Source organism: Sciurus vulgaris (genome assembly GCF_902686455.1).
Source record: "Sciurus vulgaris genome assembly, chromosome: 3".
In the NCBI taxonomy this organism is placed as follows: domain Eukaryota; kingdom Metazoa; phylum Chordata; class Mammalia; order Rodentia; family Sciuridae; genus Sciurus; species Sciurus vulgaris.
The window spans coordinates 94156031-94444388 of record NC_136463.1 but is presented as its reverse complement, the minus strand read 5'-3'; positions in this window follow the sequence as shown (position 1 = coordinate 94444388).

Genomic DNA, 288358 nt, shown 5'->3' with positions numbered 1-288358 from the left:
CCAGTTGCATCATTTAATAGTGAGAAATAGAGAAATCATCCAGTTAACACTTAGCCTAGGAAATGATAACAACTATTTCTTTTTCCCTCTACAACTGTATCAATCACTCCCAGATGTTCTCAGGCAAAGGGCCTTTTGCCCATCATTATCACATTCAAGGAAAAAGCAAAACAGCAGACATGTTCTGTGTTGTCTAGAAACTGATGTAGCCAAAGAGAGTGGAATTTCCTAGCCAGCATTAGAAATAAATCAAGTCCTTGAACTTTTGAATTTTGAACACATCCAGGCAGTGGTATCAAAAATACTTTTCAACTGAAAAATACTTTCCAATGCAAAGGAAGAAAATAATTGGTTTGATATGTACAAGTGTGGACTAAGGAAGATATTGATTGATATTTTTTCCTGGAGACAGGTATTGAGTGACTACAAATATCCTAAGTGCTGGAAAGTCAATGATGGTTAGTGCTTGAAGAGTTCAGGGGACCTGTTTTACCCAAATCACTTGTTTATAAAGTCTAGTTAATACTAGTGGATAATGCAGATTTCAGGGTATATAAGAGATTCTTGATAAATACAAAGATTTTATTAATATCCTAAAGGCAGGGGATAGAATTATCGTTAAGTTATTTAATTAATCTGTAAAGACTCATTGTTGTTATATTAATCACTCTATGACTTTTCTTAATGTAGCAAGTTAAAAATAATCCTCCATAACTGTCAATAACCCTTGTGGTCCCTTGTCTGTAGAATGATCATTATTCATTCATTACACCCCTGTAGGAGCATTGCAGTCTCAATACATCCCCCTTAACAGAACTGAGTTATGTCACCCTCACCAATTTACGACACCTGAAGGATGAGTTTGGATGTGAATTTTAATAATGATACTGATATTGATGTATATATAGGTACTATTTCAAGATGTGCATCACTTCATTTGAGCCCGGACATTGATTGTATTCATGTAAGAATATAGTATGTACCAAAATGTTCTTTCTTCCTTTCCATCTTTCTCAACGTATTTCTCCTGTAGGCATCTCATTTTTAGGCAGCTTAATTGTTTATATTCTGATAATTCCTGGTTTAGTGTTTTACTGAATCTCCAGGATACAAGAAAAAAATGCATGCAAGTCTTCATGGAGCCAAAGTGAATTCTCATAGAGTTTGCTGAGGTTTGGACCTGATTTTAATGTGTCCCCAAGGGTTCGTGTATTCAAATTTAATCCTCATTGTGAGATATTAAGAGGGTGTAAATTTAATCTGACCACGATATACACAGGTAGGGCCTTTGGGACTGATTTGTATTAGATAGTCTTTAAGCAGCAAACCTTATGATTACTCACTGGTGGCTTTTAGAGAAGAGGGAGAAAGGACATACATCTGCATTTCCTGCCTCTGCCATGTGATTCCCTACACAGTCTTGGAACTGTACCAGCAAGAAAGTCATCACCAGATGAGGTTCCTCAAGTTTGAACCAAAATTGTGAGCCAAAATAAACTTCTTTCTTAATAATTTATCTGACCTGTGGTATGTTACCATTAGCAAAAGAAAACTAATGCAAAGTTGTACACACTAGTTAAGTTTTAATTATGTCAATACTTCATAGATAGTAATAAATATGACTCAGGTGTTCATTTTACTTTGATAGCAATATCTTTTATTCTTCTGAAAATGCTAACCTTGCAAACCCAGAAGTTTTGTTAGTCATTGTTTGTGAGAGAAATCTGTAATGAGAAATGTGTAATTCACTTATACAAGTATCATCTACCTCAGAATAACCCCAAAAACCTGCCAAGAAACCTGAAGCTTTATAACCTTACTCCTACCATTCCAAGAATTAATTATGATGACATGTACCATATTAGTTCAATACAAAACAAAGTCATAGACAGATTTGGTAAATTCCTAAATATAAAAACACATAGACACATGATAGGGTGAAAGCCCTATATATTTCATGCCCTCTCTTCATTGTCCCCATATCTCAGCATAAGTGTTGATATAACTTACTTATTTGTCCTATGGATATATATCCAAAAATATCCTCCATAAATTCCCTTGCAACATCTTGTAAAACACTTTTAGAAAGGGATTATCACTCAGTAGAATAAAGAGTCCTCTTATCTATTCTTCTGTTAAATATAACTGTTGTTTCAATTCAGAGATTAGATTTTCTTATAATCTTGAACAAAGACCTGGTGTGATGTGAGAGGGACCTGAGGGAGGGATTTGAAGTCCCTGGTGAGCCAAAAATCCATTACAAAACAAAAGAATCAATAAGTAAATGAACAAATGATTGAACACATATACATACTCTTAGCCAAGGAATGGAATCAATTATTTTGCAACCACAAACAGAAACAGCTACCTTAATCTTTAGTCTAAACAAATGACAAATATGCCCAGATGATTAAAGGACTGCATAATATAGCACGGGTGGCTCTCCCTGTCACTTACCTCCTTCTGTTTGCCACCAGGCTTTGCAGTTCTGTCATTTTGGTTACACTGCATCTCTCATAGCACTTTAGAGGTCAAAATATGATTTCATTGACAGTATCTCATATTTGACAGCCACCCTCAGTAGTAAAGAGGCAAAAGACTGTATTTCATTTCCTACAAATGAATAAATAAGGAAGGTTTTTTGGTTGTTCCTTTTCTTCCTGCACTTTCCCTATTAAGATGAAAAGCATATACTGAAATCAACTCTTCCAGTTCTTGGGTTAGTGCCTTTCACATAACTCATATTTTGGCAGAGAACTAAAGAATAAGTTCAGTAGGGTTTGAACATACTGGATATCCTCAGATTGTCTTTTGTTTGCAGCAGCAATATCTTTATTATAAAGATAACATGCCCAATACCCAAACCAGGAAATGGCATTGAGTAACAGTGTCAAAATATCTAAAAGACTAAGATATTACTTCTTCATCACCCCCTACCACACTGGACTAACAATGGAAAGGGAAACAAGATGGCATGAGAGTCATAAAGCTAAAGTAAAACTAATCATGACTTGCAAAGACCAATAAATCTATCTGACTTGGTTTATGATATTTATATTTTTCCAAAAAATGTAGATCTAAAAATAGAATTTTCTTTGATTTCTAGTCTTGGTAGTACACTCAAGCATGTCTGACATTTTTGTATGACCCTGGAGCATACATGCTATTGCTTGGGGCCACCTAACTGCTTTATCTAACCAGGGATTATGTAAGCAGGCATATCTCCCTATGCCGTGCAGTCAGGATGAGCAGGCCCCAGGCAGGTCTCCAATTTTTATCTTCCAGTCGGCACTGCATTGCCAGACATGCAGCTCCCTCATCTCCAGCCGGTCTCTGGAAGCACAGTGACAGGTAATTATAAGCACTAAATAGGCTTGGCATTGTCATTTTCAGAAATTGCTTGCAAAGCACCCAAACGCCAGTTGCTGCACCCCTCTGCCCCACTTCAACATCCAAGATAAATTAAAAAGATTTTTATTTAGAATTTTATATTCCACAACTATTTTATGATTTTTTTCTCTATAGAGAACTTTACTTTGCTCTAAGTAATAGTTTTCTTTCTTTCTTTCTTTTTATTTCTTTTTATTTATTTATTTTTTGAAGAGCAATTTACTGTGACTGACCAACAGTTCAGGTTATTACAGAAAATTAAAAAGGAAAGATGGACAGGCTTCAACTCCACTGATCAAGTCTCCATTCATTGTGGTTCCAAGTTTTCCCATGAAGGAATTTGTTTTTTAAGCTACCATGTTAGATTTGAACAGCAGTTTCATTTCCTGAGGTCTGTTCATTTAGATAGCAATTCAACTTAGGTTTCTCAATTCCAGGGTTGCAGTGTGAGGGGTAATAGTGTTATAAAGTACTTGGAAACACACAGTGGAACCTAAAAGAGCAGTCATGCCCTGTAATGGCTTACACTAATTCATTTTTATTATGGGAAAGAATGTTGTCAACTTAAACACATTGATTCTTTTTGCATTCTTCCTCCATATTTGCTTGGTTTTAACAATTTTAATTTAAACCATCATAAAAGAACTCTTTTCTTATACCTCCCTCATCTGAATCAACCTTTGAAATGTACATATCTTAGAGATGTCAAACACAGATTTTTGTTTGTTCATGTTCAAAGAAAGATTAATGCCCTTCCAGATGTAAATTTTACCCTTTGTTCCATCTCAATTGCTTTAAACTGTTTACCTGCTCAATAATTTCATCATAAAATGCAGTACCCCACAGTGGTAAACTCAAATACAGCAATGAATATATTGTCAATTCTAATTTGGGGGAAGTTGCTGATTTTAAATCCTGAGGGTGTCTGCACAGCACTTAAACTTGTCATTGAGTAATAAATGCTGTTTTTTTTTTTTCTCTCTCTTTTTCTTTCTTCCATTTCCCTAGTAATCCAACTCAAGAACTTTCTGTTATAATGACGTTTACTGATTCAGTGTGAAAAGACATGAATTAGACTTGGTGTCCAGAGGTCAGTTCAATAGGAGAGTCAGAGGCATAGGAAGATTGTCAAAGTCAGACATGTGCCTGAGAATTCTGGTAATTTTGTTTGCTGCCTGAGCATCTGATCATTTATTTAGCTTCCCTGAGAGATTTGGTAACGTTTTTATTTGCTATTTTGCAGTTGGAGTTTTTTCACTGAGCTTGTGAAGGAGGGCGGGAAAGATCAAAACCAGTTAGTATCAACAAATGTTGAAGCATCTCTTCTGGGTACTTAAAATAAATTGAATTCACAAAGAGGAAAGGGAGAAGGAGAAGAGACATGGTATGCAGAATGGGAAAATGGAGAGATAATGCTGCACTCCTCACAGTAAGGCACCCACTTCCCATCTCCAATATCCTAACAAGAAAGACTGAGGTGATTAATGTAGCAAAGTTTCAGTGACTAGCAAAGGTCAAAGTTTAAATCTTCTGGAATTTAAATGGACCAGAGTATCTAGTCTCCATTGGAATAAAATAAGAATTTATTGATGTCAGATCTACTGTGATAATGTTAATGGGATCAGGTGGAAGAACTTTCATTGAAAACATGACCTGCCCTGATGGAAGCCAGAGAACAGAGTGCAGAAGGGTGACTGCCTTCAAGGCTATCGGACAGGAATATGGTTTGTGCATACTCTGTATTAGATTCTTGATTGTAAGGAAACCTACAAATCACACTGGCTGGATTTCCCGTTCATTTTACCAAATGTTAGAAGGCTCCACAGGAAGTGCCAGACCTCAGAATTTGCACTGTGATGCAGATGGAGTCTTCTAGTCCTGCTCTCATGGAGATTTCTCTCTCTCTCTCTCTCTCTCTCTCTCTCTCTCTCTCTCTCTCTCTCTCTCATCTCTGTCTCTATCTCTATCTCTCTCTATCTCTTGTGAGCAGAGATTGCATCAAGTTAAGTAAGGAGTTCAAAAGACACAGAACATAACCTTCTTCTGAAAGTGTCCTCTTGGGACAGTCCCAAACCTTTAATTCACTGCTTCATGCCCGTGTTCATCTCTCATTTCTGCCACACACACTGGAACCAACAGCAACATGACTTGTTTCCAAAACTGCTTTTTGTCACTTCTAAATTAAGGGTCCACCCATCCTCACTGTCCACAGCTCCCAATGCTTGTTAAAACTGCCTGCTGCCCACCTTTTTCTGTTAGCCAACAGAACCTTGATCTCAATGTCCTTGAGATCCAAGACATCACATACCATTCATTCTCTGACTCTGGTCAGAGAATATTACTGGTTCACACAGGTCCACTGATAGATGCAGGAAAACCTATGTTATCTTTTAACTCCTCTACTTTCTGCAACTCACATTCAAAACATTCTCAATGTCTCAATTTTTCAACGATAATTGCCTCATCATTTTTATTCTACCATCTTCCTTTTGCCTGATTCACCTTCTGAAGGTAAAACATGATGATAATGCCTTGCTCTATAGAAATTGAAAAGGAAACCCTGTCTGTTTAAATAGTTTTAAACTCCTATACTCCCAATTTCCAGCCTCATCTTTCACTGTCGCCTTCACACATCATTATGGGCTGAATTGTGGTTGCCCCTCCTCCTAAATTCATGTCAAAACCTTAAGTTCAGTAACTCAGAAGGTGACTACATTTGGAGATGAGGCCTTTAAAGATGGGATTAAGCTGAGGTAAGGCTGTTAGGGTGAGTCCTAATCCAATCTGATCAGTGTCTTCATGGGAAGAGGAGGTGGGAAAATCATTGTGCTCACATGCAGAATAAAGGCCACACAGGATATGGGGAGAAGACCCTACACAGGTCCAGGAGAGAGGACAAAACAACTGCGTCAACACTTCGATCTCAGATTTAGCCTCCACACTGTGAAAAATGTAAAATTTGTTATTTCTTTATCCCAAGCTCATTAATTGTTCATCTGGTATACTTGTAATAGAACTCACTTTGAGATAAGCACAATGTGTTTTTCAACAGCTAATAGTCGATAAGACTTGCACTTTATCATCCACCCTCTGAATTCAAGTTCTCATCCTGTGTTATTGACATTTGAGGTCAGATCGTTCTTTGTTGTGGAGCCGACTTGTGTGTTGTAGGATGTCCAGCAGTATCCCTAATCTGTACTCACTAGATGCCTACAGCACTTTATTCCCAGTTGTGACCATCAAAAATGTCTCAAACTTTGACAAATGGTCCCTGGAAAGTTAAACTGCCCCTAAATGAGAACCACTGTTCATACCAGAACTTTTTTGAGGTTTTATTGATTAAATCAGTATAACTGCTGTTACCTGCCACCACCTCCCAACACCTGCACAATTCCAGTGTTGAAAACAGTACTTAATTTTTTGCTCTAAAAAATACAATGTGAGTCTGGATTGATAAGGACTGGTATGTCAGTATTGTCTCATGTCTAGACCCTGACTGCCAGTGGCTTCGCCAACTTCAGGGTTTGCTGATTGTAAGTAAGCAGTCAGCAGATAGGGAAAGCTGAGAGGACAGTGACTGGTGAAAAGTGGACTGGTGACTGGCTGAAATTCAGTCACAAGGCCTCACTTAAGTACAAAGAAACTAGAAATACAGTAGCTCTGTGGGAAACTAGGAAATGATTTTACTAAAATAGTTTCTTCTATATATGTAATGACCTAGAAAAATTGTGTTACATTATATTTCCATTGACTATATCAGAGATTGGCTTGTGTTGGGTCCAGAAAGTAGTTTGTTTGTTTGTTTGTTTTTAGGAGTAAAGGCTTGCCTACAATAATCCCAAGTTAGTTTTCTCAGATTTTGCACCAAGGATGACTTAAGAAAGAACCTGTCGTTCAGCACTTTTTGATCCATTTATAGAACAGGTTGATTGTGTCTTTATGTATACTTATAAAAATAAGTGTATATTTCATGGAGATTCTCTTGTGACTCCTCTGAGCTGATACAAATTATTTTTATTTATCCGACTTTTGGAAGATTCAAAGTTTAAAACAAAAAATATACCTGGATTCAAATGATGAGCAGTCCTTATTATGCACAATAGATATTTATGTTCTCAAGACAAGAGATGACTGAATTAATTTTTTGCTTTTGTTTTGGTAGGACTGTATTTCTACTGTTCCACTGAGCACAAATACTTTTAAAAGGGTTGACTGGAATGGAAAGAATTCTGCTTGTAATCATGGTGCAGAGCAAAACTAACAGATCATAAGGATCAACTCTGATCCCAGAACCATAATGGCTATACTACTACATAATGTGAAAATGATTTGACCTTAGATGAAATATCTTCCTTCCACTTTATTTTTTATATACATTTCACCCTATGTAGCTTTATATCCATTGTAGAGGTTTGTTTTGTTTTGTTTCATTTTTTTCCCAACTCTTTCCTGTCAATCCAACAAACATCATCAAGAAAAGCCCTGTTTAAAAGTGCATACCTATGCCATGGGGTGATGCAGAAACACCAACTCTGCTCTCCAAGAGGGAGTCATGCCAACAATAACCATATTCAACATGACAAAATGGTCTACCTATAGTGGCTTTCACGTGCTATAGAGTACAAGAATGGAATAATTAAGTTAATTAAAAATAATTAAGTTTAAGTAGCAGGCTACTAAAAATGATTCAGAGAAGAGTTTGAGGGACCTTGAAGAGTATGACTTTTAATAAGCAGGTAATGGAGAGAAGATAACTGTCAGCTAAAGAAACAGTTCAATCAGTGTTGCAGAGGTATTTTCATGTTGCAAGTATGTTGAGGGAAGACTGGGGAGAGGGAGAACTGAGTACTGAGATAGAGCAAATCCAGAGGTTGTGAGCAAGAGACAATCTGCTACACCCTAGCTCCATCATACTCATGTTGTCTCAAATCATCTATGTCTAAATGAACTATGTTTATATTTATTTCCAGTTTTCCTCTTGAAGTTTTGTGCCATTAAATTATCCTATCTTCTAAATCTGTATTTAGAATGCATCTTATTCTTTGTCTTCCTTGAAGTTTTTCCCCTTAAGACTAATTCCTTCTTGAAAATCTACTTGCCACAGATTCACATACATTACTCACTTTCCTCCTAAACCATTTTTAACATTTAGTGGCAAATACATACATGTAATATATTCTTTTATTTCTGCATGCACGATAGGCTTCATTCATTCATGGAACTATACAATTCATTTGGACAAGTACTACAACTTACACTTGCAATTAACAATTGCAATTTTAAGACAGTAGTCAAAAAAGAATTCATACATACTTCCATTTAGCATTTAGTATGATTTAAATCACTGAATGTTCCATTACCTATTATGTATCTTTTGTTGACACAGCAGGATTTGCACCTATAATCCATTTTCTTGCTCTAGACAGCTCTATTGCTACCAGGAAGATATGTTAAAAGGCAAGTTTCTGCACCCTCTCACTAGAGGAAAAGAATCTCCTCTTCTTTAGCTCATGGAATGTATCTAAAACATTTGAAAATGGGGCAAAGGAAACTTTTAAAAAACAAAACAATAACAAAGAAAGAACTAAAGGAATTGAGATTTTGTTTATGCTGCAGATCAAGTTTCACTTGTAGAGAAAGATTTATGGAGAGAAGTTAATGACTAAATATTTAGACTTAGGAGCCCAATATTGTATCTTTTTTCTCACCTGCTAGATAAATTGCAACACATGGTAGAGGTATACAAATAAACTCTGTCTCACAGAGCTGTGAAGTGAGTTAACATAGTAAAAATGCTTAGAACATCACTTAGTACAAACAAATCCCTGTGAAGCCTTAGAAGACCCACCAGGAATATAGGCTCATGCACAGAAAGTGTTCACAGTCCTTAAGCATAGACTCTCTCCTTCTATTTCTTCCTTTGTTCAAATGAGTTCCCGGTCCAGAAGAAATAAACCACGCCAATATTTTCTATGAACAAAGAGCTGAAGTGAAAACATGGTTGATATGAAAAAGGAATTGGGCAGCAATCATAATATTTCACAATTCTCAAATGGAGAAAGATCTATCAAGAGATGAGATAAGATCACTAAAGACAAAATTTAACTCCACATTAAAATTGTACAGCGCCAACCAGCATGAAGATTTGGTCTTCTTGGTGTGATATTACTCTATGCTAAAGTCCAAAAACTATCAGTTTTCACCATTTCAGGCATATTTAATTGCAAAAATAAAATAAACTTTCCTAAAATTTTCTGACCAACATCCATTCTACTGGAGTTCTTGGTATACTAGTCACATGCAGAAATGCATTTTCTAATGATAGAATAAGAGCTTAACAAGAATTTAGCATTTAGTGCTAATACATGGCATTGGCCCCCTCTGAGCTACTGCCAAAGATTTGTTTGCATTTGTGAGAGTAATTCTAAGTCATGTCGCTTTAGTTCTCTTATAGTAAGAAAGTTTTTCCCAAAGGGTTCTTAAAAGTTACCTAAAGGAGTATGCTCAGCATATTCTCAAAGGATTTATAGGTATCTTCACAATTCAGGGATGTGAGATTATATGACCCAGTTACTTTTTTTCCTCTTAAAGTAATATGATAAAATAATAGATGAGTCAAATTTTCTTGGTGCTTACAAAGAGTTTAATTCATAATTAAAAGTGAGAAAAATGTACTTTCCATTTTCAAACTGTTTTCAGAAGACAAACCTGATTGGGTTCACTGAAAACCTACTGTTCAAAGAAAATAGCATGAGTCAATGTACTAATCAATGTCTTTTAAAAAACTATCCATTGTTTATGCAAATTTGATTTTCTATGAACATTTCTTCGAACAGACACGCAAGTATGCACCTGATAGGAGCAGACTCTAGAACTTGTAGCTTTCTTGACATGGGAGAGGAAAAGATTGTAATTAATCCATTGCCTTATGACTATTAAAAAACAAACTCAATTTACTTTCCAGGATAATCCACAATGCTGTCATTCCTTCCAAACTTAGAAAATGGTAACAAAAATATAAATTACTGCCTTAGTAGTTCAAGAGGAAAATGAAGACTTTCTCATGTACAAAGGAAAAAAAAAACAGAATGATAGAAGCATTTTATATTTTACCAAAAAAAAAAAAAAAAAAAAAAAAAACTATCAGCTTTTCTATCTTCAGCATCCGTGTTCCCGTGTCTGTGCTATGCATATTTTATGGAAATTCATTTTATGGCATTAAACTTGAAGCATTGATTTTAAGTTTTTAGTAGCCACACATATTTTGTTATATTTTACACAGAAACATAATATATTTAAAAATATAGACCTATTTGAGAGCGGTACTAAACCCTTCCAAACAGATTTACTTTCAAGGTCATCAGATGCATCTCGATGCATAATTTGGAGATGAATGTGTTCTCTGACTGCAATTCAACTATATTTGGGCTGTGCTTTACATAAAAATACAATTTTTAGAGAAGAATCATCATCTTATCTGAAAGTGTTTCTGGGGATAGCTGGTTGCCCCGTAATCCATTTGCACTGATGATGGCAGATAAACTGAATATATTTAAAGGCAAGGCATGACACTTTATGCTACAAGATGAATTAATTTTTCAGGTTTCCACCTTAGGTGGTCTGCTGGTGACTAGGACTTAGGCACTGGGTGCCATCATTGTGGATATGTTCCAAAAGAGCAATCTCCATCATTTCTCTGCTACCGACTTCAAATTACATAGAGCACTGTGTAGGAATAAACAATAATGTATGGCTATGGCCTTACGCATGTATGTATCACTTTATTCAGTGCCATAAAATGAGAATCCTGTGCAGGTAATCATTATTTAAACCACTTTGTGATAGAGATAGGCCACATGCTACATCTACATTTTCACTCTTTTTCATACAGGTGCACAGAATTATTATTGAGAGTTGACTATTTCTATACAGGGGACAGAGAAAGGTATGCCTTGGAGCTTGCTTATGGAAGAGAAGATGCTATTCTAGATGTAAGTCATCATGCTTGCAAATTCAAGTACCAAATGAACTGGAATACAATAAAAATGTGTTTATTATGTCACACAACAAGATGCCCAGAGAAAGGGTATGTTCCAGGGCCAACTGATGCAATGGTCTGGTGGTGTTACCAAGGACTGTGATTTTTTGCAGCTTTCTTTCCTTATCCGCTGTTCTTAAAGTGTTGGAATTATGTTGAGACTCCAGATGCTTTTGGTCTTATTAAGGGGTGATGCCCTGATAAGCCCATCCATCCTAAATTGAAAATGTTATAAGTCAAAAATGCATCTAATCTACCAAGCAGAGCTCAGCAACACCGAACATGTAAAGTATTGGTGGCTTATGCTGGTGACAGAGTGACTGACTGGCAGCTGCAACTCACGGTCACTACCCAGTGCCCAAGAGAGAACACTGTCTTTCGTATCATTGGCCTGGAAAATATCAAAATTCAAAGTATACTCTCCACTGAATGAGTATGGTATTTGTACCATCATAATCTCTAAAAATTGTAAGTCAAAAAAACTATCATAAGTCATGGACTCTGTAGTTCTGGTATTGTCACAATATACTTGCTCTAGAGTGAGAGAGGCAGAATGCTCTAGGTTAATAATCAATAATAATAATGCTCTAGGTTAATAATCAATGTTGAGGAAAAAACACCTCAACATTGAATATTGGTCATTTTCTTTGATCTGGTTGGGCCTGTCTTAATTGTGTATTAATTCCCCACGCAATGCAAGTACCTAGAGGAATGTGTAGGCCAAGGTTTTTAAAGTTATAGGACTCTGTTTCTGGAGAGATTTCAGGTACAGAAGAAAGAATACTTAACCAATCAATATCAGGAAGGAGGAAGAGGGGGAATGGTTGCTCTCATATGAAATCAACAGTATCCACCATAACATCAAGACAGACCAGGCTACTCAATTCAAACAAGTCATGGACTACTAACTTGATCTCATATGGCAAATTGCCTTTCCCTGATGCTCTTTCATTCCATCTGTAAAATTAGGATTATGATTCTTCCTCCCAGTGTACTTGTGATGATTGGAAATGATATGTGAGTACCACTTATCACTGAGTCAGGCATCTATGAAAGTACACAGGTACCTGCCTCCACAAGGCAGTGAGAAAGAGAAGGAGAAAGCATTGTTATTGTTTTGTTACTAGTATAATGAACTACACTATGGAGGAGTTGGCAGCAGACTGGCAGATAAGAAAGTAGGTTTATTTCAAGGAAAAGCAAATTTCAGTCTCTGGAATGTGCCTAATTATCTTGTAAAGAAGTTGATCAAAATCTACCGAGACTTAACCATTTAGAAAATAACTATATTGATCTAATGCCAGCAGACGTCACATCGGAAATAAGTCAGGGACTCCAGAGCCCTGGCTGTCACAATGCCAGTCATCACCTTGACTCCCTGTCTTGCTGGGATGGAAGGGAACACAAAGACTCCAACATCTGCTGTGGGCCCTAGAGCTGAATAGAATAATATGACAGTTTCCAATGGGAATTATTCTCAGCTAACAAAAAATAAATGTATTCCAATTGTATTGCCTCCTATTTCAGGGTAAAGAGATTCTTGACTGTCTCTTAATTGATTCATTCACTAGTGTTATTTAGTAACCCTTTGAAATGTATCCTAATACCATCCATTTGTTATTCTTTCCTTTTGTAAACATTCCTTACCTTCCTTTATAGAATGTAATTGTGATACAAATAAACTTTCTGTTCTGATTGCTATAGGATGCATTATGTGATTGATTTCTATGCCAACGAGGTACAAGTTGGTACTTTAATATAAATTATTTGCCAGACAATGACTCATTCATATTTTAATTCAATAAGTCTAAAATGTATTTAAGTCCCATCTAGCTAGCTTCCTGAAAGATGCTGTAATAACCCTTCTAACCCCCTTTTTCTTTCCTATTTTTACCTCTTTATTCATATTTCAAGGTGCAAAAGTGATGTGCCTCCTCATAACTGTATATATGATCTATGACACACACATTAAAAGGTAGCAATCAACTGCAGGTGCACTGATTAAATTTGCCCTCATGAAGAGCTGATTGAATTTTACATTTATTTAAAGTTCTTCATCTATTAATTCTGCCTGCCATTGTCTTTCATAGGATGTTAGCTTTAGTTTTAGTGCATAAATCATAAGTTTCTACCTATAAATTAGATGTTGGGAGAAAATAAAATAATTGTTAATTATTTCTTAAAAATTGAATTTGTCACCAATATTTGGCATATGGGATAGAGCATATGTTTCAGTTTAAAGAAGTTGCTTTTGAGTATTAATAAAGCAAGGAGGAAAGGGGGAAGCAAAAAATAGTAAAGTTACATAAATCTTACCTTTGAAAACATTTAAAATTTCAGGTCCCAATAAAACATAAAATGTACACAGTGAAAATGTACACAGTTGAGCCTTTCAGAAAAATGGAAAGATAAGCATGTCGAAAACACATGAGCCAGATGCGGTGGCACACACCTGTAATCGCAGTGATTTGGGAGGTTGAGGTAGGAGGATTGCAAGTTTTAGGTCAGCCTCAGCAATTTAGTAAGATTTTAAGCAATTCAATGAGCTTCTGTCTCAAAAAAATAAAATAAAATAAAATAAAAAGGACTGGGGATGTGGCTCAGTAGTAAGTGCCCCTGGATTCGATCCCTAGTACTGTAATACATATATATATGTTTATACACATATATATGAAATAAATACTGAAAATACTTATCATATGTCTTAGTAAGTTCAGACTTCTATAATAAAATGCTGTAGTTGGATGGCTTAAATAAAAGACATTTATTTCTCACATGTCTGGAAGATTAAAAGTCTAAGACCAAGGTGGCAGAAGATTCAGGTCTTAGAGAAGTCTCTTCCTGACTTGCAGTTGGCCACTGCTTGCTGTGTTCTCACATGGAACAGAAAGAAAGCTGTTCTCTCTTCCCCTTTTCATAACTACATTTATCCTGTCATGGAGACTCTAGCCCATAATCTGATCTAAACCATTACCCTCCCCCCAAAGGCCCTTCTAACACCTTCACATTGGAGATTAGGGCTTCAACAAGTTTCAAGGGGATACAAACATTTAGCTTATGATACCATATGACCCAGAATTACTACACTTAGGTGTTTACTGCCCCACAAATTAAAATTTATGTTCATACACTGAGTGTTCCTTAGAGGTGTATTCATAATTATGAAAAACTAGAAACAATTTACATTCCTCAACTGTGGAAGAAATAAGCAAATTGTAGAACATCCAAAATAGGAATACTACTTAGCAATAAAAATAGCCTACTACAGATCTATGTAATAACATCAGTACATTCCAAACCATTGTGCTATGTAAAAGATGGTACATAGAGAACACACTTACTACATGATCATGTGATAAATTGTTTATATGATTCCAGAATAGATATGATTATAAGGCCAGAAATCAGATCAGTGGTTGGCAGGGTCTGGAATTGATGGAGATGGGTGTTGGTGACATCCTAAAGAAGCATTTAGGAAATTTTGGACTTAATTAAGATATTCTAGAACTTAATTGTACTGGTGGCTATATGACAATATAAATTGTCAAAATGCATGGAACTATACACCTAAATAAAACTGTACTTCAAAAAATCTGATGCAAAACCCTCTAGACTAACCTACTCAAAGGATACCCATAGAAAATTTTGAATGGATATCAAATTTATCACTCCATTAAAACATTTTCATGTTAAAAATCAATAAAACATTGATGTTTGAAAAATGGTTTGCTCTAGATGCTATTCTAGTTTCTAGTTGCAGAAAATGTCACAACTACCACTCGATTGTCTGAAAGCTTCAGAAATACTGTAATATATATCAGAAGCTGCCTCTGGTAGAGACAGAATAGTTATAACTATATGACCATGTATTCAAGAAAATACTTGACTCTACTTCATGTACAACCAGAGAAATGAAAGTTATACCCCATTTTTGTACAATGAATCAAAATAAAAAATAAAAAGAAAATCAAAGAACCTCGAACCAGTCTGTTCAAAAGTTTTCCTCCATGGTTTATAACTGGGCATGAAACTCTTATCAGTATATCTCTTTTAGATGAAAGAACTGGAACGAGAAACTGCAATGAGAACTATGATGGATCATATCCCAGCCAATGTGGTTCTTTAAAAAGCCAGAGAGTTAATGAGACAGTCCAGTTAATGAGAAGTCCACTAAAGGAACATTCTAAAACACATTTATATAAGTTCTGATCTGCTCTTTTCACTAAAAGGCAATACAAGATACAAGGTAGACATTAAAGTGAATTTAAAATGCTGACTTTGTTCCTTAGAGCTTTGTCATCCTAGTCAGGTAACTTTTTCATCTGTAAAAGGAGGAAATAACATTTATTATTCAGTGATTTTCAGTTAACATACACACACACACACAATAACATTCAGTTCACATACATATAGTAATTTGTACATAGCAAGTGCTCAGTAATGCATGTTATCATTATTATTACTATTGTTATTGTTGTTACATCATTTTCTTGCAGGTTTAGGCCTTTTAGTTATTAATTGAGTGTATAAATTAAAGCTTAGTGTGTATTAGGTAAAAAACACCTCTGTTCTTAGTGGCTTAAATAAAACATGATTTGTATTTATTAACAAGTTCTTGGGTCAGCTGGACAGTTCTGTAGATATGTCGAGCTCTGCTGATGTAGGTTGTGCTAGTCCTTGTACTGTAGGTGAGCTAGCAGGGTCTCTGGGGACTGACTCTCATCAGGGTGATAATGGTTCTACGTTTTATGTCATACATGATACAGAAATTAACTTGTTCACATGATGGAGCAGCCCCTAAGAGGTCTCTGAATTTAAGCTTCAAACTGGCACATTACTCCCACATGTACCAGCTTTCTCTCCTGATGCTTTCTCATGCTGTTCTTTAGACTTGAGATGTTTCCTGAATCTTTCTGATTTTTAAACTGTCTTAAAACAGATTCTAAGAAGACCTTTTAAAAAGTATAAGCCATAATCACCACAGAGAACAGCAAACCCTAAACAAAAATGCATAAATGGTGATACTTAACATAGCAAATTCATACACCTTACATGTTAATTGATTGGACATTGCACTTCTACACTCAACATAATTTCTGACATGTTGTCTCTTTTTTATGATTATATTATGATTGTTTATTTATACTCATGGCATAATGAACTTCTGGAAGACAGAGATTGAATTATATTTTCTTTGTATCCCCACTGCCTCATGCATTTTATATTGATAACATCTATCTGTTGAATGAATAGTATTAGATTGCATGAGAGAGAGACAGAAGACTGTGGGCAGGGGTTTTCAAGGAATACTAAAGATGTTGGTGAACGTTTCAGTCCAGAAAGGAATTCTATTCGGGAACAACTTTTAGCAAGAAGTTCACCCTGCTTGAAGATGACCTGGAGTCAGAAAGACACTACCAGTTAAATGGGCAAAGAACACTCACTTGTTTGGCATGCATAAAGTGTGTGCTAGACCATTAACAAGAATTGGGGATGAAACAAAGTCAGGATAAAAATTAAAAAGTCCAAACTCTCTAACCTCAGGTTAGAGAACTTGGTTTAAATCCATTTATTATTTAATTAATGATAAATAATTAACATATTAATTAAATAATGAGAGATAATTAAGCCATTCACTATCATTGCCTATTAAGCTTATCAGACTAGTTAGCTTTTACCTTTATAAACAAGGACATGGACAAATTTAACAGAGCTAATTATACTCAGAAGAATCAGGATGACATTGATGGAAAGAGTAATGAAATAGTATATTGTATGCAAGGTCAAGTACCCCTGTATTATCAGAATAATTAGGAACCTAAGAACCTCAAGAAGCTAAAGAGACATTAGATGTTTTAAAGAAAGTCACAAATCATGACTCCATTTGATGTCCTTCACTGTCTCTGAAACAGAATTATTTTGATATTTTATGAAGCAATCTTAGACATAATAAATGAAATGCTCCCTCTCTAGACCTAGTTTCCAGTTCTTAAATTCCTGCAGGAGAGCTTGGCAAAGGTAATCTTCATTTGGCCAATCCCCTTTGTATCACCTAAAACATGACATAAAAAGTTGTACAACACAGTTCAACCCTTAATGCAGGACACAGTGTAACACTTGGTGGGTCACATTCCATAAATTTAATATGTGCACATTTGCACACAGACACACACACACACTTAATTTGGCACTTACAATTTTGAATGTCTCAATTGGAACTCCCACCCAAGTAAGTCAGCATTTAAAACCAAGAAAAAAATACAAGCCTGAGGAGAAAAAGGAGGATGTATGTCAGAAAAAAATTGGTGATTTTTAAACTTTAGCATGGATTTATATTGCTTGAGGATCTTATTGAAAATATAGATGCCAAGATCTAACAACAGGAAGCGTAATTCATTTTAAGATGATTGCTGATGTCATCAGGGTTTGCAGTTTGAGAAGTATTTCCCTGAACATTTCCATTATTGGCTCATTCATGGGATACGTCTCCATGATACTGAAACCAGTCTAAAACTTTTCCAGATTCCTGAAGGAAAGTGATCACTGACTTTGTAAGCCTACAAACTTATTTCTCAATTTTTTGCTTTATTCTGGTAGCCAAGTGTATATTTTCTTCAGAGGAACAGTTGAGAGAAAACCTAACACTGTAAGAAGTAAAATGAAGCCAATGTTTATCCAATGCATAATCTTCTTATTAACTTTTTAATGCCAAAAGTAATAAATGGTTTTTTCAACATAGTTGAGATTATCAGGTTCACTTTGAAAAATAACAACAAGAACAAGAACAAAAAATAATGGGTGAAATTTGCCCAAGAGTGTCTGGAGTAAATGGTTAAAACATTTACAAAAATCTGGATTGTCTTCAGTGCCATGCTATTAGGGAACATCATTCTTGGAGTGACCCCTCATCTGCAGGTCACCAATAAACTCAGTTGCATAGCTGGTTCCATCTGCCACACAGAGGAACTCTTACCTCACAGTACATCATAGTGATTAAACAGATTTTAGCTTTCACTTTTCCCCTTATTCTTGTGCCTGTTTTATCATTACATCAAGTTTTGAAAAATTTGTGCTTTATTTTAACACAGGAGTTGTTAGCTTAAATAATTTCAAAATAACAGAATTTGCTTACTTCTCGGGAACTCCTTTATTGGAAATATAGGAGCATTTAGGTTGTTTTTATACTAATACATCATAAATATAAGCTAAATCCAAATCTATCTTTAAAATCTTTCATCTTTATTTAATGACAGATGTCAAGGTTTTACCTCAAACCTGGGTTATTAACAAAATTATTTCTTACCTATTATGGACCTTCACCCTTTAATACTTATTGTGTATGTAGCACAGCTGGATCCAATATCCCCAACTACATTTTTTAATCTCTCTGTTCTAAGTTTTTATTTGTTGTTTTTATTTTTCAATACTGAAGATCAAATTCAGGGTGCACTATCACTTACCTACATCTCCAGCCCTTTTTACTTATTTTTTTTTAATTAAAATTTAAGACAGTGTCTCACTAAGTTGCTAAGGCTGGCCTCAAATTTGTGATCCTCCTACCTTAGCCACCCTAGTAGCTGGGATGACAGTTGAGCCATCATGCGTGGCACTAATCAAAGTTTTAATGACTTTCTACTTCCTAAAAGAGAAATGTTAGCTGGATCGAATGGTGGGTCCATTCTCAGTTATCCCTCTCCTTGGCCTATACACAAAGAACTTGAAATCAGCATACTGCAGTGACACAGCACATCAATGTTTATAGCAGCTCAATTCACAATAGCTAAATTGTAGAACCGTACTAGATGCCCTTCAGTAGATGAATGGATAAAGAAACTGTGGCATATATACACAATGGAATATTATTCAGCCATAAAGAAGAATAAAATTATGGCATTTGCCAGTAATTGAATGGAGTTGGAGAATATCATGCTAAGTGCAATAAGTCAATCCCAAAAGACCAAAGGCTGAATGCTTTCTCTGATAAGTGGATGATGATACATAATGTGGGGGTGGGTAAAGGAAGAATGGAGGAAGGATAGATTGTGTAGAAGGAAATGAGGGGTTGGGGGGCCATGGGTAAGGAAAGATAATAGAATGAGACAAACATCATTATCCTATGTACATGTATGATTACACTTTGTGTACAACCAGAGAAATGGAAGTTGTACCCCATTTGTGTACAATGTATCAAAAATTTTAAAAAATTAAAACTAGGGGAAAAAAAGAAATACTTAACTTTTCACCCTCAATTTAGTGTTGTGCAAATTCAGACATTAAACATATCATTTATTGCCTCAACCTTTCTGGCTAGATAGGTTGATCCATCTTCGGACAGACCTCACTCAGCCTTTCTCTGTGGGTTTTGTAGGTGATGCAATTCTCCCCTCATCTTATTCCTACCAAATTGTCAGGTCTACATACACAGTGGAGTTTTCACTGTATCAGGGCAACCCCATGAATCACTCTTCAGGAAATGGGAATTAATTCTCTCTTTGCTTCTGTCTTGTTGCTAGTTCTGCAATGGTGAGTGAGACTCCGTTTCTACACTTGATTCCTACTTTGTATCCCTGTTGCCATTAATCTTTCCAAATAAAGAGAGTGGTTTATTCCTGTGGATTTCTCACCAGGCAGGAACTGAAGCCCTGATGCTGAGTCTCAGCACATTACCTGAGGCCATTTTACCTGCTGTTTGCAGTGCTCCTGCCATTGACTTCCAGCCAGCTAACATAGGATGATGGATGAGCCTGGACTGTCATGACTGCATCCCACCTAACTGTTAGGTCATGCATTACTGCAGGTAGAAACCCCTGATACCAGAAACTTCTCTGATTAATAACTCATTACTATGGCTTCCCATATGGGTAGAAACAGAGTTATGGTGGATTCTGCTTTCAGATAGTGTCTCAAGGCAAGGGGTGGGGGTGGGGGTGGGGGAGAAATTCTTGGAAATGTAAGTTGTAAGCTCTGAGAGCTCAGACTTAGATAGTATTCCCTGGGGGGATGCAGCAAAAATGAATAAGACAAGGATGATGTTTAAAGGAAAGTATAAGAGTACTGGTTTCTAAAAGTAAGTCTATAGAAAGAACCTCTTCAAAAATAACAACAGCTAACATTTATTGAGGATTTAATAAGTGCCTTAGGACAGGTACTTCTAAAGTCTTTTTCTGTATTAATTCACTTAATAATTACAGTATCTAGGGAGATTAGTTCCATTATTATGCACACTTTCTAAATGAGAAAGAGGATGCACAAAGGTTAAATAAGTAGCCAAAAGGTTGAAGGGCTAGTAAGAGGTAGTGCTAGTATTTCAAACTAAGGTAGTTTGATTCCAGAAATTAAATGAGGTCAATTTAAATTGCTGAATTACTGATACTATGTCAAGAGTTTTACATAACACAGCTCACTTAATTCAACAACTCTGCAATGCAGAATGTAGTGTTTTCCCATGTTTAGTGGGGAGAATAAAGTTCAAATAGGTGAAGTTAGATGTTTTAAGCTTTCATATCTCACATATACATAGTAAAGCAAAACTCGAATCCCAGAATGTTCAAATCTCTCGTGTTTTTTTCTGCTAAACCACACCTTTTTTTCCTGCTTTGAGACAGGAAGTATCATGTTTCTGTGACGCTCAAGCTTTTCCTCATTTTGTAGAGTCATAATGCTTTAGGAAAAAGGGGGTAGCAAAAGTATGCCCCTCTGATTAGGTGCATAAAGATTATGGGGAAGAGTTACCTTCCCATGAAATGATCTAGTTATCAACTTCAGTGTCAAACAAATGTAGATATAACCTATCCAAAAGGGGATTCCTCATCACAATGCAGATGTTTGAGGGATGTTTATGATTGCTGAGTGTAGCATGTATATATATGGATGTATGAATTCCTAAGAGGGGAAGATTGAGGAAAATATTCACAGTATTTTAGTCTATTAGTCTGTTTTTTTATTATCAGAATGCCATAGACAGGGTAACTTATGAAGAAAAGATATCTGTTTCTCACAAATCTGGCAACGGCAAAGCCCAGTATCAAGGTGCCAGTATCTGGTGAGGGTCTTCTTGCTATGTAATCCCATAGCAGAAGGGAGGACAAGAAAACAAGAGAGCAAGAGGAGGCCAATCTCATATTTATAGCAAGTCCATCCCAGGATAATTCATGAAGGCAGGGTTTGCATGACCTCTTATTGGAATTGGAACTTTCATTCCATCACTGCATACTGGAAATGATGTTTCTAATACATGAATTTTGGGGACACATTCAAACCATCACACATATGGAGAGAAAGGGGAGTAGAAAGGAGTCAGAGAAAGAAAAGGGCCAAAGTCACTGGAATACTGTACTAATTTTCCTTAATGATTATTTTACACAGGTTGATTTCAGAGTTTTCTAGACTAAAATCTTTGGCAAGTGTCAAATTACCTGTACTACAAAAAAGACTTGAATTAATGATAGTTTTAAGGGAAGATCACTGACATTTGTAGAATATATTTTCTCTTCTGTACCATTAGCCTTCCTAATAATGTAAGGGTTCTACTTTCATCTTCAGATGAAGAAACAGAGGTTCAAATATTTAATTATTTCCCCAAAGTCATGAATGCAGAAAGCAACAGAACTAGAACTTAAATCCATGTCTGTCTTCATCCTCTTTCCACTAAAAATACTTTAAGTGAGAGCCTTAAACCTATTATCATGTAAGTAGACCAAACTATTAAATCAACTCTTATTAATCACTAAAGCAATCTCCTATTTGCTGACTTGGCCTCTAATAGTCTTAGGTTTCAATCTATCCATCATGTTTTCCAAATTTAAATGCTGGCAGTTTTCTAAAAGACAAAATTGAAAATTCCCTGACTGGCCTCACTACACCTGTCTAATGGTTTCTACCATTTCTTACACATACAGTCAATCAAGCCAGCTGCTCTCTTCACTGTCACAGACCACACATTATTTTCTCTCAGCATTTGTTCCTCCAGTAGCCACTGTCTTCTTTCCTTACCTTCACACCCAGTGAGTATCCCCAATCTTGGCCCACCTGGCCTCCACCTTTTCTAGCTACTTCTCACTTATATTTGTGTTTTGATCTTCTTTAAGTTGCCTGTTCTTACAGTCAGCAACTCTTTTATATTGTAAGTGAATTTAACATAAAGCTTTTTAAAAAATATTTTGTTTTAATTGTAGGTGGACACAATACCTTCTATTTTATTTTTACCTGGTGCTGAGGATCGAACCCAGGGCCTCATGCATGCTAGGCAAACACTCTACCACTGAGCCACAGGCCCAGGCCCAACATAAAACTTTTGAGAACAAATTATGAGACACACCATATGCTGGAAGTTTTAGATAAAGAGAAGCAAAAATGTCAGTCTACAAGTGTTTCCCATTACTCTTCCCACACAGTACCTGGGGTCCTGGCATCACTAAGTGCTTAGTAAACACACATGTGAAGGAATAACTGAAATGACATCAATAATGACATTCCATTCTCAATGGTCTCCAAGTTGTTTCATGTTTTCATAGATTTAAAATGCCTGGATCATCTATATCATCAACACCACTCAGTTCATTGTAGTTCTGGATCATTAGTTCCTCTGCATAGCACTCCGTTTTGTGCACAGGTTTTCATAAAGCTTAATGGTTAACATTATTAAGTTCCTCCATGGTGGGCTTCTACTCAGATGATTGGAATAGCGGTTTGCTTCATAAATGTGAGTTTGACTCTAGTGAGCTCCTCTCCTCCCCATTTTTCTTCTTCCTTCTTTCTTTTTCTCTTCCTTTTTTTCTCTTATTTGTGGTTCTTAGGAGAAACACTGCTCTAAGGCAACACATCAAACCTTTCCTCCCACAAAAAATCATAATTAAAGAAAATAAGTCTGCTTCTAAGAACTCTCCACCATTTCTTAAACTTACAGCCAACAAATCCAACTAATCTCTTCACTGTCACAGACCACACACTATTTCCTGTTAGCATTTGTTCCTACAGTAGCCAATGTCTTTTTCCCTTGATATCTTTGAGGGTTATATAAGACTATAATGGCTTCTTGGGCCTAGGTACCCTGAAATCCCTTGCGCTTTTCATTTGCAATTTGAAAACTCAATGTAATAAACTTATAATTTCCAATCATGTTTACTTCAACTACTGAACATATGCTTGAAGCCTGAACTTACCTGCAACACGTTTAGAAACCACCACTACCATCAAAAGTTTCAAGAAAAAGAATTTTTCCTTTCTTTTACCTGTTAGGAAAAATTAAAGTTCTCTGGGAATATAATTTGAGAGTTATTTCAAAGAATTCCAGCTTACTAAATACAATTGTTAGTAACTAGTGCAAAATACCACCAACCAGTTTCTGTAGTTCTAATAATTTAGGGCCTCCTTTAAGGGGGATATATACATGTACACACACATAACACATGTACATGTACATGTACACTGACTATGTGCATACATACACTTGTATTTCAATACATGCATAAAAGTGCTTATGCCACATATACATTTACGTGGGCGTATGGTATTTGTAGTATATTATACATGTTTTGGTGTGTTCAAGTTCTATGTTTTCTGCAATATTAGCAATAATCATTTATTGAACATTTGCAGTTGGCAGACATTATACGTAGAATTTTACAAACATTGGCTTGATATATACTCCAAGCAGCAAAATGACTTTATTATTCCCCATTAAAAATGAGCAAACTGAGTATCAGAGCAGCTAAAGTTAGTTTACCGAAGTTCAGCTTTTGGTCTTCTGCATGGCATCTCAAACAATCTCTTTTCTTCTTTTCTCAATATGATAACCAGGTTTTTCTTTAACTGTAAAGGTAAACATGTTTCTCATTTCCCCTCATCTCTCCATTTGGTTGTCCTCTCACAACTTCTTAAAATCAACTACACTCATCTTCTAAGAGTCAATTTCTGGGAGTTGAAGGTGATGCTCGAGTAGGAAAGAGTGAAATGTGTAATTCAGCAGCACTGCAGCATTTGATAGGAACAGATGTCTGCTGCATCACTGAGCTGTGGCCCCTGAGGGCGGGAAGGTGTTCAGAACTCAAACACCTACTCTTTGTACTAGTTTGTACAGAAAATGCACAGAAGGAAAAAGATCTAATTGGTAATAATTATGAGTATGATGCTGGTGGAAAGCAAAATTCATAGGTATAAAGGTGCATGCAGTCTAAGTTCATTTTGTTTTCTAAGATGAAACACTGGTTTTAATTGTGTTCTTCATGGAATTTTATGAAGCCTCATGGTTTCTAACCCACCATAAAAATTAATTTTCTGTTGTCATTCACTTAAGCTGACTTCTGAATTCTGTCTGTGTGTATTTCATCTGTGTTTGAATTCTTTCATTGTCCACAATCAGGATTTTGTACATTCATATCATATATCATGATTACAATGTAGAAATACTTATTAATACAGAAAGCCTAAGGATTGGAATGAGACAAGGAATTCTCTGCTATAATTTGATTTAAATAGAGTATATTCAATTTGAAAGAACCTCTACTAAGTTAAGTGGCAAAAATAAAATAAAATAAAATCAGTAGTCTGCCAGCCTACTTGGCTGGTATACAGATTTGCCTTATAGAAGACACTATTCCTGTGAATGGGCATGAGGCATTTGGATCAGAAATGCAATGTTCGATTCATAGGTTTCAGAGCAAGTTGGATTAGGATGTCTTAATGACCCTCCAGTACAAAATGTAAAGGAGCATCAGAAAGTCAGTTTCCAAAATAATACATTAATGCAATCTTTAGAAAAATAAAAAAAATAATAATTCAGAAATTCATGATGAACAAAAAAGCTCAAGTGTAAGATGGGATAAGTAACCATGCCCAGTAGAGACCTTAGAGTCTGAGGCAAAAAGAAACATTGCCCTTTTAAAATTTTGACTTTGGTCAGCTTCTTGACTTTTGGTCCTCACTTTCTTTACATTACTCCTGACCCTGTTTCAAAGATGCAGATTTATATTAACCCAACTGCCTGAAGCCTTGTATGTCAATCAAAGCAAAACATAAAACCCTAGGTAATTTTCACTAAAAAATAACCTAACATGACTGCCCAGTCCACTCTTGGCTTCAGATGAGAATAGTATTTGTTGATAGAAAAATCTACCAAAACTATTTTAAGTCTCAATCAAAATTCAAGAATCACTATCTGGATGTTAACTAGATCCCCAGTGATTTGAAAATATATTAAAGTCTGAAAAACTTTGCTTTAAATTAATCTCCCATATTATGTCCTACACTTAATATGCAGAAGTTCTGTTTCTGTTTCATAGAATATATCATGCTTTTCCTGTTTTTGAACCTGTGCAACCTGTATTTTGTGATGGGAATGCCTTTATCTTTTCTCTTCAGCAGGCTAACTCCTACCCATCCTTTGGAATTGAATAGGAATGAGCTGCTTAAGAAAGCACTCCTGGGAGGGAGGGATGCGATGACTCACTCCAGTAATCCCAGTGGCTCAGGAGGCTGAGACAAAAGTACCCCTGAGTTCAATCCCTAGTACCCACCCCCCCAAAAAAAGAGAGAAAGAAAGCATCACTGTCTGTCACTTTTAGCTCCTCTCTACCCTTTTCCACACTGTCTGTTTCTCTCATTGACTATGATCTCTTTAAGGTTAAATTAGATCTTAAATAATTCTTAAAGAAAATTAAGTATTTTATCTGTTTTTATATAATTTACCTTTTTGACACAGATCATCCAGTCATTCTTGCTGAAACTTAATAAATAAAAAGGTTAGCTGTCTTCCACCTGCCCACTCCCACCTACTTCCTTTCTTCTTATCAGTAACTGTGACTTCCCTACAATCATCAAGTAACTGAAGAGAAGTCAGATGTCATGCAGATTTCAGAACTGTAGAGAATGATGCCAGTAAGCAGTGTGACATGAGGTGACAGAATAGCTTAAGCCTGGCTGAAAAGAAAACACTCAGGGAAAGCGTGGCTAGATTATTGTACAGAAGTACTAACTCTCAACTCCATGAGTGGAGTATTTTTTATGCAGCAATGTATACCAAAAACATGTTCAGGTTAACATCACCTCTTTGTGAAACATAGGTACAGTCCTCCCCTCCACCTCCGTTACCCTTCAGTAGCTGCTGTTCTGTGGACATAATGAGCAGATAACACCAGCAGAAGCAGGGAAATATGTCTGCAATTCACTGCCAGTTTGGAAATGTCTGTCCTTAGGTCCTTAGGAGTGTCGTAAGGCAATCTTATCTCCTTTCAAGGGCTCCAAGACTACAATAGATGAGTTCTGCTCATATCATGGTGCCAATTGAATCAATTAGATATACATGCAGGGCGGGGATAAAGCAAATGTCTAGAATTCCAGCTCAAATAACTTATATATTTGTATTCACAAGGGATACTGTAAAATGTTGAATGATAAAAGAGAATTCGAAATGATAGAATATTAAAGTGATATCTTTGGAATCATGTGGAAATAGAATTCTGGTCAAGGTAGGTAGATTGCCATCTTAAACTGTGGCAAGAAAGGCTTATTCAATTCTATATGTTTATCTACTTTTTCAACTTTTGTCATAACGCACATTGCTTTTTGAATAATGCATCTGCAAAATAAATGGAAAGTAGCAGTGATAATAAAATTTATTTCTTTACTTTAGAAATACCTGTAACATATAAAGAAAAAAAGTCCAAAATTGCCTAAATCTTTGTATCTCCTGATATCAGTAAAGAAGATCCTCTTTCATCACCAGCAAACAACTAATTGGAAGAAATTTTCTCTGCTTGTAAGACTCAACCTGTGGGTGAAGAAAACTACCACTGAAATATCAATTGCATTTTGACATACAATTAACATTCATATAAAAAAAATACCACATTTGTCACTTATTTTTCTATTTATTACAAAATCTTTTAAGATAATGCTAATATGTACAGATTAACCACCTCCAATCTCCATATTTTTTCATTTTTTAGTGCAATTAAATTCCATTTTTCCCTCTTAGTCTGAACTCTTTAGATTACCCAGAGGAATTTGTTTGTTCTATGGTATAAAACTTTATTCATTTTAGACTACATATTCCATAATTAGATACTTGATACAATTTTGCCCATTTTCACAAATATGTATTTTTATAACTACATAATTATATACCCTGTGCATGTTCAAGGTCAAATGTACTTTATACATTTTACTTAAGGGCAGATTAGCCTCTGTCCAAGACTTTGGCAGACAACATGTTGAAAATACATTTAAAAAGTTGTTTCTGCTCCATCTAGTCTGGTCTAGCTGTCATCTGCCTATCTCAATCACTGCTGGGAAGAGCAAAATGTGTTGGTAATATGCTATTCAGGAAGCCTAACTCATGAGAACTAATTAAAATAACAACCTGACATGCATGTTCCCCTCAGATTGCTGTCTTATGAATTGGTTGTTCATGACTTCCCAATGCCAAATCAATGTCGGCAGAGCATAACTGCTAATTAGAATGAGAAAATGGCTAATTCACAATCAGAAAACTGTTGACTTACAAACATAAATGTCAACTATCAAGGGTAATGAGTCATTAAAACAGAAAAATGTCTTGTCAAATATTACAGAGAATATTTTAAGATCACATAATAAAAATATATACATATATAATATATATATATAATGATGTAAAGAAGATGAAAAGATGGAGGAGGAAAGGAGGAACAGCAAGAGGAAGAGGAGTTGGCAACAGAGGTGTCAATGATCACATTAAAGATGAACAAAAATTATATTCGAAATCAGTTGATCTCCAAATACCTAGGTGGAATCTCTCATCAAGCCATATGAGAGACAAGCCTCAGGATAGCTAAAAGGTTTGCTAGATGACATACAGTGAGCGTTTGGCTACAACTCCATGGACAAATTTTCTGTGAAGTCTTAATAGCTGGATTTCATTTCAAAAGCCAATCCATCAACAGTACACACACTGTGTGTAAAGGACATAATATTTCAAACATTTAGAAAGAAAAAATAGTTGTGATTCATGTCTTAAAGGAGCTTCAAAGGACAATCACACACATAATATCAATGACTACATGAATAAAAGCAAAATAAAATAGTAGCATAATTCAGTGTCTAAGTAGACCTGCTAAAACAGAAAATTATAAAGAACACCCACAGTCTCATAATACCAGTAATGTTCAAGATTTTTTTTAAATTATCCATGATATCAAGATTTAGGAAAATCTGAACTTGAGTGAGCAAATACTATCAATGAATGTCAACGTACTGAAATAACACTAATGTTGGAATTATCTGACAAGAATATTAAAGCATGGATAAAAAGCTTAAGTAAGCAATTATAAGCATGCTTGAAGTAAATGCAAAAGATTAAAATTCTCAGTAAACTGAAAGAAAGTCAAGAGAAAATCTTAGATTTGAGAAAGACAATAACTGTAATAATAATAACAAACAGTATATAGGATCAATAGAAAAATGGAGAGGATAGAAAAAAGAATTACTGGATTTGAAACAGAACAAGAGAGATTATATAATGTGACCCACAAGAGAAAATAGGTATAGAAAATAGATGTAAAAGGTGCATAAAAACTTGAGGGCTTATGAGACTATTAAAATATTTTTATTTTTATCATTAGAATCAAAGACATAAAAGAAAAAGTGGGACTGAAAGAAAATATGAAAAAACAAAGTCTAAAAATATTCCAAATTTGTTTAAAAATGACATAAACCTATTCATCCAAGAAGATGAGAACCCCAAATGTGATAAAGTCAAAAAAATCCATTTTGAGAGTTGTCATAATCAAAGTTCTTAAAACTAAAGACAAAAATAAAATCCTTAAAGTGATAAGAAATGAGTGGCAATTTACCTATAAAGAGAAAATCATTCAAATGACAATGAATTCTCATCCTAACAATGTGGAGGGCAGTAAGAAGAGAATTTCTCAAGTGCTAAAAGAAAAGAACTGTCAACCCCCAGTTTTATATCTGGAAAAATTAACATTGAGGACTGAAGGAAAAATAAAGACATGCTCAGATAAAGGAAAACTAAGGGACTTTTCACTCTTAAAAGAATGACAAAACTAAGTTTTGAAACCAAAACCATATGCTTTCTTTCTCTGGATTTTTCTAAAATATGTTTGAGATTTGAAGCAAAAATTATCAGTGTCAAATGTGTTTCTCAGTGTAAATAGATGAACTATTTAAGACATTATATTATACAGGAGGGAGGGCAAAAGGATGTAAATAAAGGGACATGAGTTTTCTATACTATAACTAGTAAACACTGGCATTAGTAGAATGTGATGAAGTGATATGTATACATGAAATGGTTAATAGTATGTTTAAACTTGACTGAGCTCAAGGAAGCCCAGTTACCTGGCAAATTTACATTAAAATTTTAATCAGTATACTGAATAAAGAAGATCCACTCTCATCAATATCAAATGGTCATCATCTAATCTATTAAGGACCCAAATGGAACAGAAAGATGAATGAAGTGTGAATTCTCTCATTTTCTCTTCTTGAACTGGGATATCCATATATGGCCCTCGGACATTGGAGTTCCTGGTTCTCAGACCTTAGGATTCTGTTACATCAGTGCCCCAACTCATTCTTGGGTCTTCAGCCTGGGATTAGGAGTTATACCATCAGCTTTCCTGGTTCTCAGGCCTTTGGACTATAACTGATTTTTACCACAGCTTTTCCTGGTTCTTCAGCTTACAGAGCAGTATATTATGAGACTCTCTATCCCCATAATCATATAAGTCAGTTCCCATAATAAGTCTCTTCCTATATATCTATGTATATCTTATGAGTTCCTCTCTCTAGAGCTCCTTAATAATATGTAATGTAACATTTAAAGGAACCACTAAAGCCTATACTGAGACCAATTAAAAAAAAATACTATAGATAAATACAAATCCATTAAGAAAATGCTTAAGTATTCCATGGGAAGGCTAGATAAGTGAAAAACATAGGGAACGAAAGCAAAATAGCATCCGTAAGCCCGAAGACATCAGTAATCATAATTACATTTAATTCGAAGTCAGAAATTGGGAAAGTGAACTGAAAAGAAAAAAAAAAAAAAAAAAAAACTCTTTGCAAAAGCAAGGGTTAAAAAAAAGCCAACATGTACAGGTCACATACTCCCTGATTCTATTTATATATAATTTTTGAAATGACAACTAGAAAAAGAGTTTGACAGTTGTTGTCAATGATTAGAGACTGCTGGGAAAAGGAAGAACGGGTGTGATTAAAAAGGGTAAAATCAGCAACATCTTTATGATAATGTAACAGTCTGTATTTTTATTGCAGTGATGGTTACATGAGTCTACATATGAAATAAAATGATGTAGTACTATACACACTGATGGTAACAATTTCAATTTTCTGGTTTTAATATTGCACTATATATAATTATTGGGGGACTCTAGGTGGATAGCACATAGACCCTTTCTATGCCACCCTTTCCACTTACTGTGGGTCTATAATATTTCAAAATGAAAGTTTTAAAAAAGAAAAACAAATAAATATATATATTTTAAATTTAAGGGAACTCAAGGAAAGTCTCACATAGTAGAGTAATGGTAAGAAAAGCAACAAAAGTTGAATATAATTAGTGAGAAAAAAGACTGACTTGAAAGAGTAAGATTTATAAAGGTGAATAAGGATAACTATAGCAACAAAAATTTCATTTCAAATGTTAAAGGTAAATGTTAATGGTAAAGAAGTGTGTGTGTGTGTGTGTGTGTGTGTGTGTGTGTGTGTGTGCAGGTGTGGAGGTGTTAGATATAAGAGAAAAATGGAAATAAATGTAGTGACTAATTTTTAAAGAAAGCTAAAAATTAACTTGTTTTTGAAGTTTCAATTTTTAAGAGAATATGTTGGAATTTATCAACTGATGACCCATTAACCTCCTGAGAATAAACATTTCCTTCTTGAAGGACTTTGAAAACACTTTATGATCTGTATCACAGAGCTCAGGACAACTAAGATGATTTTCGTACCCTTTCTTAGTTTATTCCTTGTAATAACTAAGTCTTTAATACAGTCTAATACTTGGTCCTTGAATTTTAATTTCCATCTAACTTTACTTGGTCTTGGCAATTAAATATCCTTATAACACTGAACTCACTTTATTGGTGGTGAAAAACAATGGAGAAAGAGAAGGCGGCCTAAGGGTCATAGTCATTTTCTGCTTGCATAAATATCTATTACAAGTGAACAGAATTAAGGAAATAATGGTAGCATTTCTTCAAAATAGTTCAGAGCTTACTTTGATTTCATAAGCATGAAAAAATTGTAGTAAATTTGCTGTGATAATTTTCAAAGAACCATTTGGGTAATAGAATATCCCTTCAAAGGGATATCTTTACCACTTATTTTCTTCATTGTCATTAAAAATATAATCAGTACCCACTTGAGTGTAGCTAGTGTGTATCATAAAGAAGTTGAGTATATGAAATAAACCCTGACTGACTCAACTCAAACAGAACAGACAGGCAACCAACCAAGTTTATAGGATAGATGAATCACTGAATTTAGTGCTATATGAGTTTAGAAAAACTGATGAGGGAGGAGAGAACAGAAATATCCATTCAAGTTCTACATAGTGCAAACCCTGGCATTTTGAAGAATAATATGACTATTCTAACTCTTAATGTTTGCAGAGTTCTTTGTTCAGACTTCTTCCTTTAAGTCCACACCAATATGTAGGGAGTCTGTGCATGTCTCAGGTCTTGAGTTTACCATTTTTTGAACTTCACTGAACATTTTTCTCTAACAAATTTTTCCAAAACTTCATGAAATATTTTTATGAATCATTTTATTTGTCTCTTATTCTAGAACTGTAAAGAACTCCTTGCCAACACACAAAGGATCACAACTTCCTATTCTCTGGCGATGAGGTAAATATTTTTTCTTAGTTTGAATCCCTACTACAAACTCAACAATAGTCATATGAGAGCATTCATTAGCTGAGTGACAATCTCCTCCATACCAAATAATAAAATTTAAATATTACTGTATTTGGGGGTTAGATAAAAGTTTTTAATTATGTTTGGAACAAAATTAGCTAGAAGCACTTTCATTAAAATCAGATAAAGGGAAAAATTATACCATGTCCTTCTGATGGCTTCTAACAAATAAACCACATAGTATAAATGGTATGTAGAGTAATAATGTAAGTAAGGAAGCCTGTTCATTCATTACAACTAAAGTAAATTTAATTTCTTTAAATATTTTGCTACTTAAGTAAAAAATGATTTGTCATTAAAACATGTTTGCAAATTAGCTAATATAAATTTCCTGTGCTAAAATTATTTTTTTTTGATAAAAACATCCCTGAAGATGACTATCAATACAATGAGGGTCACCAACATAATGGTACACATAGCTTATTTTCAAATGAGACCTTGGGTGTGTCTGTATATTTTTCAGCAATCTGGGAGGTATTTATTCCTCTGTGATTACAGGACAGCACCCTTTACTTTAGACGTTTCTTCCTCATTTTGTACAGGGAAACAAAGTATAGATTGTTCATGTTAACTGATTTATACATAAGTAAATTAGGATTATATCTGGAATTGAATTGAGTACATAAACTAAATTTGGCAAAACTGATGCCCTTATAATATTGTAGTGTATTATTCCAGAAGACATCTTCCCATTTGCTCAAATTTAGGTTTGGATATTTCCAGAATGATTTAAAGGCCTCCCCTTGTTTGATTTTACACATTTCTTCTTTAGTTTATACCAATTTTTTATTATTTTCCTGGTCAATGTAAATGAGGGGGTTTTTTGTTTGTTTTGTGTTTTAATTATTTATTTATGTTTTTATTTTTACGGACTGCATTTTGATTCATTGTACACAAATGGGGTACATCAGTTCATTTCGATGGTTGTACACGATGTATATTCATACCATTCGTGTAATCAATCATACATGTATGTAGGGCAATGTCTGTCTCATTCTACCATTCTTCATACCCCCCTACCTCTCATTTCCTTCTACACAATCTATCCTTCCTCCATTCTTCTCTCACTCCCCACCCCCCATTCCAATTATATATCATCCTATACTTATCAACAAAAACATTCGACCTTTGGTTTTATGGGATTGGCTTATTTCACTTAGCGTGATATTCTCCAATCCCATCCATTTATTTGCAAATGCCATAATATTATTCTTCTTTATGGCTGAATAATATTCCATTGTGTATATATAATATAGTTTCTTTACCCATTCATCTCCTTAAGTGCATCTAGGTTGGATCCACAATCTAGTTATTGTGAATTGAGTTGCTATAAACATTGATTGACTGTGTCACTGTAATATGCTAATTTTAAGTCCTTTGGGTATAAACTGGGGAGCAGGATAACTGGGTCAAAAAGTGGGTCCATTCCAAGTTTTCTGAGAATTCTCCACGCTGCTTTCCAGAGTGGCTGCACCAATTTGCAACTACACCAGCAATGTAAAAGTGGGCCTTTTTCTCCACATCTACGCCAACATCTATTATTGTTTGTGTTCTTGATAAAAGCCATTCTAATTGGAGTAAGATGAAATCTTAGAGTTGTTTTCATTTGCATTTCTCTAATTACTAGAGATGTTGAACACTTTTTCATATATTTATTAATTGCCTGTGTGTCTTCTTCTATGAAGTGTCTGTCCGGGTCCTTGGCCCATTTATTGATTGGGTTCTTTGTATTTTTGGTGTAAAGTTTTGTAAGTTCTTTATAAATTTTGGAGATAAGTGCTCTATCTGAAGCGCTTGTGGAAAAGATTTTATCCCATTCTGTAGACTATTTTTTCACATTATTGATTGTGTTCTTTGCAGAGAAAGCTTTTTAGTTTGAGTCCATCCCATTTATTGAATTTTGCTTTGATTTCTTGTGCTTTGGGAGTCTTGTTAAGGAAGTCTGATCCTAAGCCAACGTGATGAAGATTCAGAACTATTTTGTCTTCTATTTGGTGCAAGGTTTCTGGTCTAATTCCTAAATCCTTGATCCATTTTCAGTTGAGTTTTGTACAGGGTGAGAGATAGAGGATTAATTTCATTTTACAGCATGTGAATGTCCAGTTTTCCCAGCATGATTTGGTGAACAGGCTACCTTTTCTTCATTATATGTTTTTTGGCTCCTTTGTCTAGTATGAAGTGACTGTATTTATGTGTATTCATCTCTGTGTCTTCTATTCTGTACCATTGGTCTACCTGTCTATTTTGGGGCCAATATCGTGCCCTTTTTGTTACTATTGCTCTGTAGAATAGTTTAAGGTCTGGAATTGTAATACCTCCTGCTTCACTCTTTCTTCTCAGGATTGTTTTGGCTATTCAAGGTCTCTTACTCTTCCAGATGAAGTTCATGATTGCTTTCTAAATTTCTATGAGGAATGTCATTGGAATTTTAATTGGAATTGCATTGAATCTGTATAGCACCTTTGGCAGTATGGCCATTTTAACAATATTAATTCTTCCTATCCAAGAACATGGGAGATCTTTCCATCTTCTAAGGTTTTCCTCAATTTCTTTCTTTAGTGTTCTGTAGTTTTCATTGTAGAGCTCTGTCACCCCTTTTGTTAGATTGATTCCCAAGTTTTTTTTTTTTTTTTTGAGATTATTGTGAATGGAGTGATTTTCCTAATTTCTCTTTCAGAGGATTCATCACTTATGAATAGAATTGCATTAGATTTATGTGTATTAATTTTATATCCTCTTACTTTACTGAATTCATTTATTAATTCTACAAGTTTTCTAGTGGAGTTTTTTGGATCCTCTAAATACAGAATCATTTCATAGCAAATAAGGACAGCTTGAGTTCCCTTTTACTATTTGTATCCCTTTTATTTCTTTGGCTATCTAATTGCTCTGGACAGTGATTCAAGGACTATGTTGAATGTGGTGGAAGAGGGCATCCCTTCCTTGTTCCAGGTTTTAAGAGGGAATGCTTTCAGTTTTTCTTCATTAAGAATGATGTTGGCAAAGATATTCTCCCACTCTGTAGGCTCTCTCTTCACATTACTGATAGTTTCCTTTGCTGAGAGAAAGCTTTCTAGTTTGAATCTATCCCAGTTGTTGATTCTTGCTTTTATTTCTTGTGCTATGGGAGTCCTGTTAAGGAAGGCTGCTCCTAAGCCAACAAGTTGAAGGTTTGGACCTACTTTTTCTTCTATAAGATGCAGGGTCTCTGGTCTGATTCCGAGGTCCTTGATCCATTTTGAGTTGAGTTTTCTGCAGGGTGAGAGATAGGGATTTAGTTTCATTCTGTTGCATATGGTTTTCCAGTTTTCCCAGCACCATTTGTTGAAGAGGCTATCTTTTCTCCATTGCATATTTTTGGCCCCTTTGTCTAGTATCAGAAAATTGTATTTATTTGGGTTTGTGTCCATGTCCTCTATTGTGTACCATTGATCTACCTGTCTATTTTGGTACCAATACCATGCCATTTTTGTTACTATTGCTTTGTAATAGAGTTGAAGATCTGGTATTGCGATACCCCCTCCTTTGCTCTTTCTACTGAGGATTGCTTTAGCTATTCTGGGTTTTTTTTTCTTCCAGATGAATTTCATAATTGCTTGCTTTATTTCTGTAAAGTACATTATTGGGATTTAGAGTGCTAATTTCCAGAATACATAAAGAACTCAAAAAATTCTACACCAAGAATACAAATAATCCAATCAACAAAGAGCTAAGGAAATGAACAGATACTTCACAGAAGATCTACAAGCAATCAACAGATATATGAAGAAATGTTCAACATCTCTAGTAATAAGAGAAATGCAAATCAAAACTACCCTAAGATTCCATCTCACCCCAATTTGAATGGCGATTATCAAGAACACAAGCAACAACAGGTGTTGGCGAGGATGTGGGGAAAAAGGTACACTCATACATTGCTGGTAGGGTTGCAAATTAGTGCAGTCACTCTGGAAAGCAGTATGGAGATTCCTCAGAAAGCTTGGAATGGAACCACCATTTGACCCAGCTATCCCACTCCTTGGCCTATACCCAAAGGACTTAAAATCAGTATACTACAGAGATACAGCCACATCAATGTTCATAGCTGCTCAATTCACCATAGCCAGATTGTGGAACCAACCTACATGTCCTTCAGTTGATGAATGGATAAAGAAACTGTGGCATATATATACAATGGAATATTACTCTGCCATAAAGAATGATAAAATTATGGCATTTGCAGGCAAATGGATGAAATTGGAGAATATCATGCTAAGTGAGATAAGCCAATCTCAAAAAAATTAAGGACAAATGATCTTGCTGATAAGCGGATGAGGACATATAATGGGGGTGGGAGGGGTTAGTGTTAGGGTTAGGGTTAGGTTTAGGTTTAGGGTTAAGGAGGGTGGTAAGAATGGAGGAAGGAAGGACTGTATAGAGGGAAAAGAGGGGTGGAGGGGTGGGGGGGAAGGGAAAAAAATAACAGAATGAATCAAACAACATTACCCTATGTAAATTTATGATTACACAAATGGTATGCCTTGAGTCCATGTACAAACAGAGAAACAACATTTATCCCATTTATTTACAATACAAAAAAAAAAGAAAATGTGGCATATGTACACAGTGCAATATTACTTGGCCTTAAAGAATAAAATCATGGTATTTGCATATAAATGGATGGAGTTGGAGATTATCATGCTAAGTGAAATAAACCAATCCCCCCAAACCAAAAAATAAATAAATAAATAAAGAATGATGTTGGTCATGGGCTTAGCATAGATAGCCTTTACCATGTTGAGGTATGTTCCTACTATTCCTATTTTTTCTGGTGTTTTAAGCATGAAGGGGTGCTATATTTTATCAAATGCTTTCTCAGCATCTACTGAAACAATCATATGATTTTTATTTTAAGTCTATTGATGTGATGAATTACATTTATTGATTTCTGGATGTTGAACCAACCTTGCTTCCCTGGGATAAATCCCACTTGACCATGGTGCACTATCTTTAATATACTTTTGTATGTGATTTGCCAGTATTTTGTTAAGGATTTTTGGATATATGTTCATCAGGGATATTGGTCTGAAGTTTTCTTCCCTTGATGAGTCTTTGTCTAGTTTTGGTATCAGAGTGATACTAACCTCATAGAATGAATTTGGAAAGGTTCCCTCCTTTTCTATTTCCTGGAATACTTTGTGGAGTATTGGTATTAGTTCTTCTTTAATGGTCTTGTAGAATTTGACTGAGAATCCACCTGGTCCTGGAATTTTCTTGATTGGTAGGCTTTTGATGGCTTCTTCTATTTTAGTGCTTGAAATTGACTGTTTAAATTTTGTACATCTTCCTGATTCAGTCTGGGAGGATAATATGTGTATAAAATTTGTCAATGTCTTCTATATTTTCTATTTTGTTGCAGTATAGATTTGCAAAGTACCTTCTAATTATGTTATGTATTTCAATGGTGTCTGTCGGGATCTTTCCGTTTGCATCATGAATTCTAGTAATTTGAGTTTTCTCTCTCTTTGTCTTTGTTAGTGTGGTTAAGGGTTTATTAATTTTGTTTACTTTTTCACAGAACCAACTTTTTGTTTTAACAATTTTTTGAATTATTTCTCTTGTTTCAAATTCATTGATTTCAGCTCTGATTTTAATTATTTCCTGTCTTCTACTATTTGTGGTGTTGAGCTGTTCTTTTTCTAGGGCTTTGAGATGTAATAGGGTCATTTATTTGTTGGCTTTTTATTTTTTTAGTGTATGAGCTCAATGCAATGAACTTTCCTCTTAGTACTGCTTTCAGAGTGTCCCAGAGAGTTTGATATGCTGTGTCATTGTTCTCATTTACCTCTAAGAATTTTTTCATTTCTTCCCTCATGTCTTTTGTTATCATCACATCATTCAATAGCATATTATTTAGTCTCCAGGTGTATGAGTAGATTTAGTTTGTTATTTTATCTTTGATTTCTAATTGCATTCCATTACAGTCTGATAGGATACAGGGTAGTATCTCTATTTTTTTGTATTTACTAATGGCTTTTTTGTGGCATAGCACATGGTCTATTTTGGAGAAGGATCCATGAGCTACTGAGAAGAAAGTATATTCGCTCAATTATGGATGAAATACTCTAAATATCCATTAAGTCTACATCATTGATTGTATAATTTAGTTCTATAATTTCTTTGTTCAGGTTTTGTTTGGAGGATCTATCCAGTGGTGAGAGGTGTGTTAAAGTTCCCCACTATTAATGTGTTTTGATCTATCTGATTCTTAAAATTGAGAAGGGTTTGTTTGATATACATAGATGCTCCATTGTTTGGGGCATATTTAAAATTGTTATATCTTGCTGTTTTATGCTTCCTTTAAGCAGTCATATATGTCCTTCTTTATCCCTTCTGACTAACTTAGGTTTGAAGTTCACTTTATCTGATATGAGGATGAAGACCCATGCAGTTTTACTGGGTCCATCTACATGGTATATTTTTCCCCATCCTTTCACCTTTAGTCTATGGATGTCTTTTTCTGTGAGATGAGTCTCTTGAAGGCAGCATATTGTTGGGTCTTTCTTTTTAATCCAATGTGCCAGTCTAAATCTTTTAATTATTGAGTTTAGGCCATTAACACTCAGGGTTATTATTGTCATATGATTTGTATTCCTGATCATTTTGGCTTATTTTTGGTTTTTTACTTGACTTGGTTTCTCCTTTGATTGGCTTTTCATTTAGGGTAGTTCCTCCCCTTGCTGACTTGTATTGTTTTTCACTTCCTCCTCATGAAATATTTTGCTGAGAATGCTCTGTAGTGCAGACTTTCTATTTGAAAACTCCTTTAACTTTTGTTTATTTTGGAAAGATTTTATTTCACTGTCAAATCTGAAGGTTAGTTTTGCTGGGTATAGGATTCTTTGTTGGCATCCATGTTCTTTTATAGTTTGAAATATTATTCCAGGCCCTTCTTGCTTTTAGGGTGTGGGCTGAGAAATCTGCTGATATCCATGTTGGTTTCCCCTTATAAGTAACTTGACGCTTTTCTCTCCCAGTCTTTAAAATTCTATCTTTATCTTGTATGTGAGATATTTCCATTATAATGTACCTTGGTGTGGATCTGTTGTAATTTTGTGCACCTGGTGTTCTGTAAGCCTCTTGCATTTGATTTTCCATTTCATTTTTCTGGTTTGGAAAATGTTCTGATATTATTTAGTTGAACAGGTTGTTCATTCCTTTGGTTTGTATCTCTTTGCCTTCCTCAATCTCAATAATTCTTATATTTGGTCTTCTTATGATATCTCATAATTCTTGGAGGTTCTGTTCATGATTTCTTATCATCTCAGTTTCTTGAACTTTATTTTCAAGATTAAATATTTTGTGTTCATTATCTGAGATTCCGTCTTCCATGAGATCTATTCTGTTGGTGATGCTTTTTATTGAGTTTTTAATTTGATTTATTGTTTCTTTCATTTCAAGTATTTCTGTTTTTTTTTTTTTCCAGAATCTCTATCTCTTTATTGAAGTGTTCTTTTGCTTCCTGCTTTTGCTCTTTTAACTGTTTAGTGGAATGATCATGCATTGCCTCCATTTGCTCTCTTATCTTGTCTTTTGCTTCACGTATCATTTTAATTATGTAGGTTCTAAACTGTTTTTCTGTCATTTATATTGCCATGCTGCCATTGGATTCTATCAAAAATAGCATCTTAGTTTGTTAGTGATACTTTCTTACCCTGTTCTTTCATATTGTTTCTGTATATTCCCCTCTAGCAGTGAAGATCTAAGGTACTAAAGTTTCCCTGCTGCAGGCTCATTGTGACCCTGAAGTTTTCCAGTACCTCTCCTTTGAAGGGAAGATCAACATTAGCAATACCCAATACAAAGAAAATACAGCCCTGAACCAGATAGTCCCTATAAAGCCTTGAATGTTACTGTAATAAACAGGATGAGTTTTATTATTATTTACAGTATTTCTAGTGGTGAACGAAGAGGATGGGGAAAGGTATAGGATGTAAGTGAGTAAATAAAGGTACCTGTCAAAGGGACTCCAGTCTCCTGTAGGTGTCTCAGGATGGGAGCAGTCCTTCCAATGATGACAGCCACACCCTCAGGAATAATAAAAAATGCCTGCACCAGCCTCCAAAGAAGCTGGGGAGCCCCAATGACGGCGCACTGATTCAGCATGGTGGCGGGAGGGGGGCAAGCAGGCTCAGAGTCAGGCATCTGTTTGCGGTGGGGTGGGGGGGTGTGAGCAAGTTCCTTAATGAGGGTTTTACCATTAGGAGAATTTTCTTCATAACTGGTTATTGGCTGTGTACATGAAGGTCGATGGTTTTTGTATGCTTATTTTATTTTATTTTATTTTTTTTCTGATTTTATTTTATTTTATTTTTTTTTTATTGTAAACAAATGGGATACATGTTGTTTCTCTGTTTGTACATGGCGTAAAGGCATACCATTTGTGTAATCATAAATTTACATAGAGCAATGTTGTTTGATTCATTCTGTTATTTTTTCCCTTCCCCCCACCCCTCCCACCCCTCTTTACCCTCTATACAGTAGTTCCTTCCTCCATACTTGCCCCCCTCCCTAACCCTAACTCTAACCCTTCCCTCCCCCCCATTATGTGTCATCCTCCACTTATCAGCGATATCATTCGTCCTTTGGCTTTTTAAGATCGGCCTATCTCACTTAGCATGATATTCTCCAATTTCATCCATTTGCCTGCAAATGTCATAATTTTATCATTCTTTATGGCTGAGTAATATTCCATTGTATATATATACCACAGTTTCTTTATCCACTCATCAATTGAAGGGCATCTAGGTTGGTTCCACAGTCTGGCTATTGTGAATTGAGCAGCTATGAACATTGATGTGGCTGTATCTCTGTAGTATGCAGATTTTAAGTCCTTTGGGTATAGGCCAAGGAGTGGGATAGCTGGGTCAAATGGTGGTTCCATTCCAAGTTTTCTAAGGAATCTCCACACTGCTTTCCATAGTGGCTGCACTAATTTGCAGCCCCACCAGCAGTGTATGAGTGTACCTTTCTCCCCACATCCTCGCCAACACCTGTTGTTGCTCGTATTCTTGATAATCGCCATTCTAATTGGGGTGAGATGGAATCTTAGAGTGGTTTTGATTTGCATTTCTCTTATTACTAGAGATGTTGAACATTTTTCCATATGTTTGTTGATTGCTTGTAGATCTTCTTCTGTGAAGTGTCTATTCATTTCCTTAGCCCATTTGTTGACTGGACTATTTGAATTCTTGGAGTAGAGTTTTTTGAGTTCTTTATAGATTCTGGAGATTAGTGCTCTATCTGAAGTATGATTGGCAAAGATATTCTCCCACTCTGTAGGCTCTTTCTTCGCATTGCTGATAGTTTCCTTTGCTGAGAGAAAGCTTTTTAGTTTGAATCTATCCCAGTGGTTGATTCTAGCTTTTATTTCTTGTGCTATGGGAGTCCTGTTAAGGAAGTCTGGTCCTAGACCAACAAGGTGAAGATTTGGACCTACTTTTTCTTCTATAATCTGCAGGGTCTCTGGTCTGATTCTGAGGTCCTTAATCCATTTTGAGTTTAGTTTCGTGCATGGTGAGAGATATGGGTTTAGTTTCATTCTGTTGCATATGGATTTCCAATTCTCCCAGTACCATTTGTTGAAGAGGCTATCTTTTCTCCATTGCATATTTTTGGCCCCTTTGTCTAGACGTTTTTTTTATTTTTCAAAAGTGTTTTATCATTAATTATCTTGAGTTTTTCAGGTTTTAGTTTTCATATCATCTGAAAATAAACATTGTTGTCAGATGCAGTGTCATATGCCTGTAATCCCAGCAGTTCAGAAGGGTGAGACAGAAGAATCACAAGTTGAAGGCCAGCCTCAGAGACTTATTGAGGTTCTAAGGAACTTAGTGAGACCCTATATCAAAATAAATAGTAAAAAGGGCTGGGGACATGGCTTAGTGGTTAGGCCTCCCTGGGTTTAATCCCTAGTACAAAAAGAAAAAAAAAAAATAGATATTGTTTAACTTCTTCTCTACCTATTATTATACTTTATGTGATTTCTCTTTTTTAATTTTATTGATTATTCTCATAGTACAACTTTGAATAATATGAAACTACTAAATATCTTTGTGTTATTCCTAATCTTAGGTAAAATGTTTCCCAATTTCCAAATAATTTCTCTCTATATCCCTTTCTCTCTCTCTCTCCTAAAGAAAGTATGCTTTTCAAAATCCCCCCTTCAAATCAATATGATCTTTTAAGTTCTTTTCTGTAGACCATGCTTCACTGTATGGGGGCATTCTTTTTCTAGCCTTAGGCTATCCTTACCTGAGGAGTGGATTCAGAACACTCAAGTTAGCTCACTTCTCAGTGGTGTTTCTTGCCTGCCTTCTCTTCCTCTAGGCTTCTGGCTGGGCTAATGCCTAGAATATCACTTGAAGTGATTTGATATGCTCTATTGTTTTACTTCAGTTATAATGAACCTCGGTAGTCCATGGATTCATTTTATGATGCAAGTCTAACTTTGCTTGTTTTTACTTGTCTTTCTGTTTCCCTGCACGGTTTTTGAAGGTAGGACTGGGAGACTCTTGTTTCCATTAGCCCATTTGTACTGCTGTAACAAAGCACCTGAAATTATCTAAATTACCTGCATAGGTTACGAAGAACAGGGATTTATTTCTGATGTTCTGAAGTCTGGGAAGTTCAAAATCAAGATACCAGAACCTAGTGAGGGCTTTCTTGCTGTATCAACACACGGCAGAGGGTGGAACTTCATACAAGCCCAAGGCTGCATGAAGCCTCTTTTATAAGGGCTTCAAACCATTGCAGAGGCCTCATTTATCCTCCTTAATACAATCACATTGGCAATACCAGCATTTGGACAGGATTCACTCAGACCACAGTAACCTTGATTTCAGCAGCTACCATTGCTTTCCACTACATGAAGATCCAAAAAGGCACATATTGCTGCTTTGCCAGTGAAATTGACTTCTGAAACTCTAGTACCTATGCATCTGTACATCAGTCATGTAAAAGTTTACTCTCACTGGAGTTTCTCATTCTAAAATGAGAAAACATAGTAGTCTCTTTTTGTTTTATTTCCATGATCATTGGTAATAGAATTTTATTATAACTAACTAGGTATTTTGTATTTCTCCTAAGAAATATATACTCACAGACTTCAACTGCTATTCTCTTGGGTTCTTTATCTTTTTTTATTTTTAATAGAAGTACAATGAATTTAGGCTTAAAAATCCTTTTTATATGTCACAAATGTATTCTCATTTATACTCTATTTTACCCCTAAAAATTAAAAATAAATTCAGTGTTTGATATTTCAGTCATCTCTCTTCTGATATTCCATTTTACATAGTCCATTAAAGGCCCTTCTCCAATCCAAGTTTATAAAAATATTATTTTCTCCTACTACATTTTAAGTATCTTTACTATGTGTATATTTATTATGACAAACTTATCTGGAGTTTATTTTTGATTGTGTATTAGGGTAATGCTACTTGAAGTCTTTATTCAAAGACTAGAGAAATATTTAATTTTTTTACCCATATGTATCCTACAATAATAGGTTGGTAATACTCCTTTGGGGAAAATACTGTATAATAAGCTCCCTGTAAAAGTGATATTTATCAATCAAAACTATATAGCCAAGTTCTTATAACATTAAAACTGTGGCATCATAATAATAATTACTTAGCAAATACTATATATTTAAACTATTTCACATAATCTCAAAAGCACTTGAATAAATTCTAAAATTAAATTTTCTTTATTATATATATCAATTCTTTTAAAATCATGACCTGTTTTCAAATGGTAATCAACATTTATTAATTTTATTCAGTCATACATTCTATTCATTCAATGAATGTGCTAAATAAAGTCAAATTCAGAACCTCATTTTTCAGGCAAAGGGAGTGTACCAACCTTCTATCCTGAAAGCCAGAATTTGTGTTCAATTGTTGGTCACTTAAAATAACCTGCTATATAATCCACTTCTTTAGTCATTGCCACTGTTTTTCACAAAAGCATAACTATCACATAGTGTAACTTTGAGAGTAAACCAAAGATCTCTCAAGTTTTCCCTAGTCATGACAAACTAAGTGCTAGTCTGAAACATTGATTTCCTTGTTTTAAGAATTCAAGGAAAAGAGAAATATGACTTACCATTTCTAAAAAATCAATTAAGACATGGAGTGTTAAATATGACAAATTTATTTGTAAATCTTAAAAATATTTTTCTGGATGGCTAAAGTTTTTGATAAAGCAGATAATGGAATCATATTTCTACAATGCTAAAATCTAAAAGCATAGTTTTTCTCTTTCCAGAATTTCTTCCTATATTAAGAATCCCTAGTAATTCAATAATTTAAACTTTGGACTGGCAAAAGACTGAACTGAAGTCTGGCATGCCTATAATCCCAGAGACTTGGGAGACTGAGGTGAAAGGAAGGCAAGTTCAAGGCCCAGCCTCAGGAACTCAAAGAGACCCTGTCCCAAAATAAAAAATAAAAAGGGACTGGGGATGTGGCTCCATGCTCAAGCACCCCTGGATTCAATTCCCAGGGGGGAAAAAAAAAAGATCCAGCAGCTAAAAATACATTTTCAGGTAATACATTGTTTCCTTACTTAATGGAATCTTACAGTTGCTTTCTCTGTTCTGGATTTTAGCAAAATCTTTGCTGCTTCTTTCACAGAATAACAGGTTAAATGACTGACTTTATTTAAAATTGAGTGCCGATCTCTTTGCCCATCATCTCTCAATTGAAAACATTCCCTGAAAGTCACTTCCAATCATACATTCTAAGAAATTCATTTTATTTTACCAGAATTTAAGAAATAAGCCAGATTGATGAAAAGGAAATGGCCTGTGCCATAAATTAACATTTAGTATTCTTTATTATTATGGAGAAAGGTACAGAATCAATATAATTTCAGGGAAAGTAAATATTTCTGTAATTGAATTTGATAATGCTCCCTTTGTAAGAATTTTTTGCAACTGAATATGATATTGATAGCATTAAAGATAAATTCCCATTGTGTACTTATACATTAGAAGAGTTCATAAATGTCATTACAAAATATAAAGTAATTGTGGTAATTTTAAGAATAGATCTCTATATATAGTTCAATATTGTCTAGCAATTTTATGAAGGAACAGATTTCTTGGTCTTGTGGGCTACTTCTACATTCATTTGAATTTCCTCTTTTTACCCTTCTACAAATTTTTATCCCTTCTGCTTTGCACCATGTCATAGGAGACATAAATTAGATCTACAACAGAAAGATTGGAATTTCTGAAATAGGAATCTGAGAGAAAAATGAGACCTGATCAATTGAAGATCACTGTGGAAAGCATTTGCCACTATTTCCCATTGGCTCTAGCAAATCATCTTATAATTTGAATTTAAACTAAAACAATGAATGGGAGATGCTATTCAGAAATAAGAGGTAGGAGTCTTAAAATGGTAGTTGAATTGTCATATACCCATTCTGAGTGAATCGTAAATGTAGGTCTATCATAGATGATATGTTCTTTAAAAGCAGGGAGTTACATTGTGACTACTGATTATGCGAGTAAACCTATACCATGGGGACTTGTAGGCTAATTCCAACAACTTATCTAAGAGGAAGAGGGCTATTTGGTTGGCAGAGTCTCAACTTGGTTTGTGAACTTGTTTATACTCTCCCGAGTGTAAGCTCCAAAAAGTTTTCTTTAATATGCAATGTTAAATCACACAGGAATGCAGAAAACTAAAATACTCAACAGATTAGTGTGTGTAGCATATCATACTATTAAATATTTAGTGAGCACTAACAAATACTAATTCTGCAAAATGTGGAGTAAGGTTCTGCTGCTCCCCAGGATAGTACTAAAAACAATGTAAAACAATAACACCTGCATAGCACACTTAGCTCCAGCTCAGAAGACCCACAAATTTACAGTAAAATGTATCACTTAGACCACAGCCTCATTAAGCAATTGCTTTAGTCTCTCTAGGGGTTTATGTTCCCACAATGAACAGTCTTTCTATCTATAATCAGCACCTTTGATTGTACACTATGTATTTTTGAAAATAATCTAATAATAAAATAAGGTGTTTTTTTAAATTCCAGAATGATTTCCAATCTCTTTTTTGAACTTAAATACTTGTATTGTTGTCAGACTCTAAGAAATATACTCAGAACCACTCTTCTGTGATACAACAAACTACCTAATGATCATTATACTAGGAATTTTTGTTTTAATTCTGAATTAAGGTGTAATACTACTGGTGGGATACAGAAAAAAGTAGGGCACTACTTTGTTTAAAAACAAACATCTCCTGGAAGGTATTAAGAACAAGTGATACAAGATAAGGAGGTGTTTGGGACAAGTCTTATGCTTCTAAAGATATTTTCATGGTTTGAAACTAACAACTTCAACAATAACAACAATGTAAGTTGTATTGAAATGAGACATTTGCTTTTCCAAACAAACATTCAAACTCTTCCCTTCTGGGCTGACTCATCCATCTGTACCTTCTCTCTGGAATTCCATCTGTCTGCCAGCCTTAATGTTTACCAACACTCATTCCGAATATGATATATCAATTGGATTCATTTGCTGTGACTCTATGAGGTAGTGTTGCATATTGAAACATGGCTAGGGCCTAAAAAGCATGCCCCTAAAGAAGGCAGACAGGTGTGAAGAAAGCATTTCTGTTGAAATGCATACACGATTAAATAAACCAGATTACTGTTCATTCTTAACACACTTGGTGATAGCGTTAGCAAAATGAGAGCCACTGTCCTGGATGCTGAAAATATCAACTAAAGACACCATTATTCCTTTGAGAAACTAAAGTCTAACAGAAGATCATATCAAATACTGAACCCAAATACTATTTTTAAGAGCCCCCCAATTTCCTAATCTCCTAAAATATACTTATTCATTTATTAAAATGAAACCACTGTATTTATGCATGTATCTTTAGGACAATATCTTTTAATAGAACTTAGAGTCTATACATTTAATCAGATACCTTTTAGGATACAAAACTGGTGAGAGACTCAAGAGAGAAAAATTGGAAATTTGTACATTCCTATTCCACATCATTCTTAACACAAAAGGAAAACGAAGAGAGGTACGAACTGCAGGACAGTTCTCCAGGTAACCTTAGACTAGCCTAGTTCTCCACCATTTCTTCCTGGCAGTTCTCCAGAGTAACTATACAATGTGCCAGGAATACAATATCCTGACACAGGAAGGGACTTAACTAGAACATCACAAGTTCTCTTTTGCTTGCCACCTAGAAACAGAATGTACTTTTATGCTTTAGCCCAGTATGTCAGTCATATGGCTATATATCTTAGGCTTTTGTAGGACCTTCCCATTGCAGTACAAATAGGACACAAGTAGATAAGATTCTGTACACTCCAGGCAACTTTCCTGAACTTTTCTGGATGGACCCACAAAGAATTCCAGGCTTCTGGTGTCTCTGTTGCCTGTCTGTAAGTAGTTAACCTGTTCCACATAACTTGTTACATACTCATGAGACTCAAACACATTGCTAACCAGTGTACAATCAGCTCACTTCACACCAACATCTTACTGTGGTCATAGATTCATCTCTATATTTGAGGTCAATATCAGAATGGGGAGTTTCCTCAGTTACAGTGTTCCCATTTTCCATCATGTTCTTAAATCCCTTTGGCTTTCTCTAATTCTTCCATATTCTCACAACCCAGGTCAAAATACACATTTTCCATGAAGATTTCCTTAGTTCTTACAGTCTGTATTGTCTTCTGCTTCTGCTATTCTATAATTAGCACTATTCTACAAGGGGGAGTCATACCACTTTAGAGGTCAAGCCTTATTGGTAGGTCATCTTATAACAATTGTTCTATAAAGTTTTAATTATGTAATTGAGTTTCAGATCTTAGGAAGAATCATTGTCTTTGTATCTGTAGTATTACCTCTTTGTGCAAATGCCAACTTCACACACAAAAGGCTCCAAAATTACTTCTTGTTTGATGAATGGTTTTGTTGATTAGTTTTAGGTAGCTCTTGTTCAAGTCATACTAATAGTCACCACATAAGGAAGCAAACAGAATCCTGCTGCTGCCACTTTCCAAATTCACCCTTTGATGATATTTATTGCTGAATATCTCTAGATTCTGCATTTTTATACTTCTAGGAAACTATTCTTCTGAGATTCCTATGATTTTTTAAAAATATTTATTTATTTTTTAATTTTTTACATCTGCATTTTGATTCATTGTACACAAAGTTTTGTTTTTATGGTTGTAAACAATATAGATTCATACCATTCGTGTAATCATACATGAACATAGGGTAATGATGTCTGTCTTATTCCACCATTTTTCATACCCCCTCCCTCTCATTTCCTTCTACATAGTCCAAAGTTCCTCCATTCCTCTCTTACTCTTCACCCCCCCAACCCCGCATTATATATCATTCTCCAGTTATTAGGGAAAACATTCAGCCTTTGATTTTTGGGGATTGGCTTTAAAAAAATCCTATGATTTTTATTATGAGAATAATGATTAATTTGTTTCTGAGAGTGAGTAATATGTTTTTACTGGTTAAATATTCCAACATAGTTTTACCATGCATTATTTCTGTTATCTTGTTTATTTCTCTAAATTGTCAACTATATTGATTTTTTTTCTAGTACTCAAATAATCAAAATGTTGGGACTTCTCTTCACACTTTTGCTTACATCTCACCTTTGCAAAGAGACCTCCTCTCACCAACTTCCCTTGGATTAATGTTCTAATGTCATGAAAAAATTACCACAAATTAGAAGTATACACATCAGCACACATCTGAGTTTGTCAGGATGAACCCAAATACTTTGTATAACTAAAAATATCTAATAAAAATCAAATATAAGACAAAACAACAGCCACAAAAAAAACTTAAAAAGATACACATAATTCTATCCTCTATTTTTTAAATTACCATGAATGATAGGGATCAAACAATTATTTTTACTGTACATTTTGCTCTTAGTTTGGATTTATACTTTTGTAATCTTAAATATCTAGATAACATAAGACAAACTTATTTGATCATTAAACTTAGGTAGAGAAATAAAAGTGCACATTTAATATGTCACAGTTCCCATCAGTGGAAATCTAGGTACTTCTAGCAATGTCCACTGCTCAGATCTCATGAGACTTCAATCAAAATGCTGGCCAGAGCTGAGGTTCTCATCTAGGATCAGGAAATTCTCCTCCATGCTCAAGGTTATTGACAAAAATCACCCTTTTGTTGTTGAAGATTAAGCTTCTCCGTGTACTTATTATGTTTCAGACAGTCCCTAGTCATACGGCCTCATCATCTTACAGCAGGGCAGTCTACCTTATCTCGTAGGCCAGCAGGACATTATCTCTGATGCTTCACCATATTTTAAAGGCCTTCCCACATAGGGCCAGCCAGCCCATCATATCTCATAGGTCTTCCCCATAGGCCAGGGGAAGGAATCTATACAAGTGCAGGTATCACTGGGGCATCATTTTGGAATTCTGCCTACCACGCTCCCTGATCCTGTTTTTCTCCATAATATTTTTCACTTTCTACATGCCACATAATATATTTCTTCTTATGTCCTTACTCTCTTTCTTCAAGTTCCCTCAACAACAGGGAACTTAGTGTGTTTCAAATATATTTTTAGGTGAAAAAGCTTCCAAGTAATGTCTCTGCTTCTAGAATGAACCAATGTATAACCAGAAGAACTAAAAATTTATAATGTATATTAATATTATAACTATTGTTATTATTTTGATAATGCCACTATATGCTTTTGATGATGTTTTTGGTTAACTAAAGAACTATCAGAAATATCACCTAAATTTCTGCAATTACTAGTTGTTTTGAAATTCATATCACTTTTACCATCCTTTAAAATCAGTGTACCAGAGCAGGAGTGTCACTCAGTGGTCGAGTGCTTGCTGAGCATATGGAAAGCCCTGGATTCGATTTCAGCACCACAAAAACTACCACCAATAAACAGTAGCAACAAAACAGAGCACACCAAAGGATTTCTCAAACATACAAAGTAAGCCAGTGATATTCCTTATAGACTTATATTTTAGTCTTCCAAGCAACATTACTGCAATATTTTCTTTCAAAAGCTATAAACCACAGAAGAAAATATGAAATGTCTAAGTGTAAAGAACTGGGCTAATATGTTGATGGTACATTCCAGCCAACACATTTCCTACGAAATTATGCAATTCCAGAAAAAATACATAAATCTTCGGGAATAAGAGTTTAAAATACATAGGGGACAGAGAAAGTTAGGGTTAGTTTACACCTAACTGAAATGTTATGAACAGAGGCCTGAGAATATGGGGGAAAATAGATGTGACAGAGATAATGACTGCAAAACCAGAAGTTGACTTTACCACAAAGGAATAAAATCTGCAGACACTGGAGTGCCCATGTCTAATGCTCAGGGTAAATAACGGTCTCTCAGAATCATGCACAATAAAATTATCATTCATGACTGAGTGTGCAATAAAGACAGTTTGACAACAGTTTGTGGATGTACATCAGGGAAAAGGAAAATGATCCTACAAGGAAATTCTGAGATGTGGGAAGAAATAATGACTAAAGAAAAATGGTAACTATGTTCCTGAATCTATAACAAATGAAAGAACAACAACAACAAAGAAATTCAAATGAAATAATAAAAACTAATTTGCATTATTAAAAGTGTAACATTGAAATTTATAGGTAACAGCAAAGTACTAAAAACATAATGTAGAATTTTCAAACCAATGAAGAGATAAAATGAGTTGAGGAAAAATGGAGAAAAAAATTTCCAAATACATATGGATAATGAAGACAAATAACAGAATATTAGCAGCAGCATTGAATCTAAATATATGAATAATCAAAATAATTATTAAATTATATTAAATTCATGTATTAAATTCTTCCTTTTTTTGTACTAAAGAATCCATTAAAGAGATAAAAGAATTGTTAAGCAAATAAAGAATTCATTAAAGAAATGAAAAGTACCTAAGTACTGTTGAAAGGTTTCACCTTTTAGAGGCAAACTGGAAAAAATTGGAAAAATTCCACCAGACAAATGTTACCCCAAAACTGCTATTGTGGAAGACATATAAACTTAAGGATAAAAAAAAATGAATTATTTAATTAGAATTACTTGACAAAGTATTCAGTTTACAAAGAATATGTGAAAATTGGAAAGTTATTGTACATAATAATCCATCCAAACACTACATAAAGAAAGAAAAAAACAGAATTACTGGAAGGAGAAGGCAAATCCTCAACCAAAATTAAAGACATGTAGACTCCTCTTTCAGCAACTGAAAGATCAAATATATAAAAATTAAGAAGGATTTATAGACTTGTTACTAACAAAATTGCATATTTTAAAGCTCATCTGAAATATTTTAAAAAGTGTCTCCATAGTACATTTCAATGCAAGTGTTTTTAAATTATTAATGCAAGAATTTTTCAAATTATTAATACATATATCTTACAGATAATATTTATTTTCTAACCACAAATAAATGATTTATAAATCATTATTCATAGTTAAGAAGTTAACAACAATATTATTGGAATTGAGTATTTATCAAACTTTTTAGATGTTAAATCAAATAGGGAGGGGAGCAGGGAGAGGGGCCAATGCTGGGGACTGAATAGGAGCCAGTTCGTTTCCATGCTTTTGTGATTATGTCAAGGTGTGTATTGGTGTTACGTCATAACTAAAAAAGATTTTTAAAAAATTAAGATGAGTTGAATTTTTCTACATTAGTTTCAAGAAGTCAGAAAATGTAGAATAGATTTATACCTTTTGAGAAACAGAGGATTTAAACGACACAAGCTGGGCAGGGTAGTTCACACTTGTTTACTGAGAAAGCTAACGAAGGAGGAATGTAAGTTTGAAGTCAGCCTCAGTGACTTATTAAGACCCTGTCTCAAAATACAAAATAAAGTGGGTGTTAGAGCACTTCTGGGTTCAATCCCCAGTAATGAAAAAAAAAAAAAGAAAGAAAGAAAGAAAGAAAGAAAGAAAGAAAGAAAGAAAGAAAGAAAGAAAGAAAGAAAGGAAGAAAAAAGGGAAAGAAAAAAAAAATCCCCAGACACAAAAAAATGATTTAAGATCTGATTAGTAATTTGGTTAACTAAAATGTAAATCCACTCACCAAAATGTGCCATCAGTGAATTAAATTTTTTGATATATTTGATAATGGTGACAATTTTTTGTTCAACACACTTTTTAAACTTTATTATAGGCAACAAATTACTCATAATGGATTTTAGGGGTGCTATGGAAAAACAACTTCTCTATCAGAAGGGGAAAGGGTTTTCATGGAATCGTCCCTCCTTTTTAATTCCTTATATCTCTCTAGCTTCTGCATATGAAAGAAAGCATTCAACCCTTGACTTTCTGAGTCTGACTTATTTCACTTAGCAATTTCATCTTTACCAACAAATGACATAAGTTCATTCTTTATTACTGAGTAAAAATCAATTGTGTATGTTTGCCGCATTTTCTTTATTCATTCATCTGTTGATGGGCACATAAGCTGGTTCCATAGTTTGACTATTTGAATCGTGCTATTATAAACATTTGTATGCATGTGTCATGAAAACAAAAGGAAAAACAGTGGAGTAGAGAGAGCAGATGGACAGGGAGGGAAGAAGGGTGAAAGGGGAAGAACTGTGAAATAAAATTGACCTAATTATGCTATATGAATGTATGACTTTATCACAATGAATTACATTTTTATGCAGAAGAATAATGTGCCAATTAAAAAAAAACTTAAAAAAAAAGGAAAAAGTTGACAACATAAATGCCTGTGTAGTTGAGATGATAATTATACCTATCTCAAAAGGGTTGTTTTGATTATTAAATTAGTTAATATTAAAATACTCTGAACTGCCTGAAATATAGTTAAGTCCTAATTAACATCAGGCAAGATGACTTTAATATAGATTATGACATCAAACAAGACAAAGTATATTTTATTAGACCTAAGAAATTTAATATGCAATTTGCAACATTATAAAATGTTCACCCTATTTGGTTTTACCCAAATTTGAAAGGCTGTTCTTTGAGCATTTTACTTTTTTCATAAAAGGATCATTGCAAGTAGGATCCTGTATCCTTTGGAAGGTTCCAATAGTCTTTGAGGATTTCTTTGCTTTTAATTTATAAAAGATGCTTAGACTTAACTGGTGCTTTCCCTGAACAATATCTGGAACCAGTTATCTTTCCATGGGGATCTTGTTGCTTTTCCTGGGGAAAGTACTTGGAAACCAAGATATGGACACTAAATTTATCCATTGCTCCCTCAGAGCCCTTTCTGTGGACACAAGTAGACAAATATTTTAAGTCCTAAATTCAGTTCCATTTTCAGTCATAAGAGAGTAGCCAGTATTGGACTTAACTTTCCAACTTAATTAACTATAAAACTGAACAACTAAGAGTATCCTGATATTTATAGTAGGTGAACAATTGGAAATTACTTTTGATTTTAAGAACTTAAAAGACAATTTTAATTAATATATATGATCCAGAGTTTTTCTGATCTATTTATCAAAGGGTATGTGTATGTAGTCATGTGTGCATATTGAAATACATAAATGCATGTGTCTTTTTTGATTGACGATGTTAAGAAAGTTCACTTGGACAAGATAATAACTAAGCACCCTGTTCTTTTATGCACAGAATATAATCCAGGAAATCCAAATATCCCTGGTGTCTTCAACACCAGGTTATTCATTTGCAATCATCAACATAGCTGGAGTTACTGTGCTCCATGTCCAAAAGAAGTCCAATATTTGAATAAGCAACTCTGAGATTCCTCAGACTGCTTAATTATATAACCTGTTGTTCTAAAGATCACACACCCATTTGAAGGTAAATTTCAAAAATTCCATACATCTGTGTCAGATACTATTAATGCACAATTAACCATACACAGTAAGTTCTTACTACCATGATATTTAAAAGACTGGAATCAATTTCATCTTAATTTTGTTTGTTGTAAAGAATATTGATAGCATAAAGAAACTGAATCATCCAGTCTCTATTAAGATATCAAAGAAAGATTTAATCTGAATCAATGCATGCTGAGCTTTTATATTAATTGTTTTAATTGTTAGACAAAGTAAGTTGTACGTGAGAACTCCCACAAAACCTATGAGCGTCCATTCCCATTGGCAAATCCAGCTGCGTAACTAAGGGTTTTGTTCCATTTTTTTTTTAAAGCACAGCATGCATTTTACAATCAATATCTTCAATGATTTTCAGTAGTCATGTACTGCAAAAGTTAGCTGAAAAAAATTGATGTGCAGCAATAATACGAATGCATAATAGACACTCTCCAGTTTTATTTTTGAACTTCTTTCTTTGGCAGTTATTTGCCATATCTTATAATGATGCAACAGAATGAGCCCAGAAAAATTTCCATCTACATTTCATGTATTATTCATATTAATTTAAAAAGCAGCTAGCTTTCAAAGGGTTAGCTCCAGAGAACAAAATTTTATGGTCCCCTTTAAATTATATTAACATAGCCAGGAGCTAAGGACTTTAGTTGTATTAAACACAACCTAAAGTAAATTCAAATCTATGCTTGATAAATGCTCCCATTTTCTCAGTAAAAGCCTTTTCTAAATCTCTTATGATATTTTAGAATTCAGACAGGGTTACTATGATTGCCTGACTTCAAAATGGATAAAAAGTTTCCCATATCCTCCTATAATTTTTCTCAGAATACCCAAAGAAGTGATCAAAGACTCTCCCAATAATAGTTTTAAGTGACTATAAAATACATAACAGATTTCCGAATTGCAACTATTTAACTTACTTTGGGGAAAAAATCTATTTTGAAAAAAATGTGATGTATAATATCATGTTTTAATGAACTTTCCTCACCTTGAATATTATATAAAAATTAAATTGGTAATATTTCACTTGACTGAGTCCCATTTTCTAAAACAAATAGTGCCTTAGTCAATTGGAGATTTAAACATTCATTTTCTATATTATCATAACTGAGTGAATATTTGCTTATTGATTAATGATGATAGTGGCCGCTTTATGGGTTTCAAATAGGCATAAATATGCTACTTAGTATCTTTGTTCTAGATGATACAAAACATCTCCAAAGTAAAAGACTTCCAGTAAAGAATAGGACTGACTTCAGACTTGATTTAACTTCAAATAATCTTTTAAATTCTTTCTCTTCTTTTCCGTATTTTGCTTTCTTTTTCTGGTCCCATTTGGAGAAAATCCCTAACCTCACACTGCCAAGAAGATTGCTAAGAGCTTCATAATCACATTAGCTTGTCCATCCTTGCTCATATTCTCTGGAAAAATTAAGTCTGCAACCCTGGTAACTAAAGTAAAATAAAACAAAACAAAATAAACACCCAGATCTAATCTCTTTGTGGCCAATTTAGGGTCTTGTGATAATCTGTGAATTAATTACTCACACCAAACGTCTCTGGCATTTGGATACTTAGGGTTGCATGTTGCACACAACCTCAGACCTAGAATAAGTGTCATTTGAAGTACATAGTCTGAGAGTTTTAGGCTGGAGTTTTCTGTAAAGCACAAAGGGGATTAAAGAGTAGAGGACACGTTGGGCAATGGAAACTAAAACAAATCTGTAATGCAGAACAAATAAAAGAGAAAGTGGTAGAAGATAGATGAAATAAAATTGCCTTGTTCCAAAGAAAAAGATAACTAACATTAAAATCAACAGAATGTCAAAAGAAGATCCAAGAATGATGCCAGCCACAATGACCATAAATTCATGAGGCAAACCAACCAAATGATAGATATATGAATGCTTCAATTCACCCTCTGAGATTCATGCTGCCAAATAATTTTCCCTCCCAGTTAACAATACACAAAGATTGAACTTAGGAAAAACTTTAGTATAATGTTACTTGTCAATTAAAATAAATGAATAAATGAAAATAGAGCTTGATGTGATGTCAGTATTATGGATTATAACTGGTAGGAGGGCTAAAGGATCATAAAATTGGAAAGTATACTGAGTGTGTGGGTAACCGATGGCTGCATGAGAATACTGATGACTTTTCTTTTTATGTTTGTAATGTCCTAATGCTAAATATGTATATCTTAGGCTTACTTCTATCTCTAAGGGAAAAGTACTCTGTATCAAACCATGAAAGCAATATTAAAAGTCCCACCCCCCATTATATGTCCTCATCCGCTTATCAGCAAGATCATTCATCCTTTAGTTTTCTGAGATTGGCTTATCTCACTTAGCATGACATTCTCCAATTTCATCCATTTGCCTGCAAATGCCATAATTTTATCATTCTTCATGGCGGAGTAATATTCCATTGTATATATAAACCACAGTTTCTTTATCCATTCATCAACTGAAGGACATCTAGGTTGGTTCCACAATCTGGCTATGGTGAATTGAGCAGCCATGAACATTGATGTGGCTGTATCTTTGTAGTATGCTGATTTTAAGTCCTTTGGGTATAGGCCAACGAGTGGAATAGCTGGGTCAAATGGTGGTTCTAACCAAGCTTTCTGAGGAATCTCCATAATGCTTTCCAGAGTGGCTGCACTAATTTGCAACCACACCAGCGATGTAGGAGTGTACCTTTTCTCCACATCCTCGCCAACACCTGTTGTTGCTTGTGTTCTTGATAATTGCCATTCTAATTGGGGTGAGATGAAATCTTAGAGTAGTTTCAATTTGCATTTCTCTTATTACTGGAGATGTTGAACATTTTTCATATATCTGTTGATTGCTTGTAGATCTTCTTCTGTGAAATGTCTGTTCATTTCCTTAGCCCACTTGTTGATTGGATTATTTGTATTCTTGGTGTAGAGTTTTTTGAGTTCTTTATAGATTCTGGAAATTAATGTTCTATCTGAAGTATGAGTGGCAAAGATATTCTCCCACTCTGTAGGCTCTCTCATCACATTACTGATAGTTTCCTTTGCTGAGAGAAAGCTTTTTAGTTTGAATCTATCCCAGTTGTTGATTCTTGCTTTCATTTCTTGTGCTATGGGAGTCCTGTTAAGGAAGTCTGATCCTAAACCAACAAGTTGAAGATTTGGACCTACATTTTCTTCTATAAGATGCAGGGTCTCTGGTCTGATTTCGAGATCCTTGATCCATTTTGAGTTGAGTTTTGTGCAGGGTGAGAGATAGGGGTTTAATTTCATTCTGTTGCATATGGTTTTCCAGTTTTCCCAGCACCATTTGTTGAAGAGGCTATCTTTTCTCCATTGCATATTTTTGGCCCCTTTGTCTAGTATCAGAAAATTGTATTTATTTGGGTTTGTGTCCATGTCCTCTATTGTGTACCATTGATCTACCTGTCTATTTTGGTACCAATACCATGCCGTTTTTGTTACTATTGCTTTGTAATAGAGTTGAAGATCTGGTATTGCGATACCCCCTGCTTCGCTCTTTCTACTGAGGATTGCTTTAGCTATTCTGGGTTTTTTTTTCTTCCAGATGAATTTCATAATTGCTTGCTCTATTTCTGTAAGGTACATCATTTTGATTTTAAATGGAATTGCATTGAATCTGTATAGCACTTTAGGTAGTATGACCATTTTGACAATATTAATTCTGCCTATCCAAGAACATGGGAGATCTTTCCATCTTCTAAGGTTTTCTTTCATTTCTTTCTTTAGTGTTGTGTAGTTCTCATTGTAGAGGTCTTTCACCTCTTTTGTGAGATTGATTCCCAAGTATTTTATTTTTTTCAATGCTATTGTGAATGGGGTAGTTTTCCTAATTTCTCTTTCTGAAGATTCATCACATGTATAAAAATGCATTGGATTTATGAGCATTGATCTTGTAATCTGCTACTTTACTGAATTCACTTATGAGTTCTGAAAGTTTTCTGGTCATTGTCCTTGAAACTCTAGCCAGAACAATTAGACAAACCAAAGAAATTAAAGGGATACGAATTGGAAAAGAAGAACTCAAACTATCCCTGTTCGCTGATGACATGATTATATATTTAGAGGAAACGTATTAATATTTTTTTAAAAAATACTTTTTTAGTTTTATGCTAATGGAAAGAAATTGATGGCATTGATGTTAAAGACATCAAAAAGAATTGGCTATAGTAGCTTTGCTTCAGTTGGAAATGGAGGAAGAGGTTAGGTAGTATAACACTACAGTCTCCTACACAGGATGAGTTGAGATATCACATTTCATTTCTGCATCTATTAATAACTTTGGTTTTTTTTGTTTGTTTGTTTGTCAGTTTTGACTCCCCCATACCACAGGTGTTTAAAATTATCACGTATAACCATGATCACAGCACTCAGAACCACTCCACATAAATAACACAGACGTGAAGTCTCAGTATAGAATTAGAGCATCACTGAACAACAACGTATATAATCTAGAAAAATATTTGCTACTGAATCAGCGTAGATGACTAAATTAATATATGGAGAGACTGAGAGAAAAGTGATAGCTATTTTCTTAATTATGCCAGCTAAGGGTTATCACTTTCAAAAAAATGAAGCTAGTAGAATTAGTAAATTAATTAATAATTTTTGTATGATTAAGTTTCTTTTATGTAAATGCATGCCATAATCTATCCTTCCCCAAATGTTTTTCTCTTTAATGTCCATAACAAAATTTTTCATCCTTGTGTAAGGAGAGCAAGACCCAAAATATTTAAAATTGCTTAAGGACACACAGGTAATAAATTGTAATTTGGAATAATAACTTTTCATTCATATTTTACCTTTTTCTGGAAATTGTAGTCAATAAAGCATAATGCTAAGAGCACAAATTCTGTAATCACAATATAGGGGTCAAATCTTTGGTTTACCTCTATTAACTTAATGAATCTGGACAACTTAATAACTTTATGTTTTGGTTTCCCTATCTATAAAATTCAGATTGCAACACTGCCTATATTATTGAACTATACTAGACAAAACAAGAAAGGACTTATAAAGCTTTCCGAACATACTGGTATATACTATATGGTGCATACCCTTTTTTTCTCCTCATGTTGTAGATAAAGTAATTGAGATTCAGTTAAGTTAAAAGCTTCCTCTAGTGACCCAGTTCAGGAGAACCTAGGTCTTCTGACACCTTATGAGATGACATCTCTGGCCTCAGGCCTCACGCCTTCAGGGTAAGACATTTTCTGAGGATTCATTTTCCAGTCTCTTCAAGGGTCATCAGCCAGAGTGTGGAACACTGAAAGTGATAAGACATAGTGACATGTAAAACCAAGCAGATATGTGATTAAACTCAGGATCTATAATTTTTTCTGTCCTTTCAAAGTACCCTAGAATTTATTCATTATAATTTAATTGATTTTCACACCAAATGCCTTAATTCTATGATTGACCAAGTATACTAGATGGGGAAAGAAGGTTGGAGAGACAAAAATATAATCAAAAATTGTGTTTAAAAGAAAGAAAAACTTCTAATACTCAGTAAAATGATTTGATCTTACTCCTTTTTTTTCCCTACATGTTTTTACTTGTGCATTTTATAATTGTACATCATTGTGGGATCTGTTGTAACATATTCATACGCACACAATATAATAATCTAATTCAGTCAATATGTTTTTTATTAGAATAACCAATGAAGATAACTTACATTTAGGGGATTATCACTCAGTTCCTCCTCAAGAACCCAGAGAATATAAAGTCTAGGACCTTGTCTGTCTCACTTGTGCCTATAATGCTGGTGACAAACAACAGACAACCAAACAATTTTCAAAATAATTATTTCATGAATTAATTTGAAAACTGCAGACCTTGATTGACTGTCCTGCATTCAGTGGGGATTTCCAAATACCTATGGATTATAAACCATAATCATGTGGAAAATTTCCTTAAATGCCTATATGGACTGCTTTCATTACATTCTGGTTATAATTTCTTGATTAAATTACTTAAGATCTCTGGGTCTTGGTTTTATACATTATAAAATATTAAATGTTTTATTTTTGTATTAAACATGAAAGTAAAGGTATTATATTATGAAGATCAGGACAGTGTCTGCTTTTGGAGTAATTCTGAGGATTAGATACACTAAGGTAAAGTAGAAGCATTTAAAATACTGCTTGGCATATAGTAAGCGCTCAACCCAGTTTATTAACAAGAATAGAATGATCACTATGAATTTAAAATAAATTACTGTATCAGTTAAAACTAACTTTTAATACATTAACAGTAAATGCTAGAGTTCATTTATCTGAAAACTTTAGGGCCCAGATATGATTTGGTGGCTTTGGATATCATTTACATTATCCTATGTCCCACATGGGTTGTAGAGTATAAATTTTCCTCAAAGGAATATATATTTTTGCTCTATTTTCTAAATCATTGATGGTGCCTTGCAGGTGGGTATGTAATACATTATTTCCTGTTTGGTACCTTAAAGGGAATATGAATATAAAAATAAATGCTCAAAAAGACAGTGGTTTTAATATACTAATTTGTGTTTATAATCATGATAGGCACATAGTAGCTTTTCAATATATTCTGTCTCACTAACTTTCTTAAACAAACTACCCTTATATGGGTTTAAAAACAATTGATTCCATTTCATGAGAAGATGAAGGAGACCTAAACATGTTTACATTAACTAATGAGAGGAATATAGTCAGTGATGATTCTCTACCAAATGAAAGTGGCCATGCTAAGGACAGATAAGGGAAAGCAAGTGAGCAGCCAATGTCTCAGAACCACCAGTGGTTACTGACTGTTCTAAATTATCCTCCATGATTTCTTTAGAATTTAGAAAGGGAGGAAGAACATTAGAGCTGAGGATGGTAATGGGCACCAGATAAGCTCTGAATGGTTGGGAGTACAATGGCAGCTGTGTCTTCCTTCAAGTTGACATAGAATCAGTAACACAAGAATTCCCATTACTCCCTGCCATGATGCTAATGAGAGTCAATACTAATGAACTAAAAGCCCTTGAAAATCCAGGCTTTGGAACATGAAAATAATTGATGACTCACAGTTCAATGAAGTTCATTTGGAAGACAAGGTAGCAAACACTTCTTAGACTTTTTGTAAGAGTATTTAACCAAAGAAAAGCTGTATTTTTGTAAAGCAGTAGACACTTACACATGTTTATGTCCAGCAAATGCTGAACCTAATAGCATGTGAGATCTTACACATCTTAGGGTTCATTAATGTAGTATATCTTAAACTGTTTCTAATGAAGATCCCTCTCTCTCTCTCTCTCTCTCTCTCTCTCTCTCTCTCTCTCACACACACACACACACAAACACACACACAGTTTCTCTCTCTCTCTCTCTCATTCTTAATCATTTACTCTGTGTGTACTTTAGTCCAAATCCATCCCGAACCTATACATTTTTCAAATGTTCATGACTTGCTCATAATTTATCAATGTAATTCACTATGTAAGATTCAAAGTAATCTACTAGTCTATACCCACCTAATTCAATGAGCCATCTTAAGATCTAATGTTTGAATGTACAGGCAGTGTCAAATTGTCATACAAATTTTAAATGTTTAAACTTAATTTCTGTACTCACTTTTCTGTGGCTCAGTAAGTTGCATACTAGTGGATGAACATTGGCTCATGTATCACACTTTCAGTGGCAATGTATTTAAGGACCTCTAAGACATAATAATCTGGATAAGAAAATGAGGGAAAGGTGAAACAGAGAAAGTCAGAAGTTTATAGTCAGGTTACCATGAATGAGACAGTGGAAAACACTATCATAAAAAAGTCTTAAAAGTAAACATAAGAACTTTAACTTCTGTAATTGGGTAAAAGAAACTTCAAGCAGTAAACCATACAAGTGATCATTCCATTAATGGAATTCTCTGATCAATTCCTAGGAGATCTATAAAGAAACATGCTATTTAGTGTTGGTTCTTAAAGAACTAATAATAAAGATGGTAGGTGAAATACAGGAAAATGAAAGTTTAAATAATAATATAACACCTAAACACTAATATTAAATTAGTGAAAATGAAATAAATGATTGCATTCATATCATATTGAGATTAATTTCTACTTGGAACACTAGATATTTCAGGTAGCAATTGAAAGAGGGAAACAATCAAAGAAGCAGAAATGTATGTAAAATGTTTTACAAGATTGACATATTATAGTAATAGTCACAATAACCATTACCTATTGAGATCATATTTTATCCCAGGCATTGTTTCAAATGCTTAGAAGATCTTATTTAACTATTACAATAATATTGAGAAATGAATGTTATTAGCCTCATTTAAAAACTAATGAATAAGAAGTTAAGTAACTTGTTCAAGGCCATGCAGCTAATAAATTTCACAGACAGAAATTGAACCAAAGTTTGTTAGAACCTTGCTAAAACACCTCCACTAAATAATGGCTATAAAAATATACCATTTAGAAAGTTTAGCTCTAAGCTATTATCATTAGTATTAACTAATAGTAATCTCCTATTTTATTGCATAAAAATGTTGGGTTCTACACAAATATTAGTTATTGCTGTCCTTGTGTCTATAAAATCTGCATAAGAATCAAAATATATATTATTACTGAGGACAGAAAGAAGAGAGTTGATAATTTCAAAAGAATTTGTATTTTTGTATTTATATGTGAATGACTAACTGAATATGTAAACTGAAAATACAGCAATAGTATTTATAAGTTCATGATGAAACTATTATTTCAAAGAAAATTAAAAGTCAAAAAGCTTAACACACCTTCTCTTTCATTTGACTTTCTATCAGTTATAGACAATTTTAAGCAATATTCAAATAATTGTTTCTTATGTAAAAGAAGTCTGAAAGCAGACAACTGAAGACTACTATTGTGATTCCACAATTATTGCAGATATATCAGTCCTCAAAGTCACTTTTTAGTCCAAGATAGCTGCTATGAAGGGTCTTGATATGGATTTCTACAGGTTCATCTCATCTGATGTCCTTTGACTTCCTGGCTCTGGATGTCTATTTATTTTTCCAGATTCTGTATTCCTAGGAATAAGCTTTTCACCCTTTCTCTCTTTTCCCCTATAAATTCCATAAAGCTCATATTGGTTCGCTTGATAATGCCTCACAACTCTTTTAAACTTTATTCATATTTTTTCATTCTTTCCTCTTTTTTGTTTTTCTATCTGCATGGTTTTTAATGACCTGTCATTTATTTCACTCATCTTTTATTCTGCTTAATATTGTCTGCTGTTGTATTTCAGATCAGTTGTTGTATTTTTCATCTTTATCATATCTATTTGGTACTTTTCTGTACTTTCTATCTGGCAAACTTCTCATTTTTTATGTCATTATTCTACTGGCTTCAGTGAGTATCATTATGATCATTACTTTAAATTCTCTGTATGATCATTACTTTAAATTCTCTGTCCAATAAATTCGATATTTCCATTTCATCAGGGGTCAGTTTCTGGAGATTTATCTTGTTCTCTAATTTGGAAAATGTTTGTTTCATCATTTTCTTTGACTCTCTGTGTTAGTGTCTATGTATTAGGTGAAAAAAAATACCCTTTCTCAGTCTTCACAGTCTGCCTCCATACGGAAAGTAACCCTGACCAAACAGTCCAGTCAACAATTCTGAGTGCCTGTCAAACCTCACATCTCATTTAAATAGCTTTCTTTATTCATATGGGCCCCTAGGAGACTATAGACCACATGTCTCATCAAAGCCCCCGACATAAATATTCACTTGAGGTGATAGAACACATTCACTTTAGAAGTAGCCAGAAAATGTAGGGTGTTAGACATGTAGCCCAACTCTTTCTCTCCCCTGGAAGAAGTTGAGAACTGAAGTTCATCATCAACATGCTCTGTTTTAAATCAAGGGCAGGAGTTTTGATCAATGCCTGCTTGGTTGTTCAAACATGCCTTTTTGTCTTTTGCCCCAAGAAGCCCCGTAAATCCTAGGCTCCACTGACTAAGAGACAAATGGAATAAAAGCCATTCCCTTGACTTGGGGTGTAGTCTACCTGCTAATTGCAAGGAGCTCAAGGCTTGGTTTTATTGCTAGAGCAAGTCAGGAAGAAGGAGCCCATTAAAATCCCCAAGAGGTTAGTTGTTAGAACTCCACCCTCATATATAAATTCCAAGAAGAACAAAAGACCTTAGGCAATTACTTTTGGGATGCTTTTCCCACTCATTACTCCGTTTGGTTTCATTTTAGTGAGCCAGGAATGCATACTCACATAGCTACAAGGAAATAGGAAATGTCTTTCAGGTGACTATGTAGCTATCCAAAATAAAAGCAAGATAAATTAGAAAGGAAATGGATATGGATAAATGACTAGCATTTTCTGCAACAGACTTTGTGTCTAATTTATGGAGAAAGAAACAACCTTGTAAAACATTCCAGGTTTACATGGACACCAGCATATTTATAATAAACATATTCAAGAGGATTTAGACAATAATTTTATTCTCTTATTTAAATTTTGATTGTGACACTAACCAAAGTACTTAAATTAGCAAAAGATGATATCAAAAGGATATGATTTGCTCTTCTGATTATATTTGCATAGAAGTACAAAGATCAGTGCAGATTTATTATTCACAGAATGACTGAAAGTTGTCTGTGCAGTCTTTTATCTCAATAGAAAAAATAAACAAGATAATCTCATGTACTAAATTCCATGCCTCTTTAAAAGGAATGTTTAAGTACTAAAACTATGTATCATTTGAGCTATATAGAAAGATGTCAAGAAAAAAAGAATAATTTATTTGTAATTTTAAAAGATCAAAGAAAAAAGGCTAAGTTACTCATGAAAGGCATAGAGAAGCTAGCTGTTGCACTTGTCAAATATGTTGACATGAGAAAAAATATTCAAGGTTTTGAAACTATGCCTATGAATTGTTAAAAAGTATTTTGGATTAAAAATGGTTAGAGAACTGCATAACCTACAATTTATGACATAGACTTTATCTGGGAGGATACAGATAATTACCAGGGAAGAAACAGACCACAGTATACAGAAAAACATACCAAAAGATCAAAACAGTCTATAAAGAAATGTACAACAAACAATAGGTGATTTACTTTGCTGCATAGTAAAATGGTAAAATAAAACTTTTAGTCAGGATGAAATATAATCAGAATTTTAAAAATAACCTTTTACTTGTCCTATTTTTAATATTCATAATTTTTCTCTTTAAATGTCTTAGGAAATTGAATTGTCTTCTCTAAAAACATATAAACGTCCATAAATATCTACAAATTTACCTTTACATTTGAAACATGAAAATAAATGGTAGAAGATTAAAATAATATGTAAAAATGAGGAAAATACTAAAGTTTAAATTTATCAGATTTATCATTGAAAGTATTAGGAGAGAAAGGAGGTAAGGGTTAGTTTAAAAAAAACAATAAGAACAAATAATTACCAATTTCTAGGGGAAATTAGTAAACTCATAAGCAGGAATATATAATTCTAAACTCTAACTTCATAGTAGCTAAAATTGCATTTATTATGAACTGTCACCTACTGAAATAATAAATGAACATAAAGAATAAAATTATGGCATCACCCAATGTAGTTAGTGAGCAATATAATGCAAACTTATCTAGAATACTAAAAAAGAAAGAAACTTAAGTATAATACAGTAGATTTTTAAAATTTTTATTGGTGCATTATAGTTGTTCATAATGGTGGGATTTGTTGTTATATATTCATACATGCACACAATATAATAATATAATTTTGTCATTATCATTCCCCATTATTTGACCTTTCACTTCCCTCTTCCCTCCCTCTGGTCCCTTTCCTCTACTCTATACTACCAACCTTCTACCTTTCTTTTTATTTTCCTCTCTAACTTCCATATATGAAAGAAAACATAGGACCCTTGAATTTCTGACTGGCTTAGTTCACTTAACGTAATGTTCTCAGGTTCCATCAATTCTTCTGCAATCTTGCTTAGATTTATTCTCATGATTTTTGTGAGGTTATTTTGTTTATTTTTTGTTTGTTTCTTTGTTGAGGCTATTGCAAATGGAATTATTTTCCTGATTTCTTCTTCAACAGATGCATTATTGGTGATAGGAAAGACATTGATTTTTGTGTTTTGATACTGTAACCTCATATTTTGCCAAATTTGTTTATTATCTCTAGCAGTCTTCTGATAGAGCTTTTTGGATCATCTAAGTATAGGATCATATCATCTGTAAACAGAAATAATTTGACTTCTTCCTTTCCTATTTTTAGCCTTTTTATTTTCTTATCTTGCCTAATAGCTTTGGTTAGAATTTCTAGTACTATATTAAATAGGAGTGATAAAAGTGGAAAACCTTGTCTTATTCCAGATTTTAAAGAAAATATCATCAGTTTTCCCCCATTAATTATAAAATTGGTTTCATGTTTGTCATATATGGTCTTTATGAAGTTGAGGTAGGTTCTTTTTATCCCTAATTTCTTCAGTACTTTTATCATAAACGAGTGTTGAATTTTGTCAAAGACTTTCTCTGGATCTATGGTGATAACTAATTTATTTTTTTCACTAATCATATTTATGTGATGAATTACATTACTGAATTATATATATTCAAACATCCTTTCATCCCAGGGATAAAATCAACTTGGTCATGATATATAATCTTCTTAGTATGTTGTTAAATATGATTTGCTGATTTTTTTTAAGGATTTTTTTCCTCAAGTTCATCAGGAATATTGGTCTATGGTTTTCTTTCCCTGATGCATCTTTTTTTGGTTTTGGCTTCATAGAATGAATTTGGAAGTGTTCCATCCCTTTTTATTTTACAGAATAGTTTGAGGTGCATTGACTTTAGTTCTCCTTTAAAGGTCTGGTAGAATTCAGTTGGGAATTGAACTAGTCATAGGTTTTTCTTTTTTGTTTGGAGGTATGTATTTATTTATATTTTATTTTTAGATTCAAGATATTTTATTAACAGCTACTACAAACAGTAAGACAGCTCAATTAGATTACCCAAAATCAACATACAAACATCAGTAATTTACATATATTCAAATAATCTTTTGGAAGATTTAATGGGAGAAAAGATTTCATATATAACAGTAACAAAAATATATTAATATGTTTGGCAATAAAAATGTGAGACTTATTAAAAATTAAAATTAAAATACCACTGAAGCCAAAAAAATAGCCTTTCTACAAATAGAAAGACCATATTATTGTATAAATTAATTTGTTAATTTAACAAAATCTCAATGAAAACTTAACAGTTTTACACTATATTGTCTGATGCTAAATTTAGTGGAAAAAAAAGTAAATATAGAAGTGGAAGCAGCACTGAAACACGTTAAAGCATTTTTAAAAGCCTAAATAATTTAAAAGTATCATACTGGTTTATTAGCAAAACAGAGTGCCCAGATGTAAGTAAACTCAGATACATATAGAAATTGAATGTATAAAGAGGACATCATCTCAAATCACTGGAAGAAAGAAGTAGTCAATAAATGTTATAGGTATAAAAAAAGCAACAGCCCTGCCCTACCTCATATACCATGACAAATTCCATATGTATCAAAGATATATTTTTTAAATAACACAATCACTAAAAAATAAGAAGAAAACCTGAAAAAATTTTCTTTACAAATCTGAAGTTAGCAAGAACTTGCTAACCTTTCATGACTCAAAATCCCCAAGTCATAAATTATTTCAGTGGTACTTTTTGTTACATAAAAATTAATTTGTTATGGAAAGAAGTCATAAATTATTTCAGTGGTACTTTTTGTTACATAAAAATTAATTTGTTATGGAAAGAAGCATCATAAACAAAATTTTAAAAAAAGACAACTAAAGGAGATATTAACTCCTCATATCACAAAGAGCTTTCTTTCCTAACATATAAATTGACAAAATCATAACCCTTTCAAAATATTGAAAAAGGAAATAAAATTTGCTATTAATAAATAATAAGATAGTTAACTTCACTCATTAAAAAAGAAAAATGTAAATTAAAACTGCAGATGAAAGACTGTTTTCTCTCTCTCCATTGGCAGAAATCCTGTTAGCTAACATACTCTATTAATAGGACTCTGGAGGGGAAAGCATTTTCTCATGCATTCTGACAGAGGTGTGCTAAAGTCACCCAGAATTATTGTGTTGTCTATTTGATTCCTGGAACTGAGAAGGATTTGTTTGATATACAAGGATGTGACATTGTTTGGGCATAAATATTTATAATCGTTATGTTATCCTGATATATGTTTTCCTTAAGCAGTATAAAATGTCCTTCTTTATCCCTCTGACTAACTTTGGCTTGAAGTCCACTTTGTCTGATGTAAGGATGGAAAACATATATTTTACTGTGTCCATGTGCATGATATGTTTTTTCCAATCCTTTCACCTTTAGTCTGTGGATGTCTTTAACTTTGAGAAGAGTCTATTGAAGGCAGCATATTGTTGGGTCTTGCTTTTTAATCCAACCTGCCAGTCTATGTCTTTTGATTGATGAGTATATTCAGGATTATTATTGAGATATGATTTGTATTCCTGATCATTTTGGCTTACTTTTGGTTTTTAATTTGACTTGGTTCCTCATTTGATTGGCTTTTCCTTTAGGGTAACTCCTCCCTTTGCTGACCTACATTGTTGTTTTTTATTTCTTCCTCATGGAATATCTTGCTGAGAATGTTTGGTAACACTGGTCTTCTATTTGTAAATTCTTTTAACTTCTGTTTATCCTGGAAGGATTTTATTTCATCTTCAAGTCTGAAGTTTAGTTTTGCTGTGGGTATATAAGACTTCACTGGCAACCATGTTCTTTCAGAACTTGAAATATGTTGTTCCAGGCCCTTCTAGCTTTTAGGGTCTGGGCTGAGAAATCTGCTGATATCCCTATTGGTTTCCCCCTGAATGTAATTTGATTCTTTTCTCTCGTGGCCTTTAAAATTCTGTCTTTATTTTGGATGTTAGGCATTTTCATTATAATGTGCCCTGATGTAAATCTTTTGTAATTTTGTGCATTTGGTGTTCTGTAAGACTCTTGTAGTTGATTTTCCATTTCATTCTTCAAGTTTGGGAAATTTTCTGATATCATTTCATTGAACAGGTTGTACATTCCTTTCGTTCATATTTCTGTGCCTTCCTCAATCCCAATAATTCTTATATTTGGTCTTTTCATGATATTTCATAGTTCTTGAAGGTTCCATTCATAATTTCTTACCATTTTCTCTGTTTGGTCAACTTTATTTTCAAGATTAAATATTTTGTCTTCATTGTTTGAGATTCTGTCTTCCAAGTGATCTAGTCTGTTGGTGACACTTTCCATTGAGTTCTTTATTTGTTTTATTGTTTCCTTTATTTCAAGGATTTCTGTTTGTTTGTTTGTTTTTAATCAGAATCTCTCTTTGTTGAAATAATCTTTCGCTTTCTTCAGTTGCTCTTTTAACTGTTTATTAGAGTGATCACTCATTGCCTGCATTTGCTCTCTTATCTCATCCTTTGCTTTATGAATCATTTTAATTATATTCTGAACTTCTTTTCTGACATTTCTTCTACCATGCTGTCATTGGATTCTATTAATATAGAATCTTTGTTCATTTGGAACACTTTCTTCCCTTGTTTTTATATGTTGTTCACATATCTTTCCTTCTAGCAGTGCAAATGTGGGGTATTGCAATTTCCCCTCTACAGGCTTATAGTGACCCTGCAGGTTTCCAAAACCTCTTCTTTAAGGGGAAGATCAATATTAGCAGCATCCAGTGCAGAGAATATGCAGCCCTAAATCAAATAGTCCCTGACAATGAGATTCCAGTCTCCAGCAGGCAGCTCAGTATGGGATTGGCACCACCTCTTTATGGTTGCTTCCACTTCCAGGATAATCCAAGATGGCTGCACTGGCTTCCAAACATGTTGGCAAGTGGGGAACTGCAGCATGGGGCATGGGCACTGAGTTCATGTGGGGTGTGGTTGGTCAGGCCAGAGATCCTGGAGGCAGGGCATGGTCAGTCTGGCCAGGGGTCCTGAAGGTCCTTGCTGTTGTTCCAAAATGGCAGCAACTATGTGTAACCAAACCTGAGGGTACTATGACTATGGACTTCCAGGCAACAGCAGGCAGTTGGCAATCTGCTGGTGTCTGGGGTGATCTGCAGGCTACTGGCAGATGATCAGCAGGTGGGCCTCAGACAGTGGGTGTTGCATAGGTTAAAGTAGGTAATGGGCAGGCAAGAGGCAGGAAAATGGGCAAATGGCAAATGATAGTGAGTGATCTGCACTCAAAAAGTAGTCAATATGCTGGCAGATATGAGGGTGATTGAGGTGGATGAATGGGGATCCATGAGCAGCAAAGACTGCCTCACAGAGAAACAGGTTTTCCTCTGCTTGAAACCCAAGTTAGGGAGGGACAAGGATTGTAGCCTTCCTCTAGTCCTCCATCTTGGAACTCTTCAGTCATAGATGGTTCTTTGTTGAAAGGATTTTTTAATTACTACTTATTGATAAGTATTGGCCTGTTTAGTTTCAAGAAAATGTTGCAGAACACCAAAAATATGAAAAATCAGTATCATTTTTATGTACCAACACCAAATTCTTTGAAAAGAAATTAAGGAAAAAATTCCATTTACAATAGCATGAAAAATAATAAAATAGCTGGTTGATGTATAATATACCCTCAGTCCCTTGTTCAAGAGGCTGAGGCAAGACCATTACTGAACCTAGGGGTGTGAGACCAGACTGGAAACAGAACAAGGAAAAAAAAAAAAAGAATAAAATACTTAGAAATAAAGTAACCAAAGAAGTGAAAGACTTGTACACTGGAAACTACAAACTAAAGAACATTATGAATAAATACAATTAAGAAAAAACACATTTAAAACATGATTAAATGGGAAGACATCCTGTATACATGAATCAGAATACATAATATGATTGAATTACTCATACTACCCAAAGCTATATATAGGTTCAATACAATCCCTACCAAAATCCCTACAGCACTTTTTTTAAAGAAATAGTAAAAATAACCCTGAAATTCTTTTGAAACCACAAAGCACACACATAACCAAAAAGCTGGAGGTGTCATCTTTCTTGATTTATAAAAATAAATACAAGTCAGGGCTGCAGCACATGTCTATAATCCCAAGAGCTCAGGAGGCTGAGGCAGGAGGATTAAGAATTCAAAGCATCCCTGGGCTCAATCCCTGATACCAAATACATAAAAAAATTAAAGTATAAGTTTCTAAAACTACCATAAATAAATAAAGCTATAGTAAATACAACAGTTTGATATCAGAATAAAGACAAATATTTAAATTAATGAAACAGAATAGATGATCAAGAAATAAACACTTGCCCATAAAACCAATCAAGCCTTTCACAAAGTTACGAAGAATACAAAATGGAAAAAGACAGTCTTTTCAACAATTGGTGTTGGGAATCTGGATATTCACTCTATAAAGAAGCAATTGGGTCATTATCTTATATCATTCACAAAAAGCAACTCTAACTCAATTAAAGAGTTAAAAATAAGCCTGGTGCAGTGGTGAACACCTGTAATCCCAGTGGCTCAGGAGGCTGACATAGGAGGATCTCGAGTTCAAAGCCAGCCTCACCTAAAGCGAAACACTAAATAACTTAGTGAGACCTTGTCTCTAAATAAAATACAAAATAGGGCTGGGGATGTGGCTCAGTGGCCCAGCGCTCCTGAGTTCAATCCCTGATACCCCTCCCTCAAAAAGAGTTAAACATAAAGACTTGAAATGATAAAAGTCATGGAAGAAAACATAAACGGAAGCTTAACAATGATTGTAGCAATGATTTCTTGCATATGCTTGCTTAATACAGCAAAAGCACAAAAATCCCAAAAGTAGTAGTTGATAAGTGGGACCATATCCAACTAAAAAGCCTGTGCACAGCAAAGGAAACAATTAAATGAATGGGAGGAAAGCATTTGCAAACTGTATATCTGACAAGGGATTAATATCCAAAATATATGAGGAACCCCTTCAACTCAATAGCAAAGAAAAACAAATAACCTGTTTTAATATGGGCAAAGGACTTGAATAGATGTTTCTTCAAAGAAGATATACAAACGGTACCAGGTGTATGAAAAGATGCTAAACATCACTATTCATCAGGAAAATGCAAATCAAATCTCCACAATGAGATATCATCTCATGCAATTATGGAAATAACAAAAGAAAAACAGTGGCAATGATGTGGAGAGACTGGATGCTTTGCTCGCTGTTGGTGGGAATGGAAAATAGCACAACTGCTATGGAAAACAGTATGGAGTTTCCTTAAAAATGTAAAATAGGTTTATCATATGATACAGCAATCCTACCTCTGGTATTTACCCAAAGAAATTGAAATCAGAATTTCAGATAGATATTTGCATTCTCATGTTCATTTCAGCATTTTTCACATGAGCCAAAATGTGGAAATAATCTAACATCTACCAACAAATGAATGGATAAAAATAACATCACACACACACACACACACACACACACACACACATACACACGCACACGCACTGTGGAATCTTATTCAGTCTTTTAAACAAAAAAAGAAATCCTATTATTCTTGACAACATGGATAAACCTTGAAAACAGTATGTTAAATGAAAGAACAAACATCATTTAGATAAGGTATCTAATGTAATCAAACATATATTAAACAGAGAATAAGAATAGTGGTTGCCAGTGACTGGGGAGTAGAGGAACAGGGAGCTGCTATTTAATACAATTCCAGTTATGCAAGATGATTAATTTATAGTGGTCTTTTTCACAACATTATGCCTGTAGTTAACAACACTGTATTTTACACTTCAAAAATTTTTAAGAGGATGAATCTTATGTTAAGTGCTCTTAGCATAATAGTAATTTAAAAAATAAAGGAAACATCTCACCCCCCAAAATAGACATACTTACCTGACAGAATTTAATGAGAATTAGATTTATTCTTAAAAAGGTAATGCTGACTTGGAGAAGGGGAAAATAATGAGGAGAAGGAAAGGAAGATAAAGAAGAAGGGAAAAAAATCTTTTAAGAAAGAAGGATAAAACTAGAAGTCTAACAGAATAACACCGTAAATCTATGTCATTTTAAAACATAGTATCCCATAATCCTGTGATGACTTGAAAATAGCCCAGGGGTTTTTAAAAATTAAGAAACAAAAATAAATGAAAGAAGAAAATAAACCTTAAAGTTAAAACAATTGTGAAAGAGCATTTTATTAGATAGTAAAAGCAGGAAATTGCTCAATGAAATCAGAAAAGTACTTCGAAATTAAATCTATGGTACTATGAGCTGATGTAGCCCATCATAGATTCTGAAACAGCTACAAAGCAGATGGCAACCACTGAGTTTAAATTCAACAATAAACTAAAGATGGTCAAAGTTCAACTCCCTGTGAGTGGTTCTATCAGGTTTGTGATTGATATGTAAACGTTAACCAAGATAAGGTATCTAGGATTCTGGGAGTGGGGATATGTGACCCATTTTGTTTTCCTTTTCTTGAGAAAGAGGGAGACTTTCTGTTAGTTTGTTTTATTCAGTTATTTTGAGCTTTAAATCTTTAAGTGAGCTATCTGAAGACAATTTTTCAAACACATCCATCATGGATAAGATATTTTCTTCTTAACTTTCAGTAGAAGACAAAATATATATTGAATGGCAAATTCATCTTGCTTTTTAGAAAACAATGTCAGCCATTTGCAGCTAACAAATGTAAAAAATGCTTTTAAAATAGGATCAGAAAGCATGACATTATCTCAGGAGAACTATAAAAGTTATTGATGAAATGCAGTTAGGTTACAGATAAGTGCTATAGAATCTCAATTATTTAGAGAAACTCTTACACAAAAGCAGGAAAGAAAGATAAGAAAACACCAAAGTCTATGCTGCTAAAGTGAAAAATTAAATGATAAAGAATTTTCACCTACATGCAAATATCTTAATACTTGCTAACAGTTGGTCTCATTTTCACTTTTTATCTAGATATATGAAGTCAAGTATCCATGGCTTATTGGTTTCAGAGACCTGGGATGGTCAAGAGAAAGAGCTATAAATTTGTTTTACTTTCTTTTTTAATACTTCCTTTCTGTTCTATCAATGCCTTTATTTTTCATGCTTTCTCTTTATTTTCTCCTCTTCTACCTACATTTTTCTTATTATTTTTCAACTTTAGAGAAGCAACTTCCCAGTTCCCACTCATTGGGAAAAGCCACTCATTGACTCACTAATCTATCACAATTCTCTTTTAATCACTATGTCTTTTTCTCTCTGCAATTCCACCAGTTCTATCCATTTTTCTGCTCCTGGCTTGGACTTTCCTCAGCATTTAAGCATTTAAGCATTTTGGTGTCTACACTTGTCTCTAGGTGTTTGAATAACAGTTTTCCAAACGGCAAACAATTTGAATTTTGTAAGAAAGTGATTTCAGAATCCACTAAGTAAGGAGGGAATTTTCTGGATTTCTAGTTTATTTTGAATGATCTGCATTTATTTATATTTCTCTTTTTATTAAATCTCTCCAAATAGACTTAATTGATGATTTCTCAATAGTGTTTTACTAAATAACTTGTATAATATAATATAAAGCTGCTCCCCCACCCTTTACCCTGCAGTCATTTCCCCATCTCCCAACTTACAACCTAGCTTGTCAATCTGTGAACATCCTAGCTAGCTATTGGTTCATCAGTCATCTTGCAAGTATCTTTCTCTGTTATTGGTCCCCTGTTAGCCCACGGAATTCAACTGCTTAAGAATAGCTCCCCCGCCATTTTCTCTCTCCTCCTGGTTTTCTCTCTCTCTCTCTCCCTCTCTCTCTCTCTCTCTCTCTCCCTCTCTCTCCCTCTCTCTCTCTCTCCTCCCCCCTCTCATTTTCTCTCTCCCCCTCTCATTTTCTCTCTCCCCCTCTCATTTTCTCTCTTACCCTGCAGGGAGACACTGTCTGTTTACTTAATAAACTCTCTTATGTGAGTTCCCACGTCTGGAGTGGTTTCTGGATTCTTACACCTTGTGTACAGGACAATTTGAATAAAGTCTATTGTTTTTCATGGAAAATTTTGACAGTGAGAGAACATTTCTTTAAGCATTTTTGGAAGATACTTTGACTCTGGTAGGAAAAAAAGGTCAAAAGCATACTTCCTCACTGAAAATAATAAGTAGTTCATTCTTTTTAAATGATTCAATCAAATGTTTGTTACTCTAGAAGACTTAGTGTTCAATTAATCATGAAAAACATTGATAGTGGTCAGACTCCAGTCAGCTAAATCCTTTAGAAATAAAATAAGCATAGCACCTTGGTACAGAATGTTCTAACAACTGGAATGCTTTGATGTGAATACATTATCTTGGTTTCAGAACTTTCCAGATGATGTTCATAATCAAGCGTATATTACTTGGTAACAGACAATAAGCTAAAAGAAAAAAGAATAAAACAAAAAAAAAAAAAGAAAAAAACTAAAATACTTTCTGAAATGCTAGGAACAAATTTCCCAAGCAATTCAAGTCAGACAAAATGAATACCTATTCATAAAATGTGACTTCTTTCAGAAATACTACAGCTATAGAATGTGGCTGTCATGTTACTCATACTAATGAGCATGACTCAAGAATTAAGGAGAAAAACCATCCAGTGTGACTGTGATTCCAACACTGGAATTCATGTTATAATTAACCTCCCCAAACTAGGCCCAGTGACTTTTAAAAGCCTAATGGAAAATAAACAATTGCTATGTAATGCTTTCATTGTGAACTTCATACTGTGTTGCTTTAAAAATTCTATATGGGGAAATAGTTTAACATATATGTGGCCAAAGAGGAAATTCAAAGTGATGTTAAAAAATACTTCAAAGAAGTCACGTACCTAATATGTTACTGAGATGAAGTTAATAAAGCATTCTGAATCCCTTGAGATGGTGAGGAAGAAATCTGTCAAAAAACTATGCTGTACAGACACAGAAAATGCCCCTTTATTTAAACCAGATATCCCAAGATGGCTCAGAGGGCTCACAGTTTGACTTTGCTCAGTCAGCTATAGTTTTCTTGTAGGTGGCTCTGTACCAGTCACTGGAAATATACAGATTGTCACTAAAATTTACAAGGAAGAGACTGCATTTACCTCAATTGAGCTTAAGTAATTTGTGAGCAGGAAATTTTCTAGACTAACTAAATAGTCTTCTAATCTTCAAGGCCATGGTCCTCCTTTTAAAGTAATGGAGAAGATTACCAAAGATGCTCTAAAGCAGCAGCTTAGGGGAAACTGACCTATTAAAAATTACCAGGTTTCTCATCACTCACGTAGCTCCATATTCAGATTCATTCAGTTCAATGTAATATAATAGTAAGGTTGACACTTGCAAACTGTGAATCAGATATGCAAAATATTGTTTCCTTTTTAAAACTGAATTTGACTTTGCTCTCAAGCTCCTCATCCACCTAGACTGGTTAACTTAGACTATCCCACTCCTGTCTCCCCAGTCCAATCCAGTCATGCTTCAGCCATATTCAGGTAGTGTTTGAGGTATTTCCACATTAATGTTTAGTGACTTCTTAGAAAATATTCTTTCAGGATTTCTTCACCTTCACTCCTGTCTGGAGCTTCAATCTGGAAAAGATCTGAATTTTGGGGAGGCTGAAAAGAAAGGTTTTTCCCCAGTTTCAGGGAAAGAACACACGCGGACACTTGCTGATCTCATCCAGATATCCTGCTTGATCAGGGGTTGACCACTGACTAGCTTCCTGCTCTGGTTTCTTCTGAGACAAAGATTGATTCTTCTTGGACCTGGTTTTTATTCTTGTGCTTATTGCTAATGATGACTGCCCAAAACCACCGTCTTGAAAAAGTCCCCATGCTCTGCAACTTACATTTTTTTTCTATTTGTGGAAACAATTTAATACCAACAAGTAGTAATGTCCCATAAAATTCTTCATGGTCATTTTACAGAAGTAATTGAAAATTCATATACACTTATAAGAAATAATTTAGAGAGCTCACTTATAAACTTTTCCCAGTTTTCCACAAAGTTGACTTTCTGCAAAACCATAGAATATTATTACCACAAGAATGTCAATAAGGATACAGTCCACAAATCTTATCCAGATGTCCCAAATTTGACTCATATCCACATGTTTTTGTAAAAGGATCTAAATAATTTTATCATCTGTGTTGTTTAATGTATCCATCACCACATCCAAACTATCAAACAGTTCCAAAATCACAAGGATCCATTGGGTTGTCCTTTTATTGAGTTGATCCTGCTATTATTCTCGCCTCCCTGGCCTTTACACACAACAACCACTAACCTGCTTTCTATCTCTAAAATTGTATAACTTCAGAATTGTCATAAAAATGCATTATATATTATACAATATGACCTTTTAGGATCTTTTTACTCCATATTATTCCCTGGAGATTGACGTAAAATGCTGCAGATATCAATAATTTGTTCCTTTTTGTTGTGAAGACCTATTCCATTGTATGTATATACCAGAGTTTATTTAAATGCTCACCTATTGGAAGACATCTGGACTGATCACAGTTTTTACACTATTACAAATAATGGTATGAACAAGAATTTTTATGTTCCTACATAAGGCTTTTGTATGAACGTAAGTTTTCATTTCTCTGGGATAAATGCCAAGGAATACAATTTCAGGAATCTCATGATACTAACATGTTTGTTTATTTAAGAAACAGCCAAAGTAAAAGTGGCTACACTATTTTACAATCCTGTCAGCAATTTATGTGTGATCCCATTTCTCTGTATAATCACCAACTTTGGGAATTACAGTTATTTTGAGTATTCTGAATGCTGCATAGAGATAGCTGATTTTGGTTTTAATTTTCGTTTGCCTAAAGACTAGTATTGGAGTATTGGTGGCCATTTTTCATGTGATTATTTGCCATGTGTGTGTATGTGTCTCCTTTGGTGAAATATCTGTGCATGTCTTTTGCCCATTGAATTATTGAATCATTCACTCTGCAGTTGTCAAGTTTTGAGAGTTTCATATATTCTAGACTCTAGTCTTTCTTCAGAGATGTGGTTTTCCCATTATCTCATTCATCCTCCTCCCATAGACTTTCATATAGCAAACTTATAAAATTTACTTAGGTCCAGTTTATTTATTATTTTTTTTTTATGGATCATAGTTTTGGTATCCTAAGACCTTTTTTGAGTGTGTGTCATTTCTAAGAACTTAGAACTAAGTAAATAAAGATGATCTGAAAAGTCTACATGCTGTAGATTTTCCATAATATGATATTCTAGATAAAACAAAACCGAGAAGACAGTAAAAGGATCTATGGTTGTCTGGAATTGAAGTAGGGTAAAGGATGAAAAAATGGAGCACAGAGACTCTCCAGGATGGTGAAAATACTATGTATGATTCTATAATATTTTATACTGCCAATATTTACCTGTCTTAAACCTATAGAATCCCTACCTTTCACTCAGTTTTGCTAAGAGGTGAAATTTCCATAAAAGCTGTTTATTAAAAATGAGAGATTTCTGTGGGCCATTTCTAAGTATTCTGTTCCACTGATCTACATCGACCTTTTGACAGTGCTGTGTTGTTTTGGTTAGCCTTAGTGTCACAAAGTACTTTCTCCCACTTTATTCCTTATGTCAAGATCATCAACAAATTCTAGGGCTTATGCCTCTCTACCCATGCCTTAGAATAAACTTTTTTATGTCTACGAGAAGAAAAAAAAATTGCTAGGACTTTAAAAGAAATTTTATTAAACCTGTAAATCCATTCTGTAAGAATTGACAGCATTACTATGTTGAGGGGTCCAATTCACTGACATTTATTTAAGTTTTCCTTGGATTATTTCATTAGCATTTCATAGTTTTCAAGCAAATGGATTCTGTATACTTTTAAAAGTATAAACCTAAATATTTAATTTCCTTTGGAACAATTAAAAATGGCATTATGATTTAAATTTCAGTCTCCATATACTTATCATTCCCAAAAATCTAATTGATTTTTTGTATTAAATTTGTACTCTGTGATTTTGTTGAATTCAGTAATTTAAATGATTTTTTTGGTAGTGTCCATGATATTTTATGTATGTTTAATGATGTCTATGCATTATTACTTTTCAACTTATGCCTCTAATTTCTTTTTCTTGCCTTATTGCAGTGATTAGAAACCCATCCTTTATCTAATAACATTGGTAATTATAAACATTCATGCCTTTTTTTCATGTTATGGGGAATCATTAATTCCCTTCATTGTGAAATACAATGTTAATTGTGGTTTTGTCTTGTTTTTGTTTTCATTTTTGTAAAGGCAATCTGCCTCTCTGCCCAACTTGCTAAAATGCTTTTATCATGAAGATTATGGATTTATGTCAAGTGTTTTTTCTACATAAACAGGTGTGATCATATTATTTTCTTCTCTAATTTATTGTTATAGTAACATACATTGATTTTCTTATTTTGAACCACCCTCCCATACACAAAATAAATCCCATTCAGCCATGGTGTACAATTATTTTTCACATTCTTTGATTCAATTTGCTGATGTTTCATTGAGAACTTTTGCATCCAAGTGTGTAAGATATATTTGGTCTTTAGTTCCTTCCTTTGTTTTTGTACTGTCTTTGGGCTTGTACCAGGTTAAAACTAACATCAAGCAAATTTGAGGAGTGTTCCATCCTTTTCTGTTTTCTGGAAAACATTGTGTAAATTTGTACATCTTTTAAAATGTTTCACAAAATTCTCCATTGAAATGATTTGGCTAGAAGAATTCTTTAGGGGGAGCATTTTAATCATGAGTTCATTTTCTTTGATGATTACAGGACTATTCAGACTATACATTTCACTTGGTTGAGTTGCCCAGAAAGCTGTACATTTGTTCTCCAGGGTCCAGGTTATGAGCATCATTGTTTTCATAAGGTGTCCTTATTGTCCTTTCCATGGCTACAGGATCTGTAATGGCATACCCCACTTCATTCCTGAATTGGTGGTAGGTGACTTCTCTCACCTTATTTACAGTCAATTTTGTTGTAACACTATCAATTCTATTGATTTCTTGGAAGATAAAGGTTTTTGTTTTATTCTGTTTTTCTCAATTCAATTTATTTTATTCCTGCTCTTAGGTTTATTATTCCATTATTCCTGCTCTGGGTTTATCTTGCTCTTCTTCTAGTTTGGTGAGATAGGATTGTTTTGATTTAAGAACCTTCCTTTGCTTCTAAAATGAACATTTTGTGCTACAACATTCCTACTCAATATCCTTTGTGTTCAACACATTTTTATATGTTGTGTTTTAACTTTTATTCAGTTTCATGCATTTTGTGTTTCTTTGAGGTTTCTTATTCGACCTCTGAATAGTTAGAAGTATGTCTTTTAATTTCCCCATGTTCAGAGATTTAACTATTATCTTTTGTTATGAACATTTTTATTCCATTTTAATCACAGAAGACAGAAAATAATTCTTTAAATTTCTTGAAGTTTGTTTTACAGCCCAGGATATTATCTTGAGGTTTGTTTTATAGTCCAGGGTAATATCCATCTTGGTAAATGTCCCTTGAGCAGGCAAAAAGTGTATATTCATTTTTTCAATATGTCAGTTAGTTCCCAATGCTTGATTATATTACTTACATCATCTATGAGTCCTTGTCTGGTACTTCTATCAGTTACTGAAAGAGGAGTGTAGAAATCTCCATAATTATATATTTATTTTTCCTTTTAGTCTTAACATTTTCTGTTTCAGATATTCTGAACCTATGTTGTTTGGTATATTGATTATTAAGGTATATTTGATGGCTCTTTTAAGATTCCTCTTAGATAATTCCATCTTGCAATTCGTCTCTGTGTTAATGTCAATGAATTGTCTTCTCTCATTCAAGTTTTTATTTTCCCAGATTTTATTATGACAGATGATTGTTATTGAATTCTGGTTTTTTTGTTAGAAGGTTCCGGGTCCTATTTAAATCTTTTATTTTAGCAGCAAGTCATTCTGTTTAATTTAGCTTGTGAATCTTGGCCTACTTTTTTGGACTGTGGTTCAATGGCAGTTTAATTTTCAAAGCCTTTGCTGTGTTAATTTGAACTGCTTGATTTATCTGGCACTGCTAGAACTCCCATTGGTCCCTGTTAATGTCACATAAGAGGGCAGAAAGCATTTCCCAGGCCATCAGTTGTCCGTCTCTGTGTATTGAGAAATTTGGGTCTTGACATATAAGACACATTACCACATAGCCTCAGGCAGTTCAAACTTGCTGGAGGACTGAGAGAGAAGACCCCTGTTCTTTAATTCCTGTGAACTTGACAGTATCTCTACCACCTAGCCATAGATCAAAACCTAAGAAAAATAAACAGGAAAACAGTATAGGAATTGCCAAATGCTCCAAACTCTGGCCTTCTTCTACTCCTATCTAGCTCCACCATCTTGGAGAAAGAAAGGCTGTCTGTCAGAAATTAGAATTGTATTATACCTCTCTCCTTGGAATATCCTAAAGATAAAAAGGCAAAAATGCCCCCCAAAATGAGACTTGTCTATTTTTATCTTATTAAGACTTAAAAAAGGCTATTGTTTTATAATTTTTTAAATTGCATCCAAACCTCATTTTTGCAAATCAAAAGCCTCAGACCATATCAATGCTTAAGTCTTAGAAGACTTTTGAAAAGCAAAGCCAAACACTGAGCTTCTAATTCTGATCTACTTTTCCTAAAGCAATAAAAAAAAAATTATTGCAATGGATCCAAAGCAGGTTGACAACTAGGAATAATTAGTAGATTACTGGAAATGAAAATATTTTAGTTTAATACATTATTATTATGTGTGACATACTAATCGGTCTTGGAATATTGTTCATTTATCTTTTTTATGGAAATGTATAAGACAAACAAGAATAGAGATTACATTTAACTTTATTTATTTTGGATTTTGGTTGTTTCCTACTTCTTGTTTTGTTTTTGTTGTTGTTGTTGTTGTTGTTTTGTTTTGTTCCGTTTTGATAAGGAGTCTTCTTATGTTGCCCAGACTACTATTTAACTTCTGAAAAAGACTAAATAGTAAATGTATTATAAAAATGGGGTGTAGTCTGTTGCAGCCACCGAACTCTGCCTGTGTAGCATACTTACAGCCATAGACCAATAAATGACCATATTTGCGTTCCAATAAAGCTTTATTTATGGACACTGAAATTTGAGTGTTATATAATTTTACATATCATGAGAAATTTTCATTTTTACCAACCATTTAAAATTATAAAATCTAGTCTTAATTCATAGGCAGCACAAAAATAGATGATGGATTAAATTTAGCTTATGGGCCCAAATTTGTAAACCCTTCATTTAAAGCAGTACCACACTGGCTTTGCTGTGGCTCCAAAGAACCTCTAAGAGTATATTTCAAAGAAAGCCATGTATTTTCATTGAGTATTCTACCTAACATTTTTCACCTCATTAGTATGTAAAATGGTATATATAACATCCTCCCACCCAATCTCTTGTCAAACTGTTTTGTTAACTGGGTAAGAATAGTGCACATGACAAAGAACACTAAAATTCAGTTGTAATGATAAAATCCTTACATATCACTCATATACTACCTAATGGTTCTTTCTTTTTAATGTCCTTAAATACTGAGCTCTGGAATTTTGTTACTAAGAAATAGGTGGCAAAATTATATTTTGATTAATTAAAAAATAGCTGCTGAAGTCCACTTAAAGTTGTAGTTCTCAGTATAACTCAGATGTACTGCAGTCTATTTCCTTGAGCAGTATATCTTTCTCTTTGGTGAAATCCATCAGAAACTCTTAAATCAATTTCATAATATAATTCTTGAATTTAGACTTATTTAATTATAATTGATAAGCTATCTAGTGACTACCACATGCTAGACACAGATTTTCTGATTCAAAGAGGAGTAAGAAGTTGTTTAGCTTATACCAAAGTGCGCCAAGCAAATTATTTGTTACTTAATTTCTTGAATACAAAAACAGAATACACACACTCAGAAATACCTAGACACAAAATCAAAGCAGATATAATAGAAAACAGAAATAGGACTTAAAATGTGGGGGAGTTGTTAGGGAAGTAATGCCTTTGCAGAACTGTGAAGAATTTTTCAGAATCAACTAATGGAAAGGGTATTTTAGAAACAGGAAACCAAAGGCATTGGGAATGGGGCAGCCTGAAGTCCTCAGGGACAATTGTGGTGATATCATGGGTGGATATAAGTACGCTAGTAGAGATTTTGACATGCTTAAATGGAAATGTCCAACTCCCACCAAAATGTTAGTAAACAAGCTTAAAAAATAGTTTCAAAAACATTCAGGACAAATTTCTCCTCTCCCATCAGATGACAAATAGCATTGGAATCTCAAGGCAGGTATTAAGAGAGTCAGAAAACCTTACTCTCTAAGTGAAAGTCATTCTGCATTTTAGTACAAGAAATGTGAACACTAATAAGGACCCAAGTAAGAAGTAAAATTGAAAATGTCAGCGATGGCTTCAATGGGCTTCCGGATTTCTACAGAGGTATTAAATTAGCTTAAGTACTAGAAGGGAATTCAAGAATGAGACATTGCAAATAGTATATGCTCGAACTTCAAAAATTATTTCTCCCAAGATGTAAAATATGATGTTTGTGGTAAATTGAAAACAGCAAATAGGGTGATACATTGCCTCAACTGGGAAAAAATAATAGCAATATTGGAAGAAACAAATCAGTTTCTCTAGAAGCTAATTTTCTTCAAACATCACAGTGTGATAGAAAGAGCATGGTCTTTTCAGTGAGACAAACCTGTGCTGAACTCCCAACTCCGTAACTCATTAAACATGACAAGTAAATAATATGGCATTTATTTTCTGTGAGCTTCAGTTTTCACACTTTTAAAAACATTTCTTTCATTAATTTGTACAAAGCAAGCGGGATTATGTTTATAACATAACACAGTAGGTACTTAATAATTTATATTTATTACCACTTCAGTCCTTAAAAGCACATACCCAGGAACTGCAAGGACCAACCAGGTCTGGAGAAGAGCTCAGACTTCTCCTATATTTTTATGGGGCTGTCGTTTTCCTTCTAGTTATGGGGGTTTGAACTGAAAATAGAGTATATTCTCAGCTCATTAGAAATGTCTGTACTAGAAATTTCAATACACAATATATGAATGTTCTGAAATATCACACTAAATCCAATAAAGATATATAAATAGATTTTTTCAAAAATTAACTACTTAAGTTTTTTAATGGTGGAGATTTGCTTAGAAAACTTTGTAATACTTCCTTACAGTCCAAGATTCCACAAACACCCATGCCAGAAAATGAGGCAACCTTTCAGATTTTTTTCCTCACAGTTATGTCTTTGCTACATTTCAGGCTTTGTTGCATCAAAGATGAAGAGGTCAAAGGCCTGGCAACATAACTCAGATTGATGGTCTGCCCTGGGGCAGAAGTCTGACTTGTCAGAGACAATGATTTCACCCTTAGTTTCCAGATCAAACCCAAGACTCAATGTCTTGGTTTTAAAAAGATCAATAGTATCTTGGAGGGAGGAAGGGAAACATCTTGCTCTGAAGATTTCTCCTCCCCACCTCTGGAGTTATTGTATTTTCATCTCGTGTATATTTTCCAGTTGCTGGACTGTTTGCACAAAATGCAAAATAGGTAAGTGGAAGTGTTCACCTCCAGGAGTCCTTCCCAGGAAGGCAGTCTCTGAAACAAATTGTGGTTGAGGAAAAGATTATTATTAAAATAAATTGATCACTATTTCTCTACAGGGGACATATCCCTCCTCAGCAAAAAACAGCACTATGTAAGGACTCATAGAGATTGAGTTTCATGGCCATGATGCCTGGAGAGATGGAAGAATCACATGTATTTTACTTTCAGCAAAGGTCAGATGGCTGCTTTACTCACATCTCAAAGAACTTCTAAAAACATGGGGAAAAATACAACAGTCAAGAACTAATGAGTCTAGTGGCATGTAATGTTTCCAGGTTAACTTAGAGGAAATTATCATTAGACATCAATAGAAAAGGCTTTTGTCCACTTGCCAGCTTCCTGGTTAAATTACCTTGGCCAAATCAACTAAAAGTTTAAGTTTCTTCACCCATGAAAAGGGTACTATGTTCCTACCAACTTAATGCAAACTCACATTGTAAAAAAAAACTCAGGATTGACACTAATTCAATGTGAAAGACTATAAATAAAAAGCAAAAATCTGTACCAGGTAGAAAACCTTTGTCTGTTTCTTCATTTTATGTTAATACACATACAAATTATGCTAAATCAAGATGCTAAGTTGCAAAGGAGTTTGTGAATTCTTCACTAGAAGAAATCAGGCACATTTTGTTTGTTTTGCTTTTATTGTTTTTCTTTCTTGAGCTTTTTCCTGGAAAATTATTACTTTTGTCCATGAAATATCCATCAGTACTTCATGGCTGATAGCAAGCAATTCTCACCTTAGTTTGAGAAAAATGATGGAAAACTAATAAACTAAAGTGCTATCTCCTTGAATTGCTATACTCCTTAAGAGTTGTGTCTACATGACAATAAAACTTGTCGAAGAGGGATAAGAAAATCATTTATTATTTAGACTTTCCATAAGTAACTTTATCTCTGAATAATACTATTCAAAATATTAAGACCTTTGCAGTTCTTTGGTGGATGCATATCTATTAAATATATGAAGAATCAAGTGAATTATCAGAAAGGTCCAGAGACATTCCAAAATATTTCACATTCTTGGTAAGTGATAAAAGGGCAGCCCTCCTGCTGTTAGTTTAATAAAATTAAAGCATCATGGCTCTACAAAAGTAGTCAATTGGTCAATCAATATTTTCCAAGAATCTATTACATGCCTAGTATATTATGTGAGCTATGGGATAAATAAAATATTAGTTCTTATTAACAATACCTTTAGGTTTCAAAGTACAAAGAAATACCTAGGATGTTTTTATATTGAAGAAAAACCTGAAGAGGTGATGATTTTGAGGACTACCGTGTCATCATAGTAGAATGCATATCAGGATATATTTATGCACATCTGCAACAAAATATGCAGGCAAGTAGAGCTAACCCCCTTACCCATGCCAAGGCAAGAAGCTGTTTGATGGGTCAACTAAACCTTATTTTTCCAAAAAATAGTGAAAGGGGGCTTTCGTGACCTTGCCAGAATTTCTTGGTTGAATAATTGGAACCATCCTCTTGGATGAAAACCCCATGGTACTTGCTTGGAGAGGGAAGAGAATTCTGATCCAATAGCTTCCTAGCATGTCTCATCCTGATGCTGATTAAGCAAATTAAAGGAAATGGTCCTTACTGTCTCTGCCACAAGTAACAAAACCTAGACTCCTGCTGCCATGCTTGATTAATTAGAGTTAGTCACCATGAGTGCTGAGCGTGAGTCACAGGTGTGGAAGCCTCCTCTGCACAGTTTAATTATATCTTAGTTCATTTGACACCAGAGTGTGCTACCAAGATAACTGGAAGAAAAGAGATGCCAGGAAATAATTCTTGTGCTGGGAAAGACAAAGAATGATTATTATGACCTAAATGCCCTTCAGGATCATAAAAACACTTTCCAAATAAAAGACTGCATATAAAACCCTAGATGAAAGAATGTAGAGGAGACTTAATAAAAGTACTAGAGGAAGGAGGTTTGCTTTAATGAGAGACTATTAGCTGAAAGGCATATGCCTTCAGGTTTCCCTACCAAATGGGGATTGCTAAATGTAATATACTGCCATTGTCAGAGTAATAGAACTTTGTCCATTTTTCCTTTGCATTTTAAGTGCCACTGTCAAACACACCCGAACTGGGCTTGTTAGTTTTTAATTTGCCTTAGAGACCATCTGCTATCTTCCCACTTTAAAGACCTGATGTATCACAGCATGGTTTTCCAATTAGCTGGGATGCTGGATCAGATTCAAGTTACCCCAAAAAAATCAATTTTGCAATTGCCAAAGCCAATTGCCAAGGGCAAGGAGAATCCCTATGAATTAAAAATTTTATATTGTTTGTAAACCCTAGAAAGTTTACAGCTTCTTTAATTGATCAACCTATACAGAAAGTACTTTCTTTACCAACCTAAAAATGATACAGGGAGCAGGTTTTACTCTAAAATGTAATTTTAAAATGTGTTGGATCAGTTTAGCAAAGGTTCACATTTTGTAAAGGCTAACTGACAGTATCTTAAATATTAACAAACAATAGCTGAAAGCTAGTTTTATATCATGTTAGCTTTAATATGTCAAATATTCTTCCACATGTTACTGTGATTAAATTTCATTTGTGTTTACTGATATATTTATAGACTATAAAATCTACAGAATATCAGTGTATTTTTATTTATATTTTAATTATATTGAACTTGATTCATTTACTCAGATAAGGCTGCCAAAGTATTTCAGTGTTAGAAAAGTAGAATAAACCTTTCATATCAAAAATTTGTATTTAGTGATATAATCAGTGATGTAACTTTCACCTATCAGGAAATTCACTTTTTTTCCCTATTCCCTGATTCTCAGTATTTTCCTCAAACTTCAAACTTTGTCTTGTCCACTGCCATAACTTTTGTTTTGACCCAAGGAAGCCCTTTTCAATTTCAGTGCTTAATTGAAAATTTTTTAAATGTATTTTTATTAAAAAAAAAATTTTTCAAAATACTACCATAGTTTTCTCCATTATCCATAACAATTCGAAAAAGAAGTTATAAATCTGTATTATTCAATGAACTGCTCAATCTCAAATAATATGTAACTCCATTAACATTATCCCAGGACCTTAGTACCTAATGGATGGTTATTAGGACAATAAAATCTGAGATGTCAATGAATTCATGGGTAAAACCAAATGAAAGCACCCCTACGGTTCATATGATGCTTATCTAGCTCCCCATGGGGTTGTTCTGTGAGGACCTAGTAACACAAAATCTAGAACACTGGAAATGGAAATAAATCCTATAATCCTTCATTGCCACCACCACAACTGCTGGTTCCAATTTAGCTTACTCTAGTTAAGTGTATGAACAGATATTACTGATCTTTTATAATCAAATTCAAATCGTTATGTATTTTCAGAAATACAACTATACAAAATCATAACAATCACTGAATGTATACATTAATCATATGATAAATTATGAAAAAATTATTTGAGGTAATGTATCTTTTCTAAAGCGTGGCAATAGTCATATACAGGACTGCACACTTCCAGTAAGTCACCTTACAATGCAATATTCTTATAGCACTGTAATTTACTTTTTCACAATATTATCTAATTCTCCTTTTAGATTTTCCTCTTGAACTACTTTATACCCTACTCAAGAAAAGCCATCTAGCTGGGCATGGTGGCAGACATCTTTAATTCTAGCAGTTTGGGAGACTGACGTTGGAGAATCACAAGTTCAAAGCCAGCCTCAGGAATTTAGCAAGGCCCTAAGCAACTTAGCAAAACCCTGTCTCAAAAACTTTTTAAAGTTCCTCCATTATTCTCTGACTCCCCATATATATCATCATCCACTTATCAGGGAAAACATTTGGCCTTTGGTATTTTGAGATTGGCTTATTTCACTTAGCGTGATATTCTCCAATTCTATTCATTTATTTGCAAATGCCATATTATTCTTCTTTATGACTAAATAATAATTCATTGTGTATATATACCACAGTTTCTTTATTCATTCATGGTAGAAGGAAAAGAGGGGGGTATGAAAAATCATGGAATGAGACAGACATCATTACCCTATCTATGTACATGTATGATTACACAAATGGTATGAATCTACATTGTGTACAACCATAGAAACAAAATTATGTACCCCATTTGTGTACAATGAATCAAAATGCAATCTGTAAAAAATAAAAAATAAATAAATAGTTTTAAAAAATAAAAAAAAATAAAATACATTTTTAAGAAAGACATAAAAATAAAAAGGGCTGGGGATATAGTTCACTGATAAAGAGGCCCTAGGTTTAATTCCCAGTACCAAAAAAAAGAAAGAAAGAAAAGAAAAAAAAAAAAAAAGAAAAGAAAAGCATTATTTGAGCTTGGAATGGAACTATATAGTTCCAACATAAAAATAAGTTAAAGGATAACAGAGGACAGTTCTTCCTCTAAAATTGAATTTAAAAATTAGTTGGATAGGTTTAGCAATGATACATATTTTTTTAATGCTGATTGAGAATATTGTCAAAATTAACCAGTAATAGCTGATAATTGGCTATCTAGTACATAGGTACTAACTTGAGCCTCCAGGGCCGTGGCATGCTGATGGCAGATTGTGGGGCTTATCCTCCTGAATTAAGTGAGCCAATCCCTCAGAATAAATCATTTTCTATATGCCTACATCTGTGTCTGTGTTTAATGACTCTATTTCTCTGGGGGACCCAGACTAATACACTCTGTGGAGGTGGATATGAAGGAAAAACTCAAACACTGTTTACATCAATATCAAAGACAGTACCGAAGGGTCTCCTGCTCTGACTTGTCTTTTAGAAAATGAAAACTATAAAGAATTTCTTTTGGTTTCTATCAGATCTACTTTGAACTTTTGCAACAACTAAACTTCAACACAAAATCTCTTGTGGGACTGTTCCTCAGAATTTTCAGGAGGGCAGCTTGAAGACTGCGGGTTCAAAGAGGGAGGGACTCCGGGTCCCTGCTATCTGCTCTTATGACCAATGACATCACTTAAGCCCATGGAATGAACCATGAATTCTGAAACAAATGGGTGCTTTGATCTCCTTGACTGAGAATGCTTTTTATCCCGGGTTCATCAGGCTTACTCCGTAAGTACAAACTGATTCTTCATCCTTTAGAAAAAGAATGACTATTCAGACAACACCTCCACACAGACTTTTAAAGACCGTTTTAAATATTAACATCTTGGTTTTCCTGAACATTTTTAAAGAAGAAAAAGAAGAAGGAAGAGGAGGAAGAGGAAAAGGAGGGGAGAAGGGAGGGGAAGGAAGAGGGAGAGGGGGAGGGAGAGGAAGAAAAAAGAGGAGGGGAAGGAAGAGGGGAAAGAAGAAGGGGGAAATTCAATGTCTTTAAGTACACAGTTATTCCAGGTGTGGGGAAAATCTTCATGTACTAATTATAAAAATTATATACCCAGGCGCTTTGGCACACATGTGTAATCCCAGAGGCTCAGGAGGCTGAGACAGGAGGATAGTGAGTGAGTTCAAAGCCAGCCTCAGCAAAGGTGAGGTACTAAGCAATTCAGCGAGACCCTGGCTCTAAATTTTAAAAAAATAATACAAAATATGGCTAGGGATGTGGTTCAGTGGTTGAGTGCCCCTGAGTTTAATCCCTGGTACCATTTTTTTTAAATATACTAGAGATATTTGCAAAATATTTAAAATAACAGAAGGGCCATGAAACTTTATTGCTTTTGGAGGTGATTTTTAATGGCAATGAGCAAGTTCCAGAATAATTGAAGGAAATAAAACATGTGACTTTGTATTGTATCTTTCATACCATTCGTTAAAGACATCATTTCTATAATCTCACTCAGTGTCAAAGAATTGTGAAGTTCCTGATGAAAGCTGTTGTTTACTGTCTACTAGCAGTAATAATGGAATACAAAATTCAAATGAACTACTTCTATTGCTGTACTTTTTTAAAGTCATAATTTTAGGTGTCTAAGTTTGCTAAGGAAGTGCAAAACAAAATTTGAGTGAGTTTTGTGCTTATACTTTTCCCTGCAAATCAAATGGTTAAATAATAGACAAATGATAGATAATCCTTCCGCTTCATTTATCAATGTCTTAGATTACCAGTCTTATCTCCTTTTTTGAAATTGACTTATTAAGCTAAATTTTATTTTATCTTTTGCTGAGTATTTTCAGTGATTCTTTTCAGTAATACAAGACAATAGTCATGTCTCCCTTTCAAGTTTTTCCCTCCTTAGCCACTTAATAGATTATTAAAATCCATGTGCTTACTATATAATAGTTTCATTGTATAAAATATATAGAAATGCATCACACCAAGAATGTTATTGAAGAATGTGAATGAATATTAAAACTTTATGTTGCAGAACATGTGCATGGAGTTAGAAACTTGAAGCAAAAAGGATGACTGCAAAAGGAAAGTGTGGTCATAAGAAGGAGGAGATGATTCCCTTGGAAAATTGTGATTGTCTGACTAAGGAGGAATCTTTAAAGAAATTACAAAGTCCTTTTTACCTTCCTTTCCTTTTTCACATCTCAATTTGCTTGTGCCCACATATAGCCTTAGGATAGAAACTTACATTTGAATATCTACAATGCCCCCCTTTTCATCATTTATGGGGACCTTAATCTGAGTTCCTAATGATGAAAGTTCCAAATGAGAATTTGGAAAGCTTTGATGAATACATTTTTTAAGACTATCTAGGTGTGGAGGTGTATGTCTATAGTTCTAGCACTCAGGAGACTGAGGCCAAAAGATTACTTGAGTGCAGGAGATTGGAACACCCTGGGCAACAAAATGAGATCTCATCTCAAAAATAAATAAACAATAGTAGTAATAGCTAAATCGTCTTCCCTTTGAGGATATTTGTGGATAAATAGAAGATCATATTTAATAATAGCCACCTATGAGTGGGTTTTATGCAACAATCAAAAGCTAGAAAGAGAATGCTTGGGAAAAAGAGAGTTCCTGAGCTTTTGGAAGTATTTGTTTTACAAACATGAATTCAAGCACAAAATTAAAAAAATAAGACTTCAGAACGGAAATCTTACTGTGAACCCAGCACCTTTGTGACTGATAAAAGGGTCCTAAGCAGTAGAATGCATTTGTGTTCTTTAAAAGAGAAACCAACACTCGATCTGATATTAAACTAGTGTGTCTGTTGCCTCATGTGAAAAACAGGGGTAATATTATTATCTAAAGGATATGTTTGTGTTAAGGATTTGTTGAGTGGATCCATTTGTTCTGGCACATAGTAAGAAATGCTCAATAAATGATCTAAAAGGAGAGGACAGGAGAAGACTCCAGCAGGAGGGAGAGAAATGAGGGGAGCAGGTTACTTGTAATCTGCCAGAAAAAATGAGACCTTTAATGGCTCCCCAAGATCCAAGTATGCCCCACACTTGAGCAATGTGCTCTCCTGCCTCAATTCTGATTCCAGTGATCCTCACTGTCAGCTGTACGATAGAATAATAGGGGAAGCCTTCAAACCTGGAGCCAAGACTGCACAACTGGCCAGTTAAATCAAAAACACTGGGAATGTAACCCAGGCAGCAGGAGGTTGTAAATCTCTGCAGGTCATTCTATTATGAGTTAAGGAACAGAAAAATTGCTGTTCCTTTCCTCAGCTCCATATTCTTAACCATCACCAACTGAGCATTTATTAACTGATGTAAAAAGTATTTAAAGCCTAGTAAATCTAAAACATGCTGAAATATTTTTTAAATGAGCACATTCTTTTAGCAAAGGAGAAGAGGATGTATTCTAGCACATAACTTTACACTAAAAGGCAATGTTCTACGTGTTAGGTTTATTTTTAAAAAGAAGGTCAAGTTATCCCATAACATATTGACTCACAAATAAAAATTTCCTGCCCTACTTACAGAATACATAATGTGATGTGGACCCAATGTCAGCCTAATCTTTGAGGTTTATATGCGTTGACACAATAAGAAGTTTCAAAGCCTATAACTACAGGGATTTTTCCTAATGCTGCATCAATAAAGTCTTGGTCTGAATCACTTAAATGCTTGAATGAAAAGTGGCTGTTTATAGAAAAATTGTATGCCATAAAATGTACTTGTAAAATTATACCACCAAACAAGGGTTCTCAGAACCTTCTCTCAAAAATGCAAATTTTTTTTCACTTGATACTGATTTCTGTAAAATTTATTTCTATCATCAATTAGAAAAAGGCATATAGATCTAACTTTGAAAGGATGTTTAAAAAAAAAAAAAGCACCCAAGCATGAAAGTAAAAAGATTTGTTTTCTTATCACAATGGAAAAATGGTTATAATTATAAACAAACCCTTTATTGTAATAAATGAATTTTTCATAAGATGTTATTTTTTACTAGCTCTTATAATAATTTTCTCCTTTTTTTGTTCTCCAACTTGCCAATAACATCATTTTAACATTCTTATGCAACAAGCTATGCTCCACTATGTGGCCTAATATTTCACTTTAATATCCATTCATTTTCAATAGCTCGGGCTCTCCAAGGCCTTACAGAAGCACTCTGTCTCTGGTGAGATGTCAGTTTAAGTGTGATGTATTATTCAGCTTGGTAAAGGAGGAGTAACCACTCAGTGGCAATCATGGGGATCATGAGGAAAAAGTGTACAAACATCTGGGACCCAAAAGTCATTTCACTGGCTAATAGTGTCTGGGCTTTACTAATGGATCTTATTTAAAGTGCAGGACACTATTTATACATTTTCTAAAAGCCTACATAACACAACTATAAAGATATTGTCTTCCAATCACAGTATTGTACATAGTCCAGAAGGCAATGCTCCCAGTGTGACTTACTGAGACTTCTGAAGCTGATTTCAAAGGGAACAAGGAGCACCTATGATGACACAAATCCCAAAGTCTTCTGTTGTCACGGTCAACATGTTCAGGATTTATCCTAACAGGTGTGGAGTGAATGTCAAGACTGTCATCCCCACATACAAACAAGGAAGAAAAGTAGAGGAGTTAGATATACAGGCTGCAGACTCAATATGCCTGAGTCCAAATCTTACTATGTGAACACAGGTAAATGCCTTGTTTCCTATGCCTCAGGGTATAAAGTGCAATAGGGTAGACTGTATAGTTGCTCAAAATATTTGCCACTATCCTGGAGGGAAAATTATACTCTCCCGACCCATTATCTTTAGGCTTGGAGGTTTGTTTTATCTAATGATGGTGTGAGTCAAAGTGGCACGTGCCCCTTAAAAGCAATCACATTGGGAGCCATGTCATAGTCCCACTGTGATCTCTCTTGCTTCTGCCACAGGCCCAGAATGTCCTGAATGAAAACCATTCCCTCTACCTGGTCCCCCGGAGCAAGACTACAGTTCACCCTGACAGACAGCATGATCGAGAAATAAACTATGCATTTAAGGCCACACAATGTGGATAACAACAATACTCTAAAAAATAGACTCCGTGAGCATTAAATGAGATAATAAATTATGATAAAGTAATGGCCCAGGGAAAGCATTTCAGTGTTAGCCATTGTTATTTTCGACATTACAAATATATATCTAAGCCAAAAGAGGAGGTAATGATGATTGTATCTGTCCTTTGCAAATTTGATACTTTCATTCCTCATTCACAAAATGTTGTGACTTTGGATTGTTTTGTCCTACGGGCACACAGGAGAATTACTAACCTAGTTATATTAATTCACTGATTAAGTCATCTTTTGAGGCTCGGTAGGGTTGCCAGGTTTAGCAAATTAAAACCCAGTTCCATTTTAATTTCAAATAAAAATGAACAATTTTTCATAAATTATGCCCTGTGACATAAAGCATGTGAATTTGCAAAGAAAAATCTGTTGGTTATGTGAAACTCCAAAACAGCTGGGTGTCCTGTATTGTATTTGACAATTCTAAACTGGATGTATCTGTATCCTGGTCTGATAGTCACAGTATGCCCTCTTTCCCTTCTTTTCTTTAACTTTGCAGATCTGGAAGAGTGCAAGATAACCATTCAAAACCCAGACACGTTGTAAAAATTTTAGTTCTATCAGTATGGTAGAAGAATATTTAGACAAATCTCTGTACTTCTTGAGACTTCCATGTTCTCATTAGTAAAGTTGGAAAATTATGAAAGTTCTTATAAAGCTCTCTGAATATAAGAATGTACACTAGTGTCCATTAAGTCTTAGATCATTAAGATCTCTTCCATTTCCCAGTTTATTTTAATTAAGAAATGCTTATGTGGGCTTCTCTGTGACAGTCATCATTTAGGCACTTTATAAATATTAACTAATTTCAACCTCATAATAACTCTCTACATGGTACATACTACTATTTTCTCCATTTTGCAGAGGATAAAACTGAGACCAGGAAAGTTATTTGTCCAGGATCTCACAACATAAATGGGAACTCCAGAATTTAAATCCAAGTAATTTGGCTTTATCATTTCTGTAGAATAATGTGATATCCCTTTACTTAAGTATAAAACTAGATCAATAAACAATAAGGGCAAACCTTCAAGAATAAATTAGGTGGAAAAATGGGTAAGTTGTAGTTTGAATAACTGAACCTTTAGTATAATTTAGTGCCTTTGAATGACAAAGAATGGCCTGGGGTTAGGCTATGGTTTGGACATTACATAAAGGCTGACAGATGAACATTTCAATCTTTTTAGGGTAGAAACTCATAATTTGGGTCAATTCTTCCTCAGAGTTTTTAAAAGATCTTTGATTATATTTCCTAGAAACCTTGAAATTTTGTGCAGAAATGTCACATAGCAATTATATTAAAACATAAAGCAGTGGTAAAAGTGAGGTTTTGAAAATTCTGAGGGACCATCTACTGAGTGAGAGTCAGTGCTCATTTTTAATTACATCTGGGCCATAAGTAAGGGGAAAAGTGGCCACTAGGGAATAGTCTTGTTTCCTGCTTTCACCAATGAGAACACTGAATGGGGGACATTGAACATCAATGCCTAGTTATGCTGGCCATCAAAAGACCAAATTAGGAATATGGTAGATCAATTTAGCCAGGCACAGTGGCACATGCCAGTAATCCCAGTGGTTCTGGAATCTGAGTCAGGAGGATCATGAGTTCAAAACCAGCCTCAGCAACACAGAGCAAGACCATAAGCAACATAGCAAGGCCCTGTCTCAAAATAAACCATAAGAAGTTTGGGAATGTGGCTCAGCAGTTAAGTGTCCCTGCGTTCTTTCCCTGGTACAAATGTTTGTGATGAGGGTAATGGGGGTGCTTTAGTTCAAGCTGGTATTAACTTGAAAATGTCATTAACTCTCAATTTCTCATAAATTTGCCTCATAAGTTAGATTTTATTCCCCAAGGAGAGGCATATGGGTTGTTGAGCCCTAAGGGTTCACAGAAATTCTGCAAAGTGTCTGCAACCCATGTATTCATCAAAGATTTTCTTTCTCCAGCATACATTATGTCATGCACATTGTTAAAAAATACTTGTCACATTCATTTGCATGTTGCTGTGATTAATAAAACAAAAAGGTAAAATATTTACCAAGTTTTGGGAAGTTATTTTTATTCCATTTTCCCCCCTTCAAACCATGGATATTAGTAGCATGTAGAGATCTGACAACTCTCCTACTGAAAACAAAATAAAACAACAACAGAAAAAAAAAAAAAAAAAAAAAAAAGCAGGTCTCCAAAGTACTTGTTATTGAAGCTATTTTCTGCATAGTTTGTTTTGAAATACTTCAAGTAAGACTTTTATTCAAAGATATTTCCTAACTCAGTCTATGAAATTTCACCATCAGAGGGTTGTTTGTTGTATTAACTAAATTCTGACATTTGGGGAGTAATTAGAATTAAGGGGCTGCACATTTTCTTTAGACGGTCAAACATACATGTTAAAAAGTATAAATTGCATTGCTCCTTAGCAATTTATATGACCCTATTTTTATATTTTACAAAGAATCTGTGGTGTGTATGTGTTATATTTTCCTCAAGAATGTGCTTTCCAAATATACCAGTATATTTATTGATAGTCTCACACTTTGCTGGAAATAAGAAACTGACTCAGTCTGGTTGTTTATAAGCCAATTCCATCAGATCCTACTAAATTCTTATAACATCCATATGGAATAGATGTTAATACAATAGTCTCTCTTACCCAGAAGATCTGTTCCAAGATCCACAGTGGATATCTGAAACCACAGATAGTATGGAACCCTAAATATGGTATGTTTTTTTCGTATTCAGCTGCTTAATGCCTACAAGCAGGTAGTATATACAGTGTGAATACATGGGACAAAATGATGACTCACATCCCAGGTAGGATAAAGATAGATGACTCAGGATTTCATCTTGCTTTTCAGAATGGCACACAATTTAAAACTCATAAATTGTTTTCTGTAATTTTCCACTTAATATTTTGGGACCACAATAGACTGTGGGTAAATGAAACTATGCAAAGCAGAACCACAGATGAGACAGGACTATTTCACCTCCATTTAAAAAATAAAAAAATATAAAATGTGAAGCTAAATGTCTGGTTCCATATCCTTTTGACGAAGTGGCTGAATCAAACTTTTAACCCAGAGTTAGAAGTTTTTTTCTACTACCCTATTGGGCAGGGGACAACTGGGAGTCAAAGCAGATTCACTGTCATTTTTATACGTGATAAGCATTTTTATACGTGATAAGGTGATTTTTACATTTTTTAAATAATTCTATTTGAAATTATTGTGTGACCACAGGCATAATATCTACAATTTTTTTCTCTTGGTTCACAATATCTAAAATATTTATTTACTATCTGACTCTACAGAAAATACTTGTTGACTGCTGATCTAAGGCCTTAATAGCTCCACACAGCAACTTTTGTTTGAAATATAATGTGAAGTATACATGAAATGTAAAAACTTTCAGTAGCCATATTTAAAGAACCAAAAAGAAACAAACAAAATTTATTTTAATAACATCTTTAATCTGTATGTCCAAAATGCCACTATTTCAACATATTATCGATATATAAAATTGTTGATATTGTATAACCTTTTTACAACTAAAATCTTTGAAATCCAGTGTATATCTGTTCTTACAGTTCATGTCCATATGAGTTAGCTGCATTTCAAGTGCTCAGTGTGCCTGTGAATCAGTAATAGCTATATTGGACAGTGCAGGGTCAGTAGAACTGAGAAGAATTTTGTTCTGATGAATCCTCTTTATCATTAAAGACATTTTATCAGTTACTCCATTAAAATTTTAGCAACAAATATAATCCAAACTCAGCATTACAATTTCCCTCTTATCACACTCCTGTCATATGGTATTAACCATATGACATATTAACCATGTAAACTCTGTGTGGTGTTTGTCTCCCCACCACTAAAATACAAGTTCCATAACAGCAGGGATCTTTTAAAGCCTGTGTGCATCGACAGTTATAGGACCTACAATGGTGGTGGCACATATGCTCAAATATATATTTTTGGGTAAAATTTTCACTGCTATGACCAAAAGACCTAGTAAGAAAAATTTTAGAGGAGGAAATGTTTATGTGGCACTCACACTTTCTGAGGTCTTACTCCATATAAGGCTAATTCTAGTCCTCAGAACTAGAGGTGAGGCAGAATTCATGATGAAGTGAGTGGCAAAGAAAAGTAGCTGGGAACATGGCACCAGGAAGCAGTGGGGAGAGTGGCATGCTTGCCTGCAGTTACCAACCCAGGTAGGGTATTCTCATAACCCAATCATTTCACTTCTAAACTTTCTTGCATTGTCTCACACATAAGCTTTGAGGGGATACCTCTTATCTAAACCATAGCAAAATTTCACATATATTAAACAAAATGATCAGAAAATACCCTGCATAGAGCAATACAGCCAGGCACTAGCACCCTGGTGTGAACTGGTTTACCCATTTGATTTAGATAAAACAATTTGACTTTTTGAGCAAGAAAGGAGAAAATTGTGAAAGAACAGAAAAAAAAAATTGGTAGATGCCTGTTTGATGTTTTTTCTAGAGATAACTAAAAAAATAAGTCACAAAAGTAAAATATTCCAAAGATAACATTGCTTTCGTTTTTATAGACTGTCTGCATGTATCTTTAATTAGATGAACAATGTTTTCTATCACTAGTTCCTTCAGCAGAACAGCAGGTGAGTGAGAAGAGAGCCTCTTTCTATATATATTTCAGTTTAGTTTATTACTTTCACCAGCTATTTCTCTTCTTAAAATTTCTACCAGCACTATGTGGTGAAGTTAGACTAGCAAAATGGAAGTTACATTTCAATGCCCTGGAGAAAAGCCTTGAGAAAACTTCACAAAACAAAAACTTTAGTTTTCATTATATCTACCGGCCTTCAGGTCCACTAAGATGCCTTCACATCCTTGGAGACCTTTTAAATGCAGTAAAATGCCTGCCTCAGGTAAAATTGGCAACACTTTAGAACAAAGGTTTCGTAAGTGGTGGTTTATAACGCATGTAGGATTTGAAAAGTACATTTTTCCTTGTCTTGAAGATATGTCTTATTAAGATGGCATACCCCCTTGGAGGCAATATTACTTTTTCAATAGTTCAAGCTTGCAATAACACTATTTCTTGTGAGGAAGGCTGGAGTATTTTTATATAGAATAGCTTGATGCTATTTGAACAAATATTATTTCAGGAGATTGTAGATTTGTAGGTAGAAGAGCTGGGCAGGTTTTCCAAGTGGTAGCAGGCTGAAAAACAGAGAGCCTGCAAGGAAGTTGTCAGCCCAGAGACAGCAACACTCTATTGCGGAAGTCACTTCAAAACGGTGTCCACATCGAAGCAAAACCTCCATATTTTAACATTTCCTAGATCCTTCTCACTGCTGCTATCAGAGACAAGTTTGAATTTTTTCTAAAGCAATGGACAAATTAACAAGTGAGTATGAATTTCATTCAGAATGTCATCTATTCTATCTAGGTAAACGCGGCACTTCTTAATCTGTGAATTCAAATTTTACACGTATATTATATGTGTGAAAATGTTTATTTGTCTGGAGATTTTGTTCTAATGCAGTAAAATCTGAATACTGAAGCCCAGTTAATTACTATATATGTATTTGTATATGTTATATTGTTATGTGGTACATATACATAAACAGAACAATATTAGAATATGTATTCTAGTATATAAAGAAGTAAATGTTAATAAATCTCAGATAAAGCACAGATAAAAATAGAAACATTCACTGTAGCACCTTTTAAATTTTGTGATCTTTTAAGATAGATTAATGAAATCATCAGGAAAAGAAACCATCACACAGGCATCTAAGGGGTGTTTTGTTCCCATTGTAAACCTGATCGCTACTGTTGCTGAACACGGTGCAGAACTGATTGGTTTTCTGAATAGTCTGTGGCCTTTCACAGTACCACGTCAAAGTCTTCAAACCACTTTACCCATATTCTCCCTCCTGTAGTCAAGTTTCCTGATGTGCTTAATTTCAATAACTATCTCCATTCCATTTCTGGGGCTCTTTAGACCTTATCAAGCACTAGAAATGCTTTTAGAATGTTCCTTTGAAATCCTTAATATCAAGACAACTAGAACGCATATTTCTTAGGACACTGGACATTTAATTTCTCTACTTCATCACTGCTAAATCTTTCCACAAACTTATGGTTTTGTTTTCTTTTCTCTCCAGTGAGGACCCTACAGCAAACCCGTTTTGCCAACTCCTCCTGTTGCCTCGCACTTTTGTCCTTCCACTGATCCAGACTTAAAAACCCTAGTAACGAACCATCCACTCTCCTCCTGTGACTATGCAACTCTATGTTGGTGCTGCACAGAAACACAATCTGTCCTGCCAAGACCTCTTACACCTAAAGCCATCTAGGTGCTCTGTGCTGTTACACAATTCATGTAGTCCATTACCAGCCTCAGTCACTGTTATCCCAAAAGCAATTCATCTCCACCTTCAATTCCCTTGCTGGTCTGCCCCTCTTACTCTTCACATGATGCTCCCTCATTTACAGAGAAAAGAGACTGTCATATAAGTGCTCTGAACTTCCTGATCCTCATTTCAAATATGTTAACATTTAAATGTCTCTTTTGTTTTTCTTTTATCCTGGCATTTTCTGTGCAAGGTGCATTGTTTTGACTACTTATTAAAATGTTTCCATTTATTTTTACAGCATTCCAAAATATTTTGAAACATTACAAAGTATCTCTCTTTTTTCCACTGGACTTACATCCTTTGACATACAGGTACGCTTATTTTGTCACTTAGTAACAAAGCTGCAACAGTCTTGCCCAGGTGTGTGTTTGTGTCTGAGTGTCTACCACATAGCAGGCATTGAACTCTTATCAACCCTTTCTTTACTACGAAGCTATCAAAAAGTGTTCTAGCTAGCAGATCTTCTGTATTCAGCCATTTGTACTCAACCCCTTAAAATAATACTTTGTCTCCCACCACTCTACTACGTTAACCCCACTGACAAAGATGATCAATATATTCAACACCTTTCAATTTGTTATATGCTTCGTTGAGTTTGACACTATTAATCACTCATTAGTCAGGACCAAGAGTCCTTTTCTGTCCTAGTTCTCTGTTCACCCCTTACCAAATTCCCTTAAGTTTACTCTGATGCCTCTTAGATATTGATGCTGCCCTAATCTTGGTCTACCATACTTTTTCTCCTCATTTTGGTACACACCGTAGGCAGAACTTTCAAACACTGTATTGTGTGTGAGTAGGGTTTCCAGGCCTATGATGCCCCCAGTACCTGTTTTGTGACTCCACTGTCACAATGTTCAAACTTAAAACCAACATCTTCCTCCTTTTGTCCTTATTTTATTCAATAGATATTAAATGCCCAAATTGGGTTTTGAGACTTTTTAAAAATTCCTTCTTTACTCTAAATATCAGTGTTAATGGGCAAGATCTGTTCATTCTACTAACTCATCTGTTTCTTGAACTTTCTCTCCTCTCTACTCTCACTTCATCTCTGCAATCCTTATTCATTCACTCCTGAGTTACTGAAATAGACTCTGAATGCTTTAGAACTTCTGATTTAGCTTTCTTAATTCAACTTCTCTATTCTCACAAGATATATTTGTTAAAAGTGAAAATCAAAGCACAATATTTTCTGTTGGGAAATATTCAAAACAAAATAAAAATTCTTATCATTCCCTTATTAATTCAGATGTCAAATGTTTATGAATAGTTCTGTGTTAGAAGCCAGTCAGGCATTGCAGAAACAGTGGACATAATATAGACATAGTCTCTATCACAGCAGAGTGTATAGAACAAATCCTTACAAACTCTCCTCTCTTACAGCCTAACATTCTCTCCCACATCATCATCTCTCCAGGCATTCCTCAATCAGAGATTTATCACACTTTTATGTGTGTGTAGGTATGTGTGTGCAGTCAATCTGTCTGTCTCCTCGTGAACATCTTGGTATCAGAGATTGAATAACAACCAAATATACATGATACCTGATTCTTATATACTGTACTTGCTCCTGACAGTGATCACAAAACCCTGACCAGCACTTAGTATGCCCCATTCACTGTTCTAATTGATTTAAGTGTATGAATCCTTTTAATCTTCACATCAGTTCTGCAAAGTAAGTACTGCTACTATCCCCATTTTACTGATGCAAAAACTGAGGGCCCTAGAAATGAAGTAACTGACTTCTGTTTACCTGTTTTGTAAGTAGAAGATCTGGCATTCACACTCGGGCAATATAGAATTGAATACCAGAAAACAAATGTTTTTTAAATGAATATATCCATATTGTCCAGCAATGATGCTCCTATATTTAAAAATTATCTGATTAATGCCTGTGAAACAACTTTTCAAAACATTTAAATATTAATGAAGTGAAATAAGGGGAAAGCACAAGAGCTATAAGAAAGCATTGTCAGAACTTTGTGTTTAAAATGATAGAATATACCTCATCTCTGGTCTCACATGGCTCCACTTAATATTAGCCATGTGATCTGGGCTGAGTGGTCTCACCTCTTGAGCTGCAATTTTCTCTTCTGTGGAAAGAGGTGATGGAACTTGATGATCTCCAGGGACTCATCTAACTCTCTGATACATGACTTCTGTAACTCTCCTTGTTCTCCAATAACCTTCAATTCCTCCCTGAACTGGAAAGGGGCACAGCATCATTGACTCTAAACTCAATATTGTGTAAATCTCTGTGTGGTTTTTAAGTTAAAAAAAAAAAAAAACTCAGCAGTGTCAATACTTAATTCAAAATTATTTTTAATTCCTGCTGAATGTGTGCAGCAAATTAAGACAGTTATCTCTAAAAACAAATACACTGTTTTGTTTTGTTTTTATGAATTTGTAAAATACAAGCTGTGTTTTTAGAGAAACTCAGACTTTGTTCTAAATATGAAGAAAGGTGAATAAAAGGATGAAGTGATTCAGCATCAGTAAATTTTATAAACCACTATTGATTCCTCTATCTCTTATGCTTTAATTCATTTATTGCTGTAAACAAACTTTTACAAAGACAAGAACCTAAATTTGACTTTAAAAAAGAAACTTAAGAAAAAAAGGGCAAATTATTTCAAATGGCAATTCACTGAAGAGGATCTCCATGTTAGGGAAATTAATATTAAAATTAAAGGGGCACTTTCACTTTACCTCAGCCTTTTCATTCTCAGATCATCCACTCCATTTAATAAAAAGTAGATTCATAGGGATACATGGATAGCTTATTTATTGCAGAATTGCCTTTAGTGGAGAAAAACATAAAAACAAATTGAATGCTCATTAGTAGGAAAATGAATAAGATAAATACACATACATTGAACATAAGATATAAATTTCAAAATGAAATAGCACTTTCTCATAAGACATGGAATAACTTCCTATTTTATCATTTTGAAAAGCAAAATACATACAAAAGTATTTTAGAAACAAAACAAATAGACAAACTGAGACGAATGAGAACAAAATGAGGGGGGGGTGGGAAAACCTATCCATGTGTGTGTTGTTGAATGAGCATAAAAACCCAGAAGGATACATCTCAGGAAAACTCAGGTGTGAGAGGTAGTGAAATAAAAAGGAGGTAAGGATGGTAAACAACAGTCAGAGAACAAGGGTTCATAAGAAAAATCATCTCATACATGTAATCACATTAACATGACATCCTGTGTCTTTGCAGAGATGAAAGGAAGAGTGTTATGCAATATATTAATACTACTTATGTAGTTAATGGAACAATGGGAGACTTCTATTTTCTTTCCTAAATTCTCTGTGTGTTCTCCCTCTCTCTCTCTCTCCTTCAATCCTGCCCCCGCCCCATTTACATTGAGCACATATGCAATCACACAAATAAATCAAAACCCAGAATGTGGGTAAACCTATATCTTGGTACATGAAAGGCTGTGCATTTGTTCTGTGTGCAGTGAAAACAGTTTTCCCTACCTAAGGATTGGCTGCCCTTCCTGACCATGTTAAAAGGGTGTAAAATGCCTCATAAATGCCATGGCAGAAAATAACGCCATCTCAACCATCAGACGCAGCCTATGCATAAGCTGAGTCATCGGACTTCATAAAAGTAGAAGCAAAGAGATGAGTAAGTTATATTTTTCAAGGGCAGAACACAGACTGTTCATAGCAAGACAGAATTATGTGAATGTGAGCATGCTAAGACTATATTCTGTGTTCTTTGTGTTTCCCCTAAAATGTGCTAAGATTTGAAATTTCTGTTTGAAATCTTTAAAATCCAGGCCATACTTTTGTTCAAGTGGGGGGTGAGAGAAGAATGGGGGAAATTTAGATTACATAGAGGAAAATGAAGGGGGGGGGGGGTGAAAAATGGTGGAATGAGACAGACATCATTACCCTACTATGTACATGTATGATTACACGAATGGTATGAATCTACATTGTGCACAACCATAGAAAAGAAATGATGAACTCCATTTGTATATGATGAATCAAAATGCAGTCTGTAAAAAAGAAAAAAGAGAATGTACTCATATGTATACTTTCAAGCCCAAGCACAGACTGCTACAAAATTCAACCCCATATATATTTATTGCATACATATATCTAATCACTTTTTTTCTTCACAAGGGTAAAAAACTATCTTGAATAAAATATCTAACTGATAAAAGTCTTTCAAGGAGCTCTTCATTTAAATCCTTCTTTCAAAAACTACACGACCTGGCTCGCGAGCACAAAATCCAAGATAGAACAAATAAATACCTAGGGAGCAATCTCTCTAGCCTTAAAAACTATGTTTGTATCAATTACTGACATAAGTCACCTTCAACACTTCATTACAGAAAGCATTTATTTCTGTGCATACTGATCTCTGTCAAAGGGTTCAGTTCTTTGACGATAAAATACAAATGATACTGAATCTCTTGCAAGTCCCTAAGCTCATTCATTATGTCTGAAGGACCAGTGGATTAGTCTAGAGGGAAAAAAAGCAGCCTTGGAAAGGAATGCAGGCTGTTATGGCTGGAATACACTAAATTTGTCTTCTCTTTATGTATCTAGTGACATCGTGTATGTAGCTCCTTCTGTAGAAAGTGGACATTAACAGATGAATGTTGCCCTTTTTAGGGGGTAGAGACACAGCGAGAGAGAAGACAAAAGGATGGATGGATGGAAGGGTAGGTGGGTAGATAGATACTAGATAGATGTAGGACGGAGAAGGAAGAAAGGGAGAGAGGGAAGGAGAGTAAGAGGGAGGGAGGGGAAGGAGGGGAGGGAAAGTGAAATGAAAAATTGTGACCTAGGGCTACAGTAGAGTGCTTGCCTAGCAAGTGTGAAGTCCTAGGTTCTATTCCTAGCACCACAGAAAGAAAGAAAGAAAGAAAGAAAGAAAGAGAGAGAGAGAGAGAGAGAGAGAGAGAGAGAGAGAGAGAGAGAGAGAAAGAGAGAAGGAAAGAAAGAAAAGTAATTTTCTGTGCTTAGTTGATTGTCTATAATCCCAGTGATTCAGATAACTGAGGCAGGAGGATCATAAGCTCAAGGCCAGCCTTAACATCTTAGCAACACCCTGTCTCAAAATAAAAAGGAAAAAGGGCTGGGGATGTAGCTCAGTGGTGTAGTGCCCAGGGGGTTCAATTCTCATGAACAAAAAAAAAAAAAAAAAAAAAAAAAGAAAGAAAAAGAAAGGAACCTTATATTTTTCAGTAAGGCTATAAAACCTTCCTGCTCAGTTTTTCAAGTGTCTTTGGCTTTCAATGGGTCATTAAAAAGTTGGTTTTGCTTTAATTAAATAAACAAAGTAGTTGCTTTATTCTTACATGAACCTCCTGCATTTTCAATTAGTTATTTTTACATTAAGCTTGACTGAGTTGCTATGCTAATGTGCTTTTATCATTTTGCCAAAAATAAACATGTGACTGGCTTACAGGAGGAGGGGATGCCTCCGACTTTCATATGTCTCCTGCCATTGGCATTATGAATATAAGTACAAGTTCCCCTGCTCAGTAAACACCATTAATCTGCAGCTTATGCAAATCAGAAACCTATTATTTTAACTACTTTAATAAGCAATGAAATCAGGGCTATTGTTATCCCACTTACTGAAGAGAAGTGTTCTGTAACTGCAAAATATCATTCTACTATTATCAGTATTGTCCCTATTATATTAATAAAATATTATAGTATGTAGATTTCTGCAAAAAAATGATTATATCTAATAAAACATCCTCTTTCAATAGCACTGTAAATATATTACAGTGGTAACACCATGGACATTCTTCTTGTTTCTTGGAGTTTGTAGTTTATCAGGACACTTTGTTTAATTTTCATTTCTTCCTCATTACCTCTGGTTTATTTCATTCTGAGTTGGAAGATGTGCCAAAATAAGAAACACAAATCTGATCTTTACCTCTCTTGCTCCTCCACCCCTTCTTAACACAGAACTTCTAAAATCCTTATAAATTCCTATGTGATGAAAACAATAGAAACATCCTTTTTTGTGCTTGGTTTTAGTCCCTGGTTGTTGACAGAAGAGCTTCTCTATCCCTTGGAATCTCCAAAGTGTTAAGAATGTCATTTAGTTTGCTAATGAGATGACTGGTGGATAAAAACCCCTAAGAAGCATTAGGTCTGGGGCTGGAAGTGAATTCTGAGGCATGACAAGAAGATTGCAACTTTCTACCCAACAGTCCCAGAGAGGAGAGAGGAGCTAGTGATCATTCTAATTATCAGTGGCCAATTATTTAATCAATAATGCAAAAGTACTAAGGTCTCCATAAAAACCACATACAATAGGGTATGGAGAACTTCCATATTGATGAACACAACCACATGCCAGAAGAATGGTTCCCACCAACCCCTGCAGGACAAAAGTTGCTGTGCCTGAGACCTTTGCTGACTTCACTCTGTGAACTTCCTCTGACTGTTCATTCATAACCTTTGTAACATCTTTTATAATAAACTTGTAATCATAAGTAAATGCTCCTAAGTTTTGTAAACTGTTAGAGTAAATTATCAAACATGAGGAGGAAATTGTGGGAAACTCTGATTAACAGTGATCAGTCAAAAGTGCAGGTGATGATACAGGACTTGCAGTTGGCATCTGAAGGGTGGATAGTTGAATGGCATGGAATTAAGCTAAAATTTAGGATACCTAGTTGGTATCTGTGGAGTATTGGAGCATTGCTTGTTATAGAAAACACATATTTGGTGTCAGAAATCTTGGAAGGATAGAGACAGTTTTTCTTCCAATAAGAAAAATGGGAAAAGTTTAGTAATTGTTCTGAAGAGGAGAGGAGAGGGAAAATATTTCACATAATAAAGCCATCAAGAGTTTGATCATCAAAAGGTTTCAACTGTTACATTGCAATGATCATTGAAGACGCTTAGGCCCTTAAACCTCACTATTCTTTTATTCACAAAGAAAATGAAATGTAACAGCAAGTGGTATGTTGAAGATGCCCATGGACATACATCTCATAGATCACTAGGCCTCAGAACGTGAAATACATTATTTCCATGAGAAACAAAGTCATTTCTCTTACTCGATACTATGGTAGATACCTGATTTATGAAAGTCCACAAGCATGTGTACACAAGGGTGTATATGTATTTCAGCCTAGATTTTGTGTAAGATATTCAGTATCCCTGTACCATTTCTCCAAGGTGTCCACTGTGTCTGATACAGTACTTGGAATACAAGCACTCACCAAGGGAGGAATTTAATGAAAAGTTAATTTGGATTAAGCTTTAGGTGCTCTGAATTGCACAGGTTTCTCCCAAGACTCTTATTTCATTGAATATTTATAGTCATATATTTGTCATTTTATATTATTTTCCTAAGGGCTACAAAATTGTTTGAGCTTTAGGCCCTGCAAAACTTGGATCCACTAAACGGTCAATAAATCTTTGATGTCTAAATACATCAATGGATAAATGGATGAATGAAATGAAATAAATGAAAAATTCAGTAATCATTACTTGAAGATAATATGTTATCTCCATTCTACCTCATTTGCTAATCACCGAGGTATATTTTGGGTTTTTTTGTTGTTGTTGTTTGTTTGTTTGTTTTTTAGAAAAGTGTTTATTATGCCTAAAACTCTCTAGTTATGAGTTTCTCTAAGTTTCTACATATCCATAGATTTTTGGACACCTCCAATTCCCACTAACTGATAAGTATGCTTATTCATGGGAAGGTACTGGTGGTTGAGAGTGATCAAATGTGTTTTATGCATGTACAAATATGGTGTAATGAATTCCACTATTATGTGTAATTATAATGCACCAATAAAAAAAAAAAATCTGCCTTCCCCAAACCTCCTGGAAAGTCATAAACTGGAAACATTTTCTATGTCCCTAGTTATTTGTTCCTCTTTTAATTCATTTCCTCCCTGTTCAGAAACATTATGGAAATGCTCTTGACCCTTTTACTCAGTCAATCTTAAGTGGTTGAGTCCTGCTGGAGAAAAGTATTGAATAATGTTGAGAGTTTGTCTTAAAGTGTGTTATATACTTTTATGCAGATCTTGCTGACCTTCTAGTTCATCTCTCATAGTACTATTCTAAATCGTCAAATATTTGAAAAACCAATATTCTTTGCTGATACCCCACTCTCAACTATGGTTCCTTCTCTCAGTTTACAATAGCTACCACAGCACTTTGAATACAATAGGATTGAATATCCATAGGTGAAACTGATATTACTGGATCTCAGTCAGCTGGCTAAAAAAAATCCTTCAACATGAAAATCTTCAGATGGCATTGACTGTGAAAAAACAGAAAGCACAATTTTTATTGTACTGGGATTAATTACCATCACCCTCATGAAGAAAATTCTTTGGTTAAATTGAAAAGAAATGTTAAGGACATTCAGGTCACTGAAATATCAGCAACTACTTATGAAAATTTAAGCATAAGTGAAAGTTTAAGTGTTCTTCATAGAAATACATAAAATTATTAGCAATATTTAAGATGTTATTTCAAAGTACATTGGCTATAACTTGTTAGTAGTAGGTACACTTACATGCTTATGGTATTCCAACATATAAATTAAACACCATTGTAAGGGATTTAGAACAAGCGTCGGTGAATGTGTCAGAAAACCACAGAAAGCAGCCACTAGAATTCTAATTAGAACTTCAATTTTTATAAACTAGTGGAAGTATTTTTATTTCATTTAAGTAGACAGGAACCTCATTAAAATTGTCATATGCTTCTAAGCTTTTCACAAATTGAAGAAATAAAAAAAATGTTTTGCTATAAAAAACCACAGCTGCTAGTGAGAAAGGACTTTAATTAACAGATCCACTTAGAAAAAGGTAAATACATTGCATTTTACAAATTTGAGAATTTTTGACCATATTGGATGCATACTAAATATCCTGCCAATTATAGACCAATTGATGCAAGATATTTCCATATGGATCATTGGAATAATGGTAGTTAACATGTAGTAAGTAAGCTCTTTACTAAGTATCAGGTACTAAGTGCTTTGTATGTATCTGCTAACTTATGTCACCAAAACTAATGAAGAAAACACTGCTTAATTTTCATCTTTTAGATGAGAAAACTGAGGCTCAGGAAGGTTTAGAATTGTGTTTATGGTCACACAAAACTATGTTCGACATACTACCTACATCTCCAGAGACAGATATGTACAATTCATTCTGAAATTCATGTTATCATAAGTGAATGACACTATTGGAGTGCCCTACTTTGATTTGATGTACAAAAAGCACATTAAAGGCACCACAGAGAACTCAGTGATTGGGTTGATTTTTTTGGAAACTGGAAGAGTGGGGAATCTGAGTGTTTGAACTTAATTAAGATATTCTAGTTCTAAAGTTTACAATAAGTCACTAGCTGAGTGACTATGAGCATGTTTCTCAGTTTTTCTGAATTTCTATTTCCTCATTTGTAAAATTTAGAAAATAATGCTTATTCTTCAGATTTTTGCATAATTATAAAGGTAAGCTACATTAATAAAATGGAATTTTGTATATTTATCTCTTCCTTTGTATCAGATAAAGAAACATTAACCATTATTGGAGGAAATGTTTAGAATGGTATGATTTAAAGCAGAGTATAGAGCTGGAGGTATAGCTCAGTGCAAAAAAGCATGCTTAGCATGTATGTGTAAGGCTCTGGTTTCAATCCCAATCACTACAAATAGTAGTAGTTGTTGTTGTTGTAGTGGTAGTAGCAATAGTAATGTAGAGCATATACTGTATACTTAAAATTTTATATTTCCAATTTTAAAGTAATATTCAGTTTCCCATTTTTAAAGGAGGATACATACTCAGAAAACAATTAAAATGTAATTAAAAAGTTAATATAAAAATAAGTTCTCTAAGGAAAAAAGAAAAAGGAAAAAATGAAATCCTCTCATGCTCTTATGTTGTAAGTGAAGGTCCCCAAAATGTCAGGACTTAGTATAAGTTTCAAGACCTTGGCTATCTTGCTCAGGAAAGTGGCAGAGAAGTTAAATCTTAAATCTATAAGATCAGTGGTTATGGAATCAAGTAATTCCACCTGACATGAAGGAGGAACACGAGGCTAAAAAATAAAAGTGAACTGTGTTGCTAACCAATGACTCCCTAAGGCCCAAAGCAAAAGAGGTAATCTTGGCAGGCACGATGTGGCCAAAATGTTATGAGAGAAGAACTTCCGGGGAAATGTAAGCTCACAGAAGACCTGTAATGCTAGTGAGAGATGATGCCCCCTGCAGGACAAATAGCAGACCTAAGAGACCCCAGTTACCTTCCTAAGCTCCTAAGAGTCTAAAAAATAAGAACTGTATGTTTACACAAAGTATTAAAATTAGAATAGAAAACACAACGAAAATGCAAAACAAAAGTACAGGATTTAAAAATTAACCAACTGGTAACCCCATAGATGAAAAGTACATACTATAAGAAGCAATGGCTTAGGATAGTGGCTAAATAGAAGACTGAATATAATTAAGAGAATCTGTGCCGTGGAAAATATTTTTGAGGAAATTATTAGAATGTACAGAGAGAGGAAAGGAGAGAGAATAAAAATTTGAAAATATGGAAGAAAATTTAAAACTTGGGGATAGGAGGCTCAACATATGTCTATTAGAATTTCCCGAAGGAAAGTATAGAGTTAACAAGGGAAAGACTGGCAATATCTAAGAGAAAGAAGGAGAAAATAAAATCCTTAATTGGACAGGGTTTAAAACTGAAATAACTGAAAAATCACTAGCAATTGTGAAATTTATTGGAAACTGATTAGATTCCTTTATACCACAGATAAAAGGGTAAAGTATAGAAATCAGCATAAAATTACAAATTTTCCTATGCAGAGTTCATGAGCAGAAAATATGATATATGCATCAAATTTAATGTTTTAGGGCTGATTGAAATTTCAATCAGTTTTAGTAAATGTTTATTGAGGTTTTACTTATGAAAATAAATGAAAAGAGTATATCATGACTTTTAGTAGTTACATAGCATTCAATCATGTAGATGTGCCCTCAGATTTTGACTAAACTGGATGCTTTCTAATTCTCAAGATCAATGGTTTCTGTGGGGAAAAAATTGATTTCAAAGATAAGATTAAATATAATTGTACAGAGGAATAATGTCTTCATTTACTGTGTAACAAAATATCTGTGACTGGATAACTTATTTAAAAAATAGGAATTCATTTCTCACAGTTCTGTAGACTAGTCAGTCCAAGATCAAGCAGGTTCACTGTCTTGTGAGGGTCTGGCCTCTGCTTCTGAATTGGTACGGGGAACACTGTGACCTCTGAAATGAAGGAATGATGTAGCCTCATATGGCAGAAGGAAAAAAGGCAAAAAGAACACATAGTCCTAGTCTCAAAAGGAGGAACCCTAATCACCTAATCACCTCTTAAAGTTTCCAACTCTTAATACTATCACATTAACCACACCTGAATTTCAAAGAGGAAATATACAGACCACAGTAAAAGTTATTGCTCTTTTATGGTCCACATTGTTCATTCATAGCACCTATATATTTTTCTACATAATAATGTTCAGTCAAACATTTAGGGGGTCACACTATGCTTCACTTTCACAAGAAAGCAAAATGTAATTACTTGTGAAATAACATATTTACAAATAATTGGTATTTTTTTAAAAAAACATATCCATTCTACATTGACATTTTAAAAATTAAAACATTCATATCCATCTTAAATTAACAATGCAGAATATTGTCACTTCAAGAGCCATCAGAGTATGTAAACATGAATTAAAAATCCGACATTAACCAAAATCTTACTTTGGACATTGTTTTACACTTTTTTGTTTTACATTGTTTTACATTGTTTTGCTGTGACCAAAAAACCTGAGAAGAACAATTTTAGAAGGGGAGAAGTTTATTTGGGGCTCACGGTTTCAGAGGTCTCAATCCACAGACAGCTGTCCATTTCTCTGGACCCAAGATGAAGCAGAACATCAAGGTGGAAGCGCATAGTGAAGGAAAGCAGCTCAGGACCTGGCAACAAGGATACAGAGAGCATCTGCTCATCAGGAACAAAATACATACTCCAAAATCATGTCCCCAATGATCTACCTCCTCCAACCATATCCTATCTGCCTACAGTTACCACCCATTTGAATGGATTAATGTACTAATTAGGTTAACACTCTCATAACCAGATCATTTCACCTCTAAATTTTCTTGCATTGTTTTACAGATGATCTTTTGGTCAACCCCTCATATTTAAACCATAACAGACATTGACATGAGATGGACTAAGTTGTATTATCCTGTAGTGCCCTAGCTTCGCTCCATGTTGTGTTAACTATTAAGAAAGCAGAGACTCTAAGCTATCTAATGATTTTCCTAAAATAGAACGAGTGTCAAACCGCCAGTTTTTACAATGCAACAATAATAGGAAAGGTCTTTATAAAAATAGATATATCTGTTTTGTTGTTTTTTGCTTTTGTTTTTGTTTTTGTGACAGGGCATTGCTGTATTACCCAAGTAGACTTCAAACAATTCCTGGAACCCTTCAACCTCAGCCTCCCAAATGGCTGGAATTGTAGGCAAATGCCACCATGCCCAGCTTAGCTGTATCTTATATAGTTCAATATTTTGTTTAATGTTAGTCAAAGTCTCTTATTTAAAGAATCATATGGAGGACCTAAAGAGACACACCAGGGAAAGATTCTCTCTTGAGACACACTTGCATACTTATTTTCTAAATTTGGGTATACTAATTATGTTTACTTTTGCATTTTTCATTTTTAAATTACCACACTAAGCCTTTCTTCAATATTAAATAATAAGACAATATAATAGCTTCTCCATTCAAGAACTGGACAGTGTATTGGCATACCTTCTTCATTATTCTTCCTGTTTAAAAAAGAATTAAATTGCTTCATGAACCCATAAAGTATCATTAAACAGAGTTTTCTTTTAAAACTTTTTTAAACAAACCTATTTTTCTTTTTAAATAACACTTCATTACTAGCATCCTAAATATTAAAAGAGGTACATATTCCTTTTGCTATTACACATTTGCCTACATGATATGCGACTGAAGTGTGGAAATTCAAAATGTGAAACTCAAATCTTTCAAAACAGAAAGTAAAGTTTATGAATGATTTCTACAAATTTTCTCCTTCTTGAGTGTTGGCAGTGTGCCAAAATCTCTCATCAGACAATGATTCAACCAGGATGCAGAAAGTGGAGGACGCACATAGATTAAATCTTTGACAGTTCCCGTCCAGAGTTATATTCTTTTAATGGAGCTTCAAGAGGCAGTAGGCACACACAATGCACACCAGGTATGATTGATGGAAAGTGTAAGTTCGCTTACTCTAATGCTTGACAATGAGGAGCAACAGTGACTCCTCTCATTACAAATTAGAGCAATGACAGCCCAGGCAGGTACAACGTACAATGTACCTTGCAGGTACAGACCTGCAAGCCAATCATACACTGAATTCATATACGTCATCAGAAAAATAGATTTTACTGAAAGATCTTATTGCATCTTATTTGGTTAATAAATGAAGAGGTTTGGTAGCATGCTAGTCAGCTTTTCATCACTATAACCAAAATACCTGACATAAACAAATTAAAGGAGAAAAGATTTATTTTGGCTCACAGTTTTTGAGGTTTCAGTTCATGGTCAGCTGATATTCTTGCTCTGGCAGCTGAGGTGAGGCAACACATCATGGCAGAAGGGTGTAGCAGCAGGAAAGCTGCTCAGCTGATGGCAGCCAGGAAGGGAGAGAGACAGTAGGGGGCAGGGAGTGCCAGGGAGATGATACCTTTTCAGGGCATGCCTCCAATGACTGCCTTCCTCAAACCATGCCCCACCTGCCTAGAGTTCTCCCCTCCTTTCAGTAGTCCATTCAAATTATTAATCCATGAAATGAATTAATCCACTAAAGGATCAATGATCAGGAGGTTATAGCCTTCATGACACAATCACTTCCCCAAAGCCCCACCTCTGGAAATTACTGAATTGGAGACCAAGTCCTCAATACATGAGCTCATTTGTGACATTACAGATCCAAACAGTAGCAGATGGAATCTGGGTTTTTTTCTTATCTCAAATATGAAATTCAATTGTCAATTTATTCAACAGCTACTTTTGAGTGTCTCTGACTTGCTAGACATTGTTTCAAGTACTCCAGGGATGCATCAGAGATCCCCCACTTTCCTATAACTTGTATTTGGGGGTGGGGATAAAATAAGTTTAAAAATTACTAAAATACTGCACAAAATGTAAGGGAATTTCAAAAGAATATGGGTTCATCTCTACTTAAGTTAATTAAGGAAATTTTTATGCAGGTCATTTTCATGTAGTACAAAGTAATAACTTTATATTGAGCCAACAGTAATCATTTTACTTGTGTATATATGTTTTTCTTGTCAAAAAGAAAAAAAAATCATTTAAGGGAGATAACTGACAGCATTTTGCAAATGAAAAATTCCATGAAGTAAAGCTTGTAACACCAAATTCTGTATTGCTTAAAAAATATTGCAGGGTCTAGCATGGATCTGGAAACTCTAATCTGGGTGCTGATGATAGAAGCAAGAATGTGACTGTGAGATTGTTGTAGACTGGTTATTGAAATGTAGGAGTGGTTATGGTAGATACCAAAAGAGGAATCATAAAAAAGAAAAAGAAAGACACTGAGAAAAGAAGCTCTTAGGAAAGGCAATACTTAAAGGAAGTGAGAATGTGGGAGCAGGATGCCCAAAATAAAAACAAAGAGGAATAGAAGTTGAGAAGATAGACAATTTTCATAATTATTGAGGCCATCACAGGAAAAAGACATGCAGTCAGAGTTGAAAAACTACTATTTCTACAAAGCCACTACATCCCTAATACAGCTCATCTTCTCAATAATTATGAGTTCAATGAAAGAATGATCCTGGTCTGTGTACTTTGCCCTTCTTAACACTCAGATCACCTATTGGTATTTAAGACCCAGAATATCATCCAGTTTTGCTTTAAGCACAGGATTCTATTCCTGCTTTCACCCTCTTCACAAGGTAACTGTATTCTCTATGCACAAAACATGACTCAATCCAAATCATGATCTCAGGCACATCACTTCAGCTTTCTCTCACCACAGCCTTGATCCTACTCCTACTCTTGGCATCCCTTGGCCTTACTTGCCCTTAGCTCAGCTTATTCCAACTAGTCACTAGCATTATTTCCAAGAAAATGCTTCAAGTTAATTACACTTTTTAAAACTGAGCATGGAAATAAGGCTACTCTGATTCCCATGTATAGAGACCACCAGGAAAATGAGCTCATTGTGATTTAGACTAAAGAATCATTCATGCCTCCATTATGTGACAGGTAGAAGAATTGAGACTTGAAGATTTGTAATGACTTGCTTAATTAGCACTGTGTGAAACCAGATCAGCATGAAAAATCATGGAACTCTCCTTTCTCAGAAGTGCTCCAGCACATAAGACCAAATTAACCTTTTACACTTGGTAAAGTTCCCTTTAGTCTCAGCACTTCTACAGCTACAAACCTATTCACAACTCCTTTTCAGGCCTCTCCCAAAGGGGAATTCCAGCTCCAGCACTGACTTAACATTCTAGGATTTTTTTTCCCACATATAATTTAATGTGTCACATGGAGGTAGGTTACCAGTACAGTTTGACATGATGCACTCATTTTCATCTCAGTTGGATCCTCTGCTCTGTACGATTGCACCCCAATTATGGGCTTTTCCCTTTCAGTCATGTGGTTTAGAGATAGTGAAATCTTTCTAATTGTATGGCCTGTTCTCTCTATTGCTTTCCTCTCTCCATAAGGTCTCAAATACCTGTATATATTTTTGTAATGTATTAACAGCTCACATTATTTCTTTTATTAAATTGATACCTCTTTTCCTACATCAGAGATTTTTCTATCTCTAGTTTCCAATATTGACTTACATGAACCCAATAAAATTATTCTTACTGTTTTGTGAGTATAAGTTCCTTTGATTATACAAATGCTAGTTGTTCAATCATATTGTTTAATCTATTAAAGTCCTGACAAAGTTAGCTTTGTAAACAACCATTTAGTTCTTGCAAGGGTGAAACAGTGACCTATGAGACAAAATGTGAATTGTTAGATTATTTAAAACTGCAAAAAGAATATGCAATAATCAAATCAAAGTCTAGATTATTCTATCAGAGCCTTATTCAAAAAGGGAGACAAACTTTATTTTAGCAAACAGAATATGCAGTACACTTAGAAATAGAAAGTAATAGTTGTGAATCTATACTTTTACTTCACATATTGAAAATTCTGTGAACAGTCCAAGTTAAAGTTATGAAATAACAAAATTAAAGTGAAAAATATTTTAAATGAAATTCTATTTGAAATTCATCATCTTTATAACATAATCAGATCTAACTTTGTTGAATATTTGATCCTCAATTTCTATTGAATGTCACTTCTCTGTAGGCAGTACCATCTTGATACTTGGGGGGACAGGGAAGACGGGCTAAAAGCTACCAGATTTGTTTTCCCTACTGCACCTTTCACTTTAGTTCTGCTGAAATCAACAAAAGCAGATTGCCATATTTTATTACTAGAAATCATAATGAATAAATACAAAAAATACAAAATGCATATATCATAGTTGAAGTACACAAAAAGTACAAATATAAAAACATTTGAAAATTCAAGATAATATTAATTTTCTCATTTTTAGTCTGTTTTCACCCTGAAATCTAGAGGAAGTTTTTTGAATTTCAACTCATTCATATTGTAGTTCAATTTTGTTAGGTAATTTGTTGCTTCCACTCAAAATATAACTTTAATAGATCAGGCATTCTATTCTATTCTATTCTATTCTATTCTATTCTATTCTATTCTATTCTATTCTATTCTATTTTTGTACCAGAGATTGAACAGGGGCACTTGACCACTAAGCCACATCCCCCAGACCTTTTTATTTTTTATTTTGAGACAGGGTCTTTCTAAGTTGCTTAGGGCCTTGCTAATTTGCTGAGACTGGCTTGGAACTTGTGATCTTCCTGCCTCAGTCTCTTGAGCCACTGGGATTACAGGTATATACCAACACACCAACCTAGATAAGGCTTTTTACATGAATTGAATGAATATCATATCTTTTCAAATTTTGCTTAGTGGTAGTAAGAGCACTTTTGGAAAACTGGTTTTAAAATAAAGTAGGAATAGTAGATGATAAAGTAAAGGTACAACAGCAAGGTTAGAAGACAAACACCTTCAGAGAATGCTGAAGAAATTCATACACTATGTATGAAGCTGACAACCCCGATGCATTCTCAGGCAAACACAAGATGGGCTCTTATTGAATGCTGAGCTATTGAATATTGTGGAAGTGTCACGCAGTTGTCAGGATGTGGTAGCATTATGGAAATCAGAGGTGTAGGGTCAACAAACAGTCTAATAAATAGAAAACCTGAGCTGGTTAATGACTTGGAAAGAAGTCTGAGCTTACAAATATATATTTGTGGTGTGGCCTATAGCATCTGTGCTTAAGACAAAAGTAACTGATCAGGTCCAAACATATTTTTAAGCATATTTTTAATGTTCCCCAAAGAAAATGTGTATTAACCAAATAACTTTCTGTCCTGTAGTTATTGAGGGAAACTACTTTCTAAAAAGAATGAGAATATACTTTTTTATGAGCTATATTATTTAAGTAATTTGATGGGCCACTCTCAAATAATAATTAACTTTTCAGTGAGGGTCATTTTTGCATTGTTATTAAGAGTATTCTTTTACATGATTATCCCAGCATATAATTACAGCTATAACTCAGATCACTCTTTTTTCCTTGGAAGCCACTGGTGAACAGTTTAGACCATAAAGGAATTCACAACATTATACATTTTGATTGTAGTCTTAAAGAAATTGTGATCACAAATTATATCAAATACTAACATTTACTGTGATTGTATTTTTAGCTTGTAAAATAAATATTAAACTTAGAAACTGGCTTTTAAAAAACTTCCCTTCTCTGATTCCAAACTACATTATTTGCATGGTCCTTATTTTTCATGTCCATTAAGACCTAAGCTTTTTCTCCCCTGTTTCTGGTCTCAAAAATACACTCCCTGCTATTTAATGGAGAGTGAGTGCCTGAGAATTGGGGAGTTTCCTGGATGTAGGATTTTCAGTTCTGGAATAGAGTCCTAATTCATCTGTATTAGTTAGGGTTCTCTAGAGGAACAGAATTAACAAAAGTATGATTATGAAAAGGAGATTTATTAGATTGGCTTACATGAGCAGAAGCTGCATAGTCCACTATGGCTGTCTGCAGGCTGGAGAACTGGAAGAACCAGTATCTGCACAGTCCAAGAGTTAGAAACCCCAGAACAGGAAAGATCAAAAGTGCTACTCTAGTCTGAAACCAAGGCTTCTGGGACTACCTGGAGAATCACTGGCAGAGTCCGCTTTGGAAGAGTGAAGAATCTAGAGACTGATATCCTCAGACCATCAAAGCAGCTATCAAGAACTTGTTCAAGAAGAGCCAAGCTTGCATCAGCATCTGCATCTGCTTCCTTGTTCTTCCAACTTTTATTCCATCCTATTGAGTAGTGCTGCCCATGCTTAGGGAGGGTTCTCCACTTCAGTTCATTATCCCACATTCCAATCATTCCTAGACATGCACTCATTGACACACCCAGAAGTCTCTTAATCCATTTCTTAATTCAATCAGGTTGACAGTTCAAATTAACCATTACACCATCCAACAGGGGTTGTTGACCTGCCTTTCAAGGATAATTTCAAATGCCAATTCATCAAGTGTCTTTCTTTGTCCTACCATACAGTGGCACTACTCTCTTCTAATGTGTTCTTAGGACAGTACAGAAACTTTCTTCTGCCATGCCATTCTCCCTGCTCTTACCTAAAGACTCCAAGGAATATTTTACAGTTCCCATTATTCACTCCTGATCATTTTTGTACAGAACTATTATTACTTTTTTTTTTTTTTTAATGAAGATGGGGTTTCTTTTTTGATAAAAGGGAGCCAAAAACTATTGCAAAGGCGCTTTTACTCATGGTTCAGGATGATTAATCGGGAATGCATTTTTACCTTTTTGCCTTTCTAACAACTCACTTAAGAATTGCCAAAGAGATCTGAAAGAAGAAAAACACATTTCCAGCAACATTGGATGACTAGAGCAAGTTTTCAATGTCATGAGTTTGTTTACATGAAAACACAGCAACCTGTGCAAGAGAAGACTACTAAAACACAAGAGAAAAACCCATGATTACAGAAAACAGCTTCTGGAAAGAGAATGGGACCTATAAAGTCATTCAAAGGCTAGTTAATTAAAAGAGTAAAGATTCCTTTAATTGACTAATCCCTTTAATTATTTCAACTTATTTTCAAAGTAGGTAAAAGTACTATTTACTCTCTGGTGAAAGGCAGAAGAAAAACTTTCTAGATCAAAGAGGTCTTCTGCATAGGATAGAAAATGAGTGAGGAGGTGGCTAGATGCATTTGCAGAGGTGGAATCTGGCATGTAGAACAAAAATTTTTCAGGATCTCCAAGTCCCTCTGTTCATGATTCCCTCTAATTTTCAGGGGAATAGTGACTGCCACATGTTCTGAAAATCCCAATCACTTTACTCAAGCACCAGAATTATTAGTTATGAACATGATGGTTCTGGACAGTTTGTCAAGTTAGTCTCTTGTGTCTTCATGAGAGAAGGTTCCAAGCAAGACACGTGTCATAGTAAAATATAGCCAAGATTTTTAGAAGAGAAAGTGTGGGGATTGAGTGGGTTCTCTTGAGGATGAGTTGACAATTGCCTTCTTGGTGGACCAGCTTTTGCTCGGGTTAAGGGGCAGTTTCAGAGGTTCCCAGTTGAGTATTACCTCCTCATTCTTGATTAACACTTGGATTATATTGGATTTCTAAATCTCCATTGTGTCCTACTTGTGAGTGTCTAAGTGAAATCCAAGGGGTGAAAATTTATAAATGCAATAAGATTAAATAATATGCCAAAGATCTAAAGGCAACTTCAGTTACCCTGACCACACCAGATGATTCTACCTGGAACTTGATTTCATAAACCTTGATATTATTTAGCTCTCCAGTCTCCTGTTAGGACAATCTGCTATTTCTTACCAAAAGAGCATTTTTGGGTGAATACTCCTCAGTCCTGTGAATAATATGCTGTTATATGGTTATTACCTTAAATCAGAACAGGGTCAGGAATACTTTGTATAAATTGGTTCTTTAAAAACATATTGAGGGTCTGGGGTTGTATCTCTGTAGAGTGCTTGTCTAGCACTTGGAAGGCACTGGGTTCAATCATCAGTACCACATTAAAAAAATAAATAAATAAAACAGAGGTATTATGTCCATAAATAAAAATTTTAAAAAATATTGTGAGCACATAGACCCAGTCTATAGAATTAACCCCTCTGTGTTCCCACTGTTCATTTCTATCTATTCTCTATCAATGATACAATATAAGCAGTAATCAAGAATCACCATATTTGGACCACTCATTTTTTTGAGGTGTCAGGGGTTACTGAGGATGGAACCCAGGGACTTTACCACTGAGCTACATCCCTTTTTATATTTTATTTTGAGACAGGGTTTCACTGAATTTCTGAGGATGGCCTCAAATTCGAAATCCTCCTGTCTCAGCCACCCAAGTTGCTGGTATTATAATCATGGGCCCCCATGCCCTACTGGATCATTCATTTTAAAGTGATTATTGGGAATTGAAATAATATCTACTATGTCTAGAAATACTTTATATTCATTTTGGCTTTTTTCCTTTAGTTTTTCTCCCAGCCTTTTTTTCTACCGTCTCTAATTTTAATGATCATTTTATATTATTTAATTTTATCTTCTCTCTTAGCATATTAATTTTTTTTCATTTTTTACTGCTTATCCTAGGGACTGCAATCTGCATTTTTAACTAACATGAATCCAATTTCAAATAACACTAAACCTATTTCATAAGCAGCACAGGTACATTGAAATGGAGCATATCTGATTTCTCTCCTGTGCCTTGCGATGTTGCTGTCACTCATTTCATTTCTGTACATGTAATAAACATGCAAACCACTGGGTTTGGTATTTATTCAAACAGGCAGGAAAAATGAAAGATTTTACATTAACTTAAATCCTTTTCAATGCTCTTTCTTTTTAAATATAATTCCAAGTTTCATTTTCCTTTACACCTGAAGAATGTTTTGTTTTGCTTTTAACTTCATATGGAAGAAGAACTCTGGTAATTAATTCCCTTTTGGTTTTGTTCTCTGACTTTGTGTGTGTGTGTGTGTGTGTATCTTTTTATCTTCTTTATTTTGAAGGATAATTTTACTGGATATAATATTCTGGGGTAGTGATATTATTATTTTAATATTTTAAATAACCAGCTGTACTCCATTCTGTTCTTTTTTACAAAAATATCCTAAAAAATTTAAAGACAACCTCAATGTAATTCTTATCCTTGTTTCTCTCCAAGGATGGTATTTTTCATTCTCTGACTTCTTTTAATCTTCTTTGTCCTGATTTTCTAAGATTTGAACATGAGAGGCTCAGGAACATTTTTCTCCTCTAGTGTTTATCTGTTTGCATTTGAGATTCCTGAGTCTGTGGCTTAGTGATTTTCATTCATTTAAGGAAGTACTTCCTGTGTTTGTTTGTTTGTTTGCTTGCTTCACTGTAGCACTGGGACTGAACTCAGGCCCTTGCACTTGGTAGGCAAAAGCTCTTCACTGAGCACATCACTAGTCTTTGGAAAGTTCCTAACCATTTAAGCTTCATTCTCCTTTACTTTGCCTTCTGTTATTCTCATTTGTATCAGACATTTCACCTTATCATATTGTCCCAAATTTATTGAATATTGTTTTCTGTTTTGTTTAGTTTGTTTGTTTTAGTTCTTTTTTACTTTTGAATTTGTTTGGAAGGCTTATGTTGACCTATCCTCAAGTCACTAATTTGCTTTCTTGCCATGTTGAACCCATTGATGAATTGATTAAAGCCATTTACACTGCTTCTACAATGCTGCTCTCAGTTCCAACCTTTCTTGGACTTTCATCAGTCTGTTCACATTCCCTATTTGTTCTTTACTGTTGCCTCTGTCTCTCCTTAACATATTGATTATAGTTACTTCAAGTTTCTAACTGATAAGTCCACCTTGTAGTATATGAGTCTGATTTTGCTGAAATTTCTTTTCAGAGTGAGCTTTTACTTGCCTTTGATAACATGTTTGTAATTCTTTGTTGAAAGTCACACAGGGTGTATCAGATAATCAAGTAAAAGGAACTCAGATATATAGGCCTTGAGCATGAGGATTTATGTTAATCTGGCAAAGGAGTTGACCTTTGTTTATTATTAATTTTTTTTTTCTCAGTGACCAGAAATTTATAATTCCTCTAGTGTCCTCATTTTGTATCCCACATTATCTTTGTGATTCCCTGGGAACTGCCCTCCACAGCCTGCAGCTTGCTGATCTGAAAATTGCAATCTGGTTATACTGGAGTTCTGTTGTGGGGTTTTCTATGTCCTTCTAACTAATTCCAGTCTTTTTGCAGGCCTGTGTGTCTCAGGGATGGACCATCACAGATGCTTCTCTTGTAGTGTGGCATTATACCCTTACCCCCTTACTCCTCTTCTTGGTTGCAGAATTACCTGTTTCCATGAAGCACTGTCCCTTGATCATTTTTCTCCCTTAAGGTGGATGGAAAAACTAGAGGGGCTGGAACAGGGAAGAATTTCCTTTCCCCAGCTGTGATAAGGTATCAGAACAGAGTTTTGTCAAAGTTCTTTAACCTGGAGAGTAAGTCTGTGAAGGAGAATGACCCTTCTTCCCCTTCTCCTAAGAGCTAAGGGGCTCTTTCTTAGCTCCTCAGAGAAAGAAATTGGTAGAACTTCATCCATGGAAGTATGCAGATCCTCCTGAAACTGTCTTGCTCTTGGGCTCTGTGGTGGTCCACACTCAGTCTCTAGGAAATTACCAAAGTTATCATTTAAACACTCCAACCAGTATGTGACTTCCAGAGCTTCTAATCTAGGTAGGTCTGCCTAGGCTGTGTGCCCACATGCTCTTTCTCAGTGGAAGCATCTATCTCTCCAGACTTCAGAGGGATACATTTCCTCATGACCTCCATTCTCTGATGGGTCTCAGAATAGTTCTTGATTTTCTGTTCATCTACCTTTTTTCTTGTTACAAGATCAAGAGTGACAACTTCCAAGTTCTTTTCATGTCAGAGTGAAAGCTAGAAGTCCCAGTAGTAAGCTTTTAACATTTTTATACTATTCTCTTATTCTTTAAATATTTTTTTTAAATCATACTTGAAAAATGTAATGGGTGCTTCAGGAGGTAAGCATAAATTATCTGAAAAAATTCATATACACAGAGCCTCATTCTTTGACAATAGTAAAATGAAAAATAATGTGCTTTAAAGTATAAAGACTTCAAGAATACAACAGATTACCTTCTCCAAAATGATTTATCATCTTCACACATAGCAGAGTCACTTCAATTAAAGGACATTTCTCTGATGTCTTCCCTTACTGTTTCTGTTCCCTTCTCTGGAGTTCACATCCCATTCTGATTTGTATCATAGTTTATAGTGTTTGAGTCCAGCTGCTCCATGAGATAGGGTAAAATTTTATCTTTGTATGTCCTAGAGCTGCAAACACAGGGCTTTGCATATAATAAGCATTTAATGAGTATTTTCAAAATTGAATTGAACCAAAGACAAAAATGTATCATTTTGTTTTTGCGTAAGTAATGTAATTTTGCAAAATGTAAAATAATTACCACCCTTTTAACCCTAAACTTATTATTCTTAGTGTGTAGGATAAGTTCAATAAATGATTTAAGGGCTCATTAGCCTGATTGTCAGGAATACCTGAAAATCTGACCCCAATTTTAGTTTCACAATGCTCAGGTCAGCACTACCTATAGGCAGCTTTATTTTAGTGCTAGGACAGTTGTCAGCTATGAAAACTTTGTTCATGTCTGATTATACTCTGATGTAACTACTAATCATGTTTAGTATTTGTGTAACCAAGGTGGATGAAATGATCTTGACTTGGATGTAGTCTTTGTCACTTTCCCAGAAAATTCATGTGTAAAATTGTTTAAATTGAATTAAGGTCACTGTTATTTTTCCAGGAGGTCTGATGTGACTATTAGCCACATGTCATCCTCTCTACCTATCCACTAAAACAAGGAAGCTGCTTCTTCATCGGTCCCTTTTTGGGTGTTACTGAACTCATTGCTACATGTCCTGGCTTAGCTAGTGTCCTTCTCCAACTTTAAATTAAGCAAATACTGCTGAATTTCCTTTAGCAGAGTTATGCTGGGTGTTATCTTTAGTCTTCCTATTGGTACCTGTCATTATGGAGGTTATGAATAGGTCATTCTTTTAAAGAACTAGTTTCATCAAAGTAGCATCCTAAAAGAGATTGAGTCAGGAAGAAGTTGTATCTTCTTATATGACCTTGCCTCAGAAGTCACATAATGTCACTTCTGTTACACTGTTAGTCAAAGTAGTCACATTGTCCATCTAGGTTCAGATAAAGGAAATATGGAATCTCTCTCTTGATGGGAAAGTGACAAGGTCATAAAGTAAAAAGAGTACTTTTGATGGGAGATAATGTTATGCCATCTTTGAAAAACACTGTCTGCAGAGACTGTACTCTGGCCACAAAAATTTATATTCTTCCAAGAATAAAATGCACTCATCCTCCCTCTCCTTATAAAACCTCTGAGACTCATGCCTTTACAGTGTCAGTTAGTCTAGGGTCTTGTTACTTAAATCAAATCCTGGTGTGCAAGAGGTTTTACAGGTGGTGTTCCTCAAGTACAACACTTTGAGTAATATTCCTCTGAATCCAAAGACCTGTCAACTAAATGACAACTCCTGCCCGCATGAATCCAACATGCAATTGTGAAAGAAGCACAGCACAACTCCTACAGCTAGTTCCTTTCAAGAAGAGGAGAACCTTGAGACACACAGAAGTCGTTGATCCGTAGCAATTTAGATACCTTCAGTTATGTTACCAATTCCTCCATTTGTTGTTTACTTGCCTCAAAATTGTTTACCGTGGCCTAAGGTCTGTCTTCTGGACTCTGAGATTTGCCTTTTGAGTCACCTTTAATTTTCCACGAAAAGAGCATCTCTGTTTTTAGCTAAATGAATGTTCCAACTTGCTTCCTATGCATGCAAGTTTGGGGCATCCAAAGACCTCTTTCTTTTGTTCTTTCCTTTAGTTCTCCATCCTTTTTGGTCCATGATTATGCAATTCCTTTAGAAACTGTGCTAATTTCCTATTAATCAATTTATAATCCAGCCCTTTAAATAAAACGAATGTCTACAAATCACAAGACCTCTAGAGTTTCCTGGTAAATCTCCTAGAAGACAATATATTTAAGATTGATAAAAACATTACTGTCTAGTGCTTTAGACAAATTTTGCATTGCTATGACTAAAAGAGATGACAAGAATGATTTTAAGGAGGAAAAGTTTATTTGGGGGCTCACAGTTTCAGAGGTCTCAATCCACATATAGCCTGGTTCCAGGTGAGGCAGAACATCATGGTGGAAGAGTGTGGCAGAGGGAAGTGGCTCACATGATGATCAGAAAGCTGAGAGAGAGATTCCACTGGCCAGATACAAAATATATACCCCAAAGGCACACCTCCAATGACCCACCTCTTTCAACCACAACCTACTGGCCTTCAGTTATCACTCACTTAATCTCTATCAGGGGATTAATTAACTGATTGGATTAAGATTCTCATAACACAATCATTTCACCTCTAAGCCTTCTTGCATTGTCTTACACATGGGCCTTTGGGGGATACTTCACATCCAAATCATAACATCTACCAAAGAACTTACAATGAGCAAAGTATTTACCAGATACATGCATAGCCAGATAAATGAATGAATACATTTTCCAGTTTGTATTTTATAAAATTGGAGTTGTGGGGCTGTGAAAACAATATTCAAGAAAGAATATCATTTTTCTATTTATAAACTTTGGTTGTCAGAACTTTGGGAACTGTTGGATTACAAGTCTTAATAATTTGTACTCATTCATGACTAAAAAAGAAACTCTACCTTTTAAAAAACATTCAAAATACTAGTAGTATGATGATAGCTAGCCATAACTAGAACTAGCCCCCATAAGCTATAAGAAGGCAGTTTCAACATGACATGGGGGTATTTTACATTAACCATTGTTACGGCTTATCAGCATATCAAACTAAGATCTAAATTAAATCCTACTTTTTCTCCATCATTAATAGTTTTTAGCTTCTGGATTAAGTGATGTGTGTCTAATAACTTGGAAATTGTCTTTCTCATTTTAGGTTACCATAACAAAATATCAACTGGATGGCTTAAACATCTGAAATTTGTTTCTCATAGTTACAGAGTCTCAGAAGTTCAAACCAAGGTGATGGCAAGGGAAATTTTGCTGAGGCTTTTTGTCTTGGTTGTGTCACATGATGTGTTTGTGAAACAGAAAGAGGGAGAGAGCAAGTTCTCTGGTGTCTCATTTTACAAAATCACCAATCCCATTATGAAGGTCCAATCTTCTTGACCTCATCTAACTCAAATTATTTCCCAATGGCCCTTGTCAGAGCACAGTCACAATCACATTGGGGTTAGGGCTTTCACATATGGGTTTGGGAGAACACAAACATTCTGTCCATAATATTCTGTCACCGTTCTCCCTGAATTCATCTTCTACTCACAAGAAAAATACATTCACTCCACTCCAACAGATTCACAGTTCTTAACTCATTCCAGAATCAACTCCAACACCCAAAGTCTCATATAAATGTCATCTAAATCAGATATGGATGAGACATGAAGTATGATTCATTGTGAGGCAAGATTCCTCTTCAGCTGTGAACCTACAAAACCAGAAAAGCTGTGTGTTTCTGAGATACATGATGAAATAAGAACACATAGACATTCCCATTCTAAATGGGAAAAGTAGAAAGAACAGTGTGGTGGATTCCAAAACTTAGCAAGGCAAATTTTATTGTATTTTAAGGAACAAAAAAGATGTCTTGCCTTTCAGATCACTGAGATAGCAGTCTCACCGTCTAGACACAAGGAAGCAGAACTTCTTTTGTCTCACATCATGTTATTGGGGACTTAAGTGGAGATTTTGTTCTCACTCTCGAAATTCTGAACTTAATAAGGATTATTTTAGGCACAATTTCTTTACCATCATAGGAATTCTTGACAATACATCTGAAAATTTTTATTATGCCTACATTTTGGTAGAGCTCAAAACAACTAAGGTCATGCCAAACGGCTAGGAAACAGTAAGTATCACTTTGAGACATTGCTCTCTGTGGGTTTATAACAGACAGTATACTTTAGGAGTGCCTAGATAAATTATACAGTTCTGCTGGCAGAAAGCAACCGCCCTAAGGTGCAATGTTTCCAGTGTTAAAATGCCTGTATTTTGAAATAATTTTTCACCCTAGCACTCTCTTGGTCCTGTGAATTACGACAATAGAATCATACATTTATGTGAATGCTAGTTATCTCTAAACCACACTGGTAAAAATACCAATATTCCTCTCAGGATTCTTTGACAGGGAGATTACAATACAATGTGTATGCTCATCACCACAAGCAAACATGTTCTTATTTTGACATTTTTGCCAAAGCTGACTCTGGACTTTATCACCAGCACTGATAGCTTATCCCCACTCTATCCCATCATAATCACAGGCTTCTCTATGCCTCACTGAATTCTATTAAAATTGATCTTAATCAAAACATAAAGTTTAAGACCATATGAAAAAAAAATCAGTCTCCATAAAGCCTAAATTTTAAACTCCCATTTTTCCAAAGGAGCACAGGAGTATACCTCCCTAAAGATCAGAGTGGTAAATCTGAGTACCTAATGCTATTTGTGACACATTGCATTGTACAGCATAGTAAATTCATTTTGCATTTTTGTGTGAGAGAGAGAACTACTCAACTTAGCTAAAGTCAAGTTCCTATTTTTAAGTTCATGCTTTCCAAAATAATTAGCATCATTTGTTTAGGAAAAAAAATGAATTAATGAATGAACTACAGAGATATTATAGACACTTTCAGATTGGCCATTCCAAATTTTTTCCAAACATTTTCCGAATTTCTGATCCTGCAAAATTTGAGAAAATTCCTATGCATTTTCTACGTATGTTTACACTTTAGTGTTCTATGAAGTTGTTAATCCTCTGAAAACTAGAAGAAATAATATTTCTCTCTCCAATTATGTTTTGTTTCATAAAAAAAATACTTGAATTTTGATATGTTTTGTGAATATTTTTTTCCTAATTTGGCACATTTGTTCTCAAATACAATCATGTTACTTAAGTCTATACAGAAACTTCAGAAAGAAAAATGATAGAGCAGAAATAGTAAAAGTGTTTCAACCTCTCATTTTGAATTATATTACATTTACTTTATTGTAACAAATCTATAAGACAAAAGAAAATGAAAACATGTTATATGATAAAAACCATTACATTCATATTCTTCCTTACCAATATTTTAGCATTTAATTTAATTAATAATTTTATTTATTTTTTTTTTATTGAACCCAATGGCACTCTACCACTGAGCTGCATCCCCAAACCTTTATATTTTTTATTTTGAGACAGCATCTTGCTAAGTTGCCCATGCTGACCTTATACTTTCCATCCTCCTGTATCAACATCCTGAGTAGCTGCTATTACAGGCATAGGGCATTCTGCCCAGCAACCTCATTTAATTTTCCATGGTATCAGAAGTATGTCACTGGAATTTAACAAAATATCTAATGCTTTTCTTATTAAATGACTTTTAGATAATGTTAGATTTGTTTTCCTTAATTTAACTACTTTTGAACCTTTTAAAATTAAAAATGTATTTTTTTTTTTACAAACTAAAACTTTCAAATCCAGTTTGTTTCCCTCTACTAAGTAAAAATTCGGTGGCTGTTCTGCGGCTGACTCAATCTTCAAGCCATTCCCTTCTTCTTACCTAAGTAACAGCTACCATCCTCTATAGAGGACTTGTGTCTATGTTGTATAATTTCACTATGATTCCATTCTTCTTGCTAATGATTGCTTTAGAAATGAACCTGTGACTTAATGGTAGATGACAAAATATTTGGGATGGGCTTCTGTTGGACATCTTGAAAAGTAGTACCTGAAGAGATGACCTCTTCTTCAGAACATTGTTATGACTGCATGAGCTATCTAGAGTTATTACAGCAATGTACACATGAGACTTAGGGTAAAGTCATAGCATAAAGTAAGGCACATCCAAAAGAATATAGAATCCCCTACTTATATATTTTCAGTTTACAATATGCAAGCCAGTTTTCCTTGTCACTTAAACCCAACGTGGTAACTAAAACATCAACTGTCCTTTAAAAAATTAGACAATGATTGCAATACTTATATACATTCAGACAAGATTCATCATTTTCAAGATCAGGAACATTGCCTAAAACAATTTTTCCTGGCCTCTAGCTTAATTCTTGTTTAAATGCTGCATATAACAATTACAATTCTTTACAGTAAAAAATTTATAGGTAAAATTGTATTACAGGTAATGTTATTTGGCTGTCACAACATGTTAATTGGGCAGCAAGCAAACAAAAGTAAAAGCCCAGAAGGTTACTGTTTTTAAATCCAAACATAAAGAAAAAAAAATCATTGAACTTTAAATACAAAAGAAATGTCTAGTTCCTTGGGGAGAAAGCATTCCTGTGTAGATGCCTTTTATATAGTTTATGGCTTACTGATGCAGATACCTTAGCAGACCTTAGTAGTGTGAATTCAGTAATTTTTTAAAGAAGATACAATCACACCAATGTCTCAGAGTAAATAAAAGCACTATGAAAAACACTGTTTTTCACCATTGATCCTATAATCAAGATATTTGTGTCCACAGCCTGTGCTGATATTAAATGTTGGCAATGTAGATAAGATCAAATTAGGATCTTTGCTAAAACAGTTGAATTAAGGTAAGATAATGGAAAGACAAAATTAATAGTGGGTAGGTTTATCCTTTTTCAAAAGTTTGACACAGAAGAAATCAATTTGCATTATTTTCATGTTTTACTTTTCTGCAGTTCCTCTGCCATGCTCCAGTTCTTAACATAACCTTCACCTTTTAAATACTGATTTCAAAGCCAGGCCTGCAGTTAAAAATAGCATGAAATGATATACTGTATTACAAAAAAAAAGAAAAATCAATAAGAGGAGGGCAGAGCAACAAAGAAAACCATCTACAGAACAGGAATCTTTTGAAGAATTGTTTAAAGGTGTAATCCATGGTGAAACAAACATTTCAGAAAATTATAATTTAAATGCCTGAAAGTCTTCTATTGAAAGGGGAGAGGCTCAGGGACTTCTAATCTCTAAGTATATAAGAATGAGTTGTTGAGATATCTATTATCATGATTAATTGAGGAACTATATTTGAAGTCACTAGACCAGGTGGAATTTGTCCCTTTCTGCAGGTTTTAGCAGGTAGCAACAGTAATCATTGTACATAAGTCAAGCCAGCAGCAGTGAGAGTGAAGAGGCAGGGTCAGGTGACTACGGACCAGGGTAAGAATGGGAAATGCACGCACACATGCACACATACACACATGCTTCCATAACTCAGAGTCTGCTATTGAGGAATGATGGAAACACATTTCTAAAAACAGTATAGCTAGATCTACTAGGATCAAGGAGTCAAAATACAGTAAAAAGATGTACAACAAATATTCCACAACTATCACTGTGAAGTAGCAAGCCCAAGAAACAGAATCTTTAACACTGACAGGAAAATAAATCTTATGTGAAATTTCAAATCATGAGGGATAAAAATAAAGTCTGAAACATTTCAGGTGATGAATTCAAAATTTCATATTAGTACCAAACATCTTCACTATCAATACTGGATGCAAGAACACTACAGAGCAACAACTTCAAAATGCTAACAACAACAACAACAACAAAATGGTCTTCAAACAGTAATCCTATGCCCAAGGTAAAATACAAATGGGAGGTAAAAATAAGAACTCTTTAGAATATGGAAGAACTTAGGAAGTTTAATACACCCAGACTCTGAAGAAAGAAATCACTTGAGATTATTGGATTGGGATAAAAGCATGGAAAACAAAAAGAACTGATTTTAAAAAAGAACCTCATATATTCGTGTCATATATTTGCATTTTATCATTGAGGAATAATGCAAGAAAAAAATTAAATGGGAAACAAATTCCATGTGATCAGAATAAGTAGAAGGATGGATAGGAGGGAAGGAAAAGTACATGTATATGAAAACTCACGTTTTTCTTGCCTTTATTAAAACTGTATTAATATACACTGTGGAGTCTCAGATGGCTTTCAGTTGCCTGACCTTATGGAATTGTTGCAGGTGGTCACACATTTTCAAATCTAGTTCAAGTAAGTTATTCCATAGAAAAGTAAAAATTACCAAAAATCACATAAAAAGAGAAATAAGATATCAGTTATCCACATGCACCTAGAGGCAAATGAAGAGACTGATAAAAATTCATCACCAAAGTAGGCACTGAGTTGAAGTTGTTGTATCATATCATATCATAACATTTCCTTTTGTTATATAAGCTACTTCAGAGAACAAAGATTAAAAAAGACAGAAAAATCTTTGGGTCTTACTTTGATTCCAAAAGCAAATAAGAATTGTGTATGTACATACACACACATGCACACACACACACACACACACACATACACACACAAAGTATATGCACAAGTATATGCACTGCCTTTAGTTCTGCAAATATAAACTTTTAAAATTTACTACCAATGAAAAATAATTTCAAGACATTTAACATGACAAAACTATTCCAGTTTGGATATTGTATGTCCTCCAAAGTTCCCATATTGATGACTTTGTCTCCAGTCTGTGGCTCTATTGGGAGGTGGTAGAGCATTTAAAGGTAGGATCCAACAGAAGGAAGCTAGATCCCTGGGTATGTGCCCTTGAATGGAGATATTAGGACCTTGGCCCCTACTCTTCCTCTGCCTTTGCTTCCTAGTGACTATGAGGTGAATAGGCCTTTTCCACTACATGGTTCTGCCATGATGTATTATACCAAAACAGGTCCAAGGCAACATGACCAAGCAATCGCGGACAGAAATTCTGAGATCATGACCCAAAATAAATATTTCCTCCTTTTATGTTGATTATTTCAGGTATTTTGTCACAGTAATGGAAGATGGCTAACATAGAAAATAAGAGAGAAATTCACTGTATTAGAAGAAAAGCCCATTAGTTTCTCAATAGGTAAAGAAAAGCATTGGTTTGCCATAAAGAAGAATAATATGGCATTTGCAAATAAATGGATGGAATTGGAGAATATCATGCTAAGTGAAATAAGCCAAGTCCAAAAAACCAAAGGCCGAATGTTTTCCCTAATAAGTGGAGGATGATATATAATGAAGGTGGGAGTGGGGTATGAAAGAATAATGGGGGAACTTTAGAATATGTAGAAGAAAATGAGAGGGAGGGGGTATGAAAAATGGTGGAATGAGATGGACATCATTACACTGTGTACATGTATGATTACACGAATGGTATGAATCTACATTGTGTACAACAGTAGAAATGAAATTATGTACCCCATTTGTGTACAATGAATCAAAATGCAGTCTGTAAAAACTTAGAAGCTAAATAAAAATAAAAAAGGAGCATTATAATTTAAAAAGAAAAATACAATATTATGATTAAGAGGAAAATTGATTATAAATAGTTACTTTAGAAATTTCCTTCTATATTTAGTGCAGCCAAAAAATTAAAAGAATGAAAAAAAGTATAAACATTACAAAAAGATATCAGTTTTTTTTTTTTTTCTTTTGGGTGCTGGGGATTGAACCCAGGGCCTTGTGCTTACAAGGCAAGCACTCTACTGACTGAGCTAATCTCCCCAGCCCCAGATATCAGTATTTCTGATACTACTAGTTTCTCCCTTAAAAATGCAAGAAATGAAGTGAAGATAGTTTAAAAGAGAGATATTATATGACTGAAAAGATAAATCTTTTTGAATATAGTCTTGTACAAAGATTATATATTATGAAAAATAGCAGTGGCAAATCAGTTCCTACTTCACACCTCTTAGAGGCAATGATATCATAAACAAAGCTAAAAGTAAGGACAAACTTAAAAACATTTGCAAAATATTTAACATTACACATACACAAAAAAAAATCACTGCAAAAAATGAATTTAAAAATAGACAAAAGCAAGTTGAAGAAAATGATTAGGGTGTATGACTAGGTAAAGCACCAAAAAAATTTAAGATAGCCAAGAAATATGTAACAGAATGACAAATACAACATTTTTATTGTCCCCAAGTTTCCAGAGAAACTCATTAAACTAAGGCAAATAATAAACATTAAGTATTATTCATTCTAAATAGAATTGTTATGCAGAGATTTGCAAAGGACTCAGTCAAAAACATGTTCTACTACCAGTATGCAAGCACCTGTCTCAATGCTGGATGAGAAGTTGAATTTGAAGAAAACTTAAGGAAATTTTCTCAGGAGAGTGTATTAAGTACTACTCACTGAAGTAGAAAGGGGATGCCTCATGTAGTGTGGGGGCTTCTATTAATGCATGTAGCCCCTGCAGAAGAAAATCAGACTGGGATTATTTTACAAAGGATTTTACAAAGGAATCAAGATCCTTTAAATTGGATAGATTTTCCTGCAGCAGACCATTGCTCTCAGCAAGAATAACTGGAAGATCCTGGCACAGTGGCTCACTCCGATAATCCCAGAAACTCGGGAGGCTGAAACAGGAGGCTTGTAAGTTCTATGCCAGCCTCAGCAAATTAGTGAGGCCCTAAGTAACTTAGGGAGAACTCATCTTAAAAATAAATAAATAAATACATTAATTAATTAATTAATAGAACTGGGGATGTAGTTCAATGGTTATGCACCCTTGGGTTCAATCCCCAGTACAAAAATAATAATAATAATAACTGGAAGTGCTGAATTAAATATAAAAATTATCTGATCAGAGGCATCAAAGAACTAAAAAGAGTGTAGATGAGAAGCTAAAATGCCCGACAGTAAAAAAATCTTTGCAGAGCTACTGGAAATATCACATAGCAAGAGGAACCCAAACGTAGACCAGGGATATCAATAAATCAGAACATGAGTGTCCACAATCAGGAGCAAAGGAAAATGCAGTAGTAGAAACCCCTCCAATCAGGTCCTCCTTGTCCCTCAAGAACCCACTGATCCTTAGGCAGCTCAGGCTAAGAAACAGAGAAGCTGAGCAAAGAGCACCTCTTAATAGTTGAGAAGACCAGCAGATTGATTGGCATTCTCAGAATGAAGGAGGAACAAATGGAAGAGACCCTTGAAAATTTCAGGTTTCAGAGTGGATACACTAAAGATGACTATAAGAGTAAAACCAATCTTGAAATAGAAAAAGTTTACAGTCTAAAAATAAACTTGATATATATGTTATCACTGCTTAAATTAATGTTATCTCCTGCTCTAACCACCTAGAAGAAAATTTTAAAAATCTTCAATGGACTTTGGCATCATTTAGACTTTAACTGTGATTGATTATGCCTGATGGTCAATCACAAAAATAAGCATATCAAAAGACAGAGCAAAACAAGTTCTTCAGGGTGATTCAAATATTTCAGTTATCAAAAATGGACTTTCTGAATTATTAATGTCTTCAAGAAAAGAGACAGCAACACAAAAATATTAAGAGAATTGAGAACTATAAGAGAAAATGAGTTACATTAAAAATGAAACATGCTTGACAGAAATGAAAAATATAATTAGTGGTATTAATTGACATCTACAAAGATAATAGAAGATAGACAACAGGAAATACTTTGACTGAGTACAAAATGGGAAAGTATGGAAATACAGAAGTTAAAGATCTTAAAATCACATGAGACAGGTTGAAAAAATCCAACAATAATCTGAATCTCAAGACAGAAAGATATAGATGTAATATTGAGAAAATAATAGCTAAGAACTTTCAACATTGTTGAAAGATATGAAGCCACAGATTAAAAATACATCATAAAGAAAATCATACTAAGCACATCATAGTAAAACTACACACATCCAAGGAAACATAAAAGGAAAAAATTTACCTTAACTATAATTGTATGCTGACTTCCTAAAAGATAGATAAGGGCCAGACAACAATAAAACTTTGTTAAAAGCTGAACTAGAAGAAAAGATAAAATATTTACAGAGAGAAAAATAAAAATATTTCCAGAAATTGAAGAGCAGTTTATTTTTTTTTAATTTTTTTTTGCCGACCAATCAAACAAAAGAATAATGAAGGAGCAGGAAGAGGAGGAGGAACAGGAGGAGCAGGAGGAACAGGAAGGATGGAGAGGACTTCTTCAGGAAGGAGGAAAATGATCCTTGGTAGAGCATGGAAATTCAGAAAATAATGAGATGATCATATAACGAAAATGTCAAATACATGGATAATTATATATTAATATAGATTCAATAAAATAATAATATACTGATTTATTTAAAATACATGAATCCAAAAGCACAGAAGCCAAGAGATTTTGAACAAAATTAAAATTTTTAAGATGTTTGCATTATTCATAACATGTAATACATAGTAATTTACATAAGATTTAAAGAAGTCAAGCTTATGTTTGTTGCAACCTCTATGGTAACAAATAAAAATGTTGTAGTAATAGAGTATAAACTAATAGCAATAAAAGAAGATGAAATGGAATATCAAATACATTTGAGTAACACAAAAGAGAAGGAGAAACAGAAAAGCTGGATTCTTTTTAAGCAGAGAGATAGTAGATTAAAATTCAATACATGGACTATTTTATTAAATAATGGTAGTCTAAACATATCTTTGAAAGACAAAAATGACAAGTCTGTATTAAAAATATGACCACATGCTTCTTCAAAAATATGCCTACTGAATACAATACATATACAGAAGATTGAAAGTTAAAGTTCAGAGAAAAGATGTGTGCCACAAACATTTACCAAAAGAAAGTAGTTGGCCCTATAGTTAGTGAAAGAAAGTCATATCAAGGTCAGAAGCATTATTAGAGATGAACAAGCAAAGCTGTAAGTTAACCGTGTTTTCTTTGGTACATGTAGTTGCTGGCAAAGGGAACAAAGCAGTCTTTTTGCTTCTTGCTCAGCTGGAAAAGTTCTATTTCTTCTGCATTGTGAATACATGGATATATTCACTTTAGGAAAAATCCTGATGTTGTACCCTCACCGCACATACCTTTGAGTACGTGTGCTTTGTCTTACTAAAATTCTTTAACATATTCGTAGATGAAATATTACTTTAAAAGGGACTTCTACTTCTCAGAACCACCTGGAGCTGAGCAAAATGACTGCAACAGAGGTGTCGACCTCTGGAATCCCAAGGCCCACAGAAGACCATCCTTGAGTTCAGGAAACTGAAGTGGGGTTTCTTCCCAGAGAAATAGCAGAAATATGAAAAAAGCCCCCCACAGAGAAAAAGTTTTAAAGACACAATTATTTTATATTTGTTGCTAAGAGGGCTCTAACCAGAGATTAAAACCAAGACCATATCATTGTGTCCTTTTTTCCTAATCCTTTTCTCACTAAACTGAACCCTTAAAGTGTTAGAAAAGTAGGCTGACAGTGGGGTAGAAAGAGTAATGAGGAAGGGAACACGCACACTGTGCCCCTCTTCACCACAGAAGATTTCTAACTGGGAAAGGGGAAGAGTTTAAACCTGAACAACAAGCATTAGTGTTGATCTTATATTTCATAGAGTTTCTGAAACTACTGAGATGAAAATGTTCTGCAAACGGAAATGACCCAGAAAAATCTATGGAGCCTGGCCCTGATTTCATCCAGGGGCAGGAAAGAATGAATCCAGAAGCTAAATTTGAGGAGTTAGCAGGGGGGAGAAAAAGAGTATAATTGATTCCTGCATCGCATCATCATAACTGCAGTTCATTTAACAAACTTTTTATAGGTGCAAAGATGAGGTTACATATGAAGAATTCAGGAAAATCTAAACGCACTGACGTAGTTTTTCACACTTCACGTTGGTAAAATTAAAAAGACTGGCAAAATCCATTTTTTGCAAGAATAAGGGAAATTAGAACCCTCCCACAGTTTTGATAGAAATGTTAACTGGTGACATATTTGGGCGAGGCATTTTGGCATTTTTAAAATATTATAATTGCAAACCATTTGACTCCATACTTTCATCCCCAGGAATTATCTTTAAAAAATTCTCACATGTGTGAAAAAAATTAACTACAGAGGAATTTTTAAAAGTTATACCCTGGAGGGCTAAGTATGTGACTCAGTGCTTCCCTAGCATGTGAGAAACCCTGGCTCTTCTACCCCTAGCACTACAAAGAAAAAAAAGGTTAAAGGGTTTATACTCTGGAAAATATCTACATTTTCATCATCAAAATGTATATATATAAACATTTATGAAATATTATTGAGCCATTAAAGAGACTAATACATACAGAGATGTAGACATAGACATGTGATATACATATAGATACGTAGATGATATAAATATACAGAGGTAATTACAAAGATATATAGAAATATAAAATAAAAACTAAGATATATAGCACTTCAAAACTAGTTTTGTTAACTTTAAAACAAATAAAAACACAAATTTATGCAGTACAAGACTGTAAGCTCTATGAAATCAGAGGCAATCCAGAGAGGGCCTGAGACGTGATAGGCATTTCGTAACGATGGTTGAATGAATTTTTAAATCCATTCATACAAATAAAATAGAGAAAAAAATAGAGGAATCTTTAAATATTTCACTTAATACAATTCTGTATTGTGGGAATTATTGAAATAAAATACTGAATCAGTAGTGTCCAAAGTAAAATAAAATTTAAAACTTAAACATACATGCTTCACACATACTAGTTCAGACAATTTTTAACTTATTCATTTACTAATCTACTAGCATCTCTAAACATCTATAAAAGAGAGATAATAAAGTGCAACTAATGAGCTGGGCTTTTTGTGAGATAAAAATCATGTGAACAACAGCTATAGCGCTTGATGAATTGTACATGGTCAGGAAACAGAGTGTACTCTCCTAATTCCCAGTGTAACTCAATGTCCTTTTATTTTCCTTAATTGACTTAAAATGTGTATGTTTTCATGAGGTGTAATGTATTGTTTTAATTCATGTCTTCTTAGATAGTGATTAACAGTGTAAATAGCATGTTTATCACTTTAAAGGTTTTTAATTCACATCTTCTCAAGGTTTCCAAGTTTATCCTCACTCAGGATTGTCTTAGTCAGTTATCCCCCTACTCAGAAGTAGTATAGTACATACTAGAAAAAGATGCTAAACAAAGATTTAAACCATTCATTTGTAAATGTCCTGAATATCTATTATAAAATATAAACGACTCTTTAAAGATACTTGCACAAAAGACAGATCATGCTATGCACTCCCCGCAAAATTCAGTTTGCTACTTAGTTTTATAAAAATCACTAATTATTTTTAATATTAAAATAATTTTATATTACAATTTAACAATTAAATTAGTCAGTATATTAAAATAAAAATGCTTAATGTACTCTCATGCCTTATTGCCATTTTGTTTCTGTCATGTTGACAAATGTTTTGGCTATGTGTGTCAATAGTGTCACCAATAGCCATATATCATTTCACCTTTAGAGATGTGTTCAAAATATCATCTTAAGGTTGTTAAAAGACACAAAAAATATCTTATGAGGTATCATTTGCAGCAGTGAAAACAGTAAATAAAACATAACTTTTAACAATTAAGTGGTACAATAGCATCAAGTCACTGTGTGAAGAAAATAATGTTAAGAAAATAAAAAGGCGATGCCATTGAATGCAAAAGTCAAATGTATATTATAGAACCAGGCAGAGTGGTGCACATCTATAATCCCAGGTGTAACACACCTGTAACTTGAGAGACTGAGGCAGAAGAATCACAAGTTCAATGTCAGCCTCAGCAACTTAATGAGGTCCTAAGCAAGCAAGCCAAGACCCTGTCTCAGCATTAAAAATAAAAAGGGCTGGGGATGTGGCCCAGTGGTAAAACGCCCTCTGGGTTCAATTCCCCATTCCCCCAAAAATGTGTAAGTACACTATAATTACACATAGATAAAAGTTACATAGGAGTTAATCAAAATACTTACAATGTTTATTGCTGAGATGGATTAAGACTGACTGACCCAAATGAGGAGACTATTCCACAGGAAGAGAGCAAGGGCTTTGGAGGCAGATTGAGGAGGTTTGAATCTCAGTTATGGTAATTTAAGAAAATTAATATTTTTGAACATTAAATTCATCCTCCATTTAAAAAGAAAACACATATTTTATAGAGATCTTTTAAGTTCTTCATAAATTTTCATATTTTCAAAGTTTTCCATCAGTAAATTTATTATTTTGCTTTGGAGTACAAAAGTTCTCTGAATGTTAATTACACTATTTTCATCTGTTCTCTATGTTTAAGACCTAAAACACCCAAAATTCCTATATCTGATTCCACTAATATGGGTTAACAACCCAGCAAAGGGAAAGAAACTCCTCTAAGTCAATTATATTATTATTTATATGTTGGATAAATATAGCAATTCTGAAAATACATGTTTTTAAAACATTACTTATAAACTTATACCCTCTAAGACTAGAAGAAGAAACATTTTTATTCCAATTTCCATCTCAGCACATAATAGAATCAGCAACAAGATATTCATGAAAATCTATGAAATTAAAATGGTTCGGAACATATAAAATGCCAAATATTGATAGCAGATAATGGGGAATACTTCAAGGGCAAGGATAATTCTGATATGGAACATTTGTACAAAGTAGGAAGCCACTTAGTTAACTGTATCTGAGGATACAATCAGGAGACAGAAACAACACCATGATTTAATTTAATCAGAAGCTTAACACAAAAATTACCAACTTTGAAGGGAGATTCATACAAAAGGGTTTTCTGGTACTAAGGTATTTAAGAAAAATCTCTTAAAATAGTAAATATGAGTGAACACTCATTGAAGAGACATCCACCCATCTACCCCCAATCCCCAACACCACACAGTACATGAGTTACATATGACAAATTCACCTTCTGTAATACTGAGGGAAGTGCCCTGCAGGGACCCGTTACAAAAACTTCTGAAAAGGTGTTTGAGAGTGCTACAGGGATACTCCTTACCAATGGGCACTGATGTTGACAGTGAGCAGCAGCAGTTGGGTCCTGGAAGAAGTCACCTGCACAACAGGGGGCTGATGCTATTGAATCCACCTGCACTAGGAGCCTGGTGATGGAGCAGCAGCACACACCCCAAGGGCTTGCCAGAGAAATGGAACAGACCCTCTTCTGCTCCAGGGTCTCTCTAGTGCCCTCTATTGGCTGGCATGCCCTCTTATGATAGCTGGCAGAAAAACTATTATAAGGTTCTTTCCTTTTATCACCGCAAGTAATGAAGGCAGACTTGGGACTAATATGGTAACTGGCAGAATTCACAATTTTGGTTCTTCAGCTACCATATTCACCTTTCCATACACCTCTGTAATTTATTATAACAAAATAACTCTCCTTTCACCTAACAAGATAAAACCATCCTTTTTACAAGTGAAGATGTTCTCATCTGCTCCCCTAACTGAGGAAAACCACAGTCCCTATAGTTATTATATCCATCACTGACTTTAACAATTGCTACTTAAATTCCACCACAGTTCCATGGAATATTTTGTTACCTAATGATTAAATTTTAAAATTAACTTCTAACTTGTATAGGAAACTAAATAAGCAGCCAGAAAAGAAGTGAATGATTATCTTATACCAATAAATGCATACATACAACAAGCAAAAGATGGACATACAGAGTGACTACACTCCTTATCTTTGCAACTGGTCACAAAGATCAAGTTATTAATTATTACTTCATTCTTCCACTGTCTATTTCATATTACCCCTGCCCTCAACCAGAACCTGGGCTGTTCAGGGTTCTTTAAGTGTAATGCAAATTATATTTCCAAAAAGACCTGAGTTTTCCATTATGTTGTAATTTGTTTGTTTCTGTAATTTCCAATTAATTTTTACTATTTATTATGGAAGTAATAACAAGCACCTTAAGGATGCCTAATTTCAGTCTCTTATAAATGAGCATGCCCAAACCTACAACCAAGTGTGAGAGACTACACTCAGCTTATACAGGAATGCTCAGATTACATGGTCACCTAAAATTCCTTGGTTAAGAAGTCAGTGTCTTCCAACACCCAGTAGGAAGCCAGTAGCTTTTCTCAAAACAGTTTCAGGAGAGGATGGATTTCCTTCAAAATGGTAGACCTCTGAGCTGGGATTTTCCTACTCGTGCTTCCCAGACACTCCATATAGGTCCTCATTTGCCATAATATTCCAAATAATCAGTTATTGTTGAATCTGCTTTATTAGAAGTCTCAAGTGGTAGTGTAGCCTTTACATGTCCTGAACTTGCTGCAGAGATTTACATACACCTCTAGATAGAGGAACAAACATAAAAAATCTGGAATCTCTAGAAATTTCATGTATATCAATTAATTTGGCCTAATACAATGATGTATTACTCTCTTTGTCTAATACCCTTCAAATGTATTCCTTCCTATGTTTCACAGATTTCCCTTAAAATGTTTGTGTAATGTCTTGTGATTCTTTTGGTGTGTAAACCATTTGTTCTAGGTCATAACTTTTACTGGTTTCCCTAGGCTGATACTTTATTCTAATCATGGTACTACTGGAAATAGGAGGAAGTTGTGAGATTTGAGAAGAATGAATTTTCCTCAAGGACATGTGCCAAGTAAAGTTATGTATCAAAGGGTATTGAAGTGAAGTAAATCTATTCTTCTGAAGTTCAGAGTGCAAAATACTTCCACTGGAAAAAGTAGTCAAAAGTGATTTAGGGTCAAGATGCCCTCTTTCATTTGGTCCAAACAGATGTCCCCGCTCTGACTAAGTCCCCATTCAGTATTCATTTCTTTCCCAATCACTGTTCTAATTTTCTCGTTAAAATCTTTAAAAGAAAAATAATTTCAGTTCTTATTGTAATTTATCAATATGCAAACCTACATTTAAGACCTGTGTTTGATTTTCAGAAACAGCTCTATTTCTGCATACTATTTCTGAATATCACAGACATTTTTAAAAATTGTCTTTAAGGCTTTCATGAAAGTTCCAGTATTTCAGAATGCAACTTTAACATAAAGTATTTGAAACTGTTATTTTGTCTGTAAGCACTAATGGGTGCTAAAAAGGATCCATATAACACCACAAGTTATAAATATTATTACTACAATAATGGTTGTAATCAAAACATTGATCAAGAACCAAAAAAAATTTTAGTATATTTTCTCCTGATGAGCAAAATCTTCTCTACCAAACCTTAAAGCATTTCTTTGGAATCAATCCAAGATTTAATATAAATTTTATATTTTTATAAGGTCTAAATCAATTTAAGGTAATCAGGTTGCCCTTGGTAATTTCATGTAGATTTAAAGCCAGTTGGATCCATCAGTTATAATTTAATAACCATCTATATTTCACTTTTTTTCAAATTATGAGTTTCATAGAACATGAATCTCAATGGCTACTGTAATAATTATATTCATAAAGCACAAAACATTAGTGTATGTTCAGGACATGGGAGAGTATTTCTTCTTAAATTCTGAAAAGAAAAGAAAACTGTTTAAGAGGGGAAAGATCCCATCTGTTCTTTCTTTCTGTTCTTGGGAAGTATTCATTGCTCAGTGGATATGTGTGCATCACTTTCTCCTCCTGGCTCTTTAATAAGACATGGAGATTGGCTTTCTGGACTAACATACTCAGCAAAGAGAATATTCTTTTCCTTCTTTTCTCTCTAAATTAAAACAAAAATGCTTTCATATGATTTGGAGAAATCATAGCACAAGATGAAAGTGAAAAATCACTGCAAGTTTGAGGACAGATATGCTCATTTTCACTCATATTCCTGCTGAAGTGAACACCAACAGGAAGAAATAGATTATGTCTCTATGTTGGCCACTGAAGCAGTGAATCATTAATAACAAGGCAATGTAGCAAGAGACTAGCTATAAACCTGACTGCTGGGAAACACCACAGGAAGAGGAAAATATTGGAATTAAGAGGGACACCCTCCTCTCATGTGTCCTTATGGTATTTAAAAAAAAAAAAAAAAAAAAACTCGAAGTAGCTTCATCTTACAGCAACAACAAAAACAACAAACCTTGAATGTTATCCTCTCTAAAATTACATGCTTCTGTGCTGACACAATTATTCACAAAATGTATTTCTTTGCCTTAGCAATATTTCCTTTCTAGGGCACAGATTTTAAAAAAAGAAGAACTTCAAAAATATTTTTTCCTTCAACCTTACTATATCCACAGGAAGAAGTTGCAAGTAAACTATGCAATCACCAAACCTGATACGAATAAAGATCTTCAAAAGCAAAACACCCAGGTGACTACTCTTCACTCAAAAACATCTAGCTGCAATAACCATGCAGCTCAGGATTTCATAGGAAACATAGAGGTTCATAACAGCAAAAGCAAGTAGGTCATGAAGATTTAAACTCAATCGTTCTGTATGGTTGCTATTTGACCAATAGTCATGAAACATCAATTAATATTGTTTTTTGCATATAAATCATATAAATTCATTGTTATTAAAAAATTCCTTCCTAAAATTATTGGATGTTGCAAGTGAGCTGAGTTGAGGACAATCACTGCTTAGAAAAAATAAGGCTAGAAAATGTCACATGGAAAAGTGAATATAGTAAAGGTCAAGTAGAGTTTCAGTTCATTTGCTTAGATAGGCCTTCATCTAATTTGGAAGTTTAATACTTAAAAAGATTCCAACATCTAAAAATAAAAATATATATATATATATATATATAAAATGGAAAGTATAATATATATGTGCATTTTATTTATAAGAAGATTTTTAGGAAGATATGATATTTTGGTAGAATTAAGTTTACTCTGACAATTTGATTTGGTCAGCATAATGAAAAATGGAAAGAATAAACCACCTTTACAATTCAGAGTTTTGATGTTGAGTGCAGAAATGTATATCTGTAATGATTTTTGTCTGTCTATACAATGACCCATACTATTTCTGAATATCACAAAGAAGTCTCCAGCATTGATATACATGGTTCTCAGCACTAGCCACATAGACTTCTTGTCGGTGTTGGCATATTTCCTCACTCCAGGAAGCTGACAACTTTAAAGATCATCCTAATGGGTAAATCTATCAAAATGTCCTTCACTCTGCTCCCATTTTTCTTTTTGATGCCTCCATCTTTCTCCCTCTTTTCTTATTAATCATATAAAAGGAATCTTTCTGAAAGTGATGTTTCTGAAAATGATGGGCTAGGAAATTCCAAAAATGTTTCTCTCCAGTAAAGCAATGATTAAGCTGCAAAAGGCTGTTGGGATAAAGTTTTTGGGCTCCTACAACCTAATAAAAAACTGAAGACAACCAAGGGAATTCTTAATGAAGAGGGAAGCTGCTGAAATTATGTAAGAATGTGTTGTGGTACTTAACCTACCTATCTGCCACTGCTCACTTCCCAGATTGGTGGTAGCTATAAAGCAGCAGTCTAAAATCCTGGTACAGCACATTGATGCCAGAAGGAATAATACAGATATTATTCTCTAAGAATTGGCACTGTGTATTTTGACCTGAAGGAGTTCCTCATATATTTTGGTATTTAGTGGCTCCCTGAAGAATCTGCTCAATAACTGTGCCTTTGTTTTACCCACCACAGAGCCTACTCAGGGGTAAAGGACACTCTTAGGAAACATTTGTTAAAAGCATTAAAAAGCAAATATACTGGCCACAAATATATGAGGCAAGGAATGGCTACTTTAGAGTAAACAGATCAAAATGTATGGGAAGGAGAAGGCTGGGGAAGGGAATAACATATTCAAAAACATTCTGCACACACAGGAGAACCAAGAAGGTCAACACATGCTCAGAACCAGACACATGCTCAACAAAGTCCTGTAAAGACTCTATGATTTCACCTCTGGTTGACATGAGGCCCCAGGTAAGTAGAAACTGAAGGCCAAGGCAGAGTGATTAGGCACCCTGAAGAGGCATCCAGGGAGTTCCTCAATATAGCCTGCCATCAAAGACCAGAAGACATGGTGGGGCGGTAGTTTTTGCTGTTTAAGTATTTAAGGATATTAAATGCTTACCTGGTAAGCATTTAACTGCATGGTAACCACAAAAAATTATGTGTAGAAATATAGGATATGTACAAAAGGTAATAAAAGAGAATCAAAAGAGTTCATTATTTTTTTTTAAACAGGTAAGCAAAAAAGAGGGCAAAACAAAGAAAAGGAGGAACAAAACAGCAGTAAGTGAATCTTCAATGTCCCCAAAGGTCTTCATGTGAAAGGCTGGGTCCCAGGGTACTCTACTAGGAGATGCTATGGACAATTAAGAGGTAGGGTCTTATGGTCCTTGAGACATTGGAGATGTGACCCAGAAGGAAATTGTGGGACTCCAGTCTCTTTCCTCCTCTTGGCTCCTAGCTCAGAAGGTTAGTACTTTACTCTGCCATCTACTCCCCACCATTGCCAACCAGTACCCCTGCCTAAGGCCCAGGGCAACAAGTCCACCTGATCTTGGACTAGAATCTAAAAAACTGTGAGCCAACATACAATTTTTATCTTTTTAAGTTTATTATCTCAGGTACTAACATTATAGTGATGAAAATGTAATGCGGAGATAATGAAAACAAATGCGAAATGTCATAAACTCTTCCTTATCAGTAATTACTTAAAATTTAAATACATTAGACTCCACTCGAAAGTCAAGTACTGGCAAAATGGATTTAAAAAACTGATCCAACTATTTGCTGCCTACAAGAGACTCACTTTAGATATAATGACAAAACTATGTTAAAAGTTAAAGGTTGTAAAAAGATAGACCATGAACCAAAAGACCTGGGAAGATATATTCATATCGGACAAAATATATCTTAAATCAAAAACTCTTATCAGGGACAAAGATGTTGACTGTGATAAAAGGGTCAATCTATATAAAGAATACAATAATTATAAACATATATACCTATGCATACGATGGAGCCCTACGATGGAATACCAAAATATATGAAGAAAAAAATGATGATGAAAGGGAAAAATAAACATTTCTTCAGTAGTTGTTGGATTTAACACACCATTTTCTGTAATGGATAGAAGAACAAGATAGAAGATCATTAAGAAAATAAAGGATCTGAACAACATGATTAACCAATCAGACCCAAAAGGCACGTACACAACACTCTACCTAACAATAAGAGAATATGTACTTACTGTGAATTGGTGCACCATATGGAAAGCAGTATGGAGGTTCTTCAGAAAACTTGGAATGGAACTGCCATTTGACCCAGTGATCCCACTCCTCAGTTTATATGCAAAGGACTTAAAATCAGCATAACGAAGTGACACAGCTACATCAATGTTTATAGCAGCTCAATTCACAATAGCTAAACTATGGAACCAACCTACGAGCTCTTCAGCAGATGAATGGATAAAGAAACTATGGTATATATGCAAAATGGAATATTGTAATATTGTAATGATTAATTTGAATCATCAACTTGACTGGATTAAGAGATGCCTATGATTAAGAGGTTTCTGGGTGTGTCAATGAGGGCATGTCTAGAAATGATTGGAATGTGGGATAGTGAACTAAAGTAGAGACCCTCCCTAATGGGCACACCACCCAATAGAATGGTCACTTGGATGGAATAAAAGTTTGAAGAACAACAAAACAGATGCGAATGCAAGATCCACTCTTTTCGAATGGGTTCTTGATTGCTACTTGGATCATCTGAGGATATCGAACTCTCGCTTCTTCACTCTTCCAAAGGGGACCCTACCAGTGATTCTCCAGGGATTTTCCAGAAGCCTGGTCTCAGACTAAGTTAGCACTGTTGATCCCTCTTGTTTTGGGCCTTTCGCCTCATGGACTGTGCAGCTACTGGTTCTTCCAGCTCTCTAGCCTGCAGACAGACACTGTGAACTATCCAGCTTCTGGTCATGTAAGCCACCTAATAAATCCCTTTTTTTATAATCATACATCCTGTTAATTCTGTTCCTCTAGAGAACCTTGACTAATACACTCAACCTTAAAGAATGAAAGAAAAGAGAATGAAATTATGGCATTTGCAGGTAAATGGATAGAACTGGAGAATATTATGCTAAGTAAAATAAGCCATTCCCAAAAAACCAAAGGCCAAAAACCAAAGGTCAAAAACCAAAGAAACTTTCAGATTGTTGGAAATCATGGCCACCTAACAAAGAAACATGCCCTGAAATAAAGTCAACCCCAGAGAAAAATGGATCCAAAGGTTGAAAGGAGAAAATAGTTGAGGCCCTGTATCCAACAGACCTCCCTTTCCTTTTTAACTTATGCTAATTTTAACTGAATTTCCAATACTTGCTGTTTTAGTCAGCTTTTTCACTTTTATGACTAAAAGACCCAACCAGCACAACTGTAGAGAGGAAATATTTATTTGAGGGCTCACAGTTTCAGAGGTCTCAGTCCACAGACAGTAGGCTCCATTCCTCAGGGCTCAAGGTGAGGCAGAACAACATGGCAGAAGAGTGTGGTAGAGGAAAGCAGCTCATGTGATGATCAGGAAGCAGAGAGAGAGACTCCACTCTTCAGGTACAAACATATACCCCAAAGCCATGACCCCAATTCTTACCTCCTCCGGTCTTTAGTTACCGCTCAGTTAATCCCCATCAGGAGATTAATTCACTGATTGAGTTAAGGTTCTCACAACCCAATCATTTCTCCTCTGAACCTTCTTTCATTGTCTCACAGGTGAGCTTTTGGGGGACTCCTCACATCCAAACCATAATACGTGCAAACGAAAGAACCCTGGTGCTAAATTTATTACAATAAACTGAGTTCAGTGTGTAGTGCTAAGAGCAGGAATAATCCCCATGAAGATGAAGAATGGAAGAAAGAAAAATACGGTGAAGTAAGAAGAAATTCATCCAACTAATTGAATTGATCTTTTGAATCCCTTTGAAAGCCCGGTCTCCAACAAAAACTAGATCTAATATTTAAGCTAGAATTTCAGCCATTCTTTTCATGGATAGAATGTCTCTTCTATATTGTAAAATTTTGGAAGCAATAGATAGTCAAAGAAGGAAAGAAGAGGCTTGGGATTTCTCAGAGACTATGGGAAACCAGTAGATATTTTTAAAACAGTGACTATTTTGCCTCAAGGCAATGCAAAATGAATTTAAATTGACCTACTATGGCTCTAACATTAAATACCATGTAAACATAATTTTGGAAATATGTTGGCAGAGTTTACACCCCAGTGAGACATATAATTAGGGATTATCAGTATTCTTTCAAAAACACTTATAATATGTACAATTTTTTAAGGAGTTCATCACATTCAACATGAAAGATGTGAACTTTCTGCTTCCCAAGCTGATTGCATATTACTTGAAAATTGTTTCTTGCTTATATAGCCATTGTTTCAATACCCATTTTACATATGTATATAGTATGTACACATGCATGTATCTGTGTGTGTTAATGTATACACACACATCTATCTTTCATATCAAATAATAGGTGCTCACTAAATCTTTGGAAAAATGATGGTTGAGTTGAATAAATTGTGTGTCAATGACCCATGTGTAGTCTAATTCAGTGGATTTTAATAAGAAAACTGCTGTGTTCAAAACTTTGTGATCCAAATTCTCAAGAACACAAAAGTCAACGGGATACATATTCTTTCCCTCAGGGGGCATAAAATCTAGGTGTTAAAATGTAAGAGATGGACATGTGGAGTGATTAAATATAAATAACAGGTGGATCTCATAAGAGCTATAGGAGAAGAACAAGGCCAGCTAGGATTAAGAAGAGTCCTTCTCTAGTTTAGAGAAGGGTAATCACACCTGAGTTGGTACTGCAGCAGGTAAATATTCTATCAGGAAGAAATCTCCATCAAGGTAAATGGAAGGCACAACTAGAGGCCTATAGGATGAAAAGTATATGCCAGTTGCAAGACATGGTTATAAGAACAGAGAGCATTAGCAAGGAGGGTTCCACTTAGAATTTTGAGGCCTTGGAAAATTTGGTCAAGAAAATCCCAAGTCATTGCAAAATAACAATTCTAGAAATGTGAAAACCAAAATTGGAAAGTGCTTGTAATATCTCCTATGCTTTATATTTAAGCTGCAAGGACTTTGGGGCTTGTGTTCCTAGTCACTAGGGATATGAAAGTTTGAGGAGTCAAAGCAAAAGTCATTTTCTGCCTTAGGGATGTTTAGGTCTATGTTCAGCTCAGTTAATTTAAGTGCTTAACTTTAACTGATTCACTTAGCAGAAGTTGCAGTTAGAAAAAAATAACAAATCTCAATTATTATATGACCTTTTGGGATTTAAAAGACAGTCTTGTCACTGGGTTCAAAAGCATCCCTTGCCCTTTTAGGAAACTTTTTCTTCATAGAAGGAAAGGCTTCCCTCTCTTTATTCACAGTTGTGTGTTCTCTAATAAGTGTGCCTTTTCCTTTAGGGCTGACCCGCTTTCACTTCAGTGCATGTTGTTTTCAAAGAGTCATTTGATGTACAAGAAACCTTTTGCTTAAAAATAAAAAAGGAAGCTAGAAAAGTGAAATAGAAAGAAAGAAGGGACAGGAAAAAATTGTTTTGTCATGTTTGTTTTTGTATTGGAGGGAGTGGACAGATAAACATGAATGCAAAATTCATACTAAAATGCTCTAACTTCCAACAAATTAAAAACTTCATACCTCTATACGTGCATTATTTCATTTTTTCTTAATTCTGTGCCTTGTTTTGTTCAAATCAGAAGGATATAAACAACTTCCAAAGAAACTATTTTCTTTAAAAATGAAATAGAGAGAAAGATAAATTATCTCTTTATGTCAAGCTCTTTAATATGTTCTTTGAAAATCCCAAGCAAATGTCTGAGGCCTACTGCTCTCTGAATCAGCCACCTTAACTTCTGGGCTCTCTTCTCCAGTGGAGATGATATATTTTGTTTATTATTGCATATGTGTGAATTGCTTTTGGTCTTATGACTATTGTACAAATCATTCTCAGCATCAAAAAGATGTTCTCCACTATTTTTTAGTCATTCATCTAATTCAATTACTCAAGAACCATCTTATTTCACTTTGTCGAAATAATGTTTATTTTCTTCCCTAACAGGATTTATGAACTCCAGTATTATATTATATATAAAATATATTGAATATTTTTTTGTATTGCATCTTTGTTTTGTTCCAATTAGATAAAGTTTTTCTAGAAAAAAAAATATTATATCTCTCTTCCTTATGCTTTTTCTTTCTATCCCCTAATGGTTTTTAACACACCAATTTTATTTTGTATCCTTCCATGCTACTAACAGGAATGTGAATGTATTAAGATCTAGAACCAACAAGACATGATTTACTGATGAAAGTGCATACAGCACTGAAACTATAGCAAATTCCTAATTTTACATGCTTTCAAATTCCTCAGATAGCATATAATTTTCATACATTATTATACTGCACTGTTGAAATCAGAAGTCACATGGGTCATTTATAACCTTCACCAGGGATGGCAAGTAAATCTCTCCATCCATCACTCTGCCTATTGTCAATCACCACATTCTTTGCCAATGACACGGAGGCAGCCTCAGAAACATTTTCCACATAGCAAAGTATGTTCCAAGTAGACACTGACAATGAAGTGAAATTGATTTAAGAAGTGAACCCATTTTTAATTTCTGTAAAGCTGTAGGCTCCTTGAGAACAAATGCCATGTGTGTCTTCTTCCCTATATCATTATGAATTGTGTTTTGTTGCATATAAGAGAAAACTACAAGAGAAATTTAAGCAAAGAGAAGCTTATTTTTCTTAAACAATAAAACACAGTCTAGTTACCAAAAAAGTAGTTAATCATCTTATCTCCTTCCATCTCTGCCTAGCCATATTTATCTTGTGTCCTTATGGTAAGGATTAGTGGCTGCTACAGTCCCAGGCATTGCATGCTACTTCGAGAAAGGAAGAAGAAGCAAAGTGTAAAAGACAATGACGTGTGCCAGATAAATCAGAACCTTAAGAAGAAAACTGTTAGTCCCTATCTATGGCCATATCACCCTGAATGTGGTCAATCTCTTAAAATTTGGGAACTAAATAGAGTTGGGTACAGTTAGTACTTGGATGAGAGGAAACTGATAATCTTCTGGGAAGATCTATTTTGCAGACATGCACTTACGTTCTGTTGGCCAAAATCATATCACACAGCCAATCCTAGTTGCTAGAAATCCTGAGCAATCAAGTGTTTGTTGTTGTCTTTATCTAAGTACACTGCTCTAAAAAAATTGTTTTCTGTAAATGAAAGAAAGAAATAAAACAAAAAGGAAAGGAAGGTTCCTCTCTGCTGAGCTTTTAATGCATAGCACTGTGCCTTCTGTGGAGTATGCACTCAAAGAGTATAATAAATAAGTTAACAAGTGAATTATTAAACAATCATAAGTCCAGAAGGAGAAGCCAAAACCACTTGTTTTTATATATCAAGAACTGGCAAATGTACCGGGAATCTACTGTCTTTAAGGCACTGCGATTCTTGGTACACACCATTTTATTTAACCTATTTACCCTTGAGATAGGTCCTTTAATTATCACTGTGTTCCAGTTTGGGAAGTAAAGCATATGTGGCTTGTCCATCTGCCAAATGACAATCTTGAATGTACAACTAGGTGTCTGGCTCTAGAATCAGGGCTCCTAACTAGTAAATTGCAGTGTCTCCATGTGATTGGAATGAGATACAAGGTTTTGAGACTCTGTATTTGAGAAGAGCCATATCTTATTAATAATTATTAATATGTCAAATTTGGAAGAATTAGGCTAGGAAAGAGGAAAAGCAAGCCAGAAAGAAGCAAAACCCACATGATTGCCATAAAAGAGTCGTGAAGGATGTCACCTGGAAGAAGTGACACATAGAAAGCATTTTGATCACCTTTGCAGTCACCAATTCCATTGACTCCATAATAAAAACTGTTCTCCCCGATAATAAGTAAGTTCATAGAGCTATTTTGTAAATTCTATTAGCTAATGAAGGGTTAGTAAGTTTAGAATGAATAATCCAGATAAAATGGGGAGACAGTGTATATTCATGTTATGAAAAAATGATATATAAGGTATTTAGTAATCAGACCTCAGCTCTGGATTCTGAACTCAATTATCCCACCCCAGGTAAAGGAGCAAGGAGAGTGTGTTTATCATTCAGCTAAGTGGTTAGCCCCTACATTTTTTTAGTGTATAGAAGCTTTGGTTATTTGAGTGATATGTCTTTTCAGTTTAGTAGACAAAGACAGGGGAAAGAAAAAATAGCTAGTGACAAAATTTCAGGCACTTCTTCCTGACCATTAATAATGAGGTGCTAGCATGAATTAGGCAATGTCCTCTCTGATACCTACATTACAATTAATTTGCATATACCCTGGATGGAAATGATAAAACCTGTTGCTCTTATGAACTCTGGTGAGTCATCTGGCAAACACTTTGCTATACAGGAGCCTGTTGGGTATTTAAAATAGCTCTATCACAAGGTTTCCCCTTGAAGATCTTCCTGGAAAGCAGGCCTTTCCTTTTCACTGACAAATACCCTAAAATTCATTGTCATTTCAACACCAGATATGACATCCTCCAACACTAGTTAAGGCTTTTTTTTATTACAATCAAAAGAAATGAATCAGAAGAATCCCAAGCAGCTCAAAACTTCCCTGGAACTTAGGAATTAGCAGGTGTCTTAAGAGAAACAGGCTGATCACAAATTCACCAAGTTGAACAAAGTAAAGCCAGATACTAGGAGTCTGTTTCTCTCTTCAGCTGATTTCTTTGTGCATATATGTGGAGTTTCTGTTCATTTCTACCAGACTGAGTCTATGATGAGTGAGAAGAAATGTCCACAAAGGTAAATCTGGCTGGGATCAAGGAAAATAAATTATTGTAGGCTACTTAGGGAGACCAACTTGTATCAGTTTACACAGGATTTTTTTGTTTTAGCAAAGCTTGTCCCACATACCAGGAAACTCAGTCACAAGCAAACTGGGATGGTAGGTCACAATAAGGCTAGCCGCTACACTCACACAAACACACACAAGTGTGCACCGCATGTACATACAAACGCAACACATCCCTCCTTCTCTTTGGGCTCAATTATTGCATAATTTGGGCTCAATTATTGCATGATTTATTCATAAGACCATTTCTCTTCTTTTCCTTTCATAATAAATAAAAAAAAAAAAAAAACAAAGGCCTGAATCATTAGCAGTTCTTTATCCCAGAAAAAAAAAAAAACAACTTTTTTTTTCTCTTCAAGAGTAAGAAGAATTTCTCTTTAATTGTAGAAAGAAAAAAAATTTACATACTGAAACAGGTTGAATGTTCCCATCCTGTCATATTCATTGGATGATCCCAAGGAGGACATAGACTCATACACACACACAACCCAACTGTACCATTAGGCAACTTCCTAATGAAGATGGCCATATTTTAAATTGTGCTGCCAATCAGAAAACTGTCCATCCTTTTAAATTGTGCATCTGAATGTGAGAGCAATTCCAGTTAGTTCTACAATAATATTTGACTGACAAGAGAAAATGGTCAAGGAAAGACACAATGGCAACAGTCATGGTGATGACTTGGAGGTCTTGCTAAAAATCTCCAATGTGGAAGAAAAGGGCAAATGGTTTTATCTCATTTGAATATTCTAATATGAATGAATATTCTAATATGAAAAATGAATATCTAATATGAAAAAATAAACAATGAATTAAGACAGAAACAGAATTTCCAGTGGATCATGTGACAGATTCAGATGGACAATTCTAATGTCAAATTATGGACATTACTAAGTAGCCATGTAAGAAAAAATCCTGGAGGACAAAAGTACTGGATTCTACTCCTGACAGAGGTTGGGTTCTTTTGTAAACTGCCTAACTTTAAGCCAGGGATTTGAAACAAAAAGAACGGCAGGTGCAAAGTAGAAAAACCTAGATACACAGGATTAAGGACAACTGGAGACTCCATGCCATACCTGAAAGGAGCAATCTCCACACAGCCCCCAGCCAACTATTGCTCTGGTCCAGTTTGTCAGATTTTCTGATATTTCCAGTAAAACAAAAACAAAACTAAACAAAAATCCAGCTTTTATGTGAAATTCTCTAACTTGTTAATTTTAGTAGCTAAATCAACACTTTGAAAGATTACATGAATGCAGAAACATACCTGTAGGCTGGATCTGGTCCATAAGTGACACCTTTGCTATTTCTGCCTCTAAAGCATTGTTTTGTTAACTTTGTAAAAATTGTAGAAGAAAAGAACCTGATGGAACATCCAGAAGTATGAACACCGGGGCCCCAGATACTCATTGAAAGTGATATAGAAGCTAGAAAGATTCGCTCCATGCACCTTTTCCCAGACACTCTCAGATGACTCCAACTACTTATATAGTTGGTGATTACAAATATGTATTTAACCTGTGGTTTTTACAGTTTGACTAATTTCAACAAAATACAAAATTTTACTGTAAAACAAAGTCCCACTTAGTGCCACACTCTGGATTATAACCCAGATCTCTAGTTTTTCAGTCCATTCCTTTTATAAGTAAATTTCACAAAATCAGGATTGTACCTGGCCTTCTAATACCAAAGCCTTGTTTGAGGGATAAAGTCAGAAAATATATATTGACAATTTAATAAATCAAGTGCTCTGCAAATATAACCAATTGTGATGTCACAAACACCAGGGAGAATGTGGCTTGGTAGCAAGAACATGCTGATGGAAAGATAATATTTAATTTTCAAGAGAAAAAGTCTTCAGAGAAGGCTGTAAAATCAGATGCTAAGGTATCCAAGGTCTGGAGCCTAAAAAAACTACTTTGCAAGTCTTTGGAAATATAAATAATGGACAATATTCAGAAAAGGAAAAATACATAAATTTTAAGGTAAAAGAAACCAAAGGACATTTTTAATAAGTAGAATAGTTGAGAATCTTTACCATTAGAAGACAACTATATAGGAGTTATATGATTCCAACTTAAATGTGGGACAAAACTCTCATAGGTGCATTTAGTTCTCTATTACCCCTCTTTCCATAGCAATAAGAACACAAGACATTCAAACTTATTGCTCAATATCAGCTGCAGGAGGGGAGAAGATGGAGGAATGGGGTGCCTTAGGCCCAGGGAAGAAAATCTAGACACAAAATAAAGTACTTTTAAAACATACATTTCTAGTTCACTGAAATTAGAGAACTTTTTTTTCTCCTGTATGTTTTTCTCTTACACAGCTGCACACTCTCTAAAACAACAGATGCAAACCAAGAACAAAATAACTGCTTCATTTTGGGGGAGGGGTGAATCTCAAACATAGAAGTAAATAATTTTCCTCACAATTTATACCTAAATAATTAGCATACCTGTTTTTTGTTTTTTTTTTTTTTTTAAAGCTGGAACAGGCATCTGGATTTAATTAGAAAAGCAAGAAAACAGCATCTGGAAAGGATCAGGCCATCCTGTTCTTTAGCAGAGTATAAACATGAAAAGTGAAAATTCTCTTCATGCCAACACCTCACTTCAGAAATAAGACCTCCTAAATGAAGTTGTAAAATGTTCCACACAGGCTAATAATGACATTAATATCTTCCAGTGATGAATACTACAACTCACAAAGTCTCTATTATGGGTTTTTCACAATTCTGCTTGTAATGCTTCCTTAGGAATCCAAGTCTGGGATTACCATAGAGACATATGTAACTGGCCTGTGGACTGAAATAAGTGGTCCCTCCCTCTGTCTAATTCTCATCCTGTCCTGGTCCCAAGCCCTTCTCTCCACCTCTTGAAGTTCTCTTCACCAATTGTCTTCTTTCTGTTCTATCAGTAGAGACTCCACCTTAGTTTGTCTGAAAAACAGTACATAAATATTGTCAAATTCTTAACATTTTAAAAAGTCTTTCCCTCCCCCTTCTTTGTCCTACCACTTTCTCACTCTTTCATAGACAAACTTCAAGACCAGGCAACACTCAGGGCCTTCTCTTCGTTACCTCCTGCCTTCAGTCTATGTACATGTCCTCAGCTCTCACAGCCACAGAACATCTCCATTAGTATGAGCTGTGAATCTGCCAAATTCAACAGCTGATTATCTGCACTTGTTTGTACTCATGGTGGCACTTGACCCTGTTTTTCTTGATGATCTTGAGAATGTACTACTCTGTTCTGATGTTCCTCCAATTTGTGTTGCTATGTTCTCATCCTCACACCAATCCTAAACTGATGAGATCCATAACAGTGTTACATAATTCTTCTACTCTTGTCACTTTACATACTTCTTGAGTTACATCTGCATGTTCATAGGCTGTTGATTCCATAGACACCTTCCTAGTACCTGCCTTCTAACTAGATATCTACACCTGGAAGTATTTGAAGTATATTTCCAAGGCTTCCTTTGCCTTTTAAACCCTGATCTTCCTTTACTTCCCCTATACCCCTACCCTCCCTTTTTTGGTCAGGAATTGGGCACATATGACCACACACTCTCTCAAGAAAGAAGTATGGGAGTACATTATGGTGTCTCATCCTTCCTCACATTCACTAGTTTATCCATTATTAACTGCTCTATTTTTGACCTGTCCTTTGCTCCTTTCCTTTCTTCAATTATCTTCCTAATACCAATCATGTATATTGGAACATGTCATTTTCTACCCTCACATACTTCAATGGATCACTTTAATTACAGGACAAAGACAAAATTCCTTGCCATTATATATAATGTCCTTCCTATCAGACACCTTCTTACTTTTTAAAGTTAATATCTGTTGGTTTCTGTACATATACCCTAAATTTTAACCAAATGAAACTAATGAAAGACTTTTGAGAATAATTAGATTCCTCCCATATCTCCAAAGCTTAAATACTTTCTTACTGTTCTTATCCCCTTCTCTGAGTGTGCATCTACTTCAAGACTTCATTCTAAGCTCCACCGCTCATGGAAATATTTTCCGATGCCCCCTCACTCCGTCACCTGAAGTGTTATGACTGTCCTTGATCATTATGACAACAATTACAAAAAGTACTTTCATGAACTCCTGCCACTGAGATCCTCAAGTGATTCAGACTGCTAGCCTTGTGAAGACCTCATTGTCCACCTCCAACTTTGAATGTATGAGTGATCTGGTCTCCTTACAATAAATGTTATCTTTGTTTAAGATAGGAGAGTAGCGAAGACTGTGTAGTATGATTACATGATTGTACTAAAGTTATTAGTGTGATCTTGAGTGGTTAGTCAACTTCTTTTAGATGTAAGTATGAGATAATTAGCTTGGCTCCTGGAACACAGGGTAGTGACCAAGAGATAAGGTCCCTGCCCTTCTCCTGACAGAGGACTTAGCATGCTGATCTCACTGCATCTCATTATGGACTTCAATGCATTATTCTTCTCTGTACCTTGAGTTCCTAGTGTCTAACAGTGCCCTTTATATTGCACTTACTCAGCAAATATTTGAAGAGACTAATAAGGGAAAAAATGACTTTGCTGATATTCCTGTATTTTTTGGCTCCCCTGTGCCTCTTTCTTCTTCTTTCCTAAACTTCCATTGGACAAACATCTGTCCCCAACTCTAAGTACAACTTGATCCCATATCAAGGAATTGGTACTGATTGCATTAAGCCTATCTAGAATCTCGTTTCCTTGGTTGCAATGATTGATTCACAGGACAATACATAAATAAAATTAAGCTAATAAATTGCAGAGACATTTATTACAGAATGTCACTTGGTATCTACTTACATGATGTTACCACTTCTCCCTGGTTGCTGATATGAAATAGGAAATTTGGAATTCAAAATTCATTTTGTTAACATCGAACCAAGTATATGGAACTGTTAAAGATACTCATTGACAATAAAATAGATAAAGAGAAACTAGGCCATTTTGAAATCTGTTAAGCTATAAGATCAATCCTTCACTAAAAGTCAAACCAACCACAGAAAATTTTGTTACATGAACTCATGTCTTCCTTCTATTATATAAGCTCTATTGAATTTTCCTTCTTATTTTCAACATTGACATAATATCTCAATCACTTTGCTACCTCTTAATTTCTGATAGAATCATTTTCTCTAGTAAATGTCTCTGGCTTTAGCAGGTCACTAAACTCTGAGCCTCAATTTCCTCACTAATTTTTCACTGACCTGTATTTGACTCATACAAATAATGCTGTAGTAGGAACTCACTATATCATATGTATATATTGATACTTATAGAGACACCCCTTCTCTTATATAGTTCTAGAAGATGCATTTTTTCCTGTTCACAAAATCATATTTATAAAGCTGAAAGTTTTCTTAGAGATAACCTTATTCAATGAACTCATTTGATATACAAGGAAACAGAAGCCCAAAATTTTAAGTTGTTCTTGTAATAACCATACAATGCATCATCTAAAAGTAAATTAGGTCCTTATTTAAGCTAATTAATCAACTGTTTGCTTGAGTAAATTGGTCGTTCCTTACAAATAGCTAATTTACTTTTCCTACATTAAATAAATATTACAATGATATATATTCTATCCATGCAGCCTCAAAACACTCTCTTATGAGAGGATAAGTAATATTTTATTTTGTTCCATGGTGAATATGAACAAACACCAAGGAATTTGGAAGTGTTTAGAATACCTTCTAACTTTAACTCACTCATTTATTGATTTAATATATATTTATTGAAAACTGAGGTATCCTATGTTCTAGACTCCCCAGTTGTTAAAGAATTTCCATGAATCAGATTGAAAAGGAACTAGACCTAAAAAACAGGTTGCATTTCTGGTTAAGAAACTTTGATTAAAAAGGATTCTTAAGAAACAAGACTATGTTAGCAAAGACTTGAAGGAGGGGAAAAAAAAACTCAAGTCATATTATATTCAGAGCAAATAAAAACAAATTATTGTCTGGAGTTTATCACAGGAAAGGAAACTGAACTAAATGGTAAAATCTGAAAATAAATAAATGGATCACTCAAGTTTTCAGTCAATGATGCCAACATGTGCAGAACAGTGGCCCCATAACTGGATGTCTTGGACTTGATGAGTATTTCTGAGTGTGTGCCATGTGTCCCTCAGCCAGGTTCTTTTCACATAACATCTCATAAATACACATACTCTATTAAATAAGCAAATATCAATATAAAAATGAGGAAATAAAAACTCATATGGGATAACAGAAGTGTGCTACCAAGTTAGAACAGGAATACTCTAAAAAACTTACTCTTCTACCAAACTTAGATATTAAGTTAGGGGTGGAAAAGGAGACCTCCCATCACTGGAGAGGAAGACCAGACTTTCCTGTAATTTGAAGTGTGATCAAAATGAAAATTTTGATGAATTGCTGCTCTCATGCACATTGAACTGAATGTGCTGGGTACATATTATGCCACTGAGACAAATTTGGTTACTCAATGGTGATGTCTATATTTCTTCTGACTGCTGTTCATTCAGAAAGCTAGATAATTTTTTTTTCAGGGAAAAGTGAACATTGCATCAAGGGTACCATCAATTAGAGCCTTAGTTGTCATTATGCAAAACTCTGCTAATCATTTCTGAGACTGTTTCATATTTAGTACCTTTTCATGAAGAAAGTGCTACACTGATGCCTTAATGACTGACCTGGAAAGAATGTTGGCAAAGAAGTATTACCTCACTGCAGACTTGAGAAGAGCAAACACAATGTGCCTAAAGTGTAATGAAAATTACAAGATGAGATTTCCTATCATTTGAAGATGTAAAAATAGTAGGGGATGAATTAATAGAAAAAACTTCTGTTTACAAGGAAAAATCACCAGATATTATAATATACTAAGTTCTTGTTCCTGTCACTCCCAAAACCAGTTGAAAGAAATGGATGCTGAGAGATCAGGTAGTGCATATGTTAAATCTTGAAGGATACGGTTGCACCAACGCACACAGAAACTCACACTGACCTCCTGTGTATCAACCCACAGTTCTTGCTCCCCATGCAGGGACATTAATTGTGTCTTTTCCACTCCCTTCCTTACTTTACAACTTGGTCTCATTTGTAACATCAACAAAATAATATCAACCTCAGCATTTTGGAGGACAAAAATCTTTCAATTCAAGGAAAGACCTAAAGTCAGCATGAATTTTTTTGAAAAGGTTTTGGTTCTAAACTTGGATGTCAAACATACAGGAAAATCTTGTCTCCAACAAAACAAACACATGCCAAGACTTAAAGAGAAATAATGACAATCTTTTATAATTCCCCACCACATAACAGACACTGCTCAAACAGAAGTTTCCATAATTGCTTTGACAATTAAAAACATACGAATACCAAGTTGCTGAAAGAAGATTATCTAAGTCCAGTAATTTTCTGTTCCACTTAGCAGACACTGCTTAAGGGCATATCACAAGAACATACAATTTGTTGTATAATGGTAGTGACATTTTCAGCCATCATTACTGCTATAGATAAAAGTCAACCAAATGTATTATGTCAGACATTAAGGGGGGTGATGGTCTGAATTTTAAAAGCATATTTAAGCAAGAACTGGTGAAATGATCGTGAAGAAATCCAATTTTGCCCCTTATTTTAATAACAGCCCATTTGAGTTAACAAGCCAATCTTAACATTTCACAGGCACTAAGTTGCGAGTTTATTTCCCATTGATGGTTAATATAAAATGTTTTTATTTCACCTTTATTGAACATTCACATTATTATACTGTATGCTAAGCTTTTATAAAATATGATAAATAATTTTCAATTTAACATTCCAGGTAATTTTCCAAGTTCATGCTGGTAAAAGATTCTGAAACCTTTATGATTGTTCCTGTCATCTTTGCTTATATCAACATCTCCAGGCTTATTATCTAATAGAAGTGAGCATTAATATGATCAAACATCCTGAAGATATTTTATTTATGGCGATATCATACATAGAATGCAAGGAAGATAATCAGCGTCTCTTCATCAAAGGACAGAATTATAATACTATCAATCAGGACTTTGTCACAAGTAAGACACTATTCAGAGATCCTTATGTTAATGACCTCACTTAAATCTCAACACAACCAATGAGGTAGCCATTATCACTTTCCTCAGCATATAGATGAAGTAACTGAAGCACATAGATGTTACATTTCCTGCCAATAGTCACAGAGGTACTACATGGAGAAACCCACCCAGTCTGAGTTAATCCAATTATTTGAATTAAAGCTAGCACACACATATTAATTTATTCAGCAAATATTAATTGAATGTCTTATGTTCTACACAGAAGCTTCAATGTGATTGCAGTAGACACTAGGGAAAAGTATCATAAACAAGACAGTCTCAGCTCTCACAGAACTTAGGATCTATAGGGAGACAGAATGATAGCTAGGTGATTTTGGTAGAAACCATGCTTTCATTAGTTGTGCTTATGCTAAAGAGAGCTAGTTAATATTGTTGTCTAGCTCTTACATTTAAAGATCCTGTGCCAAAAATTATACCCATAACATTCTTTAGTGTATGTTAATATGTTTAGGCTAATGTAATACATAGCTTCTTAATTCTGTGTAAGTTTCTGCTTCAGATCTCAGAAATCACAAAGAAAGATGGGGAGCCAAAAGGAAAAATTCTGAAAATTTAGTCTGAGAATCCCTGTGAACTTTTTGTTTTTGCCACCTCTCCAAACTCTTTAATTCCAATTGGAATCTGTGTGTGTGTGTGTGTGTGTGTGTGTGTGTGTGTGTGTGTGTTTGTATGTGCTACTGGGAATTGAACCTGGGACCTCATACATGCTAGGTAAACAGTCTACCACTGAGCTCCATCCCCAACTCAGTTTCTTTATTTCTATATCTAATTTTATAGCCATCATCTGGTTCTGTCACATGAGTCACAAGCAAAAGGAACTATTAATATCGACTTGATTTATAGGCAGTATGTAAATAAGAGAGACTTTCTTTTGTTTATTTGCTTGCTAATTTGTATTCTAAGCATGGTTAGTTTAAGTCAATGTGGAATAAAAACATTCCACATTGTCTACAGTGAAACATTTAGGAAGTCAGAGTTCCAAGTATTTATGAACCTTCTCTACTCAGCATGCCAGAGCTCTTTCATTCTGGCTATCAGTCTATTCCTTCATAAACATAAGCACATGTGCCACAAATGTCCTCTGTCATTTTCTACCTCATCAACCATCTGTGTATTTCATTTACACAGATGCATATTTAATAACTATCAGTTACTTCACTAGGAAAATACATTACATTACGTGTTATCATGGAGATCTAAGGCTTTAACCCCAAGAACAGGAAATATGAGTTCTGGCTGGGAGGTAACTTGGAAGATAATTTGAAAGTAGAAAGATCTGTCAATAATCATCAAGTTATCCTTTGTGGAGGTAGGCTGTGGTGTGTTAGAAGCAGCTTATATCAATTAATGAAACTCAATCCTTAAATTTTCAGGAATGTTGTGATCCTGTTCTTAAATATAATCATTATTTTTAAAAAATTATATAAACTTGCAATTATGTAATTTTTCAGAATTTAACAAATACTCAAAACTCAGATTTCCTAAATATTATAGTATTATATGTACTCTTATCATTATTTAGATTTATTGTATCCTTATAATATAAATGCTACAAATTGGTGTGCTTCTGGACATCTTATCTAACTCTGTTTTCACTATTTGGCAACTTGAAGTTGGCCATCATAGAAAGGAATATTTAAATTGCAGAAATGACAGATACTACAAATGGAAGCTTTTTTCTCACAGAGTCTGTTATTAAACTTCTATCATCACATGGTTGAATATAGGTTTCCTTTACCTGTGCAGATAGTAATATGGTGGGTGTGAAATCTACTTCCAGAGTTATAAAAGTCCTTGAGTAAATGTTTTGATATAACTGATTTTTAATCACTAGAACCAAAACAACCACTCCAGTTCATCAGTTAGGCCATTACAAATAAGAAATATTCTCACACAACAGTTTTTTTTTTTCCTTTCTCAGAACCTTGCCTTAAGTACCCCTCATTTTATGAAAATAATTAATCAAGAATGTGAGAGTAGAAAACTGGCAGAAAAGCAGGTCCCAGTCTTTGTCCCTCCACAGGAAAAAAAAAAAAAAAAAAAACAATTTGTTAGTGATTTATGGACAAAATATCTTTATGAGAGCTCTGCTGTACAATTGTGAGGTTCTAGCACTCTGGTGAGCTAGAAAATGCATGGTCAACAATAAGGAAAGTGTTAAATAAAAGAAGTTCCACTTTGTCCACATGGTGCAACTCAGTTCTGAAAGGAATCCCCCAGTCCACAATTTCTGCTAGAGTAATGAAAGCAAAGGGGGCTCCAGCCTTTTCAGAATTTGAGGGCAGTGCCCAAGAAGTCTGCTTCCATCAAACAAAATCCATAAACCTGAGGATTAGATAGCTGGACTATCAGGGAGCAACAAAGATAAAAAGATTAGAACGCATTGGACAGTACTCTGCAAAATTCCCAAGCCAGTGCCATTTGGACCCCTGCAGACAGAACTGGCTTTAAACTGTAGAATTGGGAGAATGTGTGCAACCCTGAAAATATTCTTTTAGGAGAGATAGAAATGTGTATCCATTATTCCAGCATCTCTGTGCATGCCCCACAGAACAAAAGCAGGGGCATGTTAGCAAATAACATGACTGAATATAATGGGAAGAGAGTCATTTTCCCAAAACACCTCTTTCAGGAAACAGGAAGAAAATAAATACTTGCAGCCAGTGCTATGGCAAATCAGAGCACTGTGCTTGGAAAAAAGGAATAGGTCATTCACAGGATGTGAAATAGTTCTGTGAAATCAAGGAAAGACATGCAATCTTAACGCTTCATCCCAAGAGAAAGAGTAGAACAGGTATAGCTGGAGAAAAGTTTTGAGACCCCATAATCTATACCTGAGCTATCGGGTGAAGTTCTTTCTCTAACAAAACTGGTTCAGAAACACTATTTTTTTCAAATGTACAGATATCAATAAAAGGCTAAATATCGTGAAAAATCACAGAAACACTATATCACCAAAGGGATAAAATAAAGTCCCAGTATCTGACACCAAAAAAATGGAAATCTATAATTTTCCTGAAAATTAATTCAAATTAGCAGGATCAATCAAGCAGAAAAGACAATTGGTAAATTTGAGAATGAGTCATTTGAAATCATCAGTCAGAGGAACAAAATGAAAAATTAAAATAAAAAGGATGAAGAAAACCTTACAAGACTTATAGGGCATCATCAAATAAAACAATATATGCATTATAGAGTACCAGAAAAAGAAGAGAAAGCGAAAAGAAACAGGGTGATTATTTAAAGAAATAATCACTGAAAAACTCAACTCTGGGAAAAGACATGAATATCCAGATTTATTATTCATACAAGGAACAGTAAATATGTTTAATCTAAAGAAGTATGTTATAACTTAATATGTCATGTGTGGTGGTGCATGCCTATAATCCCAAAAACTCAGGAGGCTGAGGAAGGAGGATTGCAAGTTCAAAGCCAGCATCAAATAAAGCAAGGGGCTAAGCAACTCAGAGAGACCCTCTCTCTAAATAAAATACAAAATAGGGCTGGTGATGTGGTTCAGTGGTTAAATGCCCCTGAGTTCAATCCCTGATATTCCCTGCAAAAAAATGTTTAAGACAGAACTCTGAAGGCAAACATAGAAGGTGATATCTCATAAAAGGGAACTCTCATTAGACTGTAAATGGATTTCTCAACAGATATCTTGCGATCCAAGAGATCCAGGGCCCGTTTCCAATACACAGGGCCAGAAAACCTGTCCTTTAAAAATGAAGAAAAGCTAAAGACTACTATAGGTAAACAAAAATTAAGAAGTTCAAGACAATTTGAACGTCCTTACAAGACATGCTTAAAGGAAGTTTTTCAGGTTGAAACAAAAGGATGCTAACTAGCAACAAGAGTATTAGAAAGTAGGAAACTCATTACTAAATACAGAGATAAACATAAAAAAGCACAACGCTGTAAAAGTGGTATATGAATTACTTAAAACCTCACAAAAATTAAAATATGAAATATTAAGAATAACTATAACGATAAAAATCAACTAATGCATGCACAATATAAAAGACATAAACTGTAATACTAATAACAAAGTTGTTGGGACAGTACAAAAATATAGAAGTTTTGCATGCAATTGAAGTTGTTATAAGCTTGAAATAGACTGTTATAACTATAAGATATTTCATGTAGCCCTCAAGGTAACCACAAAGAAAATACCTAAAAGGGACATACAAATGAAAAGAAAAGGGACTCAAACAATATCAACACAAAAAAATCATAAATTCAACGAGAGGAATCAAAAAACTACAAAACAGAAAGAGATGAACAAAACGACAATAGGATTTATCTATTAATAAGTACTTTAAATGTGGATGAACTAAACTCCTCAAAACACCTAGAGTAGTAGAATTTATAAAACAAAAAGATTCAACTAAGCTGGGTGAGGTGGTGTAACTTGTGATAACAGCACCTTGGAAGACTGAGGCAGAAAGATGGTGAGTTCAAGGACAGCCTCAGCAACTTAATAAGGACTTTAGCAACTTGGTGAGACCAAAGGCTGGGGATGTAGCTCAGTAGTAAGTACTTCCAGTTTTAATCTCCAGCACAGGTAGGGGTAGAGGAGAAGATCCAACTGTATACTGCATTCAAGAGAGTCACTTGAAAGTAAAGGATATAATTGAGCTGAAAATGAAGAGGACACTCATGCAAATAATAACCAAAAAGGGCAGGGATTAGAATGGTAATTATCAAGAATACAAGCAACAATAGGTGTTGGCAAGGATGTGGGGGAAAAGGTACATTCATACATTACTGCTGGGGTTGCAAATTAGTGCAGCCACTATGAAAAGCAGTGTGGAGATTCCTTACAAAACTTGGAATGGAACCACCTTTTGACCCAGCTATCCACTCCTTGGCCTATACTCAAAGGACTTAAAATCAGCATACTACAGTCATACAGCCACATCAATGTTCATAGTGGCTCAATTCACAATAGCCAGATTGTGGAACCAACCTAGATGCCCCTTAATTGATGAATCGATAAGAAACTGTGATATATATATATATATACCTAAATGGAATATTATTCAGCCATAAAGAATAATAAAATTGGCTCTTTCCACGGGGTGATCCAAGATGGCAGACTAGAGGGTGACTGAAACTCCTGTTGCTCCAGAACCCAGGATTCAATAAGGGGAGGCATTGAGAGACTTGGACTAAAATAGAGCCACGGGGTGAGTCTCCCTCACCGGGTGAAGCTCGGCCTGGGCGGCAGGCCCAGATAGGGGCAGCTTCTCAGAGCAGGAAAGGGAGGCTAGAGTCTTCCCCAGGTAGCCCTGCTCCCTCTGGCAGTGGGCTCCTCCCACATGGCCAGCTTCTCCGAGCAGGCCCCCCAGTGAGAGCCTTTCTGCACAGAACCAGCTCCTAGTCCAGAGCCAGTGGTGAGCTCCAGCCTGCAGGCAGCTTTCAGGGATCAGGACAGGGCAGCCAGGGACTTCCCCAAGCAGCCCTGCTCCCTCCGGCGGCAGGCTCCTTTCACAGCCAGCTTCGCGGAGCAGAACACCCAGTGACAGCCTTTTCAAGCAGAGCCAGCTACAAATGCTGGAACCAGTAGCGGGCTAGGGGCGGCTTTCTTCAGAAGCACTACATTATCAAGTTACTCCAAGACTTCAGGCTACTGAAGGCAGGAAGGTGAAACACGGAAAATCTACAAGGACACTATAAGCTAATAGAGGAAATCTGCAATATCACAGAGTCCCACTGATATCTGACCAATATGAGAAATAAAGGGAAGAAAATGTCCCAAACAAAAATAGATACTATATTAATAAAACCCCATGACAGCACAGCAGAAGAAATGTCAGAAAGGGAGTTCAGAATGTACATAATTAAAACAATCAGGGAAGCAAACGAGAAGATGAAAGAGCAAACGCAGGCATTAAATGATCACACCAATCAACAGTTAAAGGAGCAAATACAGGAAGCAAGAGATCATTTCAATAAAGAGTTAGAGATACTGAAAAGAAAAAACAAACAAACAGAAATCCTTGAAATGAAGGAAACAATAAACCAAGTTAAAAACTCCATAGAAAGCATAACCAATAGGATAGAACACCTGGAAGACAGAACCTCAGACACTGAAGAAAAAATATTTAACCTTGAAAACAAACTTGAAGAGAGAAGATGGTAAGAAATCATGAACAGAATCTACAAGAATTATGGGATATCATGAAAAGGCCAAATTTAAGAATTATTGGGATTGAGGAAGGCTTACAGAAACAAACCAAAGGAATGAACAATCCATTCAATGAAATAATATCAGAAAATTTCCCAAATCTGAAGAATGAAATGGAAAACCAAGTACAAGAGGCTCATAGGACTCCAAATATACAAAATAACAACAGACCCACACCAAGGCACATTATTATGAAAATACCTAACATACAAAATAAAGACAGAATTTTAAAGGCCACAAGAGAAAAAAATCAAATTACATTCAGGGGGAAACCAATAAGAATATCAGCAGATTTTTCAATCCAGACCCTAAAAGCTAGAAGGGCCTGGAACAACATTTACCAAGCCCTGAAAGAAAACGGATGCCAATCAAGAATCTTATACCCAGCAAAACGTACATTCAGATTTGACAACAAAATAAGATCCTTCCAGGATAAACAATAGCTAAAGAAATTTACAAAAAGAAAGCCAGCATTACAGAACATTCTCAGCAAAATATTCCATGAGGAAGAGATGAAAAACAATGATGAAAATCAGCAATGGGAGGAACTAGCCTAAAGGAATAGCCAAATAAAGGAGAAACCAAATCATGTCAAAAAACAAAAATGAGTCAAATGACTGGGAATACAAATCATATCACAATAATAACCCTGAATGTTAATGGCCTGAACTCATCAATAAAAAGACATAGAGTTGCAGATTGGATTAATAAGCAAAATCCAACAATATGCTGCCTGCAAGAGACTCATCTCATAGAAAGAGATACCCATAGACTAAAGATGAAAGGATGGGAAAAAACATACCATGCACATGGACACAGCAAAAAAGCTGGAGTATCCATCCTCATTTCAGATAATGTGGACTTCAAGCCAAAACTAGTCAGAAGGGATAAAGAAGGACATTACACACTGCTTAAGGGAAGTATAAATCAGCAAGACATAACAATCATAAATATCTATGCCCAAAACATTGGCTCATCCATGTATGTCAAAAAAATCCTTCTCAATTCCAGAAATCAAATAGACCACAACACAATAATACTAGGAGATTTTAACACACCTCTCTCACCGCTGGATAGATTGTCCAAACAAAAATTGAATAAAGAAACCATAGATCTCAATAACACAAACAGCAATTTAGACTTAACCGACATATATAGAATATACCATCCAACAAAGAATGAACACACTTTCTTCTCAGCAGCACATGGATCCTTCTCTAAAATAGACAATATTTTATGCCACAAAGCTACTGTTAGCAAATACAAGAAGACAGAGATACTACCTTGTACTCTATCAGATCATAATGGATTGAAATTAGAAATAAATGACAGAATAAAAAACAGAAACTTCCCCAATACTTGGAGATTAAATAATACACTAGTATATGATGAATGGATAACAGAAGACATCAGGAGGGAAATTAAAAAATTCCTAGAAGTAAACGAGAACAAAGACACATCATATCAAAATCTCTGGGACATTATAAAAGCAGTAGTTAGAGGAAGATTTATTTCATGGGGCGCATTCAACAAAAGAAGTAGAAATCAACAAATAGACTACTTAATACTACAGCTCAAAGCCCTAGAAAAAGAAGAGCAGACCAACACCAAAAGTAGTAGAAGACAGGAAATACTTAAAATCAGAGCCAAAATCAACGAAATTTAAACAAAAGAAACAATCGGAAAAATTAACAAAATAAATAGTTGGTTCTTTGAAAAAATAAACAAAATTGATAAACCCTTAGCCACACTAACAAAGATAAAGAGGGAGAAAACTCATAGTACTAAAATTCGGAATGAACAAGGACATCACAACAGACACACGTGAAATACAAAACATAATTAGAAGCTATTTTGAAAATCTATACTCCAACAAAACAGAAAACCTTGAAGACATCAACAAGTTTCTAGAGACATATGAATTACCTAAACTAAAGGAGGAGGACATACACAACTTAAATAAATCAATTTTAAGCAATGAAATAGAAGTGGTCATCAAAAGCCTACCAACAAAGAAAAGTTTGGGACCAGATGGGTTCTCAGCCAAGTTCTACAAAACCTTTAAAGAAGAGCTCATTCCAATACTCCTCAAAGAATTCCATGAAACAGAAGAGGAGAGAACTCTTCCAAACTCACTCTATGAAGCCAATATCACCCTGATACCTAAACCAGACAGAGACACATCGAGGAAAGAAAATTTCAGACCAATATCCTTGATGAACATCGACCCAAAAATTCTCAACAAAATTTTAGCAAATCGCATACAAAAATATATTAAAAAGATAGTGCACCACGATCAAGTGGGTTTTATCCCAGGGATGCAAGGTTGGTTCAACATCCAGAAATCAATAAATGTCATTCACCATATCAACAGACTAAAAGTTAAGAATCACATGATTATTTCAATAGATGCAGAAAAAGCATTCCATAAAATAGAGCATCCCTTCATGCTCAAAACAGTAGAAAAAATCGGGGTAACGGGAACATTCCTTAACATTGTAAAGGCCATCTACGCTAAGCCCAGGTCCAATATCATTCTAAGTGGTGAAAAACTGAAAGCATTCCCCCTAAAAACTGGAACAAGGCAGGGATGCCCTCTTTCACCACTTCTATTCAACATCATTCTTGAGACTCTAGCCAGAGCAATTAGACATACCAAAGAAATTAAAGGGATACAAATTGGAAAAGAAGAACTCAAACTATCCCTGTTCGCTGATGACATGATTATATATTTAGAGGAACCCGGAAATTCCACCAGAAAACTCTTAGAACTCATAAGTGAATTCAGTAAAGTAGCAGGTTACAAGATCAATGCTCATAAATCCAACGCATTTTTACACATAAGTGATGAATCTTCAGAAAGAGAAGTTAGGAAAACTACTACATTCACAATAGCCTCGAAAAAAATAAAATACTTGGGAATCAATCTCACAAAAGAGGTGAAAGACCTCTACAATGAGAACTACACAACACTAAAGGAAGAAATTAAAGAAAACCTTAGAAGGTGGAAAGATCTCCCATGTTCTTGGATAGGCAGATTTAATATTGTCAAAATGGCCATACTACCAAAAGTGCTATACAGATTCAATGCAATTCCAATTAAAATCCCAATGATGGACCTTACAGAAATAGAGCAAGCAATTATGAAATTCATCTGGAAGAATAAAAAACCCAGAATAGCTAAAGCAATCTTCAGTAGAAAGAGCGAAGCAGGGGGTATCACAATACCAAATCTTCAACTCTATTACAAAGCAATAGTAACAAAAACGGCATGGTATTGGTACCAAAATAGACAGGTAGATCAATGGTACACAATAGAGGACATGGACACAAACCCAAATAAATACAATTTTCTCATACTAGACAAAGGGGCCAAAAATATGCAATGGAGAAAAGATAGCCTCTTCAACAAATGGTGCTGGGAAAACTGGAAAACCATATGCAACAGAATGAAGCTAAACCCCTATCTCTCACCCTGCACAAAACTCAACTCAAAATGGATCAAGGACTTCAGAATCAGACCAGAGACCCTGCAGATTATATAAGAAAAAGTAGGTCCAAACCTTCAACTTGTTGGCTTAGGATCAGACTTCCTTAACATTACTCCCATAGCACAAGAAATAAAAGCAAGAATCAACAACTGGGATAGATTCAAACTAAAAAGCTTTCTCTCAAGAAAGGAAACTATCAGTAATGTGAAGAGAGAGCCTACAGAGTGGGAGAAAATCTTTGCTACTCATACTACAGATAGAGCGCTAATTTCCAAAATCTATAAAGAACTCAAATAACTCTACACCAAGAATACAAATAATCCAATCAACAAATGGGCTAAGGAAATGAACAGACACTTCACAGAAGAAGATGTACAAGCAATCGACAGATACATGAAAAAATGTTCAACATCTCTAGTAATAAAAGAAATGCAAATCAAAATTACCCTAAGATTCCATCACGCCCCAATTAGAATGGCGATTATCAAGAATACAAGCAACAATAGGTGTTGGCCAGGATGTGGGGAAAACAGTACACTCATACATTGCTGGTGTGGTTGCAAATTAGTGTAGCCACTTTGGAAAGCAGTATGGAGATTCCTCAGAAAGTTTGAAATGGACCCACCATTTGACCCAGCTATCCCACTCCTTGGCCTATACCCAAAGGACTTAAAATCAGCATACTGCAGAGATAGAGCCACATCAATGTTCATTGCTGGTCAATTCACCATAGCTGGTATGTGGAACCAACCTAGATGTCCTTCAATTGATGAATGGATAAAGAAACTGTGGCATATATATACAATGGAATATTACTCTGCCATAACGAATGATAAAATTATGACATTTGCAGGCAAATGGATGAAATTGGAGAATATCATGCTGTGTGAGATAAGCCAATCTCAAAAATCTAAAGGACGAATGATCTTGATAAGTGGATGAGCACATATAATGGGGATTAGGAGGGGTTAGCGTTAGGGTTAGGGTTAGGGTTAAGGAGGGTGGTAAGAATGGAGGAAGGAAGGACTGTATAGAGGGGTGGGAGGGGTGGGGGGAAGGGAAAAAAATAACAGAATGAATCAAACAACATTATCCTATGTAAATTTATGATTACACAAATGGTATGCCTTGACTCCATGTACAAATAGAGAAACAACATGTATCCCATTTGTTTACAATAGAAAAAAAGATTAAAAAAAATAATAAAATTATGGCATTTGCAAGCAAATGGATGAAATTTTAGAATACCATGCTAAGTGAGAAAAGACATTATTTTTGACACTAATTTAAATGACATTTTTTTCTTGGGTTCCTTTTTCAAGTAGTTTATTGTTAGTGTAGAAACAAAACTAGACCCTTAATAACTAAAAATAATTTTGAGCAAAAAGAAAAATGCATCACATTTCCTGAGTTCAAAATACATTAGAAAGGTTAAGTAATCACAATGTATAACTCCCATAATAACCAATATGTAGAAAAACATAATATAGTATATAGCCATAAATAAGCTCATGCATACATACAGAGTTCACTAATCTTTGACAAGGGTGCCAAAAATATAGAATGGAAGAAGGATAATTTCTTCAATAAGTAATATTGAGAAAATTGGATATCCACATTCAAAACAGTTAAATTTGACTAATCTTAAACCATATACAATAATCAACATAAAATGGATTAAAGACATAAAATAAAACCTGAAGTCATAAAGCTCATAGAAAAATATATAAGAAAAAAATCTTGACGTTGATCTTTGCAATGATTTCTGGAACATGACACCAAAAGTACAAACAACAAGAGCAGAAATAACAAGTGGTATTACATCAACCTGAAAAGCTTCTACAAAGGAAAGGAAATAATCAATAAAACAGAAAAGCAACCAATGAAATGGGAGAAAATATTTAGAAAGCATGTATTTAATTAAAGATTATTATTTAAAATACATAAAGAATATCTACAACTTGGTAGCAAAAAGTAATAATAACTACCAAACTATCCAATCAAAAAACCGTCAAAGGAACTGAAAAGACATTTCTCCGAAGGAGGCCATACTAATGGCCAACATGGATATAGAAAGGTATTTACTGCCACTAATCATCAAAGAAATTAACATCAAAGTCAAAATGGCACATATACTCACACCTATTACAATGAATATTACAAAAAATAAATAAAATCTAAAATCCAAAGAAGAAAACAAAAAACAAATCAGATGTCAAGTGTTGGTGAGGATGTGGAGAACAGTGAACTCTGGTACATTGCTGGTGAAAACGTAAATTTGTACAACCACTATAGAAAACAGTATGGAGGTTTCTCAAAAAATTAAAAATAGAACTACCACATATACTTGCTCTAGTTTGAATATAGGAGGTTCCACAACTTTCGGTGTTTTAAAGCCTTGTCCCCAGCTTCACACTATTAGGTAATGATGGAATCGTTAAGGAGTGTAACCTGGTGGGGTGTCTTTGGTCATTGGAGTTATAGTAGAACTGGAGAAAAGACTTGATATTCTTTTCCTTTTTGTCTTTTGCTTCCTGACCATAAAGTGACAAGTTTCATTCTGCCCCATGTTCCAACCATAATATGCTGCTGAAGTCCCACAGCAATAGGGCCAATCAATATGGACTGCAAACTTAAACTGTGAACCAAAATAAACCTTTTATCTTTATAAGTTGATTGATTATCTCTGTTGTTTATTATAGTGATGGAAACATGACTAGCACAAATACCCAAATAAATTGAAAATGGTATCTCATAAAACTACCTGCACATCCATGTTCATTGCAGCCTCATTCACAGTAGCCAAGACATGGAAGTAGTTTAATATCCTTCAATGGATTCATGGATAAAGAATATTGAGATATATGTGTATACACACACACACATACACATACTTACACACAATGGAATAATATTCAGTCTTTCAAAAGAAGAAAAATTTCCCACTTGTTTTCATTAGACAAGATAAGTATTATAAATTTACATAGTTATAACTTTGTTAAGGTAATAGATCATCTGTTGTGCTCTTATTGCAAGAAAAATAATAATAATTAATACACAAAGTGAGATGAAACACTTGGATAATACAATGTTTAAGGCATAGATTATGGCAGTGGTTTCATGCACATATACTGATCTCCAAACTCATTAACTTGTATATATTAAACGTGTATTTTTTTTGTATATCAATTTTACATGATAAAGTAACTTTTAAAAAAATAAAAAGGCCAAACAATCTAAAGACTCTCCTTTTTCCTCACATCCCACTCTGAGAACTGAACCCAAATGCACATTCACTTCGTATAACAAGATGCCATTTCAGAACTACTAGTGTGGCATTCATCTTTGCTGCAGTGAGTCAAAATAACAGTAAATGAAGGTTTTGTGTTTGTTTTGTTTTGAGTAAGCTAGGAGGTGAATTTCCATTCTATGGTTTTCAAATGGGTTATTCTATGGATATTTATGAGTCATTATTCCATGGAAGCTGAGGTTATAATCAGGGCAGAACTTGAAAATCAATTCCATGTTGGAAGTTCTGCATCATATAGAATATTGCCTCTGAAATCCCTCCCTGACAACATTGCACACTTCCCATATCTGAACTTTTCCTTCTTTTTTCTCTTTTGGCAAATGAGAATGCTTCCATTTTTATTCTTTATGAAGAATTCCATTGATAAGCTGTTCTTATTCTATAGGATCCTAAATGTCTGTCTTTCCATAAGCAATCTCTGGTTTCACCTCATACTAGTCATGTAACAGGACTTGGCATGTTGTTTCACTGCCCAAAGTCAAATAAATATGAAAAATAATTAGTAAATTTTTTTAAATTGAAATAAAATTTTGGTTAAAGGAGAAGAAGAATGTTACAAGACATATCACATAGCAAAATAAGCTTTAGGTATGTCTATTTTATTCAGTGTGCTAATTTCATTGCCTACCAGTTTGTTTTTGTTTCGATGATGCTTTTTCATCCAATCGTCAGGTCCTTCTGTCCTCTGCACTTCCTTATTATTCTTTAATCCTACAGAAATTGCAACTAAGGAAATAAAAATAAAACACATTATTTCTCACTCTCTGTTATGTTAATAACAAAGGTAGGAAATTATCAGATAAATTTCACTTTTAAAGGCCATGTTTTTTTAAAATGGTATATTTTGTGATACTACTTCTGTACCCAATGCACTCTGAAAAATGCAGTATACTGAGAATCCTAAACTACGGACAGCAAGTGAGGACTCAGCTGTTATCTTTCATACTGCAAATGATTTCACTGGCATCCCCCTTAACTAAATTATGCTTTTGATTCCTTTCATAGGCATGAAGTTCACTTAGAATGCTCAAACTTCCAGACAGGAAAAAGTGATTTAGCCCTAGAAGGTGGAGAAAAGATAAGAAGTAACCAGGAAGAATAGCACTTGATGGAAAAGCCAAGAAACTTGTGGTTAAGAATAAGACAGATTTTCAAAACTGCCTTCAATGTAAACACATTACACCTTCATAGTACATTGTAAAAATGAATATAGAAAAAATACAACTTTAAGGCACTCCATTTAATAAAAACTATAGTGAAGAGTTACATTATTCTTCATGGTTTATGGGAATATAATTTTTACTTCATTTTGAGTATGATCCTTACAAAGAACAAGGTAGGACCTTTGTTTTCATTTAGACTACTCAAAACATTTTTTGAGAATATGTAATAGCAAGTATCGATGTATATGTTTTACTTAATGTTTCACATCCCAATTCTTAAAATAAAAGTTTTATGAAGGTAGGTGCCAGTATTCTCATTTTAATTAAACTAACTGAGAATCAGATGCCCTGAGTCTACAAAGAAGCAGGACCAAAACTCTTCTTGTTTCCACAAGATAGGACACAAAATTCCTGGTGATAACTATCCAAATAACAAGGATATATAAGGCCAGCAAGATGTTGTAATTTCTGAAACATTTTCTATCTTATTTTTGACTCTTTGATTTCAGTTGATTTTTCCGTGTTTATATGTCCCATGTTAACAAAATATCACCAAAAAAACCTATCTGCATTTATTTAAAATGCTATATTTTAAAGGCATAGGGAACAAAATAAATGATATACATCTGAATAAAGAGAATATATACCCCCAAAATATTTTAAAGTGTATATAAAGAAGTATACAGCAATGCACCGAATGAACGGTAAAGAAAATGAATACCTCCAAAAACAAAGGCCAAATTTAAGTTTAGCATTGAAAGAGACCAGACACACATTGAGCCTGGAAAATGTGCAGAAAAAAAAAATACAGAAGAGAGATCAGAATGTGTATAAAAATCAGATGGAAAGCCAGGCATAGGTCCCACACCTATAATCCTCAGACTTGGGGGGCTGAGACAGGAGGATTGCAAGTCCAACACCAGTCTTGGCAACTTAGCAAGACCCTGTCTCAAAATAAAAAAAATAAAAAAGGGCTGGGGAAGTTGCTCAGTGATAACGCACCCCTGGTTTCAATCCCCACTACTGAAAAAATAATTAAATTATAAGGAAAAAGAGAGTAAAGCTAATTTGGCACAAATCTATCTTTAACTTAAAAATTCATTGATAACCATGAAGGAATAAACCATCATCTTAGAGGACACTCAAAGAAAATAAATGATAGATCTTCTGCTTGAGGCTCTCTGGGTTCTAACTAAAATGCTAAATTCCTGTTTCTCCTCCACAATGGCATACTTAACTCATATTCCCACAAATAGCGTACAAGAATTTCTTTTTCTCCACAACTTTACAAGCACTTACTATCTTTTATCTTTTTGGTAACAGCCATTCTTATTGGAGTGAAGGTGATATCTTTCATTTTCATTTGCAATTCCCTAATAAATATTGATATTGAGCACTTTTTTATATATCTATTGGCCATTCATGTTTTCTTTTGAGAACAATCATTTTAGGTTTGTTGCCTATTTTAAAAGTGAGTATTTACTTATTGCTATAGAGATTTTACATGTCAGTTAACAAATAAAATTAATTTTTTAAAAATGTCAAATTCCTATAATTTTTTTTCCTCTTTTTAATCCCTGTGCTGTATATCTTTGTCTTCTCCTCAATAAATTCATTCTCCATCCTTTTTCATCCGTTATGTATCACAGAAGGCTGACAATATAACCCAGTCTCACCAGCCTTCTGGCTTCTGGTTGAACTCCAACAGTGGAAGGCCCAAAAAGAGGTCAGAAGGTGCAATGAGAGAGGGCAGGTATTAACATCCATCCCCCTAGGCTCCTACGTGAAGATGGGTTTGGCAGTGACTGTTTCTTGACCTAAGACTGCAGTCACTTACTTGGCATGACTCCAACAAATAGAACTTCCATTGGTTTCTGGTGGAGCAACAAACTCCATCAAGAAAAATCTATGGACTTCTGTTAGTTCAATCTCCCCCACACCCTGCTTTTGGCAGTTGCCTGTACCTTTTATGTCTTTGGATACAGCTAGATACAGATCAAGTAAAAAATAAAGGTGAGGGAATAACCAGAGGAAGAAAAATGACATAGGAAGATGGACAATGGAAATAAATGAAGGCAGAACTGAAAGTCAAAAGTGCAGTACATTGACTGACAAGGTGGAGAATAGAAAAAGAAAAATCTCCCATCCTATTGCCTCTTCCAACCCTACTCTCTTAATGAAAAGAAGAGCCAAGGCAAGAATGAATTTCAAAAACCTGAACAAGGTGCCCCCACTGAATGGCAATCAGAATGTCCATTTATCTCTAATAGAAGACCGATCATTCATCTTGAAATTAGGGTTATCAGACTGAGAAGGGCCAGGAGAATTATCAGGCCAACTGAATCTCAGGATGCCCAGAAGGAAAAAGTAAAAGAAAGATGGATCTATGTGACAGACAGGTTAAAGGGAGGCTGTATAATTTTATGTCAAAGCCAGCCAGTGTCTCAAGCTTCCGTCACCCTCATAGGGCCTGACAATTACTCCTGTCCCTCTAAGCAAGAACACATGCCTGACCTACAAACAGAATTCAGCCTGCCAACTCTTACTTTAACTCTCTCTTTTTCATCCCTACCATTCTCAACTTAAAATATTTCATAGGTATTGTATAGTCTTGCTATTATTTAAAATCGTCAACAAGACACTTAACATCTGTCACTTTTAAAAATCTGATATGAAACTCACACTTGCATTACCCTAATGAAAGGGATAATTTCATTTACTTTTTTCTTGAATGTTAACACACACTAGTCTCCAAAATGGATGCTTTCCATTCTCAAAATCTCAATCCCAAGTTATGAAAATGAAAGGGAATTAGACTAAAGAGGGGAGTTAAATGTTAAAGAGAAATCTGGCACAAATATAATAAAATTGATCCAATTCCCACAAATGAAAGGGGATGAAGGAGGGTTCTTCAAATAGGCAGAGATGGAGACGCCAAAGAGTACATAGAAAAGATCTGACATGTAAGGAGAAAATGCACCAATCCAAAGTCATGGTAAAATATCACAGATTTGTTTTTAAAATCATCAGGGCTATTTGTTCCAAGTATTCATTTGTGTCCAATTTTCCATAAATCTGCATAATGTGCTGATAAGCCCCTAAGTCCAAGTATGAAATATTAAATCAAGTGCATTAATTAGTGTGACTGACTAGAGCTGAATCCAAAACCAATATGGTTAGCTCCCAATTACCTGCTTTATTGGAGAGAAACAGCACTGTGGGGGATAATCCCCTAAGCATTTCTTCTTGGCTCTGGCATGCACTATTATGCTGAATTTTTGTTAGACGATTGCTTGTTTGTTTTTAGCAATATTTTCTTCCCAGTTATTTTTACTTAAGTATAACAAAGTCATTCATCTTCCCAAAGAACAAGTTGACTGCTAACAAGGGCTTTGAAGCAGAACCACACTTAGAACTGGGTGGGGAGGACTACTCAGAGTAACCTGCACCTTTTTCTGATACTGCATGCTGCAGTTCAGGAAATGGAATGCCCAGATTGTTTAAGGTTCATTGTCACTGCTGGGGTTTTCCAAGTCTCTCAAGCTTGCACAGGTCCAAATTGCCATCCAGGTCAGTGACACCAGAATATTATGAACTGTCAAGGCATTTATTTTATGACTCCAATCAAAGTCTTTCCCCCATTCATTTAGTAAATATGGGTGCAATTCATTTCTTCTTTTAACTCTTCTTTTTATATCTTCCTCATTCTTGGAAAATCATGATAGAGCACAGTATACATTAAAAGTTCAGATGTCATTACCATAGTGAATCAACACCCATGAAAAGCTATCTATCCCACACCTTATTTTGTGAAGAATCTAAATAATTTAATCTGTGATGATAAATGATTCTTTCCATGTAGAATATGAACAGTTTAATGTTTATATGTTTAATGTTATAATAGAAAGGTCCATGGACCCAACCTTAATCAAAAAGATTTTGGGTTATATAACTTTATAGAGCAGATGATTATAGGCACTATAAGAGGCTAAAATAAATTTCTTAAGTTAATGTCACTTAAGTGTTCACACAACACTCTGTGGTACTCTTATAACCCTCTGTATGGGTCTTCCCATTTCATCCACATAGTGGTCCAAGCGAGAAAAAATTGGCCTGGAAGGCCAGATCTGGATTTTTCAAGAATGAACTGTAAATGATACCAACTGTTGAACAAAGAGTGAGATATTTGTGATAAATATGATGGACTATCTTCGCATTTAAAGATTTAGAAGTGAAAGAATTAGAAATTGGCAATTAGTTTTTAAAATTTATATTTTAAAATGCACACAGATTTTAATGATTGGATTCCATATCTGTGTTTGCACAGACCAAATACTGACTTTGCTCCACTCTCAAAATTTTAGTGGCTTAATACTCTAAGAATGATGGTCAGTGAGCTTAATATGACTTAAAATGCTCTCAATGAACCACTGACCTCTGCATTAACAAAGTTTCACAAAATAAAAGTCTTAAACGAGGAATTATTGTCTCCCAGTTCCAGAGCTGGAAATCTGTGATCAAGATGAGGAAAGGGCTATGCCCTATTTAAAAGCCAATAGAGAAGGATCTGTTCCACATGCTACTTCTGTTTTCTGATAATTTCTTGGCTTTTGACAACATAACTCCAGTCTTCACTTAGTATTTTTCGTGTGTGTGTGTGTGTGTGTGTGTGTGTGTGTGTGTGTGTGTATCCTCACAGGAGATTGTTTTTATAAGGACACTAGTCATATTTCATTAGTGGCTCAACCATTATGACCTTATCTTAACGTAACTAATTACATTTGCAACAACTATACTTTCAAGTTAGGACACAGTCTAAGGTACTGAGGGTTGCAACTTAAACATATGAACTTTAGTTGGACATAATTCAACTCATTACATTCAATGACATATTATAGCCATAACTTAACACAATACTGACATAAGAAAGTCTGCTTATACATTTGTTTATTTTCATTTATGTATCACTATCTCTGGGGGAAAACATGTTATTTTAGAGTGAATAAGAGGAAAAAAGAAGAAAGAAGAAAGAAAAAAAAGTCATCCCCAAATGCATTTCTAAGGGCTGTAATCCTAGATTCACTCACATTCTTAATTTTTATTCCTCTAGAGAAAATTTTTCAGAAAAGGACACACTGATGAAGAATTCGTTCACAAGAATATTAATGTCATGAAGGTCTCAAACAAGTCCAATGTATGTTTTTAAACTGATCAGTTTGCTTATAGTGTATAAAAGGAGAGAAAATAAAAAGCATTGGGAAGTCACTACTCTGCTGTGGATATACCATGTTTTGGATTGGATCCTTATACTTAGCAAACAAGTAAATTCACTTTTTAATTTATTAATATTTTCTGTAAAATATTTTATTATTTACATTTACTATCTTATCTTCTGAGAATAATAAACTTTCACTTATACTTTCTAAATCTTAAACTTACATTTACTTTTCTTATCTTATATCACGTAGGACCACTAGTAAATAGTTCAATAAAGTAATTGTGAGCATTTTGGCTCTTTTCTAAACTAAGCGGAAAGATTTTTATACTGCAACCGCAACACTAAAAGTAGTGTTTTAGTAGTTGTGTCATGTATATATAACCTTTTGTCAAGTTAAGCGAGCTCCCCTCTTTTTCTGGTTTGCAATATTATTTTATGAATGAATTATTAATGTTATGAAGAGGTCTTGTATTGAGATTATAATATAGTTTTCCTCTCTTGCTATGTTGATTGGTTTTTAAATGTAAAACCCAGCTCATATTTCTAGACTAAAAGCAATTTAGGATGTATTATTCATTCTATTTGCTAATATTTGTGCTCAGGATTTTTGTTTCTGATCATGGGAGAGACAGACATGACATTTTGTTTTCTAGTAATGTCCTTATAAAATTTGAATAACAAGGTTTTGTTAGTTTAGTAAAACAAATTCAAAATTTTTACTTATTCTCTGAGCTTGTGTAAATTTGGGCAATTTTTTTAACTTAGAGATTTTTGGGGGGAAAATTCACTAGTGAGGTTTCTTAAAATTAGACCTTCATAGAAGGGTTTTAAATTATGGTCAATGACTCACTGTTCAAGTTTGGTTAATATCCATTTATCTTTAAACACACACACATACAAGCACACACATTTTACAACTCTTGGTTGCCGCATTCTATTGATGTTAATGTAGTCAAGTTTACTAGTTATTTTATTTACATTTATCTATCTTCATTATTTTTTTCTCGTTTTCACAAACATCAAGACAGATGTGTTAAAACCTTCTGCTAAAATTGTGTATTTTTTCATTTCACTATATGATTCTGTCAAGAATTTCCATCTTCAACTGATTTTGCAAAAACTGAATTGCAAGTTTTATCACAGTTAATTTGGAAATAAATCTCTTTCTGGCTTCTTTTAATGTATTCCCTTTTCTTCCAATTTTCAACAATTTTACATTGATTTCTTTTACATATTTTTTCTTTGAATTTACATGACTTCTTACATCTATGGCTTGATGTCTTTGATCACTTCCAGAAAATTTACATCCATCATTTTTCTCCCATTTTTCTGAGAATGTATGTATCATAGACATTTTTCACTTTCATATACTTCACATAACTCAGCCTCTTTTCTGAGTTTTTTTTTATCCTATTGTTTTCGTTTGTTTTTTAGTCTAGATATTTTCTTCTGATCTATTTTCGAATCCACTAATTCTGTTTTCTCTTTGTTCACTGAGGTGTTAGGCAAACTTATTAAACATCTGATTTCACTTTTATTTTGTTTTATTCTTTTGTTGTTTGTTTTCAATTGTTTCCATTTCAGTATGGCATTTCTTGAACATACTATTGACACTCATTTGAAGTTTGTGACTGATATTGCTCATATCTAGATCCTCTTTGTTTTTATTCTTTTCTCAGCTTCTATTTTTTTCAAATATCTGAGTATTTAAGATTGAATTTTTAATGTATGAGAAAATATAGAAGTACAAGGCACTGAGTGATTATTTTCCTCTAGAAATTATTTACTTTTTGTGCCAAAGAGGCAACTTGAAGAAGGCAACTCACCTAGTACAAGCAAAAACTGAGACCATCCAAATCCAGGCTTCAGTCTTTGTGAGTTATGGGATATTTCTGTTTTACTTTAATGTTTATCTTGAGTCACAGTGTCTCAAGAGTTCTAAGTAAAAGCTTGGGAGTTTCCCAGAATTCTTATTTCCTATTGGTTTGTGAATAAAATCTTTCCACTACTCCTCCCCAGGAGTCATTTGGAATCTCTGCTCAGTATCTCTGCTTTTGAGGTTTTCATTCAGCTTCTCAGACTCTCATTTGCAGAATCTAAGTCAATAATTTCATGGAAAGAAATTAATATTTAAGCACCTCTTCAGGTTTCCTATAGTAAAGGCCTTAACTTCTCAAATACTTTCTTTATGGCTCTCTGATGCCTTCAAATGTTTTTGCCATGCTGGATATTCTTCCTAGTTGTTCTCAATAAGTTGACCAATTACAATATTGACAGAATTGAAAATATGATGAATATTGTTTCAGTAGAAGTGGTTTTATTGTGTTTCATTTCCACTTAAAGCCTAAAGTTTGTTTTTAATTCCCTCAAGGTACATTTTACTCCACACCAGCTGATAAATACAATTTCCCACCAATATTAACAAAGATGAATTTGATATATTTTAAATGTTTTTCTAGACTTGAGTGGATCTGTTTGTAAAGATATACCAGTTATGATGTTCATTATATAATAGCCCTTATTCCATTCATTTACAGTTTTGTAGCAATTCCTCTCTCAAAAACTTAGCAACAAAGCTCAACAACATTCATTTATTTTGGTCCATAGTCTACAGTAATGCAGGAAGAACTCATGGAACAAAGTTTTCCTTGTTTCCCATGGCATCATCTAAGACATCTCCAGGACTATGAGGCTCTCTCACCAATCAATCTGACGGTTGATTTGGGCTTTAGCTGGTAAAGTTGAGGCAATTGACCAGAATACACCCATAAGTCCTCCCTTCAGGGCTTAATATTCCCTTATAGCATGATAGCTCAGATTTGAGAGCAGTAACTCAAGAGACCCTGGTGGGAACTGCATGTTCTTTTATAACCCAGTCCTGGACGTACCACCACATCATCACTAACATTGCTACAAGTCTCATCTAAAGGGGAAAAAAATCATAGATACCATCTACCTATTGGAAGAAAGTAAATATCATATTTTAAGAGGTGTTGGGATAAGAAATAATATTATAACCATTTTGGAAAATACTATACACCACACTTTCAAGAAGCTGTGGACAGGGCAACTTTCTGAAAAACCATTTGAAATCTAATGATAGAGTTAACATTTTAAAGACTCTGATGAAAATATTTAGTTAATGCTTAAATTTTTCCTATAGAGCAAATAAATCCCTATGTTTTACAGAAATTGAATTTCTTATCTTGAATTTAGCTAAATCTCATATTCATATCTTATCCTGAAGAAATTGTTATTTATTTTAATATTTTGCCAGTCATACATGAGTTATATTCTTCTATCTAACCAGTTTTTCCCTGAATAATATAAATTATTTTGATGAGGCCTGTCACTGGCACTGAGTGTTGAGACTGTTGCTAAACCTGCTTCCATTATTTTGTGCCATTTGGATTTTTCTAAGAGCATCTACCATATGGGCACTGTGTTTATCGTCAGAGTCTGAGATGCTCGTTCAAGAAGCTCTCTAGAGTATATTCCTGTTCAAAAATATCATCTGGCCAATAGTTCCTTTTCATAGTCTCTTCAAAATGCTTACTAAATCCCTTCAACAATATTCAAGAAGAGGGAAATTTACTCTAACCTGTAAATATATGGTTGTTAGCTCCACAAAAGACTTACAGAAAATATAAGAGTAACAATATTTTGTATGACAGGAGTGTGATGGACTAACATATGATTCAGACTGTTGCATGCCTTGCTTTCCTTCACAAACTGAGGAATGTCCAGCATGAAAAGAATATCCTGTTTTTATTCTACCACCATATGTTCCCTAGTTCTGAGATCCATGATCAGACTGACAAGAACTGCAATCATCTCTGCAGCTCTTCAGCAATGCAGTGTGATGGAGACTGTACACAGGCTCCAGCCCAACCCACTATCCCAAGCAGCTGCATTAGCTGCATTCATGAAAAGACTTCAAATATCATAAAAATTACCAGGCAGGACATGGAAACTGAGTTGTGATACTATAGTAAACTAGGAAAATTAGTTAAGGTTTCTATTTAAAGTAGAGACAGAAATTTTTAAAACAACAGAGTGAAAATTATAAATTTTAGTCACAAATTATGGTTAAGAAGGAAATACCACCTGGATAAATCATAGGCACACCAGAAAGATTTTTGATTGGTTGACTACATCAGAATATATGTGAACATGGCATTTAACTAAATTACAGTGAAAGGGAGCATAAACAAATCTACCAATTACCACAAACAATATTCCAGATTCCCTGTCTCCACTTACAAACACGAGGTTCACCAAGAATAACTGAGCACCCTGAGTTACTCATGGGTCAAAGTAGATGTAAAACTGCAATTACAGGTTAAGGAAATGTAAGTACAATGAAAAAACTACATATGAAAAACTAATAAAATTTAACTCAAAGAAGTGAAAACCTTAAATTATTTTAAAATTAATTATATAGATTGAATTTTGAAGCACAGTTCTATAAAAACAAGGTAAACAGTAAAAATAAAATAATGAAAGTACAAATTTATTATTTTAAATTCTTCAATATTTTATTAATGAAATTTAATATACCAAAAAATATCCTGAAGAGCTGTTTCATTGAAGGCATAAATAAAACAAAATTCTGTCAAGTCTAAATAATTATTTAAAATGATGGATGACTTTTAAGAAAAGATAAATTTCTAAAATTGATTCATCACAGAAATAATTTGGATCACTTTATATGTCTTTGTGTATTTGGGTTTATACTTAAAAATGAGTGAAGGAATTGATGCATAAATATATAATGAGTATCTACCATGTTATCTGCTAAATTGTCAGCAATTATCTCCTCCAAATAATAAGATTGAGGTTGAATTTTATTTACTTAATAAACAATAGTGAGACATTCTTTTAAAACACAAGAGCATACAAATTATCTTTATTCACAGATGATGTGATCTTGCATATAGAAAATTCCAAAGAATCAAAGTTACTAGAGCCAATAAATAAATTTAGCAAAGTTTCAGAATAAAAAATATCAATACAAAATATCATTAATGTTACTGAATACAAGTAATGAAAAATCTGAAATGAAAATTATCGAACCCATTCCATTTACAAAAATATTTAAAATGAATTTTACCAAGAGGTGGAAGACTTGTGCATGGGAAACAATAAAACATTGCTAAAAGAAATTAAAGATATTTAAATGGAAAGACATTCTAGATATTATGGAGTGGATGATTTACTATTAAGATGTCAAGTCTCTTCAAAGTGACTTACAAATCAATTCAATCCCTATCAAAATTCTGCTCTTTTGCAAAAATAGAAAAAGCCATGCCTCAGATTCATATGGAATTGCAAGGATCCTTTAATAGCCAAAACAATCTTGATAGAGAACAAAGTTGGAGAACTTACACCTTCTGATTCAAAAACATTATGGACCTGCAGTAATCAAAACAGTCAGATACTGCCATAAGGATGAACATATAGACCAATGGGAAAAAATTGAGGATCCACCAAGAAAATACCCTACACATATGACAAATTGATCTTTTCAGCAAGAGTGCAAAGTCCATTTAATGGGGAAAGATTGTCTCTTCAACAAATGTTTCTGGGACAACTGGATTTACAAATATGAAAGAATAAAGTTTGAACCACATCTCATACCATACAGAAAAATTTACTCAAAATAGATACATGATCTAAATTTAAGGGCTAATGTCTTAAAGTATTTTGAGGAAAACATACACATCAGATTTCATGACCTTGGTTTTGGTAATGGATTCTTCAATATGTCACCAAAAACACAGGTATTAAAACAAATAATAGATAAATTTTATATCAACTTTTATGCAATGGACATCATCAAGATAATAAAATGACAATATATAGAACCAGAGAAAATATTTGCAAACTATATATTGATACGAGTTCACTATCTAGACTATATAAAGAATTCTTATTGTTCACCAGAAAAAATGCAAACAATTTGATAAAAATGGGCAAAGAACTGGAATAGGTATTTTTCCAAGGAAGAACTTAGGTTGAATAAAAACATAAAAAGATGCTCGACATCATTAATCATTTGGAAAATTCAAATTAAAATAATTGTGAGATGCCACTGTACAACTATGAGTATGGCTATCATCCACAAGAACAGAAAATAATATAGAGGCATGAAGAAATTAGAAACCTCTACATGGCTAGAAGGGATATAAAATGATTCAACTACTAAGGAAAACATCTGGATGGTTCCCCAAACCATAAACATATAATTGCCATATAATCCAGATATTACACACCTAGGTATATACACAAATGAATAAAGAGCAGGTACTTAACCTTATACATATATATATATATATATATACTTTTTTTTCAGAGCAGTATTATTTACAATGGACTAAAAGTTGAAACAACACAAGTGTCTGTCAACAACAGATAAATGGAAAAACAAAACCTGATATATGCTAAGTGAAATAAACCAGACGCAAAAGAATAAATATTGCTAAAATTAGCAGGTATGGGAAAGAGAACTTACTGATTAATGGTTTTGGAGTTTCTATTTAGGGTGAAGGAAAAGCTTCAGAAATAGATAGGAATGATGTTTCTATGATATTGTGAATATAAGTAACACCACTAAATTCTACACTTTAAAACAGGTTAAAATAGCAAACTTTATCTTACATATTTATATACAACATACATAATATGTTGGTATGCATTCATTGGATATCTTATTTCATATATTTTTATTTCATTATACATTTTATAAATTTTATCATTTATTATTATAAACAACATATTTCTTATAAAATACATATTACATACAGCATACATACTATGTGTTATATACATATAACATACTAGTATTATATTATCATACTTTCATATTGATATAATATATAAATCATGTAATGTATATATAATGCATAATAAATTATTATACATATAAAATGTTATATATTTTTACCACTTTTTAAAACACAATTTCTTATTTCAGATTGGTCTGGTTTGGGATTTTACACACAAAACATGTATTCTGTGTTTCCACATTCTTTAGTGTGAAGAATAAATAATAACAGCACAACACCTCTCACAAGCCTGCAGTGGTGAGCAGCAAAATTTGGCACCTTAGTTCCCTTCCAAACATCCTCACTATGAATATACCTAATACTTCATATCCTCCATTTTCAGAAGTATTCTTTCATTAATTTTTAAATGAGATTGTTTCCTACAATTTACAGGCATATGTAATGAAATACTATTCTTAAGAAATGTTATTAAGTATTGGTATAAATTTCAATTTTTATTACTTAATAATTGGAAAAGTACCTTTTCATTTTGTTCATCTACAATGTGTTCATTTAATGGGCACATATTTTTTGCATAATCAGAATAAACTAAATTCTGAAAACACATTAATTAAATGTAGTGAATATAAAATAAATAGGTTCTAGAGAGTTTTATGGCAATCTATAAATAGTTTTCTGGTAAAAATATGAAATTAGTCTTCAGTGAATTAAACTTAGTTTGCAAGCACATTTAGTGGCATAAAGACAGATCAGTGGGAAAAAACTAGCAAACATGTATAGTATGATTAATTTTAAAACCAAAATATTAACAATTATGGGCAAACATTGATTTTTTTCCTTTTAGCTTCTATATAATTTCATGATTAGTATTTTTTACTCTCTGATTCAAATATAATTTATTATGTTTTTATTATGTACCAATCACATAGATATTAAGTAAATAATTACTTTGGCAATGTTAAAATGAAAGAATGAATAAAAATGAACTAAAATAAAGAATAGCTCTACTGAATTTGAGCCACTTCATCCATGAAACATAAAAGAATAAGACTAGAAGCTAGCAAGTCGATTGGCACATTGCACCTATATCTGCCTGCTGTCCTGGTCCTATCTTTTATAGGAGCTGCTTACTCTCTTCAGTTCCTAATCTGAAGTTATCATCTGAACTCAAGATTATTAAATTTATTTCTCAATGGTTAGAATTATTTTTATATGAAGAAAGGATCAGTCTTTCCAGTACTTTCTGATTATCAAAATATGATACCCACAATATTTTCCCTCAACCCACATCTCACTCAGCTATTTCCCATTTTGACAATAGGAAGTCAGTGAACCTAACATCTTCCAAAACATCCAAGTGAACATGTTTTCTAGCCTGATCTGTAAATGATATAATTCTAATTGAACTGAAATCCTCTGGATTGAAATAGTCCAAATTTTTTCATTTGTTTCACACAACAGATGTGTATTCCATTATGGCTGTCTGTAAAGCCAAAGGTTGGTGAGAAATTTCCTTGTCTAGCAGTCAACACAGACAAGTAAGTGTGCATTTCTTATGAATTTCAATCCATGTGCTTCTAGTATACATGCCTAAGAAAATTCTCTGAAGGCAGCTATACCTAAAACATATGTTCTCACTTATGGAGAATATAATTAGACATGGCAGGGATCCCTGACTTCATTTCTGCATACAGTTAGTTACTCTTTCAAAGGCATGTTAACATTATTTCAAAATGATAATAATAGAAAAATTTTAAGAAATTCAGGGTTAACTTTAAATGAAAAGAAAAACATTCAGGTAAAGTACACTCCCTGATCCAAGACCTGTGGTGTTCTCAGTTGTAACTTCTACACAGTTCGCTTACTCCTATTTTCAGTAGTGCTTTTTCCCCCAACTGGGACAGGTAAATAGACAAGAATCCATTGTCATCTTAGACTTGATGTTGCCTCCCTTAATTAAGCAACTTATCTCAGTTGTTCTACTGTAAGACTGGGATTGTTCTTAATCCACTGATATTTTCATAGGGATTATATAAAAGCTTTTTTTTTTTATTTTTACTGTTTTATCTCTCGAATTAGTGTCATCCCAATTTTATATTCATGCTTCTGGGATGATGAGAAACAGAACTAAAGGAGAACTTAAAAGTCATCTAACTGTGGACTTGCAAATTCAAATGACTTAAGAGGTAGGTAGAAAATTCAAAAGTGTGGAGCAATGAATTTAGATATGAGAATAAAAGGTCTATGGAATTTGAAGAAAACATATTGTTATAAAACAACTCTTAACAATTAATCAATTTTGCTCCCCCCCCCAATCTACATTTGCTAGCTAGATTAGTTTCAAAGTTAATAAATTTTGGTTTAATACATTCTCCTCATTTTACAGTTGGAGAAGGTAATATCCAAGGATGATAAGGGACAAACCCTTTATTAGTTAATAAAATAACCCAAAATTAGAAAATTCAATAAGTGGTTCTTTTCTTTAGGAATGAGGGGTGTTGGAAGTCAAGTTCTGTCTGGTTTCTTTTTAATTTCCAGCCACATCTTCCTCTACCTTCCCACTTCCCAAACCCAATCTAACTCTAACTGCCCTGGTCTTCCTTCAGGACCCTTTTACTAAAGTGCCAAAGTCTGTTTCCCCACTCCTGACTGACATTGTGACTTTCTTCTGCCTATGGAACACCAGCAAATGTCAATAGAGAGCCATGACCTGTCACAGAGCCATGACCTATCTCAGAGACTATGCAGCCATGGTGATCCTTGGGTTCTTCTTCCTGAGATTCTGTAGAAAAAAATTCCAGTGAAACACAGATTGGCAAACAAAGATGAACAGAGTGAGAAGCCAGGATAATGTACAGCAAAGTAGCTGCATGGACTGCCTTGGAGAAAGGATGGTTTGGTGCTCATAGAGTTGGAGTTTTTAAGGAAATTGAGTCCCCTTGATCTTGCCTCAATTTTCCTGCCCTCTTAATCAGTTTATTACCCTTTGGATAACACTTAGCAAACTTTCTTTGTGAGGGTCTTGATGTTCTAGTTGCGAGGGTGATTGTGTATTTGTGACAGAGTTTCTTTGATAAGGGAAGGTCCAGGTGACTTGGATACAAGAGAAAGTGACATGGTCTGGAAATAGTTGTTTCCCTTGAGGAGCTAGAATTAACTAGACCTCACTTTGTTGAAGATTGTTTGCTGATATTAGGATTCCCCATGATTTTAAAGTAGCATCTCCTTCAAGGTATTATAATTATCTACATCTTGGGAATTTGGTGTATTCCAGCTCTCATTCCCAGATGCTTGCCTGTTTCAAAAAGTTTCCCTGCAGTTTGTTTCATGATTCTTGGATTTTTCTTAATGCACAGGACTAATGTCTGTCCTTCATGTCCTTTCATAGCTAACTAACCTACCTGATAATGTGACTCATGAAAACTAGAAAAAAGTGTCCACATGTTTCTGCTCAATCTCACCTTCAGCTGATGTGATGAGAATATGCCCAGGCCAGCTTGACGGAAAATAAAATATATCAGACAAGACAGTGTACACAGGCAAAACCATTCTAGTTCAACACATAACCAGCTGACATGTGAACAACCAAACCACCTTAAAATCTCTGCCTTGCACAACAGACCACACATGCATGAGCAAGCATAGCTCAGATTCCAATGAATAGACTAGATTACCAGAACCCCAGAGATTCAGGAGCTAAGTGAATTTTTATTGCTGCATGTCATTGATATTCTGCAGCTGTTTGTTACTCAGCATTACTGTCAATAGATAACAGATGCACTTCTTAATTCATAATTTTTAAACACTCCCATCTGTGACTATATTCAGTTGAGTCATGTTGACAGAAGAGCATTTAGATAGGTCTGAGTACAGTGAGAAATAGGTGTAACATAGATGGCCAGGTGAACATTTGCTCAGCTTGTGGATAAATATGGGGCTCAGATGGCAGGCATAATTAGTTCAGAAATGGTTTCTAATTGATAATTAGATTAGATCAAAAGGCAAGCTGATTTAGTAGGCAGGGCAAGTTTGCAATATGGTCAGACTGATTCTTATCAAATGATGAGAAGCCCTAATCAACATCAGCACAGAGAAAAAAAAAAAAAAACTGGGAGAAACTTTTTTTTTTTCTCCAGGCATAAACATTGGTGGTTGGGATTGGACTGGCTTGAATTGTGTTAGGAAAGGTCTGGACTTTGGGAACCAATGGAAGATTCTCTCTGTAACTGCAGCACCTGGTCCTCTCAGCAGGGAGTTCCAATGGCTAGCATTCAGGGTAACTGCTAGAGAGACCTCACACCACCTCACTTTGGGGTCTGACCAATCTTAGGGCGACTAAGGAGAAACATTTCATACTTTTAATTTGCATGAGTATCATGAGCATTCTCAAAGACCAAACACATTTTTGTCTTTCCCCAATGTCAGAAATTATTGAATAATAGTAAATTTATACACGATGTCACTTTTATCAGTGGCAGTTCACTAAATACTAGTGAGTCAGCTGGTAATCATATGTAGGGCAATCACAGGTTCTCTTATTCCAAACTTAATTTCTAATATCAATAGCACTGAAGTCACACATCATACTTAACATAACCGTGTGTGTGTGTGTGTGTGTGTGTGTGTGTGTGTGTGTGTGTGTGTGTTTTAAAGAAAGGGTTAAGGCAGTCACAGAGGTTCAGAAGGCTGAACTGGGAACAAAAACAGAAAGCATATGAATGTAAATAGTCACTGTAAGTGGTCAGATAAAATTATGAACCAAAGAACTTGTCCCAGGGTACAGAGAGATCAAAGCTCAGGAATTTATTCTAGGCCAAGTTCCAGGTACATGGTAGTTTCAACAGTGTCAATTTGGAGTATCAGCTTGAGAAGTCAGTCTGGAGTGTCACCAGCAGGAAAAACTGCACACTGCTAAAGTCTGAGGACAGAGATTCGGAACTTTGTTGCTGTGGTGATTTTCCTGGGCAAGTCTTATAACTAGTAACCAGGTAAAAGTGTCAGGACATTCCATGTCCAGTCTCAGGGTGCTCCTTCTTTTATGGGCCTCAAGTGAGGGAGTTGCATCATTCATTGGTCTGACGTGTTCCATAAACTCATGAGTCTCATTCTTTCTACACAAGTTTGATATTAATTCGATAAGTTCACAGGTGGTGTTTTAGTCAGCTTTTTCGCTGCTGTAACTAAACCCAACCAGCACAATTGTAGAGGAGGAAAAGTTTATTTGAGGGATCACAATTTCATGTTTCAGGCTACTGAAGTCTGGCACCATGCCTTGGGGCTCCAGGTGAGGCTGGACAACACAGCAGGAGAATGTGGTAGAATGATGATCAGAAAGCAGAGAGAGAGAGAGTGAGAGAGAGAGAGAATCCACTCTCCAGATATGAAAATATACCCCAAAGCCATGCCCCCAATGCCCCACTTCCTCCAGTCACACCTATCAATTGCCACTCAGTTAATTCCTATCAGGGAATTAATTCACTGATTGGGTTAAGACTCCTTTAACCCAATCATTTCTCCTCTGAACCTTCTTGCATTGTCTCATATGTGCACTTTCGGGGACACCTCACATCCAAACCATAACAGGTGGCCATTCTTATTAGCACAATTAATTTATCAGTTTTGCCTTATGATTGTACCAGGAAGATGGTGGTTGTTTACTTGGACAAATAAGGTGCAGAGGCATTCCACCTCAGCACTTAGACTCAAAATGGAGTAGCTCATGGAAAACTACTGCTTTACAAAATGGAATAACAAGGTTTAGGCTCAGTTTGAAAACTGCTATTCTATACGTTACAGAGTGACTCAGAGCAGAGCACAGCCTGCCTTCCACAATGAGCTGTTATTGGTAGCAACTGTTCATACCTATAATAAGATCAAGGAATAAACTTATTTTTAACTTTATGAACTCTGGATAGGATTGATAGACAATACAAGCTGCCAAATTTAATTTGACTTTTAAAAAACTAAACTCAAGTATGTCCCAAATATTACATGAGCTATACTAAAAAGAAACATCGTTTATCAGAAATTCAAATTAAACTGTATTTTCACTTGGTAAATCTGGCAACCCTAACCTGGGGTGTTCCCAGATGATTCTCTGTTTGAAGTCTACTCAATTTCCGAGGATCACAATCCATGACTCTCTTTCTTCCATAACACTTGCAGAGGCAGGAGATATTATCATTACTATAGTGTTGATCACTATTTGTTTCCAAGTTATTTTCTTCCATCCCTGTGGCCCTTTCTCCACTTAGTAACAGGCATTCCTTGAGTAACAGAAGGCATGATGGCAGTGATAAAAGAAAAAAAAAAAAAAAAGTCAAAGGAAAGAAAAAGATGGTAGTAGAAAAATAAAAGAATGTAGAGAAATGATCAGAAAAAGGATTCAAGAATAAAAACTAAAAATATCCCTAATATTTGAGATAATTGGTACAGTTGGGTGGGACATGAGATAAGAAATTAGTCAGTAGGTCCAGTAATGAGAGGATAAGACATTAGCAGATGCCACATGGAACAAACTCAGAACCCACAGATGCAGGGCTCAGGGTCTCTAGGAGGTGATTCAAGGCTAACAGACTGTTGAACTATAACTGTGACTGCTACTTTCTTACTGCACCAGAGAGCTGGGGAAACTTGCTTCTTGGTTGTGTTAGGGAGAACCTTTCTTGAACATCCTCTCTGCTCACCAGGCAGAAAAGTATCAGTAATTAGTTACGACTCAAGCTATTATTAATATTTTCATAATCATAGTTATACACATTTAAGGAGAATACAATCTTTATAAAAAGAAGTTTCTCAGGGAAGAAAGAATTGAAAGAAGGCAGGAGACAAATGGTTTGTTAATTGGAAATCACAAAGTAAATACAAGAATACATATTGTAATTGTAAGAGGGATATAAACAGAAATATTTGAATACATGTCAAATATTCAGCTTTTGGGTCATCCCCCAACCATCAGGGTTGATAGAAACACACTGATAGGGGTCTTTGCATTTGTTTGGGGAAACATGCAAACTTTAGAAATGCAAATGTAATAACAATTGTTATTATTTTTTAACCTTCTCTTGCCATCCTTTTGGAGGCACTTTTATGGTTTTCGGTTTCATTTGTCAGTTAATGGAAATCCTCTATTCTGTGTTTTTGTTCTTCCTACAACAAAAAAATTCTTCCTGGACCCTTGAGGGAAAAAAAATGTAAAATAGATTCCAAAAACATTCCAACTGTCAGTTACACAGTGAGAAAGGGCAGATTAATCCCCACAGACCTCATAGTTGACAAAGTCCTCACTTAATGTGTTTAGCTATAGTGCTAAGAGGAATTTGATAACAACACTCTGGATGCCTCTGTGCCATTACATAAAATAATTACTGCCCTGGGGTATTGAAGGTAATCAGATATGCTGGGTATCCTCATATTCAGGAAAGAGAAAGGGGCAGGGGTGATTATCTTTCTATAATACTAACAGCTATTATGCCTCATTTCTTAAATTCATTTCAAATTAAATGACACTATTTTTGTTTTCCTTAAGTGACTGTTATTTCCCTAGTTTCTCCTTTTTCTTTTGGTTTTGTTCTCAATATAAAGAAAGCCAATTTGCTGCTCACAAACTTTATTAGGAAAAAGGAAATCGGGTGAGGAAGTGTCCTATGCTGCTGGTGGGAATACACATTGTTAAAGCCTTTTGGGGAGCAATTTAGGATTGTCTAGTAAAGTTCATGATACATATTTTCACTCCTATGGTCATATCCTAAAGAAATGAATGTTCATGTGTTCCATGAGGCATGCATGTGAATAAGGATCCTAATATAATTCATAATAACCCACATTGGGAAAAATATCCATTAAAAATAGACTACATAAATGGTAATTATATTCCATTTGATATACTAAAAGAAGTAACTGCAGACATTTATAAAAACTTGGATAAACTCCAAAATATATAATTAGGAAATCAGATACCAAAAAATACACATTATCTGTTTCTATTTATGTCATGGTCAAAAACAGGCAAAAGTAAATTATTACAATGTTAAGACTTGCATTCTTAGGTATTACCTTTCAGAAGCGTATCCGATAACCATGGAGGTCAAAATTGTGTTACAATTTGGGGAGAGGTTAGATGGTGATTGGGAAGAGACTTTCACAAGACAGAATTTGGGGGCATCAATGACATTTAATTTCTGGGCATGGTGTTCAACACTATTGATCAACACTTAATCCATGAAGCTGTATAGTTATGTCATGTATTTTGTTATACGTGCTTTACATTTCATAATAAAAAGAGTTAAAACGTCTTATTTTTTGTTTTTATAAAGCACTTTCCTCTAAACAAGGGAAAGGGGATTAACCATTCTTGGGTTCATACTGAGCTTTCATAAGCATAATCTTTTTCAATTCTAGCAGAAACTCTGTAAAAGAGTTTTCATCGTCCCCATTTGAGGGGTAGAGAACAAGGCTTGAGCCCAGGGTCATGTGACCAATGAAGGCAGAGCCAGGGGCTGAACTCAGGGTGCACTCACAGCAAGATCTTGATCTGTCATTATGCTAATCACTCAGCATAGCTTTTTGAGTAGAAGTTCCACATTTTCTAGTTGGAAGACTAACTCAGCACACCCTCAAGTTCTGAGTATTGTGATGCACAAACAACTTTGAATATTTTAAACTATGAACACTTTAAATAAAATCTAAAAAATCTACTTGCTTAAAAAAAATATATATATGGCTAATTCTGCTCTAAAAGCCAGACCATTTTGTTGAATAAATGTGTTACTTACTAGACTAAATTATGTATTGTTTCTATTTAAATGGTAAAATAATTTTTTGAATCATTGGTTCATAACAAGAGGGTTCTATAAGGAAGAATGCAAACCCAGATCTCAACTTTTATTACAAGAACTTCACCTGTGTAGCCATGGGTCACAGAAAGAAAGAAACAAAGACAGAAAAGAAAGCTAATAAAATCGTATAAACTTCTGAAGCTGAGGGAGGACTCAGAAAAACACTTAACTTATTCCATATATATTTGAGTGCCTACTATCACACTTTGTTCTAAGCCCTAGGGATATATGATGGAAAGATACATATGTGTTAGAGCTAATATTCTTTATGTAAAGGATAAATCTGCAAAGAAATTGTAAAGTTTGTTTGAGTGAGAAGCAACTCATGATTTGGGGATCACCAGCCTGAAAGGGGTTTAATGTCACAAGGACCAATCCTTAGGGCAAAGTATTTGTGGAATAAATGTAAAGGCAAAATAAATTATTTGGCTATTTTTCAATTACAAAAGAGTTTTTTTTTTTTTTTTTCAGGCACCTTGTTGGAATGCCTGTAATCACATAATCATGTTAGTTAGCTGCATATGATTGACTAAGGTTAAGTTTTGTTCCTAATATAAGCATTTATCAGAAATGACCTGTTAAGTTTTGTTTATAATTGCTGTTTTAGCAAGGTTAAGGCTATTTTTAAGGACTTGCTGGTTTTAATGGTTCAGGAATTTTTCAGGTCCCCTCTCCATTTTAATATTACTTTTACATATGCGCATGACTGACATAAGCACTCAATAAGCCAGGTATCTTCAGAGTGATAGAGAAGCTCTGAGGCAAATGAAGGTAAGGATGAACGTCATGGAGAGATGGTCGAGTCACACTGAAGGTGGAGTCCAGGACATAAGCCAGAGCTTCTTTCAAAAGGTGATACATGAACAAATGCCAGAAAGAAGATCATAAAGCAGCCACAGAGCCACAAAAATAGGGGACACCTATCTTAAGCAGAGGTAATGGCAAGAGGGACTGAAAAGTAGGCTGAGAATATCAGTTAAGATTTGGCTCAGCTTCAAATAAAAAAAAAAAAAAAAGAAAGAAACTTTTAAACAATACCTCTAATTGATATCACTGATGTTACAGTTTGGGTCTTAAATGCCATCCCCCAACCCCCACCAAAGGCACATGTGTTAAGGGCTTGGTTACATTCTGTAGTGTTATTTGAAGGGACTGGAACCTTTACTATGTGGGTCCTAGTGGGAAAAATAGGTAGATATTTGGGGGATTTTACCTTGAAGGGGATATTGGGACCCTGCCACTTCCTCCCCACTCCCTCCTCCTCCTCTCTCTCTCTCTCTCCTCTCTCTCTCTCTCAATCTTTCTCTCTCTCTCTCTCTCTCTTTCTCTCTCTCTCTCTCTCTCTCTCTTTCTCGTTACTTCACAGCTATCATAATCTGAGAAACTGTTTCTACCACACCCTCTCCTGCCATGATGTGTTGCCTTACCACAGGCCTAAAGTGACAGGACCAAGCCAACACACACTGAAACCTCTGAAAACATGAGCTAAAATAAACCTTTTCTTCTTCTACATTGATTATCTCGGGTATTTTTTTTTCACAGCGAAGGAAAGCTGACAGACACAGTTAGCCTAGAATTGGAATAACTGCCTCACAAATCTTCAAGAACTCAGGTTATTTTCATGTGATGACCTCATCCTCCTCCTTATGATCTAAAATACTACTTAAACTCCAATCCTCACAACTGAATTATGGGAGGTTGGGAGGGATGGCAAAGGATCTACCTCTCCATTTAAGGATGCCTCCTGAAGTAAAACCAACAGTTCGATATATAGTCTATTGACAATAAAAGAAATCAAATGACTAATCTAAGTGCAAGAAAAACTGGTTAATCTCAGCAGAAAACTAAAAATCTGTTTCTTTTTTATTCACACAGAAAGAAAAAGCAAACCTTCTGTACAAGAAATTTGTTACAGAGGAAAAGAGATAAGAATTGAATGTGAAGAGGTAGGTAGAGGAGGCTCATTTAGGTACGCAGTACACCATAGTAATTTCAGTTTTGTACTTGAAGACATGGGCCACCTAGTCCTAGGATAACACCTTGCTTGAATGCGGGGATTGCTAGAGAGAGAGCATTTCCTATGTACCTTGCATATAAGCACTTATGTAAGCCCATCATAGAGATTGGCAGGACTGTTAGGGTGATCACCCTGACTTGAAGTTCTCTGATTTCTCATTTATTATCTCCACCTTTTTCAAGTCAGTCACCATGTCTTACAATTCCATCACAAAAGCATCTCTTGCACAAAGCTTGGAAAACTTGGTAGAGTAGTAAAATTTGAGTCCAATAACTATCTTTAATAATAGCAACCATGAAGGAAAAGGGACAGAAAATAATTGCTTTGTATTATGGGTGTTACTAAGTCCCCACAAAATATTCATAGACATATTAACATTAGCAGCTCTGATTGTGGTCTTATTCAGAAACTATCATATTTAAAGAGGTAATTAAGTTAAGATGACTCCATACTGAATTAGGATGGGCCCTACATTCAGTAACATTGCCTTTATAAGAAAGTCCTGTGAACAGGATCAGAGATAATGACACTTGATAACACAGTTTGAAGTGTTACAGTAGCAAGCCAAGGAACATCATGGATTGACAATCGCCACCAAAACCTAGGTATTTTTCAACAGATGAATGGATAAGGAAATTGTGTTGTGTGTATGTGTGTATGTATAATGGAATATTACTCAGCTTTAAAGAAGAATGAAATTATGGCATTTGCTGGTAATGGATGAAGTTGGAGAATATCATGCTAAGTGAAACAAGCCAAACCCAAAAAACCAAAGGCTGAATGTTTTCTCTGATATGCAGATGCTAATTCACAGTAAGGCAGAACAGAGTTGCTTTATTTTATTTTTTTATTGCTTTATACCATAGCGAATTTTTTAAAATTTATTTTTATTGTACACAAATGGGATACATCTTGTTTCTCTGTACATGAAGTAAAGGCATACCATTTGTGTAGTCATACTTTTACATAGGATAATAGTGTTTGATTCATTCCATTATTTTTTCCTTCCCCCCCCCCCGTCCCTCCCACCCCTCTTTTCCCTCTACACAGTTCCTCTTTAGCTTAGGTAAAGAGGAGTGAAGGGAGGGGAAGGGGTATGGAGGTAGGAAGGACAGTAGAGTGAAACAGACACTATTACCTCATGTACGTATATGACTGTATGACTGATGTGATCCTACAACATGTACTGTCAGAAAAATTAGAATTATACTCCATTTATGTATAATTTATCAAAATACATCAATGCATTTACTGTCATGTATAACTAATTAGAACAAATTTTAAAAATAATTAAAAAAAAAACTGAGAAGAGGCAAAGAATTCTTCCTCAGAGCCTCCTGAAGGATCAAACCTCCCTGAAGCCTTTATTTCAGACTTTCAGCCTCCAGAACTGTGAAATAATAAATTCATGTTGTTTTAAGCCACCCAGTTTATGGTAATTTTCTACAGCTGCTCTAGGAAACTAATAAACCTTATTAAACCAGTTCTGAGACAGTTGAAGCAGAAAAAAAAAGAGAAATGGGAATCTAACCAGTAGCTGTTTTGGCTGCAAAGTAAACAAAATCCTCTAGCAATACTGAAAACAAGAGCAGAAATAATTGCAACCCTGACCAGAGAGCTAAAATACCACTTGAATTAGAACACGATAACTGCAACATACCCATAGAAGAGTAGAAACTGGAAAGACTAAAATAATGGTCTTACTGGTGGGAGTAAATCTGTGACATTTTTTTCTTTTTTCCTATGTTCAACTCAAGACTGAATTTCAGGTAGGACCATTACAACTTTCAAAGGCACCCATTGATTATTGAACGATATTTGAAATACTTCTCTGAAAAAAATTATAAACAATGGGTCATTTTATTCTCATCTTTACTCTCCCCCAAAAATGATATAAAGTGTTGTTTTCTTCTGAATTGTGATTCCTTAAAATTCATATGTTGAAGTCCTGCCCCCAATACATCAGCATGTGACTGTTTGGAAATAGGGCTTTGAATGGGGTAATTAAGTTAAAACGAGAACATGTATATGATTGGTGCCTTTACAGGAAGAGATTCGGACACAGAGAAATATAACTTTGGAACAATTACATAAAGGAAAGACCAAGTAGGGAGAAAGTGAAGGCAGCCATCTACAAGCCAGGGAGAAAGGATTGAGAAAAAAACCAAACCCATCAATACTTGATTCTTGGGATTACCAAGAAAACAAAGGCCCATTGTTCAAGCTGCCTAGTCCGTGGTGTTTCTTACAGCAGCCCTAGCCAACTAGTGTCATGATTTGATCAAAATCTAGGCTGAGAATCAGGTACTATGTTCTATTTTATCCTTTGCTAAGACCTTCTAGGGTATCTTTGGACCCAATGAAAGGGTCTGATGGCTCAGAGAAGCAATTTGTGTGCATAGATCTCAGTTGGCTCTAAGTGAACCATTTTCCACATCATACATACACACACACATACACATTTAAAAATCCTTACCACAACAGTAATTGACCAGATCCTTTCAGGAGTGACTTTGAAAGAAAAATATACAGTAAACTCAGTGCGACTGCTCTATTCAAAGCCCTCCAGGTTTGAAAGGCACAACACTATAAATTTCCAGTAAAAGAGGAATCATAGAAGCCACAGGCACAGATACATTGCAGACAAGAAGGTCTTCTTCTGGCACTTCAGAAGCAACTAGTTTATTGGTTCTTCATTTAAAATCTTGATAGAAATGTTAACACTCTGCTCAGTTTGCTTAATCTCCATCATTAAGATAATTGGGAAAACTCAACTAAGCATAGAGTTTTCTAGGAATGACCATCCAAATTTAAGTCATCTAATTCACTTTGGTTTTAGGTGTTGGGAAATGTCTCTCCTTGCTTCACTTTAATAGTACAGTAAAACACCCCTAAGTTCAGTTAGAGTTGGAATCATGCCCTCTGGGAATCTGTAAGATACACAGGATCTTTCAGTATGGCATGAAAAATTCATGATCAAGATAGAGGCAGGAAGAGTTAATGATTAGATGTAACTCGTTGTCTTCTTTGTTTTCTCGCCCCCACCACTCTTCACAATATAATACAGTGGGCTGCCAGGTCTCATATATTTTTTTATCATAATATACCTCTCAAATCTGCTGTTTCCATTCCTTCTTGTAGCCCCCATCACAATGCATTTAAAATTACAATTCTGATCTAACTGGTCTTGAAAAACTACTATTTTCTCAAGCAATTTTTTTTATCTAATTTTTCTTATGGCTTTTCATCCATCATCTGAGTTTTGCAGACTCAACCTCCCACAACATCTTCAATAACAAAGTCAATACATCATATATTTGGAAAACAATACCATGTTAGTTAAGGACATATATTATCTGCAACATCTCTGATGGTTAGAATAGGACTAAGTAAATTCCACCTGCCTTGGTTGGAGCCAACGTTCTGAGGTCCCAGTAAGAATCTCAGTGATAGCTCACATTTATTCAGTACTCGTTCTGTGCCAGGCAGTGTGCTCAGCACTTCACATACACTGACTGGCATTTTCACAAGTGCCCTATATAAGTTAAGCCCTATGTAATAATTTCTGTTTTCCTGATCAGGAAATCAAAGACACAGAGAAAATAAGTAATTGCACAATTCACTAAAACCCTAAACTCAACCCAAGTTTTGAGCCCTGTTCTGTATAACGTCAAAGCTAAAATTCTCATAAGCAAACAATGCAGCAGAAATTTTCCAAGGTAAATTTGTTATGACTTTATGGATCCACAAAACCAACCTACACAGGGAGAAGTGGAAAAGTAATAAGGAAACATGTTCTCATTAAAAATCTGTTGGTGTGGTTACTATCAGCAAGTCAGCTCTCCTTGAGGGGATTCAATGTCCTTATTTGTGAAATAAGGCTGTTAAACTACATTATCTCTAAGGCATTTCGTTTTACTCTCTCCTTCTTCAGTGCCTGTATATTCATTGTTGTTACTAAATCTATATTAGTGTGTGGGTGTGTGTGTGTGTGTGTGTGTGAAAGAGAGAGAGAGAGAGAGCGAGAGAGAGAGAGAGAGAATAAAAGTTTTGTAATGAGAAGTAGAGAGTTGAACTAAAACTACATAAATAAACATTTTTTTCACTGGCTTAGGGATATGAATTAAGGGCCTGAGTCAGCACCTCTGTAATGATCTTGGCCATGCATAGCACCAAGATGGATGCAGCAGTAAGTGTAGGTAGGAGGGAAGCACTTCATCAGAGGTCCACTAGCAACTTTTCCATTACACCCAGGTTACAACTTGTTTACAGCTAAGTTGTATGCTTACTCCTCAACCTGAGGCTGCTTCTGGCTTCCTCAAAATTGAACAATCTCTGAACAATTTCCAAACACAAGTAGAAGGGTAGTGGCTTATAGGATAGCCACAGTTGCATACTACAAAGCACATTCTCACATACACAGCAGTTAGAGAAAATGTTTCTCAAACACATACAAGGAAAATCACCTTGCATTTCAAATCCAGTTATGGTTACCGTTGATAAAACAAATTCTCAGTGAGATATTGAATACCTTTCATAATTTGGCAACCTTTTTTTAAATTTTTTCAGATTATACTCCTTATTTAGTAATTTGGAAACCTCACTATTCTCAAAACATCCTAGTGAATTTCAATCTCTGCAACTTTGCCTATTGTTTTGTCAAGAAGGCTCAAGATTTTCATTTACCAAAATTTTATTGAGCATATTCTACATGCTAGGCAAATGGTAGTTACAAGAGATGTGCATATCAAAGAAAAATGAAAAGTATTATTTTCTGCAAATCTCAACAGTCCAATTGAATGAATTATTTTACACATAATTAATTATAAAAAGTAATACATAAAATTGCAATAGAATATTCATGTTTTTTCTATACTGTTCTTAGTTCTATGCATACATCTGATTCATCTCAACTTCTAAGTTCTCTAACAAGTCACTGATGTCAATCTAGAATGATCTCCTGTTTTAACTACACTTTGTAGTACATTTGTTCTAGAGAATTCATTGACGCGTACACAAACATAACTTTTCATACTTTAAGAATGTAAGTTCTCTTCTAAATTTTTTCTTTTTAAAGTACAGAAATTTTAACCCCATATTTCTTTATTTCTTTAAGATTCTTATTCATTCTTCTTTCAGTCATTAATTAATTACTTACCTATCTAGTTGTTTGATTATAGCATTGTGCCAAGTCCTAGGCAAAGGAGACAAGAAGAAAAACAGAAATATAACTCAGACAGTTTCTAAAATTAACAACCTTGAAATTCAGCAGGGATAATGAATTAGATAACCATCCTATAAGGCAATCGTTAACAAAACCAGTAATAGGAAAATAGTCAAGAGGTACCACTAATGATGGGTCTTGAAGGACAAATAGGAGGTCAACAAATGTCAAGATGGGTAGGGAGAAATGCATGGTATGCTGAACAGGATAAAAGAGAACGAATAACAGAGTGGATACAGAAAACCTGGAGATATGTTCAGAAAGCAACTAAATTTTTTGACTGTCATATAAATTGCAAGCAGAAACTATGAAATGAGATAGGAGAGGGGTAACACAGAAAAATGTAAGTTGGTTCTAGTCAGCAGAGGTTCTAGACAGCTTAAATTAGACTGGAAAATATAGGTAACAGAAGGCTATCAAAATTTCATTCAGAAAGTAAAATCATCAGAATTTTGGTTGAAATGACTGATTAAGAAGAGGAGATACACAGGTAGAACTGGAATGGGAAGAGGACACCAATGGATTAGGGGATTTAGGAGACTGTTAAAGCAAGTTAAATGGAAGGAAAAGAAAGACTTGGTCAATTCTCTGGCAAAGTCCCTTTTGTTACATAAATGAAGCATGCTCCTTTTTTTTTTTTTGTACCAGAGATTGAACTCAGGGGTGCTTAACTACTGAGCCACATCTCCTCCAGCCCTTTTTATTTTTTCTTTGTAGATAGTGTTTCACTAAGTTGCTTAGGACCTCACTAAGTTGCTGAGACTGGGCTTTAAACTTGCTATCCTCCTGCCTCAGCCTCCTGAGCCTCTGGAATTACAGGCAAGAGCCACTTCACCAGGCAAAGAATACTGATTTTTATTTAACACAGTTAGACATTTATACCAAAAGATGGAAGGTATAAATGTTGGATTTGACAACTCAACATGGGCAACAGGGACAGAGAGAATCCAGGAATTCCATCTCCTACTGGTATTAAAATCTCTGCACCGAGATATTTGCCTTTATCCACTCTCCTTTATCCACTCTCCTTTATCCACTCTCTGTCCCTAAAGTTGCACAGTTTGCTCTTCCTTCTTTGCTTCCTTTATTCACCAATTCTCCTTCTAATTCTCTGATTGAAAACAAACAAAAAAAAAAAAAACCAAAAGCTCATGCAATTGCCCTTGCCCTTTTTACATATTATTTATTTGAGGATGATGATGCTTAGTCATTTCAAAGTTATATTCTCAAGTAAAACCTTGTTAGAAATAGACAGCCACATATATAGATCACAGCAAAGGAATATCTTGCTCCCAGCAGCGATAACCAGCAAGCAACACAGCAAAGGGAAACTTTTATGTAGATTCGGAAAGCAAAAGGTTGCTATGAAGAGCAGTGATTTCAATGAAAAGATCACTAGAGGTCTGAATCCCCAGCACATACAATTGCCTTTGTTCTTTGATTTTCTCTGGCTCTGAAAATCTGGCCTAAGACTAGTCCTGATAGCCCCAGGACACAGGGTTTTGAGAGTTCCCGATTTTATTGCAGCTTTGTCTCAGATCAGTGAGGTGACCTTGAAGAAAACCCACCTTCCAGTGTTTGCATTGTCTGGTAGGCAAAAATGGGAAAGATACCAAGTTCCCATACTTGACTAGAAGCAGGAGGGTAAAGCCCTTTGAGGATGTGAGGTGCTAAATAACAAATAAGATGGAATATGGTATACAATCCATCATGCCTCCGCACTAGCTGCACCCATTTATTATTACTTTTCAATTTCTAAAGTGATGGCAAAATGGAATTTCTACTAATTCTTCAAGAACTTGAATCTGATTCTTATAATCCTGGGCTTTATGCTACTGATATATTATAGATATAATTTTTGTATGCTCCAAGAGGCTTTCTGCTCATAGGGTATTGCTGTAAGTTGTGGATAATTTATTTTCCCCTGCTATTATATTGTGTAAATTACCATGTTGGCAATATTTTAGCCTTTCACACTTTGAATCAGTGCCCAGAATAATTCTAACAAGATTTTGATTCTCCGGAAGCAACCTCAAGGAAGAAAGCCCTTCAAAATGCCTGCATATTCATTTAAACTTCAGTTGGGACAAACATCTCCTCCAGGTCAAGTACAAGTGAATCTGAAGGGTAAGTGATACTTAGCACATCTCCCTGAAGATATCTATATCCTCTTCTGCTGCTGGGAAAAAGCCATAGGATCTGGCCAGCTGAGCACACATTCCTCAGTCTTGCTACAGCAAGATATGCAAGTTCTAGAAATGGAACCCATTGAAGTTTTTCCAGAAACCTCAAACAAGAATTTTGTCCCAGAGCTTCAGGTTTATAACCCAGACAGTGGCTAAATTTTGTCACCCAAAGAAGATATTTTGATTTTCAGCCAAGAAATGCCTCATTTTTATTATTAATAAAAATCAGAAGGTAAAAAATGAAAACTAGTCTGCTGAATGAGGGAAGTTTAGGTGCTCAGGAAAGAAACACAGCATGTTATGATCATGGAAAGTCAATGAGGGCATGGGCTTTACACAAATTTTTCTTTGATTCTGAATAAAAATATAGCCTCATATAATAGGAAAAATAAAATGTAAAGCATCTGTCTTGTTTAACTCTTCCAAACCAAAAATCTATTCTGTCTTAATAGGGAAGTTTCTAGAACTCATTAATGGAACCAGAGATACCCAATCCTGCCTCCACCAAAATTTCCTAGTGCAGGTTCAGGGCAGGGGTTCCCCCTCCTCAGGCTGTGTCAGCCCTAACTGGCAGAGCATCCAGGGAAGAAATTCTTTGTTAATGTTCTTGATTATGATAATGTGAGATATTGGTGCTGACATCAGAGGACATTGTAATAACTCCATGAACAAATGCCTGTGTGCCTTGCCTAGAATACGATACAGTAAAAGTTATCAACTGTTACCATTAACACAATGTTGTTATCACTGATATAACATTGATAATAAGGATATTCCAGCAATACAGGGAAAGAGGCTATGGTCAATATTGACAACTGGTTTTCACTTAAGAATCTCCTGCTGCAAGCAAGATTGATTATGGGCTCTAGGGGAAAATAGACTCAGTTATAGGGAAATTAATAAATAGACTCATTTCCTCATCACATGCTCCTCAAAAATACATATCAACTTTTATTTGTTTTAGCTAAGCTCTCTTTTTATCTATTTATGCTCCCATATAAAAATGCAAAAGTAGTGTAGGGAAAGGAAGAAAAAGGCCCTTAGAAGTACTCTTAAATTTCATCCAGTTTTCTAATGAATTTAATAAGTTCCCCAGATGCATCTTACAAAGTAAAAAGACCTCCAAAAATATTAAAGTAATTTTATTTTCTCCAGTGGTACAGAACCTTCTAGGTGACTGGTAAAATACATCATCATCAATTTTACAAGTGTTCAGTTAACAGTGAAAGAAAATCACAAGAGAAAACACTTTCCCTTTGATGTGTTTTAATATATTTGGATAGAGTTCTGTTGCAAGATTTTTCATTGGTATCATTTCTCTGAGTTTCATCTCAAATTCCAGTTGAATGATGGCAATTCTGAATCTTCCTTCTCTAACTATTTGGCAGACCATGTGGTTTCTGACACTACCAGAAACTTACCAGGAGTTTTGATCAAAGGAATTATTCACTAACATGAAATCACTGTCACTCTTTTTGCTATCTTTACTCATTTAGTGAGTGCTACTAGGACCCTGCTGGGGGCACCAGGACTTCAAAATGAAAAAGCTTGAGTTTTGTCATCAAAGTCATAAATCTTGTCCGAATTGCAGAAGAAACATCAACCTTCTAGACAGGATAAGCATGAAATCTGAACCACAAAACCAAAACCAAGAGTAATATCTAAGGTGGAGTGTATGTTGATAGTGAGCAAGTTCATGTGACCACTCTTAACTGTCCAGTTGACTTTCTGCAGACCAGATGTCAAGAATCCCTTACCCAGACTCACAGGATAACTAATTAGCTCTCTCTAGTAGGAAAAATGGCTTCTCACTCTCCACCTCTATGCCCAGGACACCATTTTATTTATCAGGGCAGCATTTCTCCAATTGTAGTTCATGGACCATTTGCATCAGACTCATTCATGCCACAGAGCTTGATGAACAATACAGATTCTTGGATCCCACCCCTAACCTTTAAACTCAGAATGCCTGTGGTCAGTTCTGAAAATCTGATTTAAAAATAAAATTAAATTAAATTAAATTAAATTAAAAACCTAATTAAGTCAATTACTGGAAAGCATGATTTTGAAATGGAGATGGCATTATGACACCAGAAAAACAAAACTATGCATATTATGTACAGAGGAAATTCCAAGGTGAAATTTGGGAATTCTGACTAAATTCAATGAACCCTGATAAGCTTATGAATGTCTACAAAACAATAAGACTACCTATCCCTGAAAGGGTTAAGAGTAAAATCCTGTCATCTGGTCACTGGGTTGGTTTGACTTTGCTAAACTTGTTTCCCAATTTGTTTTTAAAGTGGAGTAATGACTCTGGCCTCCACAAAAATGAAGATCTGCAAATCTGAGGTTGTTTCCCCCTTAGATGTCCAGTAATTCAGTTGTCTTATATTCGCTAATGAAGTATGAGAACAGGGTTCTTTCAGAATAATAAAACTTTAAAGTAAAGAGATGGGGTGACAGGAAGTGCATAGAAACCAGACACCATCTCTTCTCACTCCATTTTATGAGATTGCCCCACATCTCAAGTATTTGGAGCAGAAACCTCACCTACAGCTTCAAGGTCTACTTGCTCTGATTTGAGTAAGGCGTCAATCATGCAAATCTATCTTCATGGGTTCTGTGGCCTCCTTGCAGTACATGTATCTTGTACTATTCTATATTAGTGAACTAAATAGACATCATCTCTTGGAGCTTATCATTTTAGATAAAAAGTTTCAGTTTTTAAATTGTGACTGAGTCACAAAATTATGATTTCCTGGAACAAGAAAGAAATAAAGGAAATTGTGCATAGCTTTAAATATAGATTTCAAATCAGAGTCTAGCTTATCTCAGCTCATTATCTTATACACATTAAGTGCTTCAGAAAATTTGTTTATTGGCTGTTCTGTTTGGTTGATAGATGTGTTATGGGAATAAGAACTGCAAAGCCCATTTGGACTCAAGGAATAATGGAAAATACTTGCCCTCATTTCAGTCAATAATAAAATGGTGCTCAAACCTGACATCATTCCTAAGTACCAGTCAGAGAGCCTAGAGAGAAAGAACACATGAGTTCCTTCAATCTGGAAGATAGAAAAGTAGCTGTGGGAAATATTCTTGGTTAGTGGATTCTTTAAAGTTGGTATCAGTAAGTGTTTGGGTACATGTCTGATTCAGCTTTCTGTAAGCAGCACAGCAGTTAATGCAGGTCTATATTCCCTGCCTGGCTTTTGCATCTATAGATCAGAAAGGTGAAGCCTAAGCTGGGATCCCAGAGAGTAAGGAGCTGCAGGGGCAGTGCTACACGCTGAGATGAGCTCTGTCTGTCCTGGTTGGAGTGGTTTCTTACCGAGTCAAGCTCCTGTCATCATGTGCCATTATCTGAGGCAACATGTAGGGTTTGAGGCAACAACTCTATAAAAAGGGAATATTCTGAACAATGTCTGTGAAAATGTAAAATGCAAAGGTGAATATTTTCCAAGTAAATAGATCTCCAGCATAAGCAAAGTGAATAATGAGATTGATTCTGGGGTAATACTGAGAAAAAGATAGAAAGAATGAGAAAGGGCTGAACCCTGCTGAGGAACCCATTCTGTAGGATTAAGCGGGAGGGCCAGAACATTTCCTCCCCCCATTGAACAGTGGTTTTCAGGACACCCACTGCCCCTAACATACAAATCCAACCCAGAAGGAAAAGATCACAAGGATGATACCAGAAGTTACTACTAGTAGTGCATTTTCCAATTAGCTTGAGTAAAAAACAGAGACCAGCATGGTATGGGAAGACTAATAAGCATACCCACAGATTTTGACACAATCCAAATCTTGATCTTATTTAAGGTTCCAGTCCATCCAAGCACACTCTTCCTACTTACTGAGGTCACAGTTGTTTTTCATTTCTCCAAGCTTAACTTAGTGTCCAATTATCTAATATCTCACACAGAATTTGCATTTGAAACAAACACCCACTCAAGGATGCCACTACTTTTAGCAAAAGGATCTGGGAAAACAAAAGACTCCAAAGTCAGGGCCCTAAGTCTGGTCCATGGACTCCTAGCAGTTGCAGAGACTCTTTCAGAGGAGCTATAAGATCAAAATGATTTTCCTGATAATATTAAGAAGTTATTTGCCATTTTCATTGTGTTGGCTTTGCACTGATGGTACAAAAGCCACAGCGGTGAAGCTGCTGCAGCCTGAGAATGAATCAAGTCAGTAGTCTTCTATGTCTGACAGTTACAGTCATAAGTAAATATGGAAAAGAAATGCTAGCTTCCCTTAGGAATCTCCTTGATCAAACAGTAGCAACTAATTTCATTAAAGCCTGACCCTTGAGTACACATCTTTTTGATATTTTGTGTGATAAAATGAGAAGTACACATAGAGTGTTTATGCTGCCTATCAAAGTACAATGGTTGTCTCAAGTAAAGGCCCTGGTATGATTGATTTGTGAGCTGTTGTAGTTGATTATTTCATGTAAAATTATTTCTACTTGAAAGAACAACTGACAGACAACTATGGTAATACAGATTTGGGCACTTGGCAATAAAATGAATGAAGTAAGCCTTTTATGACAAGGAAAACAACTGACAGTATATGTTTCCAGTGAGAAAAGTGACTATTAGAATTTTGGAAAACTTGCATACACACTGTGATCTTATAGATTTCCAATACTTAAAGACTTTTCTGAGGACAGTAGTGACAATATTAACTTACCTATTTTTTATTATGAAATGGGTCAATGTTTATGAGAATTGGTCCAGGCATAATACTATAAAATCATGTATGGATACATGATCCATTCAAACTAAAAGATAAAATAGTGGATCATACTATAATAGAAGATGAAAAGTTTATTTTTAGCATTTTGGATTTCACATTTCAACTAACCGATAGAAGACTAACACTTGCCATGTTTCAGTGACATATCAGGAAGGAATATCCACAATTATCTAAAAAGACATTAAAATATTTTCCCTTTTGCTAAATATACTTCTGTGAGAGACCAAATTTTCTTCATATACTTTATCCAAATAACAGATTGAAAATAGAAGCAGATATGAGAAACCATTGAGTTCTTAAGCAAGTCATTAAAGAGATTTGAAAAAGTAAAAAAAAAAAAAAAAAAAAAAAAAGAAAAAAGTTCTTCCTTTCACTAGCTTTTGTTTTAGAAAATATAGTCAATTTTTCATGAAAATACAACATTTATATTAATATATGTAATGGACTTATTGTTTTTTACTGAAATAAATACTTCAGAAGTTTTTTGCTTTAATATCTAACATGGTAACCCTCAAGAGGTATTACTACATTAAAAGAAAGAAAGTGTTAGTCAACTTTCTGTCATTGTAACAAATACCTGAGATAATCAACTTAAAACAAAGAAAGGTTTTTTTGTTTTGTTTTGTTTTGTTTTGTTTTTTGTTTTTTCTGGTGATGGTTTCAAAGGTTTCAATTTATGCTGGTTTGATGTTGCTTTGGGTTTGTGGCAGCACAGCACATTGTGTTGGAAGCACATAGCAGCAAAAGTCTATTCACCTCATAGTCTGCAGAAAGCAAACAGAAAGAGGAAGGAGCCCATCTAGGGCTTCTAATATCCCCTTCAAGAGCATGCCCCCAGTGACCTAACTTCCTCCCAGTGAGCCATACCTCTTAAAGCTTCACCTCCTTTCAATAGCTGAGAACAAAGCCTTCCACACATAGGCCTTTGAGAACATTCAAGATCCAAATCATAGAAGGAAGGAAGGGAGGAAGGAAGGAAGGAAGGAAGGAAGGAAGGAAGGAAGGAAGGAAGGAAGGGAGGGAGGGAGGGAGGGAGGGAGGGAGGAAGGAAGGAAGGAAGGAAGGAAGGAAGGAAAATTAGCTAACTTTATGTAAGTATTCAACAATTTTTAATAGTGGAGAACCACCAATTTGAGAACCACTGCCCTAAAGCAAGGGAAAATCAGTAGGTCTATTTTCCATTCCAAGAGAATCAAAGAAAGAGAGAGAGAGAGGAAAGTTACCAATATAGCAATAAGACAATACAAGTAGTATGAGAATAACTTGGTTTAGATTCTCTAATTGAGAAATTAAATCATGGAAGAGATAGATCATCTTTTAGTGGAGCAATGAGCTACAGACTATTGGAGATCAAGCAGTTCCTGGCAGACCTCTTTACTATTGAACTGTACAATCTATCATCATTGGCAGAAACTGAAGGAAAGGACAATGATCTCTGGGAAAAGAGGTAGAAATATTCTCATAGCAAGAATGGCATAGGTAGGAAACACTGAACTAGTGAGAAAGGAAGGGTGGCCCAGAGAATGGGATTTAAAAATAAAGGAAGAAAAGGCACTAACATTTCAGGGCAGGGATACCTGTTACATGCAGACTGCAAGCACTACCCTTCACATAGAACAAGTTATTTGATCTTTTAGAGGACAATGCATAGCAACAGGCATTGTTCCCACAGATGTAATAATTAAACATCTGTCTTTTATATATCTTCTTAACAAACTTTCCAAGAATTTCTGAGGACATATGTGCATGCTCTGCTACCTGAACTCTGAACTTGCAGTACACACCTGGGAATTTAAATAAAATAATGTATGTAAAGCACTCATATATTTACTCAATTTTTAAAATTCATAGCTGTTCATGAAAATGTCTTGATATTTTTCCTTTGTTATACATTTGTAGTGTATTTGACCATTATTAGACTTTAAAATATTGGGCCTATCATTGAAAATATATGCAAGACACCCTAAATTTGAAGAAGCCACCCATAGCATTTAAAAAAAAAAAAGAATATACAAAATGCAAACTAAAATGAGATGTTACAAAAGAATATCACAGATATGAATATCTCTTATGAATGATCATTTGTGCAGCATCAAGCCTCCTAGCATTTACTTTTGAAAATTCATGGTTAAATGCAATACTACAGATGACAAAATCTCCTGTATTAAAGAATTTGAGCTCTTGTATGCATGCAACAACTACTTATAACCATTTAATATAGACATAGATTATCCTCCCTGTATGAAAGTCCTGAGAGTCCACAGCCTCTGCAGTTGTACCTAGGGTTGTTTAAGCAGTAAGGAAGGTATATTTGCCTGTGTTCTTCTTCTGCATGCTACTGATTGCCAATAACAGAACTTTGTGAGCCGGTTGCTAGTGTTTAATGGTGTACCCTCTGGCTATGGAACAAAGTTTAACTAAGTGGTCAATGCAGGGATCAAACCTACAAGTGAGTCCTTGCTTAATAGTGAAGTTGAAATAATGAAAATAAGCAGCTGGCATAATTAAAGAACACTGTGAAAAGCAGCTTAGTATGTTACAATCCAACATCTTTAGTACACTTGCCAAGGCTACCTTGCTGCTCATTGTCAAGTAATTAAACAGGCACCAACATTCAGGGTGATTTTAGACAATGTCAGAGCCATTCCTCTCATTAAAATCATCCTAATCACTACGTCCTGATTGCCCAAAAAAGTAAGATTCAAACTTGCTGAAGGGATTAAAAAAAAATCTATTTCCACTCTGCCTCATTATCTGAAGTGTGAATATATCTGATTTCACAATTCGGGGAGCAAAATCTCTACAATGATCATATGCAGCAAATCTCTTTTTATAACTGAAAAACAACGTGAAGGAAAAGTTTCCTAAATCTAGAGAAAAGTATTTGCTAATGTCTTCAAAGTGTTGAAATTTCATTTATGCAAAGTTCACACCTAAATCCCAAGTACATTTTGTTGCTTTGTCACAACCAGAGACTACTGGAATTTTTATCTTTCATTTCTATTACAATTCCTAAGTTTTCTTGGTTTAAGAGTTCCTGCATAGCTTTTTAAGTTCAATTTCACTGCACATGGTAAGCAGAATCCCCGTTCAGAAACATATAAATTTCCTTAAATAGCAAATAAATTTAGCAAATTTGATTTGCTGTTTCATTCTACTTTTTGTTATGTTAAGTAACATCATACAAAATAAGTCCTATAAGTAAGTGTGCATTCTTGTAGTATTTAGCAATTATTTGCATTTAGTAAACAAATATTTAACCATCAGTCTATAGTTCAGCAAGAATTTAACAGCTTACAGAATATGCACATAGTTTAGGACATAACAGGAATTCCAACAATATCAAACCTGCTGCTCTTCTTCAAGGAACTTACTGGGCATCATGAAAAGCGAAAAATAATGCACTATAACATTTCAACATAGGGACTTAAAAATATATGTGTAAGTTTTATGCACATTTCCCATATCTTTACCCTCTCTAAACTTGCCCTCCATTTTCAAATATATAGCTAAGAGTAAATTCTTTTGATTTTTCTTCTTTATGAGTTGTGACAGCATTAAGTAGAGGAAAGATAGGCTTCTTCCTATTCTTTTCATTTTCAAGAGATCAGTGGTTGGGAGAATAAAAGAGATTCATGCAAGAATCCAAGAAAGAATCCAAGAAAATATCACAAATATAAGTAAGTCATCACCACCCCAAACTTTACCCATCCAGACTGTACTGGAATTCTCAGGACTAAGAGTGGGAGGAAGAAGTCAAAGGGAACTGACAAGCATATAAATATTGATGCATCCCAGAGAAAAAGATCCTGCATCTTGCATGAAAAAAAAAATGCATACTACTAAGAAGACGTGTGGGATTAGAAAGCAAGAAACTTTTGCCTTGTTTGTCATGCATAAGTACAGTGAGAGAGCAGGACTCTGTCCTAGACAAAATCATTGGGAGTAGAACAGTCACATTCTGCATATAGGTGAATGTGACTTTAAGAAGCCTCAGTGTGATTCCCTTCCCTTCATGGTGTAGGAGCACAGAATGGTGACCACATGCCCAAGGAATACAGAGGCAGCAGAGAGAGCAATGAACCTGTGAAGGCTATGTTGGTAAAATACAGATGCACCTCTGAAGAACCCTTCATGGATGAAAGACCAAGGACTTGATGGAGCAGTGACTATCTTAGGAACCTGAGTTTTGACACAGAACATTAAGTATCTAATGCCCAAATATCCACTGAAGTTTCTTTCATGGCTTTGGCATCAAGTCCCTTGGAACTGGGACAACGTAAAACTTCAGTGGGGTTGTATATTGAATATTCAGTGAGATGGGGCAATCAAAAGAGAAATTCAACAGACATTATTACCTTATGTACATATATGACTGCACGACTGATGTGATTCCACATCACGCACAATCAGAAAAATGAGAAATTATACCCCATTTATGTATAATATATCAAAGTGCATAATTGCTTTCTATAGCCCTGTATAACTAATTAGAACAAATAAAATTTTTTTAAAACAGTGAAATTCATTGATTACAAGATCTGAGGAAAGCTGTACTTTTCCACACTTGAAATTGTTGGTTGATAATCATTGCCACAACTTGCCTTTAAATTCATTAGCACACAATCAGGCCTTACCTTACAGGTACTAAGAGTTTTAGGTTTTTACATTCATTAAAGGTTACCCATGAACCAACATTATGTTACAGTTGAGCATAAATTGCTCGTTAATCTAGGAGGATATGCACCAGGGAGAATGAAGCAGATAGCTGACTATTGAAGGGAAGGTAATGTTTGGGAAAATTAGTTATCAAGGAAGGAAATTTTACCTGAGAGGAATAGAGAAGGCAAAGAACAGAGGAGAACGTTGGGTCCCAGAGTAAAGTGAGATGCCTGCTAGGAACAGAATGTGTATGATGTAAAATAAAATGAAGTCATATGACTAAAATAGTAAGATCACATGAGCTTGAACAGTCTGAATTTTGCAGGATCATATAAGGTCAGCCTTGAAAAACTCAAATTGATGTGAGGAATCACTTCAAATGGTTATTTCCAATATTTATCAGCAGGTTCAGAAAAGGATTTTCTGAGACTAATTGGCACACCAGATCGTTCTTCCCACTCCCATGTGTCTGTGTGGCTGAAGGCACAGATAATAAACTGCAGAGCAGAACAGCATAATAGGCAAGGAGGGAGACTCTGCAGAAGGGTCTTTCATCACCAGCACTACAAGAGAATGGCATTTACATGAAATTGATTTCCAGTGGTGAAATTATGCTTGTGATGTTCCATTGTAAATATTGACAGCATTAAAAGGAATGTCTAAAAGATGGGCACTAACATGTCACCAGAAAAAGGCTGACCAGTATTTATGCTAAATTGCTCAAATTGCATCCCTTTTTTACATAAGTAGTGATGCCTCATGAAACAAAGCAGATAATTCTGTAGAGCTATGAAGTGAAAGAAAATGAACATGCCTACATTCTCTGTCATGTAGGAGTGTGGGAAGACACTCACTGCCTCTCATCAGAATGACACAGGGTTTTCCCCTGCTTCTTAAGGGTTTATAGACAAGAAAGCTTATATCTTTCCCATACTGATCTCAGAGGATGAATAGATAAAATAAATCACTATAAAAATAAAGGGCTCTTAGAAACATTAATGGATTGCTGGTATTGAGTTGAAGAGTGCTGGATGTTGATGAGACTTGGCCATTGAAGCTTAGAGACGTGTTTATCTATTTAATGAGGAATCAGACTGGCAGCTTGATTGTGATGGGATACAAAAAAAAGTCGGCTTTTGCTGCTTCTCTATTAATTGTGGTAAAACAGAGGCTAAAAGGCACAATTTGGATTTTTGCTCAGCTGAATTTCTGCAAGCTTTAAGTTTAGTCCTTTATCATTTTCTACCGCCACGTCTAGCAGTTTCATTATGGACTATGGTTAGCCTGCGTGCTAAGTCCAAAAAATAGAGACGGCTGTCTTTTGATCTCTAATGTATTTTTTAGAATTATATGCAATTATTTTGAAAGAAGAACCTCAAGAATTGTCCTGGAATTCATTTGAAAAATAATATTACTCTCATAGTACATTTATTAAGCAATTTAGAGCAAATATTTTATTGAATTGCTAATTATATCACAGAACATCATATTATATTTTTGAGCTGGGCTAAAATATCCTTGAAATGAATCATAATTCTAGGATTAAAAGACTTACGGGTTTTATTTTAAAAAAATGGAAAGGCTTTCTTTGAAATATTGCAATTAGTGCTTTGCATTGCCACTGAAAACTAGTTTCTCCAGTTAGTCTAAGGAATATAGTGCTTTATGAAGAATCTTCTTATAACATTGAATTTTGACAATGATGTTTTACATCAAAAGATAAATTTGTAGAGAAACACTAAATGCAATAAATCTAAAACCGTTACAGAGTTGAAGTACCTTCCACTATGATCAATAACAAGCCTATGCATAAAGGTGTAGCTGCTGGTTTCTGGATTTCAGTAATAATTCCAAGTAGCCATTTATTTGGGGTCACCCAAGTAGTAAAACTACTTATTTGAGTTGAGTATTAATGCCAAAGTGATGACAGAGCTTATTAAAACAGAATAATTGGCAGAAAATAGGCTACCTTTTCAAATGCCCTCAGAACATTTTTGAGCTATAAAAAAAGTTTCGTGTTCATTTCCTGAGTGTCTATTATACTGTGGCTTTATAACACGAAGGTAATAGATGACATCAATGCAAAGTCAATCAAGTAAGTTGCTGGCCTCAGGGAGAGAGCTGATATGACTTGGCCAACATGTCACCTTGGGCAGAACTGGATTTTGAGCACAAGCCTTCTAACTCCAAATAGGATCTGTACTTTATAATTCTCCTGATTTTCTCAGCAAAGAAAAGGATAGTTGGCTATTTAGTATGTTGTGACAATGGCTGTTTAGTCAACTACCTGTGTGTTTGTTTTTGCCATAATTGAAAGCTGGGGGATGTATACATTTCCAAATTCTTAGATAGAGAACTGAGAACATGGGAAGGGAGCTCAGAGTGGCCTCAAACATTTTCCAAGTTGGAAACTAAACCCTACATTTGAAAAACCTACTCAAGTATCAATGAGCATTATATCAGTGTGAAATAAGAAAAAGTGAACTAGAAAGAGAACAGAATGTTCAGATTTTAGTTGCAAAGTTAAATCTGAATGGCAAGGTGTCTTTGGAAAAACAATTTAACTCCTAGACCCTGAACCTATAAAATAAAAATGTTTGACTAAAAGTACCATATAACACATGGAACCCACTATTTCTTCTTTCAAAAAAAACCCCACATGATATTAACTTTTCTTAATTTTTCTGTCTGCTGAATACTTTGAATATATTGATTCAACCCGAGTTCAAACAACGTATTGTGCCTTGACAACATTAAGCTCACAATAAGCACATGTTCAATGAATAAAGTTATTTTTGAACAAATATATAAAAGATTTAATAAAATAAGGTATTTGATAATGAAATTAACAGAAATCAGATTGATTACTTACCCTTAACCACTTTTCCTTCTAATTCTGTCTAAATATAAACATTATATAGCCATTCTTTCCAAAATCCATTCAGCACTATGTTTTCTCTTGCCACCTACTTGAACGCTATTGTATTCCAAAGCCACAACCTACCTGTTCCATTGGTAAAGGTCAGTGCCTCTCAGACATTGCCAGCTCCTGAAAGGCCAAAATGCATCTTTGTAGACCTTTAAAAGTTTAGCTATGAAAGAGCTTATTTAAGAAGTAGGCATTTAGTAAGATTGCTGGACAGTTCATCTGATACATTCCCTAAAACTACTGACCTGACAAGGCCAAAGAAGTGAGGTCTAAATACCTCAGTCATTCTGGTTATCAAATCTTATTGACAAAAAGTTCTGATCCATTGCCTTGAAATTATCTTAAAAGTAGTTGAACTGATGATATTCACCTCAATATGTAGTGATGACAGAATGGGTCACTTGATCATGGTCAGCATGCATCCACCTTATCTTAAATACTTAAATTCTAAGGGGCTTCTCTCAGGCCCCCTTGCTTAAAATTGTCAAATAGTTCAGAGAAGACAAAAATCAATATCAGTTTAGCAAAAATAATTCAGAGCCCACCATTGTATTCTGATTATCACTAGGAACCTAGGGAAGGTAGGATGACATGGCAAGGAAGGAGAAGACAGAAGAGAGAAGAACTCTGATGATCAAATTTTTTCCATTTTACATTTTTCCAAGGAATAGTGCAACTCCTCACATTTGAAGATTATTTTTACTACTGAACAGAGTTCCAAGACAGCATCATGGAGAAGAGAAACAAGGTTTACATGCAACTTGAGGCTTAAATTGAGGGGAAAGTCAAATTATTTATTATCTACCCCAATTTGACTTTGATACCTTTTTATATATAATTTTTTGTCAGTTTCAAATGAGTATCAGCTTTATAACACATTATAGATCATTGGGATTTGACACACATTTGGAAGTGGCTGACAGTACAAAACCCCAGACTCAGCCACAAATGAATGTGTGTGTGGAAAGTGAATGAAAGAACTCTTAGCAGTGCAGCTTGGTCAGCATGCAACCAATTTACACCCAACCATTCAGCATTTATGCTGCTTAGCAAATGACAAATATTTAAAAGCATAATGATCATAAGTAGTTTCATTTAAAGCAATGTGCTTTTAACCCATCTCCAACAAAAACTCATTTGAGAAGAGGAGAAGGATAAAACAATAAGATATTGCCATCCTTCATGAGCTAGGAAATGGAATGATAAGTGTGAAGTAAAACACTACCCTGGCCGGATGGTCACAAGATCAAGAAGGAGTAACACACAGCCAGATGCTCTGTGTGTCCAGCTCTGCGGGAGGACAGGCCTGTGATGAGGTGTGGGAAATCTGAAGGAACCAAGAAGCATGGAAATGGGAAACCAAGAAGGTTTGGGAGAAAGAAGAACAGAAACAGTAGAGAAGAAAGAAAAGTTGGGAGAGGAAAAGTGGGAGATAAGGGAGGTCAAAAGAGTAGCCGAGGAGGAGGCAAAGTTATCAGTGAGCTTCACCTGGCACAATCTACCCAGACAGTTGTGTTCCAAGTTTCCTCTAATATCCCTGAACCATCTGCTAAGCACAGTCATTTTTCTATTTGCCAATGATCCCCCTTATTTTCTTTCTTTTTTTTTTTTATTTTATTGTAAACAAATGGGATACATGTTGTTTCTCTGTTTGTACATGGTGTAAAGGCATACCATTTGTGTAATCATAAATTTACATAGAGTAATGGTGTTTGATTCATTCTGTTATTTTTTCCCTTCCCCCCACCCCTCCCACCCCTCTTTACCCTCTATACAGTACTTCCTTCCTCCATACTTGCCCCCATCCCTAACCCTAACTCTAACCCTAACACTAACCCTTCCCTCCCCCCCATTATGTGTCATCCTCCACTTATTAACAAGATCATTCGTCCTTTGGCTTTTTGAGATTGGCTTATCTCACGTAGCATGATATTCTCCAATTTCATCCATTTGCCTGCAAATGCCATAATTTTATCATTCTTTATGGCTGAGTAATATTCCCTTGTATATATATACCACAGTTTCTTTATCCACTCATCAATTGAAGGGCATCTAGGTTGGTTCCACAGTCTGGCTATTGTGAATTGAGCAGCTATGAACATTGATGTGGCTGTATCTCTGTAGTATGCTGATTTTAAGTCCTTTGGGTATAGGCCGAGGAGTGGGATAGCTGGGTCAAATGGTGGGTCCATTCCAAGTTTTCTAAGGACTCTCCACACTGCTTTCCATAGTGGCTGCACTAATTTGCAACCCCACCAGCAATGTATGAGTGTACCTTTCTCCCCACATCCTCGCCAACACCTGTTGTTGCTCGTATTCTTGATAATCGCCATTCTAATTGGGGTGAGATCCAGAATCTATAAAGAACTCAAAAAACTCTACTCCAAGAATTCAAATAATCCAGTTGACAAATGGGCTAAGGAAATGAATAGACACTTCGCAGAAGAAGATCTACAAGCAATCAACAAACATATGGAAAAATGTTCAACATCTCTAGTAATAAGAAAAATGCAAATCAAAACCACCCTAAGATTCCATCTCACCCCTTATTTTCTTAAGGGCCTAATGAATTGAAAATTTTGGTTAGGGTGGAGAGAAAAGAGAATCATCCTAAAGTTATTTCAGGAATACAGACAACAGCCACACAGACCTCTGTATTGGTACAGCACCCCACCATGTCATTCTCTTCTTTAGTCATGTTAACTCAATAGCAACCTAGACAACAGGAAGGACAAAGGTGAGAAAATACTGCCACACTCCGAAGACCCCCACAGAATATCTGTTCACCACGGGCTATCCTCAAAGTTATATTCCTCTTAATTAGCTATATTTTCTCCTGAGAAGCATGGAATGTGAAGGATTTAGAGTTGAAATCAACTAACTTACATACCTTACTCTATACCAGAAGAAACTGGGTACCAAAGTCATAAAATTAATAGGCCAAAGTCATGCACAGGTCAGATGACATAAAATGGTAGGACCTAATTTACCACCATCACCACAGGATAAAATCAAGCAAATGCTTGATTATCTGTGGGTGTGAAAACTACCCATTTCTTCTAGTTTACACATAAACACCTTTAAAAAATCCTCAGTTAATATATTTTCTTTTTCTTAATTCATACCTCTTTAATGCCTGAAACTAGCTTAGAGAAAATAAAGAGCTTATAAACAAGTCTTAGAAATGTGATTTCTTTAATGTTTAGAGTCTTGTAATGCAATATGTATAAATGTAATTACTATTAGTTTTAAGTTAATAATGTAACACAATGAAGAATTAACTTCAATTCTTTCTGTCCTAGTTAGTTAAATTCTTAAGATTTCTTAAATGAAGACAAGTGGCAAAACTGAGTTAGAAATTTTATTTGAAACATTAAATATAAGTGATCATGTATCTATTATTTCATAAATTTCATAATATTTCAATAAAATATATCCTGTTTAGTCTTAGATGGGAACCTAGGGGACTAAATACAGGTTTAAAGAATGACTTTAATATGTCATGCTATTACAAAGAAAAAGTTTGGCAAATAAACAATAATCAATCTTTGGACTGGGAAAAAATATAACTTCTCTTCAATTGAATACTATCATTTATATATATATATCATATATATATATGATATATATATGCTTTTCTATCAAAATATATATACTTTTTCTAAGTCCAAAACATTTCCACTAATGAAATTCTGTAAAAGGATAAAATTAAGAAAAATGTAAAGCATAGGAACTTACTGCCATCTTGTGGAATGTTTGCTCTTATCTTCTGAAATACCTTTTTATTTTCTGGGATGTTATTTTCTGCTGATATTGTCTACATGATTCAAGAGTTCCCCAGCAGCTAACCAGAGCTAATGTCTATTCATAAAATACCACATGATAAGACACATGTTTTGTGTGGTGGAGATTTTGAAGGTTCAGTGTTTTTTTAACTACCCTTGTTCCAAATCATTTATTTCTCTACTTTCCCTGTTAGGTGGATTTAGAATTTAATTTAAAATGTTTTACTTGTCAAGGATTTCAGATGGAAGAGAGGCAATGTTAGCAGAGTGTCAACTGCCAAAAGCAAAAATGAAGAACATTCTCTGTTCTGGGACATTTAGACCATCCAGGCATCCAGAGCAGTCCTTAGAGATTAGATCCTTAACAACAAAACTTGGTCCTAGTATCAGAATTGCCCAGAAGCATATAAAACTGCAGAAACTTGGGCCTCATTCCAAACCTACTGAATCAGACCTTTCATTTTTATGAGATTCCCCAATTGATTCACATGCACCATAAAATCTGAGTAGCACTAGCATTGGCCACCACATTTCATTCTACTTAATGCTTTTATTATAGCAGAATATGCGTGCATACATAGACACACACACTCACAACACAACACACACTCACACACACTCACACATGCAGATGAGTTGTTTTGGAGACCATAGGAAAATAAAAGCATCAAAACACTTTCAGATTCAAGTCCATGATATTTACTTTTGTGTATCTGAGTTCCAGCCCCAGTAATTTCATTTTTGTGTACCTGAGATATTTCATCTGTAATGTAGAAGAAAGTATTCATAAGATGATTCTAATATCCCTTCTCATTTCAAAATTCTTTGATTTATTATGCATGAATTGTTCATTTGGTTAAATATCCATGCATCACTTATTCATGCATTAGCAAACTGATTGATTGTTTGTAATTCTGATATCAAGTCAATGATTAAGTTTTAAATTCACAGCTTGTGAACTGGTGGTGCAGCAGGTGTATTTTGTCTAATAAACAAGGTATTGCAAAAATTTGAAGTTATTTACCAACCTTTTTTTAATTATGATTTCATTTCAAGTCATTGAATTTTCTACTTCCTTTGAAAAATCAATATCTATTGAAACTGAGAAGAACTTATCTATGCCTGGACACCTGTTTTCCCCCAGACCTCCCTAACCCTGCTCATTTACACTAATGTCTTGACCCTATTAGCCTTGGGATCAGTAACCTCTGGTTTATATGATGTTCTCAACCAAGTATGTTAGCATGTCCCAAAGCTGTAATAGATCAAATAAAAATATCCTCCTTAATAAACTCCAATCTTTGAAACAGAATTACTTATTTCATTGTGTTATGAATACCCTTTTGATGTATGGCAGTACCCTTTTAGGATGGTTAAGTATTCACAGCATTAGACTGAGGCTTGGCAAATTCACGCAGGCACAACTTTCTAATTCACCTCTTAGCCAACTTGTTCAAGTCCATGTGTATAATAATAAAGAGAATTTAGTTCCTTTCATATTTGAAGATAACTACCACTAAGCGCATGCTGTAGGGGAAGAAACATTTTTCCTCTTCCCTCTTAAAATCTCCAGCTGGACCTGAAAATTAAAGTGATATAAGAAGGACTTGCAGGAGAAAAGTAGACTATTTTACTAGACTTCTGCATGTACATGGAAGTCCTCACAAGAAAACAAAGGCCCAAAGGAGTAACCAGAAAAGACAGCTTATATACCCTGTAATCTAAGAAATGATAAATTTGTGAACACTTAGAAAGACAAAAGGTGTTGGACTAGGACTGTAAACTGTGGGGACATAACTAAGAAATATACTGCAAAAAGTTAACAGAAAATAATAGTTTGGGGGTAGATTTGTTTGTACAGATCCATTTCAACATTGATTCCAATTGTTTGGCAATAAGGGTGTTCTCTTCCTAGACCAGGAAGGGCATTTTCTGGTGGGAAACCGTATGGTTTGTTGTTAGGTAGAGAAGAGGTCAAAAATGCCTTCCTGTACCTCTGATCTATAGCTCAAAACAATCAGTATGCCAAAGTGGTATGTTTTGAGGTGGCATGAATAATCTCTCTCTATGCAAACAAGTAGAAGCCATGTCATTGTCCTTTTCCTAGAGAAAAAAACAAAAGCCTTTCGTTATTGGTAAGGGTTTGTCATGCAAAAATGCTTATTGAACTCAGTGACATACAGTTTTGAACAAGATAGACACCATCTCTACTGTCATAAAACAATTTTATAAGGGAGACAGACAATTGAATAAGTAATTTAGTGTTTAGGATAGAAAGTGCTGTTCAGTTTATATAGAGATGTGAGCTGGTCTAAGACCTGGGAATGTTCAGGGGATCATAACAACCTTGAAGCTGAGAGCGAAGGGATAGCAGTACCTTAGCAGGGAAACAAGTGAGAAGAAGAATGTTCCAGAAGGAAACCGCATATGCTAAGCCTGAGAGAGAGATAAGGAATGGCAAAAATGACTAAAAGATAAACAATGTATTTGGAATAAAAAGAAAGAGGAGGCCTAACATGAAATGAGCCTGAAGAGATTGGATGTTCTCCCAGAAGGGATGGGAGGCTTAAGTGAACAGGTATCTTTGACTTTTAAAGTATCACTCTGATGTAAGTATACATCTAATAACTTGATAGAAATTATAGTATCCAAATAAGTTAATAAGCTCTCTGATTTCTGGACTCTGACCTCATGTCCTCTGAAGCTACTCTGTGGTAGAGATGAGAGGCCCATGTAGTGTGACTTTGTACTTCTGGAAATCTCTAGGGCATTGAAAAATAAATATATGCCTAAACTTAGTTACAAAAAAGTTATATTGAATTGTTTATATTTACCAAATTAATGCTTTCAACCATGAAACACAATCATACTTGTTCTACACTATATATTTTTTCAAACTTATTAAATGTATTAATTGGTCATGCCCCAGAAGTTCCATAGCATGGTAATGAGGCATATATTCCATAGTTTACAACACTTTTTTTCAATCCTGTCATGTATTTCTGTGATAATTTGTATAACCTCATTTGAGGATAATGCCAAAGCGTAAATTTGAGCCATGTTCGTTGTGAGGAAGGCCTGGCAGAATAGCCTCCTGGCCCTGCTGAGACAAACCTGGCAGTGTAGATGAGTCAGTGGTACAGCCAGCAACGTTTGCTCATGGGTGCACATGAGGTTGAATACATTATCCCCTGACCCACAGGCTGATGGCCAGTCTTGTCTGACCAAGCCTGCTGTTTCCAGGCAGCCCACAGCTGGGTGACTCATTTAAGATGGCACTTGAATGCTTTTAAAGCATTCCTTCTGTTCAACCTACTTATTTCTATCCCACTTAATGAAACCTCTAAATGCTGCTTAGACAACCTGCTGTTGGACATTTACTGTACATATTGGCCTGAGCACCCTTCAATTATGGAAGCAATGCCTAAACATCAGTGGCTCATAATTAGTTGCTAGTGATCTTGTCAAGTGGTAAGCATAAGACTGGTTGAGCACCAGATATGACATCTAAAGGATAGTATAAATCATAGAATTGCAGAATCATGTTTTGAAAGTCCTAGCCCCAACCTATGATTGCAAAAATGAAAACAGGCCTAGAGAAATCACATGTAATTTTCATCTGACACAGTCAGCTAGTATGAGCTCTAAGACATGGAATTCTGTGCTCTAAAAACCTAGAACATCACTTTGTACATTAGCATGTTCAGTTCTATCTTTTTCCTGTTCAAATAAACAAATGAAAGGCAAAGTGAAAATTCCTAAGACTGATCCCAACCACCCTTATCTAGGAAAGGGCTCACAAATTATAGCCTGCTGGACAAATCCATCCCACCTCCTGCTTTTGTAAATAAAATATTCTTTTTTATTATTAAAAAAATTATTTATTTTTTATTATTAAAAATAAAAATATTATTTTTATTCTTTTTAAAAATTTTCTTGGAACACACACAGCTATCCATATTTTTAAAGGATGACCTTCACATACTGGCCGAGTTGAGAAGTTGTAACAGAAACTTTCTGACCTATGAAGCCCAAAATCTTTATGATCTGACTCTTTACAGAAAAAAAGTTTGTGACCCTGGTCTATAATGAATAGACCAAATGGTTCAGAAGTATAATTGTAGTTTCTCTGTTTAAGTTACTTTAGAGTACAACGCAAAACATCAACTGGGTCAGAGCAAGTATGTTGAACAGGAAATAAAAATGTGGCTGGATTTTAAATCTACTGTCATTAAACCATGCAGAGAAGATAGTCCACCTATTAATTACTGAATGTTGATAATACTGAGGTAGAAACTGCACTCTTTACAAAGACTGATAACAACAGCAAAAGCTCATATCTAAACACATGGACGAAACTACCTAAACAACCTCCCTTAACTGAGATTTTATTATGTGTCATGCACTTTTCTAAGCATTTAGCAAATGTTATCTCAATGTGCAAGAATTCTCAAAGTGATTTTCAGTGTTCTCATTTCTCATATGAAAACTATGACTCAGAATTCAAGTAACTTACCCAAGTTCACCCAGCAATGAAATGGCAGAGCCAAGATCCAAGGTAGGCTGATCAGCCATTGACATTTTGGTTTCTAACCTCCATTATTTCTTAAAGCAAACTGTGGCAGTCACACCAGCTCCTAAAAATGGTTCAGCAAACTCCAGATATGGTGAAACAGAGTACGATATTGTTTTTCTGACCAAACATAAGCCCAGAACATTTCAACTGATGCTAAGACTATTCCTTCCACTTTGACCCAGGAAAATTAAATCTATGCTAATGCCTAAAGATGCTGCAGGAAAGCAGGAGGAAGTCCAAGAAACCAGGACTATGTAAAACAGCAAAGACAAGCTTGAGGATTCCTGTCCCATCAACCTCTAAGGCACTTCAGGAATCCACTGCCCACACTCATTCAAAACCTGACCCTGTTGCCTCCACTTTCACTTTCACTAGATTATACCTGACAAGAAGGTGGGGGTCAGACAGGCCTTGTTCGATTATGCAGGTTTCCGCATCTTCTTCAATGATACTGCATTTCATTTTATAGGTGGAAGGCAGCAGTTACTGGAAATAAATTAGCCATTAAGTAACTATAGTTAGGGACTTATTACTATGAATTTCAGTCTCTTTCCTCCAGAGCCTTAGAATTTAGGCAAGCACCATATATTGTTAAAATAATAACAAACAACTTTAAAAATAAGAATTCATTTGAATTGACACAATTCTTAAGAACTGTACACATTTTGCCCACCTTTTGTCCCTTATATATTCCCTTGTTACCTGATATTACAGCTGTCTTTATGTGTGATACCCAGACTCCTTATTTTCATCCTACACGATACTATGTATTTCAAGTTTTCATGCCAATTACCTATCATAAGAGCCTTACCCTAGTCAAATTGTGAAAAGGATATTTCTTCAACTAGGAAAATATTTTCCCTGTTATACTAGACATCTGAGCCAGAAAAATCACTGTAAATGATGAAAAGCATGATGTGCAAATTGACTCTCTGGGTGCCTGTGGAGAGATTCAGATCCCAGGTAAATAACTCTTCAGGCCCCCTGGTCAGGACTTCTCAGGCAAAGTCCCTTCCAGGCAGGCAAGAGTTGAAACGAGGTAAAAGCAGCTGTGTGCAATGTAGCTTCAAAAGGCAGGGAGATAACTAGACAGATCTGCCTTAAGGCAGGTCCTCTGCAGGAGAAAGCTTACCAGACAGGCAACAGTTCTTGCCTGTCTAGAAAATAAGGCGCAAGCCATGGGGACTGAAGCTCCCAATCAGGAAAATTCCCTAGCATGTCCTGGGAGGCAGGTCACTCTGAGGCCAGGAGGACCACTGGGCACGAAGTTACAAACAATACAAGCTGCTCTTAAGCTCCTTTCCACACTCTGTCTGCCAGTGTCATGATGCTTCAAGAAGAAAAATCATTCCTTTTTCTGAAATAGTCTTAAACTCTGAGGCAATGCTGAGCTACCTTTGCACTGACAGAATAATAGGAAGTGTGTGCTTGTGTGTATTTTCTGGGTAGAGTAGAAGTACAGTTAGTGTCTCTCAGTTCATGTATGCATGGGGTTTTGTCTGTATAAGCAGCCACCTAGTTAGTGATTCTTGTCATCTTGAGTGCACAATCTATGATCTCTTGAGCATTTCTTTTCAGGAAAAATGGCAATTATGTGTGAGATAGGAAGCACATAGCTGCTGGAGTATTTAAAACAGCCACAACAAGAACAACTTTAATGTTTCTGAGTTTCCACCAGTGAAAAGAATCCGAAATAATAGTGATATAAGGATCCTAAGTCTGTCTTGGAAACCCCATTTGCAACTGCCCATTGGTTAACTTTTTCTGTGAAGTGAATTTACAGATTTGTAAATCTCAAATACACCACAAAAGAGTTGATGGGATAATTGTGACTGACTTAATGTCTAAGGAGATAAACACAATGAAGAATGAATCAATGGCTTGGTGCCATGTTGCTCTAAACCTCATGTCTTTAAAACAAATTGGAGAATATAGATTTAGTCACACTAACAGTATTTTACAGGAGTTTTGTTGTTTGCAGACTTTTCTGTGGCTAATAAAATTCAAACCTTCTAAACATTATTAATGTCCCCAATCTGAATTTATGTCCATCATCAGTGGAAGCAGAAATCTTTTCTAAAAATCTTGCCTTTATGACTATCAGTGCGGGAGGCCACTGCTTCTAATAGAGAAATAGGAACAGGAAGGTCAGAGAAACCAAGGACTATGTGATGCTAGATAAAGGCTCTGGATGGAACTAGCAAAGACCACCACTCCCCTACACACACACACACGTAAGACATTTGAGCCTCTAGGAGTATGAGAAGAAAGACATGAAGAAATAAGCACAGATAGGTTCTATTCATAATAGAGAATTCTCCCAATGTGTATATTAAATATTATATGACCAAGTAATGATATAACATAAGGAAACCACATCAAATGATGTGTAAGTATGGAAATGTGTGAAAACATTACAAAAATATATATATAGTCCAGATAGTTGCAAGTTCAATGTTAGAGACAAGAGCATTAAAAAAAAAAAAAAAAAAAACTGATTCAAAGGCATAAACATAAAATAGCTCTTGTTATATTCTGAGCACATTATTCATTCACCTATCCACCCAAGAAATGTTCTTTGTTGACTATTCTCAGTCTTGGAGCGTATAATGACTAGGCAGAATCCAGTCTGAACACATATAGATTTTATTAGAGGAGACAGAGAAAAATGTACGTAAGAATATGTGCTATAAGAGCAGGTGGTAAAAAAAAAAAAAAAAAAAAAAAAAAAAAAGCAGGTGGTAAAAGGACTTTTGAGGCAAGATGAATCAGGATAAGGGTTCTGCACAAAAGAGGGATACAGGAGGGCCTGTCTACATGACACAGTGAAGCAAGTTTAATGCAAAACTGGAGAAAGTTGATCTGCGAAGCAAAAATAAGAACCAAGCTCAGAAAGATTGACAAACCTTGACTTCTCTGGAAACGATGAACAAGTCAGAATGAGCAAACCAAGAGCAGTATGAACTGAAATGACAGAGATAGTCAGGGATCAACCCAAGTTGGGGCTTTGGAAGTCATGAAAAGTAGTTTGGATTTTTTAACATACACAATTGAAAACCACTGGAGGATGTGCAGCAGGACGACAGTGGTGGGTGGTATGATCTGATATTTCCTTTTAAAATATTATTCCAACTCCTGAATGGGAAACTGACTATGCCCTAGAAAGAATGGAAGCAAAGAAGTCTGTTAGCATATTATGACAGTAGGTCTGGTGGGGAAAGATGGTAGGTCAGGACAGTGAGAGTGGAGGAGGTGTTGAGGGGTGGCCAGGTTTGGATTTTAACTGGGAAAGCTGACAACCATTCCACATCAGAAATTTCTATACAAATGACATCAACAGGGGTCTTTCTAAATCCATCAATTGCTGTAAAATAACATAATGCTGGTTCCCCAAACTCATCTGATGGTAAGAATCACTAGGGACTTGAGTACACTGTGTGGCCCTCTCCTGAAGCATCTGATCCTATGACCTTAAGTGGGTTTCAGCAATCTGTTTAACAAGTTCAATAGGGGATTTTAGCAGTTACCTGAATTTCTTTATTCTCTATGTTGTAGTACTTATCCCCATCTGCCAAATAAAAATGTAGTCCTCATGACAAATAATCTTGAGGGTATTGCCAAACACATTGCTTATACTTTTGGATACAGTTCAGAATCACACATAGGCTTTGATTTAAAAAAAATAAAAATAAAAAAGAAATGCTTTTGATCAATAGATCAGAAGTGGTCATGGAGTCTCACTAGTTCTGTAGATGTGCTGTTTCCACTACTATTGTACTGGTTCAGCTTCTATTATTTGTACTTATTTTCATTTTTTCTTTTCATTCTACCAGGTATTCTGTTTTCAGGTCAATCTTCAGAGTACCCAATATTGAAAATGCTTCTTCCCTGCTTTGAGACTTTCCCTGTATCAAATTTTCTGTAAATCCCCAAATCTTTGGTTTGACATTAAAAACAAAAACAAAAACAGAAAACCCCTGCAAGGATGAGGCTTCTGCATCGCTGTATAGTGTTCTTTTTTCTATCTCCTAAGAATTCCCCTTTCTGACCTTTTTCTTCAATCATACAAGGACTTCACATTTTCAAGTCATTCTTGCTTTCTTTCTATAATCTACCTATCAAAAGTTCTCCCATCCTTTAAGTCCAAACTTGACCACCCTATAATTAACCTTCATCATCACTAAACTTCACCCAGAATTGACCCCTCCTTTATCTCAACTACTCTGGGCCACTTCTATAGCTTATAAGCCCCTGGATATTTAATTTATATTGATAATCAATGGCAAACTTCCCCCTACCACCCTCAGGGTCTACCATCTCTAATATGCATGTGTTTCTATTATCCAATCTGCTATACAAAAACCAGTCTTTTGTTTAGTTCTCCATAGTATTAACAAAAACAGAAATAAGCTATTAATGCAAAAAAACAAATATTTTAGATGCTCCCTATCATATACAGAGTATATCCTTCCTCCTTAGCCTGACACAGGGACCCTAATATTACCTGCCTTTCCAGAGTTCATTCCTTTTTACTTACCTCCTTCTTAATACTGCAGCATAGTCAAACTGCTTTTGTTTCCACAATACACCAAACAAGCCCTTTAATTCATGCCTGGGCTTATGCAGTTTTGTTGTTGTCATTCCAGTAAAATTCCCTTTGCTTTTCCTACTTCATGCTGCTAGGTTCCTTTTATCTACAGTACTCCCTTCTGCCGACACTTGCTACAGTAAGCCTCCCTCCTCCCCATCTCCACACCCCACCAGATTACCACCTTCTTTCTCACATTACTTGAGAACAATGTATTGAAATTACCTCTTTATTAATTTTTCTGTCAATCATCTGAAAGCTTCTTAAAATCAAGAGATCTCTCCTGTTTTATTTTAATTTCCGGCATGTGCACAGGTCAGGTTCTCAAGTAATGAATAAATCACTGCATGCATATGTGTTCAGCAAAATGTATGAATATGAAAGAATAAACATATTAACAATGTCCCCCGAGTTTGTTCACACCTTTACTATTCTCAGGTAATTCTGATGTGTAGCCATGGTGTGATATATGGCCTTAGATCAAATATAATTGACACTAAGTAAAAATCAACTCAGCTATCTGCTCTGGACAACACAGGATACTGATACTAACTTTAAAAATGTCTGAGCTTGAGTTTAGTCACAAAGTTAAGGATTGAAACAACTTTGTTAATAGTCTAGGAGTTGTGTGGCTTGAATTGCCCCTATGTTCTCTATAGATGGATCTAACTCACTAAAAAATTAATCTCATTTTCACTTCTTTCACCCTCAATAGGAAACAGCTGCACTGATGTTAGTTTCAATTGATGGAGTGAAGAAGCCTCATCTTTATTCAATGTGAAGCAGCTGCCAAGAGAAATGGTCTTTGAGAGAGGTAATAAGTTCATGAGTATCACCTGTGTCATGCAAAAAAATACTTGATTTTTTGAAAGTTTAAACTGATTGGAAAGAACATATGAATGAAGTGTCTATCTTGTGGGAGAAAAGTTTTGTTTCAGGGTGATGGAATGCACTATCAGGGTGATGCATTTGAAACATTACCTTCCTGTGACACAAGGGAGTCACGGAGCAAATGGAACAGAAGAAATTATGACCCATTGGCTGGGATGAATTTGTATCAGGAATGCCACACTAATATCCTGTATCTCTATCTCAGAGAATAAGACTTTAGGCAAATAAAACAAATGTCAAAGCAAAGATATTCCCTGTGTCTGAACATTCTCTGAAAAAGCAGATCATATTAAAAATTCATAATATATTAGGAAAATATTTTCAAGGGAAAAAAATTAAACTAATGAGATATAGATTGATTGATAGATAGATAATCTTTTTTCTCTGCCTTTCCAAAAATATCTCACCATTTTAAAATTTTCAAATTATCAAAAATTTCTTTCTTTCTTCCTATTCCATTTGATTCAAGAGTTCTTGATTGACTGTTAACAATATCTTTATTTTGTATTCCAAAGGAGCTTCTCTTAACTCTTGAAAGAGGTGACATATATTCCATTTAACAGAATTGCTACCAAAGGAAAGAGACCTGTCTCTAAAAACTAGAAGCCATCCTTCTAGACTCATCAGGATTTGACCTTTTAATTGAAAATACTTCAAGGTGATATTGTTTGACAACTTGAGAATGAAATGTTGATTTCCTTCACCCAGAAAAAATAGTGTGTAATAAAAATAAATGTGACAAAGCCCTAAAGACATGCATGTATGCCAGGAATTGTTACAAGTTACATATTTCTACTAATTTTAGTTTTTAATAACACTCTAAGGTTGTTTTGAAATCCTCTTTTGGAAATAAACAAAGGGAAACAGAAAGGTTTCAGAACTGGGACACCCAGAAAATATGTGACAGAGCCAGAAGTTGAATCTGGGAAGTATAGATTTGTTGTTCTCATTTAACCTCTTAAATGTATCATGTTTAACTTCCACAAAAAGAGATTTTGACTAGGCAATGAAAGGACTCATAGACCCTGGGGAAATTTCTAGCTGAGGTGGTAATTTTTCTGATATAAAGAGTTTAAAGAAAATGGCATTCTCTTTCTGGGATAATTATAATATAGTCCATTCTTTCAACGGGTTATTATAATGGTTATTCCTCTGTGTCCTTTCCATTACATTATGACAAGTAATAGCAAAATTTGCAGTTTTTTCAGGCCACCTCTCCCTTAAATACTAGCTTTCTTTCCAGTCTCAATTCCAGCTATGTGGTTCACTTTCAATCTCAAACATGTTTAACTTCACTCATAAACTTGAATCCTTTCTGTTACCCTTCCCCTCCCCCCATTCACAGGAGAGATTCCGAAATCAGTTTTTTATTTTCTAGTTTGGAAGGGTCTTTACTGACTCCAGTACTCAGGAAAAGGAATTTTAAATATTCAATATTATTCTCCATAAGGCCAATGTATTTATTTTCCCCAATCCTGAACAGGTCAATCAAAGAGATTTGAGGGCAGTGCAAGAGATATTAGAATCATGGGTTGACTATATTCCCATTGAAGATAGTTCATTAATTCATTTTGCACACGTAGAAAAAAAATTGTTTTCTATTTTACCAAAACCAAAATGCCTTGGTGCATTTCCTCTAAGTATATGCCTTGGTCACTTGACTTGAAAGAATAAAAGGATAAGCTCAAGTTTATATTAACTGGTAATAGAAAAACAACTCAAGGAGCATATCTTTAGTTGCAGGTCAACTAGAAATAGCAGCATACTGGAACTTTTCATAGCTATGCTAGGAGGGATTAAATAAATAAGCCAATGCAACCCAACCAACAAGAGACTGGCAGGGCAAAGGGCCCAAGAAGAACTACATTAAAGGATAAGGTAGTACTAAAGGATATTATGGACCATAGGAGGAAATTGGCACATGTTGAAAGATTAAACTTCCTTCCTTCAAATCAGGGGAACAAACTCAGGCATTCATAGGGAATAAGTGCTTATAGTGTCATTTGATAGCAAGTTAATAAAAGGAAAATTTGTGATATATATAACCCATGGTCTGGAAGTTATGGATTAGAGTGTGATGTAGGAACAAGAAAGAAAGATTATAAGAGGCCCATTCCTCTAGTCTGTGTAATGACTATAAGAGACATCCTACAGATCAGAGCAATGAGCCTTGTCCTCTTATATAGTGCAAATTGGGTATGATTGCTACACAAACCCTCCCAGCACATGGCTTTTCCATTACTTCTGCCTCTGCAATTTAGATACATCCCTAAAGTACAAATATGCTTGGATTTATTTTTTATTTTTAATCTTATTCATTCACCTCTGGGGAAATAATTACCACATTGTCAGATGGAAACACTTTCTGATACCCTCCCCAGCTCTATCCCAATCACTCCAACAAGGAAGATACCTTTACTCTGACATACAGGGCTGAGAAGTTTTTACTACCTTCCCTGAAAATAAGGTGAGATACATTCTGTGGTCCAAAGATAAGCAGAATCTCACAAAATTTAAAATTAAATCAATATGTCAAAGAGATAGTCTAAACTCCTATGTCAATTGCAGCATTATTCACAGTAGTCCAGTTACAGAATCAACCTTAGTGTCCATCAATGGATGAATGTATAAATAAAAATGTGACCATTCAGTCTTTAAAATGGATGAACATGGGAACATTGTGTTAAGTGAAATAAAGTAGGCACAGAAATACAAAAACTGCATGATCTCTTACATTTGAAATTTTAAAAACTGAGATTACCGAAGCAGAGACAAAGTCAACCCCAATGTAAACAGAGAAAAAGAAATAACAAATACAAAAGCATAAATTAATGCAGAAGAAAAATATAAGCAAGAAAAGACAAAGATTTAAGTTTGAAAGAATTTCAAAATTCACATGTAACTAGATGATCAAGAGATTAAAAAAAAAAAAAACATGAATTTCCAACCTAAGGGATGAAAGATGATATATCACCAAATGTCCTATAAACATTAAAAATCAATATGGTATTAAGGAAAACATAATTCCAATAAATGTGAAACATAAGTATTAAAAAAATTCATTGTTTAAACTGACACAAAAAGGGGAAAAATCATAGTATCCATATATCTATTAAAGAAGACATAACAAAATTTTTCCATAGATCAATAAAATGAAATAAAATGGAATAGAACATCTTCAAGGTCCAGATGATTGCAATGAAAAATCCTATCAAGTGTTTTAAAGAAGAAATACTGCCAATCTTCCACAAACTCCGTAAGAAAATAGAGGAGCAAGGAATATTTCCAATTCATTGTAGAGGACTAGCATGATTCTGATAATGATATTATATGAAAAAATATAAAGCAATATCACTTATCATGCAAAAACCATAACTAAATGCCGCATCTATTTTCTACCACTCCGACACTTGACACAGTTCTGTTGGAGTAGAGGACTCAACACTTGACACGGTTCTGTTGATTTTCCTCCCTCTTAGGGGCCATAGGCGTGGCATGTCTCCATATGTAGTTGCTTTTTAATATTAATAATCAATGTATCATTAGAAACTTATTGGAAAAACATTAAGTAGGCTTTACTGTATTGAGACACAAAATAGTACACAATAAAAATTTAGTAGTAATACATAAAATATATAAAAAAAATTGTAGCTATGCTCAAGTTAAAAGGAGCCTGTGATTACTTTAGTATAATAATTTCTAGATAGAAATAGATAGATAAAGAGGCATTCCTCTGAGCTTAGATGCAGTGTTTAGCCTTTGTTGCTTTCCTAGTTTTAATAATTGAGTCTAGAGATACTTCACATAATAAAAATATTTAAGTTAGTTATAAATATAATTTGTGTTTTTCCTATGTTTAGTCTAATTCTTTGAGAATCAAAATAAGATTGTAGTCTGCCATTAAATGAAATAGAATAGACTAAATATTAACTATAAGGTGATTTCTTTGCCCTTTGTTAATAATAGTAAAAGCTTTTCACTGTTAAACACTGGAGTTCATGGTAAGGGTGGTTTCTCAGAAAATATAGTGATGTGTTTGTTCTGGAGGTTGAAGGTTGGCAGATTGTGGTGCCCTGTTGGGGGACGGGGTTGTTTTGGTCAGGCTGGGAAATAAGGTTGTTTTGGTCTGGGCTGTCACACAGAGGGAAAGTGTACTTTGAGAAGCATAGATTGTACTTTTGAAGGTTTTTCTTATTTTAAACTAACCATAAAATGATATAATCATTACTAAAGAAAAAATGTATTTAAAAGGCTGGTAGAAAAATAAAGATAGAGATTCAGCCTCAGAACACCTGGTGTCTCTGCTGTTTCTCCACCGCGCAGACGCCTCCCATCCACCTAGGACCCCCGACCACTGCTAGGGCTGGACCCCAGCAAGTAAAACCTTAATATATCAAACTACTAATATATAAGAATAGTAACACATTGTACAGGACATTAATAAAAGAAAAACTACCATAAAGATTGGAAAGATAAAAGCATAACTTCTTTTATTTGCTTATAACTTTGTTCTTTACAAAATCATAAAACATCTAACAATGATAACTAAAATTAATAAACTAGAAATGTCAAAGGATGAAAGTTGCAGTAATTACTTTTAGTGCCATATACTAATAATTTTTAAATGTTTAAATTAAATGTTTTAAAATACCATTTATAATTGCACAAAAAATGAAAAGTACTACTTATAATAACATAATATTATTATAATAGCAATAGAAATAATTTTAATAAAAATCTGTAAGACCTGTACACAGAAGAGTATTGAGGGAAATTTTAAAAGACCTAAATAATTAGTTCTTTTAAAGTATTAAAGTTTTAAAAATTAAGATTTTTATCTGTCACAAAAATAATACCAGACGTTTTTGTACAAACTGGGCAACTGAGTCTATTTCTTTTTTGAAAATTCAAAGAAACTCAGAGAGTAAAAACTGTATGGAAAAAGTTGATAGCAACACATCAGCTGATTTCAATACTTTCTCTAAAGCAACAATAGACATGTGGGATAAGCATGCATACATAAAAATAAACTAACTGAATAGAAAAGACTGCAGAACCATGTACATAGGCTCAAGTGATCAAGAAAACTCCAGTATGCAGGGGGAAAAGTCTTTCAACAAATAATGCTAAAAGAATTTGATATCCATATGAAGTCCCAACCTCTACCTAACATCATACACCAATATTAGTGCCAACTAATCAGACCTAGATGTGGAAATGAAAAATATAAATTAAGTAGAAGAAAACATTGGAAACTATCTTTGCTAAGAAATTGCAAAGATTTCTTTGACAAAAGCACCAAACATAAAAATAAAATAAACTTCATCAAAATTGAAAACTTTTGTGATTCAAAAGATAAACCACTGACTGGGATATTCTCAATACATATGTACAATGAAGAGTCCAAAAAAATACTTTTTTTCAAAATTTCATAGAATTCTGCTATAGTGTGAATGATTTTTGTCCCTCAAAGTTTCATGTGTTAGAGACTTGGGCCCAGGGTTGTGGCAGTAATGGAGCTGAGAGAACTTTTAAGAGTTCTCTTATTACCCTCCCCAGCTCTGTCCCAGCCCTGTCCTTAGGTAATTAAAGCATTGTGCAAAGAAGAGAAAACAATTATCCTGGAGTGAGTTCTCCTGAGAGAGAGTTGTTTTAAAGCCTGTGCCAGGCCCCACCCAGCTTTCTCTAGCTTCCTGCTCAAAACATAATCTGCCCACCTGCTCTTCCCACTGCTATATGACACAAAAGGCCACTACCAGAGTTGAGCAAATACCAGCGCAATGTTCTTTAACATTTTAATATAAGCTAACTAAACTTCTTTATAAAATCAGCCTGTCTCACATATTTCATCAGAGTAATGAGAAGCCAACAAAGACAAATTAAATAATGAAAAACGATCGATGCACTGAATTATGATCAAAACACTTGGATGAATACTTCACACAAAACATTCAAATGGCCAATTAAAAGATGTTTAAAATTTTTAGTCATTAGAAATGCATAAATCCTTCAAATGCAAAGAGGAAATTCTTGTAAGAAATATTGGGGTGTTGCAAGGAATCAAACATGCCCAAGCAGCTTAGCAAGGCAAACTACTTCTGAAGGATGTGCCACTCTCTGGCAAGCAAGCACACTTGGGCAGGCAGTCTACCTGTTTTTATCTCCTAAAGCAGCCTTGCCCCTTGCTTGATAGTTGGAGTTCAGGGTTACAGTCTATGTGATTGGCTAATTTCAACATTCGGGGAGGGCAAAGGAGAGAGCTGTAGTTAAAATGGCTACAGTTGAATACAGGTTGGGGAGTTCAAAATGCCTACAATTGGATCTTACATCTCAAATAAGGCTAACTTCTATATTCTGAAAATGGAACTCTGGGCTTTCTACTTCTCACACTCCACAATACTTCATTAGTAAAAAATTAAGACTGAAAATACCCAGTGCTAGAACAAATGTGTGGTGCTCTCTGATGTTCTAGAAGGCAATGTAAAATAGTACAAGTTATCATTTTCTTAGAAAGTTAGACATACACTTACTACATGATCCAGCAAATTCCTAAGAATTTACTCAAGAAGAATGAAAATACATGAAATACAAAAATACACCTGAGTGTTCATAGCAGTTTTAATCATATCAATCCAAAACTGAGAACAACCCAAGTGCATACCAATTGGTGAGTGGCAAAACAAAACCAATAAAAAGAAAAGGTATATTGATCCATAAAATAGCATAGATATATCTCAATGTCCTCATGTAGAGTAAGTAAAGTTTGAAATGAGGGTACATATTATATAATAAAATTTTTAGACAAATCAGTAACAGACAAAACTGAGCTATGGTAATGGTATTCAGGTCATCTCAGAACAATCATGTGGATATGGAAATTTCCTGCAAAGAAGAGTGTAAGAGAATTTTTGAGATAAGAGAAATATTGTATTTATTGAATAGGGTTCTGATATTTATGTATATAAATTTGTCAAAAGTCACTTTAATGCACTATAATTTGTGCATTTTATTGTGTGAAAATTAGACTTCAATAAATTGATTAAAAGTTAGAGAGATATCTATACATCAATATTCTTTATATAAATAAACCCTAGGTTGGTTTCCCACACATGCATACCTAAGCACTTTGCATCTTTCATTTGGGTCTTTCTTATTTTCCAAAGCTTTGGAAAGGCAATGTCCCACTCTGAGAGTGAACTGGGGAAAAATACTCTAATTGATTTGGTCAGCAAATCCAAACCCGCCTCTATTTCAAGAGAAACCAATTTGAACATTCTATAACTGCATGCAGATCCTGCCTTGCTTGAAGGGGTCTGCCTAGTAATGCCATAACACATAACTCTGTTTCAAATGGGATTGCAGTTACTGAGGCAGATAAGAAACATTTGCTATGCTTATTTGCATTAACCAATAGTCAGACTGGCCTTGGGGCTCAAAGCTATTTGTGGAAGGCTCTATGGTCTACTGAACTGATGAAATGACATGGTTTTCTGTATACATAGTGATAACTTTTTGATAACTATGATCACTAATGCTACTACAGAGAGATTTAGACAAGCATAGTGTCTGATTAGAAGAGATTTGTAATATAACATGGATAATCTTGACATGGCTCAACATGTGGAAGATTTTTAAAAGACAGAAAAAAATACAACACTCAAAATGATGAATTCCAATTTTCTCTGTATCCAAATTTTGGTGCATGTATTTGGAAATAGTGAATGTGGGAAAAATAATGGAAAATTCAAAAAACTTAAAACACTTAAGTTGGTTACTCTTTTATCCTTTCTTTTTATTTCTTAAGGAAAACCAAAGAAAAAAGGAAGTTAACATCAAAACTTTAGGAGGTATCTGACGAATTAGAATCAAACTGCAAATTTTCAACATAAGCATTGAATCATGAGTTTACAAGTAACTGACATCATTTCTCATCCATGTAAAGAGACCCTAGGTTCACATCAGGAATGTCATGGAGACCCACAGGTTCAACCTTTGATATCACAGTGCACACTGTCATGATGGCAGGAGGTAAGGAAACCTGTCAATTTCAGCTCACAAAATTCATCATTCCAAAATGTTACACACCCAGAACATATTTCCACATCATTCACAAGTCCCTGACATATTAGTTCTCCTTGTACTAGTTTCACAAAACACATTCATTTCATAAAGAACAATGAGAATCTGATATCCTAACATTTAGGAGAAGGATGCCCAGAAATGAAACCTTAATTCTCCACGTGGAGCTCTTGGTCTTGGAATCCCGTTTGTTTTATGCCTCTTCGTCTTCACTCCCTGGGGCTATTCTGGTTCCTTTGAATTTCTCCAACTTTCCAAGCATGAATATCTTTTTGGCAAATGAAATATTCTTTCTCCAGATAGTCACAATATTTGGTCCAACGCTTCCTTCATTATTTATTCCAGTGTCATCAGAGTGAGACATTTTCCCCACTCACCCTATTACAAATCACACAACTAATTGGCTCATCCCTAGTTCTTTCCCTGGATGGCTCTTTGTCCTCACCACTATATTTCACTATTAAAATGAAGACCCCTGAGTGTAGAGATACTGATTTTTCTTGCTGCTTTTCCCCTCAGCACCTATAGTTAAGTCAAGATCATCATAGGCACTTGATAGTTGTGTGGGAGGGGGGTGAATATTTCCACCAAAGAGACCTGAGATCATGAGTCAAATGATTTATATGATTTATATGATTTTTCCAACTTAGAGTTAGATAAATTAGGATTCATCCCATTATACCAACCTCAGCTATAGAACAAAGTATAAAAATGCCTGGTCCTTCCTATTCTCACACACACCTGGAAGGAGCTGAGAGTTTTGATACAACATTCATTCTCTTTTTGGGTCTTTTTTCACACTTCTCAGAGTATCAATCTTTTCATAATTTTTACTCATATATTATAGTGAGTCTTTTGTAAGAGAAAAGCTAGCACTGCCAATATCAACAATGAAACCAATAATGAAATAAATAAACCTTTGTATTTCATCTGAACTTTGGGAATCTTTATGAGACTTGTATTGGGAAAAGCAAACAAATAAATCAATGCTCAAATTCTATAGAGCAACATTTGATGAGTTTCGGTCTATGATGATCTAACAGCTCCACTATGTATTCTGAGATCAAGACAGTTTTGATGACAGTGTTTTAAATGCTGTCATTTTAATAATAAAACTTTATGTTTTGTAGTGCTTATGTTTCAAAGCACTTTATTTGAAGTATAACATTTGACCCTCATGTTTTCTTCTTCTGAAGACATACTTACCTACTATCTCTATTTATAATCCTTCCATTCCCAAGATATCTATTTCAATACAGATATTCTATTTTAATTGTATGAATCAATGATTTTATTCAGTTAATTTCCTTTTTATCTTTTCACTTACTCTTTTTTATATATTTTGGTACTTCAGTTACCTTATTTTTAGTTGCTTACCTCTGTCCTTTACTGGTAATTTTGGTTCTTCTTAACTGTGGCTTTCCCACTTGACCTTGGCTTTCTCAAATCTTGGATAACACTCTACTTACTACATCTTTTAATTAAACTAGTATGACATCTCCCACCCCTGGAAATTTTATCAGTTGATATATATAAATACAGATAAATTTCTCATATCACAGTTTGGCTTAATTCTACTTCCTGTAGCTAATTAAAAATATTTGAAACTCTAAAATTATCAATTTCTAACCTATAAGTAAAGACATTAAATAAAAATTCTTATTTAATGCTTTTCTGCTTCTCTTTTTATTGGATTTAATTTTGTCATCTCATCCTATTTTAAATTTTTGGCTTATGCAAATAGATTTACTAAAGAGGTAGAATAATTTCAGGGAAGAAATAATAGCATAATAAGAAAATAATATGTCTGCTTTGATAATTTAAACCCATAGAAGTAACTATGAAAAAACTTGTTGGTCATGCCTCGCTCTATTTCCTCCAAAGGTCCATTTTGGGAGAATCTGTTTATTAACTTTGTCCCAGTGTTTCATGAAGTGATAAATTTCTTTCTGAAAACCTGGCCCAGTTCTCTGTCATGTAAGTGAATTCAAAGGAAGCCTATGCACAGCTGATCATGAGATGATGAGACTATTGCATAAAGAAGTATCTCCAAGAAACTAATTATCAGCTTTTCTTTATCTGCACTTCCAGACCTTTAACATACATTCCACTTATTCAGTAAAAACACACCAAGGGTCTGCTCTGGGACAGATAAAGAGGCAGGCATTAAAAAGGCCAAGATGAATCAAGACTAGGCCCCTGTTCTCTAGGAAGGATGATGTAGAAAGGGGCTCATGCTAACAGGGAATTCTAACTGACCTGATAGTCCCTTGGAATACCAGGACAGAAAGGGTGGTGTCAGAAAGCACAAGGAGAAAAGACATGGAACACTAAATAGGTAAACACAGACAAAACTGAAGAGGCTCCAGGGAAGGGAAGGTGCAAAAGAGAATGCATGGTCAAAAGCATGACTTTTCTCCTTAGCTTATTTTCTTTTTTATTCTTTCACTTTAATTACTTTTTATGTAGTTACTGAGAAACTTGTGTGCACATGATAAGAAATAATCCATAGCATAGAAGTCTAAATGGAAAACAATAGTGTGTCTCCTCCCTTAAACCCCTAGTTCCCAGTCCTTCTCTATCTAAAGGAATATTCTGTTATGTATTCACACATAAAGTTTCCAACATAGTCTGTGCACCTCTAAGTATATTGCTTTAAAAATTAAACCAACAGCATTAAAAGCAAGAGTTCTGGAGAAAACCTGTCTGGATGAGTATCTTAGTCTTGCTGTTTATTGCTTAGATCATCTCATTCAAGGGTTACAACCTCCATTTCCTTATTTGTGAAATGTGGATAACAATACCTGCTTTATAAAGTGTGATAAGTATAAAACAATTTATCCAATAATAAAAAATATCTTAGAAGAATACACAAGCTGCACCTGTCTTTTGTGTATGTACATGTGGGCAGGGGGGAATTCTGGGCTTGATCCCAGCTTCTGTCATTTAATGCATGTATTGTAGATACTTACTATTCCACCCACACAGTGGTATCTCCATTTTATGATCTATTTTACATTTATTCTACAGTCCTTTTCACATATTTATTTCTTGCCTCCAAAATGAGCATCAACAACTTCATTTGCTCCATTAGCCCATTGCCTTTTGATTTTTATAGTTCAATTTCTCCTATTTTTATAGCTTTATTGATAGTTGTCCCAGCTTCTCTAGCTGATATTTCAATATTTTAAGAAATTTCATGTTTAGACTTAGGTCCCAGTCCTGAGATATTTTGTTATGTATATGCTAATTATTTCCTAACCTGAAAAACTGTACTTTTTCAAAAATGGACAACTTGTACTTCTGAGGATCAGCAATCTCTGAGGTCTTCAGAAAATTCTGATAGCGGAGCTCTCATGACCTAATCAGTTTCCAAAGCACCACCTCTTAGTACTATTGCATTTGAGATTAGTTTTCAAAATATGAATTTTGGGGTTTTGCACAAATATTTAGACCATAGCAGGTAGGTAGGTAGGTAGGGATAGATAGATAGATAGATAGATAGATAGATAGATAGATAGATAGATAGATAGATAGATCTTATGGTTCACCTTCTCTCATCAAATCTGCACTCCTTTCTTGTTATGTCTTTTCATCTTATGTGTTATTCTCCATTTTATCAAAGTCAACTAAGTTTCTTAACAGCAGAAGACTACATGTACTATTGCCAAATATCTAAGGGCACAAGGCTAATTAGTACATAGCAGACTGAACCTGTGCTTCCTATTGTTAACAATGTGGTGCTTTTTGATATATTTATATTTACATGCATACATTTATATTTATATACACTAACCCCTAACAAAGTCAAGTACTCCTAATCCCATGGGAAATCCATCTTTTAAATGTAGCAGTTGTGATGATGATAATAGTAATAATAACTAAATGCTAGACACTTGCAGAAATTAATTAACCAAATTCTGACCACAACCTCACAGAGTCACAACTATGCAGACTGGTACTCAGATCTCTGTTTCTAACCACACTCTATCCTGCTTTTCAATGCTGTGGTTATTATAGATAGATATTATACCCTCTATAATTATACAAACCAAGATTTCCAGTGAATAAAACTTCTATTTGTAGGATTCGTCTTTTTGAGTAACACATGTGTTAGTCAGGGTCCCAACAGGATGCAGATGGCACACTCAAAATAGGATAATTACAGAGGATATATTTACTAGAAGACTTTATAAAATTGAAGGTAGCAAAACTACGAAGAATAGCACTATAACTGATGGCTTCATAGCAGTTGATTTGCTATCACCTTTAGGGACAAAAGAAGAACAGTTTCTGGAATGAGAAGGGAGAAAGGATTGTAGAGTGAACCACTGTGAGAAGTAAAAAGTTTATAGCCAGCTGAAGACAACCATGAGACATCCAGAAAAGAAATACTGTGACCTCTTGTTCTCCTCTCCAATCTCCTCTTGGAGCTTCCCCATTGGCCAAATGCAACTGAAAGTCTGGCATCTGTCATTCACTCACTGATGTAGTTCATGCAAATCAGCCTGGTAGAATCAGAAGTCAGTATAGATAAGGGTGAGGATCAGGACATGCAGAAGTTATCTGTCAGGTCTGCTTTGAAATGTTCCCAAATAAAAAGCATAGGGTAGTTCATCGGTTCATCATACTCTTCTTCTCTGTGGTCTGAAATATTTGCCTTTTAGAAAACACAAATTAAAAAATCTGTAAATTAGTTTACAAGTATAGATTCTCTCTCTGCCAAGCAATTAAGCCGAGTATGCATTATATATATATATATATAAACTTTGATGTTTAAATATCTCCTTGATCATAGATGAATTTCCACATGATTTCCAAGATACTTACCACATGCTCATGACTTAATTCTCCCCCAAGATCCATCCTACTGACAGCAGGTTTTTCCTAAGGTTTAGCTGTGTCTTTAAAAGCAAATCTCCAGGTAATCATGTCACACAGAATAAGAAAGCATTTCCTTTTTCTACTTGCACTGCAACCCTTGCTTTCAATATTGGACACATGCCATGCATTTTGCATTAGCTCTGTGGCAAATGTCTAGTGTTAAAATCCAAGCACCAATGCTCATTAGCCTTTTCAGGAGCTTAGAGACAAGAGTTGGAGAGGTACAACTCAGAGAAGTAATTCACAGTGAGCAAGTAGCAATTTGCTAAGCAGACAAAAAAAAATGAGCAAGAGGGAGGAGGAAACCCAGAGAAAGTTGTCTGAGTTAATGAACCAAAGTCTGAGCCTATGACAGCAAAGGAAAAATAAAAAAGGTGAATAACTTGCTGCAAAATTCTTAAAAAGGATACAGTGGATAGGGTTTTGTGAGTCATTTCCCATAAATTCGCTGTTGCCTAACACCTATGTCAAAAGAGAAAGGTCCAAGTGAACCACAGCCATCCTGACAGGTGGCGAGGAGGGAAGATCATCAGGAGACCGTGTCAACCTGCTTGCCATGTTGAGAGAGGGTTAGGTGCCCAGTCCACTATCAGAGCCATTGTCCATCCTGGGCAGAAATATCTCCAATCGAAAGGATATGACACAGCTAAATGCAGGTCTCTATTAAGTGACCAGTCCATACCTGCTCTTCCACCTTCACAAACACCCATGCATATTCATCAGGGATACCTCCAGACACACATATGTAAACCCCTACAACTTTTACTGTATCTTCCAGACTTGCACAAGCATTTTAAAAAGTTATACTATGAGCAAAACTGAACACCACAACATGTCATGTGGATGATAGAATCATGTTGGTCCAGGTGTCTGGCATGAGGGGACTTGAGGAACACTTAGGAAGACACCTATCAAAGATCCATGAAAGCAAAAAATACCATTTTAAACAAAGAGGGCTACAAGCAAACTGGAAAATTCTCTTCTTCACTATTGAAGTTTTCCTATTCTTAAAATGACATACAATCCCCAAAGTTTCTCTAATTCTATTTAAGGAAGCAAAAGAAGACTATAGCAGCAAACCTAATGAGCCTATAGGTATGAAGAATCCATGAGAGTGTTACTTAAAAGTAAGTGTCATCTCATGATCACAGTGGTGCCCTACAGATGTATAATGAGAACCTTCATTACAAAGGAGATTCTTTCTTCCTGGGGGTGGGGTAAAGAACTGGATGAAATCTCCAGCTCCTCGGTAGGAGAGGGCATGAAAGAGGTTGCAGTTATTGTCTCCACTGCTTTCCTCTTATTGGACGGTGGGTAGACAGGGTCAACATTTCACATACAAACATTCTGTCAGTCCCAGGGAACACTGGGAACCACTTGTTTTCACACCCTTTTGTTCATGTTCTTGTGTTTCCTATTACTATCTCCAGGTGGAGCCACCATGACATTATTCTCCTTGTGCTTAGCCAGGACCACAGCACATTGCAAAAATTTCCCCAAGTTACCCAAACCTCCTGACCTGCAGCTCAATTCAATTTTTGTAGAGTGGAGTTGAAATATACACATTGCAATTCAAATTTGCTAAATGTGTACTGAACATTTTTCTAAAACTAACTTTATTTTCTTCTGAAATGATCATTGATAATTTTGGTGATTCCAAACTGTGTTGCATTAATTAAGTGGGAATTATGATTACCAGTAGCTTCCTGTCTGTTTGGTTTTGGGTGGTACTTTCTCAAGAGAAATATTCATGAGAACTGAGAGGTGGAAATGAAAGATAGACTTTTTATATTGGAAAATCAGTTCCTGTCATGGTAATTTGCACGTTCTGTCACTGATCTGTGTCTTAACTTGTTGGTAGGATAATCAATGAGGCCTCAGCTCCCCCTTTTCGTTTTACCTCTCTGACTGCTAGGCTGGATATGTGTACTTTGATGGTGAAGGTATCAGCCTAATTTGCAGCTCACCCATATCATGCAATTCAGAGATAGGGAGAGACAGATACCGTTCCACTTGGTTCTCATGGGCTTCAGTTGATCCTCACAGATTGCAGTTTGTTTGTTTGTTTGTTTGTTTCTCTTTTTTTAAAAATTTATTTTTATTGTAAACAAATGGGATACATCTTGTTTCTCTGTACATGAAGAAGAGGCACACCATTTGTGTAATCATACATTTACATAAGGTGATGGTGTTTGACTCATTCTGTTATTTTTCCTTCCCCCCCACCCCTCCCACCCCTCTTTTCCCTATTTGTTTTTGTTCTTCATATCTTAATGTTCTGATTTCCTTCTCCATTGCCTGCACAGCTGACTCATAGTCACTTCAGGTCCAACATCTAGCACAGAAGAAGCAAGCTTGAGTAGACTACTCCCACAATTCATAAGACCTGCTTGAACCCTGAATGATACACTGAGGCACACTTAGAATTGATGATTAGAAATATCCTGATTCCTTCCCATTAAAAATAGACTCTGGGAAAATAATCAATAGCTCAAGGTTGCTTCTTGATTCTTAAAGTATTTCTTTGCCCTGAAAGTGGAATTAAAATGCAAGGAGTAGATCATGAACATGCACATTGGAATCTTGCTAATACAAATCACAGGCCTCTGGTTGACAATGTATTTACCCACTCCAGAGACCAAGGCACATTTGATAAGCACACAGAACCCTTAAGAAATTTGGCACATAGTCCAAGATTCTCTCTGGATACTTCCTTCTACCAGTTTTTCTTTCAACTACTTTATCCTGTTGGCCTCAACAGCTTCCCAGAAAAGAAACCTTCTCTGGAAGTCAAGAGCCCTGAAGGTCTTAAGTTGACCCTAATTTTCCTGATGTCTTCTGTATCCCTATTTCAGAGAACTTAGCACAAATGCAAAGTTGAAGAATTTAAATATACATTCATTCTCTTTTCTCTCCTCTCTACATATTCCTCTACAAGTACAGGAAGTTTATTCCCTCCCTTTAATTAGTGGAGGAAGGGCACATCCATTTCATTATACCCTTTCGTTCTCCTCCTGTCTTCTACGATTTATATAAAAACTCTATTATCTGAATCAGCCAGGCTTGGTTCTTGTTAGAAGAATGTTTTGGAATTTAGAAAAAATCTCTTCTTTCTCAATAAAACATTACTTTGAAGACACAGTCTTATTGAAATACATAAAATGTCAATTTGAAACTAGAATGAACAATTACCTCTTTGTTCTAGGTTTCCTTGAAGAAAATACACAAATAAATGTGCCTGGATCAATGTCACAGGACAGTTAAGTCCTAGAGACAATTTAGAATAAAAATACATTAACATAATATTTCAGCATTACTCTTGTTTTATACTTTCCAGTATTTTAATTGTAATATGAAATGTGTTATAAAGATGATAGATGGAAGTAAAATAATGAATTTTTAGGCCCATAGTTGCTTAGACTTGAAAGAAACCACAAGACTGGGTGTTTGAATGCATATGTACATGATAAGAATTGCATTTGGCTGCTAGTGAGAGGGACTAGAAATTCATAAGGGATTGAGGCTGCTCAGTCTTTTGGTTCTCCCATACCAAATGTGTCCCTTTCATTCTAAAGGTCATGTCATCATCCAAAATACAGGTGAAGCTAGAGCTAACATATCTGCATTCCAGGCAGGATGCCAAAAAAGAGGGAAGGGCACAAAACCTTTGCCAGAAGATCCATCCAATGATTGCTCTTTATACACCATTGATCACACTCATATGCAAGGGATTCTGGAAAATGTATTTTTCATCTGATAAAAAAAAAAGTACTCCAGATCCTATTGGTAAGACAGAAGAGAAAAATGGATACTGGTTAGTCCTTGAGCTGTGTCTGTCACATCAACCAAATTGTTGTCTATCGAACTCCAGTTGATCATCTTTAGTGATAGGGAAATCTGCCCCAACCAAAGGCAAACAAATTCAGTGGAAAATTTCCTATGTTTACCTGAAAGTACCTCCATGACACTTCTTAACTATTGCCAGCTCTGCCCTATAACATTGATGAAAACACATGTAGAAGAGGAAGTCCTTCTACATCTGCCCTTCAAACTCCTACAGGCAAACACCACATTTCCTCCAAACTTCTCTGTGTTATCCTTGTTATTTTGTTTTGTTTTATTTGTCCCACCAAGCTCCATCCGAAATAGTCTGTATCAATTCTGTTCTGGTTTCACCTCTCCCTGTAAATGTTCCACTTACGGTATGGATCCAGAGATTGAACTTGATGCTTGAGAAGTTTTACCAGTTCAAAGGAATTGATTAAAAGAATCACTTTTCTGATCATTGTAAGGTGCAGTTAACTAGTCTTAATGGAGACGTTAATGATGTTAATACAGAAGAATTTCTATAGAATTGGGAATTCTGTGAGCCATGATACATCATACCTTGGTGTTTTAATGAAAACTATGCCACACAATCATTGAATCCATCTACATACAGAGCTAGCTATAAATACACAGACATGCACAAAGGAAGGCTCCACAGCTACAGCTCAGTTACATTACTAGAAATATAATTCAATAGTTTAGAAGGAAAATAATATGGATAACAAGGCCAGAAAAATATCCTCATTCAGATATCCATATTATTTCCTATTCTGGCTGAGTTCTCCCTTTTCTAAGCCTGGATTGGATTCTCATTTTGCCATATGCTGCCTGAAATTTGAGCAGTATGCTTATTTCTATCTGACATGGGAATGGCACTCAAGAGGAACTAAGTGCCTTTGACTTAAACGATTGAGTGAGAATTTGGAGGAAGAGAGTCCCCAGGTGCACATGGAAGAGGCACACACATGCAGCTTGGCTGTAATTGCTGGAAGGCTGGTTTCACTGAAGGATAGAGATGCTGACAATAGATTTCCATATAAAAATCAAAAGTGTTGGAACTATCAATCTAGGTCCCACCGAGGAGGCGAAGTGGGTAATATTCTCTACCATGTGGATGTTGTTGATATCTATCCTTCCAGGAAAACCCAGCCAATTCTGTAGATCTAAGTCACCAGAGACCATAGCAACCCCATCCATCACAGTTCACCTGTGGTCCCCTGACCACATCCTGGGGAATTGGCATTGCTTATTCAAATTACAAGGAAACTGAGATATTCATCAAAACACTCAGACATACCAAAGGAGTACTTGGCCATTAGGAAAACAAACCACAAATTTATGTTTTGATGTGCAATGCATTCAGCATGTCCCCAGATGCTTGCAAGGTATTTGAGTATGTCTATCAAGGAAGCCTGACTACTGAGGTTATAACACCTAACAGAAGTTATCATTGGTTTCCCTGGTAATTTTGTCCACCTCATCCCAGAGTAAATTCTTGCTTGTATAGTTCCCAAACTCTTTGAGTCCCAAACTATTCAATTCAATGCAAGCAAAATGAACAAGTTTTACATGCAGGAGTCTACACTAAGCACTTACACTACAAAAATAAATAAGACACCATGCTGAATTCAAAATCTAAGGGCAGTAATAAGACAAGGAAACAAAATTTAAATATGATTTATTTCAATGTCAAGTTGGCAAACTAGTTTAAATCAAAGCAAAACCAAACAAATCCATACACACACAAAAAAAAAATGTGTGATTTTGGAAGGGGATAGAATTTATTGGCAACTAAACTAGATATCACAGCCAATTAGATATGGAAAAAGGGATAAGAGTTTAGAATACTGAAATTTTGTATTGTGGGATTAATAGGCTGGGACTAGATTTTGTGTTAGGATACCATACATGACTTACTGCATGGCTTGCACTTTGATAACTTAGAAAACCATGAGATGCTCCCAGTTCAAGGAGATGCAGCAAAAAAGGGTCTGGTATCTTGTCACAATACCAAAAAGCAGAGACCTAAAGCCTAGAAGCTGCTGATACAGGATGGAAACCAGGCCCAAGTATCACCTTCCTATCACATAATCTGCATGTTTTGACTCGGTAATAAGAAACTGAATTCTGAATGTCCTAAAAAAGACTGATTACCTGCCACTCATCTCTATAATTATTGGCCCTAAAACCATTGATTTAGTGGCCACTGTGGGATACCCTTTACCTAGTCTATGTGGCTCTCATCAATTTGGGTTACCTTTTTTCCCTACTGCCATAGCCCTAAGCTCTTCAGAGTACTCTCTGGGTTATTGATGCTGCTTAGGTCACAACCAAAACTGCCCAAGAATGCACTTCTTCCAGGACAGTCTTTAGACAATGAATGACCATTATTGCTTTCACTCCAGATTTCCCCATCAGGATCAGGTCAAATGTATCCTCAGTGCTTTACTGGAGTCGCACCCTTGCTCACTTTCTTTGCCTTTCCTGTCCTGCTTCTCTTACTTTCCTATGAGTTTCTTCTGGGCTCACTTCCTTAACAAATCAAGATCTGTTCTGAGGAACTCAACCTAAAAGAATTTGCTGGCCATCCAACCTCTGGGTAACACTCAACAATTTTGACAGCTTTATATTCTGCCCTTTATCACAGAGGGTTCTTAAGCCCCCATAACCAAGAATGTATACAAACCTTTAGATTTTTCTCTGTGCGTATATAACACACACACCTTTAGATTTTTCCTCATCATTTCAAAGAGTTCCTGAGCTCCTTGAAACTCACCTGTGGACCTCCATTTCATAGCTGTCACATGACACACAATTTAAAACTGGGAACAAAATGCTAGAGGCAAAATATATGTCAGAAGGGAAGATTAAGAAAATACACAGTTAATGTTTTCTATTATTTGCAAACCCTCATCAATTTTGCAGTCTATCTCCTATTTTTCCATTTCTTTGCAATTTCCTCAAGTTGGCAACTGTTCTGGAGATATTTGATTTACCACTCCAGATCAACATTCCTACCTGTTGCGCTCCAATAGCTGACTGTATGGGCTGCATCAGCAGTCTGCCTTGGCCTTCACCATTCATTTGAATTTGGCCCGTGGAAATAACCACTAGCAGATTGGAGGGAGGGGGCAAGGAAGAAAGTGAAATTTGAGGCTTAATTTCCAGGCTCCCTCTGCAGCACTACCATGAATGGACAATGCCCCCTAACCAAAGGTCATGGGATCCTCTTCACAGGACCCTCCCCTTATAGATTCTGAACACTCCTCCTTCCCTTACCCCTTCAGGTTTAAGGTGGTGAAGACTAATTTTAAGTTCCTGGAGTACCACATTTCCCCCTCTGGTTTCTATGCACCTTGCCAACACAGTTTTGTAAATAACCTTATATTAAATTCATTTTAATTTATCCAATTGGAGTGCCAGCTGTTCCCTGATAACTCTTTGATTAATGCATCATAATTAATCAAAATGCACAGATGACCTTTCATGCAAAAAAGACTAAAAGTGGGGAAAGGACTAGAGTTAAGCCTAAGACCAGCATTGGTGAGAAGGTAACCATAAATATGTGCCCCTCACTGTCTCTTTTGAGCTAGAAATTTAAAGTTCAGACATAATGAATTTTGTCATCTCCCATTTTCTAATACAGCTGACTATCTCAGCAGCTGCTAGCCACATGTAGTGATTCAGCACTTGTCATGTGAGTAGAGATTTGCTGTAACTACAAATATAACAGATGCTGACAACCAAATATGAAAAAATAATGTAAAGTATCTCAATAATTTCATATTAATTTTATGTATAAAATATAATATTTTGGTTATATCAGATTTAATAAAATATATTATTAAAATTAATTTCATTTGTTTCTGTTATTGCTTTTTAATGTTTTTAAAATGACTATTACTACTGGAAATTTTAACATTTCATACATGGCTCTTTTTTTTTTTTTTTTTTTTTTTTGTAGAACAACAGACATTCATTATCTCACAGTACTGGAGGCTAGACGTCTGAAAAAAGGTATTGGCAGAGATATGTTGCCTCTGAAAACTGTAAGAGTAAAATTCTTCCTTGCCTCTTTTTCTACTTTCTGAATGTCACAGATAAAAGGGTTCAGGTATGTCACCCCAAAATATGCCACTCTGACTGGAGGATTATTTTGAGCTCCAGGCAATTGAGAAAAAACAAACATAAGATGGGCTTTCTGCCCTCCACCATCTACCAGAACACAAATATCTATTCCCTTTGTGAAAGTGCCCCTCACCATGAAGGACAGAGGGTATAACCTTATCACTGGAGGCTAGATGGCATCTAGAGAAGTCTACATAAACAAGACTTTATAATCTTTCTTTGCCATCAGTTTCTCTATATTTGCCTTCCCACAATTTATCACCCCTCTGAGCTCAATCCTTTCCTTTCCTCTTGTCACTTTTTTTTTTTTTGATATGGAAATCTTACTCATTTTGTTCTTATTTTTTAAACTTGTTCTTTTTAGATATACATGACAATAGAGTGTATTTTGACATATTATGCATACATCGTCCTGTCACTTCTCTCCAAAAATGATCATTCTTTGCTAAAATAAAATGCTGTGCAATTTCAAGCTGCAACCACCACTTCAAGTTGCTCCTCACTGAGTACTCCTGTGTGCATGCCCAGTGTTTGCATTAATCAACTATTTGTTATTCTCTTGTTAATCTCTTTCATCAGTCTAATTTGCAGGACCCTAGACAAAGAACCTCAAATGCATATGGAAAAAGAACTTTGGCATTCTTTGACTTGCAGCTTCATCTCTCCAATTCCTACCTCAGCCTCATATAGCACTCTTCTCTGGCTCACACTGCATTTCTAACACACTGCACTGATCTAACTGTAGCACTGAGTTATATTTGTCTCCATTTTGAATTGCATGAACCTCAGTCCTTTACATTTGATATCTCTCCATAATATCCTTCCTTAAGTTTTCTTCTACTTTATTCACTATTCCACAGAATTTTTTTCTAGAAATTTCTTCAACAATTCTCTTGGTATCATATATTTTCATTTAACTTCAGTACTTTAATATGACCCATTACAAACATGGAAAGCCAAAAATGCAGTGACACCCAGCATTTAACCACGGCTGCCACTAACATATGATCTGCTCTATAATTTACATTTTTTGAATCTTCTTGTAGCACTGAGGAGGTAAGAAATGATGATCCATTTAAAATACATTGAGCCACTCACAGTGATAAGAATTTGCACAGGCATTGTACTGAAGCAGATATATATTGAGGCAGCACTGCTATATTCTCAAATTATGCTCGTATAAAATACATTTTTTTGAGAAAAACCTACTGATTTCATATTCTTTTCTAATATAAGGAATTTGTTCATGAGGTCTCAAAAATAAAACTGAGCATCAAGCAATTGTTACACTTAGTGTGGGAACCATCTTAGAGCTGGAAATATTCAACCCATCATCTGGTTTTACTGAAACCAGGCTTTATGACAAAACTTGAACTTCCAAACATAGGGTCTGTCTTATCATTATGGAGCTGTACAGGATAAATCTACTACTTCTAACATAATGAAACAAACCTCCATATATTGTAGGAGATTTTTACAAGAATTGTAAAATTCTCTTTAGACATGGGTGAGTTAGGCAGAACTCTTTCTGTTTTAAATAAAATCCCAACTTAAACAGACTTTAGCCAAAAAGGGAGTATGTAGCTTACAATACAAGTGTTCAGACTAGGTCACATAAAATCTGAATCTGTTCTCTCAGTTCTTCTTTCTTCAGTATTATCTCTTTTTTTTTAATTAATTTATTTTTTAACCCCTCTCTATGAGATGAAAAAGATAGTGACAATTAAGTCAAACATTTAAGGTTCCATTTCAGCAACCCTCCCAGAAGGAAACCACCTCCTCCCCAATGGGTCAAGCAGAAGTCACAGGCCAGATGGTCAAAGAGCCCATGTCCTTGCCCTAAGCAATGACTGTGGCCTGGTTGATCAGAGTTGGATCATGAGTCCTTCTCTGGAGAAAAAGGAAGAAAAACATAGTCTTGAGAATATAGAACAAACATTTTCCAAAATGACAGGAGCAACTCTGCTATCAGAATAAAGGACACAGGACATTCAAGGTTTTTAGATGGCACAACAACAGAGAAATAAGCAAAAGATAAGCAAAACTGAATAGAGCCTCCTTTCTTATAGCCAGATTGCTTGTGAGATATCACAGATCAAAAATCCAACAGTTCTGAGCCATTTTTATCAAGAGAAACTGACAAAGAGACAGAAAGGTATCATCTGTGAACATATGAGAAAGGATGATATTTCTTCAACCATTATACCTAGATTTAAATCTGAATAAGAGACACAGAGAGGTGCTTTTCTCAATCTAAATGTATCCTTGGGAGTCATGATGAGTAGGAGTAGAGATACTTAAACTGCTCAAATTCAACATTTTAGATTGAACACAGTGTGTTGTTTAAATTTCTATTTGTTACTTGGCTAAATTAATGATCTATGTCCAGTAGCACATAGCAACCCTGAATCAGAAATGCTATGTTTAGATGATTGGCAATTAACAAATAGTGTTCTTAATGCTTGCTATATGTCTGGTACTATGGTAAATGTGATAAGAGATACTTAAAATGTCTTGGATGTGATTGGGCAATATTGGGCAACAGCTGAATAGTGCTAAATGCATCTACTGTAGACCCAACGCTATGGAAACAGATCAGAGGAAATTCTTCACAGTTATAACAGGAAAGTGAAGGACACTCTACTGCCTACATACATTGATGCAGTCAGAAAAGAATAAGTGAAGAATAAAAACTAAATTATTTAATTCTGACTTTATGTCACATAAGTAATTTATTTCATAATTATTTATGATAAATGAATGAGCACAAGCTTTATAAGTATTCTCTTTGTTTTATTCTGTTTCTACCAAGAGATCTGAACCTTTCAAAACATTTATTAAAGCAGGAAAAATGGATATTCAAAGAAACAAAGAACCAAGGATAAAAGCCTAAAACAGATTGTAATGATTATATAAGTTCATATTTTTTTAAAACTTTGTGGTCAAATCACTAATTTTTACTTCAAAAAATAATCCTCAATTCCTGGCATAACTGAATATTTGGCAGTTGGTATGTATTTGCCACATCGAATGTAAGGTAATATCCTTCTGTAACAATTCATTGCACTGGAAAGAATTTGGTGGGTGGTTATCACATGTCATCTCATTCACTGGCTGAAGTGTAAGTGTGTATGGCTTCTCCCAGGGTAGGCAGTTTACACTGAAACTGCAGAGCTCAACCCTCAACTACAGTCTTCAACTATAATAGAGGGCTGAAATTGTTACTGATCGATGTACTAGATTATATCCTCCCAGTGACTGGTTATCTGGAAATCCTGATGGGGCATAAATAATGTGCCCATCTTACAAAGTTAATTCACTAGCCTAGAAAAACTATAATATAACTGTAAAGACGGCAATTGTAAAAACTCACCATGAGCTTTTTCCACGGGGCGATCCAAGATGGCGGACTAGAGGGTGACTGCATCCCCAGTCGCTCCGGAACCCAGAATTCAAGAAGGGGAGGCATTGAGAGACTCGGACTAAAATAGAACCACGGGGTGAGTCTCCCCCACCCAGTGAAGCTCGGCCTGGGTGGCAGGCCCGGATTCGGGCGGCTTATTAGAGTAGGGCAGGGCAGCTAGAGTCTCCCCGAGGCAGCCCTGAGCACTCCGGCAGTGGGTTCCTCCCACAGGGCCAGATTCTCCAGTTTCTCAGAACAAGCCCCCCAGTGAGATCCTTTCTGCACGGGGCCAGCTCCAGGTCCCTGAACCAGCACGCGCGAGCTCCGGCCCTCCGCAGATTGCTTCAGAGACCAGGACAGGGCAGCCAGGGACTTCCCCAAGCAGCCTGCCTCCCTCCGAAAGGAAGCGCCATTCTACGCTACCTTCTCAGAGCAGACCGCCCAGTGGGAGCCTTTCTACACAGAGCCAGCCACAAGTCCCCAAGGCAGCGGAGACCTCCAACCCACAAGTAGCCTCTGGGACCAGGGCAGGGCAGCCAGAGACCTCTCCAGGTCTCTCTCCCTGGAACAAGTAGTGGGATAGGGGCAGATTTCTTCAGAAGCACTGCATTATCAGGTTACCCCAAAACTTCAGGCTACTGAAGGCTGGGAGGTGATACACTGGAAATCTACAGGGACACTATAAGCAAATAGAGGAAATCTGCAATATCACAGAGTCCCACTGACATCTGACCAATATGAGAAAGGGAAGAAAATGTCCCAAACAAACCTAGATACAATATCAATAAAACCCAATGACAGCACAGCAGAAGAAATGTCAGAAAGGGAGTTCAGAATGTACATAATAAAAATAATCAGGGAAGCAAACGAGGAGATGAAAGAACAAATGCAGGCATTGAAGGAGGAGATGAAAGAGCAAATGCAGGCATTAAATGATCGCACCAATCAACAGTTAAAAGAGCAAATACGGGAAGCAAGAGATCATTTCAATAAAGAGTTAGAGATACTGAAAAAAAACCAAACAGAAATCCTTGAAATGAAGGAAACAATAAACCAAGTTAAAAATTTCATAGAAAGCATAACCAATAGGATAGAACACCTGGAAGACAGAACCTCAGATACTGAAGACAAAATATTTAATCTTGAAAACAAAGTAGACCAAACAGAAAAGATGGTAAGAAATCATGAACAGAATCTACAAGAATTATGGGATATCATGAAAAGGCCAAATTTAAGAATTATTGAGATTGAGGAAGGCTTAGAGAAACAAACCAAAGGAATGAAAAATCTATTCAATGAAATAATATCAGAAAATTTCCCAAATCAAACAGACCACAGCACAATAATACTAGGCGATTTTAACACACTTCTCTCACCTCTGGATAGATCGTCCAAACACAAATTGAATAAAGAAACCATAGATCTCAATAACACAATCAAAAATTCAGACTTAACCAACTTATATAGAATATACCATCCAACAAAGAACAAATACACTTTCTTCTCAGCAGCACATGGATCCTTCTCTAAAATAGACCATGTTTTATGCCACAAAGCTACTGTTAGCAAATAAGTTAGCAAAGAAGATAGAGATACTACCTTGTACTCTATCAGATCATAATGGATTGAAATTAGAAATAAATGACAGAATAAAAAACAGAAACTTCTCCAATAACTGCAGATTAAATAATACACTATTATATGATGAATGGATATCAGAAGACATCAGGAGGGAAATTAAAAAATTCTTAGAAGTAAACGAGAACAAAGACACATCATATCAAAATCTCTGGGACACTATGAAAGCAGTACTTAGAGGAAGATTTATTTCATGGGGCTCATTCAACAAAAGAAGGAGAAATCAACAAATAAATGACTTAGCACTACAGCTCAAAGCCCTAGAAAAAGAAGAGCAGAACAACACCAAAAGTAGTAGAAGACAGGAAATACTTAAAATCAGAGCTGAAATCAACGAAATTGAAACAAACAATTGGAAATATTAACAAAATAAATAGTTGGTTCTTTGAAAAAATAAACAAAATTGATAAACCCTTAGCCACACTAACAAAGAGAAAGAGGGAGAAAACTCAAATTACTAAAATTCAGAATGAACAAGGGCATCACAACAGACATGAGTGAAACACAAAACATAATTAGAAGCTATTTTGAAAATCTATACTCCAACAAAACAGAAAACCTCGAAGACATCAACAAGTTTCTAGAGACATATGAATTACCTAAACTGAACGAGGAGGACATACACAACTTAAATAAATCAATTTCAAGCAATTAAATAGAAGAGGTCATCAAAAGCCTACCAACAAAGAAAAATTCGGGACCAGATGGGTTCTCAGCCGAGTTCTACAAAACCTTTAAAGAAGAGCTCATTCCAATACTTCTCAAAGTATTCCATAAAATAGAAGAGGAGGGAACCCTCCCAAACTCATTCTATGAAGCCAATATCACCCTGATATCTAAACCAGACAGAGACACATCGAGGAAAGAAAATTTCAGACCAATATCCTTAATGAACATTGACGCAAAAATTCTCAACAAAATTTTAGCAAATCGCATCCAAAAATATATTAAAAAAGATAGTGCACCACGATCAAGTGGGTTTTATCCCAGGGATGCAAGGTTGGTTCAACATCAGGAAATCAATAAATGTCATTCACCATATCAACAGACTTAAAGTTAAGAATCACATGATTATTTCAATCGATGCAGAAAAAGCATTCGATAAAATACAGCATCCCTTCATGCTCAAAACACTGGAAAAAATTGGGGTAGTGGGAACATTCCTTAACATTGTAAAGGCCATCTACGCTAAGCCCATGGCCAATATCATTCTAAGTGGTGAAAAACTGAAAGCATTCCCCCTAAAAACTGGAACAAGGCAAGGATGCCCTCTTTCACCACTTCTATTCAACATCATTCTTGAGACTCTAGCCAGAGCAATTAGACAAGCCAAGAAATTAAAGGGATACGAATTGGAAAAGAAGAACTCAAACTATCCCTGTTCGCTGATGACATGATTATATATTTAGAGGAACCTGGAAATTCCACCAGAGGACTCTTAGAACTCATAAGTGAATTCAGTAAAGTAGCAGGTTCCAAGATCAATGCTCACAAATCCAATGCATTTTTACACATAAGTGATGAATCTTCAGAAAGAGAAATTAGGAAAACTACCCCATTCACAATAGCCTCGAAAAAAATAAAATACTTGGGAATCAATCTCACAAAAGAGGTGAAAGACCTCTACAATGAGAACTACAGAACACTAAAGAAAGAAATTAAAGAAAACTTTAGAAGATGGAAAGATCTCTCATGTTCTTGGATAGGCAGAATTAATATTGTCAAACTGGCCATACTACCAAAAGTGCTATACAGATTCAATGCAATTCTAATTAAAATCCCAATGATGTGCCTTACAGAAATAGAGCAAGCAATTATGAAATTCATCTGGAAGAATAAGAAACCCAGAATAGCTAAAGCAACTCTCAGTAGAAAGAGCGAAGCAGGGGGTATTGCAATACCAGATCTTCAACTCTATTACAAAGCAATAGTAACAAAAACGGCATGGTATTGGTACCAAAATAGACCAGTACAAACCCAAATAAATACAATTTTCTCATATTAGACAAAGGGGCCAAAAATATGCAATGGAGAAAAGATAGCCTCTTCAACAAATGGTGCTGGGAAAACTGGAAAACCATATGCAACAGAATGAAGCTAAACCCCTATCTCTCACCCTGCACAAAACTCAACTCAAAATGGATCAAGGACCTTGGAATCAGACCAGAGACCCTGCATCTTGTAGAAGAAAAAGTAGGTCCAAACCTTCAACTTGTTGGCTTAGGATCAGACTTCCTTAACAGGACTCCCATAGCACAAGAAATAAAAGCAAGAATCAATAACTGGGATAGATTCAAACTAAAAAGCTTTCTCTCAGCAAAGGAAACTATCAGTAATGTGAAGAGAGAGCCTACAGAGTGGGAGAATATATTTGCCACTCATACTTCAGATAGAGCGCTATTTTCCAGAATCTATAAAGAACTCAAAAAACTCTACACCAAGAACACAAATAATCCAATCAACAAATGGGCTAAGGAAATGAACAGACACTTCACAGAAGATGTACAAGCAATCAACAAACATATGAAAAAATGTTCAACATCTCTAGTAATAAGAGAAATACAAATCAAAACTACCCTAAGATTCCACCTCACCCCAATTAGAATGGCGATTATCAATAACACAAGCAACAATAGATGTTGGCGAGGATGTGGGGAAAAAGGTACACTCATACATTGCTGGTGGGGTTGCAAATTAGTGCAGCCACTCTGGAAAGCAGTATGTAGATTCGTCAGAAAGCTTGGAATGGAACCACCATTTGACCCAGCTATCCCACTCCTGGCCTATACCCAAAGGACTTAAAATCAGCATACTACAGAGATACAGCCACATAAATGTTCATTGCTGGTCAATTCACCATAGCCAGATCGTGGAACCAACCAAGATGCCCTTCAGTTGATGAATGGATAAAGAAACTGTGGCATATATATATACAATGGAATATTACTCCGCCATGAAGAATGATAAAATTATGACATTTGCAGGCAAATGGATGAAATTGGAGAATATCATGCTAAGTGAGATAAGCCAATCTCAAAAAACTAAATGAAGAATGATCTCCCTGATAAGCGGATGAGGACATATAATGGGGATTAGGAGGGGTTAGCAATAGGGTTAAGGTTAGGTTTAGGGTTAGGGATAAGGAGGGTGGTAAGAATGGAGGAAGGAAGGACTGTATAGAGGGAAAAGAGGGGTAGGAGGGGTGGGGGGGAAGGGAAAAAAATAACAGAATGAATCAAGCAACATTGTCCTACGTAAATTTATCATTTTAATTTAAAAAAAAATTTTTTTAAATCACCATGAGGGCTACATTTTAACCTTAACTAGATTTTTACCTATTTACTAAAAATGATTCTTTTAAAATGTGCTTGCAAACACATTATAGTTTTAATAGTTTAATGTGTAAAACATTTTTTAATTTTTTTGAAATACCTTCAAATATATTCATTCAAATTTTTCTATTCCACATTTTAACCAGAAATATGACACATTATTGTTTTAATTTTAACCTTCATTGGAACTTTTAAAAATTCCTTTTCTAATTTATTAAATCAATTATAAATAATACATATTCAAGGTTGCAGATGCAGTGGTGACAGAAACCAGAGAGTGTTTTGCTTAATATGAGACTTGATATTATACAGCAAAACAGCTTATATTTGTTTCCTTTTAAAGAAACACTGACTAGTAATATCATATGATTTATAGTTTCTTGTGTATTAGTAGAATACCTACAATTTTATATAGTTACAGTTTAAATAAAGATTACATGACTAATGTTATTCTAAAAAATGTGCAATCAGAAAAATGAGAAATTATACCCTATTTATGTGTGATATATCAAAGTGCATAAATGCACTCTACTGTCATTTATAACTAATTAGAACAAATAAAATTTTTTTTAAATTTTTTAAAATGTTTATGTGGTAAAGATAAAAGCAAACAAAGTAGAAAGCAAAGAGAATAGCAATGGAACAAGTATACTGCAAAGCAGAAAATAGAGGATGAAATAAAAAAAGATTACAAACAAACAGATGTTCTCTGCTGAAAATTGTATTGCATTAATAAAATAAATATTTGTCTTATTCTTAGTTTAAAGAAACACAATAGATTTTAATCCAATCTCCTGCCTGCAGAATTGATGTAGTTTCATTTTTATTTAATAGAGTTTCTTTAAGAAATTCTAGATTTTTTTTTTTAGTACTCTTCTCTGTTCAGCTAAACAGACATTTAAGCTCTGAGTATTATTTATACCAGTCTGCTGCCTTCCCATCCTTCTATTTGCTGGTTTTTCAAATCTCAGTCTCCAACACTCAGGTTAAAGAATAAAATTGGCTATTTGTAAATACTAATGGCTTTAATTTACCTTTTGTTTACTAGTTATTCTCCATTTCTTATTAAAGTTGATTTAGGGCAAAAATTAACACATCCATTATAGTCCTTTTCAGATTTCAGTAGCAAAAGAACAGCATGAAAAAAAATTTGAGATGATTATATGCAACTGACTTATAATTTACTTTTTTAAACAGAGGTCAGCAAAGTAGGATCACTAGACCAAACTGTCTCACAAACTATTTTTTTTAATAGTTTTATTTGAAAACAGCCATGCCCACTTGCTAACATACTTCAATTATGGCTTCTGCATTACAACATCAAAATTGAGTGGGGGTGATGGACCATGTGACCTGCAAAGCCTAAAGCATTCACTCTCAAGCTTTTTGTAGGAAAAAAAAAAAAAAAAAGTTGCCTATTCTGGTTTATAACAAGTATAATATACTCACTTTATGTCCATTCTTTAAATTTAATAATAGCTGATTAATTTTAGAAGTCTTACTTTGATGGTATGTGGTGAAGGTAACCCACTGCCAATGAACTGTCAGAGTGGAAATAAATTTACAGGAACGTTGTGAATACATTTTCTCTAGAAATTTGGATGTGGGTGAATTTCAGTGCAAATATATCTTAACACTTAGCTTAGAAATATATATCCTGAAGGATTAACAAGTTTATGTTTAAAATGATGATGACATAATGACAATTTATAATTACAGAGGAAGAATAGGCACTGAAAACCATCATTGAAGCAAGACAATGCTGATTTTACTGAACCTAAGAGACTATGCCAAGCTTTGTATGTGTCTGTGCCCACAAGCATTGCAACAGGGATCCCAACAGGACTGAATTCCACAATTCACTAAACACTAGCAATGCCTCATTTTAAATTAAGATGAAATGTTGGTAGTACTTAATAACATGCCGGGTGGTTTACCATTAGGTCATCTTTAGTTATTTGTGAAAGTCTAAGTCTTTAGAATTACAAATTAGTTGCCTCTAAAGATACATTAAAGACTTGCCCAAGGTCCATAACTGGTTAAGTGACATACTCAGTTTTTCTATTGAGACAGTTTGACTTAGTAGCTTTGAGTGTATACTAACAAAGTTTGATACTGAGGTTGAGGAAGGGCTTCATTCTATTATCCCTCAGATGGTGAACTACCAGATTCTCCTCTGGAGTTTCCAGGTATCTCCTTCCACCAAGCCAAGTCCTAAAGAGAACAGAGAACAGTCTGAGATCAGAAAGGAGTGAAAACAACTACCAGCATATTTTCATTTTTGGTAGTATGAACTCAGAGAAGACAAAATTTCTACGAAATCTGAATTTAAGAGCTGTAGGGTGATTTGGTTCTTCTCCAGTATTTTCCAGGTGAGGTATGCACAGCCAAACAAAAGGAAAGCACCTCTGCTGGACCTCAGGTGTCCTGACTCCTGGCTCATGGTTTTCTCTGTTAAAGTGGCATAGCTTTCCCAATGGCTTAGGTTGTTCTGCACACCCAAGGAGCAAAATTAGCTCTGAGTTCTAGCATGGGACTCCTTACTATCCCTTTATCTCTACCCAACTATTGTTTTCTTTCCTCGGCTAATTAAACTCAAGTTGTTCGGAATTCTAGTGATCCTGGGTCCTTAAGGGTCCTTAAGAAGCTCAGCTACAATCTTCTCTTTTGCATTGAAACATTGTGCATTTTGTATTTTATCTATCAACTAAAATTGAATGTATTTGTGGATTTATTTTCTTTCATCTCTCTTTGTAAAAGACAATTTTTAAACTGCCATGCACTTTTTTTTAAAATTTAGCTTCAGCTCTTCTATGAAATGGATTCTTATTCTTAAATCCTTTTGTTGATGCTCCCATGACAAAGGGTCTTTGTCTTGCACATTCTCTAATGAAAGTTATTTGCAAAGGGCTGTATGCACGCCACCGCCTTCAAATGGAGTGCTGCAGATGGAAGGAGTGTTCACAGGGGGAAGATAGAAATGAGAAGCTGGATCACACTGTGTATTTCATTAGTATTTTGTAGAAATATTATGGTTCAGTGGGTTGAGAATATCACATACATCTATTTTCCTAAATGGTGAATAAATTCAAAGACTGTGCTTAAACTAACTTCAATTTTGAAGATATAATTTGAAAGCCTTCAATATACACATGGCTGCATATACTTGCACTACTTTGGATTGAATATATAAAGTTGCAACTCATTCGTGAGAAGCAGCACGGGGTAGTGAGCAAAATATTGGCCTCACAGCAAGGAAACCAGAACTCTCAACCATGCCAGCCACCAGTTGGCTTTGTGACCCTTAGCTAGTCCCTTGAGTCACCTTGGACTCAGAGATTCCAATTTTAAAATAAGGACATTGAGAAAAGATGACTATAGTGAACTCTTTAAGCTTCTGTAATTACGTGAACTTGCAAATTATCCACAATTTTTTCCCTGAAAGACATTTGACTGGACACAGACAAAACAAGACAGTGCCTGTTGTTAATATTCCCAGAATTGCTGAAATGCTCAATCTAAGGTAATGGAATTTGTTTCAGGCTAGTGTAGGTCAATTTAATCTTATTAGGAAAGTTAGTATAATTGAGAAATAGACTGGGGAGCACAGCTAACCAGTTCCATACCAAAACCATATAACTAAGAGGGGAAATCATTTTTTCTCAAACCTTCTATTTCAGAAATCAAAAGCCTATTTTAGTAACATGATCGCCTGATTTCTTACTATAGTCTGAAGACTTAAATACTGTCAGAAGTCTTAGGCTATATTCTCTCAGTTCCCCACATGGCGTAGATGTAGGAAGCACAATTGGCACAGAAGTGGTGACTGGTTAAAACAGTAAGTAGCAGGCACGCCATAAATATCTGTGAATGAGGTTACCAATATCATCACTTTAGAATTTCTGCTGGAATGATGAAGATTTGGATCATCATCTTTTATTTTTATTCTTACTATTTGACTATGATAAAAGAGAAAAAATATCAACCAGTTAAGAGAGGAATAGACAAAAGTGTCTCTCCACCCCACACACTCAGTTGTAGCTGTAACTTTTTTCATCCAGCACAAGTGCAAAAGAGGCTATTTAAACTCCATCCACTGGTCATTGAACTATAGGAACAGGACTTGAAACTGATAGCTAAAATGACATTGAACACAACGTAAGTCACATTCTCTGTCACTCTATATGGTAAACACACTTTTGTGCTTGACTATAAAAATAAAATTTTCTACATTTAAATGCTTATCTTCTAGTCTCTGTAATATAGAATTCTGATCATAGAAATGGGTTCCTTTTTTCAATGGTATACACTTTTATTAAGATAAAGTGTATATAAATTATGTAATTTCAACCACTTTTCAGATTTATTGAGCTTAAATTACAAATAAAAATTATATATATTCAAGGTATTAAATGTGAGTTTTATATATTGTAGATACAGATATACTCGCACACATTGTAAAATGATTACCATAACCAAGCTAATTATATCCGTCACCTAATGTAGATACCATTTTTGTAGGTATGGTAATAACACTTAACACTGAAGTCCACTCTCTTGGCAAATTTCCCATATAGAATATATTATTAATTATAGTAACCATGCTGTATTTTAGGTCTCCAGAACTTATTATCTATTATTTTAGCCATTTTTAAGCATGCAGCTCAGTAACATTAAGTATATTCACATTTTGCCACTATCTTCACCATCCATTCCCAGAACTCTTTTAATCATTCCAAACAAAAACTCAGTATCATGAAGCAATAACTCCCTATTCTCCCTTTCCCAACCCTTAACCCCCACCATTCTACTCTTTCCTTTTTTTTTTTTTTTTCCATACTGGAGATATAAGGGCGCTTACCACTGAGGCACATCCCCAGTCCCTTAAATTTTTTGGAGACAAGGGCTCACTAAGTTACTTAGGTTGCTGAGGCTAGTCTTGAATTTGCAATCTTCCTGTCTTAGCCTCCTGAGCCACTGGGATTATATAGGAGTGTGCCACTGTGCCCAACAACTGTTTTATATATCTGCTAATAATATCACTCTAGTTTTCTCATAAAAATATAATCTTACAAAGTTTGTTCTTTTGTGTATACCTTATTTCACTTACCATATGTCTTCAATATCCATCCATATTGTAGACCACTAACATCAACCAACCCTTAAACCAAGAAGGCTGTAAGGTAACATGTAATACATAGGAAAGATTTTCCAGCTTACCTGTAACCTGCCTGCCTAAGGCCTCCACCAATAACCTATGTTGAATATAAAGATTTTGTAGTTTCTTTGTTCATTGGGTATATAAGTTCATGTAAATTCTTTCACTGTGGAACAAATCATTGAGAATAACTTGAATCTGTGTTTCCAGGTCATGGTCACACATATTTTGCTCAGAATAAACTATTTTCTTATTTTCTTTAATGCAGAGTTGATATTTTATGTTGAAAATATATATACCACATTGTGTTTATTCATTCACTCATCAGTGGACAAATGCAGGTTATCTGTATGTTTTAAATGTTGTACATAATGCTGTTTTAAACATTGATGCACAAATAACTGTGCTGAGCTCTTGCTTTTGATCTTTCAATGCTCTTCATTTCCCTGTAGTGGAATTGCTAGATTGTAATTTTTTGGTTAATTTTATTAAGAACTGCCACAGCGTTTTCCACAGTGGCTGTACCATTTTTATATCCCTACCTGCAATGTGCAAGCATCCCCAATTTTCCATATCTTTGCCAACACCTGTCATTTTCTGGTTTATGTTTTTGTTTTATAATAGCCATTCAATTGAATAAGAAGTGGTACTTACTTGTGGTTTAGATTTGCTTTTTCCCAGTGATTAGTGATATTGGACATCTTTCCTTGTGCTTATTGGTCATCTGTATATGTCTTCTCTGGAGAAATGTCTATCCATGTATTCTGTCTATTTTTAAAGTTCAGTTGTTTAGTTTTCATTGTTGAGTTATAGGAGTCCCTTATAATCTCTGGATATTAATAATTTATGAAATTGAGATTTGCAACTTTCTCCTATTCCATGGGTTGCTTTTTTATTTTGTTGATAATGTCCTTTTATATACGAAGATTTTAATTTTGATGAAGACCAAACTATACATTTTTTCTTTTGTTGCATTTATTTTTGTTATCATATCCAAAGAACCATTGCCAAATCCAACCTCATGCATCTTTTCCCCTATATTATTTTTTACCTCAGAGTTTTATTATTTTAGCTCTTATGTTAGTCTTTGAATTGATTTTGTGAGTGAAGAGTCCCATTTTATCCTTTTGGATATGAATATCCAATTTTCCAGGGCCATTTGTTGAAAAATTTTTCTTCCTCTATTAAATGGTCTTGGTACTTTTATCAACCATCCACACTGGCACATACTTTTAAATGACTCCTACATTGAGGAAATGTGAAAGAAGCAACAATATTACTTTTGCTTTTGTTATACCTAGGAATGAGAAAGTAAAAGTGACTCTAGCTAGCTATAGTGCACATCCTCAGACAATGTAGAATTCTAATTGATAGGGAGACAGAACGAAGAGAGAAATATCCTTTGTCAAAAGAAGCAATGTGTTCCAATGGAAAGAAGAGTGAAACTCATGTCAGAAGAACAATGCTGCTGCCACAGAACTCTATCCTAGTCTATTAATTACAAGTTCATCCAGAGATAATGATTACTGTCCTGAGCCTCATTCTGCAGATCTATAAAAGGGGATTTAGTTCATTATCCCATAGGATCAAGTGGGAGGTATGTGTTGTTAGATATTTAGAAAACAAAAACAAAAAGGATCTCCAAATATGATACTGTTGTTATTAGTTTGCTGGCTATCCATATGAATTTTGATCTCTCTTGTATTATGGTTTCATTTTCTTATGACTCAGAGGTAATAATGTACCCTTTTGATTATATAGGCAATTCAACTGGTTGCTAGATAGTTGCCAAAACTTCTTTCACAAATACTTGAAGATATACCTCTACTATCACTCAATTTCAATTTCACTGACATTTATTGATACGTATTATGCCAAATACATTTAAATTTATGGAAACTCAAAGATGGGAACAACAAAACACCACCTACAATATAATTTAACGTCTAAGAGTAGAGAATTTTACTGGTCCTTTGCTGTATAAATACCTTTAATAGTTTTAAATTTTATAAACAAAACCATTGCAAGTATTTATACATATATGCAGATATGCATTTAGAATCAATTTTTAAAATTTAATTTTTAAATTCTATACTATTGTATCAATTCAGGTATTTTTAAATGTGTAGCTTTAAACAAATCGAAGTATCCAAACTAGTTGTATATGCCTTTTATCTTCTGAGGAAACAGTCCCAATGACTTGTCCATATAAAATATATGTGAATTCATTCCATAAACTGAAATAATTTTTTAAAGTTTGAATTAACTATAGTGAAAGTTTATTTTTATTACTGCATATAGACAGGTTTTTTTTTTTTTTTTTTCTCAAATTAGACTATGGAAAGACAGATTTTTTTTTCTCACATTTACTTAGAAATCAGCCAACAGCAGTGAAAAATATAATGCTCTACACAAAGAACAATGTGAATACTGACAGATGAATTGTATTGTGTCAGAGTTTATAGCAAACAATACAGATGGTATTATTTCTCTTTTGCAAGTTGAGAAATCAGTCTTGTCTCTACCTACTTGTAATTAGGTACCATTGTTCTAGTATATTAGTAAAGATGATAAGATTGTTTAACACTTCTTATAACTGTTATATCCTCACTCATTTAAACTCCTTCTTCAGGGCGGGTTCCATAGAGTAGTCTTTCCCCCAAGGCCAAGTTTGGAATCTTTCTTCCATTTCCTTGACATTTATGCACTCTTCTACCTTTACTTCTATTTCTTTATGTCATTAAGACCAGAATACCATACTTGTTTTACATAACCTCTGGCACAACAGTAGGTATTTGAATTCTTCTCAACAGTTGGTGCCTTCTGAGACAAAAGTGGGAAAGTAATGCAAACAGTGGATATTAGAGTGGGCAGGCACAATCCCAGGCTCACTCATTTGTTCAAGTAATATTTATTGAGCACTTTATTAATATTATGGACACTGTTCAAGTTACTGGAAATATGCCAGGGAGCAAAACAGACAAAGTCTCTGCTTCTGTGAGGTTACATTTTAGTGGGCAAGTCAAACTACAAAATACTGCATACACACAAACACGCACACACACACACACACACACACACACACACTTGTGGGTACATTTCAAAATTGGTAAGGGGTAGGAAAAACTATAGTAGGGTATAATATTGTTGATAACTATTCCTTTATATAGGGTATGTGCAAATTAGACTGAAAGGGTTAAAAGGAGAAGGGGAAGGTGATTTGGAGATTACAGCCTAAAGAAGCTATCTTCTAAGAAGAGGAGCAGACCAGCGTGCTGGAGGAAGGTGTCATATTCTGCATGTATTTTAAGGACAAAGCCTTATGGATTGGATGTAGGATGTGAGAATAAAAGTAACTAGAAGAATGGAATTCCATTGACTGAAATGGCAAAGTCTAGGGGAGGAACTGTTTGGGGGAACAAAAATGAAGAACTCTGGATATATTGACTCTATTTAAATCCACTTAGAAACTAAAGAAATTCAGACATTTTCATATCCATTCATTTGTTCCTGGGGCTCGCCTGCCAACTGGTGTGGTCAACCCCAGGAAGAAGAGGGCACACAGCAAAAAGTCTCTTCCTCAGTGTCTTCCTCTTGGGGTGACACTTGTTCTCATCTCTTCTTTGGTGTTAACTGGCTTTGATTTCCTGATCCTCAGCTTGTCACTCATTGGCCTTTACCTTCACAAGGCACAGTTTCACAGGAGGAACACATCTTTTCCCATTTCATTCTTTCATACAAGTTTCAGACAGAATCTAAATACTGAATTCTGGAATCAGCAGGAACACTTGGAAAGCTTCTCAGTTCCTGACTAAATGTCAAGCTGTTCCTTGCCTATCGCATTCTTCAGTTATTTCTTGGTAAGTATACACACACATACACACAAACACACATAGACATGCTTGCTTCCATTCTTCACTGTCCCCCTCTGTCACAATTTGACTGTACATTGGCTCCAATACTTCCACTCAGCAGAGAAATGTAAATTCAGAATTTTATGGGGGCCCAGATAAGCATAGGAGTCAGTAGAAGAAAGGAGAGTATTAATTTTCTAACCAGCTGACTCAACTCTCTACCTCACTGAGCTGGTGCAGACCTTCTTTAGAGAGGGGATCCTGGTTTTCAGTGGCCTCATCAAGCCAGACCTAGAAATTGGAGCATTTTCTATCTAAGAATTAATGCTTTGTCCCATGTGCCTCTTTCAGTATTGCATTTTGCAGGGTGTATAATTGCCTTGGTGAAATATTGCAAAATGATCTCATGCAGCGATTAAAATATTTTCACAAGTGTCACCAGGGGAACAGTGGAAATAGATTGCTTAGTGAGATCAACTAGATAACCCCAAAGCTTAATGATATGTCCCTGGCTTAAGCAGGTTACCATGAAATTTAATTTGCAGTAAACTGCCTCAGACCAATGGAGGACAAACCAACCCCTAGTTAGTGTTTACTCCCTTCCAGCACACAATAACTCAAGGGAAGCATCTCTCTAGACTGATGCCTCCCTCCCCAAGGAGGCAGGAGAGCTTTTGTCATTCCACAAGACACTCAGACACTGTCTATTCTTCCTCTGTTGTAATTCTTCCATCACAACTCTCCTGTCCCACTACTACCTCCCTATCTGGGATCTTGTCGCTTTGATTTTGGTTGTGGGAAGAAGTGGATTGGTTCACCTCTCTCTCTCTCTCCATATTTTTATTGCTTATTTCTACCATGTCAGTCTCCCTAAAGTATGTGTATGTCTATCATGAAATTTCCCATTATCTCACATTTGGCGCATCTTTAACCTGGTATTAAACACAATTATTTTTCTGGAGTTTACTTCACAGCCCACCCAAAATACAGAGAATTTTTTAACTCCTATGGTCTTTCTTCCTATCTCACAACTACCTAAGATGTCCTTTAATTATCTCTCTTCCTACCCATCCTTTTGTACTTAAGTAAAATTCTGTCTTTTCCTTAAAACTTTTTCTAGCCTCAGAATTAGCCAAAGGTGAATTCTTCCTGGCTTCCTGGCACTTGTTGTGTAAATCCATTGTGTAAGAATTCTGATAAAGATGGAGCATTTATTCAACTACCTTGAACTTTCAAAAGTATGTGTATTTTAAGCAGTTGATCTTCAGAATCCTGTCTGAAGTAGGTTAAATAGATAATAAAGGTCAAGAATGTTATGGTGCTATTTTGGAACCAGGGATTTAGATCATCATATTTGAATGAAATTTGAGACACTGGTGGGAAACACCAAGGTCAGTCTTTGCCTTCCACATAGGCGATTAAAGAATCTTCACTGGGTACTCTAAAACTTTAAGAGGCTTCTCCAATGAAAGATGCCATTAAACATCTACAACAGCATCCTAATTAAAATAAGTTATACTTCATGTATGTACAATATGTCAAAATACATTCTACTGTCACATATATCTAGAAAGAACAAATTCATACAAATTGCCTACCCCCCACTCCCAAAAAATAGAGAAACTATCTACAGCAAAGACCACAGACAAAACACCCCATGCATGAGCACAAAGCTTTCAGCTTTTGTGCACTTAAGTATGACCAAACAATGAACTTGAACTTAGGACATCTCAAATATGAAAGATGGAGCCTAAACCAAAGGCAAAGGGGAAACTTGAAAGACAGAGAGACTACGAAAACAAAAGAAACTTCATGTACAAACAATTATTGTTATCCTCAGTAACAAGAAGATACTATAGTCATAAGAGAAAAGAGAAGCTTAAAAATACTCAGAGAAAAAAGCAGGGTTTTCAGAGAATAGAATGGAAACTTTTAGAAATTAAAATAGGATAAGGGCTGGGTACAGTGGTACATGCTGGTAATCCCAGATTTGGGAGCCTGAGGCAGGAGAATCACAAGTTCCAGGCCAGGGTCAGCAATTTAGCAAGATCCTAAGCAACTTAGTTGCCCTAAGCAACTTAGTGAGACTTTGTCTCTCAAAATAAAGATAAAAAGGGATGGTGATGTGGCTCAGTGGCTAAGCATCCCTGGGTTCCATCCCTCATACTCTCCCGCCTCCCAAGTTATAATAAAATAAAAGTGAAATTCTGTAAAGATTCGTGGAATAAGTTTGAGGACTTTTCCCAAAAAAATACACAAAAATAATAGCATCAACAATAATAGTAATGAAGGGATAAGAGTGAAAAAAAAAAAGAAGAAAAACAGACTACTAACCCTCAAGATTTAATATCTGAATCATAGACAATCCAGGAAAAATGAATAATGAAAACAATAAGTATACCTTATTCCCCAAGTACCAGTCTATTTCCTGGGACTGGAGGACATGTGCTCAGGGACAAAGGGACCACTGTCTGAAGCATATTGTATGAGGAATGACATGAATATGTGCACAGTGACACATCAACATAAAATTTCAGAACCTGAAGGAGAAAGAGAGATCCTAAAGAAACATAGGCATCCTGTACGAAGAACTGACCAGGAGTGGAAACCGTGATACAAAGGAGGAAGAACATCTTTAAGATTCTGAGGGAAAGTAATTTCTGACCTAGAATTTTTACGTTCATCAAAACAAATACGATGGATGGTGATAAAAAAGGATGTTTTGGGATGTCTGCAGTTTCTTAGGTCTTCTCTTCTCAGGTTACTGGTACAGAAGAAAACCAAGAAACAGAAACATATAGGCTTTAAGCAACAGGGAACCTAATAAGAAGAAGGAAGGCAATTCTAGGATGCTGGAGAAAGGAAAACCCAGACAAAATTATATAGTACTAGCAAGGGCAGGAGAGCAAACAGACCAGATGAGAGCAAGAAAGAGGCTCAGAAAGCAATATGGAGAAAATGATCGAATAGTTATTGGGGTAGAGCATATTAGTTCTTCTCTGTATCTGGGAGATAATTTGGTACTAAATCAGGTTACATAAATAAAAAATTTTAAAAATTTAAAAATGACAGGAAACTGTTACACTAAAGTGTGTGTATATATATGTATATATATATATGTGTATATATATTATATATATGTTCATAAATGGAAAAGTCAACATCACAGACTACAGAGTCCAACTATGAATTGTATTTACATACTCACAATAACATAAACTATACATTAGCATAACTGTCATGATAACATAAATATATCAAAGAAAATGAAAGACAAGAATGTGCAGTGTAGGGGTGTACATACAGGCAAATACAAGGTGGGCTGATTGCATCTGAGGTGTGAAAAGAATGTGCAAAATTCTCCTTCTAGTATTGGGCAGTCCATGCATACTAAACACAACAGAAAAATCAAAAAGTTGACTTAGAGATATGGCTATTATTAAGAGATAAAAATTAAGCAAATGTATCAGTGTTAATGGGTAGAAATATAGAGGATTTTGGAGATTTGCCACCAAAACACATTCTGTACATTAACCCACATTTAATTGTAACTTTGGTAAAAGCTAAAATTAAATTCAAAAATTTAATTAACTGTACACATACCCATACAGATTACAAGAAGAATGGAGAGCTGTGGAGGCAAACTGGATTAAACTCCCAGCATTGAAGCAGCCTGTCATATCACATTAGATCAACACCACATTAGTGTGAAGCCAGCAAATTCCCACAGACCTGCATGCCTCACTTCAGGTCAGAGGTGGCTATCAGACCAGCCCCTCAGCTGCCCTGATATGGGCAGGGTATCAAAACCTCAGGGTCATGGCACATGCTGTGAAGAAATTAATCAGTGTGTGGGCCCAAAAGAATTAGCTAATAAAATACATTAATTTTTTGAAGGATTTTTTGTATGAATTAGAACAGGTGCAAGTTTTTCCTATAATACAAGTCTTCTTACATTCTTTTATCCTAATATATTTTCTTTGATTTCAGGGAAATGTGTGGAGTTGCAGTAGTAAAGGCAAAAAATTGTCTTAAACTGAAATATAACTAATCAATGTTGCTACTGGTAAGAATCAATAAAAATAACCCATCATGTGTGTTTCATAAAAAAATAAAATAAAATAAAATTTAAAGGTGAGTCATTCTGATTTAATTAATTACTTCAGTGTATAAGCCTAGTACAAATTACATTATCATGTTTTTTGTTTTTTGTTTTTTTTTTGGCAGGGGTGGTAAATTGGCATTGAATCTGCGGGTACTTAACCACTGAACAACATCCCCAGTCCTTTTTATTTTGTATTTTGAGACAGGGTCTCACTAAGTTGCTTAGGGCCTTGCTAAGTTTCTGAAGCTGGCCTGGAACTTGCCAACCTCCTGCCTCAGTCCTCCTGAGATGCTGGGATTATAGGCCCGTGCTAGCATACCTGGCCATCATGACTTCTTTTTTTCCCCCATTTGCCATCATGACATTTTACAGCATCTATCAGTGTTAATTCTAAGTGTCCTTCCTTCCTTCCTCCCTTCCTTTCTTCCTTTCTTCTTTCTTTCCTTCTTCTCTCTCTCTCTCTCTCTTTCTCTCTCTCTCTCCTTTTATAAGAGACATGCTTCTGCACAGCTTAGAGTTGAGAACAGTCAGGTAATTCCAGATATGAGAAATGGATTTAGCAATTCCAGGATGCAAAATAAAAAGAACCTTTTTTCATTCTATACTCACATTCAAATTTAAGAAAAATAATCTGATATACATGGGTTATGTGCCTAGTTATTGGCCCAATCATTCTTTCTTGGATGGTCAATTACTATTTCTTGAGTTTTGATGACTGACCAGATCTGGAACATATGACAATTTTTAAAGGAAAGGACTTCAGTGCTCCCCAATCCTATCACCACTACCTTCACTGATAGATGCCCATTGTTGTATCTTTTGAATTAATTGCGAGTTCAAAGCCAGTCTCAGCAACTAAGTGAGGCCCTAAGCAGCTCAAAAGACCCTGTCTCTAAATCAAATATAAAAAAGGGCTGGGGATGTAGGTCAGTAGTTAAGAACCCCTGGTTTCAATCCTTGGCCAAAATAAATAAAGGCTACTTCTAACGAAAGATTTTGATTCTTTTAAAATATAAATGTCACTGATATAGGAACCAATTTAAGCTATAGCTTCCCCTGTGGCTTCCACTGGAGTGCACATTCCAAAAGAAGCAAGCATAAGCTGCTAATCCCCTTAGAGGCTGGACCTGAAACTTGTTGAGCATCACTTCTGCTATACTGTATTTGTAAAAGTAGTCACAGGCCAGCCATACTTAATGGTGATGGAGAACAGTTTCTACTTCTCAGTGAGAAAACAGTTAGCACACATAGGGTGGAAAGAATCCATCAGAGCCATTTTACAGACAAACCAACAGAACTTCCAGTCATGGGAAAGTTTCAGGAAGCAGCAGGAGGAATTCTATTTTCTAATCCCCCAAAAGGCACAAATGACACTGAGTGTCACTTCTGGCCCATTCTTCAGTGTTTCTTTTCATACTTTCTACTCCATGATGATAGATGTGAGTTTTCAAAAGCAAAAAGATTAGCTATTGAATTTATGTAAAGTTGCCTTTATTGCAATTCTTTTTAAAAAAGCAGCCTTTTTTGGAATTTTCAGTTATTTGGTTGATGATTATTTATTTTTCTTTTAACAAATCACAAAATTGAAAAAGCATTCTCAAAATTGAAGAGTGTGATATAAAGGAGATATTTTCATATATTGCATTTAGGAATATGAATCATCAATACAGTACTATGACATGTATAAAGTATATTAACTAATTAAAAAATATATATTCTTTGTCATGATAACTACCATTTTGAAAACCTGTCATTAGGCAGATACTTGAAATGTGTGTAGAGAAGAGGAAAAAACTTTATGAAGAAGTATATTATTAAAGAATTATTTATGATGATAAACTTTTGAATGACTTATTTGTCCAAAAATGGAGATACAGATAATAACTTTGGCATGTCAACAGAAATGAATCTATTTAATCATAATACAGTTATTTGTAAATAGTTTTTACATGGAAATTTTTATGCTTCAATTACAAATTTAAATAAAGGACACAAGATCATACAGCAAGAGCATAATCACAAATATGTAACACAAAAGAAATGCTATGCCAGGAGAAAAAGGAACTGAAACAAAAATTCCAAAAGTATCAAAAATATTTAGACAGCTAGACTATTGAACTTTGAATACTTTTTTCCTACTGCTTATTTCTAAATTTCTATAATAACATCATGTTCTTTAAAGAAAAAAAAAAAATGAGAGCAGCAGTTTTCAGTTTAACTCAATTATCCACTAACCACCAAGCAGCCTCTGAAGACAGTATCACCTTGACAAGTGAGCAGGAATCGTTTCCTTCAATCACTTCACAAGGTAATAATAATAATAATTAAGATAAAGATGTCAGAGCAGTTAACCCAATGGGAACTAGAGTCTTCCCCTCCTGAACTAAAAAGTGGTCTTTTACTAGGGACATATGATGTCACCCAGCAGAAACTCCAGGCATTTGTTGAAAACTCAAAGGTCCTGAGAAATGGAAGACAGATGAGTTTTCAGTCAGTAAAATACCATTTTATTGGCTTATAGCAAATAATAAATGATTTTGGTGATTGAAAATTTTGGTGCTTTGTAGACTTTGACTGTAATTTGAGCAGAACTCAGAAAAGTTTCTCCTGAAAGTTCAGACTCTTAAATGTTTATGAACATGTTCCAGTTCAGTTTAGAAAACATTTATCACATATTGTGGAAACATTTTGTAAACTTGAAATTCTAGAGAGAGGTGAGCATTATAAACCCACATTGTGGGCACAGCTCTACCAAGCAACCAGGGTGGGATGTCTCATCCAGAAAGCCAGGAGTGCCCCAGACAGTGGTATTCCCATAACACAGTTACAACCAAGGGGAGGGAGAAGACCATGTTTAGAATCTGAGAGAAAAAATTATGGAAGTTCAGCATACTGTGACTTCGGTTGTTAAAAGCAATGACATTAGCCTGTATTCCAAAAGAAGCTAACATTTTCCTCCTAAAGAAAAGAAGTGAAAATTTAGTTCCACAGGACTAAATGGGCAACAAGAATTAAAGACTTCCTTGGTTTCCTTAGTATATTCAAATGAAGTAAAAATAGACTTCTGCTATTTTCTATCTCATTTTTCTGATGAAAAAAATCGTTAAATGATAACACATAGCATCTTGGCAGGAGGTATTTCAAGTCTTTGAGTAGCATGTAATTGCTGTACACATGGAAGTTTGAATGTGTGGTAGGGATGAATGTGGCTTTAGTGGCCATTGGCCCTGAGAGACAGTCACTCATACTCACAGAGCAAAACTGGTTCTGTAATATTATACTTGAAACCACCATCCACGTAATTTATGAGTCTTAGTTCAAAATCAAAATATGGAACTCTGCTAAAAAATTAACAATTTCAAGATTGTGACAAACATTAAACCAAGCACAGAGCTCTCCTGAGTGAAGGAATCTACAAATTTAAGAAGCCGGACCTGGGGACATCCATCCTTGCAGGCTTGGATCCCATATTCTTACTTCTTTGCATTCTTTACTAAAACTCTCTCAGCAAATGTATAACTGTTTTAGTCACCTATTTTGCTGCTGTGACTAAATGATCTGACCAGCACAATTATAGGGGAGGAAAAGTTTATTTGAGGGCTCACAGTTTCAGAGTTCTTAGCCCAGAGAAACCTGGCTCCATTCCTTGGGGCTTGAGGTAAAGCTGAACATCATGTGTGTGTGGCAGTCAGAAGCAGCTCACATGAGATCAGGAAGCAGACAAAGACTCCACTCACCAGACACAAATATATGTATATCCCAAAGCCACACCCTAATTCTCACCTCCTCCAGACACACCCTACCTGCCTCCAGTTACCACTCAGTTAATCCCTGATAGGATGAATTAATTCACTGATTAGATTAAGACTCTCAAAACCCAATGGTTTCTCCTCTGAACCTTCTTACATTGTCTGACATTGTGAATTTGGGGGCACACCTCACATCCAAACCAAAATAGATAAATGACTTGTTTCTTCTCTCTTCCTCCCCATTCTGCACTCCTTCCCTTGACTCTAAAAAGTGACTGATTCTCTGCTTCTACCTGGTTGCTTAGAATCTTCCTTTCTGACATGCCACAATGACCAGATCCCACAGAGAAGACCTCAGCTTAGAGAATATCCACCTCTCTTTCTTAAAACCAGGCTACAGTGTACTCCACTTTTTTTACATTAAAAACAAAAGGTTGATAATGCCAATTAAGATGTTTTCTATAATGTACAAATTTTACTGTGAATAGACTAAAATGTCAGAATTACTGTTCTTCCAAAAATCAAGTGGGAGGATTTTCAAGAATAAAATTTTTCAATACAACCAATAGCATCCCCTATAACTAGCCATGAAGAACCATATCTAACCAAGTCATTAGGGCCTTTTTCTTAAATGGTCCTCTTCCATAAGCACAAAGTTATAGAAATCACAGAGAGACAATTTGTCTCCAGACAAAAAATTGTAAGCTGCTTTGTTTTAAAGATGTTTTCTTTCCAAGAGAACTGATCTGTCTGTTCAAAATATCCATAGAGTGCTTATTTTTCACTCTATTCATTACAAAGCTCTCAAAGGATCACATTTAGTTCCAATAGCATGCAGGTATGACTTTCCTATCCCATGCTTCTCAGGTTGGATTCTTTGAGAAGCAGACCCAGATGGGAGTTCAGCAGGCAGGTCATTCACTAGGTTGGACCTTTGAGATCACAAGAAACAGAATGAAAGGAAGCAGGATTGAGCAGAGAGGGAGAAATCAAACTGCAATTAAGGCCAAATGACAGTTTTAGCCAACCCCATGGGGTCCCTAGAACTAGAACACCCACTAAAAATAGTCCAAACTAGGAGCAGAGAAAATACTGGACATTTAAACCCCTGTGTCCATCAGTAATTGAATCTAGGCCATCCCCAGAAGGCTTAGTTCTTTTCAACTGAAGTAATCCTCTAATAAGTTAATAGCTCTATCTACCACACTAGTCATTAAAATACTAAAGTAGCCCTGCTCAGTCTGGAATATCTAACCACTGCCCTGCTACCCTAGCCACCCTAGCATCTTGGGATCCCCAGGAATGATCTAACTTAGGACTGATATCTGCTCTGCTTGGATAGAAGTACACCAATTGTTAAATATTTTGAATGTCACCTCTGGAACACTATCAGCCTACATAGAAAGAAAGTCCATGACTATGAAGCAAAGATCTGCATGTGGTAACTGTTGACACAATTTGAATGTTGAGTTAAAAGTTTAAATTAGATCTGATTGTCTATAGGGAACCAAAGAGAGTCCTAAAAACTGCAAAGTAAAGGTAAGATTTAGTAGATATTTGTATTTTGGGTAAATTAAGAGAGGAGAACCTGATAGGCAAATGCGAAACAGGAATAAGGAAGGTGAATCGCTGTGGAAATAAAGAAGACCTGAATCCAAAATATGTTCAATTCAAATTATGGGGAATCTACATTTACCAGTTCAATTTCAGGTGAGGAACTCCAAACCTAATTATTCTTTTTCAGTTACAATTCATTGATTACAAGAAGTGCTCTGCATTTCTGCCATAATTAGAAAGATTGCTTAATTTAATTTAAGCCTGCTGTCCAAAAGACTCCTGATGGGTATTTAAACTCACAATACAGAGTGACAACCAGGTATGGAAATTTTCTCTGGAGTATCACAGGATGAATGTACTAAAAAGCATTCAAAATATTTCATTAAGCAAGAATTTCTGAATCACAACTAATTTTAAAATTTACATAAAATATCTCAGAAGATTTACAAACTCAAATTTACATTTCATAATTAACTCTAGAGCTGAGGTTAAAAACCAGATGTCACTGAGGTTTCTTTATACCTATAAAGAAAACATTAAGGAAGAAGAGCAGGGCCTGAGATGAAACGAAGATGAAAAGCCTTAAGTGTTTGACTCTTAGGTTGACAGACCTTGTTACCAGCACCTCTATCTGCAGTGTTCACTCATTCTCATTTTCAACAGAGACCTTCCATGAGTGAGGAAGACATCTAAGACATCTTGACATAAGGACATCTTGAGGAAATTTTTGTTCAAATGGTCTTCAGTGAGCCTTCAGAATTATGTGAATTGCTCAAGGTCTTACAGAAGGCCAGAGGGATCAAAGGCAACTGAAGCCCCCACTCCCTACCTCAAGCAAAGCTGCTCTGCCTTGAATTTTTTTAATAGAGAAGACTTTGACAAAGTAGTTAGCTACCTTAAATAAAATAAAAATTTTTAAGGGTTCATGCTTTAAAATAAGGCTTAAAGTGTTGCAATGAAATGACCCAAATTACAGGAAATGTGAGGGAAAATTACAAATATGTGTCATTTTAGGATAACGAAATATAAGTAACTTGAATGAATTGTGAACTCATAAATTGATAATTTATGGTAATTCAGGTCTAAATCATGATCACATTGACCTTTTCACTATATACGTGGGGAAATAATAGGTTATCAAAGAAAGGAACTGAGAACTCAAGAGAGAAAATTTAAGAGTGTGACCCAATTGCAAGCTAACTTTGCATACAGTTGGATACTTACAAGTGATTCTGATTAAAGCAAGTGAGATGAGCCCTTATTTATTTTTCATAAGAAGATATATTTTATAGTTGGTTTATGTAAAATTAAATGATATCTGATACAGAATTTTTAACTTAGGGTAACCTTCTTTCAATTCAATCTGAATTAATTATACTTAAATATGGGCTAAATCATAGAAAAAATACAGCCAACTATAATAAACTATAATACGTATAATAAAATTATACCAAAATGAGTCAAGAAAAGCAAATTGAAGGTTGGATACTCTATCACAGTGTCTGTTTCATTAAGAAAAATCTGTTGATTCTAATGCAGGATGAAGATAAATCTGACAGCATAGTTAAACTATGCAGATTTTAAGTTACAAACTACTTGTGAATTGAGATGTTCACTTTTTCCTTTGAAGTATTTTTCTTCGACATTGAGTTAAAAAGACATTACCTGAAAAGAATATTTTAAGTAGGAAAAAGATTTTATTTATCATTATAAATGATTCCATTTACTTAGAAACAAAAATAATTAATATTAAACCTGATTAAGTTTTCAGTTCTAGCAATCCATTTGTGGAATATACAAGACACAGAGAAACATGTTCACGGTACCTCAAAGATTTACACAGCTAAATGCAGATTGTGGGAAGTGCTATTAAACTTGGATTTTTTTTTAATAAAATAGAAATTTATTATGGTCAAATATATTTTCATTTAAAATCCACTTTGACATCCCAAGTATCAAGTATACTAAGAAGAGAAAGGTTCATAATAACAAACTAATAATAATAATGCTTTTTATACTAATACCACTAATAATATCACCTATAATGAGTCTATGTACCAAGCACAGTGGTACATGCTTTATATTCATTTGAAAAATTAATTCTCACAAAAGTACCAGAACTTTTTTAAATTTCAAACCCTGATATTATATTTAAACAGGTGATTTGGTCAGTAAGACCTGGGTTGAAACAGATAATCTGCCATTTACCAGTTGTGTGTGACAGGGATATTACAGTACCTTTTTTTAAAATAATTTATTTATTTTGATTCATTGTAAGCAAATGGGGTACAACTTGTTTCTCTGGTTGTACAAGAAGTAGAGTCATACCATTTGTGTAATCATACATGTACATAGGGTAATGATGTTTTTCTCATTCTGTTATTTTTCCTTCCCCCCACTCCTCCCACCCCTCTTTTCCCTCTATACAATCCATCCTTCCTCCATTCTTGCCTCCCCCACCCCCCATTATGTATCATCATCCGCTTATCAGAGAGATCATTCGGCCTTTGGTTTTTTGGCATTGGCTTATCTCACTTGGCATGAAATTCTCCGACTTCATCCATTTGCCTGCAAATGCCATAATTTTATTCTTCGTAATGGTTGAGTAATATTCCATTGTGTATATATACCGCAGTTTCTTTATCCATTCATCAATTGAAGGGCATCTAGGTTGGTTCCACAATCAAGCTAAACCTGGATTTATTTTTAACAAATAAAATGCAAGGAAAAACAAAGAGGAAAGGGACCCAGACTTGTAGGTTAGATATTTAAGAGACATTACAATGCACATTTCTTATTTGGATCCCTGATTAAAGAAACTGGACAAAATTTAAGTATGGGTCTGTAGACGTTCAGAGATGGGTTTGCTGAGGGTGAGGATCAACAACACCTACCCTACCTAACCTTACCCAGCGCGCTTCCCCAGGTGTCGGATATACAGCTCTGAAGGCACGGATCTAATTTTATTTAGGGTTGCACAGGACATGTATAGGCACATTATCCAATCAGGTTAACATGCTTGTTAAAGGATAACAGAGTCAGCCTATAGGTGAACTATACGTGGAGGGTCCAGGTAGTGTAAATAAACCAAGCATGCCTAAGCAATTCTGCCCAGCAACAGGTCTGAGACAAAGGACTGGGGGAATGGCAAGCTCCAGCACACAGCATGAGGCAGGGCAGTGTGGGCGAGCTCACATCACAGCTTGCTGTGATGCATGACAGAGCAAGGCCTCCCCTCAGCTCAAACTCAGCCTCAGCAACTGCAAAGACCTTCATTCCATGGTGAGTCTTTACCATTACCTCAGTTTCTCTGTTCAGACTGTTTGGCTTACTTAGACCATGGTGTCAGTGACTGCTGTCAGATAAGCTTGAGGAATGTTCCCTACATGGGTCATTCTAAATATATACTGAATAAAGATTTTTATATTTTAGAGATATACACTGTCTTTTTTGTTTTTGTGACCAAAAGACCCATGAAGAATGATTAGGGGAGGAAAAGTTTATCTGGCGATCACAGTTTCACAGGTCTCTGTTCATAGATGGTTGATTCCACTGCTCTAGGCCTGAAGTGAGGCAGAACATCATACAGAAGGGTTTGGCAGAAGAAAGCAACTCAGGACATGGCAACAAGGAAGCAGAGAGAGAGAGAGCTCTGCTCATCAGTCCAAAATATATACCCCAAGGACATGCCTCCAGTGACCTGTCTCTGCCAACCACACTACCTGCCAACAGTTACCACCCAGCTAATCCATCCTAGAGGATTAATGCACCCATTAGATTAAGGTTCTCATACCCAATCATTTCACCTCTAAACGTTCTTGCATTGTCTCACACATGAACTTTTGGGGAATAGCTTATGTCTAAACTGTAACACACTAAGATATTTATTAAAAATGGTAAGATTTCACAAATTTGCTTTAAAATAATTATGGAAAAGGAAAGATATTGCTATCCATGAAACAAGATTGGCTGTGAGTTAATTACTGATGTTGAACGACAGGCATATAGAGGTTTGTTCTATTTTTGTGTTTATTTAAAATTTTCCTTTACAAAAAGTTAAAAGTAAAATGAAATTGCAAGGCGATTGGCCTATATATAAATAAAATGTTTGAAATTTGTATATACTTTAAAAAAAAAAAAAAAAAAACTTTTACATGTTTATTAGCAGAGGGAACTCTCTCACAATGTCTTGATTTCCTGATCAGCTGTGGACCAGTTTCAAATCCCAAAGCTGAAAAACAAGTGGAACATGGGCAATTACCATTAGATCTGCTCTCCTCACCAATAAAGTAAGCATTAAAAGCTCTGTTACAGATAGACATTGTCTGTTTCCTAACAGTTCTCAGAACTGGCCTGCACAGGATGAGCCCTACCCAGGACTACACACACACATGACCTCCAAATTCCTTTCATAAATTGACTCACCTTTTTTTCTTGTCTCAGCTCAATCACCTCCAGGTCATTCAAATTCCTTGCAGACTGGTTTCTAGCCCAACCAACATTTAAATATGGTTGGGAAGACGACCACAAAAACACCTTAAAAATACTCTACAATATCAGATATGACAGACAATGCCACCTCAACATCCATTTCTCTTTCTTGCTTCTCAACAGAACTCCAACCTGTTTTATTAAAATTATTCACCTTACCAGTATATCTCACAGAAGTAGTTAGCCATGTGGCATAGTCCTGACCAATGAAATTTAAGTGAATGAACTTAGATGGAATTTCAGGAATACTCTTTTGGAAAGAACCAACTTATTTTGTCTTTCCTTTCTCATTTTCCTGTATCGGTTGCAACATGATACGCAGTACTGCAGTTGCCATATTGTAACCATGAAAGCAAAAGCCAAGTATTGAAGATGACAGAACAAACAAGAGCTCTGTTCCTTAAACAGCTAACCATTCATGAACTGCCTAACCCCTACTTCCTATGACATGAGAAAAAAATGAAGCCCCATTTTATTAAGTTAATGAGATGGCATTCCCAATATATGTAACCAAAAGCGGTCCCTAATTGATATATCTGCCTATAAGCTGCCTAAAATGTGAAAAATATGGGAAAATCCTCAAAATTAAATCTACACTATTTTGTCTGTGTAAATTCAAAGAAAATAAACTATTATACTAACAAACTCACACTTTTTGTTTGTTTTGGATTCTGGTACTAGGGATTGAAGTCAGAGGTGCTTAACCACTGAACCACATCCTCAACCTTTTGTATTTTTCATTTTGAGACAAGGTCTCACTATGTTGCTTAGGGTCTTACTAACTTGCTGAGGCTAGCTTTGAACTTCAATCCTCTGACCTAGGCTACCAAGCCACTGGAATTATAGGCATGTATCACCAGGCCCAGCACAATCTCTCACTTTGTTTGATCTCATTTAGAAGATCCTCAAGCAGATACTGGTATAGCAAATGCCTCTTCTATTACTATTACTATTCTATGTGCCTATGACTTAATTTAATAGTCTTTTATTGAGGCTACACTACCTCTACTTTTATTTATGATGGAAGAAGTGATAGATGTGCAATGTAAACTTCTAATATGAGAGGCTCACACTTCATTGGAAAGACAAACATACAAATGTAGTGATTTTAATTTAAAAATGTATTGTAGCATCTTGTTGCTTACCCTGAAATTACTATAAAAGGTTGAAATCAGCCCCACTGCTAACCATTCAATCAGGATGCAAATTGGAAAACTGTGGCCCTTTCACAGAACATCTTGTTGCTATCTGTAATGTCTATGTATAATAAATATATAAGTATCACATACAAAATGTGTGAGTAAATAGCACCCACTAGAGGTAGACAGTGTACAACCTGCACAGGATTGAAGGAAAAGATCGAAGGAGAGATCAGTGTGGGCTGAAGAAGTCAGAGATATCACATATGGAAAGGTTTTGAGTTAAACCCTCAATAAATTAGTTAGGAAAAATAAAAGAAGAGTCAAATTTTGTGTTTTATGGATTTTAGATTAAGTTTGTGTTAGTTTAAGAAAGGGCACCTATCCTCAGAAAACAGTAAACCGTATCTTGACTATTGATCCCTATATCTTGCCAAGTCTGCAAAGGTAAATAACTTTTTAATCTTGCCATTAGAAATCCATGATGCATACTCTCCCGTTCCATTAAGGAATTCACTCACGGAGGGGCAGAAAAGCTTCTGGTGTGCTGGAGAATGATACACCTGCAGGGAATTGAAGGCGTGCAGAGGAAGCATGGTAGAGATTACACTTTTATGACACCTGCATGCGGCTGCAAATATCTACAATGTGCCAGTGAGTCTGCAGCTCCCAGGCTAAGACACCCAAACCAAATGAGTATCGATTTAACCCCTTCCTAAACCAGTCTAGGGCAAAGCAGAGGATCTTGATTTAATAAACTTTTCAAGTAAAATGCTTGCTTGAGTGCTCTGTACGTTACCCTTTTAAATATCTCTATGGTTTCCTTCTGATTAAAAGCAGGAATGATTTCAATCTTAGGTAAGATCAGGTGAAAATTCATTTCTAGGTAGGTGAAGTCAAGAGTACTCAGCTTGATAGGGCATTCACTCACTTGAGATTTTGTTTCCTTTTTAAGACACTAGAATTCTTAGCTCACTTCAGTCCTCTCATCCCTGGTAGAACAAGGAGCCTGTGAATTTTTGTAATTATTATTCAAATATTAGCCAGTATGGCATGTAATTGACAGATAAACCTTTCAAAAATTAAACTACATAAAAATCCTGGCATATTTATTTTTTAAATAGGACAGTGTTTCCCAGTCTTTCTGAGGCCCTATGACTCATTGAAAATAATCATATTTTAAAAGAACACAGTGTAAATGAACAAGGTTATCTGTTGCCAGAGCCCAAAGACCTGGGAGTCTGTATATACTCTCTTCTCTGACCAGTACCCAAGGGTGTAGGGAATGAGAACTCTGGCTCACCTGTAAACCACCAAGGCAGAGAAGGACATCTCATGACATGCATTTTGACTCAGGGAGGAGAGAAACCAGGACATTGGTTTCTAATCAGTTTCCCTTTTCTCTTCAACCCCCAAAATGGCTTTATTCCTTATTAAGCAGAAAAATGCTATAACTGTATTTAATAGTTAATATTTATGTCTAATATTAAGGAAAAGTTTTAGACATAACTGCTCTGTCTACACTGCAACATCTAGAAATCTCTAGTTCCATTACTTCTGACTTGGTTTTTAGCACAAAATCTCCAATTCTCAATGAAACATGACTACTACAAATCAAAAGCAGTGATTTTAGACTATTACCCAGCTATAGATTTTAAGACTTTAAAAGCTGTACTTTGCTACTCAAAGACGAAGGACCACTTTATTCTGGGTGGAAGCCACCTTCCAATCCCTGGACAATTCAGCTTCAAAAGCAATGCCTTAATATAGAAAGAGTACAGTGAAAATATGTATCTATTGTATTGCTTATTCATTTACTAGGTGAGTAGATGGCATTTCAATGGACTTGATAGGAACCTTGATATGTAACACTGCTCATTACACACACTTGAAAAGAATATGAAAGTGTTCTGAGGCTTTTTTTTCTTTTGTTCTTTCTTTCTTATCTCTGTTTTCTCTCTCCTTCCTTCCTCCCTCCCTCCCTCCCTCCCTCCCTCCTTCCTTCCTTCCTTCCCTCCTTCCTTCCTTCCTTCCTTCCTTCCTTCCTTCCTTCCTTCCTTCCTTCCTTCCTTCCTTCCTTCCTTTTTTCCAGCACTGGGAACTGAACCCAGGGCCTCATCTGGACGTTTTTAATTGATGTAATTCTCATAAGAGAAAAGGCAAGAAATATTTTGGGATATGTTAACCTGAAACTTACTTTGAAATTTTCATTGTAAGTACATTGTTTTTTATCATTTCAGCGACTCATTCTGTAGACACAAGACACAGTAGGGCTCTAATAATTAAACCATTGTCAATGAACAAGAGTTCTGGTGTAGGAATTTTCCAGATAACTATAGCCTACTTCCTAAGGCTCTGATTCTAATTTCCTGATTTATTATTTAAGTCAATTTTTTTCCTACTCAAAATAAAAGCAAGACATGCTTACTGTGGGGAAAAAA